This window comes from Hippocampus guttulatus, chromosome 9 (assembly GCF_054856545.1).
Source record: "Hippocampus guttulatus isolate MCC_2025c chromosome 9, RoL_Hgut_1.0, whole genome shotgun sequence".
Taxonomy (NCBI): domain Eukaryota; kingdom Metazoa; phylum Chordata; class Actinopteri; order Syngnathiformes; family Syngnathidae; genus Hippocampus; species Hippocampus guttulatus.
This window is the reverse complement of record NC_141269.1, coordinates 10862120-11137225: the sequence shown is the minus strand read 5'-3', so window position 1 is coordinate 11137225 and position 275106 is coordinate 10862120. Positions and strand designations below refer to the sequence as shown.

General features: G+C 41.8%; 7 protein-coding genes across 17 annotated transcripts; 2 read left to right on the top strand and 5 right to left on the bottom strand.

Moving 5' to 3' along the window:
* Positions 1-20291: 20291 nt before the first annotated feature.
* Positions 20292-41701, bottom strand: smc3 (structural maintenance of chromosomes 3). Of its 3 annotated transcripts, XM_086119791.1 has the most exons (29): positions 41533-41701; positions 41064-41139; positions 40535-40573; positions 40386-40453; positions 40226-40297; positions 38684-38763; positions 38512-38590; positions 38241-38358; positions 36964-37139; positions 36708-36788; positions 35993-36157; positions 34797-34918; positions 33942-34155; positions 33480-33583; positions 33158-33257; positions 32582-32742; positions 31729-31870; positions 30860-31010; positions 30602-30752; positions 28520-28673; positions 28204-28362; positions 26404-26511; positions 25874-25982; positions 25423-25670; positions 23194-23406; positions 22920-23108; positions 21486-21663; positions 21282-21388; positions 20292-20783 (listed from the first exon to the last, which is right to left on the bottom strand). In XM_086119791.1, exons 1-29 carry the CDS (start codon positions 41545-41547, stop codon positions 20712-20714), a joined length of 3651 nt encoding a protein of 1216 aa, XP_085975917.1. In that variant the 5' UTR covers positions 41548-41701; the 3' UTR covers positions 20292-20711. The 3 variants fall into 3 exon arrangements, with proteins under 3 accessions (XP_085975917.1, XP_085975918.1, XP_085975919.1); XM_086119792.1 differs by lacking the exons at positions 40226-40297; positions 40386-40453; positions 40535-40573; positions 41064-41139; positions 41533-41701 and adding an exon at positions 39847-39993; XM_086119793.1 differs by lacking the exons at positions 40226-40297; positions 40386-40453; positions 40535-40573; positions 41064-41139; positions 41533-41701 and adding an exon at positions 39884-39964.
* A 1141-nt stretch (positions 41702-42842) lies between these two features.
* dusp5 (dual specificity phosphatase 5) lies at positions 42843-49540 on the bottom strand. The gene is made up of 4 exons (XM_086120530.1): positions 48253-49540; positions 47314-47447; positions 45811-46030; positions 42843-43585 (listed from the first exon to the last, which is right to left on the bottom strand). Exons 1-4 carry the CDS (start codon positions 48614-48616, stop codon positions 43179-43181), a joined length of 1125 nt encoding a protein of 374 aa, XP_085976656.1. The 5' UTR covers positions 48617-49540; the 3' UTR covers positions 42843-43178.
* A 35865-nt stretch (positions 49541-85405) lies between these two features.
* Positions 85406-119196, bottom strand: mxi1 (max interactor 1, dimerization protein). 2 transcript variants are annotated; one of them, XM_086120517.1, is made up of 6 exons: positions 118828-119196; positions 116722-116824; positions 110177-110206; positions 90966-91080; positions 90073-90247; positions 85406-89145 (listed from the first exon to the last, which is right to left on the bottom strand). In XM_086120517.1, exons 1-6 carry the CDS (start codon positions 119054-119056, stop codon positions 88982-88984), a joined length of 816 nt encoding a protein of 271 aa, XP_085976643.1. In that variant the 5' UTR covers positions 119057-119196; the 3' UTR covers positions 85406-88981. The 2 variants fall into 2 exon arrangements, with proteins under 2 accessions (XP_085976643.1, XP_085976645.1); XM_086120519.1 differs by lacking the exon at positions 118828-119196 and adding an exon at positions 116990-117471.
* Positions 119197-145256: 26060 nt separating this feature from the next.
* add3a (adducin 3 (gamma) a) lies at positions 145257-207392 on the bottom strand. Of its 4 annotated transcripts, none has more exons than XM_086119492.1 (15): positions 207092-207392; positions 172653-172897; positions 164344-164482; positions 163791-163942; positions 162750-162830; positions 159245-159394; positions 158250-158393; positions 157639-157737; positions 157002-157178; positions 156667-156921; positions 156077-156181; positions 155076-155162; positions 153861-153981; positions 151667-151756; positions 145257-148464 (listed from the first exon to the last, which is right to left on the bottom strand). In XM_086119492.1, exons 2-15 carry the CDS (start codon positions 172845-172847, stop codon positions 148214-148216), a joined length of 2046 nt encoding a protein of 681 aa, XP_085975618.1. In that variant the 5' UTR covers positions 172848-172897; positions 207092-207392; the 3' UTR covers positions 145257-148213. The 4 variants fall into 4 exon arrangements, with proteins under 4 accessions (XP_085975618.1, XP_085975616.1, XP_085975617.1 ...); XM_086119490.1 differs by lacking the exon at positions 207092-207392 and adding an exon at positions 201707-201891; XM_086119491.1 differs by lacking the exon at positions 207092-207392 and adding an exon at positions 177740-178169.
* An 11903-nt stretch (positions 207393-219295) lies between these two features.
* On the top strand, positions 219296-230267 carry cusr (Copper-only SOD repeat protein). 3 transcript variants are annotated; one of them, XM_086119525.1, is made up of 11 exons: positions 219296-219456; positions 221542-222536; positions 222630-223624; positions 224228-224327; positions 225061-225129; positions 227370-227477; positions 227563-227695; positions 228046-228160; positions 228342-228466; positions 228708-228791; positions 229904-230267. In XM_086119525.1, the coding sequence occupies exons 1-11, from the start codon at positions 219420-219422 to the stop codon at positions 229987-229989; spliced, it is 2847 nt and encodes a 948-aa protein (XP_085975651.1). In that variant the 5' UTR covers positions 219296-219419; the 3' UTR covers positions 229990-230267. The 3 variants fall into 3 exon arrangements, with proteins under 3 accessions (XP_085975651.1, XP_085975649.1, XP_085975648.1); XM_086119523.1 differs by having other exon boundaries at positions 221542-223624; positions 227373-227477; XM_086119522.1 differs by having other exon boundaries at positions 221542-223624.
* A 5625-nt stretch (positions 230268-235892) lies between these two features.
* Positions 235893-249659, top strand: xpnpep1 (X-prolyl aminopeptidase (aminopeptidase P) 1, soluble). 2 transcript variants are annotated; one of them, XM_086120710.1, is made up of 20 exons: positions 235893-236014; positions 238475-238599; positions 238955-239018; positions 239263-239367; positions 240450-240542; positions 241262-241405; positions 241940-242035; positions 242945-243026; positions 243255-243465; positions 244520-244609; positions 244705-244755; positions 245464-245522; positions 246838-246915; positions 247008-247079; positions 247146-247206; positions 247323-247392; positions 248709-248882; positions 248967-249043; positions 249148-249246; positions 249403-249659. In XM_086120710.1, exons 2-20 carry the CDS (start codon positions 238483-238485, stop codon positions 249520-249522), a joined length of 1863 nt encoding a protein of 620 aa, XP_085976836.1. In that variant the 5' UTR covers positions 235893-236014; positions 238475-238482; the 3' UTR covers positions 249523-249659. The 2 variants fall into 2 exon arrangements, with proteins under 2 accessions (XP_085976836.1, XP_085976835.1); XM_086120709.1 differs by lacking the exon at positions 235893-236014 and adding an exon at positions 238287-238318.
* Positions 249660-250614: 955 nt separating this feature from the next.
* On the bottom strand, positions 250615-252329 carry LOC147200295 (uncharacterized). 2 transcript variants are annotated; one of them, XM_086120299.1, is made up of 3 exons: positions 252101-252329; positions 251822-251918; positions 250615-251431 (listed from the first exon to the last, which is right to left on the bottom strand). In XM_086120299.1, exons 1-3 carry the CDS (start codon positions 252234-252236, stop codon positions 251116-251118), a joined length of 549 nt encoding a protein of 182 aa, XP_085976425.1. In that variant the 5' UTR covers positions 252237-252329; the 3' UTR covers positions 250615-251115. The 2 variants fall into 2 exon arrangements, with proteins under 2 accessions (XP_085976425.1, XP_085976426.1); XM_086120300.1 differs by having other exon boundaries at positions 252137-252329.
* Positions 252330-275106: the final 22777 nt, after the last annotated feature.

Sequence of the window (275106 nt, the reverse complement as noted above, 5' to 3'; positions counted from 1 at the left end):
TTATGCCGTATAGAATTACTGTTTGGGAACACCATACCCAAACAACACATGGCACTGTGAAAGAAGCACTTAGAAAAAACTTAAGGAAGTCGTCTACGATTGCTGTGACCCACTTTAGCTGGTTTGCTATTTCGTTTTTGGACAAATGTGCTTCAAACTGTCTAAACTTAGTTGTCTCAATTTTTTATCACAACATCTGTTAAGTTGTGGATAACCCACTCTTGACTCCACGGTTATCCATCCCACCAAAAGGTTTTTAGACAAATAGCCTTTGAAAAAAACGTATTACCCTAACTCTTATCAATAGAGTTGTATTGTACTTGTATTGAAATGGCCACTCTCTGGAATTCTGGTTCCACTCGATGTATTGTTAACACCCAGTTTAGCGCTACCGAAAGATGCTTTTGAGATGTCAAATATCACATATATACATACAATTATGACAACTGATTTCACTTTGGACAATATGCAATTCCCGCCTGCAGAGTGGACGATAAACACTCGTAAGTGAACGTGCATGCTGATGGCGAGAGATACCCTTACACCACCCCAGCCAATGACACACAGAAGCTATAAATAAAAGAGTTGCCCTCTTCCAGTACAACAGAGTGTCCTGAATAGACCAGTATGGACCCTTTGGTGAGCTGGAACAATGAAAAAGTCACTTTACAACAATTTATTGTTGATAAAGTTAAGGAATCTCGTGCAAGGGGTTACGCATTTTGAAAGAATACTCACAATACTATCTGATTTCAAACTATTTCCAGATTGAAAGATAAAAGGCACCTCGAAAGTCAAAACCACTTAAAAAGTATAATTTGGAGTTTCACCAAATATTTCAAGAATAAGACCCCTTTAACATATCTGAAAAACATTGTCACTCAAGAAATCAGTGTATCATCCGAGAGCTCAACTTGGGAGATTCTAGGATACACCTTTAGATGTGTGTTTAGCTTTTTCTTTGGCTTTTCCATGATATCCCTACATAAGTTCAGGGACCAGTCCTGGCAAAAAAGGAAAAGTGTAATGACCACGGAACCTCAAATATAACTTTATGTCACAGCTGTCAAACTCAAGGCCCGGGGGCCAGATCCGGCCCGCCACATCATTTTGTGCGCCCCCCCCCCCCGTCAACTCGCATGCTCCTTGCTAAAAAATGGACCAAAATGTCAATTTGTTATGTGTAATAAATGACATTGAGATTTTGCACTAATTTGTTTTACCCATGAAAGTTATAATGTGATAATGCGATTAAACATTTTTGTCATAACGGCCCTCCGAGGGAAGGCGTAACTCAAAAGTGGCCCGCAACAAAAATGAGTTTGACACTCCTGCTTTATGTGATTTGGGAAAGCTTTGCACGAGTCTTTGTCATGGCTGTTCGGTATAATATGGCTGGAGGAACACTAAGTCAACATTTACAATGAAATAACGAACATAATAGCAAAAAGTCAGTGCTTTAAGCGTTCATTTGAAGAGGCTCACCCAGTCCTCCCTCTGTGAATTTGCCAAGTGCCATTAATTCTTCTCTTAATTTATTTCTCATTTGTATGAAAGTGAGGAACGTTAAAAATGTGAACTTGATTTTAGTAATTCCTTCTCCTCAGTTCCCGAATTGCTTCCGTCTACGTATGACATCATCAAAGGATGATGAATTGCACTGTATTTTAGTCATATTATACTGTGGTTAACTTCATTATACGGTTGAAGGACAGCAAAGAATTTCCAAATCCAAATCCATTTAGCTTATAAAGTTTAGAAATTACATAATTTGTCATTCAAAAACAAGCATCTTCTCTACAAACAAACCCCCCCCCCCCACCAACATCCTGAAACACACACAGTTACAGTTTTGATATTTACTAGTCTATTACCAATTGACAAATAACAACAACAAGTTAAAACAACGTACTGCAAGTCAGATGTTTGAAGGTTGATTTTCAGCTCAATGCGCCACAGTGATTTACTTCTATTTTACCTCATCCACGAAAATTATTGTGTTTAAAGTATCTGCAAAGGTTCTTACACCCATTGTGATGCCCAGCCATGTGTACAAATTATCAAACAAATGACAAAACAATATTGTTTGCCAGACCGAATTCTTCAACCAGCAAAATCATCATTTTTCAGGAGAACCGAAAAACAAGTTTGAACAAACATTGCATCGTCAAAGAGAGCAAACCATTTTCTTCAATTTGATCAATAATTGTAAATTAAATAAAAATTTTAAAATAACACCAAAAGTAGGGACTGACCAACACCATTCATTTATGAGAAATGAACAGCATCTTCAAAGGATTCACTACAATTAAAAAACAAGTCGATGAAAACATTTAGACATACTGCCTCTATTTAAAATATCCAAAAGGTCACGTTTTAATGTACATATAAATCCTACTTCAGAATACTTAAGTGTCAGGAAGGTGTGAGAACACTTCCTTCCTTGCAGAACGTTCAGGATGACAACGGACAGCTGCAAAATCACGACAAAATACCACCTGGACCTCATCCGTCCTCACAGCTTCACTGGAGGAAGTAACAAATTAGAGTTCAAATTCCCCTCCGAACCCAGAAAATCCCTCCGGTGAGCCCAAGGAAATATGCTCCACACACACCCCAACATCACACACGCTGTAGTGTCACAGATAGTTGCATGTCCCGCCTGGCTTCGGTTCTCCAGCATCGCTCGGCAGGCAGCACTTTACATCCACCGCGCTTGTACCTACAAGTCAATGGAACAAGCAGTCAAACCTTTAGGAGGTGCAGCAAGGCTCCAAATTAAAGCTGTGACATAAGTCGGCACACTGCCTTTCTGCCCAGAGTCGACCTCTGCTCACAAGCCGGGACTGACGCATGACTCGCTCGGCCCTGTGATAAGACATGTACACCAGCTTAACATCACCACAAGTACTCCGCAGCCTATGCGAGTGACGACGCCGGCCGCTGTTATTAACCACCAGACAGGCAAAGGGGGCCCATGTGATGAAAAGGCACAAGTGGTCAGCTTGTGTGAGGGGATGGAGGGGGGGGGGGCTTGACCGGCATACATTGTGACTAAAGTATTTTCAGAGATGCCTGAGGGTCATTCTGTGCCAGCTACAGTATGAGCTGCAGTGTGCCCGCTCTGCCAATGCGGGCACACTGCAGCCAACTTTGTGAAATGCTCAAATATTGTGTTATGATAAATAATGATGTATGAGCATCAATTAAAACTTCTGGGTAAAACAACAGCATTTCAATAAATACATTAATTGCAACCGATCGGTGTGAATGTTTTGGGAATTGCTTTTGAGATCGTCATAGATTTGTTTTTGGTGATGGGGCAGGGGGGTTGTTTTTACCCTACTCTAATTTACACCGAGACGTGGGGCTACTATTTTGCCAGCCTATTTACATGTACAGGATTACTAGCACCTCCCAGTATAACCCAAAAGATTTTTAATAGTAACTGAAGAAGTGTGTACGCACAAACAGACACATTCTCCAGTATTAAAAAAACAAAACAAAAACCCAGACAACATAAAATTCAAAGGCAACAATTAGAAAAGATGCAACGTGGCAAGGAAAAATAGTGCACTCAACTGATGTATACGTGGGGTGGGGGTGTGCTGTCATGTCATCAACAATATTCAGGAAGTATACCCAAACACTCAGATATTCCCTACTAACGACATCTTGTGTTTGGTTTCATTCTTACAGTCCTGAACACCTTGAAGGTGAAGTCAAGTCAAACATTTTCTTTACAATATGTTCTATGCGCCCCCACTTATCTTAACACAGCATTCTAATTAATATTGGGTTTGTGGAATATGAATTACAGGTAAGAAGAAAAATCCACCCGTTTTTATCCATTTCAGGGGGCGGCCATTTTGCCTTGTAATGCCACTTCCTGTTGACTGAAAATGACCATTCACACTCGCGATCACACCTAGGGACAATTTTGAGTGTTTCCTTAACCTTCGTTGCATGGTTTTGGAATGTGGGAGGAAACCGGAGTCCTCAGAGAAACATCCACATATATTCATACACTAGTCATTAATACTGTATATTATACAGTAGTTTAGACAGAGTGCAGCAGTGGGGTTGGGGGAGTATGTGCATGTAGATGCGCGTGCGTGTGTGTGTAAGAGGAAGGGGTTAGAGTAGGGGGCCTATTGCCGAGTAGAGCTTCATGCCTAACAACGCCCCTGGTGGTGAGTCCTTTTTCAGTAAGATGGCGCACTGCCACACTGGGATCTCACTGTCAGGAACTTTCTCAATGAGCACCTGCCATACGGATTGATGGAATGCGGTGGCAAGTGCTGCAACATCACCACACCTAAAATTTACAGCTTGTGATTTGATTCTTGATAGCATAAGGTCTTAGTCAGATGATGTCCTGCCACCCTGATTGATCAGCGGCAGTTGACAGGGCTAGACTATTGCACTGATGTTTACAGAGCAACCACAGTGGCGCAGGTGAAGTGTTAAGTCTAACGTCGTTCTAGATACCACTCAAAACTGTATGAAATCATACATCTGCAGCTACTAAGTATGATAGACAGATATAAGATGTAATATCTTATATCTGTTTGAAATTATGGAGCGTTTTGGTGGACACCGTGTACTATAATACTTTGACAATGTTCAATGGAATAAAAAGTAGGTGCTGGTTGTACATTAATCTTTTCAAAATGTAGATTTAAGCATGATGTATATTTGTTATTATCATTTAAAATGAGGGCACGTTGACTTCACAGTGCAGAGGCCTCCCTGTGTGGAGTTTGCTTGTTCTTCCCGGGCCTGCGTGGGTTTTCTCCGGGTACTCCGGTTTCCTCCCACATTCCAAAAACATGCATGGCAGGCTGATTGAACACACTAAATTGTCCCTGCGTGTGAGTGTGAGCGCGGATGGTTGTTTGTCTCTGTGTGCCCTGCGATTGGTTGGCAACCGGTTCAGGGTGTCCCCCGCCTACTGCTCGAAGACAACTGGGATGGGCTTCAGCACCCCCCGCGACCCTTGTGAGGATAAGGCAGATCGGAAAATGAATGAATGATTCATGAATGATTCAGTCATTGTACAGACAAATGACAAAAATAATAACAAAGTAACGTTTATATCACTAAAGGCCCAGCACAGCAGAAAAGCAGTGTTAATAATGATCATAGTGAATGAAAACTTTAGGTTTGATGTGCATGGAATTACCAGGAGCTGTTATTACAATAGGTGCATCCTGTATTTCCTTTTTATTAAACTCATTAAACTGTCAAAATTGACACAGAGAAGCAAAGTGTGTTTTTGTATGATATCAAATAATACACCGTAAGTCTTTATGCAATAGAATTTGAGTCAACATTACATTACAACGATGTGGTTGTCAAACTAAAACGTGTTGACAGGTCAGGAGGAGAAATCAGTGTCGTTCAGCTTTTTCTTCCTCACCAAGCCACTAGATGGCGCCACATTTTGCCATAAATGACAGATGACAGACACGTGTGTGTGCCACCGAATGAGAGCACTTTGCTCAGTGCCAGCAGGTTTGAACTGTTGAATTGCTTGATTACTGTCAAGTGAATTATTACCACGCACACTGAAGTAAATACTTTATCATAAAATTATATAAATTATTGAATTTGGTAGTTGGAAAGCTTGCTTAATTTAGATGAAAGGGTAGCGCGTAGACCAGCAGGCAGCATTGGTGATCGCGAAGGCGAAAAGTTGACAGTCAGAGGAGTTTGGTGAGGCCATGGATTTCTTTGAATTTCATGGACCATCCCACATCTCAGGAGGGGGGGAGCAATGCACCAGCAACACTGTGTGGGAAGGGAATGAGGCCCTGCTGACCTCAAATCAAGATATTTTGAGACTGGGGGGAGAATAATTTAATTTAAACACTTCTTTAATTCCACTGACACACCTTCTTTTGAGAAAGCAGAATCTTGGGTACTCCGAGTCAGGCAGCTACGTGGTGGCAGGGGCCCTCCTTAAGGCTCTGGATGTTGCGGTGCTGTCCTGGTTGGCTGACCTCTGCAACATCACGTGGTTCCCTTTAGGAAGGGGGACTGGAACGTTAGTTCCAACTACAGGCTCCCTGATAAGGCTATTGGGGAATACTGGAGAGGAGGGTCTTTTGAGAAGGTGAATCTCAGACTCGGGAGGAACAGCGTGGTTTTGGCTTTGGCCGTGAAACAGTCGACTCGCTCTAAAACCTCAGCTGGGTCCTCAAGGTTGCATGGGAGTTCAACCAGTCTACATGTGCAGATTTAGAGAAGGCACTTGGACCGTGTAACCTCTGGGTGTTTTGTGGGGACGTCTTATGGGAGTATGAGGTACTGGATAACCTGATACAGGCTGTTTGGTCAACGTACGACCGTTTGTACTATTGTGAGGATGAACACAGCCAGCTTTGAGAATAAAGGAAGCGGCTCTGATCATTCCCTTTAAATTCAGTGTCTGAGAGCTAAACAATTTTTGAGATGGGGGAAGCAGCAATTGCAAAGACTTTCTATGACTCTCGCAGATAGAGTACACGGGATTGCTGATTGTTTCGGCCGTTATCGTGGTGCCACATGGCATAGCGGGGTCACTCAGAAACATGCTGGTCGAAGGAACCTTTCTGCCTTGACAGCTTCCATGCAACTGTGAAATCCAAAGAGCATTTCACAAAGACATCCCCTCGCCGTACAAGTGCAATTAGTTTTAGACATCTGCTGATACTGTCCCCGCTCGATCACATCGGAGTGGCACCTGTCTGATGGATTTGCTGAAGAAATTAAATAGCAAGGGCCACATGTCAAAACCGTAACTGCAATTCTGTCAACGCACCCTTGCTCTGGGTTTTAAATGTAAAGCACACTGAGGATCTTGTGAGGGGATATCAACACTGACCCTCTTTTCGGAGCTATCAGGTTTTCTGTAGTTAGTTGTGTGTCGAAAGTGATGACAGGGGCGAAGAAAAACAGCCCAAATTACCACCAATCTACTCAGTGTCAAACGGGGTGCTGAGAGCAGGGTGAGGGAGTCGACAAACAGCTGACTGGACAGGGGACAAAATGACATCACTTGTAACAAAAGTGATTCATCAGATTGTTTCATATTTATTTTCGTTTTTAATGTGAGTCAGATCTGGTCAGGTATTTAATTATTTGTCAGTGAAATTGGAGTAGAGCAATAGCTAGGAGGTTTTGCATTCAAGCTAAGAGTGAGAGGTGCAGTAATCTGAGGAGTGGGCGAGGACACGCTTGGCCGTCATAAGTGAGGCTGACCAACAATCTTTTTTTCTGCTGCTCTGAAACTGTTATTTATAGCCTACTGCCTGACTGTACGCAGTCCATTTTTCTCTGGCTGTGCTGTCCAGTGAAATTTGTAATTTCCTTGGCCGAGACGTCATTTAAGTAGTTACAACACGTGCTGTAACAGGTGAACAGGTTATAATAACAGGTGTGGAACACACCCAGTCAGAATCTTTCCTGACTGCCAGTCAGCAACATCAGAGCTAAACTGGTCGACGAGGTGATGTAGTTATGAATCCCATAAACCCTCTCCTACCCCCTGCTTCCAGATCTGCACCATCTCATTTTCATTTTTATGTCACACCCATTTCATTCCAGGGCAGTGGCGGTTCTGGGGGGGGGGCCAACGGGGGCCAGTGCCCCTGTAGCACTGATTCTGGCCCCCCCTCCGAGCGTAGATTACGCAGTCGCGCCGAGTCGCCGACGCGAAAGGTGGAACCAAAGTGCGTGATTTAACATTCTAGTCGGAATGTCTGCGCCACTTAAAAATGAGCGGGAAAATGAGAAGCAGTCCGCAGAGAAGGAAATTACCACGACACGAGTGCTATTTGCGTGTGTGTGTGTGCGCGTGTTTATTTTTTTTAGTCTCCCTTTTTATTTTAATTTTTATTTAACAGGATCAATACATAAGAGATTGCCTTTAAAATTTGGATAATTATATGCATGTAAAACATCTAGCTTCAGTGTATTTGCAATTGTTGTCCCCGGCAGGCTGGTACCATATCATCCCCTGGCTTGAATATTCTCAACAGATGGACACGGTGTATTGTTACGCTTGCAGACATTTTAGCCCTCCTAATACTGTTTTTTTCTCATCACTGTAATGTTATGACTACAATTTCAAAGTTTGAAGAAATAAAAAGTCAAATAAGATTTTGAATCTGTCTTTTTAGCCCTGGGTTGAATGTGCCCCCCCATCAAAACCCCTGGCCCCAGCCCGGCCCCCTCAGTGAAATTGATCCAGAACCCCCACTGTTCCAGGGCCTTCAGAATCAAAAGCAACCATTTAAGGATGAGGCTCAAACAGTTTGGAAATAGCTAGGGGTTTTTTTTTTTGTTTGTTTCCACTGTTCGGTAATTTAGAATTATTGATAGTTTTCAAATAACTTTTCTATTCATCCATAACTGCTTCAAACAACAAAGAGTATGCAGAAAAGTGGTTAAGACTGAATGATTTTCTATGTCTTATGCGTTGTGTTGTATTATTTTGTTATTATGTTATAGTGACTTCAAGATGGCGCCACGAGAGTGGCTGCCTTTACAGCAGCTCCTATACTTTTTGTTCTTCTACTTTCTTCCTTTCATAACTTTACTGCTGTAAATTGTGAATTTCTCCATTGGGAGACGAATAAAGGTTTTCTTCTTCTTATTATTATTTTTTCCATCATTCAAAATCAAAGGGAATTGTATTTTTTATTTTTATGTTGACGATAGATAGAATTTAAGCTTAATTACTATTCGGTTGTGGAGACCTTTTCTAACATGAGTCAAGATCATTACTGACGACGTCAGTTAAATTAAGGACTAATGAGAGTGCGATACCTTCCAGAACGTCTTTAATAAGTTCAAACATATTTGAAGGGTGTGGGAAGGGTACATATATATATATTTTTAAACGTTTTTGATATCATCTGCCTATATCGAAGCTTTTCACCCATCGCATGTGGATCTCATATGCACGCAATAAGTGGTAGTTTACAGTCGTACTCTCATCAGGAGCGGAAAATAAAGCCATTGGAAGAGCAGGCCGAGATAGCTTGCGTTCCGCAGTCAGGAGCCATGAGAGCCGCACGACGCAGGCAGGCGGGAGGGATTGTTGCTGCCCCTCTATCTTCAAACTGATGCCTTACTGACAAGCGTGTGTCCGAGCAGATCCAGACACGCAAACAAACACGAGCCCACTTTAATTCATGCCACGCAATCCCTCGCTACGGGTGGGCGACGGAAATAGAAGTGATTCAGCAAGAAGTCACAAACAGTAACGTTGTCCCGACAATCTCAAACTAAAGAACTGAATCCTGCCCATGTGTGAAGCAGGACAACTTTTACTTGAGGTGCGTGTCTTTGCCAAATAGGATCACGCGACATTCACAGTACAAATTTGTAAAATGGACCACCCCCAAAACGAATAACACATGAATGAAAATGGCAGAAGAAAACCACAAGCGTATGTTTGAGGCTGAATGTACGTGTGCCGCTTTTATAAACCTTACACGCAAGGACACAAGGTGATCGCTGTCAGCTGTCGACAACTTTGCAAAATGCCAGGGGTCCCGTTCACCTGCTGTGTCTCTAGCGGCAGAGGCCAGTCACATGATCTACACAGTGGAGAACGGACATTTTTATTCATTAACGTTGGTCTCCGCCATGGTGACATTGGCATTTGTGAACCGCAAAGGTGACTGCAGTTCAATCCCTGCCGCTGTCAAGCAAGTACAGGGAACGTGGCATGCCCCCCGTCGTTTGTACACTCCACACCTCGTGACCCTATTCATAATATTCCGCACAGAATCTGGCAGCTTAGCACACAAACCTCCAAGCCCGCCTTCAGACAGGTGAGAAACAAAACAGCAACGTGATTCCGAGTAAGACATTTATCATGTCTAAATGCATCGTATCGCCCACGCAAATCACACAGCTTTCATGACCGCCCGGGGCCAGACAGAAGTGCGAACAATTTCGCCCGATGAAAAATAGCCTCCGGCAGCATCATGGGCCAACGCGTGTCACTTTAAACCCCATGAACAACAAGTGAGTCTGTTCTGCGATGCTTTCATGATGATGTCAAGAGCCACCAAAACCATTCACGAGAAATAAATATTCTGATTGTCTTTCACGAGTCTAGTGAGACAGGGAGGCGTGAGGGAAAGCCAAATCAGACCATTCTGGAATAGTGCAGCTGTTGCGAGGCAATCTGCCAAACTGTCTTTCTGTCAGGGTTCACGGTGTACACGTTTGAATGCATAAACTGCGGTCTGCTGTGAATTGCGCGCATAACACGATGGGGCACAGGTGTAGGCGAGAACAATGCCATTGTTAAGCAGTCGGGTACAGGAAGAGCACACCAACAGCAGTTATCCGGTGTGACCGTTTGACGAGGTAAATGTACTGAATGACGGTATATATTTTTTTTCATAGGATGTTGCTTTCAATATTACCTTCCAAGGAACATCAACAAAGCTTATCCAGCGCAGTGATTGACAACAACTATGCCGCCAAAACGTTCGTGTGCCATGAAAGGTCATCGGGTAATGCAGGAAATTACCCAGTTTGACCTGATTTGTCTGAATATTATTAGTTATTTCGGACAACAACAAAAAACAGAATGATTAAATGTTCTCCCGCTAGATGGCAGAGGGTACGATGAATCGATGTCTCCACCAGGATTTATACGTATTGTTTGGTGGCATGGTGTGGGGTTTATTTTTTTCCAATACAAAATATGTTCCTATCAAGGTTGACAACCAATGAAAAGTGCTTTCATTAGGGTGGCAAATGTTCTCACTCGAATTTGTCCTACATGCATCTTCAAACTTTGATTCAGACATTGTGTACAAATGTGAAAAATCTTTTTGGAAACATTTTAAATAATTGTACTTCACAATCAACTGATGAAAGTTGAGGAAAGGAAAGCAGCAGGTCTTGTGGTGAGTAAATCTTGACACATCATTTCTAATAATTTCACAATGAAGTTCAACATTTTTTAATTTGGATTTTTCTATCCATCCAAGTGTTTTATCACAATCAACTCGAACCACTTGACTGCATATTTCATTCACTTCAAAAAACTTCAAATATAATCACAAAAAAAGGCAAAAACAACAAATAGTGGCCAAGAAAATGCATTTGGCGGAGTTTCCTGCATACATGGCACATGTAGCATCAATACATTGATCCCGCTGAAGTCATTCCTGTGAGTTGATAGCAAATCCATCAGTACGTGTGCGAGGAAACGACGCCACGAAGCCAAGCTTGTAATAAGTATCAATCGCAGTGAATCATCACATGCATCCAGTACTGTATCTTAACACTTAGCAAAGTTATGAGTAGGCTTGACATCAAATTAAGCATTTAATCCCACAAAAAGCCCACAGCAGATGACTTTTTAAAAGCTTAATGGCAAGACAAACACACAGCTCAAAGGCTATTAGAGGAAAAGTATCAGCGACTCCTCCACCTAATTACATCATTTAGATGGAGTCACATTTCACTCGCAGGTCATTTATCTAGTGATTATGAAGAATTACATGATGGTGATTATCACTCAGCACCCCTTAAATTTTGATTAGCCAATCTCCATGTAGTCTGAGAGGCTGGTCCCGCTATCTCTGTTAGTCAGGACCTAAACATAGCCAGACCTCCACTCATCATCGCAATGGCAGCGACAAAATTCAAGCCTTAATTCAATAATTGCTGACAGACTTGCTCTTTTGTTTTATAGAACCAGTCAAATTAGAGTAAATCCTACGCCTAGGACAAACCATATGTCGCCGCCTCTGTTCTTCTGTCTGTGCTGCCTCTAATTTACTCATGAATTCTTGTGAGGGCCAAAATAAGAAGGGATTTCATAGATTATCACCCTGCAAATCCATCGAATGTAATAGTCGCAGCCAAGTTTTGATTTCTACATAACCACAAGCCTTTCTAAAGAGCCCAACGGAGCTAAACTCAAGCCACTCATTGCCTTCATGTTCAACGCTTTAAGCTAGGAGGGCCTGATGTTTACTCAGCTTAACTGAGGACCGGGCAAGGAGGCCTTTAGTTTTACAACATAATTATACATCTAATGTCAAATAATCTTAGTGTCCGTGCTGTAGTCAAATTGGAAGTAAACTAAAGCTCCTCGGATGGATGCCTTAATCACTGGGGAGAAGGCACAGAGGTGACCGGAATGCTAATTGTGGTAAAAGACGCTTCCAGAAAATGTTAGCTAGCAGTTGCAACATCCATATCGCCGACGGAAAGATGCCCGCCAGGCTGTGAGTTATTTGATAGACCGTTGACATGTTTTGGTAAAGGCTATGGTTTGCAAGCTCAACTGTGTCAGTGTTGAATGTCCATGTGGCCCAAAAAAAAAAGGACTATTTAGGGAAAGGTGTGTGTTTGTGGGATGAAGCGGCTAGTATTTTATTTGAGACACTTGGTCTGCTCGAGTGGAGGCTCTTATGTGAGGAAATATGTTGATCGAGTTTGATTTCGGAGGTTGTTGCATTGTTGGGCCACAGTTAAAGTCATAATTTCAAGTGATTATAAATATAGTTGGATAAATTATTATACACCCATTTTTATTTTACGTCCCTTAGGGTCAACACGGACCATAAAACTGTATCTGACAATCAGTGTTACGTGAGTTACCACTAGCAGCGACGTTGTGCTTGAACGCGTGCGCTTGTGCGTTTTGCACCTGTGTGATACAATATCATTTGTTTCCCCCTGTTTTCTTATCCCCCACATTGTGAAAGGCACGGTGCCATAAGGGTGAACACATGTTTTAATGTCCCCTGGCTTCAGCTGTCGGCCGTGGTTCCGAACAGCAGTATGGGATATAATACAGGAGGCTGGTCTATGTTCCACTTCAACACAACCGCAGTATCTCTGGGAAACCTCTGAGGTAGCATGCACATAGTTCATTGTCTAAATTCACACTAGAAGTGATTTTCTGAGCTACGAGTAGCTTTGGATACCGCAGGGCAATATTAAAAGAGCAACAAAAAGCTCATAACGGCAGACTTGATTTGTGTCCTTGCCGGGTTCCTTGAGGCATGCTGCCATGCAACTGTCACATCTAGGATTAGCCTTAGTGTCGGCAATGTGTCAACGCAGCAGAGAACACGCGTTTAAATTTGCGGCGGCGAAAGGGGAAGGCCATAAGAATGCAGTCGGTGACTTTTATAGGCCTGTCACAAAAATTACTATATCAACGTATTGATCGAATAATAATATGGACATGATAGGTTTACGCCCCCCCAGATTCGATAAATAATAATAATAATAATAGATTTTATTTATAAGCGCCTTTCAAGACACCCAAGGACACTTTACAATAACAAAAAACACAAAACAATACGGGTTGAGCAGCGGCTAAATGGTCATTTGCATTCGTATTTTTTCGCACATGTCCTCAGCAGTCTGATTCGTTTCCCCTTCTGCCAGTCACCTTGCTCATCACCATGCACACACACACGCCAGGAGTGGCTTTTGAAAACTGTTTAAACGGTTTCGGTCTGACTGTTTCAGTTCATTTATTAATGAGGTGCAACAGTTTACAGTACAGCAAAATAAGCACACCTCATTTCTGAGAGGGAGACATCAAACAAAAGTACAGCACAGAAAGCCATATGGACCCATTTTTCTTTTTTTTGTTTATTTTGTTCTTCTTTATACTATTTTTCATCGGAACATTACAATACCTATATTTTGCAACGATAACACGATCGCTACGGCGATAATTGGTGACAGGAAAACTGGTCCTTCAAAGACACCACAACACCAAACACTGCTTCTCATCAATGTTTTAGATCTCGGTTCAAGTGTACCGGTAAATGCTGGCCTAAATCAAGACCCAATCGTACACCATATTTTAGACAATCATATTTTTTCTTCAAATTCTATTTATACTTAAAATGTCATTGTACGAAGATCCTCGGAGACATAATGTTCTAAAATAAGCAACAGAACTTCAGATACCAGCTCCCTTTCACATGCACACTTAGAAGGCAACCGACTGAACCTTCATTGTCAAACGATTCGAAATTATCAGCCATACAGCAGGAAGCCCCAAAGCCATCTTACTCACAGTTATCCAGTAGGCCAAATGTACAGGTGTACGTTTGAAAGTGTGTTTGTAGGTACAAATTGCACTTGAAGTGAAACGCACCATGACGTGAGGGAAAGTGCGAGAAACAAAATATTTTTGTATCCTGAATGTTGTTTACGTTTGCTACACACTAAAGGTTAAAAATATAAAACCAAATGTTCTTTTTAAACATTTACAGCTGTTTTCAAAGAGCTGTATAAATCAAGATGTATTGTATTGTATTTAGTGTTAGTGTCAAACAAACCTTAAAAAAAACAGGTGTTACCAAAACATGTTAAATGCCTGAAGCTTCAATTAGGAAATGTGATTATTTGCATTTTTTTCCAATTAATTACGCCATATTATTTATGTATGCACACTGTAATAGCTAGCGAAAAGTTTTTACTGTCACATAAAATCAATACAGTATTTAAAATACATCTGTATTATGTTTGTGGGCTCTTCATTTTAAAATAAGGGCACATATAGTATACTAAATATTGTTATAATAATGATTTTAATGGAGTTATCAAGCTGGGTTTTCATGCCGATAATGATCAACAGTATGTAACATTTATATACTTTATACTTTGTTCATTTTTCCGATTAATTATGCTCAGGCAAATATGAAATACGTATGCCCCCAAAAAAGTATTTTCACATTTAAAGTTAGTGGAAAGACATACCAGAACAAATGTGCATCTTTCAAAACACACCAGTAACATAAATGTGCTTTAGACAAGAATGCCAAAAAACATAATCTGTAAAAGTGGATACAAATAATACTTCTGTTTAGATGACACGAATGACATGTTGGTTGGACGGGGCCTACTTGAACTTTGTCTTACCTTTGTAAAATGTCTCTGGTTGTCTCTGAGGAGCATACACCACCACTTTGTCCTTTCCCAAGCATTTTAGTTTGGCTTTCCTGAAAAAAAACCAAAAAAAAAAAAACCAACAAACCCCCCCAAAAACTTTAGACTGCTCCGATCCAAAGCCTGCTGCACAGCGTGATGCAAAATACACTCCCTAGCACCACCTGCAGCTTTAACACCTCCTAAAGACTCGACCACTAACAGCGGCAACTTTCTCTTGGCAGCTCAGTTGTTCTCCGACTGCCAGGTGGGAAGAGAAAAAAAAACCTCATCAGCTTCGGACAAAGCGGCCACTCTTCTGCGTCTATGTACCCAATTTGGTTCCCTATAACGAAAGATGGGGAAATCAGAGTCGGGTCTCTTCCAGTGGCCACGGAAAGTTGAGCGAATGGACCTCTGGAGGGGGTGGGCTCTAGGGACGGCACAAGGGGGTTGAGTTGTAACAGGCCAAATGGGGGTCCCCGGCTGGGACAGCTCAGTACAGCAACAGGGACAAGAAATTCTGTCAGCCCAGTACTGATTAGCACCTCTACGCTCACATGGATGGACAGACACACACAGTAGGAGTACTGTCAACAACAATGCCAAATGTCAATGATTTAAAAACAAATGATAATAAACAATACAAAGTGAAGCTTAAAAATCGCAAAACCCCAGCTGTTGTGTTTCTGTTGGATGTGTCAAATCATGGATGCAAATCGCATTTTTCTGATGAATACGCATCCCAACAGGCTTGAGCTGTGGAACTGTATCTGCTTAAAGCCTGCGATGGCTGGAATATCGCTGTGGTACGTTGTCGTGCTTTCCATGCAAGAATTGCTAGGCACCAGCTAGCTCTCAAGCTAACGGCCCTCTGCGGTGTCGCCTCCTCGCTTGGGAATTTAAAATGACCTCGAGCTGTTCTGAAATTGTGACATCCAGAGAAGATGGGCTGAGCTAGCTCGCAAGAAAACCCAGCCAGCTAGCAAGCTGCATGCTGTCGTGGTAGAAAAAGGCCTAGCAATAATCAACTAACTTGCCAAAACATTTGATAGCCACTAAAAGAAACTGGACAAAAAGGACACTCATATTCTTATACTATATTATGTGGAAGGAGCGAATGGAAATTGATTTTGCTAAACAAAACCATCACCCAAGTAAATTATCGGAGGAGGAATGTGCGCCATCTCCACAATGTTTGTTTCAATTCCAAATGACAGACTTCAGTCGACATCTCTTTCTGTTCTGACAACCATACAGAAAAGTTCACTCTCAAGTGTTCTGTTTTGCAAATATTTGTGACAACCCTACGCAACTATCCCTCCTTCTATTTTTGGCTCTGTGAGAAAGCAGATACCACAGTAGCATCAACTGGTGTTGACAATAAGGCAAGCCAGGATGACGGAGAGTCTAGAGACATGATAATAGTAACGAGATAAAACCTTTGAGAGAACACAATCACGCCATTTTGGAATTTGGGAGGAAACCAGAGTACCCGGAGAAAACCCACGCAGGCACAGAGAGAACGTGCAAACTCCACACAGGAAAGCCGGAGCTGGAGCCAGAACCCGAACCCTGCACCTCTGCAATGTAAGGTCGACGTTTGGCCACCATGCACCCCCCCCCCCCCCCCCCCTCTCTCTCTATATATATACACATATATATTTACACACACTGTATATGTGAAATTATATAGGAATCACCATTCCGCTCTCATCACTGCTCACATTGCATTAGCCTATAGTGGCTTCAGCCCAATATGAAACATGCCATAAAAAGAAAAAAAATTCCTTGTACGGTGTGATCAGGATGCCACCTGCATCTCTCGGCAGACTAAAGTTAGACGTTTGCTCAAGTTTAGATGATGATCACTACCAGTGTTTCTGACAGGACTCAGACTGGCTGTCGGTATATGTGAAGTAATCCTGACTTGCATCTCCTGTTGTTGAAAATGTGTTCTCACTGGCCGAATTAAGGCTTTTTGGATGACTCCCTCACAGTCATTTTGTTTGAGTCATCTATGCAAAACGCTTCAACACTACCCCGTGAATCGCCTCCGGCTTTCGCTTCTGACCGACTCTTGACTTCTGCTGTATCATGTTTTTTGCCTGTTCCTGTGGCTGTGTGCTCTGCCCTGCGCCAACGACCACAAGTTTTGCCTTCGCCTGTTTGTTTGCCTGTCCCCACGGCTGTTGGGGACGGGATTCAAGTATGCTGGTGCATGTGAGAATGTCACTTTGAAGCTGAACATACACATGAAGGTGAGAATGTTTATTCTGTAGTGGATTTCAGGCGACATGTGTGAAGTCATTAGGCGGGATTAGTCTGCTAATTAAATCATTCAAATTTTTTGCCTTTAACCTCATCAGAGGCAGACCTTTATGTTGGGAGCCCAGAGGGTGATACTCGCTGATCAACTAAAGCTTCACTAGAACACATGTGACACAAACACACGTACTGAAGGTCACATAGCCTTATATTGAAGGGAAGGTATTTATTTCAATGTGCTCCTTCTGTGCACGCACACCAATTTATAAGTGTTTACACGCATAACCTTATGAAAGAGAGATTACGTATATGGAGAGAATCAGCCATTCTTACGGATTCATATAACTTAATCACAGCATACAGATGCACCAACAGACTCTGCATTTCTTTCTCTTAAAGAAAGGGGTGAAAAATGACACCAGCACTGGTATTTGAAAAATGATCCATAGTCTTTATGAGGCCATCTTAAACTCATGCGATCACTGACAAACAGCACACTGCAAATTTCACTGTCACTGTTCATAAGATAACATTTGTTATGTGTAGAACCCCCCCCCCCCCCCCCCCCCCCCAATATCATGTAATCGGCTGGCCATGTTGCGGGTTTGGAACAGAGCAGGCCGTTAAAAAAAAAAAAAAAAAAAAAGCCCAAAATAGAAGTCAAGTTATAAACAGTTGACATAAAACTGAACGACAGTAACACTAGTACTGCATTCTTGTAAATGATGTCGCCCATTTAAAGAGCTTTGAAGAGCTAAGCCTTTAGCATGCTAGCATGTTACAATTTTCCTGACTCTATCCTACCAGCCATTACACTGTAAACAGGTGTTGTATTTGCATTCCTTAGTCAACATTTGGCACGTTCAACAAGCTTGTGACTTAAGCCCTCAACAGTATAAACTTCTCGTAGTGTCTTTAAAATTAAATCAGTGGGTATAAGACAAGTGTGAATTTTACTACTTGACACAAACCTAACAATGTGCTGAATGAATACTCTACTCTGATGAAGGCGAAAGGGGATAGTGTCGGATCATTAAAGAAGCGAATGGCCCCTAATGGAGGCCTATAAAATAAGGCAATTTTTTTTAAATGTCTACTTCTCATTCTATGACTTGCACATGTCTATTCATTTGCTTTTCATAAATCGTTTTGGTATAATAAAATATAAAGTACTATTGGGGGTTGGGGGGGGGGGGGGGTAAGCAGACGGAGTTACATCCGATTTGAACGCTTCCAAAGAACATTATACCTCGGCAAAGTCGCGTCGCCAAACCATGATTGATCGAGGCGAGTGTAAACAACAAAGATGGCTGATTCCAACAAATTGTTTCTTTTTCTTGTTCGTCAAAACATATTTTGACCTGCGGCAAAGCTTCTTCATAATTTTTTGGGGATAAAAATAAAAGAATATCTTCTCTTCAAAGCATTCCACCAAATAACCGCATGCAGGGAGGTAACACCATTATTTTCAAGCCATCAATGCAAATCACGCTGTTATGGGAAGTATTGTCAATGAAATTATTGTAATAAAAGATTCAGAAATTATAAAGCCACATAATTATGGAGCAATAGTTATCTGTTCTCCACTTGTCTGATAGCAGATGCCAGGGCCAGGACTTAAAATTACGGTCTTTAACGGTGTGAGAAAGGAAGGAGGCATGAAGGAAGGAGGAAGGGAAAAGGACAGTTTTTCATCACATTCGGAAGACGAGTTTGAAAGTGTGTCGGGGCCAGGCAGACGTCAACAACAAGCGTGGATCTTCCCGATGGTGGCCATCCATCTGTCATGTGAATTGGCGACAGATCCAGTCGTTCACAGGCTTGTAAATATTTGGCAAGCAAATGCTAACCGGCTCATGGACATGAGGTGTTCTGTCAATATCACGCCCAGTTCAATGACATGTGGCCATCTGCTTTCCAACCAACTGCGTCTGAGGTCCTGGTGGTTCACTCCAGTCCAAAGACGTGTACCAGTGCAAATGACACCATTTCAGCACAAACGCATAATCACACTCAAACTTATCTGGCCTCTTCCGCTTATGCGGAGCACAGACAGTCAGGTCCATAAATGTTTGGGAAATCGATGCAATTCTTTTTTTTGGCCTTCTTAAACAACAGTCTTGTAGATTTCATTTGAGGGGATTCACATCCAAATCAGGTGTAAAAATTACAACTTTCACTTGATTGCAAATTATTTGTCAATTACAGCCCGAAGTCTGGAATGGACATCATCAGGTGTTGGATGGATTTCATCCTTGGTGATGTTCAGCCAGGCCTCTGTTGTCAGTTCCTGCTAGTTCTTGGGACATTTTCCCTTCAGTCTTGTCTTCAGCCAGTCAAACGCACATTCAATTGGATTCGGGACAGGCGAGTGACTTGGCCATTGCATTAAATTCCACTTCTTTGTCTTAAAAAAAAAAATCAATTATTTTCGCAGTATACTTCGAGTTATTGTCCATCTGCGTTCTGAAATGTTATCACTTTTGGAGCGTTGGAAGTTCCACTCTATCCGAACTGCTTTTTTTGTCTGTGTGAATGATGATCGTATCAACAATGTTGTAAACTATAAAGCAAAAGTGAAATGTAATAGCTCAGGTGGGTGTTGGAATTCTAAAAGCAGAACTGCTGTGAAGAAGAGGCGTGATAAAAGAGACTGGCATGCGCCGCGTCATGACAGGCAGCCTAATCTGGAGGGCTGCCACATGAGAGCCACGCATGTGTGACGTACGATCTCCCATCTGAGGCCACAGGACTCGTGTGACAGGCGCAGTAACAATGAGTCATTGTGACTGTGAGCCACTGTACAAGAAATACTGAAACACTTCAAATTGAAGGGGAAAATTGGCATGCGGAAGTGTGGCAAATTGGTTGACACCCTCCAAAAAAGGGATTTTTGTGCTGAGTAAAAAGAGACCATTTGAACTATTCCAGTGATGTGATACATTAAAAAATATTTTGTTACTTAAGAAATTTCTTTTGGTTATATTTGGTATATCTGTAGACAGAGCTGCAACACATAAAATATCATGGAACTAACCGCGAAAAGAGCTACAGTAGAACTACGCCATCTAACGGTAGAAACGGGAGCCAACGTTTAAGGCTTCTTTTTCCTTTGTCCCCAATTTATTACATACAAAAGGAGCAAAAAAATTCAGAGGATTCCAACATCAAATTCAATGAAAAAAAAAACAACTTTCCATCATTGACATGGCGCTGCAGAATTCAAATCACATGTATATAAATATACTAAGTGAGAAAATGTCACAAGATAGTAACTATAGAAAAGAGTGACTAGTTTTGAACATTTGATGGCACACAGTATGGTGGGAAAAGTGGTTTGACAGGATGGAATGGGTATAGAGTGAAACAAACATTGGTAAAGCTTTTCTGCAGAACTTCAAATGTTCAAGTCATACAAATTCAGTCAACTCCAATTAAGAAACTCAGTGAACAACAGCCAAGAAGGTTACAGTGTACTTTAAACCTTAAGAACGCAGAAGAAGCAGAGTAGGAGTCAACCATTAACCATGGGTGGTGTCATCCTCCACAAAATCTTTGGCCTGCTCTGCTGTGATCACATCAATGTGACTCACCTAGAAAAAAAAAAAGAATACAAAACGCAATTTCAACACTCAATGCAAAATAATTTTACAGATTTAAAAACAAAACGTAAAAAGTTAAAAACAAAGCAGATGTAAGCTGATTAGAATCATTTCAATTACAATGCACACAATCCCTATTCCTGTTCTGTATTGCGGTTTATCTACGGACGGCTCTCAAAGCATTATCACTCCAGGCAGCAGAGGGCGCTGTAGCTCTAACTCAGAAAAAGCAACCGTACTGCGAGGGGCAAAAAAAGCCTCACCAGGAGATGTGCAAGTTTAATTAAGCACACCGCAGCAAAACCTTTTCAGGCCACTTCCATCAAAAGTATGACATGTGGGAGGAAGGCTAAGCCAACAGAAGCACCCGCAGAATATGCAAACTACAACCATTTGAACTCCAAAGCTCTGTGAGGCAGATGTGCGAGGCACTAGGTTGCCAAGTTGTCCTAGGCTCAATTTCGCAAGAACCACCGGCACCCAGCTCACCTTGTTTCTGAATTTAACTCCATAAAACTTGTCAGCAGACTCCAGCAGCTCAGGCCTGAAGGTCGTAGTGATGAACTGAGCGTGGCCAGCCAACTCAACAATCATGTCTTCAGTGGATATGCAACGCAAGTATGTTGATATGTTAGTATTTCATCAACGTTAACGGCACGTACTCGGTGTTTGTGTGAAATTTCCGCCCGTTACCCGAGACAGCCTTCCTGTGCTGGGCGTCGAGGGCCTGGTCGATCTCGTCGAAAAGGTAGAAAGGGGCGGGGTCACACTTTTGGATAGCAAAGATCAGAGCCAGGGCCACCAAAGACTTCTGACCTCCAGATAACTGCTGCATTTCTCTCATTTCACCCTGCTTGCCTGTAAAAGACACCTACACGCACACATACCGCAACACACCCACACACACGGCCCTCTGTTACTTTTACCATCAATGTAATATAGCTTCCTTTCGGAATTGGATTAAAAAAAAAAGATATGGAAATGTTTGCTTTCTTTTTCATTTTAATTGGCCCACCATTTCAGTTGCAGTTTGATTTGTTGGCGGCCTCAGTGTTGGCCTAAGACTCATGTGAATGTTATACGTACAAATTTTGACTTCAATGTAGTGCTAGGCTGAGGGTCAGAGTGGGAGGGAGCGCTGTGACGCATGTATCACCGTGTATCCAAAGTTGTTTCACCATGTTCGTCGTGCGAAGAGGGCCAACTGGTCATATTGTTTAACAAAGTTAAGCCACACTTTTGTTCGCCGCCGTGCAGCGTCTCTCACACACACACGTGCAGCTTTTTCAGTGGTGGCATTGAAACGATGGACCAAAATTTGAAAATGGGAAGCATTCTGAGAATATCAGAATGTTAGACCCGGTTCTGATTAATTCTCGATACCCAACCCTACTCAGTTGGCAACACAGAGTGGATGCTCGTTTGGTCGCATGACATCCACATTGCCATGGTAACAAAAGCTGTAGGCTGCATTTGCATGAGACAGATCCCCCACCCCTCAATACAGCATGCCTTTAACCGGCGTGTGACAAGTGGATATTAATTGGGCTGAAATGTTTTTTTATCCTTTCGTTTTTTAATATAACCGAAGAATGTGAGATACCTTTAACTCATTCAATCCCAGACATTTTCACCGGAGCAACCCCCTCAATCCCAGCGTTTTACTGGATTTTGACTGATCTTGCAAGGCCCACAGAATATTTGGTTCTAATGCTATTGAAACACGGAGCCTACCAAAATAAAGTTTGGACTCTCTTCTTTCAGCAGAAAAAAAATGGTTCTATATTTTTCCATTCCTCAGCAAACGGCATTACAAAATGGCTAAGTTTCATGGAAATGGAGATTCCTGGGCAAAAAATGGAGAAAAAGCTTTTTGTAAAACATGCATTTCAAGCACGTGAGGCACCACTGCCAACTACTGGTCGCTTTTTTACATGATTTACACTGCAAACAGCTTATTCTCATTCACAGATTGCATCAGACCCTCCTCCTCTCTGTGAATATTAAAAACATATTTTAAAAAAAAAGTACAGACTCCCCATCAACCATAACATAAAAATGGCTAAACATAGGCTAATTTGAGGACAATCTGGACAGAATGGTTTCCAAAAACAGTGAGGCTCTTACTCTGATCCCCACGCCGGTAAACTGATCCACAGAGGGCACGCTGCTTTGTGAGCCAGAGCCCCTTTCGCTCTCCGCGCCGCCCTCTTCATCTTGAGACTGACTGCCTTCGGCGTCTCCCTTCTTCATCACCAGCGTCGCTTTGCCTCCAGGTACCAGCTTCTGGAACACTTCGCTGAAATTCTTTGACACCTGCGGGTGTGAGACAGGGCAAGAGTCAGGTGACAGACAAAAATGTGGAGGACTGCACATCGAAAAAGTTTTAGGAGAGCAGTACCTGTTTGAATGTGAGCTGAATGGCTTCGTACTTGCGCAGCTCCAGAACATTCATGAGCTCCATGATGGATTTGTAACCTCGGTCCAGTTCGTCCTGACGCTTGATCAGTTTCTCCTTTTGCTCAGAGAAGTTGACAAACTGATCCAAGGCCTTCTTGTTCACGTGACTGTACTTCTTCAGCTCCGTGTTGCACTGCTCCAATTTACGGAACAACTGTCCGGGGGAAAGAATAGAACATGAGTTCTCCCCGAATTATCATGGTGCATTTTTACTCCATGTGCTACTGTGGTACTTCAATTTTTACAGAGTACAAAACGATATATAGTTCTTTCTTTTCATTGACAGACGTTTTAACAGGTAGCAAGCTGCCACAGTAGTCAAGTAGTTTAGAGCACCAAGATTACATTGATAGCCTTTTTCATGATCACTTTGATGAATCTTGAAAAGTAATACTATTTGTGCGCTATTAAAAACAAACAACATGTTTATGAACTGAGACGATGACAGCTACGAACAGATTTTCTTCCCCAATGGATAAAGTTAGGTGTCTATTTCAGGGAGGTTTGAACATGCCTTTGGATGATGAACCCTGCCACTAACTGGGGCAGAGTATCTTTTAGACGGACAGCCGCTATTTGAGGAAATACAGGTAGGCACACACTTATCATAGGCATGATTACATTCTATCATCTTCTGAAAACAAGGTTAGCTGATGAATTAGTAAGATGCTTGAGCTAAAAAAAACAACAACAAAACACTCTCTAAACCCCCCTATCCATTGATTGGCGTCGCAGAAGGAACAGCAAAGAGCATTCTCCATCACCTCTCCACTTCTGCAATCGATGGCATCACCCTATCCAAGAACACGCTTCCACAGAGAAAGAGTTATTATGTGGGTTGTTTGAGAAAGAGGAGGGCTATTCTCAGCATTGTCATGGAAAGAAAACAGCACACGTACGCAGAAGAGTACATGCTTAGACATTTATGAAGCTGCAGCCAAGTGCACTCAGTCAGAGTCTGAGCCCCCCCAGAGGCAACAAGCTGAGCACTGACTCGTATCTGAGTCATTGCTAAGGGGGTGGGTGGGCGAAGGCTTCAGGCCTCGTTCCCGGGGGGAGCTTCTGCTTTCTTTTCCGCATCAGAGTTCAACAGTTGTTTATTTTCGAACTGGCCAGTCATTGGAGTGGAGCACAAATCTACTTGGCCAAAGTCTATTTTCAAAGGCTTATTTGGTGACTTACGGTGCTGCTGGAAAGCAAGCAAGCAAAGAACAAGAATACAAAGTTCGGTGAGGACCGATTAACAAATAAAGCTTGGAATCCAAGACGGTACTTAACAGAGGTGTGGAAAATAACCACAGCGAGGCTCACAAGTCGAGTTCAATTAGCTTTGGAGCAGATGTTTTCAACTTTGGTACTGATTGTCGCTAGGCTGAGTTCACATGTTTATAACAGGTGCCCGTGGGTGTGTTCTATAAATAGCTCACCAGTAATGGGTCATTAAGAATTCAAAGCAATATTGTGGAGTGATCATTTGAAAACATAAACCTAATAATTGTGAGGAATCATTAACGTATCTTCACATAGATGACTACCCTTAATTATTAATAACAACATAACTAAAGATAATTGGAATAACTTTATTTGAGAAGCATGAATCAAACTGGTAGACGACAGCCTTCTCAATAATCAGCGCTACATGAATCCCTAAGGATGGAGTTGCAGTATTTATTTTATTTTATTTTGTTGAGTTGATGCAATGCTGTTTTCAGTCTTCTTCATTTGCGCCTTTAGAATGTTTCATAAAATTAATCTCTGATGCTCCTATCAAGAAGTTCATTTACTCCAAATGCTGGAAAAAATGACGACAGCCGTTTTTTTATAGACTGCCTTTTGAATGGAATCTTTCATGTGTAAGCACAGAAAAAGGTTGGCCCAATCGGTAAAAATGTAGTTCAAATATTTACTCCTCCAATATACCAGTAGTGTACACAGCCCAAAAAAATCAAATTAAACACTTGTAAAATTAAGATGCTAGGAGGTGAAGTCAATAAATTGTTGTGGCTCACCCTGTTAGATTTTGAGATCTTGACAAATTACATAAATGAGGAGTTGTGGGGTAATAAGTGACCCCAATGTTTTTTGTTGTTGTTGGTGTTTTTTTGTTTGTTTTTTTTTTAAATAAAGAGGCCCTTACTCTGAAAAGCAAGTTAAGTAAAGACGGTAATACCTGCTTGAGTGTGAGAGTCTGGTACTTCTCAAAAGCCTCCTGAGGTAGCGAGCCCAACTCCCTGATCTTTTTCATACACTCCTCCTTCTTCTTGAGCAGCATGCCCTGCCGGTTGGTCATCTTCTCCAGCTCCTTGGTGTCATGATTGATTGCGTCGTTTTGTTCCTTCTCTATGTTTTTCCAGCGGTCCATGCTCTTGATGTGATCCTTGATCTCCGACTCGGTCTTGTCAACCAAAGAATCCAGATCTAAGAGAGAACATGCGAGTACTTCTCCGTTTTTTGTGTCACTTGCATTTCATCTTATATGGTTCGAGATCAACAAATTGAATCAATACTGTTTGGTTGGTTGTATTATATTAGAGAGTAAGACAATGGTTATACTGCTATGCTTCTATCAAGCACACAAGTGGAGCTTTATGTACTTCTCCGGGCCATAGTGTTGACCATACCTTCTGATCGAGCCAGTGTCTCCTTGACCCGTTTGTTGATGCCATCCAGCTCAGATGTTGTGGCTGTGAGAACGGTGCCTCCCTCGGTCTCTCGCAGCTCGTTTAGCTCCTGTGTTTGCAAATCAAAACAAGGAGAGTCTTTGTTCATACAAATTCCTATTCTGCATTACATTCAACAGTCAAATTTATTCCAGGCATTGCCCTGAGTACATATTAACATGAATTTGGGTTGATCTAATCAAAAGTTAATTCACAAACACACAGGTGTTGGGTGCAACACCTGGCATTTAAATACATCTCGAGTGGCCACTTGAGACTGCGAACTGAATTTTCTGTTCTGTATGCAAATAAAATCTCTCCTGAACCTGACCAAAATCCCTGCTGAGAAAAGTTATGAAAAGTACTAACTTGTGTTTTGCTCGGGGATTGAAATACACTTTACTCAATGAAATGCGAGTAAGCTCATAATAATCAGCAGGGAATCAAGTAATTATTTCCCGCTCCCACCGGACATTGAAGCCACACTATACCTGCTCCACTTGATCAAGACGCTTCCTCAAATTCTCATTAAGGTACGTCTCCACTCGGGTCATGATGCCCTCCAACTTGATTCTCTCATTCAGCAATTGTCTGTTGTCCTGCGGGTGGCACAAGAAACCACAATGTTATTTATGCGACTGGTCTTGGTTTAACAACTGAGAAAGCAGCGACCGTATCTATTCACTCTGAGTACCACGGCAACGTTCACTTTAATAAAATGCGTTACATGTCACATCGAAGAAGTGCAAACTCTGGAGAAACATACGTTAAAGATTCTGGGTTGTGTGGGTGAAGTTGCGTAACACAAGTGGGGACAATTTGAGATTATTCGGGCGAGAGCTGAAAGAAGCTGGCGCAGAAAAAAAGGATCACAGGAACCGCCCACACACAGCTGCTGTCTGCGCCATTTACCGCACCCAGGTCATTTAAATGCACTAGAAGCAGCAGGAATAAAAGGACGATGGCAAAATTAAGACAACAATGGTGTTGCACTCAAGTGCATATGAATTGATCTATTTTAATTATATTGCAAACAGTATTAGAATTATTATTAGTATTTGTTTTGTTGAGAAAACAATGTTTTTATTACAGCGGCGGGAACCTTTTTTACATATCAGAGACCTTTTCAACTTTTATTAGGTTCAATGATGGCCATTTTAAACTTATGAACAAATATTGTGTCATGAGATTATTCAAAACGATGGTATGAAAAAACAATTATGGTTTCATTACACATGTTAATCATTTTAAATGAATGAAGAGCATTTGTATTTTCTAAAACGGTTTTCTCAACATAATGCCTCCAAAATAACACATCTCACAAAGGACTGTTTTTTTTTCATTAGTGTAAGCAAATGTCAATTTCACGCCAAACAGTCAAAGGCTGCATGACCATGACACTGATTTGCTTTTATGACGCAAAAAAACAAACCAAAAAACAAAAAACAAAAAACAAAACCATGATTTCTACCATATAACGTAGCTTTTCTCTCTTGGCACTTACCATTACCATCTCAATCGACCTGTGTTTAATTAATTTCACTTTTTACGCTGGCACATCAGTCAGTCAGTTTAATTACAGAATATGAATTGCCATGGACATCTTTTTACAGGAGTTGTTTATTTTTAGTTTAGTTTATTTGGTATAGATAATCTTAAGAGCAACTAGATATAAATATCATACTCTATATCGTTATATGAATACATCCAAGGAGTAACAGTTCTAGTTTTGTCAAACTTGTGTTTTTAACTTGCATGCAGTATGTGAGTAAATAATAATTATTTTTTTAAAAAGTCATTTATGGCTAAAATACTTCAAATGCATTCATTCATTTTCCGAACCGCTTTATCCTCACTCGGGTCGAGGGGGGGTGCTGGAGCCTATCCCAGCTGTCTTCGAGCAGTAGGCGGGGGACACCCTGAACTGGTTGCCAGCCAATCGCAGGGCACATAGAAACAAACAAACATTTGCACTCACACTCACACCTTGGGACAATTTAGAGTGTTCAGTCAGCCTGCCATGCATGTTCTTGGAATGTGGGAGGAAACCGGAGGACCCGGCGAAAATCAACGCAAGCACGGGGAGAACATGCAAACTCCACATAGGAAGGCCGGAGCTGGAATTGAACCCGGTACCTCTGCACTGTGAAGTCGACATGCTAACCACTCGACTACCAGGCCGCCCTACTTCAAATGCATGTATGAAAAAAATGGATTAAACAGGGACAGAGCAGAAAACCATCATCATAAAACCAAACTCCAACACTTTTCCTTCCTCATGTCCCCCTCACCTGCTGAAGCTGACGTATTTCATCATTGAGGTCATCCACACGCCTCTGGTCCTCCAGGCTGAGCTGGGAAAGCAAATCGGTGCCCAACTCATCCTTCAGTGACTCCCTGGTGGACTCCATGGCATGGAGGCTGGCCTCCAGACTCTGAAGACTTCGTTGCTGCACGAGAAACAAAAGAAGACACAAAAAACAAAGAGCGATGATCAGTTTCAACAAATGACCTGTGCTTAAAAAAAAGACAATGAAGACTATGGTATAAATGACCCCAATGCCTGGTGATATGCTTTCCTTACAAATTTCAAGTCATTTTGGTCACCTTTGGCATGAACGTCTTCTCTGACTGCTGCCTCTTCTCTTTCAGCATCTTCATCTCGGACAGAATACTGTCACGGGAGGCTTTAAACTTCCTCTGCTGCGTCTCAATCTGCTGCATTTGGTTCATCAACTGGTCAATCTCATTATTGATACGTGAAAGCACATGTTAAGGAAGTCTTCACCATGTATTGCAAATTTTCATTAAGAACAAAAATAATTTAATTCAATGGTTAATCGTAAAATTCTGTGACATTGCATGAGACAAGCCTCGTGAAAAAGTCAAACAAAACAATTGCCTTAATGAAAAAATTGTTAGTAAAAATGAACTGTTGGACGGGGTGGGGCGCATGCATCTAAGAAGCCTTGTGAAATGGATTTTCACAGTAAATCTCTGCCATCAAAGATCTACCTTTCGGAGGGCTGGACGTCCTCATCTAGGGTTCCTACAGCCTAAATTAAATTTAAGACGTTTTAATTCCATTCAGAATAAAATTTAAAACCCACTCAACACTGTTCCGGACGTCTCGTTGTCCAAAGTTGCTGGAGTACAGAACTGACGTGCATTGATCTGTTCTTAGCAGTCCCCACTAAACACACATCAATTTTGTTGCTTCCGCTTACATGACTGTGCATGTTACTAGATTCATTCTGAAAATTTGTCTTGAAAGAATGTTAATTTATTTGTTGATGCAAGACAATTTTACATTCATAAAATCAAAATTATTGTGTGTTAACAACCTTTCAGACTTCTCAAAGATTAATTTGATTAACATTTAGAGGCCAATTAAGGCCTTGTTTTTTGATTTGTGGATTCATTCCTTTTCAAGGCCTTTTAAGGATCTGCAAGAACCCTGCCATCTTAAAGCTAAATGAACAGACAGCACTATCGATTGTCCATGACTCCTACACTCCACTGGACCTTGGAGGTTTCAAAGAAGTCCATTAATGCAGGCAAATCAATAAGATGGTGGTTTAATTGATTGAATTACGGTCCAGGCAATGCACGGCTCAATAGCATTTCCGTCAGTGAAAACGACAGATATGAAAGGGACGTTAAAAATGTGAGTACTCGGCAAGTGATATTGAACAAATTCAAGACAAAAAATTGGAGAAGTGCTGAGCCATCTGAGCACAGCTTCCTTTATACTTGTCTGTCTCAGCAAAATGAAGATGGACTGGACACTTAACTAAAAGCGACGGGTGGGGTGAATCAGTGCAATCTCACGCCTAGACAGGGCAGAGGTGGAGAGACGCAAAACAACGGTGGGCTTTTAAATAATTGATGTCAACTGTGACTCACCACTGCGGTAGAGAACTGGTCATCGGTGCTTTTGCCTGCCTTCTCACGTAGAGTTAACCAGCAGGTACACACGCACACACACGCATCACCCGATTCACCACAGATGTGCCAACACATGTAGAAGTGACCATGTCATCAAAAAATACTGCACAAGCAACACATATCCTCTCTCTATCCATATCCTCACGTGCTTTTCAGCTCTGACAGCAGTGAGTCATTGTGGCTGGGTCCAATATTCTCTCATCCTTCTTTTACCTGCCTTAGGCATCCTGCGGCATCCCAGCTTTGTGATTCAGTATGTATGGTAATCCAAATGTGAAACCATTTTTAAAATATTAACTCAGCCATCCACTCATGGAACATTTATACACACGCACACGATACAGCCACGAAAAACAATTAAGAGATTGCCATGTTTTCTTCCATTTTTGTTCATTTTAATGTCAGATGCCACTAAAAGTGTACTGAGGAACTAGCTGACACAAAAGAAAACATGGAATGCCTAAAAGTGCCATTTCTGATCATACAATGCCACAGCTATTTATGATTGAAGAGAGAAAAGACAGAAAGAGATACATATCTCCTCATCATATTGGGGTGTATGGTAATACCGTCACTAATTTGAATTATTGGCACCCCTGGTTAAAATATCTATGATTTTATTGGAGAGGCATCCTGTCATACTGAAAATTGTAGAAATGGTTCACCAGCCATAGAATCAACATCCTCGCATGGCCCATGGAAAATGCATTGCCAAAGCAGTGCAAATCAAAAAGGATATGTTCAATGTTCCTGCGCAGATTCTCGTTAAGCTTGGCCTCCAGCTCACCCAGCTCCTCTTCAGCCTTTCTCATGTCCTTCTGCAGCTCCAGACGAGACTTTCTGGTATCATAATAACCTCCTGTCAAAGCTCCACGGTGGCTCACCTGGTCACCTACAAGGTCAAGCAGACATCAAGCCTCTTCACATGTTCTATTGATTTGCTTGCAATTAGCAACTATCCTCATGGGTTCTATGACTGTGGAGTGTGGTTGACCAAACCTTCCAGAGTGATGCAGTCCATTGTGAAAGCCCGGGCCAGCTGCGTCGAAACCTCCATGCTGCGACAAATCAAGGTCTTCCCAAATACATGTTTGAACGCCTTGTCAAAATTGTGGCTGTAGCGCAGCTTGCTGATCATTGGAATGGCATCCTGATGCAAGGTTGATACAAGATTGTATGATCACAGGGAAGATACTCTACACTAGGTAAAGTCCAATACTACTGTATATGACGCGATACTTAAGAAAACTAGAAAGAGCAAAGGCAATGCACAGACATAAAAAATAAGTCGTAATTGGCTCATTTCTCAACCAAATTTCATGAGGTTTACGGTTTTGTCACTGCCAAAGAATGCACTTTCTTGGCATAGGCGAGTACTAGAGCTGGGCGATATGATGATATATATCGCAAAGACGATAAGTCAACCTGGAGGAGTGGCCTACAAGATTAAACATACATTGAGAATAAGCGATTCAGATAATCGATGAATACATAGTGGGTGTATTAAATATATATATTTGTTTTCACATTACAGTAGTGTGTTTTGAATTAGACTTTTGAGAGCTGCAAAATAAATGTTTTCAAAATTACATCACAGTGAAGCCCCTCCTTTTATTTTGTTTTTTTAAAATACACTGCTGCTCACAAAAAAATTTTTGTGCCTCTTATTTAGATTGATAATTGCATTTGTACAAAAATATGGACTGTGCTGCTTCTGTTTACATTTAATAACTTGATATATCAGCACTACTGTGTGCAAGTAATTTTTGAACGTCTGTTATTCTCAAGAAATTACGTTAAGTAATTTTGACAAAATTATATTAAATGTGAATTATGGTCCAGCCATGCAACTCAAGTGTAGTCCTTACATTGGTCTCTGGGTAGGCAGTGTCCCTGACATCCAGCTTGCTGAGGGGTAGAAATGTGACCTCTCCAGGGAGATTCATCTTGTTGAATTCCATTAATATTTTGGTGCTGACCTCATCGGTCTCCACAATGTGGTAGAACAGTCTGAAAGTGAAACCATGTTAAATGACATCACTACTGATGGCCACATTCCAAAATATCGAGCATAGAATACAGTGAATCTACCATTTTAATTTACTAATGCATAGAGTTGCTATTCACAGGTGATTGAGACCGGGCCGGCCCGAGAATAGCGAAAATATGCATAGAATTGACGGCCATTCAAATGCAACCCCCCAAAATACAACAGGGATGGCAATGGCTAGTGATGAAAAAAGTGGAAAGGGGCGTGGCCTGGACAGGGCGACCAATCACAACAAGTAAGACATCATACACGTCCAATCGTAGGGCTGTTTACAATCGGAAGATGGAAAGACTGATCGGGAGAGCTCGTGAAAACTCGACGATAAGGTACCTTACCCCCCCTAAAATTTTCTCAACGGATTTAGACGATTCACAAAAATGATCAATTTAAGAAATAAAATGGCGGATTCCCGCATATCCGTGGAAAATTGCCATCCCTGATACAATGATAACAATATATTTGCTCACAAAAAGGAGCTTCGAGAATTATTAAAAACAAAAAAACAAGTGTGAGTATGCGGGGGTCCACTGTAACGCTATCTCTTTCCAGCCATTAGTTTTGACATCGTTTAATTTACATCTCAGTCAACTCTAGACGGTTCACATTCAAGCTCCAAATGGAGTACTAATTTTTTTTTCAATAGAAGGATTAAATAAAACATCATGACACACCTGGTACCAGCAGTCACCTCCACACAGGTATAAAAGGCAGGCTCACACTCAAAGTTATTCATAACGATGCCGTGGTAACCATTGATCACATGCTGGTTAATGCCCTTGCGGCGGAAATGCTCAAGGACTTTGTTGATACTGTCAATGCCATTCAGGATGGCCTGGAGGGAAGAAAAACAGTGTTGAATACATTTTTCATAGTTGTTTAAAAAAACAAACAAACCAGAAGTAACAGGAGGTGAATCTGTGAAGCTTGAAAAGACCATTTTACTGTCCAGTATTACTCCTCAACTGTGAATAATTTGCATAACCAGGACATTGATTTTATTATCTCATGATGCCAAATGCGAGCGCCAAATGCACAATGCGGTGAGCAGGCTGATGGACAGCACAAGTGAATTTTGATGATGTATGTCAACAAGCATGCATGCAAATGATCATTTATCAAGGCCCCCCCCCCCCCAAAAAAACTTGGGAGTGTATTTTTTCTCTCATCAAGCTCTTATTCGATATTGTAATTATTGTGGCAAGCCTACACACACTTCTGATGTTGTGTTACACCAGTCAGTGACAGACCTTGCCCGTGGCGGCTCTGAGGAGCTGCTGTTTTTTCTCCAGGTCCTCCCGTTTGGCCGCCAAGGCCTGCTGCTCTGCATTCTCTTCACGCCACAGGTAGCTACACACATGACGGATGTGGACACAGTTATACTTATGTCACCATAACAGTGAAAGACATAACCTCTTGGAATAGTCAAAATCCATGTGCATTACTTCATCAGGAAAGGTTAGTTTTGTTATTATAGTTGATTTTGTTGTTATGTTTTGCCTTGAGTGACAAATGTTGAACCCTCTATTTGGACTGTGACCTTAAGCCATATGAGTAAAAAATGAATCTTACTTTCTTTCACTCTGCAGCTCATCTTTCCTATTCTTCACTTCATAGTATTTTTTGTCCAACTCCTCAACACGGGTCTTCACTTCATTTAGATCTTGGTCCAGTTTCTAGAGACAAAAATGAAATAAATAATCAGCTCAACTCAACTTTATTTTTGAGCACTTTAAAAACAACTAGAGATGCATATAAAGTGCTGGACATCAAATAAAACTCAAACATAAAAAGAGTCACGTGGCAAGCTCTGAACAGCTTGTTTTTCAGCTGAGTTGTAAAAGTAATAGGTCAAATTAAAGGTGGAAAATGTTTTGAAATGATTTAGGTCTCATTTTTCATAAATAACTGCCATATGAACAAGGGTGTGTAGACTTTTTATTTATATCCACTGTATAAATAACAATATATATTAAAAAATATAAAAACATAACATTTAGACACACATTATAATGTATTAAAATGACTTCTTACATTATATTGCTCCAGGTTCTTCTCTTTGTTGGTCTCTGTGTCCTCCAGATCTTTATTAATGGCAGCAATTTGCCTCTTTTTATCATTGATGGCCTGGTCCAGAGATTTCAACTCTTTCTTGATCCATTTGTCCCTCTCCTCTTTGGAGGTGAACTGACTGCCACGGCCCTGCTTGGCGTACAGGTCTGTCCTCTCCTGTGTCGCCTGGGCAAGTCTAGATGGAGATGAAAATGTTTGCATCATTTTAAGTATGTATTTATATTTCTGGTTAGAGTTCACCTATAACAATGTATGCGCAAGAAGTGTTATGATTAAATTGACAACTAACTGATTATCAAATGAAGCATTCTTTTGATAATCAATTAACTTTTAGTGACCCTGTTTAACTTACAAATCTTTGGAATCAGGCTCAACAGTAAATATTAACAGATTTCTGTAGTCCTCTGTGGAAGCAGATTGATTATTTTTGAGTTGAATCAAAATAAAACATTTGCCAACTTCTGCTTTGATTTGGAAAACAATGAGGAACATTTTTGCCTACTTTCTGGAATTTTACTGACCAAACCAGTAACTGAATCATTAAGTTATATTTGTACATTTGCTGAACTGTCATTTTCACATAATGTCTTATTTTTAAATGAAGGGATATAATTTTTTAAAATCTGATTCATTGACTAATCAACAAAAGAATCAACAGATTAGGCGATGCTTAAAATGATTGCTGTATGCACCCGCCAAATTCCCTGCTGCCGCCACTGTCAAAAGACATTTAGATTAAGATGACTGACTCATGAAATTAGGCCTGTTCTCCAGTTGCTCTGGGAACTTGTGATGTGGTGAATGAGTCATCCCTACCTAGAGATACCTCGCTCCTCCTTTTCCTTCACCATATTGAATTTGGGCTCTGTCTCCTGCAGCTCCTTTTGCTTCTCCTCAATTTTCTCCAGCAATTTCTGACGCTCTTTCAGAAGACGTTTCTACAAGAGTGGAACAGATTTTTTTATTCCCCGCGCTTGTTTCTTTGTGTTCAAAGACGAATAAAAATCTCTACTGTACTATACTGAATTTCCTTGGCCAAAACAAACTTGGCTTAACAAACAACATAGTTTAAAAGACAAAAAAAAACATGCACACAAAACCAATATCTCTAACCATGGCAACAAAGAGCATTGTACCAGGTATCTTTTAAGTACAGGAAGCACTGTGCATCACTATGGTCACAGAGACCAATCTTGCCAAATTAGGGACATTGGACTTTTAAAACAAGTAACACACAGGACTGCAACAACGCCCTGTGATTGCAAATAAAGCTACACGTTGCCAACAGGCTTTGTGGATTTTGTCTGCTGTAGTGCGCGTTATATGAGCAGAGCAGTTATATGAGCATGGGTTGCTCTTCATGCACAAAGTTGCAGAGCATAAAATAGCCCTGTTAAAAAGGACATTCAGAAATAAAACACTAACATACTTGTCCAGTTGGCGAACAGTGTAGCCACAGTGCTAGCAGCCAGAATGCATTCCTTTTTATTTTGCTCCAGGAACATTTGGCTGATGCTAAGCCACCACCAACCAGCATTCTGCCTGGGACTCATCATGGCCATCACAAAGACTGAGCCAATAAAGCTGTTATTTATGATGATCTTCATACACACACACACACACACACACACACACACACACACACACACACACACACGTGCCCACAAATATGAGGCTCTGCTGAAAGTGAGTCATACCAGCTCTGCACACAAACCGATGCCAGTCAAGATGTGCAGTGGGATTTATGTGTGCTGCTGCTTACTATTGAATCACAATCTTACTTATAAATAAATAAAACTCAATATTTAATTATTACTGTACACGGTTAAAGGGAAGGCAAAATCACACCATGGCTACACTTTGTGCCATTTCCCACACGCAGTGACTTACAGTACATTAAAAGAACAATCGTGCACGTGATAGCAGTGACTATAGGGAGATACATGCAGTGATGCAGAGGAAGGGCAAGTGTTGCTGGTAAGCAGAGTGACGCAGATGGGAGGCTTCCATACCCTCTGTTCACTGTTGCCTGCCAGCTCATCCTGCAGGTCCTTGGCCTTCAGCTCAAGTTTGGTCCTCTGTTTAATCTGCTCCTGGCGCTCGGCCGACAACTGCTCCCTCTCCTCCTTCATGGCAGAGACCTTGGATTTCAATTCTCGCACAACTCGCTCTGTCTCCTACATGAGGATAGGAAAGAAAAAGGTGATTCCATTCATTGAGGAGTGCAACTTCCATGTATTTCTCCTGAAGAGATGCAATTATTTTAGATACATCTGGCGTACAAACTGTCAGGACTGCTTAGCTTCTTCGGGCTCCTCTGTGTGTTTATTATCAGGGCTACCAGTATCTTTTTTAGTGTGACGTCAACAACTACCGGTACTTGGCATATTGTACAGAGTGAGCAAAATTAGACCTTTGCTGTCAGTGCATCACCAGCCGGTTGTAGGAGTGTGAATATTAGCTACTTCAGCCATGTATCCAACACTCACATTTGGTGTAAAAAGTTGCGGGCATCAAAATAACCAATGTACTTATGCACTATAACCTTTTGTTACTTTTCTGTTTTAGCACCAACTGCAGTGGTACTACAGATGGTACCTAAACATCAAATTCAGCTTTTCTCAGAAAGCACTTGTCTTCATTCTACTTCCTGTAATTGATTTGAATTGTAATATTTTACTAATTTTCATATCGGTTGGATTTTTTTTATTCATTTATTTTTTTTACCTCGACTTTGTCTCTGGCGTCTTGCTGAGCGTCACGTAATTGTCGGGATTTGTCTCCACATGTTTCTCTCTTGGAAGACAGCTGGAAAAAATAAATTACAATGCTGAAAATCAACTCAAAAGAATGTGATGGAAACACCACTTCTTTATATATTACAATTCCGACCACACTAATTATTACTTCCACAATTTGTTGGGAAGTATTTTGGCAAACATCTTTACAAACAAGCACATTCAGGCAACTTTGGGGTGTTTACCTCATCCAATTTGGCGCGGGTTTCATTGAGCTCCTGGTTGTAGATGGTGTACTCAAGGGCTCTTCGCATCTTGTCCCATTTCTGGTACTGAGCCAGCTCTTCTTTTTCATCCTCCAAAGTGTGTAGACGCTCTTCAATGTACTTCAACAGCTCATTGATCTTCTCCCTTTTCCCCTCTGGATGGACACATGCATCATTATTATAATGACAAAACTTTGTTTCGAAATACATATTAAAGGAATTGTATTGATCAATATCCAATTAGAACATCAAACCAAACAAATAAGTATACTGAAATATTAGCAGACTAATTCACAGGCAATATTCTGCAGCTGGTGATGTCAGATTGTTTTGCAAAATCGCCATAGGTAGATTTGAGGATAAATAACAGTACTGTGCTGGTATTTCCTGATTACACTAAAGTAAATTAAGGTAAGAGTAGGGTTGGCTTTACATCACATTTTCATTCTCAGAGTTGTGGATAGTGTTTTGATCTCAATGTGACAGAAATATCCACCTTTTAGCTCTCCCCATAGTGCTCATCCTGATTAGGGTCGCATATAAGGTGGAGGCTATCCAAAATACATCCTGGACTGGTCGCCACTCAATCGCAGGCCACATACAGATAATCAACTGTTCACACTGACATTCACTCCGAAGGACAATTTGGACTCTTAAATAGCCTAAAATGCATGTTTTCAGAATGTGGTAGCATGCCAGAGTGTGCAGGGTGCCCATCGAGAACCCACACAAGGTTAATGAAAACATGAAAAATCCACACAGGATGAAACCAGAGCTGCGACACAAAACCAAAACTTCAGAAATGTGATGTAGACATGCTAACCACCAGTATCGTATGCTGCCTGTATGAAGAAAAAAATACTTATAAAATAATATTGTTTAGAGGGCGGCCCGGTAGTCCAGTGGTTAGCGCGTCAACTTCACAGTGCAGAGGTATTTGGTTCAATTCCAGCTCCGGCCTCCCTGTGTGGAGTTTGCATGTTCTCCCCGGACCTGCGTGGGTTTTCTCTGGGTGCGCACGTTCCAAAAACATGCATGGCAGGCGGATTGAACACACTACATTGTCCCTAGGTGTGAGTGTGAGCGCGCATGGTTGTTTGTCTCTGTGTGCCCTGCGATTGGCTGGAAACCGGTTCAGGGTGTCCCCCGCCTACTGCCCGAAGACGGCTGGGACAGGCTCCAGCACCCCCCGCGACCCTAGTGAGGATTAGGCGGTTCGGAAAATGGATGGATGGATAATATTGTTTAGAGCACACCTGTCTCCTTCATGAGCGAAATACTTTCTTCTTTGCGTTCATCATACACTCTTGTTCCTGCCACCTCTCTAAGCAGCTTCAGACGCTGAGAGTCAGGTGCTGTGGCCATTTGGTTGATCTGCATCAAACATTAAAATAATTACCCTTTTCTCAAAAATTACAACATCTATCGCACAATAGGGGCGTATCAACGTGACTTCATTTATGATAGTGGAAAACCATTTATGATGTGTTGAGCAAGTTGGAGATCAAACCAACACTTCCTTCTCACCTTGCCCTGCTTGACAATATAGTAAGGGTTACTGCGGGAGAAGCCAGCACTTTCCAGAAGGTTCATGACGTCATTCTTGCTGCACCAATCACAAACACCACCAAACGTGATCACATCAATTCAGCGTGTCCCAGTAATCAATCCCTGTGATTACTGGGACACAAACACTTACGTCACCATCTTCTTGTCCAAGAAATACTGGTCCTTCTTTGCACCGATGACACGACGAAGGGAGACTTCCTCTTTGTCAATCTGGAGGGAGACACAATCCCAATTAGCCGCTCATGTCACCTAACTTCCATTCATTGGCAACAGCAATTTCAGACCAAAATGATTTTATAATGTAGCACTTTCGTGGCCTAAATAATACACACCAGGCAGAAAGACAAAAAGCTATTAAAAAAAGGTGTTGGTATGTTCAGGGTTCACGCTGACTGAACCTTTGGGACCATTGGGCACAATGGATCATTAGGTGTAATATCAATCAACGGGTATTTCTATATATATATTAAGGCACACCAGATTATAAAGTGCATTATATTTGTGAAGTATTGTTTGTCAAATAACTTTATTCTACTTGTACCATATGTTTATTTGATAGATTTAGCACTATTATGCTAGGTTCAGACTGGGTCTCGCATGTTTTTGTTTCTCTGTGCACATGGGTTTCTTCGGGCGGACAAGAGGAGGTGCTCCTCCGACTGTCCCCAAAAAAGTTTGAACATCGCAAATCAACCTTGGTGGTCATGTGATTCCTTTGGCTGGGTGGTGCTATCTAGGTAGACAGTTCAGCAGCTGTATACAAGTCAATACATTTATAAGATACACCAACTTCCTCGCTCTCCACTATGCAAGGCTGATCTTTTTTTGCTCGATCCGGGGAGCTATTGGAAGCAGGCTGTGTCATTTACCTCTCGGTTTTACAGATCACAATGATATTGTGCCACATCGTAACAACACTGGAAACCCGTTGCCAGAAACACTGAGCTCACGTTCTGTCTGGTAGTAAGCATCAGACTGGTAGGACTACATTTTCCATGATTTGTAGATACAGAAGCAGGAATTAATTGTGGTTCCGGTATGATGAAAACATGTACAATGAGATGTGTGAAAGTAAATATGAAGGAATTTGAATTCAAGACCACAAACTAAAAACCCGACATCCATATCTTAGGCACACTGTCAATTTTTGAGGAAATTAATGGACTTCAAGTGTGCCTTGTGGTCTGAAAAACACGGAACGTTTCACTGTATAAAATGTGTTTTTATTCCATGGAATGAGCACTTGAAATGCTTCTAAAATCTTCCATAAATAAATTCATGAAAAAACCTAACTGCTGAAGTATAGGACTGCCCACACTGCTCTTCTCACCAATGATCTTGAATTTGCTGGTTAGATCGGTGGTTAGCTCGTCAAGTTTTAGTACGAGTGCCACGGAGAAGGAGGTTCCCAGGGTAGAATATGAAACAACAGGGTTCAGGAGAATGTTGAGAAATAAGGGGGCGGTGGGGAATTTAACGTTCGTGTTGGTGGATTACAGTAATACATTTCTAACTTGGGTAATGAGCTGAACTTGTTTGTGAAAACTTGGCCAGCAGCCTGATGGACATTTCAAGCTTATAATATGAGTAATGTATGCACTGGTAATAGTTAAAAACAAAACAAAACAAAAAAAAAAAACATCAACAGTGTTTACCAATATAATAGTCTTACCGGCAGCCGGTTGTCAGAGTTGTCAAATATAATCTCCACAAATGCAGAAATGACTCGAGGACCAGTTCCTTCCTACAGAAACACCAGAGGAACATTTATGTTTGCATGATTACTAAAGTTTGTCTTAATTGCTGCTTATGCTACCTGTGTAGATACTTACATGGAGCAAGGCCAAGCGCTGCTCAGGTCGGAGGTGGCTGAACTCATCACTGAGCACAAACTGAATGGCTGGGGAGGAAGACATAAACAATTAACCTGAGTTCTAATTAGATCATGGAATGAAGATATTATTCGAAGGGGCCCACATACCATAGAAAAAGTTACTTTTTCCTGATCCATTTCTCCCAACTGTGAAAGAGAGGGGAAAAATTAAAATAAATCGGTGTGTGCCACAGCAACATTAGTGTGTCATGAGGGGTCAAACTATCCACGTTCACTTAAGTGGTTTGAAAATTATTTTCTACAAATAATATATCTCTGTTCATCTGTAAAGTTCTTTGTTACAGCTGCAGCTGTCGTGAAAATGCTATATAAAGATGTACTGTATTGTATCTAGCTATGCCAATGCTTTTTTTTTGTTCCAGGCACAATAATTATGTGTCAGTATATAATTTTCAACCAGCAGGTCCAAATTTCACCCTAAATATTACATTTGTGACTATTTGAAACTACACAAGATTATTTCAAATGTAAAATATCTGTTTTCATTTGTTGGGAAATGCTGTTTGTTCTACTTAACTCATGTGGGTGTTGTCCCTAAAATAACAACTTAGGTGTCTGTCCAGACAGTAAATGCAGTGTAATGAAGGAGAATGGGGGTCAGTGGTCCAGAACCCACCGATGACATTGTGCTTGGGACTAAACGGGTCTACCACAGTCTGGTCCCGGTAACTTCGGAACCCCTGGATGATAACCTGCACAAGACCCAATGGGCATCAATGCATCTTTTTGAGAAGGCAACAAATTGATAAATGCATCGTGTTTATTACACTGTAAATGCGCCGGTAACAAATATCGTAGGTACGTAGAAAGTCGTAATCGAGAGAGTAGGCTTAAGGTTTGAAAATTCAGCTAGCTTTCGCCTAGCATCCTCAAGAGGAGGGCGGGCAATTCAAGTTCTGGTTTACCTCAGCATTGCAGATATTAAGTTTAAGTTGAATGTGATCTGTCTTAACTTTGTGAACGAAAAGAAACAAAATATTTACAGTAAAGCTGCGTATTCAGATCAGGGTTCATTTAGCTAAGTGTCAATTCTAGCCCAGTCGGCCCTGTAAAGTAAAACGGAGACACTCGGGTCGTTGGCGTACCTGTTTGATATACATCCTCGTCTATTTCGGCGTCTCCTTGACTGAATCAGGAGGTAGCCGATCAACTCCACGTAAATGGAGATGAAAAATAAAAGTCCACACTTGGACAAAGATTATGGTTTCAGCATTTAAAACTGGTGAACTACTCCGTAGTGGAGGAAAACATGGAAAATGGCGGCGGGGGCGGGATAAATGGAACATACCAAAGTCAAAACAGGGTAATAACAATAAACATCCTCATGGTAACTAAGAACAACAATCCGTTTTGTATCAAATCTGGAACAACATCTGAGTTTATCCTGTATACATAACATACGTATTGTGTTATAGTTGCGTCTGTGCAAATAACTAACAATCATGAAAGTTTGGTGGTTTACTCGCATCCCCATTTCGTAAATTTGGTACAGCGCAGCTGGTTGTCCTGTGGGCGCGAAAGGGGTGAGAGAGAAACAGATAGCTACTGTACCACGTCAAGTGGCGTAGGAAGCATGATGAAAATTACCCGACTGTCGTTTAAAAATGTAATCTCTCTTTCTCTCTCTCTCTATATATATATAAAAAATTCCTCGTCTCACCCCCCCTCGGGTGGTGTCCGTCCCTCATTCAGCTCGGGTCCTCTACCAGAGGCCAGGAAGCTTGAGGGTTCTGCGCAGTATCCTTGCTGTTCCCAGCACTGCACATTTCTGGACTGAGATGTCCGATGTTGTTCCCGGGATCTGTTGCAACCACTCATCTAGTTTGGGGGTCACTGCCCCAAGTGCTCCGACCACCACAGGCACGACTGTCACTTTTACCTTCCAGGCTCTCTCCAGCTCCTCTCTGAGCCCTTGGTATTTCTCGAGTATATATATATACTGTATATGTGTGTGTGTGTGTGTATATATACATATATATATATATACATACATATATATATATATATATATGTGTATATGTATATATATATATATATACACATACATATACACGCGCGCACACACACAATATTCAGTATCGCGAAAGAGTTGACCATGTTTGCGGTTTTCTGAAACATGTTTAGCCACGTAAATGTCTTGACCGCATATTGGACAACGGACATGCCTTTACGTGTTGATCAGTCGTAGGAAGTGGTGAAGTACAAATACTGTACCTTGTTACTATGCACGTTTTTGGTCCACTAGAGAATGTGATCAAAATTCTTATTGTGTACAAATAGCAGTAAAATTATTACTCTTGTTTTGTATTGAAGTACATTTCAGTCATCTGTTTTTCTCCAAAAGTATAAGTTTGAGTACTTTTACCACCTGTTTATTGATTGTAAAATGACAACATTATTTTTCACCTTTTATTAAACACATTGACATCAACATTATGGAAAAAAAATCACAAAGAATGCAATTTTCAATATATTAGATTCAAATGCCTGACTGTATTTGTGAATGAACATAAAAATCACAACATCAACCTAAGGCATGTATATTGCAGGTTTATCACTGTGCTGTTGCCACTCCAGCGGCACCAGTGTCATCCTATGAAATGTTTACTACTATCAATTTAAACTTGCTGGTCTCCAGTCTGGTCTGCTGGTTTCAACACCAGGCACACAGGGAGCTTTTACATTTGATACATTTTCAAGTAAGACTACAAGCGGTCACAGTTCTTTTTTTTTAAGGCAGTGCAGTTATTGGGCTCAGCTTGAACTGATGATGGACCGGAGACTTTAGGCAAGAGGTAGGAAGGGTGAATACAGATGGCTCAAAGTTTTTGGTGTTGAAGGAGGTGGTGATGTCACTGGCAAAAAAGGAAGCGGACTCTGGGATACAGGGAGTGGTGGGTTCAGGTGCGGCTGTATGAGTGGGCGCTGTCGAAAGGACCTCAGACTCAAATTGTAGCAGCTGACCCATGAAACTAAAGTTGGGTGAGATAACAGCCCGGCGCTGCTTGATGATATCGAATGCTGCATCCAGTCTCAGCTGCTGGGTTCTCATGATGTAGGCCATGCAGATGGTGGGGGAACGAGAGATGCCCGCTTCACAGTGGACGAGGACCTTTCCTCCAGATTGCTTTACGTGATCTGGACACAGGACAAAAGGCCGGCCGGGTCAATCATTGGACACGGATGTGCGATTTTCTTCAAACAGGTTACATAATATTAAAAATTAAACTTAACCTTGCAATCGCAATGGGTCATTCAAACGGACAGTTATGAATACTGTAAAAGCATAGAAAATTATAAATCACATTTGAAGGAAGATTGAAGCAATACCCTACTATTTACTCCTACTCACTAATTATACAGCACTGTATACCACAGCTACATATGTATTATCCGCAGAGAACTTTCGCAGGGGCCACGTCTTGTATATTTTCATTTTCTTTCATCTGTGTCATTTGAACACACTTGTGGATGTTCTGTAACATAACTGCATGGAATTTCAATCCTCCTAAACCATTGTGGGCGTGGCACAGCGAGCATGCACTTTGAGTGCATGCATGAGTTTATGCTCATTCGCAGAAGGGGTTCTCTTTTTAGGCACATACATGTCATACACGGTATCGTCATTTAAAGGTCCGATGTTTTCCGCTCTTTTTTGCATAACATAGGTCAAATTGAGATCCATGCGGTTTGCCGTTTGCATGCAATAGGCTTTGAAAGGCTGGGCCTGCAAAAAAGAGCAGCGTGCTGCCGCAGCCGCCTCAGAGTGCATCATGGCCAGCCACAATCCTGCCAACGGCTCGCCGATGAGCCACAAAACACCCTCATATCAGCAACTAATCACTCAGAGGAAAGATGTTTTTAATATCACATTCAGGAGAACACTGGCCATACCGCAGCAAAGGTTATTTATATATTGAATATTAGTTCAGATTAATAAGAAAATGGCCCATTCAAAATCAGAACAAGAAAGGGGGTCCTGCTCATTTCCAAACCATATTATCTCACAAACCTGATATGACATGAAAGATTATTTAAAAAAAAAGAGTAAAATAAATAAATACATTGCAGCAATGATCCTTTAATAGAATTCCTTTACTTAAAGGTCATTTCAATCAGCTCCAGTTGGCCACTTGCCTTGATGTTTTAATGACTATGCTGTTCGTGTTGTGATGGACTTCTCCAGCTATTTTGAGTCAGAAGGTCAATGTTTATTTTTAGCCACGAAACTACAGGTGGGAAGCTTACAGCTGCAAGAACATTTCAGCCAGCCTGCCATAACACATTTTACCGAGAGATACTCATGAAATATAATAATAAACATTTATTGTTCCACAAATTCAGTAAGCCCGGAACTAGCCCTAAATAGGAAAAATGTTATCCACCCTCGCCGTAAACTGTTAATCATCTTCACTTAATTTGAAATAATTCAGGATCTTAGTAGATGAATTTTAGAGCTCCCGCGGGCTAAATGTAGGTTAAACCTACTCCTGGTACAGTTAGCTGTCTTATGTAATGAGGACTAAATGTAGGCTGCATCATCAAACAATACACAATAGCAGTTGACCAATACTGGTCAGTCCAGTAGCTCCTGGCTGAGCTTTGTTCTTGCTTATGCCTGTCTTTAAATAACCACCAACACATTGTGTGCGCCGTTTGCTGCTGCTGTTATGATCCGCCATCGCTCTCCCACACACTCTCTTTTCCACAGGCTGCCGCCCTCAGGCCCACCTGTGAGCAACCAACCGCGGTCGAGGTGTCACCCCTCATTCAGCCTTCTCCTTCCTGCTCAGCCACTTGTCACACTGACTGCATGACCACACCCACTGGAGATTAGCCCTAGCAGGCGATGACAACATGCGAACGGCTTTTTCAAGCTCAGAACCAGGAGGGCGTCAACTCCTGAGCAAATCCTGAATGGAAGTGACTGGTTGGATGCGTTGGCGGAGGCTTGAGGGCAGGCGATCAAGCTAAACTGATTACCACTGAGGTTATAGTCCTCTATTTGTGAATGGTAGCACATAAGTACAGCGAGGGTTTACTTGAGGTTTGGCGAAGACGCCATTTAAAAATAAACACCTATGCATAGGAGTGTTGCCTAATTCAAACAGAATATTTCTAAAACCGTGCGTGTAATCTACAACTATAAATATACAGACGCTGAAGGTGGTGTTATTCTGGGTAAAGATCTATCCTTGGGATGGTTGCGTATATCTCCCTTGCCACATAGTCTAGCTGAGCACACTATTTTGAGCAGGGAGTCAAGACGAAAAATAAACGTGGAATTATGATTCAGAAATAAACCTTCAGGTGGAAGCCCCATAAAACTGGTTCGGACGCCCAGTTTGATAAGTTCAACTCACCGATAAATTCTATTGCCTCTTGGAAGTGGGAGCTAATGTCGGCCATGTGGTTGTCTTCCACCGGGATCCATTTGTAATTGTAGTGGCCCTTGGTGGGCTGCATGTCTCTGCGTGACACGTTGAGCAAGGCAGTGATGTGAAGATCAGTGAGATAGTCCTGCCTGGAGGCGTGGTAGGCACTACCGAGGTATAGGAAAGGCAGGATCTCCACAGGTTTGCCCTGAAAGTGAGATATAGGTGGGGAGGGAGAAACCAGATGTGAGTCAAGATAAGTGGGGTCAATATACAACAAGGTGTGATGTTGGCCCCTATGGGATAGCCACATACATCTAATAAAAAACTGGTCAACCTGGAGCATATCATTTTGCTTCTCTGTTATTTAAACGATTGCAATGCTCCTATGTGATATTGCACTCTCTAAAGATATCCACGTGACTGCTCTCGCTGAATTGAAACATCAAAGAAGGAAATGAGTGAAAAAGACGTGTACATGGAAAACACCGAGTACATTTGCCAGTGTAGGGAGGGTATCAGAGTACCCTGATTGAAAGATTAACGGTGGTCCGGTAAAGTTTGTTTCGCTACAATACAGGGAATCCTGATGAGACTTTCCAGCATGGGGTTTCGGGTGAGGATGGCAAAAGCTGTGACATCATAGCAGCAAGACAACATATGCATGAATATAAAGCACTGTGCCATTTAGAAAAAACGAGACTTCAGAAATTGCCACAAGGCAATGCCATGATGTCACAAGTCTGTTTTAGTAACTGCATTTTCTCATAGTGACGCGGCATACCACAATTCAGACAGATGCTTGATGATATCAGCGCCATACAATACTTTGGAAAAATATAACAAGATCAACCAGGCCTTTAATTTTTTTTCTGAAAAATTCCAGTAAATTGAAAAGCTACATGAAAAAAACATTTGTCACCGGAGGGAGCAGTACATTGTTGTTTTTTCCTCTAGTGAGTTGGAAATAGCGAAGCACTGGTACGTTTACTTAACAAATATTCAACAACTATTGCTATTAAAAAAAAATTACACACATCTATTAATTTTCTGTGGTACTTGCTCTCATTACGTTGCTGGTGAGCTGTGCCTGTAGCTGATTTAGGGAAAGTGGCGGGTTACAGCGGATTGGTTGCCAGCAAATGACAATACACTTTTAAAGTAGTGATTTTGTTTTTTAATAATAATCAGATGAAGTGCTTTGTGTTTCGGTATCACACAATACATTGATATTTGAGATGTTGGTACACTGAGGAAAAAGGTCATGGATAAAAGGGTGTTTTTCTCCCATCTGGCCTGCTCCCTTTCTGGACCCCATAAGGTCACACGGTATCACAGCATTGTGTGTTTGTGTACAGATATATACACTATGACAAATATAAACCACTCGATTGTTATACTATGCTGTTGGATGTCATGATAGAAAAAAAGATAGATGTGCGTGTGTGTGTGTGTGCGTGCGTGTTTTGGAAGATGACGTGCTGCCCTTACCTGCTCATAATCTGGTTTGTGGTGACCAAACTTCTCACTACTGGCTCTTTTCTCGCTTTCAGTTCCGCTCTGCTCGATGCTTTTCACTTCAGTGCAAAGTTCAGGGTATTGCGAGTGGAAGTTTTCATATCCTCCTATGAGAATGGGTCGTAGAGAAGGGCGCATGAAGACCTGTTTACATTTACAATAATCAACACACGAATACACACCTTGTGAAACCGCAGAGTTTATGAAACAGCCTTAGCGCAGGATTATAAACTGATTATAAGAGCCCCATTAATTACTGGAGTCCGCTAATCCTTTTCACTTCCACAGGATGTAAAGGCGACAGACGGAAATGGAGGTGTTTTAACACATAATCACAAACCGGGCCAATCATTTAGATTAAATTGTAATTTTTTTATGCCCTTTATTTGTTTCTTGCTACAGAGAGTCGGTTTCAATTTGTTCCAATTTGTCATCACTGACTCATCGGCTCCGCTGACGCACATTTATGTAGTCTTCTTACAACGCAAACATAGCATACAAAGAGTTTAAGGTGGCAGACAGGACAGATCTCCTAGTTGTTTTAAAAGGCCACAAATGAATAGAAACAGCATAATTGCTTTAGTAGGTTACAAATGAGATAAAAGAGACTGGGTAGCTACGTTTGAACACGTCATACAACGACAATTGTTTTTGGTTTTTTAAAATTTTGTTGCACGGTTTTGTTCAGAGAAAAATGAGTAATTTTCAAGCAAGGGTCATGTGCCGATGACTAATAATGTGTCGACATTGGCATCGATATGTCATCACCATGCTGCTTGAGTGCTTTCCCATAAAATAGTCGATTTCCAAATCGGTGCCAATGTCATTGTCACGAAAAAGCAAACTATCTTTACTGCCCCCCCCCCTCCCCTTTATTTTTTATTTATTCTTAATAAAAAAAATGTTCGTTACCTTTTAAGAAGCAGATGTTGGCCCCGCTGGCCACATGCGTTAAGGTATTTATTACTATTTGTGCTACGCTGTCTTTCTTCAGTTTCTGCCAGTGGGACGTCCGGTCATCCAGAACCACCACTGCCGATATGCTCCCCTCCCGGAGCCGGAGGACGGCTCTCTCGTCCGGGATGACAAAGTGCAGAGGTACCGGTCCTCCCCGCGACCTCCGGACCACCACGGAGTTGAGATTGACGTTGACGGAGCCTTTGATGCTGGAGTTTGTAAATGACAAATAAGGTCGACAGTCCACGATAAGGCAGCTCCTGCACTCCTTCCTGATGATCCTCCGCAGGTGGCGGCAGTCGACGCTGGACACTTTCATATTTATTATTTTTTAAATTATTGCCGAAAGAATGCGTGTGGATTCCTGAATGACAGTGGCTGCGGGCGACCGATGAGCCCAGCGCGCCTCAGTGCCTACATTGCCTCCAAGGGGATTCCGTTCAAGTCTTTTTCTACTGAATGGGACTTCGTCGTGTGTGACGTCACGAGCCATATTTGGACAGCAATGAGGCGTGGTCGCATCCAAAGACCCACCCGCGTGGATGACGGCTGCTGCGAGAGTCCCGCCCTCTACGTGACGTGACCAGCCATTGATTAAGTCTTACTCATCTCACATCCTTTTCTCACCAGCTTCCAGTATCACTTTCGAGAAGCATTGCTGTGATATTAACTCATCAAAACAATGTTGGAAGAACTACTAATAAGGAAAGGACAAAACCGTTCACCATTTGAATGTCAATCATATGCAAAGACTTTAGGAACACGTGGAATTTGCTTCCTGATGTTGGTGTCAACCCAGCACAAGATGTAATTTACAAAAAAAACCCACATGTGGGCATGATATTTAGGCTGCACTATATAAAACACTGTGCAAAATAAAGTCTGTTTAAAATATCATTGCAGTTGTTTTTGTACCTTTTTCCACATACAGTGCCCTTCACAATTCTTGGCACCCTTGATGAAGATGTTTCGAAGACTTAAACTGAATTCAATTTTTAATGCGGAAGCATGATCATCGCTGTGGCCGTAGAACTGTACTGCATCACAGCGAGGGCCGTGTGTGACATTTTGGTTACCTCAAAGAGGAACAGCTCTCAGAATGATGCAGTTTAGTTCTACCCCACTGCAAACAGCAGTCACAATAATGAACATGCTGTCAAAATAATACCACTAAAATTGATCAGAATATGCTTGTAAATGCAGAAAATTTGCTACAGCTTTGGTCCTGAATATCATAATTTGTGGCTTGTGTTTATACTCATGTCCAGGTCTCAACTCATAAGCCCCCTTTTCTGCTGTCTGTGTCGTTATTCTGAGTAAAAACAGCACTGACACAGAATAGGGGAGACAAAGTCGTCTTGTTCGTATTCAGAGAGGTAGGATCAGAACTGCCACTGACATAATAACGCATCTAATTATCTGATTGCGGGATATCGTATTATTGTGTGCGGCAATATAGTAATTAATTAAATGAGAAAAATGGCCTCTAGAAGATGAGTATTATTGGATACAAATTACATCCACTGGCCAATTTTATTGACTATTCACACAGTTCAGTTATTTAACAGAACAAACACAATAACAACTGAGGCTTCATTAGTTTGAGAAATGTTTAGCTTTCAGCCAAGGCTATTGTTTTTTTTTTTCCTAATCGGCCATGATGTGCTATTAGGAGACTTCACAGAGCACTCAGCGGCTGGACAAGTCGCTGACAGAGGCAAACACTACCTTCCGCTCAGGCCCCTGTATAGCCGAATGAACCTGCCTTATATCCTTTGGCATGTAAGCCCAAGCTCTCAAGTGAATTAACAGGTTTAAATGTCACACTGCGTGCACTCACATGACATGCAATCAATCCCTGGGCTCAGGGCTTGCCTGTGTTTCGGGGTCATGTATGGATGCCGTGTGTTTGGCTTGAAACACTGTAAGGCACGAGTGTCAAACTTAATGCCTGGGGCCCAGATCTTGCCCGCCACATTGTCTTATTTGGCCTGTGAAAGCAAATTATGTGTTTCAGCTTGCATGATCCATGCTGAAATCTGTGCCAAAATTTCACATCATCCTGTGTAATAAATAATAGCATCGAGAATTTGCATGACATTTTTTGCTACCCTTTTTACAGTAACTTGAACAAACTTGTAAATTAATTATGAAGAGTAAATGTTGTATAACGAATGTGCTGGGAAATACATCCATCCATTTTCTGATCCGCTTTATCTTCACAAGAGTCGCGGGGCGTGCTGGAGCCTATCCCAGCTGTCTTTGGGCAGGAGGCGGGGGACATCCTGGATTGGTTGCTAGCCAATCGCAGGGCACACATAAACAAACAACCATTCGCGCTCACAATCACACCCAGGGACTATTTAGAGTGTTCCATTAACCTGCCATGCATGTTTTTGGAACATGGGAGGGAACTGGAGTATCCGGAAAAAAAACCACGCAGGCCCGGGGAGAACATGCAAACTCCACGCAGGGAGGCCGGAGCCGGGATCGTACCCACGACCTCTGCGCTGCCAGGTCGACGCGCTTACCACTCGTCCACCAGGCCGCCCTGCTGGGAAATTCAAATTAAATAAAGTACTTTGGATTGGCATGTAGTGCGGGTGTAAGTACTGTACATAAAATGAAGCAACAGGACCATTGGACAAGTTTCCATAGAAGTGTAGGATGTTGTGTTGTATCTGCCAGGTCATGTAACACATGTCTAGCCGCAGTGACATTGTGACAGACACCAGGCGCAAATCCTGTTTATCACGGCATCACGAAGCAGTAAGTGGGCTCTGTTTGAGGGAACCGAATGAATGAGTGAGTGAGTGAATGTGGGCTGGTGCTGTGCTTGTTTGGTGTGGGAATGGATGGAGGGGAAGATGTCTGGAAGGCTGAGGCTAAGCGGGCCAGCAGGCAGCATGCCATATGGTCCAGTCTAATCTGGGTTTGTGACATCACGGATGATGAGTACGCCGAGGCCCACCATCCGTTTCCGAGCCCTCATTTCATTATGGGGTTTGTCGATGTCAACTGTAAATAACAACAGTGGACCTGGGGGAGTCAGATAAATACACCATGTCTTCTGCTTGCCTTTGTGAAAGCATTCTCCTTCTCCGTTGGTTTCCACAAGAGCGGTGTGAGCTCCTATACATGAACAGCGCTTCATTCAGCCATGTTATTTTGCTTCTCAAATGGTTTCATCCATATTTCATGACTTTCATCACATGGTAGTTGTACAGTGATGTGATGAATAATTAGACTGGAATGGAATGCATATTTGCTATACCCATAAAAACAGAGAGCTACTGGGATTTCCAGGATGTTCTCAAATTTGTCATTGGGCCTTAAGTGGCCACCATATTGACAATACACAATGATGCCTTGAGATAAGAGTATAGTAATTTGTTTCTTTACCATGCAAACACCTGTATCCCATATCATTTTTCCCTATTAAAATGAATGGAAATGGCATTACTTCGTTCCAGCCACCTCCCAACAATATAATGAAATGTTTGTAATGTGTTTTGATAACAACAACAACAACAACAAAAAAACAATCCACAATGTTGTTCTTTATAAAACACAGTAATCACATAAATAGAATGTAAGAAATTAAATGTTTTTCCATCGTGCCTTAATACTTTGGTTCGGTTCACACCGGGGGTCAGTGTAATACACTCTCAATAATATTAACTGTTTTGTTCTCACAGAAGCTAAAGAATATAAGAACCTAAGTATTGTGATATTGTCTGGCATTTGTTGCTCCACTGTTTGTGTTCAAATACATGGTGCGGGGGCGTGCAGACATCAAAGGGATCTTGGGCCCCTGCCCTTTTTCTTCCTGAAGAAAAAGGGCCCTTTTTCTGACACAAATTAATGAATTCTTTTTTAACAAATAGATTTCTCGCGTTCTTAGGTACATATACATCCTTGCTTTGGCACAGCTTACCTGTTAAACAAATACAAACAAACAAACAATAAATACATAAATAAGAAATCCCCAAATAGCTCATCGGGAGTTGATGCTCAATGCTCTTTCTAAAAGACGTCCCTGCCTCTGCTGCCACACGGCTGCGAATACAAAGGAGTGGTGATGATGGGAGTTCAATCAATCCTAGTTAATGTGTGTCTTGCTAGCCTGTACATATGAGCTACTGTCGTGAATGTGTTTGGTTTAGCTAAGGGTATACATCATGGGCATACTGGGTGTACTGTGACACGACAGGTGAATACAGTTAGTTGTAGCTCATGTCATGTCCAATACACCACACTGATACATTAATTGTGCGCTAATTAATTAAAAGGCTCAATATATGCATATATTTGCAATTGCCACGGGATTCCACGACTATTCTAATAATTCAGACTGTTAAAATTGTTCCAGTTGGTTTGATCTGCAGTCTTGATCATTAGAATATTCAACAAGTTGCGGTTTCCTGTCTTTTTTGGGGAAGCTTAGTTTAAAGTTTCGTTTATTTCAATAATGAAAGAATATATTGCACTGGGCAAAAATAAACACATTTTGACTCTGTATTTAAAAATCCTTAAATCCAGTGAATACTGTAGCATGAAGAAATATGGAAAAAAAAATGTGTGGCCAGATTACTTCTGAGGATTTAACAATTATGCGAGTGTAAGGGTACTGAAATAAATAGGTAAGAGATGTCCTATTATTTATTTATGAATAAATTAGAAGAAGTGACCTTTTTCCTCACGTGAGCTCGCATGTGCCCCAAAAGTGTCCGACCTATCTATCCATCCGTCATTCCGTCTATCTATCTATCTATCTATCTATCTATTTAATGTTGGTCCTGCAAGGACCTCTGACGAAAAGAGTCAAACAACAAGTTTGGACAGGGATCATTTCGACAGCGTTGGGAATGCGAATGCATGTGGCAACACTGACAAAGACCTTTGACTGCCTAAAATAATGGGAGCTAGAGACACAACCCAGCCAAAGTTAAAAGTGTGCTACATTAAGTCTTGCTATCTCTTTTCTTCTCAAATGCATTGTACAATTCCATATACTCGTTGAAGTAGGGGTGTTTTTGCTGGAGAGGTACAAAGTGTTCTAGCCAAATGCTCTTCATGCAAATGCTGTCAAAACATTTCATTTTTATAACTGACAAGAAAGCTGGTTTGAAAAGCTAGCGGTATGGTATGTGAGTATGTCATGTCACTTCCTGTCCAGATAGTCCCTTTTTCCGTGTGACTTATAAAAAGCACCCAAGCACAATAGGCCCACCCCCCTCCTCAGCGGCACAGGTGTTTCCTGGTTTGCAGCCATGTCCCAATAAGGCCGTATGACTCATTTCAGTCACGTGACTTCACCACAGTCGGCACTTAAAACACAAGTTTCAAAATACAATAGTTTCAACACTTTCACGAGACGCAGCCAAGATCTGGCTACTCTTACTGGTTACTTCCACTGGAGAGAGTACTATAAAATATCATCAAAATAACCATATGCAATAATCAGCTCATGAAATACGACTTACTGTTGTGATAAGTGTCCACTAACGTACCAGCACAAAGTGATGAAATGATTATGATGCTAATGCTCTCATCTAAAGACCACATACTTAATACGTACTGTATACTGTATATCGATCCATTCATCCATCCATCCATTTTCTAATCCGCTTATCCTCACAAGGGTCGCGGGTGTGCTGGAGCCTATCCCAGCTGTCTTCGGGCAGCAGGCAGGGTACAACCTGAACTGGTTGCCAGCCATTGGACGAACAACCATTTGCGGTCACAATCACACCTAGGAACAATTTAGAGTGTTCCTTTGACCTGCAATGCATGTTTTTGAATTGTGGGAGGAAACCGGAGTACCTGGAGAAAACCCATGCAGGCACGGGGAGAACATGCAAACTACACACAGTAAGGCTGGAGCCGGAATCAAACCCTGCACTTATATAGTACATAACATCCAAGCATATTTTCATGGTCAATTGAGAAAATGTGTTGCTAAGTGAAGGCAAAAGTAGCTGTGGGCCATTTACTGTCTTTTCTGTTGAGTAGAAAGATGTTCAAAAGAATGTCCTCTTGCCAGATTCAGGATACAACAGGAATGTTTGGCATTCATTCATGAGTTCAAGTCATGATCTGATGGTGCATATGACACATGCTGCACACCAACACTCAGCCACACACACACATGCTTCAGAGAATTGAGTCACTCCTCAGTCGCACCCACTCTGCTCCGTTGTATGACTCCTTGAGACGAGCAATCTTTTGACAAGACAGATGAGGGCAGAGAAAGAAAGATTAATACAAATAAATGCGGTAGAAGTAAGATCACGCTCTGGCCCAACTTCATTGTGGTCTCACAAAAAGTCACTCAAAGTGAAATTTCAGTAAGAAAAATAGTTTAGGCCTCGGGATGTGACACATTTCGGTTGTTTGTGCGCAAGAGGAACGACTCTTGTGGGATTTTACTGAGAAATTCCAAACATTGTCATTTTACTCTCCCGCTTGTTGATGGTTGGACACACATTTTTAATGTCCAGTTAATTGTAAAGCTAATTCCGTAGTTCTATTACAAAGCTTGTGTTTTTTTAATACTTTTTACATATCAGACTTACCCACATGTAAATTTGTGAAAGTGAACGCATACAGTAATCTTGCATGCTCACGCTTAAAAAGCTTTGTCACATCCGCCCATAAACCAAGTGAGGCTTTAATCATGTTCTTTTTTTCAAAAGTTGCTCCCAGCATAATTCACAGTAAAATCAACATTTTGGGTTTAATGGTCAATGTCAACTGTTTAAAAAAAACAACCAAAAAAAAAAACATGTCAAAATGGCCTTCTTCCAGAAGATGTATTTATAAGGCATTTACAGAGAACCCTCATATAATTTTTTCCATACTTTGTTTTGTTAGATCATTTTCTTGGTAAAACAAACAAATAAATAAATAAATAATCCAATGCATTTCACTTGTGGTCAATTCCATTTGGATTTGCCAATTCACGGAGGAGCCTGCTCCCTCTCCCCCACAAAAGGGGCGTCCACTGTACATAAATCAACATTTATTCACACACACTGAAGTGATATCACAACTAACCAGTAGTCCTGCTGTAGTGACATCTATTTTGTCCACATTATTCAGAAAGTCACAAAGAGATGATCAATACTGTACATCCCCATGGATCATGGTGATCATCCCAGCAAGAATTGCATTATAGGCTGCAAAAGGGGGCATGGCTGGAGGAAAAAAGAAAGGTCTAGTCTGGCCACTCACCACAAGATTATAATACATTCAGTAATCCTATTAGTGAAATGATAACGCAGTGATTACGTTTTTTTCTCCAAATATTTTATTAGCATGGCCTTACTTCTAAAAGTGATTAATTGCATTTCTCTCAACGAAACCTTTTGTGTTCCCCTTCCCATGGAGTAGGAATCACAATAGACAGCACACCATCTGTACTTTGTTTAATTTGTTGGCAGTTACGTGCTGTTGTGCTAGTAAAATCGTACGCTGTTTACTGCCAACACACCCCCTGGTGGGAACAAGCCTGATCAAGATTTATTGTATGGAACTGTACGGCTTGGTAAAAATGTAGATTAAGGACTTGGCCTGTGGATCCGAAAGTGGCAGGTTTGAAGACCGGGGGGAGGGGCATTAATGAGATGAGAAAATTGGTTGCTAGAGAGATGCCAGTTTGTTTCCCGTGGACTTCCAAGATGCTGTTGCATAAGGTATCCAAATTACTATTTGGCACTCGGCTCTGCATATGGAGCCTTCTCACTGCAGTACACTACATGGCATAAGAGTGATGTATTGCTCCCAAGTAACGCAGTTCATATATGTGTCATAGTACTGTCAGCAAAAAAGACTCCCCTATGTGTCATTCTGTCCTTGGAAGGGTTTTTTTCCCCACTGATTTTGCAGATTGATTTTGTTTCTTGTGGTATCATGAACATGTTTCTTTTTTTTTTTTTTTTCCCCCTTCAGATGGGTTCAGGGTTTGGGACTAGCAGAGTGAGTTGGTCCATCGATTATGTTGAGACCAGACCTGTCCTATCTCAGCTGTGTGGCTCCAGCATGCCCACGGACCTAATGAGGATAAATGGTGCGGAAAAATGGATTGACGAACTGATGGATAAAACCCTTGCTTCAGGTCACAGAGATTAACCTGCAAAAAAAAAAATATATATATATATATCTTCCCATATATGTATCCTATTGACCCCATATATTAACACTGTATTGGCAAGGCTCAAGATTGCCTTGGCGGACACCAGCCGGCTGCGTCTCGCATCAAAAGTACCTCTGATCCAAATTTCTGAGCACCACCAACATTATGGATCCGCTTGTACTAAATCCGTTAACACAACCTCTTCCTGTTCCAACAGGATGTTGGATTAAAACATTAGACGGTGAGAGGATCACTGACAAATATCACATGAACACCGTGTACCTTGGCATTTCCAAGGCAAATTACATTGCAACTATTTTGCAAAGTTCAACCTTTTACAATGGATAAATGCACATGTACAATATGTCACTGCAGTGGTTCACAGTAGAGACTGAAGAATGAAGTTAGAGGCTACCATAGAGTACATAGAGGATACACAAAAGAACCCGGGCAGGAACAATGCTTTAAGAATACAATTAACACCAATGAATGTATGTATGAACTATGAAGCACACACACATGCCTCCATAAAGACAGCACCAATTGTATTCTCCCTTGTAGGGACATAATTTCATCGCCAATCTGTAAAATTATACTCGTCAATTAGTCTGCGGATCCATGTATGTGGTGCATGCAGCAGACACGACGCAAAACACAAGTCCAACTCTCCAACATGTCAAAAACTTCACCGGGCAATATGGTATATGCCACTTACCAGAAGCCAACATTAATTGGTGTACCCAACAAAATCAAATGCAGCTCTGCTTACCCTTTGACTTTTGAGAGGGTTTTCCATCATCGTTCACCACTTTTCAAAATGCAATGTTTGATCGATTGAGGGCACTACAGAGGGGATAACCTTGACTTATGACACATTTGAGAAGCACAACAACATAGTTAAGCACTATACAAAGCACTATACCGTAGAGTGGATAGCTCTTTTTGATTCTTAACACTGTCACTGTGTAATAAACATTGGAGTATGTTCCGGGAATGAAAGGAAATGTCACACATTTTCCTTTACACAAATGTTGATGATGACATCAGATTTCTTGTGTTCATCACAACTTTCATAACACAATATTGTAGAGTCCCTCCCACACAGTCTCCCCTGTTATCATTTGTTTCCCTTCACGGTTCTTGCTCACCCCCTTGATGTGCATCCGGCTGACCCCTCTCCTCAGCTCTTTGGGAGGCCCAAAACCCAATTCACTCAGATGAGATTAAACTCATGGCCACCTTACAAATTGTGCTGATCTGCCTTAATCACTCACATAGACATAGACATAGACATAGACATAGACACAGACAGACAGACAGACAGACAGACAGACAGACAGACAGACAGACAGACAGACAGACAGACAGACAGACAGACAGACAGACAGACAGACAGACAGACAGACAGACAGACAGACAGACAGACAGACAGACAGACACACACACACACACACACACACACACACACACACACACACACACACACACACACACACACACACATTACCACCAATGTTCTCACAATGAGACAGAACAGAAGTGTTCCCACTCAGTCGATGGAAACACATGCAGAGGCAGGGATGGAAAGATGTAATAGATAGGAGCGTTGGGAGAGGGTGGCGATGCGATGGGGGAAGTAGCACACGTCACAGGAAGTGGGCACGGCCGTCACACGTACACACACCGCAGACAGTGTAGGCACACACTGCTATCATTGGAGGCAGGTGGCAGTGTGTCAGAGAAACAAGCACACATGGGCCTGCGGGTGAGAGTCGGGGATCTGAAAGGAACGCTGAAAGAACATGATAAAAATATTATCTGGAATAACCTTGAGGTGGAGGAAAGGAAAAAGCCCGACACAGTGTCAGACAGTGAACATAGCACATTTTGTTTTTTCTATACCACCATGACATTTAAAATTAAGCAAGCAAGTTGTGAAGTTTGGTTGGTTCATCCAACCCTCCATTTTTTTTTATACAGTGGTACCTCTACTTAACGTCTCTTCATACGAAATTTTCAAGTTACGAAACACCTCAACAGGAAAATATTGATTCTTGTTACGGAAGAAATTTCAAGATACAAAAGATAAAAATACAGTATGTCGTAGATCCTGAACGCAACATACTTATAGCTGCTCTGCCATTGGCTATCGCCTAGCATCTTCCTGGCATCCCATTGGCTAAGAGGGACCTCTACCGTACGTTGTATATTTGTGTAGATAGATGCATAGATAGATATGTGTCTATGAAGCGTCCTCGTCATTCGCCCCTCGGGCCATAAGGTGTTCCGATAGTTTTACCTAAATGTGAATCACCCAGAAAAAGTGTTCACCAGTCGAGCGAACACTCCCAATGCTGATGTTTGCCTTGGACATTTTCGAAGGATTGTTAAAAGCCAAGAAAAGCAAATGTCCTTGGATCAGTTCTTTACAAAACACCAGGCAAAAACCACTTCTGAGAGAGAACACGAACTAAAGAGGGCAAAAAAACAAACAAAAAAAATCAATGAGGACGCAGTTAAAAGTTAATCATCATTTTTATTCTTTGTTTTTTTTCATTATGCGCAACTCTCATTTATTGTGCATTTATCTAATTGTCACATGTATTTGTTACATATTTTGATGCATTTTTCTGCTTTAGCAAACATTTTTAATCAACACTTTTCTCATGCGTTTTCTTTAAATAGCCTTCAGCAAGGGAAGATAAATGTTGTGATGTGGATGAGAATTTGTGGCCCAAAGAAAGTAGTTGGACTAAAATGACGGACTAAGCACTGACAGAGGCCAGTTTACGTCCATCACTGTAACTGTTTCGAACCGGGTCAAGTACCGAAGGACCTCTCAGTCTGTCACTGAGGGGCGCCCATTTTGCTGCTGACTGACAGAAACACGCCCTCCCTTCTCGTGTGTTTGCTTGCGGGGCCGAATACACGCAGGGTTGCTTCCATTGAATTATTCTTTAGAAAATGTATTCAACTAAGGTAACCGAACTACCTTTGACAAGTACGAATTTCTGCTTGTGGTCATTGGTTCCATTAACAATCGACATTATAAGGGGTTTAATGGGCCACTTGCGAATGTTGTCTTGCGGCCTCAATATTGTAACACGTTGCTGGACTCAGTAACTATAAGAATACAGTAGTACAAAAATCTAATAAGTAACTCATTAGATTACTTTGTTCCCGCCAAAACGTAATACAAAGGGTATTACTGTAACGTGTTCCTTTGATAACGCATTCCCTTCAACACTTCTGACCACCACGCAGCCACAGTGGGTTCAGATCTAGGCAAGCATCTCAAGATTTGTCGAAGGATCACTCGAGTGCCTGTCCCAAGACAGTGATGGGCGTAGGTTCTTCGCGTGGTCCCTTGGCTGAGTTTTGACACTTTGTCCCTCCACACCATCGGCTAAGAAGGTTTCAGAGATTCAGAGGTAGGGGGACAGGCTGGTGACTCATACGCCATCTCCAGCTAACCTCCCCTCAATTAGCGGAGGGGGAGGGAGTAAAGGGCGTAGGTGGTTTTGACTCTAAATTTCCTGTTGGTTGTGCCTCCCCAGGCAACCACTTCAACCCGCTGAGTCGAAGGGGGGAAGGCTTGTTTGATTGAAAGGACAGAAAGGTTATACTTTTCTTATTTTGGTAACAAGCCCACCTCCTTTGCCAAGCCTTCCTTCTTCCCACAGATCTATCAGATGGAACAAGAGACTCATTTCATCTGAAGCCACAACCTTGATTATGAGGAACGGCTGCATTTTGATAAAGTTGATCAGTGGGTGGGGTTTTTCTAGTGCCGTCTAAAGTAGGGGTAGAGGCGGTCAGGAAAGTGTACAAGTGGCAGCATCTTATTCACAAAGGAAAATCAGATGAATGAGAGAGAAAATGTAACCACCTGGCTGACAGGTTTAAGAAGAAAAGAGTTCTGACGATTATGCTCTCTTGGGTTAAGAAGGATTTCGAACCAAAATAAATGCAGTGTAATACAGTACCTTAAAAATGAATACATTTGTGCGTTGTTTTTTTTCATTGTCCATTTTTTTGCAATATTTTTGGAACAGAAATTGCCATTATTTTGTAGTGTGTAGGTGTATTGGTGTTTGCAAATACCCATGGAATTTGCTCAAGGTCACAATGCTTCCATTGCTGGAAAATAGTCCAGTGATGAACAAAGCAACTTCTGATTTTGCTGTGACAAAATGTTATTTCTGCTCTTCGAAGGCTTTGGTGCATTTGGCATGGTTACTACATATGCTGGATTTCCATGTGTTGTAATTCCAAAAACTGTCCGTTTTATTTGTGTTCCAGGAATAATATGCAATAATTCCCTAGTCAGCTATCACTTTACCAGAATAATTAAACACATTTTCTTTTCAAATTCTCACATCTAAAATTACTTTCTAACCAATAATATGCAGAAATGATTTCTATGTTGTGATTGCTTTGAGTTATTATGGATAAGGATGTTGTCATCAAATTGGCATGAAAGAGATTAAAACATCTTACAAATATGTGCGGTCAAAGAAATATAACAGTCTAGTTTAGAATGCAATTGGGGTTGAATGACTTGCAAATCAGGCACACTCCGAATGGAGTAAATGTATTCCAGTGCATTCGATCAAGGAATATGTTCTGGGGGAGCATTGTCTGACTCAACTACACCGATCTGAAATCTGAGTGCAATGAATATAGTTTTGAATTTGTCTATGATGTGCTTTGATCTTTTTTTTTTTTAAATGATGATCAAAGCATAACATTTCATGGTGGCTCATCCATCCATTTTCAACGCCGCTTAAGCTAAATAGGGTCGCGGAAAATTGCCGCAGGCTATCTCAGCTGACTTCAAGCGGAAGGCAGACTACACCCTGGACTGTTTGCCAGTCAGTCGCAGGGCACATATAGAGACAAACGACCATTCACGCCCATATCCTCCTCATCACTGAGAGGGAACCGATCCCATGCTGCCCTCATAAGAGTCAGGCGAGTGTACCACTCTACCATCAGCGACAAAGGTGGATCATTTTATGTGGAAATCTTCTCATAATATTCAGGATATTTGCGTAAAGGAAAATATCCAACTACATGTCAGCAGCATGAATTATGAGCGATACAGCCGGCATATAATGCCATGAACTAACTTCAGGCTGTTCTTTGGAAATCGGGATACAGAGCATCATGTACACCCGGGATAGATTGTGCAAGAGTGGGCTCAATTTCAATGAAACATTTGCATCTGTATAACTCAATGACACATTCTTCATGTAAGGGAGTGCCTTGTAATGGCAATCACTGTCTTGAAACCAGAAAAGAATGAGTCATTGTTCGCATTGACTACTTGTTATATTTGTGTAAACATGACTGACAGGAAATAAGGGCAAAAGACAACAATACGATGCAAAACTGTTCATTTTTCTTTTTCCAGAAGATGCCTTCATAAAATGTTTGAAGACAAACCAATGACATGAAAACTTTGTGACATGTTCGAATAATCAGTAGTGCTGCTTATAATGATAGACGTGAAGCCCTGGCTGTGAAAACTGGGGGACAAAACCGACGAATCACTTGTGTTGCCTGTTACTGATTGACATGTTGCCCAGCCAATGACTGTATGTAGCGTGACTACATTTACTTGCAAGGCCGCTTGTCTTTCAGCCCACCCTGACATCATCCCAACGCCAGTTTGGCGAGCCTTAACAATTTGTCCATCGTCTCCCACCATTGTCATGAGTGAAACTCATCAGTTGGAATGGCAGACAGAACCAATGTCAACAAGTTGAAGAAGACGTTATTGCCCTCACACAAAGAAGTACGTAAAATACAGAATTACTGTTTGTTTTTGTTTTTTGATCGGTTTATATGGGCTTTGAAATGATATTCAAAAGACACTCAATGACTCAGCCTGGGAGAAAGCAAATCTCACTCTTGAGTCAACTATGAGTGATATGACGTGCAACAAACTAGCTCCAATTGAGTGGTCAAGCTGAAATATACACAACAGAGGACATCAGGCCCTCAGGGGAACGCCCCACATAGTCATCATGGGGGCAGAAGGGCAGCGGCCTGTTCACTTCCCCTCGCAACAAGCAACAACAGTGCAGATGAGCTACATTAAAAAGGAAAGTTCATGTGAACAAACACCGATGATGCCACAAGAATCTCCTCTTAGTTATGTTGTGGTCCACTGAGAATTCACAGGGAATTTTGCACCAACAACCAACCATAATGAAAGAGAGATGAGTAAAGGAAAGGCGGAGATTGTGTCAGTCTTTTCCATTTCTTTTTATTCATTCATTCCTTCATTCATTTAAAAAATCTTAAATACAGACATAACTACGTATCCAAGCTGTGATGTTACCGCTTGCTCGTTTTTCAAAGACAACAAAATATTTAGACATGTTCTCTCAGGTCTTTATAAAGTGAACATAAATGTGTCTTTTAAATTTGGGCTTCATTCGTGTAGTCTGACATCGGCATTAGCATGTTAGCTAACAGCACATTGCCATAGTACAAATGAAATACTGTTTCTTACTGTATAGAACTTTATACAACTGTTTATTACTCAAACTAAAAGAGGACATTTTGCCTTTGTGTTCCACTGTCAATCATTTATTGACAGTACATTTATTTATTCACAGTTTAGTTTGTGTTTCTCCGGACTATGCCTTTTTTCCATCTCTTACGTTAGAGCGGTTTGAGTGTAAAGTACATGCCATATCATTCAAGTCTCATTTTGTATTCTCTGAATTGCTTGAAAATGGTTTGTTTTTTTCATGTGCTGCACCAATGTTCCCTCGAGCTACAGGCCAATCATAATTTGATGAGTGTTTTCAAAAAAGCAATTTGACTTCTAAAAAAAGGTCAAATACATTTAAAAAAGTAATTTACTGTCTCCTGCAAGACAAGGAAGTGATGCAGACTGATGGAACATTTTGCAACAATCCTTCCCCTGAGATGAGAGTAAACCTGTTTTTCTTTCACTTTTGTTGATCTGACTTTTACTGCTATATAGTATGTCAAGACCGGAGCCTTGAACGTGTGTCCCCGAGATAACTTCTGGTCTGATTTACTACTATCTAAATAAAATGGACATGACTTAATGCAAAAGGCTCCGTGGCGTCTGCTCATTGAGGAAGCGATCAATGGCTGCAAATGAGACCCTCTACCTGAATCCAATCAGTGATGCAGCTGAAGCCTGTTATCATGAGCTCTTTCTAGTTCTGATGAAAGGGGACAAGGCAGGCAGACGTCCTCCAGGGAACAGGAGTCGGTGGGGTTTTAGACGCAGAGGACGGAATTTGCTTGACAAACGGCCGAGAGAAAAACAGAGCGCTGGATCCGGGTTGTGAATATATGACAATATCCATTCACTAGAACATCTGGTAATTGACCATTTTCGCGGCCATAATGAATTGTCACAGTTGATTGGTAGCCTGTATTGATATATTGATTAATGGGTTGCCGATCGTTATAAGTGGGTCGACGGTGGAGAATGATGATTAGGTTTCTAATAATATCCTTGCGTCTACAGGTGTATCCTTGTGGAAGTACAAACATCCACAAAGGAGAGGGTTCTTTTTTTTTCCCTAGCAATAATCACTTGATAGGATTCCTGTGTGATAGGATATTTATTGCTTTATATTTATTAAGATGGCGGCCCGGTAGTCCAGTGGTTAGCACGTCGGCTTCACAGTGCAGAGGTACCGGGTTCGATTCCAGCTCCGGCCTCCCTGTGTGGAGTTTGCATGTTCTCCCCGGGCCTGCGTGGGTTTTCTCCGGGTGCTCCGGTTTCCTCCCACATTCCAAAAACATGCATGGCAGGCTGATTGGATGCTCTAAATTGTCCCTAGGTGTGAGTGTGGGCGTGGATGGTTGTTCGTCTCTGTGTGCCCTGCGATTGGCTGGCAACTGATTCAGGGTGTCCCCCGCCTACTGCCCGGAGACGGCTGGGATAGGCTCCAGCACCCCCCGCGACCCTAGTGAGGATCAAGCGGTTCGGAAAATGGATGGATGGATGGATTTATTAAGATGACTGCTGTCAGGCTGCTGAATAAAAAATAAATAAAAATAATTAATCAAATGATGTGAAAAACAATTGTAAATAGCACTGCGACCTTATCCATATTTGTATTTATATTGCACTTAATTGAATGGTGGTTTTTTTTCTTCTTTCTACCCACAATCTTGCTGCTGTAGACTCTAAATTTCCCCAGTGTGGGACAAATAAAGGATATCTTAATCTTAATCTTAAATTTTGGTAGACTTTAACCTCCCGTCATGCATTGGCCCCTGACGCATAGGATAGCGAGCTGGTAAAATGGCAGAACACCCCCCCCCCCCCCCCACACACCTGTAGGGTAATTTGTAAAGATAATTTCCCTCTGCGTTGTTGCGATCTAGCCACAAACATAAGAAACAGATGCTGGCAAAGGGACAGCGCTTGAGGCAGAGAAATGACCACCTCCTCCCCACCTGCGCCCAGCGAATGTGTCTTATCTTCTCACGTTTAATGACATTTACCTTACCTCTTGACTCATCCTGCCATCTCATACTTTCTTTACAGCCACCCCGAAAACTTGCTAAATGTCACCTCAAATAGCTTTCCGTCTTCACGAACAACCCCCCCCCCCCCACCCCTCATCTCCCAAAGTCATCACCACCTGATGTGCGCTCTTCTACATGTAATTAATTGGATCATATCAATCAATAGGAAGCAGTGACGCACTGAAGTAACTGCGCTCACGAAAGCAATTCTCTACCTCATTACAAACGGGTACTGTATCTATTTTCACTCAAACCGGCATTTCATTCGGCCTGGCTGCAGGAGTTGAGCTTCACCCGGTGACTCACCGCCATGTGAGTTTGCAGTCGTATTAGCAGTTGCCTTTGGCAGCATGCTAATGATGCTGCTGACGATGGGTGACGACCGACTGAGGTCATGCTGATTGCAGATTTCTGGGGTGATTTCTGTATTTCTAGCGTGATCCTTTTGAATATTAGCCAGTAGGTAATGGGTGACGATGTAGACGCTGAGACGGCACGTGGAAGAATGTCTTTCTGCTTTAATGAGGCATCCATTTCTAACACATATTCGATACATGGGCTGTGTATCAATGGTAAACTGTAAACGCAAATACAATACATCAATCCATCCATCCATTTTCTGAACCGCTTTATCCTCACAAGGGTCACCGGGGGTATTGGAGCCTATCCCAGCTGTCTTCGGGCAGTAGGCGGGGGACACCCTGAACCGGTTGCCAACCAATCGCAGGGTACACATAGACGAACAACCATTTGAGCTCACAATCACACCTAGGGACAATTTTGCATGTTCCATTAACCTGCCATGCATGTATTTAGAATGTGGGAGGAAACCGGAGTACCCGGAGAAAACCCACGCAAGCCCGGGGAGAACATGCAAACTCCACACAGGAAGGCCGGGATCGAACCCACGACCTCTGCACTGTGAGGTCGACGCGCTAGCCACGAGACCTCCGGGCCGCCCAATACATCTTTATTTATATAGCGCTTTCACAACAGCTGCAGCTGTAACAAAGCACTTTAAAAAATAGTTAACATAAAATAACACATAATATAAAACGCGCTCAGAAATGTGTAAACAGGTTTTATAGTTCAACCCATTTGTCTAATTTTATTAGAACTTGAAGTTGTTTAGTTCCACACATTCCTAAATTTGAGGATTGAGCAGTAACTGGAGGCTCAGTGTCTTGCTCAAGGACACATTGGCATAGTCACAAAGATTTGGGTTTGAACCTACAACCTTTCGGTTCGGAGACGACAAGTCTACCACCTGAGCACTGCCATCCCAACAACATCTTGTCATGACATGACATCATTGATGACATCGTTTTGACTCTATCAGGGGCACTGGCATCTGGGGGGGGGGGGGGGGGGGCTTTCAAACTAGCACACGTCAGACTGTCCTCCCAAACAAAGCAACCGAACTTGATTTCGGGCCAAATCAAACATTTGGAATTCTCTTGGTTTGATTCCCAACAATCTTCGCTGTGCTGAGAACACGCTCTGATCTTGACGTGATCCAACCAGCCGATTGTTCTGCTCCTGGCCGAATAACGTAACTACAAGTAGTAAAGAGGAAACAAATGACTTACTGAACACGTGTTTTGTTCAACATTTTTAATATGTACATTCTGAACTTGTCACCAGCCAATCACAGTCCTCAAAAAGGCACATTTGGTTAATTGCGGCTGTTAATGAAAATCTTCCCGTTTCCTGGAAGGTAAGCTGACGATAATAATGGCGATGATGTCATGCGTGACGCAGGTCGATCTCCAAGGTTTCAGCTCGGCCTCAGAGATGGGGTTTTTTTCCCTACAATATTGGATTGATTTATGTATGTACACATGAGTGAACTCAGATTGTCTTGTAAAAAAAAAACATCCTCACTTTTACCCCATGAAAACTTACAGTATGTTGAATTTAGATGATCACTCATCACAAAGAAAAGAGGAAGCATTTTGACGCTGTTGTAGACGCACAAAAAAGGAGGAAGGTAAAGAAGACAAATAAGGTAGATTTCCTGTTTACTACACAACTGCTGTTTGGCCCTTTACCGGATATTAACCACATTGTAATTACGGACAGAGTGCAACTTGCGTACATGCTATGACGCCACCATAAATTTCAACGTGGCGCTTTGATATTTCCGATGATGATTTTTAACTTCAGCATTGTTTTCATAAACGAATAATCGGTAACACAATCTACTTTCCATTACTGGTTATTGGGATGAAAATGACATGTCTAACTGCTGGCTAATTTTCATTTCATCATAGACAGCAACTCATTTCTAATTTGCATTTAAATGATACTCATACGCGCGCAGTGATAATGCTGCCATGGAATTACAGTTTCAAGCGAATCATTTAGTCATTCCGTCGTTTATAGTCTTTAAACATTAGTCCCTGCTAATATATTGTGTCTTATGATTGTCTCCAATTACTTTGAAACAGGCGTAACAAGTTTGTAGACCGTGTGGGTAAACACAACTGCATTCTGCATGAGTACAACTGATTAATAAGGTCATGCAAACAACGTGGCTGCGCAATGTTTGGCATGCTTAAAGAAATGGGTTCCTGCTGGCCAGCGTACACTTCCTGGCCCGCATTGCGGAACAACACAGGACCAGCCGTGTGTTTCCTCAACAGGAAGTGGACTTGCTTTTTCGTCAGGGGGCCCGTGGAATGGCAAAACTTGCAATACCTCAGCAACTGCACGGATGATTGCTATGTGATGCTCAGTTCAACAGTGTGAACGTTATTTTGCTTTTGTCGTTGGGAAGAGATTGTAGACTAGTTTTGCCATTTTTGTTAGCATCGACCAGTCAAGCACGTTGAGGTCAGAAAATTCAGACGTTTACCATCGTCAGACGTTTACCATCGTTCTCTGAAAAAACAAAAAACAAAACAAAAAAACCCTTTGAAACACTTCAGTGTGCAAAGCTGCATGGCGTCATGTATGATCACACTGTATCTGATCAAATCACGGATTTACAAGAAATTATGTGATGTCACTACTGATTACACGGTTGTGTGGTCACAGTTTGGCACGCTGGTAAGTGGGCTGTCAGTTATAGAGCGCTACCTCGGTTACTCAAAGCGCTTCACACTGTTACCTCGTTCACCTACTGATGATGCAGCATCAGGAGCAACTGGGGATCAGTATCTTGCTCAAGGATACTTTGACATAGTCGTAATGCCCAGGGATCGAACCACCAACCTACCACTCTACCACTGAGCCAAACTAAAATAAAAAGGCACTGTTCTGACATTTGTGAAATGTCAAAAGTTAACTGACAGTCAAGTGAGGATCAGTGCTCAGAATTTTCAACACCAGCTGGGTGTGAGTCTTCATGATCAGGCTCAGGGACAGCGCACTTCAAAAGGAAGGGAAGGAAGGACTAGTTCACTACTCAACCGAATCCGTGTTTATGCCTCTCGCTGGGCACACTGAGAATGAATGTACATTGACATTATTGTCTCAACTGTGTTGCTTCCCCATTTGTGTAGTTCCACCTCAAGCCACGTTAGTTCCCTTCTTGTCAAAGAAAAAAACACGTTTATCAGTTAAGTTTGTGGCGAGACATGGTTTGGATTGCAGAAGTGTCACTTCTCATCTTACAATGCCAACATGCAAAGAAGACCGTTAAATATTAAAGATGGAAATAATTTAATAACAAACAGACAAAGAAATGGAAAGCTATGTTGTGGAATCACTTTTCGGGAGGTTTTCAATTTAGTGACATCGTAGTAGCAATACCCCACCAAAAGCTGCATGTGAGGGAGTTCATCAAAGAAATGAATTGGACGTTTTTACTTTGTCATTGTCACGTGAATATACCCTAACACATATTTTCCAGACTCCATTTCCGTTTTGACTGGTCGTTTTTCCACTTTAGTTCAGTGAGAAACCCTGAAAGCCACTCCAGTAAAGAGATCAATCGGGAGAAAAGAGACCACCACACAAACTGGAGGACAGTATAATACTGCAGCGTCCAAAGCCGAGGCACAGCAACAATCTGACCTGGATTAGCTATACTGCTAAGCACACTTGGAAGCTCGTCTGAATAATTGCTTTTTGTTCGAACAGTTATGTAACACGTTCATACTCACATTTTCTTGGTAATATTATACTCATAGTCGCAGTAATGCAAGTTATAATGCATATCACCTTTCCAATGGGAAACGTGCAATGCGTGTCATCATTGACGTATCTGACATTTTGGAGGAGACAAAGAGACCGGCATTAGATGTGCTCTGTGGCGGTCTTCCTTCTGAGCTATTGTCATATTCGGCCGGCTGAATCGAAATATGGTGAACCGTGGCTCTGTTAGGTCGTGCGGCAACACCTCCCACATGCTGAAATGGAAAAAGGTGACAGCGGACAAGTAACAGGTCTCCTTGTTGGTGGGAGACAGAAGGAAGCTTCGTTTCGGAAGATCACAAAGTGACAAAATGACGTCGGATGGCTTGGTTGTCAGCTGTGAGATGAAGAAAAAAAAATCACCTTTGACAACCGTACATCAACGGCTAGTGTGCTCCATCCATTTGCATGAATAATGTTTTAATGAGTTGTATGCATGCTTTTTTTTAACATGTTGCAAAGTTAATTGACAAAAGTCAAAATCACATGAATAAACAAGAATATGGCAATATTGCAGCAACTGTGTACACAAATTATGGCTTGCAGGTAAGTGTAAACCTCAAAATGTGTAAACGATATTGCAGGTATAGTGCAAATGTTCATGTCAGGTCTATATCGGTCGTTTGTTCGCCAGCTTCACCATCTGGAGATCTTGTTAAACTGCAGATGAGAGCATCATCAATTGTCATTTTTAAACTACTCTGAAATGCAGGAGCAAAGCAAAAATATCCCTTGCACACACAGGCAGGAAATCACGGTCGCTGCTCCACCCGGTATTCAGTCGGGATCCAAAACATTTATAAGGTGGATTTTTGCAAGGTTTGTGGTCGAGGTTGTCCTTGCAAAATCCCACCAATTTCTTGCATTTTAACATGTTATAGACTCTTAAAGAAACGTGACAAGTGCACAGCTGGTAAGCCATAGCCTCCAGAATGGCGGAGTCCGGCATGATGATGTCATGATGATGCGGTGCCCCGTCCCAATAATAATATAATAATAATAATAGATTTTATTTATAAGCGCCTTTCAAGACACCCAAGGACACTTTACAATAACAAAAAACACAAAACAATACGGGTTGAGCAGCGGCAGCCAATAGGGACAGGCCACCTATTTGAGACCTGTAAAAGTCTTGGCAGAGGCATGTAACCCGCAGGACTTTTTTGATGTTATTTATTTGTTTTCAAAATACATTTTTTTAATTGACTCAATGTAACGTGCTGAGTGTAAACATGCCATTAAAGCAAATGGCTGCCTTGTGGCTATATTTCATGCACTTTATTCGTTAATTCAATGCCCCCGCCCCCCAAAAAAACCAAAAAAAACTCAGTCTTGTTACTAAAGTGAGGAACTTCAGCACAGTAAAACATCCATCCATTATCCGAGCTGCTTCTCCTCAAGAGGATCGCGGGTGCACTGCAGCCTATCGCAGCCGTCATCGGGCAGGAGGCGGGGTGCACCCGGAAGTGGTTGCCAGCCAATCGCAGGGCACACGTGGACAAACACACCTCACACCAAGGGAAAATTTAGAGTGCTGCAGTAACCTGCCAGGCATGTTTTTGGAATGAAGGGGGAAGTACTCGGAGAAAACTACCTAATTTTATTGTCAGCTACTTTAACTGGCGGTTATTAAAAAAAAAAAAAAATTGTTGGAAAGTACACAAACTTAGAAAACTGCCCTATTAATACAATTATTCTTCGAGAAAGTGAGTGAGTGAAAGACTGTGGTTAGACTGCAAACTCCTTCGGAAATTACTTTCATCTTATTTTAGAAATACATGGATAGTGAAATGTGTTGTGATCCTCTTTTCTAACCAGACAATGAGCGAGGGTATTTCCTACAGTTCCTGTAATAAATCCCATGGCGCTTCTCATTTTGCAGATGACCTAAAGCACGTAGGTGGTGGTAGTATGCAACTTGAGTTTTACATGGGTGGAAGTGATGACACCACCATGACCAACAAAGGCGTGACAGGAATTGACTCAGCCTCAAACAAGATTTTCGGATTAGTAGTAAACCAACCAGTCAAAGTTCCAGCATTACCATGAACGTAATGAGGCATATGTAGAAAAAAAAACAGTGTTTACATAAACGATTAAAGGTGTGCTTTATCTTCATTAGCGTGTCTTATGTTTGTGCACAGATAGACAAACACACCCCAAGTGCGGTGTACGCTCGTGCCTTCCATGTGAATCACCTGTTTGTGTCGCTTTGGATATATTTGCCACGTTTGTGTCACGTGCCATTCCCTTGAGAGTGCGATTCAAGTGTTTTGACACAGGTCACGTGAGCAAGCGTCAACCTTTCCGCCCGAGATAAAAAATAAATAAATAAAATAAGAGGCGCCACAATTACCTCCTCCTGAAATAGCTTCAGGAAGTTGGCGCAAATTTACTCAGCTAATAGGGGTATCATTGTAGTCGAACAAGTATTTATTCATAAAATTATAAAATTGTGATTGCCGACCAGTTCAGGGTGTATCGCACATCTCTGCCAAAGTCAGCCGGGACAGGCTCCAAGCCCACCTGCAACCCTATTGAGGACAACGCTACAGAAAAGGACTGGACGGGTGCAAGTACAAGATGAAAAAAAAAAAAAGGCATTTTCGATATTACTTGAATAACCACCTCTTTTGCTCAGAGGAGCAAGTATGAGAATCAATATGAGTTAAGTAGCCTTCGTCATATTGACTATGCTCAAAGAAAAACACCGAAACACCAACCATGATGTGTCACACAGTCACACGCACATCGATGCTATTCCTGTTGCTGAAGGGAGCAATTTTCGGCCGCGCTGAAAACCTCCCTTGACGTCTGCAGGCACTAGCCTTCTCCCTTAGGCCTTGAGATGACTCAAATCCCTTGGGGATTGGTTCCAACTCAGCCTCGTCCCCCTTAAGCGTTGGAAGGTTACATCTATCATCTATTATCTTATGCCCTCACGGGTTGGCCGAGAGTGATGTTTGTGACGCCGCGTGTGCAGTCGGAAAGAGAAGGATGTTGTTCTGTCTTCTTACATACTGTATCTTATGGGGGCGTATGTTTATTTTCGCTTTAAATTGGAGGTGTGAGTTGGGATTAAGGTTGAATCATATTGTATTGTCTCTGCTGAACTGCACAGTGACGCCAATTCTGTGGGTGCTTGCACATGCGCCCAGACATAAAACTATATAAAGTGTGCATGCTGATATGAGCGGAATGTACCCGAGTTGGCATTGCACGTTGACTTGCCCATGATTCCACGCATCCAATTTATCACTGTCACGGTGACATGTTTTGGCATTCACAATACATATACACCGCGGTAAAAGCAACGGGTGCCGAGTCCACGCGGCAAACCGGCAGCGGTACCTCCAGCATGTGAAAATATTTGTCTGCATGGCCGCTTGCAAACTATGCCGATCCCTCATCAAATAAAACTTAAGTACTCTGCGTGCCGATCGTAAAAGGTTTCTACTCATGTTAGCTAGCTAACAGCAGTTTGTCCTCGAGAGGTGTCAACAGGCTTGGGAACATGTCATCAAGCTGTAATACATCATGGATGTATCTGCCATATTTAGAGCCCAGTCGGAGTAACAATGGAGTCTATTTCATCCATCTATCCATCCATCTAATTCTGCTTATCCGCTGTCCAGAACACCTCCCCAGCAGGCGTCCAGGGGGAATTCAAATAAGATCCACGAGCCACTTCATCTGACTCAATGTGAAGGTGCAGCGGGTCAACCACCCCCGTCTCGGATGATCCGAACATACTTGAACTGCGACACTTGTGTCAGGATCTCTTCCCCAATCTGGTGTGGGTACTCCACCCTTTTCATATGCAACCCTACTGAGGACTAGTGCGGAAAATGAAGAAAAGGGACTAAGCCATCACTTCTTTTTCCAGATTTCTGATCAAATATATATTATTTGACTGCCCATCAATAAAACAATACCGTGTAGATCAGGGGTGCCCAAAACCTTTTGGACCGAAGATTGACTTTTCGATCAACCAACCTCCCACGATCGACTCGTAACCGCGCACGCACATACACACGGACACCATGATGAACAACAGCCTGACACGGAGGCATGCGAGGCACTTTGGCAGCCTGTTAACTATCGTAGCTCACGCGTACCGTTTGAAAATGCTTCCCTCGGCCCTCCAGATTCCTATTCTTTGCCCGTGCCCTCGGTGAATGGTACACGAAACAAACTCTGAATGAGAATAATCACGATAAAAGATATAGCGCAACAGCTCTGATCACAAGCTGCAATTGCAGACTGCTGAGCGCTAACAACCTCCGGTGACGCAGGTAACGCGCCACCATAGATTAAGGATTTAGCTGCTTTATTTTATTTGATTTTATTTTGATAATACTTTTTGTGAAAATGAGACGGATAGGATGATTAGGGTGCAGTGTACATTAACAAAAATATATATCATTAACGTGCACAAAGACACACAAATGGTTGTTTGTTTTTTTTCTCCTGTAAACCCCTCGCGATCAACTTGGGACCAGTCCGCGATCTAGCGGTCGATTACGATCAAGGTAATGGGCACCCCTGGTGTAGATAAACAACCAATGTCACAAGACCTCAGACAGAGGTAGGAACCTCTTTTCTTTGTCTGCTTTGCCTTCTGTCTGACGCACATGACTAAGTGGGAGGGTGCAAAGTGATCCACCTACATGCTGATGTCACATGTATACACACTCATGTGGATGAAAAACCCAGCCTCTCAATTCCAATTTGGAAGGTTTTTTTTTAATCATTTAATTGGTACAAGAAAAACCCCCCAGAAAGGTCTGACGTCAGGTCGTGACGTTTTTGTTTTGCGCAAGTGTGTGTGTGTGTGTGTGTGTGTATCTATGTGCACTGCACACTGAGGAAGTGATTCTTCAATAGGTTATAAATATTGCATGGATGAAGACGGGTAAGGAAAAAAAATGAAACTATAGTGTTTCTGGTTTGGGGCAAATTAAGTCCATGATAATTTCTGTTAAGGTGGTGATTTATTTTTGAAACGGTTAATGTACTGTAGTGACTAGAAATATTGGATATGATTGGTTTTGCCGAACCATGCAAGGCCTGGGGGCACACTCATATATTACCAAAGAGATAATGCAAGATGGGTGGCGGGGGGGGGGGGGGAGAAAGTCAAGAGCAAGCATGGGAGGAAAGAAGCGCACACGTTCCGCAAGCCTTGATATGTATAATGAAGCGATGACTCATGTTTTGTCAAAACATTAACATGGATGTCACACGCACATGCACAGACGCTAATCCGAAATATCCTCTATTCGATCAGATGATAGAGAAAAAGAAAGATCATCCGGACTGTCATCCATTGAGTTTCGCCTCACAGATTGCCGAGTGCGGTTTAACTGCACGGAACCGAAACCGGTTCTTGTTGTCAGGATTCACCCGCAGCCTAACATGCAAGCACTCATCCGATTGGCTGTCAGATGACAGACAAGACTGACTCTTCTGCTGTACATTTGATATGAGAGTGTTTACTTTGCCCAACACAGGAAACAGCCTTAATGCCCAAATTGCACTGAAATAGTTACACAATGAAGTGACAACACAAGGAAAACAATGATGGCACTAATATATACCGTATGTGACATCCTGTTAATTTGGCCTGGTCTGACCTTTTGTCCCATTGATTTTAAATATCCACGATAGTAAATTCCACATTACTCCAGTGGGAGCTGTTGTCAACATATATATATTTTTTACTTATTGATCAACCTGCAATGTAACATACTTGGAGTACTTTTCCATGTCTATGCTTTCGAATGTGTTCACTCGAGTTGTTTGGCCAGGCACAGGACTGTACGTCACCAATCAATGTATTTTTATAATGTCAAGCTTGCATTGACCCAGATATCTGTAAATGATTTTTGCCTAGTCAAAAAGACCATTTGCGATATCAGTTATGCATACATTCTTACTACAAAAATGCACGGAGGTTAATAATGGAACAGTCAAAATTGTCTCGAGGTGTGATTGTGAGAGCAGATGTTTGTTTGGCAACCAGTTGAGGGAGTCCCCCGCCTACTGCCCGAAGACAGCTGCGATAGGCTTCAGCATATCCGTGACCCTTGTGATGATAAAGTGGTTCAGATAATGGATTGATGGATGGATTTTTAAAATGACACGGCAGATATCTGTAACGACAGACATCCCCAATTCAATATCTGCAACTGAATAGTCGATATCTGGAATGAGAAACTCCATAAATCTCGTGAATGGCAAAAGTATTGGAAATGAATCTTGTAGGTGGAATAATGTTTCGGATTTCTGCATTTCACTTTTGACTCGAGCTAAAACCAAATAACAGACATTAATATCTGTCATTTCAACTCGTCACAATTGTGCCACAGATTACGCAAATGAAATTTCCCAACTAGTCAAAATGTTATTATTGCCACTTAAATCCACTTGCAGACATCTGAGACTTGTCAGGCCAGATCTCTGAATATCAGATTCTGAGAATCCCCCCCCCCCCCACGCCAACCCCAAACCTCCCCATTATATGCTGTCGTGACGCATATTAGAATTGTGTCACTTGAGTGCCAGAAAATAGGAATTGTGTCACTCCACCTATGCTGTGAAAATCCAGCTTTCCCCCACCCCCAGTACTTTCCCCCCTGTTGTCGCTAAAGCAGTGGGTGCTAATGATTGTGATTCCCCTTTTATTTCAGTTGATGGCGTTGGTGAAATTGTAGTCTCAATATACAGTATGTATACACACACAGACAGCCAGACAGACTGGCAGAGTATAATGCTATTGAAAATAAAATCTCTGTCTAATCAAACAAAGATGCTTGCTTTGAGTGACACTTCAAGAGTGGTATCATTTGAACAATGTGATCATGATTGTCTTTCTAGAACTTTATTCCATCACAATGAGAGCTGTGCGTGTACTCCCCCCAGTCATTGCTGAAGATATAACAATGGCCACCCAGAGTAGGCATAATTAAGATGCATGCGGGGATCGTGTCATTTCCTTTGGACCACATAAACATGAGCGAGGCACAACCTAACTCTCTAATCAACATGCCACTGTGTCACACCAGCGAGGTCTCATTAGCGGCTATATGCCGGCGTGATTCGGTGCGAATGACGTCGCGTGTCAGGCGAACACGATCTTACATTGCCAATTTGCCACAGTCTCGCATCTAATCGGGCCGATGCTAACTTGAGGTAAGTTATTTATTGTTGTGAAGGGTGTTGCGGCTGCTTGAAGGCTGCTCGGAGACAAAGAAGCATGAAATAACAATGGCATGTCTGAGAGACTCCCTCGCACAAAGGACTCTGCCCAAAACAGCTACGCACATGCACTCACCGAGGTATTAAGAGCACACTTGGGCGCGCGCACACACACACACACACACACACACACACAAACACACACGTTCACTGTGAGCATTTGAATTTCACTCACATCCTCCACGATAGAGAGGATGAGGTGAGCTCCTGCTGGTGCTTGACGTAGTTATAATCATTCTTATAATCAAGTGCTACAACAATATCCCAGAGGATAGGTAGAAGAAAACGTCAGCCGTTATCCGTATACATGTGTGGCCGTACCTTTACTGTGACACACGCTCTTTGCTCTGAAGAAGTCATTGGAGAACTAACGATGCACATTTGCGTGAAGGGAAGTGTCTCATTAAGGCACAGCAGTGGTGGCAGAACAATCCAGTGGGCTGTGTGGACAGGTCTTGGGTTTTGGTGGGACACAATCTCGCAGACCAAAGGAAATATTTTGATTAAAGGCAGCCAACATGTTTTTTTCTTTTCTTTTACAGTTTACAGTTTTTCTCATCTGCAACATCTCGCGGTGATAAGAAGAGCCGACGGCAAAACCGGTCTTCGTCGTTCGCTTTTTTTTTTCTTTCTGGGTGGGCACATCAAATCCCTGGTTTGTAATGATTTGAAGTTTAAAGAAACATTTTCCAAAATGAAATGCACTATATAAATAAAGTTGCCTTGCCTTGTCTTGCCCTGATGTCCAAAGTCAGAACAGGAGTAACGATGGAGAAAATGGATGAATACATTTTGGTTCATGTTGTTCCTGTTGCATCATGTCTTAGTGCTTGCTCATGTGTCCGGTTATTAATTACACCCGTGAACATTCAGTCACTCATAACTACTACTGCAAAACATCAACTCGGTCTGTTACAATATTCTGAGTATGTTTTGTGGTTCAGACTGGCATGTGCTTTGTTCTGCCTGCAGTCAAACCTGTTCATTTTAAACAAACAACTCCCCTTCCCCACCTTTAAAAAAAAAAAAAAAGATACAGTATTACAAAATATAGAGTACTTTTCTCATTTCTCGACACACCCTCATGTGGTGATGCAGTGACAGTAAAACCTCTCCATATGTTCCCCCCCCCCCCTTTTTTTTTTGGAAAGCATTGTTCTGGCTATGTGTGATTCAGACCCTCGATCATATTCAAGGCATTTACTTAGAACAATGGAATGCAAACACAGGCACACGAAGCTGGGAGAACTTGAGAAATCCTGAGGCTGATGCTGCATCTTGTGGCAGACACACCAGCAACATGAGTGACTCATCAGCCACCCCCCACTCCTTCTTCATCACAACTAATAGTTTTCTACAATTATACTCCTTTAACTCCTTCACTGCCAGCCATTTTATAGCATGTTGTCATTTTCAAGACCCACGGGATGTTCTGGTCAATGATTATCTATACACTAAACTACCAAATGAAGGAATAGACTCTCTGCGTTCACCATCCCCTAAAAGTTAGATTTTGTGTTCTTCTGTTCTTTGATAAACGCCAGTAGAAGAGGTAGGTAGAAACAAAATGCAGCTGTGGCAGTGTTAAAAATCCATCCGATTTATCCGAGCTATTGAATCCCCGTGATGATATCTTTGACAGAAAAGTCTTCACAAGGAAGGCCTAAAGTCACATGCTTGAGGCTGATTTGCTCCAGTGATGCGCCCACATCGCATCACTGCCACATTTGTCGCGATGGTCATGCCCTCATTTCTATCACAGACAAACAGCTACATTCATAAAAAACAGACCAGCTGCTTTTCAGCAGGGTGAATCAGACTCAACCTTTTAAAATTTCAACAACTCTTTCATTCAAAGACAGTGGGGGGGGGGGGGGGCTCATTAAAACCACAGAGAGAGAGAATATACGCCTGTATTTGTTGTATGCTCTATTTGTATGTGTTGCTGCTCTGTGTTAAAGTCTACTACAAATCTGCTGGTTTTAATTCAACACTTAGGGCCTTTAATTTTAACACCAGCAAAGTGTCTGTACGCATCCAAACTACCCAGTGTTAAATGGACATTTACGAAAGTATGACATGTTGAACACCCAATAGTGTGCTACAGCAACACAGTGGGTTGACAGTGCAGTAATAATGACCCTTGCTAAAGTGACTATTCTCCTAGCTATGGACTCTGACACCTCATCAATACAATTATCACTTGATTAGCATTGCCTTTGACACTGTCGATCATAACATACTATTAGTGTGTTGGTATTTCCGGCTCAGCGCCTTCTTGGTTTAGTTTTTACCTCTCAAAGAGGACGCACCATGCTATCCATGGCACTGGGACTTCTGAGTTTTGTAATGTTACACGTGAAGTCCCTCAGGGATCGGAACTTGGCCCTCTATTTTTGAGCATCTACATGCTTCTGCTTGGTGATATTATATGTAAATATACCATTAGCTTTCAATGTTATACCAGTGACACTCAATTATATATCCCTTTAGAAATAACAAACTCGCGAAATTGCTGTATTTTAGAGGCTTTTCTTGCTGAGATTAAACAATGGATGTCTTTCAATTTTTTACTTCTTAACCTTGAGAAAACTGAGATGTTGATTATTGGCCGCACTCTGTCATCAGCACCTATTTAATAACACCACCCAAAGTGATTCTGCAAAAGAAATGTCAGTGCTATATTTGATTCAACATTCTCTTTTCAAATGCACATTAAGAATATGATGTGAACTGCATTTTCTTTTCACCTTGGCAGTATCGCTAAGATCCATCCCATCCGATCTGCTAGTATTGCAGATATCATAATTCATGCGTTTGTTATGTCTCGTCTTGACTATTGTAACGTATTGCCTTTTGGTCCTCTAATGTCTATTATAAAAAGTTTGCAGTTAGTACAAAAGGCTACAGCTAGACTCCTGACAAGGACAAGAAAGTATGATCATATTACTTGGGGGATTGGGCCTTTTTTGACTTTGACTTTGACAAAAAAAGGCTCAAATCTAAACAGATTGATGGCATGTGTGTACCCCACTTAACATATGTGACGCAGCTATCACCATCCTGCCTACACAGTCAGACATGGTGTAAAGTCAAACCCAACCAGATCACTGTTCCAAAATTTAAAACAACTTGTTTGTCTCTAAATCATATCAATGTCATCTCTATTTTCTTAGTCATCAGTTGATTCTGATAAATTATTCATGATTAGCATCATTAACATCTTTCTGCGCACAGGGTTCAACAAAGAGGACTCTACTGCAATCTCGTTTTTGACAGATCGTGCTCATCTTGCAGCGGCACACATCACCTGCCAAGGCTTGCAAGCATGAGTCAACAACACGAGTTTGGATGAATATCATCTGACACATCACTAGGGCAGCTGCTGCAACTGCCGTGCCCATCCGTCACTTCTTCTCCGCGCTAACACCATTCGCAGAAACAAAAAGTGCAAACTCTGATTGGAGAAAAATGGGAAGTGCAGACACATCATTCGAGAACATCAACACGTTCCAAGATATGCGCACTGAAGCAAACGAGCAAGAGGCAATCCAATCGCATCGAACCTCATAATTCAAACCAGGAAAAAGTGACACAAAAACTCAGTCAAACTGGCATCATGTTAGAGTACCTGTCACACCCGAACCAGTCCTACTAGCACTATCCAGTCAATCCCACACTGTGGTGTGTGTGTGTGTGTGTGTGTGTGTGTGTGTGTGTATCTTGGGAGTGTTGAATGACGGTTTTATGAATTACTCGTAGAACCGCCATTATTTTGAAATACAAACAAATTCGAGGTTTTGTTGTTCAAGCTACCAAAAATAAATAAATAAATCATGTGTGGTATACTCCGTTAATCCAATTATTAGATGCCCCTCTATTTTTCAAGTCACACACATTGCTTCAACAAATAAGGTGGAGCCCCATTGGATTGGTTATGCGCACAAATGACGCATGCTTCGTTGTCAGAGAGCCGTGAAGTGTGAACAGGAGCAAAGAGTGCAAAGAAGACACGTTTGTGAATAAATACAGTCGCGAGAACGAAGGCAGCCGGAGGCCCTCCTCTAGCAGCTGAGTAGTCGTCACCTCTTTAGAGGCTGCGAACAAGCCTCTGGTTGGCACACTGCGCATAGATGGCGAGGAGCGGGCGAGGAAGAACCAATAACGGTCGCATGACAAAGTGTGGAGGAAGAGCAAAGCTTAACAACATTCACCTTGAGTGTTAAACAAGGTTAGCATGTAAAATGGGCACCAAGTCAGCTCAGTGGAAGTATGCATGGGTGTGTGTGTGTGTGTGTGTGTGTGTTCCGCACACGCGTTTGCGAGAAATGACATGTCACTCATCAGCAAAGTGCTACTTCCCATTCAGCAACAATCCGGCTGAAGGACAGCAAAACGGGGGGGTTGAGTGTGTGAAGCAGACCGAGACCTTGTTACTGAACTATGGATGACTAGCCAGCTGTCACAATGCATGGCACACAGGAAGGTAGTGTAGGCGGCGGATTGCTACAGACAGGAAGCCTTGACTGAAACCACCTCCAGTTGCCGCTTATTTCTCGGTCTAATTTTGTATTCAGTCGTTTATAAGCACGCTCTGTGGGGTTGAGATCGGCAGTGACTTGAATAAAAATGGCCAGGACTTCAAAAAGTCTTCTACTTTGTAGATGACGATCACTCTGGACTGTTTAGCTCGAAATGCCGCAAAATTGTGATCTTGTTATTTCTGTCAGCTGTCCCATCATCAATAATGGGCCGTCACGGGCAAATACGTTCCAACATACTTGCCAGTACTGTACATTTAAATGTATTTAAATATGTTGGAACGTAGTAGCAAGTACTGTACGTTTGAACGTTACGTGTGTATGATTCAGCCTACGGCGTTCATACGTATTTGCGAGTACGTTTGAACGTATTTGCAATTCAAAATATTTTTACTCCACATTTGCAGCTCCATGCTTGGGTACTGTTCAAAGATCCAATGGATCCAATATGCTCCGCTTTAATGCGGTTCCAGCCCCCCCAAAAGTGTGCTCAATCGCCCAAGCGCTTACTGTAATTCTGGTGTTAAATGGTTACGTTCCAATCTTGGGTTATCTTAGCAATTAGCACGGCTTCTCCGTCTTTGCTCAGCATCCCTTCGTGAGAACGATACTTGTCAGAATTGTGTCTGATACGTCGTCATGGATGCAATGATTTCTGATTTTGAAGCGACTCTACAACTTGATAAGCCACCAGTAGCCAGTTAAAATTCGATAGCTGCTGGTGCTTTGTAAGTAGCACCGAGGAGAGTTTTCGGGGGGTGGGGGGGAGAAAGGGACCAGTCGCCTTGGGGACAATGACTCACGCTTGTCAGTGGAGTAGCACCAGCCACCTCACCCTTTCTATCACACTGCCCCGCTGGCCTCCTTTATTTTACCTCCTGGCAATCCCCCATGGTCTCCCACTGAGGACTTTCAGCACCGTAATTGGTGGCATGGTCTCCAGCGAGGCAAGAGGAGGGGGTTGGAAAACAACTACAAGATGAGCTCCAGAGGATGAGTCATGATGGGAGTGAAGGCGGGTGGCAGGGGGGGAGAGAGCCCAACATCCTCCCCCTCCCCATTTGTGATGTTCCAACGTGCCAACCCTCACTCTCTTATTTTATTCCAGCAAATACAAAGTATGGATGAAATGTTTTCATTTGGCAGCAAACTCTATTTTTTTAAGCCTTTTTTACAGGGGAAATCAGGTGCCCGCTCATGAATGTTTTGCATGAAAAGGTAATCTGAACAACATACTGTCTGATGTGTTTGTTTTTTTTTTGCTACATTCGAATTTAATTGGAAAAAATACCTCAAATTCTTGCCATCCCAATAAAGGTCTGTACAGTGCTATGCAAAGGTTCATTAAATTATTTTTAAATCACATTTTTCATGATTTTACAGGATATAACTAGAAAGTAGAGCGCAAGCCAAGGCTTTTTTTCCCGATTGATTACAATGTTGCCATAACACACCCTGTCTGTACAAAATTTTCATTTCAACACTCAGAATGTACGCACAACTGGAAGTTTTAGTTTATCTGTGTGTGGTGTCACATTGTGGAATAGGTTGAAGGAGGAGCACAAGAATGTTGAAACATAAAGCGATTCAAAAACACTTCTCAAAAAACGTTTTTCGCAAGATATAGGAAAGAGTTTTATTGATTGCCAGCATTTGTTTCTTTGTTTTGCATGTTTCTGTGGCCTATCCGTTCGTGTAGTAATATTTATATGCACAATTATGAATAATTGATTTTTTGCCCTGAATATTTATACATTTACACGAAGTTATATGTTACAGTGTATGTGTATATATTGACAATATGGATGTGAATACATATGCATGTGGTTAAGTTATGCGCGATATAAATAAGAAAATAATCAGATTAAATGGTGAGGTAGATAAATAGCAATTAATATTGATGGAGAAGGGGTGGGATAAAAAAGATTGCCCTTTTTCGCACCCCTTTTCAGATATTTCGGTGAAATTGCTGTTGTGTTTTTTCTTTGTGTTGTACATTTTGTATGAATATTGTTGTATTGCTTTTTTTGTTGCTTGTTCATGAATATGGGGTACATCATTTGCATGTTCAAAATAAACACGACATGACATGACATAACATTACTTGTAACAGCAACAACCCTTGATGGGAAAATCTCCTTCGATTACAGTTGCTATTTTAAAGTTAGTGCCAATTGGCTAAGTAGTGCACCAAGAAGTGGTGTGAATAGCTTTCAAAACAAGCACATTTACAGAAAGAGCATTGCTGGCTGACTTAATCTTACTTGCTTAAGAGTGTTGGGTAAATGAGTCCCACTCCAGCCTTGGATATGTCTTTGCCAGTATTGATCAAATTATATGAATACGACCCATATTTATGGATAATTATTTCTATCCACCTATGCACAATGCTCTAATTTTAAAACTCTACACTAGTAAATAACGCACAGTTTATAACAGTAGTTTAGTATGGTTTTTTTCACCCATGGGAAGCATCTTTTTGTATTTCCAGCAAGTACAAGCCTAGAATAAAGAAAGTGTGGGGTTTTTTTCACACATGGCAACATGTTTTTGTATTTCCAGCTCGTACAAGTCCAGAATAAAGAAAGCTTAAGCACAGAATAGTAAACAACAGTATAAAAATGTCCAATTACTTACACTTTGAAGAGTGACGGACTTTTCACGGAGACAGACGAGCCAGCTGTTTGCAGTGCGATACTGCCACCTAGTGGCATTGCGGGTATTACTGCAATTAAAACAACAACAACAACATTGTCGGTCGTGGAATGTGAAAAATAACACGGAGTAAATATATACTGTTTGTAGGTAAATGTCAGTATGCTTTTTGGCAGCACGGTCTAACAGGCTTAATGTGGATGTAAAAAAAAAAAAAAAAGAATATATAGAAAACCACAACCAATCGCCACCAAAATTCACACGCACATCTCCACCTTATGTCCACCTCAACCTCTGAAAATATCAAAGCAATGGCCACAGGATTCTGAATTGTATCGGCATTAACGTTTTCCTAACCTGTGCACGTTCACTTTCGAGAAAAATCTTAACGCGGCTTTATGTTAGAAAACTACAACCAACCCCCACGGAAATCCACGTTCACATCTCTAAAAAAAAAAGAGACTTGATCATCAGGCAAAGTAGGTCATTTGATCCTCTAGGTGGCTGCATGTCACCCGTTTGAGATGCTGGCATGGGCATGCAAATGTACTTTTGTGTTGTCCCACGCACAACAAGGTGTCCACCATATACGACGAACCTTGTTTGGAAGTCGGAACTAGCGTCGTCCATCACCGACCTCCGCTAACGCAGCAATAATCCCAATGCAAATCTTTACGTGAACGACACTTCCAGGCCGTGAATATAAAGATACACATAACACTGCCGTAACTGAGCGTGCATTGTGGCGCCGCTTTGTGTCGGTTCTTAATTACATTCACTACGTGCACATTGTTCGTTCATCGTGTATTAGCGCTGTCAAACATGATACTTTTCCAAAAATAAAAATGCTAAAACGTATCGTTTGCATTTTGTGCATCCTTTTGAGAAACAAGGGAGGGTAAAACATTCGAAACATGTTTTCCTGTTCGCACCATTGCACACTGCACCCGCCATTAGAAACATTACGCTAATGTCGATCGAAACGAAGGATCTGTCTTTTAAAGGCAACTTTTTTGTGTGTGTAAATTTTGCCTTAAGTGTCATTAGTTTGAAGGCGTATATTGACCTTTTGCAGTTGCACTCTAAAGTGGATTTTCTTTTGTTTGAGATCCAGGAGGAACTTGTTGACATTGACATCATCTTTGAAAGGACTCTTTCCAGTCTCCATGCAGTGTGTCACGGCGCCTTTGTTCAACACGGGAGGTCGAGCCGCCGTCAAAGTACATTTCACAAGCCGTGAATACTTGTGGGGAACGGGGGGCACGCTGTGCTTAATGTTCCCGTGGTGTGTTAAAGTCAGAAATAAAAAGGTCGCCATCTTTGCCATGCAGATAGCTTTGAAGGCTCAACGGTGACGTGTGCTATTGTGCGTCAGGCGTCGAAAGAAACTATAGGTCTCGAGACACGTGTGCTGGGGGGGGGAAACTGACTTTTGGTCTCAAGACAGGTGTGCTGGGGGAAAAAACTGGAGAGAGCCTCCACCCATCCGTTTTCTATAACGCTTCAGCATTTAGTGTACCTCATGACAAATGGCCTGGCTTATCTGTCAGTTAAAAACAAAAAGAAAAAAAAGTGGACCTCTCCAAAAGATCGGAAAAGAGGTGCCTACATACGGGAAATGCCAAAGCATCTCCAATGAGGAAACCTACAATTTAGTGATGCCCGTGTGATACACTTTTGACTGTAAAGTATTAAAAACAATTTGGTTAGATTTGGAGTTAGAATAAAGTTACTGTGCATGAAAAAGCGATAATTCACAATACTTCAATTAAAGTGCATCGATCATTCATCGATCACCGATGAATGTCCACGTCAGGTTAAGTCAAGGTTGAGTCTGGGGTTTAGGTTTGAAAATCTCGTTTTTATTGTAAGTATTGCATTTCCAACTTTGCAATAAAACACGTTCATCAGAGTGCATGTTCTACAAAGGACAGGTTGAGAACAACAGGACGACTCCCCACAAGGGACGCGTCTCGTTGCCTTAACTTCACCTCATGGACCCGTTTTCCTCACCAACACTGGAATGGAGTGTGGTTTACCAAAGCAAAACAAAAACACTGCAACACCCAATTTTTTTATGGGCTGCCTGGACAATTGAAAGCAGAGCAGAGCCCACCTGCAAAGTTAACCACACACTCAAGGTTGTTTGTTTGGAACTAAAACTTCTGCAGAGGTAAAAACTATGCGTTTGTCAGAAAAGTTCCAGGACTTGTGTCACAACATATCACAATTTCAATCCAAACTATACATTTTTCCTGCGCAACTAATAGCCTGGAGTTGAACACACTTCGCCTGCCTTCAGTGCCACATTGTCATGTACGCCTGGAGCGATTCTTCCAGGCTCCTCCACTGCTCTGATGTCTCTGCCATCTTGGGTGTCGTGACGTCTGAAATAACAGGTTTCCTTGATGACCTCCTTGAGCTTAAGACAGTCGGGAGAAAAAAATCACAGAGCAAGGTCAGGTGAGTAGGGAGCTTCCTTCAGCACGGCAAGGTTCTTCTCCGCCACGACATTTCAGATGCTCAGGACTGTCGCCTCTTCTCACACACTGAACGAAGCAAAGGCTGGAGCATTACTTGATAGATGTGCTGGTTGTCTTGTCTGACCCACATTGAAATGGTAAAATCTTTTGTGACACAAAGTCCTGAAACCTTTCTGACACACCTTGTAGCGTTCAGGACAGTCAGCTTCCAAGGAGATGTGACACAGAATAGTTGTGTCAAAGCAACGTGGAGGAAATGGAAACAATGATGGCTAAAAAGTCACAGAGGGCCAGAATCAATGTAAACTGTCCCTCAGGCAGAGAGAAAGAGAGAGAGGACACTGAAGTGTTCAGACGTGGTTTTGGCATTTCTGTTTGGAGGATCAAGCACCAGTGGTCACTTTCTAATTCAGTGCCAACAAGACTAACAAGATTAAAATCTACTCTTGTTTTTTCTGTTGAATCCCCTTATGGAGGTGTTGTAAGTGTAAGACACGCGTTGTCAACTACAAGGACAAATCTAGTCAAGAGTATACAATCCAAAGAGGAAAGTGGTGTTTTGAAAGACCCCAGTTTGGGTAGTAGCTGGCTCAGCATATGCCCGTGGTGATGACCCACACCCCTCAGCACCTCAGCCCTCACACACACGCGCGCACACACACACACAATTGTGTCCACTCGATTGGCAGGCCAGGATTGGAGGGAAGCCAATTCTGTTGTAAAACATGTGGACTCAGTATGGAGTGTGGAGCTGGCAAGGGGTGGAGAGGGGTGGGGGTCAACCTCCAAACTAGACAGGTGACTCGAAATAGGCTCAGCAACTAAGAGCAGCTTTGGGGTCACTTACATTTCAAGTGTCCATCGACTAAACATCAAAAGCAAAAGAGAATGGCTACATTATGTTACCCTCCCAAATCCCCCAAAAGACCAATAAAACATAAAATACATTGTTCTTAAAATAAGGAATGAGCACGACGCATCGAAAATGAAGTCAAATTAAGACAGGACAAAAATAAGTTATGTTTTCCCCCCTGCGTTATATCGGTTCATTAGAGGGATGGAGAAATAAATATTCACAAGATGTTTAGTTAAAAATCAAAAGGGCAGAAAAAAGGGGAGGGGGGGGGCGAAGTGCAATTCTTAATGCCAGTGGAGTTGGGATGGCTAAATTTGACAACCCGTTTCTTTTCCCCAACACGTGGGATCACCTGACCACCAGTGGAATGCCATACGCACACATGCACACACACGCACACATTCCAAGAGAATATCACGTGAAATAAATTAAACTCTGCAGCTTCCATCCCGCAACCTTGTGCAGCACCAGAAAGCAACACAATAATTAAATTGTAGGATGTCAACCAGCAAAAACTAAGTGTCCAAGCCACGCCCACCGCGCTTCCAAATATGGACTTTCAAATGCACAATAAACACAAGTCAGCAACAGAGGCAAAAGTTCTATCCATGAGCTCTACCTTTTTTTCCATCTTTAACATTAATTTATTAAGCTATCTGTATGTACAAAGAAAAAAAATAAAACGACTGCTTCTTTTTGGACGGTCACAGAGGGAGAAAAGATGTAGAGTTATTGCTTGTTACTGCTGGAGAGAAGGTGGACGTCTATTCCCAACATATCTTGTCGCTGTTGTTTGGGCCGCGTCAGCTGGAAAGTATTTAAGTGCAGGATCGCCCGTCGCTTGTCGAGAGGGAAAGAGAGCGTGAGAGAGAACGAGCCGCCTTCAACAGGAATGACTTTTGTGTGGCCGTCTTGCTCCGCGCTAACGTGTGTAAGCAGACGCTTTTGCTTGCCCAGCTGATGGAGGACTTCCGCAATAGCACCGAGTCAAGTGTCCAAGATGAGACAGATGTGCCGTCTTTGGCGGCGTCGGGTGATGTTGCCGCGACGTCTGCTTTCCGTTGGCTGGGCCCAAGGCCGAAGCACCAATCAGTTTACAGCAACTTCAATAGCAAAGAGGCTTGAAGTGCGTCTTGGGTCATAGTTGTCTGTATGCATGGGTTTTTCAAGTGAGTATTTTGCCATTTGTCTTCCTGAAATGACCAAAACCAAACTGTGGGGGTCCTAGATCAGGGGTCTTAAACTGGGGTCTGTGAGCTAGGAAATGATTTGCAATAAATAATTACGTGGTTTTATTTTTTTACGGGGGGGAAAGTGCATGAATACGTACAGGGACCAGCAGAGTAAACCATTTACTTGTGAGGCATCATATAAATCTGTATAACTCTCAAGTGGTTCTTACCCTGAACCACTGAACTAAGAAAATATATTTGAGTAGTGTTTCCCTGCATATATGCCATTCACTGAAATTTTGTTGGAACGCATCTTTCGTTATTTGCTGAAAAACTCACCTACTTCCCCCCTTTTTTTTGTGCTCAGGCCAAAGCTAGAAAAACTAGTATTGTTTTGGTACCATCTTGTGGCATCTCAGTGCTAAGGAACTATATTGAAGTGAATTGGGGAGCTTCATTCTGACAAAAGCAGTGCTTTGCCACCTTCTTGTGGCATCTCTAAGCAATGATAACCCCTTTTTTTAGAGGACGAGTCAATTACTTATGGATATTCTCGATTGAAGTGGGGAGAGCCTGTATCTAGGTTGAAGTATTTTGACACTAATGACTAGTGCACAATATGTTGAGTTGGCATAAGGATTAAGAGGTGGGTCCTTGCGAAAATGTCTCCCCTGTAGATGGTCCCCAGACCCAAAAAGTTTGAAAGTCTATGTCCAAGATATTAGGTTCCGCTCTAACACTGTCTTTTGTTGTATGGTGAGGGAACACCAAGCAGGTGAACAGATGCCTGTGGGCACGGCTGGACGGGTGCACGGATACACCAGATGGGAGGACAGGGAACAGCAGGAGGAGGAGGATGGGGAGGAGGTGCTTGCGGTGGTGTTGGCGGCGGCATTGTGTAGCTTCTAGGAGGAGAAGGCAAGTTTGACACTGCAGGAGGAGTATCCCTCGTCACTGGCCATGCTCTGCAGGCTGCTGTGGTCGTCCAGGTCGCTGGTGCTGGCCGTGCTCAGACTGTCCAGCTCTCCGTGGGAGAACTCCGTGCTCTCCACGTCCACCTCGATCTCCTCTGTGATGACAGACCAGCGCACAAGAGAGGAAACGTCAACTGCTTGATCGGCAATTGACGATGTGGCCTAAAATGTACATCTTCCACATGTCTGACATGGAGCTCCCATGCTACCGAATGTCAATTGATGATATGCCACACACTTCGGCTGTACAGAGTCAGCCGCATCGATTTTTTCCCTCTCTGACTATCACAGAGTTAAATGACTGCCTTCTTCCCGAGATCACTTCAAAACCTCGCCGACTGAAAATTTCGCTGAACAACATGGGTTGCATCATTAAAACAAATTCACACTTGCTAAACGGTCTTTGCCAAATTATATTCACAACTATGAAGGTTATAGGTTGTCACTTATATAACGCATTTTCTACCTTTGGTTCTCAAAGCACTTTACACTGTTTCCTCAACAGGAGCAGCTGGAGGTCCAATATCTTGCTCAAGGACACTCCATCAAGGTCACAATGGCTGGGGATTGAACCCCCAACTTTTGGGTTGGGAGACAACCACTATCTCACTGTGCCATGCCGCCCTTTAAGGGTGCCAAAATATCAAAATTCCAACAAGCAATATTTACTTACTTGTATGCCTTTATCGCTAATCATTTTCAAGGTTTAAAGGTTGTAGACTTTTTGAAATATCAAAACGGAATATTTGATAGAAAAAACTGGGGTGAGTTTCAAATGTTACCTACTGCGTACCTAGTGAGCACACCATTTGCATTTGGTTACAATACCTTGTTGGCTAGCACAAATGTTGTCTTACTTCGACTCATATTTGCCCAGTCTTCCTGTGATACAGTGTCCACACTTCTTATCTTATGTGACTATCTTGAAACTGATAGCTCACAGATTCACTCAAGGCTCAACCAATTTCACAGAATCTGTCAAGATGATTTCTGCTTTGTTACTAGTAGACACAACATCGGACCTTGGTCGGAGTCGGAGCCGAGGGTGGAGCCCACGCTGTCCATGCGAATCCTCTCGCCCTCCACGGCTGCACCTCCGCCTCCTCTCAGCAGCTCCAGTTGGCGCTGGAGGTGTCTCTGCTCACGCTCCAGAGACTCCAGCTGGTACTGGCTCTTCCTGTCCGCTTCTTCAAGTTTCTGGAAGCGGGAGAGAAAGGGGGCGGAGTTACATTTAGGCGCATCCACAGGTAAGGAAGACGGCTGAAGGAATATGGGTGGGAGTGGAGGAATGTGTTTGTGTGACGTTGCTTTGAGAAAATCTGGTCAAAACTGACCTTCAAATTAGAGTAAAACACTATAATTTCATTATTTTCAAAGTTTTCCTCGACCTTTTCATGTCATTTTCTATTCGGGAAACCTCTTGTGCTGACTGGCTGACAGGTTTCAGTTAAAAACATTCACCATATCCTCGGGCAGGCCAAAATTCTGAGATGTCAACAGGTCAAAATTAACATTTTATGACAGTTTCAAATTCCGATTCTTGAGTAGCGCAAAGAAAACATATCAGGGAGAAGAGCAGTGTGGGGAGTAGCAACGTAGCATAGGTCATCTACTTCAGCAGTAGTACTTTAGAGGGATTTGAAGTGATCATCGGATTTTTTCAAACATTTTTTAATTTTAGAAAATTTCACAAATACAATGTTACTTTCATTGATGACTGCTTGACAAGCAACTAGTCCAGGTCGTAACCCGACTCTCGCTCACTCAGGGCTGAGCAGGGCCGTTTCAGTGTGGGATCGGTACAATCGAGAAGTGACTAAAGCCAGTCTTGGATAGGCTGAATGAAGCTCACGGGGAACTCAAGTAAACAAGCAGTAGATAAACTGGATGGATGTACTTCGAAAAGCTGGCTCACCTTTATATGTGCTTTGGCTTTGTTGAGCAGGCCCAAGGTGGTATGACGGCTACAGTCTGGCCCCAGTGGAATGAGGGCCTTCAAGCGCTCCAGACACAGCCGCAGATGAGCCCGTCTGCAGACAAAATGTGGGAGAGGTAATTGAATTTTTGAACAGTAGGGGAAAAAGTGTGAAATACAATGCATGCGATGTGGCCCAGGCTACGGTGACCATTGTGCCATTTTTGACAGAAGCTTAGCTGCCAGTTGTACACATCAATGCTGGTAAAATTATTGGGGAAAAACATAACAGCCAACTGTGGTAATGCAACAAGGCAGGAGTATTTACGGCATCTCACTAGATCTCATTTCAACCTGTGTCAAAGGATTAACTGGTTGGTCTGTTTTGCTTTGTGTGACACTTCTTTTTCCAATTTAAAAAAAAAATCACCGACCAGAAGTTACAATGAAGCAAGCAGACTAATTTTAAAGAGTAGCAGTGTGCAGCAAATGCTTTTCGTCCATATTTGGACATGAACCCCAATGGCCGTGTGGCCAATATATTAATTAAAATAGCACTTTTTATTTCAAAGAAAACATCAAAGTGTTACAGAAGTGAAAGCAGAAGTCTACAAAACAGACAAGACATTTGAGGGCATTTGTATGTTTCCAAGAAGGAACACTAAGTAAAGATGAAGACTGCTACATTGGCTTGCCCCCCTACACCCCTCACGCATTAGCGAGGTATGTTTGGATAACCTTTACAACTTTTCAAACAGTTTGAAGCTTTATTATGTTTATTTACAATAATTTTGTAATGTACTGGGCATTTTTAGACCATGAAAAAAAGTACTTCAATTTAATGGACAATCAGCTGTAATCGACCACTCTTGCGTCCATTCAATCCGATAAATCGAGGTTCCACTGTATACACGTTGTTTCCCCTCCTCATGTGTCGGTGCTAATCAGTGAGCGTTTCAAACGGCTAAACACAGATGTCAACCGTTACCGATTTCGCTGCGGCAGCAACCCATTCGCAATTGAGTGCTAATGAGGAGACAGGAAACATTTGCACTTCAGCACCCTAACGCCAAATGTGCTCTGTAGTCTCGGCGCATATTGTACGGCACACGCTACGACATACTTGTAGAAAGGAAAAGCTCCTGAACAGTTTCCTGCATTGCCAATAAGCAGAAAGCTTTAGCGAGTGCCTCAGCGGGTTACATTTGTTTTTGTTTTTTGAAGCTTCTGCGCGATACGTGATCCTCTGTGGGCATTTCTCTTAGCCAGGTTCAGTTACCCCGTTCATCTCCATAACAAATATGTTTTGGTTGATAGGTGCCGTAAAGGGAGGAAAGGTGTAATGGCATTTCCTGGACCTCTCTTAGCCCATACGTTCCATCATCTCGACAGCACCTTATTGGATGACTGGGAGAAGGCCCGGGGTGACATCCATCCTGCTAATGGCCCGGAGTTGAGAGATAAAGAGAGATAATTATGGCTATAATCCAATCAGTGCTCCATTAACAGAAGCTGCCATTTCAACCCGCCTGAAGGGCTGGGTGGAGGGTGATTAGGAGTCTGGGGGCTCAGTGTAGTGACCCACACTCAGGAGATGAAAACAAGTGGGGTTCAAAGCGACATCTACTTTCTGTTGCTCTAAGACTGGTGGAGACGACTGCAGCCCAGAATACCCATCTGTCAGTGTGCGTGAATGGGAGAGTGGGAGGGGGTTAAGGTATACATGGACGCCGCCGATAAGAACAAGAGTGCAAACCATTAGAGCAGCGCAAGTATGTATGAGGGTGCGCTTAAACGCCACCCAAGCAAGTAGAGTGCTCTTCGAATGAAAGAGGAGGTGCCATGATGCAATCTGTTGGTGCTCAAAGTGTGGAGGTCACAAGACACGCACGCACGCACGCACGCACGCAAAGTATGCTTCTCGTCTGGCTGTTCGCGTGATGTCTATCAGTCTGGCTCGGGCCTTTTGTCAACACCTTATCTTCTACCGATGGGGCCTCGCAAAGTCTGCGTCTGCCTCACACGGACACCCGCAGTCATGCTTCCAACCATCACGTTATCAGCTGACAGTTCATCTCTCTTTGCGAGACACCTGGCACCACCTGGGAGGTGCACCATGTCGGACAGCTCTCTAAATGCACAGCCAGTCTCAGTATAACAAATAAATAAATAACGCTTGTTGAAAGGACTGATCGCAAGCTTGATGCTTTTTACTGTCCAAAACTCAAGTTAAATAAGGAGGGAGTGCTACATTTCCATGGCAACAGGCTGCTTGGGACAGTTAAAAAAATGGTCATGAAGGGGTGGGGATATACTAAAGAAACTGACCGGGTGACAAGCAGCACGCACAACAGAGATATTATTGATTGACTTGATTTGCCTAGTGACATTTCAATGCCCCAATAAAAAAATGAATCCTACGTCTGTGCATCAACGGCTACAACGCCATGCCAGAAGCGTGGCAGAGACCGAAGGCACCAAGATGTTGTTTTCCGCTCTGACCAGGACTGAAACCACAATGGGATCGCAAGAGACAACCAAAGCAGCAGCCCACTGACCATTCCTGCCCTCCTTTGACCTCACTTGTCCCCGAGTAGCACCGTGCTACCATTGTAATTTCACTTTGGGCTCCTTGCACTACGATTTCTACTTGTGACTGTGAGGCGTCACTCCTCGCGCGGCTTTCGCCAAGGATGTGTGAAATCACAAGCATCATTTAACGCCCACATGGCAATGATGTAGTGCAGTCACATAGACCAAAGCCCAACAAAAGTTCCATTAGATCTGGAGAAGGTCGAAAAAGCTTATGGTCAATTCGGCCAACAGTAATTCCATCATGCCTAAATGTCGGTGGAGTAGTTTTGTTGGAGGGCATTCTGACTGTTCGACTGTTGAACTTTTGTCGCTGTTGCAGATGATTGCCATTAAAAATAACTAACTAAATAAATAAAATAAAATAATACATACTGTATCTAAGACAACAAATACAAATCACAATCACATGAATATGCATTACTCTATCTGGGCTAACAGGTTGCTATGGTAGCACATCAAAAGGAAGTCCTGAAGCACATCTTGTTTCATCCTGCTACAAGAAGAAGCTATCCATTCCTTCTGCGCTGGCTTTATTTTGTAGACCTGCACATCATGTCCAATTGTTGATAGTGTGTATTGTCAAAGCACTCCGAGTTCTGGTTCTGTTCTCTTTGACGCTATCTTGTGTACCATGTGATCTCCTGTTTTAGAAACACAAGTGGCTCATTGGCAGCATGTTGCCGTCAAACACCCTCAATGTGTCTCTCGGCGATAGGCAAGATTGCAGAATGTCTACATGGCTTTTGTCCTGATGTCTGGACAGGCGCCAGCCTCTTGTTGATAATTGAAGAACTCCTCAGCTGATCATGTATGAGCAGGAGGAGGTTTATTGCGATACCAACTGCGCCTGGCAAGCATGTATTTGGGAGAGGAGGGGGGGGGGGGGATCCTCATTTCCTTTGTGGTTAGGGGAAAAAGCAAGTGACTAAAGATAGCTGAAAGCGGATGCAGGTTTATTATGCAAAGTTGTCCGGACAGCATTATCTGAAAATGTGTCACTGAGAGAATAAAGGCCATGAGCTTGTGGCTAATTGAGAGGCCCTCTCAAAGGGTTCCCCAGCCCTGCAATTGATAGTTTATCACGTAGACCCAAAGAGTTTAAGAATGTTTGAGTCATTTCCTACTTACAATATGAGTGGTGTAATGCTACCATAAATACTGTAGTTGCATAGCACGGCGTCCCCTCGTTACTCTGTATTGCAGCTTCCTGACTGGAGTTTACATATTCTCCACATGCTTGCGTGGGCTTTCTCCATGTACTCTGGCTTCCTCTCACGTTTCAAAAATATGCATGTGACCAAGGATTCTATGTTGTTCATAGGTGTGAAAGGGAGTGTGAAAAGTAGCTTGTCTAAATGCTCTGCGATTGGCTGATAACCATTCCAGGGTCAACCCAGCCTCTCACCCAAGGTGAGCTAGGATGGGCTCGAGCTCAGCCGCGAACTTAATGAGGAAAAGTGCAATTGAAAATGGATGGCTATAACATCACAGGATGAGTAAACCTCATCGTGTGGTGAGATGAGTAATAGACTCAAATGCATAAGTGGACCTTCATCAGCATGCGCAAGCAGATTCACACCATTAGGAAACAATCTACTCCAACTCAAAAAACCTAATTACTTTCAGTAAATATGTACTTTAGATTTTAATTTGCGGTGCTCACCAAAAATCGATGACCCCCTCAGAAAACAGTAGTGGATGACAGAAATAGATACAGTGCCCGCCATAATTATTGGCACCCCTCCTCAAGATGTATTCAAATCCTTAAACTATTTTTTTTTTTTTTGCTGAATCGTAGAAGCATACTCCCATACTGAAAATTGTACGAATGTTTTACCAGACACAAAATCAAGCTCCTCCCATGGCCTTGTCAGCTCCCAGACCTCAACCCCATTGAAAACCTGTGGAGTGAGCGAAAGAGGAGAGGGCCCGGGTCATTGGATGATTTAAAGAGAGTGCGCAAAGATGAATGGGAGAGCCAATAAATGCACCACACACAGTTTGATGAAAAAGAACTACTGCTTCATGCGGGATTTTTGTCCCACCGAATAAATTAAAGGTTGGATTTTACCTTTTTTTTTTCTTTTTAAGTTTAATCCGATTTTATTGGTGGTGGTGGGGGGATGGGGGGGAATGAATTTATTACAAGCTAAAGAAAACATCCTAACCAGGGGTTCCAATAATTACGGAGGGCATTGTAGATACAACCAGTCGTCTCAACAATGAAAACAACACAAGACAAAGCAGGCGTCCGTCAGGGTTCCTGTGGAATCCAGAAGGATATCCACATTTCCACAACAGTGAGCCAGAATCATGTTAATGTATTTTTTCTTTTCAACCATGGTTGCACGACTAAAAAACTGATTTCTGACACTGGCTCACTGAAATGCGGATTGTGCACGATGCAACTAGTTATTTATAGGAAACCAATTGGAAGAGAATAGCTGGCCTTGGATTCTGTACTTATGTAACAATGTGTGCATTGAATGTCAGAAAGGTATTTATTTCACAATATTGTGTTTATTTTCATATTGATCACTCATCTATATCATGTGCTATAATAGGTAACCAAAATGTTCCCGCCACTGTGAACCACAGCTATAATAATATTACGAATACTTTTCTGACAGTGTCAATCAAAATAGAACATCCATCCATCCATCCATTTTCCGAACCGCTTGATCCTCACTAGGGTCGCGGGGGGTGCTGGAGCCTATCCCAGCCGTCTTCGGGCAGTAGGCGGGGGACACCCTGAATCAGTTGCCAGCCAATCGCAGGGCACACAGAGACAAACAACCATCCACGCCCACACTCACACCTAGGGACAATTTAGAGCGTCCAATCAACCTGCCATGCATGTTTTCGGAATGTGGGAGGAAACCGGAGCACCCGGAGAAAACCCACGCACGCCCGGGGAGAACATGCAAACTCCACACAGGGAGGCCGGAGCTGGAATCGAACCCGGTACCTCTGCACTGTGAAGCCGACGTGCTAACCACTGGACTGCCGGGCCGCCTCAAAATAGAACATTTCAAACATTTTTTTTTTTGGGATGCAGTTCTTGCAATGTAACGTGTACCTAAAATGTATTTTCACGGCAATGTGGCACTTCTACTCTATGAGTGCGCTTGTTTACACAATTGTCTTCATGTTTGTGTGTGCGAGCGTGTTCCTATGGTCTCCTGATGGTCTCCAGATGGGTACACGGGAGGGCAGCTCTGCCTTTTTGGCTTTGACATGCGAGCGAGGAGCCAGCCGACCACGGGTCACTGCACCCCTGCACCTCGCCTGCCTCATCTCCCCTCCCTGCCCATCACATGAGCACAGTGCCTTTTGTATCGCACGACTTTAACTCATTTCCATTTGCAGCACTGTGTGAATGTAATCTTTTTTTTCTTTTTCTTCTTAATTCAGCACTAATGTGCTTGGTAGCAGCTTCACTTGAGCTTTGAAATGTGAGAAAACAGACTCCAGTATGGGGTTTTATTTTTACAGAAGCACTTTGATTCTCTCCCCATCTGGTATATGAGAGCTGCCCACCTACTCTTACAGGACAATGCACATTACATGCACTCTCTCTCTCTCTTTTCGTCAGCTCAAAAGAGTGCGGTTCACTACTCGCCTACTCCCGTGATCTGCCATCATCCCTGAACATACATACATATGACGAGCAACTGAGCAGCACGTTAACAGATGCACGCATCACTGTGGCAGCACAAAGATAATCCAACCCACAACATTAAGATACAGTAAGCAAGAGCTGTTTTTGCTGTCTTGGTTAAACAGAAAATCACCATCACTGATTTGGTTTCCAAACCAAAATATTGGTGCTCCTTACTTTCCTTTCCAAAACGTTAGCCATAATGTCACTCAAATGTTGTATTTTTGATAGCTTGAAGGGAATGTGAAAGCAAATTCGACTATATTACACACGAGGCTATTTCTGCAAATGTTTACATGCTTTGAATAAATTAGTTGCAATAAAAACAAGCCTGAGGATAGAACATGAAGAAAATTGTAATTCTCTTTTTTAAAAACTGCACTGATAAACCAAACCGTGTTACGGCTTATTCAAAGCAGTCTTAAAGCAATACTTAAAGCGAAAGCACTGGTGACAGAGGAAAAAAAAAAGACTGCCCTAGATTCCAAACTTGTGAATACATAAATAATAGATAACTTCTCAGACCCAAGATGTCTGACATTATTACTGGCCGTGCTCTTAAAGGCAGGGTCACATTTCCAGCCCAGATAAGAGTCAATACACATATTCTCCATGGCAAATCCCCAACGCACACACACATACACTTTGACCCAATTCTATTTCATCTATCTAGAGGGAGTGAAAATGTGACCCTTCACCCAATTATTACACTAATTACACATCAGCGCCGTCCCTCTCAGAGGTAAATCTCCTAATTTGATTTACAAAGGGAATCATAATCATGACAAAGCTTGATGTTCCTGGAAAAGAAAACAAAAGAAACATTCATCAATCCATCCAGCCATCCATTTTCTGAACCGCTTTATCCTCATTAGGGTCGCGGGGGGTGCTGGAGCCTATCCCAGCTGCCTTCGGCAGTAGGCGGGGGACACCCTGAACCCGTTGCCAGCCAATCGCAGCAATTAAATCAAACCCAGTCAATATGCACACATTCTGTATTTAGTTTCTCTGCTAAGCAGTGGAAACAATCCCGACTGGCCAACAAAGGCAAACCTCATGTAACACCATTCCTTCCGAGAACACACGCATCAAGAAAATTCATGTAAACGTGTGGCACATGACGCCACAGTGCAGATGGTAACATTCAATATACAAAGCAAGGGGAAGGGCTCGGCTCACGTGGTAGTTTATACTGTACGTCCATCCCCCATCATGCTTTGCTGTCATTCTGACTGACTGGTGCTGGTCCCAGGGAGCTTCCACACTCCGCCGAGGGCACATCACTGTATGCGCTGAATAATCAAGGCAACACTTCACCGGTGCTTTACCAAGTTAACTTTATGCCGTTCCTCAACATCATGTCTTGCAGCACCTCCTGGACCTGTGCAATGCAATGATGACCTGGAGTAATGGTCTTGATCTGAAATGGAATTGGGATCATAAATGGAAATAACAGAGATGTTCCCTGAGCTGACTCAGCAACATGATGGGTAGCTGATTAGTAGCAAGACACCAGGGTTTTTTTTGTACTAAGCATTCTGCTGCTAGGACATTCAGATTCAGATTCAGAAAACTTTATTTATCCCCGTGGGGCAATTAGAGTTACATGGCTGTTTCACATCCCCCACATCATCTTTCTGTGCCTGTGTTTCATGGAGCGAGGCATCCTTCTCTCCCTTTCTCACTCACATGAGCGCACATAGTCACATGTTCTCCTATACAACCTGTACCACCTGACTGAGTAGGCTGTTCATGTTAATGGGGAATCTACCACTCACTACTACTGGAAAAGTCATGAGAGAGTGACGAGCGTGGCCGCGAAACTGGGCGGCACCCTAACTGCTTCAACTCACAGCTTTATTATGTGAACCATACATTTAAAGGTCACGAAATGGCTCTTACAGATGGGTGACAAAACTATATGGAGGAAACTTCTGGATTTGACAGCAAGCCTTTTTAGCCACACTACCATGTCTGAGTAGTTATTTTCCATGAACAAGACCAGGGTCCTAGGAACCAAAATTGAAATGCCAGTGCTCTCTGGGACAGAAGAGCCTCTATGACATTAATGGCCAGGTGTGCCCAAAAAAAAAAAAAAGCTTCAAAAGTTCATGTGTGTAAGGAGATTTGATGGTTGCAACATTAGCTGATGGACAACATGATAGTGACACTCAAATGTAGTAAACCAAAGATGCAAGATTGATTTGAAATGACCATGTGTGGAATATCTGAAAATTTGATCTCTTTACATTCTTTCAGAAAAGAAAAAAAAAAAAGTCCTCTCGCCTTCCTGCAAATTTGACATTGATTGGAAAAGGAAAAAATAGAATGACTGAGGAATCACTGCTGTAATTTCCTCACAGAAAAAAAATCATTATGTGCACATCGTTTGCACACAATCAAAATGAGTAAATCGTATTACATCAGTTTTTGAATCATATACAACTAAAAATTGAGCACTTTTGTGTGTGTGTGTGCGCATTTGTGAGGGGAACCTTTTTGGACAATGTTTTTGTTCAATATTGCATACAGTTCTCTTTTGTTTTCTGCAAACAAAAGTCAGTCCATCACGTCTCCGTGATGAATGAATGATTTCCCTACAGCAATTGCAGGATCTTCTCATTAGTCTGACCGATGCGTTCTTGTTCTCCTTTATGAAATCGGGACAGATTGGCGAGTTACAAAAAGAGTTGGAGCGAGATAGAGCGGGTGAGAGATGTAGAGCATGGGGGAGGAGATGGCTGCTGTGTGTGTGTGTGTGTGTGTGTGTGTGTGTGTATATAATCTGCCCAGAAACTGGCCATGGGCACAAAACCGGAACCAGTCAGAACTAATTCTCGGTTTAGTAAGGCTGCGTGCCATTTATAAAAAATAAAAAAAAGAGGAAATTTGGAGTTTACCATATTCAGCCATTTGCATGGTTAGAATGGTAAGGACTGTGAGTTTGTAAGAGGAAAGTTTGATAATAGTTTACTCATTACTGTGTATTTTTTCTGGCTGTGATCATAAATACAGATTTTTAGTTTGAAATGGAAAACTGCAAAAACTGGAAGTCTACGGTATGTCCTAACTGAAGGTGCAAACTGAGTGCCTATGAGTGTGAACAAGTGTCTGTTCTTCTTTCTCTCACACACAGCAAAGCCAAACTCACTGGAGGAAACTAATCTTGAGAAGTGAGAGGATTTCATGAGAAATGTGATGGTTACTGGCCTCTTGTATATTATGCGCTTACCAGTGGTGGGCATTCTGTAAATACCAACTGATGGACTCCTGTTTTGCTGGCAGACTGACAGAAACCTTGGAACATTGGCGTACTAGGCGCCGACGGAACCGTATTTTTTCGGCCGTCACCCGAACTGTCACTCACCTCAGTGGTGGGCAGTCCATCAGAACTGACGGAAGGTCTATCAGTCCTTCACTGATGACTGACTGGTAGCTTAGAGCATATCAGAAAAAAATTAATAAATAATCGCTGGTCGATCCGGTGACCTGTGGTTATGTCGGCTGCTAAATCTCGCTTCCCATTCTTCAAGCGTGCTCCGATTTTAGGTTGTCCCCGCTGGTCAAGGAAGCTGGCTGAGTTTTATATTTTGTACCTTTCTCTCCCACAGACCTCAATGACGTTCTGTCATGTTGTTTTTATTTCACCAATTACCATGCCGTGAGTGTGTGTCTGTTATATAGATATTTTCTATTCGTAATTTGGCTGTATATCTGCATGTGCTGCGCCTGCGTGTGACGTAGTATGTTCTTAAAGCTGATTGGCCGCCGCACCACCACAAAGTTCACTTCCATCCCACCAACGTCAAAATGGGCAAAGGAGCTAAATTAGTAGTGACATACTGTAATTTAGCGATGACGGAAGCGCGGTTAAAATTACGATGACTGAGTGACGGACTGTCAATGACAGTTGGTAAAGCAATGACGAATGATGGACCGGTGAAATTTACTGAAGCGCTCACCTCTGATGCTCACATGACAGCAAACATGAAGGAAATGTAGAGGAGATTCATTAATGGTTGTATTTGGGTGTGTGGGTGCAAATACGACTTGGATAGCTGTGAGCATGCAGCTGTGACCTCAATCCCTAAATAGAGATTTATTGCGTGGACCAATATTTTGGGTGAGCATGAAAAACCTTCGCAAAATACATACACAAGTATTCAGCACAACACTACAAACTGGGAAATATAAAATATTCAACTTCCCGCCCTGCAATGACCACGACTAGTGAATACAGTAAAACCTCAGTTCATCACTAAGTAGATGAATGCTGTTGTCACGCTAACTGCTGAGGTCACCCCGAGCCACAAAGAGTATGCAACATGACCCATAGCAACAGGGCAGGCGAGTGACCAAGGACCAATGGGCAAATGTATGGGAGAAAAAAAAAATGTCATGTCAGAATAAAACAACAGAGCAGCAATTGACCCTCCTCAACCATCGCTCACAGGCAAAAACACGTGCTTATACACACATACACACACACACGCTTGTGCAAAGTTCACTGGTAAGGGAGGAGAGCGGGGGGGGGGGGGGGCAGCGGGGGAATGTGCTAGCTGCATGACAGGGCCAAGAGACTCCGGGGCTCAAACCCATCACTAACTCATGGATTAGTTCACACGTGCACACTGCCTTTTAATCTGCTCCAATGAGAAACAAACGAGGGAGAGGGGGGAAAACAACAAGGAAAGGCCAGAGACAAAGAGGTGGAGAGCGGTTTAAGCTTAAAAACTACAACAAACAAGCTGTTTGTGAAAACAATTTCATCGAACGTCCAAATCTCCTTTCATAATCACACATACAGATCAGTTGATTTGAAATGCACTCATCCCCTAATCCCTGAACCTCTTATTTATGTGTCTAAACGTGTAACATCTGACTTGAATAAGCAATATATTAAGTATAGCATGTCCTTTGGTCTTCTACTATGATTTGATTCAAGCCTCCCAATACCACAGATGAACGCAAACTTTCCCCTTCAGCCCACTGCGACCTGACCTGAGGGGAAAAGGGCGGGAGCTTTGGATTAGAGCACTAATATGGATGGGCTTCTAAAATGAGTCTGATGGAGAGAAAAAAAATGGGAGATTTGGCCAGATGTTGGCTCTGGGGGATGGTAGCGTAATACACGTGGATGTATTTTATCGTGTTCACCAGTGGCTGCGGGGAATGTATGTAATCCAAATGTAAGTGCTAAAGTGCAAATACAAACATGTGTTCAGGCAGTTATGTTTTTTCCACTGTCCCAGTCGTCTGGAATGGTCGCACTGAGTCATGTGGACGTATAAGTGTATTTTGATTAATGCTCTAAAACTTGCCACATGATATTTGGGGTTGAAAAATTAAGAGATGTGTTCCTCACACGCTGGACAATTCCTTCCCTAAACTCCAACTGGTCTTCAGAGTCAACCAGAGGTCACCTGTCCGCACATTCCCTCCAGATGATCTCAGAGCTAACGATCTCATTTGCCAGCACATTTATGATCAATTTGCTTCACCGTACCCTGTCACGCTACCCTTCACTTCCAAGCCCATCTTCCACAAAGGTACCCTCATTTCAGTCATCCTAGTATCTACTTTGCCCATTTAGATTATGAGGAGACTGCTTGCTTTGACCTGTAAGCATAGAAGTCATTTTATTGGTATGAATCTATTTTTTCCAATATTGTGGTAATTGCAAGTGTCTGTGGGAGCATGTGGAAACAGTTTCATAGGAATAAGGAGTGACGACCTTTTTCACTGCTCATTCATTGCAAGGCTCTCATTGGTGCACAGCTAACCTATGTGATTGGTCAGAAGGCAGTGGTGTTTTCTCCCTGCTGCCCCAGCTGTAACGCTAAAAATAGAAGCTGTAGTCAGAATTAGTCTTACTGAGTCTTGTTTCTTCTGCCAGCATCCTATTTTCCTTCCTTTTTGCCTTTGTTTAATTTTCTGTCCCCCAAACTCCCAAACATCACCTCAAGGTAAGGTTTAGTTCGGCAGAAAACATGACAAGGAAGGGGGATTGAAAAACCTTTGTACTCCCCAGGATGTAACAGCAACATTGTTCATTTTTCAATCACCCAGAAAGAATGTTTTTCATGGCATATGTTGGACAACCTACAATTTGACGGACACTAAATATTATATTGCCGTACAGCTGGCCATTAAGTCACTCTAGTGGGTTGTGTTATTGGAACACACGCCTTTTCCTTGGAAATCCTGGATTTCAGCTTGCTGACTGCGTGTCATTTCTAGCTGTGTTCTGTTTGATTATAGTGTGCTCTTCTCCTAAATGCTGCCAGAATGCTCATAGTGTAAGGGTACAACAATAAGAGGTCAAGCTAAAAAAGTCAGGGAAGACAGACAGGTTTTATACCGAATATTACATTCAACTTGTTCTCAGCTGTTATTCTGTCTTGGCAGTTAAAAAAAAAACAAAAAAAAACATTTAAATTAACTGAAATAAAATTGTACTAACATTTCCAAATATCAGCCCAAATGTATTTCCCTAACATTACTTCTACTTTTGATATAAAATTGGAAGACCAGCGGTTACGGGCGGAACGCCACGTAAATTTTTTCGATGCGTCAATGGGACTGCCCTACAATCCAGCTACTTCAATCAGAACTGGGCTACTTTACATTGGTGCTCGCCACACAGACAGAATCTCATTTTTATTTTTATTGATCGATGTAATCAATATAATTTAAAAAATAATTTTATACGAAAAATTCCTAATACCCTTTTGTTTCTTTAATTCTAATCCGAATGTTATTTTAATAAACTATTACAGTAAATATTCCCATCCCCGGAATTCTATGGAAAGGAATATCCTTCACCCGGAATAAAAACCTATGCATTAACATTTTGACTACAATATTACGTGTTACCGGAACTTGCGTAAGCGGAAATTCCACTATCCGTAACCCGGATGGAGGTGTAATGCCGCGGGAGCTTAAATACACGCAACGCCCACCCAATGCGACGGAAAAGACAACGCTGAAACAAGTTTTCACTTCGCGTTTTTCGATCATCAGATTCTAAACGACGACGAGTTTGTATTGCCGTGCGTTTAACTGTAATTGTGAATGATTTTAACTTTATTCACTTACGTCCTGGAGAACGCGGCACTAGCTTAAAAGCAGCACCCACTCGACACGACCGAAGAAACGTGTTCGCTTCGCCGTTTTCATTCATCAGATTCGAAACGAAGACGTGTAAGCGACTTTTTATTGGCGTGCGTTTTACTGTAATTGCGAAGGATTTTAACTTTATTCACTTACGTCGTGTAGATCATCGCATCGAAACGTAGAAGAACTGTAACGACTGGAGCGGAGCGAGTGAAATACATCCGTTTGAGCGAGGCTGGACACAAAGTTAAAAAGATCCAGCAGACACTTGGAGTCGGAAAGACGCAAATCTACGAAACTTTAAAAAATAAGGCATCGATTCAACTCCTGATGACAAGCCACCATCCAGCAAGGAAGCAATGCAAATGGCAACACAAATCCTTCAGTATGCACAAGAATTACCAGACATCGGTGATCAACGGGACAGTTACTTGCAACTTGCAAGAAAACTGTATGACACGCAGGCAAACATTGTCATAAACCAAAGAATGTGATTTTTTTGGGATACACCTGTATTGCAGTTTTTGTTCTATAAACAGTTTTTAGACAGTATATTTTTGTATTTTATTGATTGTGTTGTTACACGTGCATTTTGTCAGCATACTTGCAGGTTCATAAAGGACATGTACCATGCTCATTTCCCAAATGAGGAATTTCTGTTATCAGGACAAATTGGACAGCGCAAACATGAGTCCGTACTAGAGAATATTTACTGAATTTGTTTTTCACTCATATGAGCCATCTCAGCTTGGTGCCCAAGCACCATTAGAAAATGAGGCCCATTGAGAGCACGCAGAGAGAACTTATTGTTCCAGACCACGTCGATGAGCTGATATTTTTGAAAATAGGTAAGCCTTTGGCAAAATTGTTTCCTGTAAAATACAGTTGTTTTTCATACAGAAATATCACAGCAGCGTGTTCATTTGATCTGAAATTATATGAGTTTCATACCTGTGTTTTTTTTGTTTCACAAAAGAGAATGTTTAAATATTGTTCAGATATATGAGGCACTATCAAAAGGGTTTGTTTACATTGATGAAACAATCTATTCTGACAATAAGGTAGGTTAGAATATACCGGTAAACAGAGAACCACTTTGTTCTGTTTATGAAAGAATATTAAGAAACAAAGTACCGGTATATTGTTCTGATATCAATGTTTTGTTATGTTTTACATATTGGAATCTATAAAGCTGAGTTGGTTTTAAAATAAAATCCAATTTGAAAAATCCTATTGTTCACTTGCAGTTACCTTTAATAAGTATCGGTGTATTTGTAGAAAAGCCATTGCTACTGTATCCAAATATCGTATCAAAATATCGCTTTGAAATGCATTGCAAAAAAAAAAAATCACTGTGTATAATTATTAGGCCTGACATCAATAAATATCATATTGAACATAAATGTATCGTTACACCCTGAGTAGTGAAATAGCCAAGACTTGACCGACTTCTGACTCCTCTGTGTCTTTTCTGGCCTATTGATTTGATTGACGCTTGTGGTGAAAAGGCCAGAAATCTTGTTTGTGAGTAAATAGTCAATCAACAAAAAGCTTGTTTTGAAAAACCTTTTTCCGATAAATCTACTGGTCTTACACATCGAGTCATTGAAAACAACCACATGCTACATGCTTTTCCTGGAAGTTTCCCTTTGCTGAAAGGAAATGAAAGACGAAATTATACACAAATCATCAACAATTTCACCATCCCTCAAACGTTATTTCATCAAGCCTCAAGTCAAAGTCATATCTTCAAACCTAATAGTGGCTCATATTTCATTGCGTTAATTATGCGGTGTAAATGCTCACTGTGTACACACTGGCACACAAGGGAGCATAGGTTAGTCCTACATTCTGCTTTCAGTAACCCTTAATCGGGTGTGTTTGACTCTTTCTCTGCTCATCCCATCAGCTCGTCAGTTAGTTCCTTGTCCTCTGACTCCATCGTTTCTTAATCCAGCATCAAGCGCAGCTATTAAAGAATAGAACCGGGTGGCCTCTGTGTGTGCGTGTGCGTTTGTTCGTGGGGGGATGATGAACGTGCTCCAACACGTGTACATGCTCTAGCTGGGCTCACCAGACCAAAGATCAAGCCGCTTAAGCAGCTTTTCGGAGCCAAGAAAAGCTTACAAGTCGTCACGTTGGTCGGGACAAACGGCCCCAGTCCCAGGGCTCGCAGCAAGGCCTGAGAATAGGCTGCACTCACTGCGCAGAAAACAGCAAGCTCTAGCACAGCCACAGAAAATGTAGCCCGGGCTTTTTCATGCTTAACGGCTCATCCAACCCCGAGGCCTCTCACAACAAAGCTCAGTTCAGTTCCCACTCTTATAAGGGCTTGAGCAAGGTATGTGCAAGAAAACGTTACACCTACTGTAGTGTTGAGTCATCGCTACCTAACAGGTATATTTTTCATTGTGTGCAGTTGAGTCACAAATGATGCATCTTGTATGACACAGAGTTTTCGAAAGAGATTCAAAATGACAAAGAATGATTGACGTTGTCCGTGAAGGTCGGTGCTTTGGTCACAGAACCAATGAGAATGTCAGAGACTGGTTGTGGGGTGGACTTGAGATGCGAGCCGCCTCGTGTCAATCTGCAACACGTGCAACCCTGTTAAAATGTTCAAATGGCCTGTCAAGTTTGACAACTTAAGTGAAATGTAGTGAGCAGTATTTCTAGCAATTTGGAGTTTACTAAGGCGGCAGGGGTTAACTTTTATCCACCGGTAATTTCGAAGCTTGCGAGTTGCCTGGCTATACTGAACGATATTTTGCAAACAATATATTCCAACATCTTACAAAGATCACAGAGTACGTTAGTCGGTAAACCAATGTTTATTGACAACAAAACCCACAGGTACTCTTCAGCCATAGGTGATGCTGAAACGAGTACGTCACAAACAGCACACATGCTGCTTGTTCTTGCTAGCTCTCGCGCTCGCTCTCGTTTCCACACTGGCGGGCAGAATGATGTGTTCAAGAACTTCGAAATGACAGCAACAGAAAATTACATGTTAACCACAACCACGAAACAGCAACACCTAATTCAGTTCATTACCATATCATATGGCAAGCGTCAAACTCAGGAATAGCATGAAAGATGGAAAGTTGTTTAGCGAGACATTCCATTTTCCCCAGCACTACGGACATTCAAATCTCTGAATAATCTCGCGCCACCTTACCTCTCTGAGCTCATCCGCCCCTACACACCTGCCCGGCGCCTCAGGTCTGTGGACCAGACCTTATTAGAAGTACCAAGAACTAAACTGAGGCTCAGAGGGGATCGAGCCTTTTCTGTTGCTGGTCCCTCTCTCTGGAATGACCTCCCACTGAACATTCGGCAAGCCTCCTCGCTGCCCATCTTCAAAACCCTCCTCAAAACTCACTTGTATTCTTTGGCATTCGACTCAGCATGATTTAGATTTGTTCTTGGTTTTACTGTTTGGTGCTTTCTACCGCCTTTATTACCGATTTGTCTTACTGTTTATTGTGCATGTTAAATTGCTCCATGTACAGCACTTTGTATGCAGCGATGGCTGTTTGAAAGTGCTCTATAAATACTGTTGACTTGACTTGACTTGATTTGACATTGCCAGAGTGAAGTTACAAAGTGTGTTGAAATTCTCGGCCGCCCTGTGTGTCACTCCTTGAGAAATTTAACGATCACCTCAGGTGATATAATTACAACATGATTCACGATAATAAGTTTCATGAACAAGAAAATGTGTGTGTGTGTGTGTGTGTGTGTGTGTGTGTGTGTGTGTGTGTGTGTGTGTGTGTTTTATAACCTTCGCTCCTCTAACTGAACCTTCTGCCTCCCCAGATCAAACTTCTTACAACCGCCACTGAATCTGTTCCAACACTGAAGAACAGAATATGATTCGCTGCATTTGAAGCCTGACCTCAGAAAATATGAAAATGAAAGTGCGGTGGCAGCGGATGGCATATTGAAAAGTAGCGTTTCATTATTGATTGCAGCAAGTAGTCCAGTATTGATTAGCTGTAAATTGGCGTATTCAAATTGAGAAAAATACTGACGTTGGAATGGCACTAATTAGAGTGAAGACTTTCAACAATGCTGAGTAAACTGGATATAGTCCAAATAGTATTAGATAACACCCTCTGCCATTTATCTGAATGTTGCCATGAAAAGATCATGCATCGACACTGACAAATTAAGACATTTAACATTGAAGTAGTTTTGTGCAATTCGATTAACAAACAAACAGCATTGAAAACATTACCTCCAGAACATTTGTATTAAAAAAAAAAGTTGTCTTCAATGTAATTGTTCTTTTCAGGAAAATTAACTGAAATAGGAGGATCAGAGTTTGACACCCCCGGGGAAAAAGGAGTGAAAAATGCAACATGCAGGCCCAGTGTTGAAGTGCAAAAGGGCTTTTAGGAGGTATATGATCAAAGCGGCATAACCATCATGCTATCTCATCTGGAATGTCCCCCCCACCCCACCTTTTTTTGTTTCTCCTAGTGTTGTGGACCTGTGGTGTCGACGCAAGACAAAGCATCTCACCGCCACCAGACTCACTACTACAGTACTATAAATTTGAGTTTCATTTTGGTTCAGCTTGACTGGAATTTTTTTTCACAACTTGTCTGCCTTAGGAGAATCATGTTATAAGCCTGATACACTCGGGTGAACAACTTTGGCGGATACATATAGTTTACAGTGGGGCATGTCCTGAAAGGGAATTGGATTAACTGCTGGCAAAAACGGGGGATTATAAATTATTCTGACATGTGCGCTTTCAAAAAAGACGGATTACTCCATCAATTCTACTCAGTTTCTTTGGGAACAGAAATATATATATTTTTTCTTAGACTGAGAGGAAGAAAAAAAAGATGCCAATTGAACTCCTTCAAAAATAAGATGCATTTCAAGATTCATGGTCAATTTCAGTGTGGTTGGTTACAGGACTGCCTGGATCAGCAAAGGACAAGCAGGACGGGGAGGAGGTGAAGGAAAAGGCTTCAAAGAACAAAAGCAAAAATGTGGAGAGACTCATACTGTCTTGTGTGAACAAACAATGAAACACGCTTTGCGAGTGAAATAGTAGAAAGAAAAAAAAAATCAAACCGGTATGGGAGCTACAGTCTGCCAGAGTAACTAGCCAGCCAACTGCGTTGCCATGTGCGGCATCACATGAGAGCACCACGGTGACACATCAACCCGTCTATATTTAACATACTGAATCCAATGTTCCCATCGTTTTACTGAAGTCCGCCAGGGAAGATGGTGAGAACAACAGACCGAGCTGATATGTGATTACAGTGAATGGATACCACCCTCCCGCATCCTTTCAATGTACCCACATCCTCAGAGATAATGAAATGAAAGGCACGCTATTCTCTCCCATATACCATAAATCGTGCAAGTCTAGCCGCTGTTATTTAAGGGGTCGCAAAAAGCTCTTTATAGATTGACTCTAGCTGTCTGCGATCATATGGTAAACACCGCCGAGTAGCCAAGTGGGTGGTGAACTCCAATCAGATAATGGCCTTCAACACACCAGTTTGCCATGTTCGCGGGAAACCACCACATTGTCCATCATCTTACATGAGAACATATGACTGGGCACATGAAGGCCTGCTCAGGCTTGTACATGACATGCATGTGTTCAAACAAACACCTTGTTTAAAAAAAGATCTTGTGCTTTGTAAATGTGCTGAAGTATAAATAAGGAAGCCAGGGTTCGTTTTGATTATGGAGACGTGTGGAACAGCAAAGGCTTACATTGAAAAAAAGGCCAAAAGAAAGTGTCTTGGCAAGTGAGAGGGGTGTTCTGACTTGAAGACGAAATGTTGGGAGAAGGGGGTTCACTCACCTATTCTTCTCCAGCTCGTTGTGTGTGGACCTGCAAAAGTACAAAACACAAATGGAACTTTAGACACACATTATTCAGAAGGAAAGCAATATATGTCGTACACATAGACAGTATGTTTGGCAGATAAAGGATTTTCGAGGGCCTTTGTTCCAGTAGGGTTAATGGCCAAGGCACCGTGACCTAAAAATTACATGTGATTAACTGAATCATTAATCATGTTGGTTGATGACGATTATGCTCTGCACTCGTGCTAATGTGATATAGACAACATTTTATACCGCGAAAGAGGTATTTTAAACTTCCAATAAAAACATGTCTTGACATACTATACACTAGTTCCTTGAAATTACACAAGATTAGTCTCAACTTTATCTAGGGTAGGGCATAGAGAATCGAGAATTAGGTGGAACCGGTGCTATCATTCCGCTTCTCCCAGAATCATTCAGATTTTAAAATGTTGGTGATGAATTTAGATCCTTAGTTCGCCACGCATAAAAAGCACGACTGAAGACAAAGCAAATGGAACTCTGTGCGCGCGGCCTACACAGCATGAACAGTACAGGCATACATGCCCTGTATACATACACATACAACATATGGTTACATAGACTGCTTAGATCAGATACATTTTCCTGATTTCGAACCCAGCTTGGACAACATTGCAATAGGTAACAGTTGAAAGAGGACTTGAATGAGAATAAAGAAAATAATTGGTATCAAATTAGTCTTTTGAATGTACCCGATGATGTATGTCATACTCGCTACCTTTTGTCCACACCCTTTTGCAAATTTTTGTCGTCGACACAACTGACTTGATTTATTCTCTTTTCCCAGCCTCAACTGTCACTTCATCGTAGAACGCTCAAGTACACTTGCGTTTATGTGGTCCCCTCAAACCGCCTCCTATATTACGTCAAGTTAAAGAGAAACGCTGACTTGTCTTGTAGGTTTGTTTGCAGTTGTGAAAAGTTGTCTCTGCATGACGTCTTGAATTGCCCGTCAGAAGGCTATAAACTATAATCCCCAGTGAGTATGCATAGCCTTTGCTGTAGAGGATAGTCATCATTAAGGAGAGACTCGCCAACAAAGTTCAAGCAGAGCTCTCTGAATCCTTTGCACCATCAAACATCAATGTGACAGGCAGGAGAGCACCATCATCTCCTCCTCAATAATACACAACACTACTCGTTGAGGGAGGCGGGGGTGGGGGGGGTGCACATGTAACAGTGAATTGCGTTCACTTAAGTTGACACTGCACATGAGTGTGTTTTGGGGATGGGTGTGTGTATACATGCATGGACGGTTGGGGAGAGTGTGAGGAACATGTGCATGCCCTGTGCAGGAAACAAGCGGGGTTCAGTGCATCGTTAGTAATGTAATGTGAATGAGATGGTCCTTAACACTGCCTTTGTGGGGCAACATACTGAGAGGAGACAAAACACCCTCCCCATGCCTAAATGGCTCGGCTTCCGTTCAATCAAACTGCACTCCATCTCAGCTCAAAGTGTTAGCTTTGAGGGAGGGTGACATGTATAACTTGCCCCTGAGGCATATAAACAGGCTGCAATATGTCTTTGATACACAACCTCCATCATCATTGTAACCTGGATTGAGACAGAGGAAAGTGCAATTGTTGAGTGAGACTGCCTTGGAAGAAATGATCTCTCTCAGATTAATAATTGACAAATTAAAACACCATATGTCTGCATTAGACTACATTACTTAGGTATGCAAGAGTGGCTGTGTGGTCAGCTGTGGCAGAGAATATGATTTTTGAAGACAAGGCTACCAATGGCAACCTGAACATGAGGCCAGACTCATACAAGAGGCAATCTACAGCCCAGTGGATGTCAGAGACTAGCGTATTTCATCTCACTCAGCTAAATATTTTGAACAAAATCCACCTTTTTGGGACTATATGATCAGCTATTAACAACCGGTGAGTTCTTGAATTTCAGTGGTCCCCAGATTAAGGGAGAAGGGTGGACTCAAAGTGGTTTGTAGGTGATGTATTGACAAGCAAAATTCTGTCAACTATTTTATTGATCATTGAACAAATATGCAATTTTTGAGCAAAGCAGTAGTGATTCATGTTTGGTGTAGTTTATGTGTAGTAGATGTTGGCATTGTGGGACTGCATAAAGCTAGGGATGGGTACCAAAGACTGTTCTTGGTATAAACTAATTGGTCGATAGTACCAAGCGCCGGTTCCCGCAAAATCAAAACAATACCATGTTTCGGTTCCAAAGTGCTTCTTTAGGAGTTGTAAATGTGTGGGAGTGGCGGAGTTGGCGCTTCTCCATGGCGCACTTGAATGCAACAGTTCACGCACACCAGCGTCATGACCTCATCCACACACGCCAAATATAGATTTCCAGGTTTGAAAGTTGACCAGACTCGCCCGCCATCAAGCCAAACAAATACAGTTGATTAAGTAAATTGTAGCGATGACAAAGCTGTGCACTTCCAAGTATGCTTGGGGTTAAGTGTGGGGGATGGATTGGAGTGCCGTTTTCAGGATGTTGGTTTGCACAATGCACATCCAAGCACCTAATGGAGGCGTGCATTTAGCATCCTCTTTCACGCTCACCCATCTCACTTCAAACATCCGCATGCTGTCCACGATTGCATTCGCCTTTCCTCTATATAAGCAACGGTGTCGGCACAACATCAGTCTGTCAAGTGGACCCGACGAGTCACCAAAGTCACACAACAGCATTCACAGATTTGGAACTCGGTGCATACACAAGGTGACCCGCATTATTGGGCGCCCCATCCATTTTGGAAAACAAATTAAGACTTTTATACGCGTTTTATGATCGGGAAAATGCAGTATGTTTTTTTTTTTTTTATGTTTGAGCACAAGGGAGGGATTACAAATAATTCCTAATTTGGGTCGAGTCCAAAAAAAATTAAGAAACCCTGTCCTGTGGACATGGTGTTACTCCCAAATGGCACCAGTTCAATCGATGCAGCTGTAACACAAAAGCACATCTTTTCGCAAGAAGATTCACAGCCAACTGCAATTGGGCTTGTAATGTGTCACGGTTGCTTTGAACACCAACATCCATCCCATTGTTTCAATGTCGTGTGCGATAAAGTCCATTTTGTTAAGCACTCGACAAATCAAGCAAAAGATGGAAAGTCCGACTTGGGATCAGCACAAATCACTAAGTGTGAAATCCAAACGACATGTGGGGGGAAAAAAAACAACTGGAGCAACACTGATGTCACCTACACTAGTCCATTACTCTGACAGATACACCGTTATTCCGAGTTGAGCCATGAGGCTGGCACTCTCTATATCCTTTATATAGCCACACATTCACGGGGATCAATCTAAGTCAGCTTGCTGTCCTATCGCCCTTTATCATCAGCAAGACTTTCCCTTCATCCTGAATCAGATAGCGACATGTCTGCAGCTCAACAATCCCGCAAACCAGATAATGAACTGGCTCCGGGCCATACACAACTGCAGTACGTTGCTTACTTCACTTAGGGGGGAAGACATTATTCGTGCACGCACAGAAGTGTGTGTGCGTGTGTACGATCACGTGCATGTAAACACAGACACCAAGTGGGTCAAAGAGATAAAGCACCCCTGCTATAAACGGAAGGCAAGTGAGGACAGTCAGATAAACCCATCACTTTAAGCCTTGACATTTTACAGAGTCAAGTCAGGACCAAAAAAGTGCTGTTTCTATAAATCCATTTCTATTTTATGAGGCTTTACCTTGAATTTAAATGTAGAAAATTCTCAGTTTACATAAATGGGCTTGTATTAGCTCAACATAATCATTTCAGTCATTTACAACCAGTAGATGACATGCAGCCGCATCATATTTTAAACGTGGTAGCAGCAGTTATAATTTGACTAAATTGACATCACAATTAATCAAAATACCGACACTAGAGAGGTTTAAATGTGTATGTATGTTAGTGTACATGCATGTATGTATCTATTATCAAATTAATCAACACCTATTTTAATAACTAAGTAATCATTTAGTGCCATTGTTGAATTTAAGATTATCCGAATCCTCTGATATCAGTCTCTCAAAAGTAATTAATCTCTGATTTCTGTAGGCCTTTCTGAACGACGTTACTTTACTGACCTAGAATGTGTTTGTGGTGAGCGAAACTGAGACCAAACACATTGATTGATCATTTTCCCTCGACTGGAATTAATGGTGACAATAGACGCAAACTTAAAAGTAAAAAAAAAAGGCATGAGACATTGCTCGAATGCACAATATATATATATTCGCATTCTGCTATAAATATAAATAACGTATTCTGCTGGATAAATTGCATAAAAATTGAGAATGTGGCTGGCACTCTCTCATCACACCATCTTGCACAATCACTCTAATGAAATAAAAAATTCTCGTGGGGAGCTGCACACATGAAACATGAAAATATATTTGCAGTGCTATCCTCCATATCGGTGACCTTAATTTTCGTAATTATTCAACTACATTGTACGACATCATTAGCATTCGAAAGCAAATCCCCAGCTCATGAAAAGCGTTATGAGGGCAACCTCAAATTAATTATGATCCTGACTGTTGCTATGCAGTAGGCAGCATTCTGTGCTGATGATGAGTAATGCGCAGTTTCCTGTTTGCTGCTCGCTCTCACATTAATATTAAAGCATTCTGAGCAAGAGAGTGGGGCTTTCGTTTGATGTACGCCGATCAAAAGACAAGACCCACGTAAGCAGCCCTGCACCAAAGAGAGCACGATGACAATGGGTCTTCATTTTAGGAGATTTCCTTGCCCTCCTAATTGCAAGTTTCATTAATCAAAAGATAATTCTCTGACATACATGTCATGCAGGAAAATCAATCCTGAACAAACATATGGTCACCATCCCATAACTGCATCTATGGCATGAAGAAAGACACAAAAATTTTGGTGAGCGGATGTATCTTTTCTGCATTTTTTTTTGGTAAGTGTACGCATGCACCAGAAACTTCATTAGGAACACTTCCACAATCTAATGAGATGCAATACAGTGATCCCTCACTACTTCGCGGTTCATTTATCGCGGGTTCAGTGCATCGCGGATTTTTTCAAACATGTTTAAAAAAAAAATTGTTTTAAATTTTTTTTTTTAACATATACATGGAGTACAGTACTGTATATGTTACTCTATGTGACTCGCTGTTGTTTTGCAGCTCCTCGCGGACCGTTTGCAAACTTTAAAAAAATAATTTTTTTACCTGTTTATGTTAATTGGACGCTACTTCGCGGATTTTCGTTTATCGCGGGTGGTTTTGGTCCCCATTAACCGCGATAAACGAGGGATTACTGTACAACTATTTGGATGGCCTAATTTAGTAAGTTGACTCAGCTGAGTTGAGGGAGAGCTGAGGTACACCCAAGAGTAGTTAGTGATCTCAGGGCATTTATTGACAAACAACCATTCACATGTATACCTATGGGCAATTTAGAGTCTTCAATTAACTCGACCTCACATGTTGATGCAATGTGGGAGGAAGCCTGAGTATGCAGGTAAAACATTTGCAAGCACGGAGAGAACATGCAAACTCCAGGAAGGCCAGACCTCAGATTTGAACATGTCATCTCCTGTGAGGCAGCCATGCTAATCACTTGTTCACTGTGCTACTTGTTGTTGGCACGTGATTTATGATTGTCATCATCGTTGGGCAGAATAATTGTTGTTGACTGAATGTCTTGTGGCGGCCAGGAAGTCCAGTGGTTAGCACGTCGATGTCACAGTGCAGACGTACAGGGTTCAATTCCAGCTTTGGCCTCCCTGAGTGGAGTTTGCACGTTCTCCCCGGGCCTGCGTGGGTTTTCTCCGGGTACTCCGGTTTCCTCCCACATTCCAAAAACATGCATGGCAGGCTGATTGAACACTCTAAATTGTCCCTTGGTGTGAGTGTGGGCGTGGATGGTTGTTTGTCTCTGTGTGCCCTGCGATTGGCTGGCAACCGATTCAGGGTGTCCCCCACCTACTGCCCGAAGACAGCTGGGATCGGCTTCAGCACCCCCCACGACCCTAGTGAGGATAAGGCGGTTCGGAAATGAATGTCTTGTATTTGTTCTCATTAGTTCAGGCAGGTGTAACTAACTAATGTTGTTGTTAAGTAGATGTTAAAAGGGCTCAAGATATTTATGTTTAGGTCAGTACAAACACTAGTCAGGTTGTTTAGTTTCCACCTGAGGTAAACATCCTCCACCCCCACCGCCTCCAATTGCATGGCATGCTTCAGGCCAAAGCCACCATGTTAACTATCAAAACAATTCCAGGTGACTCACGTTTGCAAAACAGCAAGGATGTTTTTCTTTTTACAGTCTTCACTTCTAACACGATTTCTAGCCTCCGGCACCTAAGTCTCTTTGACAATCACCTGATGAAAAGCCATCACAGAGCCCTCTGGCCTCAAAGCGGACACAGTGATATGGGTGGACGTCGAGTCCGTTTCCATCCACCACTCGATTCATGCTACCGGTAATTAAGCACAAAACAATTGCTTTATTCCGGCACTGTTACTATAAAAAAGGAGTTCTCTTACCTGTTGTGGTTACTGCTGAATTTCTTATTTCGGAATTTCCTTTGCCTCTGGTAACTTGTGTCCTGATTTGAAGGAAACGTCGAAGCATATCCGTGTTCACACTCTGTTGGAAGAAGAAAATATTTGGTCAGCATTTAACCATGAGTATTTCAACATATAATCCCTAAAATGATGTAAACGGGCTGCAGGTAAATACTCGACTGCGCAGGGACCTTCCCTGGCAACATTTCAATACGTTCCTGTTGACACTGTCACATGGTGCAATTACCTCTTTCTCTCCTTTCGAGATATTCCGCCGCTTCCAATAGTCGCTGGATATTCATTATCTGAACAGCCGTCATTCTTTCCTGAGCCTTCCTGTTATTCACCTTATGACTAGCTCTATCTTACAGTGTTTAACATTGACAGCAGTAATAAAACGATAAAACACACACACGGACACGGAAGACAGTGCTTAAGTCATCAATGTAACAAATTCAACATATGTATATTAAAAAAAACTTTGTTTAGCAATCTTATTCGGTGTCTTTTGAGAGGACGGGAATCGTGTTCCCAGTGTTGACAAGGTACTGCCAATCCTATGCCACGTTAGTAGAAAATGTCAAAAGCAGCGAATGAAAATAATAAAACATTCTAATAAATACACAGTTAATTTGCTACAAAATTAAATAGAAACAATATAAAAATTCTCAGAAGGTAACATGAGCCAGCAAGTGCTTGCTGCTGCTCGCTTCCTCTCTCCTGTTTGCTTTCCATAACTGCACAGCTCGGAGGCGGGGACATAAAGAGGGATGGTCCGGAATCACCGAGGGGCATTTTGGGAAATTGGGTTTTTCTTGTATGGCAACCAACTGTCACCACAGTGTTTCAAATGATGAGGTGACAAAAAGAAAACATTGAATGCCGAAGAGCATTTTTGGGCAGTACATGCTATAGCTATCTTGGGAAGAAATTGTGAATCATGTTTGTTTGTTTTGGAAAATGTATTAGTTAGCTCTTAAATAGAACTAATATGAGCTGAAATAGACCTATTCTGAGCTAGAGAGAGAGAGAGAGAGAGAGAGAGAGAGAGAGAGAGAGAGAGAGAGAGAGAGAGAGAGAGAGAGATACAGACAGAGAGAGAGAGTACAGGAAAAGCAAAACATGTATTCCTTATTGGTAATTGGCAAACTGCTGTCTGCATCCTCTGTCCACAATAAAGTCTACAATTCCCATGAGACACCAGGAGCAAAGGGAGTGGTTAACACTCAAAGCCAGGCCCAGCAACACGTGACATAGATGCTGCACGGGTCTTTGATTGGCACATGTTTTTGACAGACGTCGAGGGCTGAGCTCGCCTCCATCCAATGATAGAGCGACTTTGCGCCATGTGGAACCCAGCGCGACACGCCCACAAATAGCAGGAAGCAAACAATCGAGTGGAGATGCAGCAACTGTACGAGCAAATCTTCCAGTCATTTACCCAAAGCAGTCTAATTTAGAGGGCTGCATCGCTGTTTCGTTCCAACAAAGTCAGAACAAGTGGTCGCGTAAAAAATCAGATCTAAAAGACATTCAGCAGAACATCAAATATAGTACGCAATGTAAAAATAATTATTTTAAAATGCTATTTTTGTAAATGCACATTTTTCAGAATCACACATTGTCCTACACGTTTGCTCGTGCGAGTTGGAGGCTTTTTATGACATTCTGCGGGGGCACGATGACATCATCCAAGAAGTGACTTGCAACACGCTGCAATGTGGTCAGATATATTGCATCTGAGTAGGAGCGAGCATGCACACCCACTCATCCAATCAATGTCACATTTTGCTATTTTCAACTGTACGTAGATCAGTGATAGATCCTGTCCTGCGTGGATACGTGCACATACCAGTGTGGATCGCGTGCATGTAATGTACTAAGATCCACGTTATTACGATGGGGTAACATCTTTTCATTGCAAGGAAAATTAGTCTTGTGAGGGTGGCGGTGACCAAGCGTAAACAGTCCTCGTAGTCGACACTGTACCGAGTTGAATTAACCCAGTTCTTTGTTGTCTGCGTGCTCACGAATAAGTGTGTTAGTCAAATACAGAACAACATCGCACAGCACACATCAACTCACTTCCGTCTTTCCTCTCGGAGCCCTCGAGAAAGCGAGCAGCCTCCAGCAACACTTGCACATTTTTCAGAAAAGTGTTGATGTGGTCCATGTGGGAGTCTTTGGGGTTGAATACGTCATTGAAAGGACAATTGGACATCTCCAAGTCTTGCTGATCCAAGACAGACGCCTCGGATTCATAGAAGAACTCCTCGCTCTTCAAACTTCTTCGTTGACTCTCACTTTGGGCCATTTTCCCCTGTGAGTTTGCGTGGCTTCTTCGTAGAAACTGGTGAGACTTGTGCAAGTGGAAGCTGTTCGTGGCAGATCGACCTGATCTCTTTTTTTTTTCTTTTTTTTAATGAATGTGGGCTGTTTAATGTGGAGCAGCAGCCAATGTCAGTGGATGCTGGTCGACAAGAAAATTTAAACCCGCCCCCTCCAGTCGAGGAGCTCGGCATGGTCCCTGTGCTCGTTGGATTTATTGTATTTATTATATTTATTATTTTTTAAATTGAAGTAGTCATGTTGTTCGGCCAGTCCTCAAAGAGGTGCGTGACCTACCTCCGGATATTTCTGTTTTGTACTAAAATAAAGTATTAATTGCTCATCCACTATAGTATTTGGCAGTGACGCTCTCGTTGTCAGAGAGTGCACTCGGTTCATTATCATCTCTGTAGAAGTGTACTTAGAACAATTTCATAGGCAAATTAATACTATTTATACAGTTGTGGCGGAGAGTTTTCTTCTTCCTTTGGGGTGACAAAAAAAATTAACAGAAAAAAATTATTGACAAGCACTGCGGTAGACTCACCTGTACACACTCACAACCATATACCGTACTATATAACATACATAAGGCAAAATTGAGTAATTCTCTACTCCTAGTTTTTCGGACAGAGCTGAAATCATGTTAACGTACTCTCCGTCAAAAAAAGAGAGAAAAAAAAAGAAACGTGAACATGCATTGTCTTACCAAAGTGAAACTTTTGCTGTAACCCCTAGTCAAATTGAGAATGTTTAAGAACTGAGCGTTTTGTGATGCCCATATTTTGCATTGTACTATATATTGACAATATCCTAGCTGCGAGTTGACGCCTTTGACTATGTCTGTATGTTATGTAAATGTATCAAAAAAAATCAAATAAATAATTGCGTCAATAAAATTAACCTGTTGAGTACCAGGAAAAAAAGAAGGAAAAAAGGAAAACAACTAACATAGGTATAAACATTGCGCAAGTCTCATACAAAGTGCAGTCTAACTGTGAGCATTGGTGGAGTTTTCTGTCCTTTTTATTTTTTACTAGACTTTGCACAGGTAGAATTGAGCATATTCAGGTGTTTGTGCCGTTGAGGGATGGAAATTGTTTTTTCCAGACCAATCCTAGCTGTATCCCTCATTTGCATCAAAATCAGGGCGGTCTGACACGCACTACGTCTATGTCCACCGTGCCTGACATTGCGGAAACAGAAATGAACTTTTTGGGGTCTGTGCAAGACATTGGCAGGTAAACTGCAATTTCTTCCCCGTACAAGGTTGTGCAAGTTTCTTCAATTGCGTCTCCATTTAGAGACCTTTGTGATTGCAACCTAATGTTATTTCATACATCACTTGTTGGATTTACTGCCCGGGGAGAGCAAGTCACCAGTTCATGGTGTAAACACACGACAGATCAAGCTGTATGTGACAGACATGATAAGCACAGTTAAGACCTGAGCCTTGATCCGGTACCACTGTCACTAGACCTTTAACCAAGCCATTTTTATTCTGCGGCTGAGTCCATTTTCAACCAGAACATGTCAAGGCAGGCCTGTGTACAGCTCTGAACCCCAACCCCCCCATCCTCACCTTTGCTACTTCAAAGTGCCAGTAGCAGCCCGTGTTCGTTTGATGTAAAGTTCACACAGATAGAAACTTTTAAGTGCAACACACAGGGGAATCTTTGATGGTCCTTGCTCCACCTTTTGTCAAGACAGAAGACCCGTTTGAGCATTTTGGCCAACAAGAGATTTTTTTTTTCCCTTGAAAAGAGGTCTCAAAGATTTGTAAATGACACATTTCCATCGTCAATATTGAAAAGCATTGCACTTGAGAGAGAAGCATTCAGGTCGCCACGCAAAAGTTCTTCCGAACAGCAACAACGACAACGCTGTCTCAGCATAGTATATGTTCGGTAACACATCTACGAATAAGTAAAAACTTCGACTGGCAGTCCTATATTGATAAGCAGAGCATTCCTAAAATAAGGTTTACCAAACTCTAGGACTCTTTCCGTGACCATTGCAAGTCTGGTGTGACGTGCAGTGTAAACCTGCACAAAGCCATGTTAAAACAGGTGTTCATAATTTTACAGACACATGCAAGATGAGACATTTAAAAGAAAAAAAGGTGGTTCACACTGTTATGGGCATGAACACAACTGACTATTTGCCGCCAATGAAAGCAACACCTCACATCTTGCCTAGAGACACCTGTGTGTGACAAAGGACACTGTGATTTGTAAGTGACTGGACCATTGTCACTGCGCTTGGGCGGTGGGCAACAGATAACGTAAGTGAGTACTGTACTAGGTCCAAAGTGGCCCATCGGAAGCACCGTGAAAATTCCTGCTGGGCTGCCAGTGGCCACTATTGGATCACGAGGATAAAGTATCCTTACACCCCACCCCTTGATACTTTGCCACAATGAACTACATTTTAAAAGAAAAAAAATCACAATTGATTTGAAAGCCAATTTGAATTGAAGCTGTCTTTAGAAAAGGCATTTTGATCCTTATAGTCAATGTCAATCAAAATCATTATTTGCACACCATAGCAAACAACCACCACGGTTGAGAAGTCTTTGTTTGTCATGCCATCCACAGTCATGGCTTCATAAACCTAAATCCACATATACCCAGAACCTTGCTAAACATACTCATGACACAGGCAGAGAGCAAAGCCAAGTTTAGCATTTAGAATTGTGTTGAATTAGAAGATTTTGTGTCATTGTGATTTTTAGATATGAATCGAAAAGGTCTCAAGAAAGTGTTGGGTGGAATATTGCATAGACGGCAGACGTCACTTGACTCACAAACCAACTGTGATCACTGTGTGAAGGTAACGACTTCCGAGATATTATAGCTTGCGCTATTGATGTTTTATAGACACCTTGTCTGTAGCCAGACCCACCTACAAGAATTGAACAAATTATCCTCATGCAATTGCTACAATTAAAGGAATCACTTTAATCATGCGGCAACTCCCTTCTCAGACAGTGGGACAAGCCTTTGCCAAAAAGCCAGAGAGCTCGGACATCAAGAGGAGTGATGGAAACATAATGTAAAGCATTTTATGTCTCACAAAGAGGAGTTAGAAATAATTACGTCATTATAAAATGTTTTAATTGTAATGTAAGAAGTCTTTAAAATGCTTATTTGTTTAGAAAACGGTCTGAAAGGGTATTGTTAAGAATCCAACTTTTTAGAACATACTATTCTTTAAATTAGTAAGTTACTATCGCATGCGTCAACATTCATTTTCAATGTTTAAAACACAACTTGATGGTCTACTTTTGATGCTAATTTTGAAACATTTTACAAAGCAAAGACAGCAGTAGTGTAAGGCAATCTATATCTTTTTTTAACCTTTTGGATGGTATGAAAAAAAAATCTGATGTTTTGCTGGAGCCATTTTGCGTCATCCATGCAATCTCTACGGGTTCAAGATAGAGTGATCCTCCTAAATGAGACCCTCAACTCTTGTGCATCATCGGAATGGAAGACAAATTGACTTCATAAAACGATGCACTATAAAGGATCTTTTTTCTCTCCCACCCTTTTATTGCTCTCTATGAATTTTCACATTTTCATAAATGTCAATGGCTTGCATCATTCTCAAAGACCATTTCAGCCAGTGTTTTTCTGGGTTATGAGTCAACATTCATCCCGGGCACCTCCACCATCACTGAGCTTGAATGAGAGGAAATGCAAAGTAAAAAGCGTTTACAAAAACCGAGTATTATTATAGCAAACAGTCTCAAGGCTCTTCACAATACAGCACTCCAAAGCGACCCACTTGTCCTAGTAGAGATTTCTAAAGTGGTCAGTCATAAAACTGCCCTTTTGACAGCCATGTTTTTCAGTGTGTTGGGCTATTCAAAATCAAGCAAGCACCCTTGTTTTTACCCTTCTCTTATAAATATTTCCCCCCCAGAGTGGACCCATGCATTTTGTGGACTCAACAATGAAATTATTTCCGAACCTTTATCCAATCAGCAGTGTGAAGTGCAGCGCCAATAAAACAGAGCCCCCAAATACAATACTGATGTAAATGTTACTTTCTTAATAGTATTTTCCAAAGGGTATAGGTGGCGCCTTAAAGCTCTAAATCACCCTCTTTTTTGACCTCTCTCCTACGTGGCTGCGCGGTGTAGCTAACAAGCAACCCTCATCCTTAACCTCTTGCTCCTGTCCTCATCTTTCTCATGCCGTGCTGCTTCTTGGTGGGAGGTCAAGCCTAAACACACAAACACTGAATACGTGTCAGGCCTGCTGTTGTTCCCTCTACAGGGCAATTATGTAATTCTTTGGCTCACCACCAACCTCGTCAGAGTGGCGCTCTGCCGTTCACACTCACAGATCCGGAGGCGCAATTGCCCCCAGCTGCAGCACAATAGATGCTGCTGTCTTTTACTTACATTATATTGACATTGAGCAAACAGACCGTGAGCAAGCACAGGTGCTAGTGTAGTGTGCTCCAAATGCCGTGGATCAGGCTGAGTGGAGGCTTATTCAAGGAAAATGACGAGGTGAGAGTGACAAAAAAAAATAAAAGTGTCAGCCTCTTTAACTGACCTCACGCTGACACTGCAACTGACACTCCGGCCCGTTTCTTTTTTCCCAGAAGCCGTAATCTGTGTGGGTCCCTGCTTTGTCAGGGTTTTCTAATGAAGATACCTATCTGTCTTCCATCAAGATCCCAGGCAGGTTTTGCTTTTGTTTAGTTCAAACCAAGTGGCCGCTGGGGAAAGGCTTCCTGGGTATTATCTACGTTTCAGGATATTCTCAGCCCTTCCTTGAGATACTGTATCAAAACAACACATTAGACAGCTGAACCCCGCCCTATTCCTCAACCAAATGCTGCTGATGTAACTACTGTTGCACATCCCAATTCACAAATGCATTTCAAGAGAGTTCAGTCCGAATGTAATTACAGACATTTGAAACAGCACCAATTTACTCACGAACACTGTTGTACCTGCCGAACTGGTCAAGTATGAACCTGGGAGATGGCAGACTGATGTCATCCCTCCCCAAGCAATTGCCCTTTGGCTCTCTGTGACCATTGTTTTCTTCTGTTCCCAGGCACTGACATCTGGTGACAATGGACACGGCGGGAAAGAGGAAAAACAGCCTGCAACTGCACACATGCAGAAATGTGCTCAAGCGGACAAAGCAAAAGGTGGCTGACACTACCAATGATTGCACGAACAAACTTTCTAAGGCACACACACAAGTAAACCATGGGATTGGAGTACCTTGGTGACATGACACCCATATCCTTTTACAGTGCACTGTACTGTCCAGGAAAGAGTTAGAGTTGTGAACCTTTTATTGTAAAGTACCACAATGGCTGCAAACCTGCAACATGGTGGGAAGCTCTGAGCCCTACTGAATGTAGATGAAACATAATTAAGAGCAAGAAGTAGAAGCAGGGAAGCCCCCGTTGTTCTCACAGAGCGGAGATGATATACAATATATGACACTGCTTGTATGTGTTGCTGCTCAATGTGTGTTAAAGTAGCAGGTGGTCTCTATTGACGTTATCTCATTTCATAGACACGATTGAAAGCATTTCATGTTGAACCCATTTAAAATCTAATGTTAACTCCGTTGCTAACCAAAACAGCAGCATGTATTGACGCAAAGAAACAGTCCCTACAATTATTCATTTTTCAAAGATAAAAGAAGATAATAACGCCCCCCCCCCCAAAAAAAGGTGTTTTCTACAAATAAAAGCCTCTCCCTAATAAACTCCTTAGCCCGACCAGAGGCCTGAACGTCTCTGGAGATGAGTAAATAAACCCCCCACCCCCCATTACATGTGGAAATAATGTACGTAATTTTTTAACAATCTTTGGAACTGTGGAATGGCCATTAAAACCACACACAACAGTACATATAATAATATCGAGACAGGAAAGACCGAGTTACTAAGCAGGAGAGTTCAAAGTCTTCTTCTGCTGTCAGACACATGGTAATGTGACTATTATTTGCTTCTTGTCCCACTAGCCTGTCATTTATTCTCACGAGCTTCAGACAAACTGTCTCAGGGCATCTCACTTCCCTAAAATTGTAAAAACAACTTCCCCACCCACCCCAAGTCTGATGTAGGATGCTGCCACATTAGCTAAGGGGCCTTGGGGCCGTATGCCTACTCTGCAAATTACAGAGGAGATGGAGCAGATGAAGAGCAGGGACGGAGGGCGTGTGTGGGACGAATAGCGAGAGAAAGAGAGTGCAGGTTCAAAGGACCTCTGTGGGAGGGGAAAAGTAATGGGGGTCATGTCGGGAGTGGGGGGGCTTTAATGGCGAGATGAAGAAACGGGATAAGAAAAGAGACGTGAGATCATGGCTGTTGTCTGTTCGGCTTGGTTGAACCAGAGAGCGCCACGACACACTTCATTTAGACATCCTGCCAACATACATGCAATTAGAAAACTTTTGGCTTGCAGAGTGTAGGAAGTGGCAAAAATTGATGGCTAAAGTTTTTATAGAGAGGATGAAGAGGAAGTAGATGAGGAAAAACAACAATGACATATAAAGGACAGATGAGAATCTCTGCGTCCAGACTACCACCCGGTTGTCACGGCTCATTCTGTATTCCTTGCGTAGAATTACCCTATGTGGACAAATGTTGTGCGGCACATTTCCTAATCATTTCATTCATCAACCAAAGTCTGGTCCAGACTCCTTAATTGGCTGTGAGTTTTAATCCTTCAATTTATCAAGGCTGTTTGGACAAATATGTAATCAGTGTCTGACCTGACTAAAGTTTCTTTGGAAGAATCTTGTAGAAAGTAAATAAATTTAAAAAAAGGAACAATTAAATCCATGTTTTTAGTTCCTGTGTGGCATTCCATCTGTCATGGCCAGGTGTACCCTTGTCCATATACAGTATGGTCCTGTCCAAAACTGTCCTGAAGTTCTTAAAGCTATTAAAAAGAAAACCTATTCATGTCACTGCAATATACTGCTTTGCCAATGCCCAAATACTTCTGGGGAAAACGTGAATTAAAGCATTAGGAGTAGTTGCACCAGTTTATGTTGTTGTTTTTAACAGTAGCGTATCTATTGTGATCTTCTGCTTGCAATGGCCATTAACCATCACTCTTGTCGACCAAAATGAAATGTCTAAATGTTGCATTTGAATCCGAATTATTCAGTTAGAGGGTCTGTGATCATGAAGAATGTCCAATAGATCTGATCGAGCGTCTCATCTCTCAAGCTCTTTGTTTTGTCGCTTACTTCTTCCTTTCCAACTCCCGCACCTTCCTCCCCCTGGGGTCGGTTCGCAAGTCTCCTAACCACCACCTCCTGGCGTCACCCACCCAGTGCTTTTCTGTCTGGGCTCTGAGGTGGGATGCAGAAGTGGGGGCCAGAGGGTTCCGTCTGGCCAGGGCTGCTCCCTGCAAGAGAACCACAAACCTTTCTTTGCATTCTTGCTGATTTAATTATTTGCATTATTGGGATACTTCCACCGTGGAAATCCCATTAGTATAAGACGGTGCACAGCGGGAGGAGTCGTGTTGCCTATGCCTAAAATGTGTGTGTGTCTTGGCGCTACTTACCCAGATGGTCAGGGGTTCAAATTCCAAATGTCTTAGTTTGGCTTCTTCAACTTTGTTCCGTCCCGTCACACTAAAATTTAACTTTGCATTTCTTGCTGCATGTGTTTTGCTATTGATATTTAAAATGTGTAATTAAATGTTTTCTTGCATGTGTTGCTGGTGCCAGGAGACATTAATCCGTCCATTTTCAACACCGCTTATCATGAACAGGGTCGTGCGGGGTGCTGGAGCCTATCCCAGTTGACTTTGGGTAGAAGGCAGACTAATGTTAAATACTCTGTGCTGGGAAATGATTCACATGAAATGCTTTATCTAAAGTGGAAAGATGCATTGGCAGTGCGGCGGAATAGTGCATCTGCCTCAGGGTTGAGTCTCCTGCGTGGAGTTTGCAAGTTCTTCCTGTGCTTGTGTGAGTTTTCTCCACGTACTCCAGCTTTCTTCCACATTTCAAAATCATTGATGTTAATGAGTATAATCATAAAAATGTCTGGCTCAGTGAAGACTCTAAATTGCCCATATAAGTGATTATGAGTGTGAATGGTTGTTCGTCTTCATGGGGTCTGCAATTGACTGGCGACCAGTCCAGTGTGTACGCCACCTCTTGCCCAAAGTAAGTTGGAGTAGGCTCTTCCTCACCTAGGCCATGACCACTGACCTATATATGAATGGACTATCAGTTGGCCCCTCCCAGCTGAAGCCAGAGGGCAGCCATCTTACATCGTCGCTGTTACTGACAACTTCTATTCTTTGTCACTGAAAAGCGTGTTGTACTGAAAGTGTTGTAGGCGAGGATCCCCGTATGGAGTAATGAGAGCTTCTCAAAAAAACAGTTTCACTATTTGCATCGACCATTCAGAGTACATTACCTCAATATTGTGAATTGCGATCTTATTGCGTTAAATGTATGTCAACGAAACAGAAAATAATGTAAAAACATTATGGAGAAATCAATGTAGTCAAGTTAGGGGGGTGCTTAGGGGTTGGCAACATAGATGACCGCTCGTGTCTCCACACCTTCCGACGGCGAGTAAGCAGCATTGTTAGTCCATTCAGATGTACGTCTGTGTAATCTCAACAAATTGCTTTCTTTTTTAAAACATTGTTAATTGGCTCTATCATTGGCCATATAAGCGTAAGGGCTGTCATTTTAAATTCATAACTTGAGACCTTGACCTGTAAAAATAAACAATTGGAAAAATGAAATCAGATGGTGATGACTACTATCCATCTAAAAATGTTCCATTCAGTTTTGATGAAAAACGATTAATACAAATTGACTAGCAGCGTGTGTGTGGAGTAGAGGATGAAGCGTGTGCTATTCAGATAGTGGATCTTTTTTTTGTGTATTCTGAGTAATGCAATGACTCATGCTTGAAAGGAGCTCCCACACGCCTGCGCCTCCCACATGGGTGTTTAAATACTGTAAACTGCCTGAGATGGTGTTATCATTACAATTAATTCCGTGACATCATGTAATTACCAGCATAGCTCCGCCCATTATCCTCCTACGGGTCGAATCAGTAGAGTTCCTGCAGCAGTGCAGGTTCTTTAGACACACTAGTGCTGTGGAGACCTTGTTTTCCATTTAACTGTGAGGCACCGGCAGTCAGTGCAGTGGTTGAAACATCACTTGATGCTTTAAGAGGCTATGGCGACGGCAGTCAGACTGGAGCCATCTCAAAACAAACCAATCGGCTCATCTCAGTCAAAGACTCTTTGTGGGGTAAACACAGAGATTTAACGAGAATGCCATTTAGTCCAGCGCAGACCTCCAACACAATGTTGAACCTGTTGACAAAAGTAAGAAGCAGACCAGTCCAGGTTTACAGAGTTTGACATAGGACAACTGTACTCGGCCATTTTTGAAGAGCAGTATTGTATGGATGACGGAGATGGGATTTTACACCTGTCCGTCACTGTTGATGGAAGGTCTGATGAAGTACCTTTTTTGCTGGCGGACTGACAACAAATGGTAACTCTGAAACACTGATGGAATGAGGGCAGACGAAAGCGATTTTCGGCTGTCCCCCAAATCACCATGAACCCGAAAAGCAAATCTTTGGGGCACTCTGGGGACGAGAAGCAGGAGGAAGAGCAGTAAAATTGTGTACTCTCACACATTTTAAACATTTTCTTTACGGACTGTCCTAAAATAGCAGTGATAAAATGTAATTTATTGATGAAGGAAGTGTGATAAAAATAATGATGACGGAGTGACGGACTGATGGACTGGGCAGACCTGAAATAATGACGGACCGATGATGGTGGACTTCAAAGTCTGCCGCTGGCGAAAGACGGAGGTTTATTGACACGGCCATCACCGTTGGATCAGTTTTATCAAAACTCTGTACAGGTTTTGAAATCACAATTTTTGATTCTTCTTTACAACAGTGTGATTGGTCAGGAGAGTTTTTCTTGGTCGATTCATCCAGAACAAAATTTTCTGAGTCCAGAGTCACCGGACCATGTCAAAGAGCTACTCGTTCATACTCTCTGCTCCACTGGAGGTGTTCTATGGGATTGGCCTCTTCAACACCAAGCACATCTAACAAGCCTTTGAGTCTTGCTTTGCATAATGCAAGATCTAAAATGTCTATCCCTGGAGAACCCAAGAAACCTTTTCTTCTTTGGAAAATGATGAATTTGACATTAAATGACTGCTATATGTTCACTGAACACCAAAATATGTTTTTTCAAATATTCAATGCTTTAATCCTAATTTAGTATTAGGGCCAAATTTGACCCTTTGGGATTTAAGGGTAGCATTTGAGTAGCAGAATTTATAGGGGCCAAATTTGACCCCGTGGGTTCTCCAGGGCTATTCATAGTGGGAAGCATTAAATTGTTCAGGTGAAGAATAAAGATCCATGGGGAACTTTGTGGTATACCAAGACTCTTGTTCTCATTGTATATTCATTCATCAAGTGCTACATCTAATTAGTCCCTCAACGTGTTTGGTAGAATATTGGTGACGTAACCAGCAGCATACAGAATTTCAATTTTAGTAGCTTCCACATCTTGGACCTCTGTTCGGAGAGTCTTTTTTGCACATTCTGTCACATAGGCATGTGCAAACAAACATACCAGTCTATGTCACATTCTAGAAAGCCACACACACTTTGATGAAGTCTGCTCCCTGCCCCTCACGACTGCAGTTGCTAAATCTATAAGTCTAATGATTCCGTGTTTCTGTCAGCAAAATAACGCACCTTCCTGTCATGCACACTGTTGTGCAGGGTGTGTGGGTCAAGTAAGTTATGATGGCAGGAAATGGATTGTATCGACAGTGTTTGCCTTCAAAAATGATTAGTCGGAAAGACTATATAAATAGGATGCATGTGCCAGAAAGTGCTGAGTAAAGATATTAGACTGCATCATGCTGTTTGTTATCCTCTTGGTAACGACCTGATTAGGATCAAGGGCCCTATTTTCATGCTCAGCGCAAGTCGAGTGCAAAGTTCAGTCTTGACTGTGCACGTAGGTGAAGGTTTTTTTTTTCATTCTTTAAGCATTTTCGTAGATGGACACATTTAGAAATGGATGTTTGTACCATTTGGGAAGTGAACGCAGTTGACTTGATTCGCGGCCAATCGAAGAGGTTCCTCTCATTCCCTTTGAATTCAGTGCGGTTGAGGTACACAGTCTACATGGTGAAAGCATCAGAGGCTTGCTGGAGTCCATGCGGGAAATTGGCATGCGGAAAGTATGTTTGCAAGGAACTGCTAGAAGAGCTCCACTTGCGGAATGTGTTCAGTCGGTCGCTGCAAAATGGGCACTTGGAGACTACCCTCAACCCCAGATCAAACGTCTGTGTGTGACACCCATCACTCAACCATCTGCCTGCCGTTATATTTATGAATTAAATGCATCATACATCAGGGCAGAATCTGTCTGTTTGTGCCATAACTAAATTCAATGAATCGCATTCCACCTCCTGCGCCACAACTTAGACCCGTTTTGCCCTGGTCTAAAATCTAGTTTACTTTCTGTCACTAAATTGTGTGTGTCTTGAGCGTGTAATAGAAGATGTCCTTGGTCCGTGGGGCGTTCTGCCAAATTCCCAAACTCAGGAACTATTATGAAGCTGTGCCAGTTTTTCCGCCAAGAGCATGTGCGCCTGTCTACGAAATTACGACCCCAAGTGTCATCGCACTCTGCACGCACACAGAAACTTTTGTGAGTCAGCCTCTGTACCTCTGTGTGCTGTAGCCCAAAATAAACCAGCAGCATACCGTATATACAATCCATTCTTGAATCCTCATCGAGTCAAGAGGAAACAAATAAACAAAAGATCAACAGAATCAATCTCTGAGACTTTGCCTAATCATGATAAATGCTCTTATTAATTTTTCCCATTGCAAATTGTTCCGCTTTTAGTCAACAAATTTGATTCATTACAATCAGTGTCATTTCCAGTACCGAATGCACTAGTTGCAGCAACATCTTCCAAATGATAATGTTAGTAATTAACCAGTAATTAAGGTAGTTTAGCATTGAGAGTGAAAGGTACTTCCATTAGGATTTATCTGGGACTGAAAGGCTTGCTTTCATTGCGTCGGTGGAGGCATTAGTACATCACATAATGCAAAACATCCCTTCCAGCTCATTAGATTTTGACGCTTTAGCAATTATTTGATGATTGACACTCACAGATACTAACCACAACACCATTGCGCTAGCCTGAAAATTATTGTCTGGGGGAATAAAAAAAATCGGCTTGTATTTTTAAATGCTTTCAGGTTCCAAAACCTGAACTAAATAGTGAGTCAGTGACACACTGACCTTGTGACACTGTGTCAGTGAATGGCCAAGTATGAGCAAGGCTGGTTGACGTTGAAAACTCACATGCTTGGCAAAAACCACATTATTCTCCATCCTGCCATTGACCTTCAGTGGCTGTCGGATAAGCTCAGCAGTTTGCTGTTGGTGGGTAAGTAGGTCTGGGATGGGCCTCAAGCGAGGCAGAGGCCCAGCCAAACAATAGGGGCCAATGGGAGAGAGTGGCAGAGAGGGTCCTCCAGACCTCCGCAGCCCTAAACTAGGTCTTCCATTCACTAAGCCACCCTTCACAGACAATGGGGCTGCAATGATAACATGCTCAATATTCTCAATTCACTACTGCACAAAAACAATCCAGAAGAAGACGGGGATCGTTCAGGAGTGGCACCCCAATTGTACTGTCTGTGCTCTATCCAATGCAACAATCTCTTTTCTATTCACACACATTTATAGCCCCTCAATGGTTTTTTGATGTGCTTTGCTCAAGCCTCCTGGACATGAACCCTGTGACAATTTCCAAATCTGATTCCATGTAAAATGTCACTTATTTGATTTCTTACACAAAACACAAATGAACATGATTTTAAATTTAAGTGACACTTAAATGAGTCATTGATAGTCTGCCCTGCATCATGTTTAGTCTTAATAGATTCCACAATTCTAGTGAGTGTGACTTTGGTAAGAAGTTATCAGTCTGCTGAGTTATTCAAGCGTGATCCTTCAGGGGGGTGTCTGCCCCCCCCCCCCCCTCTGTCTTGAAAACATAAAGGTCTGGACAGACACAATGAGCTATGTGAACAATTTCGGCAAGTCACTCGGCAACGCCCAAGCAAACACAGCCGCTCATTGTGTGCCACAATGTGTGACGGGAAAGAAAAAAGACAACGCAACGTTGATATTCCATACTAAGGGTGGGAGAGAATGAGCGAGAGGAGGGGCCCTGGCTAAACAGACTTCTTTTTTTCTTGAGAAATATGCTTACCGCTATCGCTGCTCGTGTGTGTGTGTGTGTGTGTGTGTGTATGTGTGTGTGTGTGTGTGTGTGTGTGTGTGTGTGTGTGCGTGTTGGGGTGTAAGGGTAGCAAATAGGGTGCGCTCTGCCCCTCCTTAGACAAAGGGCGCAGATGGCTGGCCCGCCTTGGCTTTGGGTGGGGTGGTGCAAAGCAGACGCCTGCGATGTTACGTTGTGCCCTCCCATGGAGTTCATTTCAGCTGCCCAAAGAAAGATATGGTGAACAGAGTGGGCTCTGCACACATCAAGAAAGGCTTAGAGCTTATGGATACCCCCCGCACCCCCATTCCAAAACCTTAACACCCCCTCAAGACTGGCCCATGACCCTAGCTCCTCACCAGGTCACATGCACAGTTACGAAGGTAAAAAGAATGCAGTGAGGGGGGGGGGGGGTAGAGTTACTAAAACCGTCATTTAAAAGTATGTAAAGTTTAATTTGGCTGATAGGCACGAAGGCTAATTAGTAATATAATCATAATTCACATTACATGATACACAGCATCATTCCACACGGTTTCGGTTTTGACAAGGCCATGACAAAGTTAAAACCAAAACAAAAGAAACAGACCATACTGTTGAGAAATTCAGCGATAAGATTACGCTGACCTAAAATGAACAATCTCTTCCTCTTATCTCCAATATGGTTTTATCTGTTAAGCCTTTATAGCCTTTATCAAAAATATCCAAAGACAATTGGTGTGCATTATAAGAAACTTTTTTAAATACTAGCTAAACCAGAAAAATAAAAGAAATACAAACATTTAAAAGGAGGAAATACTAGTATTATCCACAGTTCTTTCATCCAAACATAAAACTGAAAACTTGTGGGATATTATTCAGGCTTGAGTGACTTGTGACGTCTCCTGGTTATGACTGGAATGCCATCCCACAACATTGTATGACCATGTGGGTGACTTGCATGAAGAGGACATGCCTCATCGAAATGGCTTTGCATTTTCTTTTTCACTTGTTTGTTAAAATAAGTAAATAATGGAATGTATTGGGGGTTTTTTTTGTTACTGATAAACTTGTGATAACTGTGGTCCAATCCACCAAAGAACTATCACCAGAGGTCAACAGCAACAGCAGAATAATCTCTTTGGCATTGGTAGCGAAGATTTGGCACATTTTACATGGAATACAATGCATATTCGTCCTTGCGGCTTACAAATGGGGTGTAATGCATGCGTTCCTTTTCTACTATACCGCTTAACCCTCATTAGCGTCGGGGGTGATCTGGAGCCGGTCCCGGATGACTGAGGGAGAGGCAGACTGGTCGCCAGCAAATCACAGGGGTATAATTTAAAAGGGAAATAAACGGGTTTTTCAAACACAGAAATTGCAAGAAACGCTATGACTGAAATAAACTACACACACACACGCACACACACACACACACACACACACACACTCACACACACACACACACACATTACCGACCTTTTTGTTTATTTGATGACGTTTTCATTTTACTATTATCGTTATTGTTGTTATTATTAATTATAACTGCTGATTGGTTAGGAAAAGCCTGATGGATTTCAGATGGTTCTGTCACCTGCTTGTACATACAAGCTTGTTTGCATCATTTCAGTGAAATAATCATCCTTATGCAACACCACAAGAGGATGCCTGTGAATATTCTCATTCACTCAGGTCATTTCATTCTTAGGGAATAGAATCGATCGCAGCTGGACTGTTCTGCTTGTCTCAGACGACAACCCAGAGTAGCTGCTCGACTTGTTTTCAGATAGCTCGCCCTTGTTTGAGAGGCGTGCTCAGACAACACGGTCGCAATGTTTCCATGTGTGTGATTAGCGTTCAGCCCATCCCAGCCGTGTTTAGGCTACACCATAACATGTCAACATGCCTTGTCTACTCTCCCTAAGCTTACTTTGATTAAGGCCGGCATTCAACGTTGGATAATCTGCAGGTGATTACGGCAAATATGCAAGATGAGAGGAGACCGAGTCATAATTCCTATGTAATGCACAGCAGCGCTCTGTCCCTTTGACCCATTAACCCATATCCTGCCATGTAGAGAGGGGGGGGGGGGCTATATTGTGATATGGAAAGGCTTACAATGGCTTATGAGGCGGGACCCCAGGCACAGAGAGGCGCTTGTCAGCCCACTTCACGTCCACAGGGATTTCACCACAATGTGTGCATTATAATGGGCGGTAGGGACGTACGTAGGCACTCTGGCAGATGTCCCTTACACTGTACAGAAAGTATAAAGCGTGTGTGTGTGTGTGTGTGTGTGTGTGTGTGTGTGTGTGTGTGTGTGTGTGTGAGTGTTGGTCGGGGAGAAAGAAAAGAGAGGGAGGGCTGTTAGCAATTCTTAGTATGCTCATGATAAAGTCAGTCAAGGGGGTGGAATATATTTTTCGACAGCCAATAGGAGTGGGTAATGTTGAAAATATTTGCCCCTATGGGCATTTGTGCTTGTGTGAATACAGTATGTGCGCACATGCATGTTCAATGCAGGCTAAAGTGATTCATGGGGCGACATCTAATAGCTGGGTGTGTCTGTATAGTGCATGGGTGGACACACTATGCATGCCCTATATGAAAGCTTATATATAAAACAGTAAAGTGCTGAGGTGAGAGAAAGCATGCACATTCCCATTAAACATTCATTTCTGTGTGCCTGGATCAAACTTCACCCTGGAAAAATTTAGTTGTGAATTAAATAAAAAGGAGCATATTTCATATATGGTCGCTGTCCAGTAATAATGTAACTCCAAGCAAATACAAATTTTGTGAGTTTAAAAATTGCACCACATTTGTTTTTCTTAGCTTTAAAGCAAGAAATATAAAAGCGTAGAAACGTTGGTGTCGTTATATAGCTCCAACGCGCTCATGACCCTACGGGATAGGCGACAGAAAACTAATGGACGAATAGTTGAATATAGAATTAAAAGCATGAATAATACTAAAATCCAAAACGCGTTAAAAACACTTCCAGTTGATATCAACATTGTTTTCAACTGAACGTGGTTCTGCATCACCGTCTGCTTGTGCCCTCCATGTGTATGTTGTGGTAATAAATGAATAGAGGAGATATTGTTTACATGGCTGCCCACATGAAAACATGTCTTGTGAGTGGAATGAGAGAAAAGTAAACCAGAGTGTGTGAGTGTGTGTGTGTGTGTGTGTGTGTGTGTGTGTGTGTGTGTGTGTGTGTGTGTTGAAGTGGTACAGTTGGCTGTGTGTGGGTATCGTGTGGTGACAGAGCCCTCGTTAGTATGCAGTGAATGGAGGTCAGTGTGATTCCTGAGTGGGAGGGCAGAGGGAAGGTCAACGTGACAATGAGAGGATGAAGCAGCCGCTACTTTTTGTGTCCCGCCTTCTTTCAGCCTCCTCCCTCATTTTAACTTGTCAACCTTTTCCATACTGCCAACAAATAATCGCATTTGGTTTTGTCAATTAAAATATTTTACAATCTACGAATAAGTTTTGTAAGACGATATGGAGAAGCTCATTTGATTAATTGCGTTTGAGGAATTTAGTCCCCTCCAACAGTATTGGCATGGCAAGGTCAATTAATTTGTTTTTGTTGTATGAAAAATATCGCACAAACGTTCAGAATTTCAGCTTTTATTTAGTGTACTTCTCGTTGTGTTGAATAACTCAGGAGCACATTTTGTTTGAATCCAGATATTTTTCAAGTGAGTAAAAGTCTTGGAAAGAGCATACCGGTAATTAACGTAACTTTTCTACAACCGTGTGTAAATGTGAAAGGAATTAATTTGAAATTTTATGTTAACAGTTATCCACATACAGCATGGCCATCATTTCAGTACGGAGCGGGAGGAGGGGCGGGGGGCAAATTGATCAGGATTAAGCCAACTTTTAATCGGAAATGATCATCCTCTAGCATTCAACTATACCTCTTTCTGGAGTAGCCAAATAACTAAAATAAACAAACTGTGGTTGAGATAAAGCACAACGACAGAGTAAAGCAGTAGAATCCAGCCAAGTGGTACAGAGATGAAAAAAAAATTATTATTGCCCATGCACCATAATCAGGGTATGCCAGCATTTTCGCCGGCGCCATGTATGAGAACTTTATGCATGTAATTGGAGGCACGTGATGGCCAGTTCATTCTTTCCTCCAATCAAACTACACTCTCAACGCCAATTTTCATTTTTATATCAATCTGAAACATAAGCGCTACAAAAAAAAATATTTTCAGTGTACATCTCCTGTCAGACTTAAAGGCATAATTAAATTCTTGCACTGATAAGGGATAGAGAGAGATCTGCCTTAATTCTCATTATTAACCAGTGTCACATAGGGAAATCCAAGTCCCCCCTATTAGTGGCTCATTGTAGACATCGTGGCTGACAAAAAGAAGACGATCCGACCCAACTCACAGTAGCCTGGTTGGACCCGATTGAGCCCCTTTATAACAGGAGCACCCCTTTATCAAGTTATCAAGGCGTCTGTTTTAGTCATCTTCCTTCGAGTCCCATTCCCCTCTTGCTTCCACGGAGATAGAGGAAGGAAAAAAGACAGGAGAAACAGGACGCTAGGAAAATGATAGCGTGTCCTCGCTGAGGCATTGTCAGCAAACGTGTCCTTCAGGAAGCCGTCTCGCTGTGATTTTAATACAAAGCAGATGCATACCCACGTACAACATAAAGTACACACTTCTATAGATCCATCAAGCAGGAGAGGCTGCTTATTCTCTCGGGTTTGAGGTGACAGGTGAAATGTATAGGATGCAAATCCAATTCAAAAATGTACTTCCATCTATGTGTAAAAATGATAATGAAAATGTATTATATTCAAGGTAAATACAGGCCCTCACTTTTTGGTGGTGAAACACTGGCAAAAGTATTGGGACATGTCACGCCTTCATGTAAACATAAAATAAGCTACGATATATCAGCATCTACTCTGGGGATTCTTCACTAATATTAGACCTGAGAGAAAGCCTGCTTACTCTCAGGCTCTGTTCTAGTTCATCCCAAAGGTATTTCTGGGTCTTGAGATCAGATCTCTTACACATCAAACTCATCCAAGCATGCCCGGGGGGACCGGTCTGTGCACTGGCAATGGAATGGGGCCTTATCCAAACTTGGTAGCATCCAATTTCATAAATGCAAAGGAAATTATAAAATATAGTTTAGTGTGTCTCAATACATTTGGCCCTGCAGGTAAAAGTTCGCTGTCCATTCGAGGACTAGTTAAATCAATTGGTTTTAGTTCATTTGTGGATGTGTCATTCAGATGACTTGAAATACCATATATAACTTCAAAGTCGGGATTTTAAGAATAAAAAGTACAGATAGAGAGGATTAGAATATAAATGCGTAGTTTGAAGTCAACAATCTGAGTGGTGATTGTAGTTTCTGTCCAGGAGGAAAGCCATCAGTCCTTAGATGGATGTTTGTGAAAGGGAACAAGACCTCGCTACGTATGTATGCAGCTCTCCCTCGGGTAATCGGACTCTAAGGCCTTCTATTTATTGAATTATAATCTTCAAGCCTGTTTGCCGCTCTCCTTAAACATGTTTCTTGGAAAGTCTGGACAAGTTCAGAGAGGAGGTCAGTTTCTCACAGTCTAATCAGTTTATCCAGTGAAGTCAGGGCCCAAGGCAATGCAGTGATGTGCTGTATGTCCTATTTAAATCCACCGTAGTCTAGTCCAGCCCAGCAGTCTGGCCCAGTTCACCCTCAAAATCTTTCATCCACCCAACATGTGCAATTGAAATGGAAAACCAGCCAGAACACAACTTGGTCAGCATACGTTTTTTTTCCCCGTGTGTTGCTTCTTTCCTGTAACATGGTTTCTCGTGACAAGGGGGTTGAAGGTCAGTGCGTGTTTGTTTGCACGTGTGTGTGTGTGTGTGTGTGTGTGTGTGTGTGTGTGTGTCACAATGACAAACTGTGGGTGGGGTTCACTTTTCCGCTGAGGACGCATGCACTCACACCACAGAGCCATCGTATTGGTGTCATTGATTCCGGTAACTGTTTATTACAACCGATAGTCAATGTCACCCAGTGGGGGAGAAAAAAACCTTGCAAATGCTTTTTTAGCCACTGTAATTGCAAGGATGTGAGAAAGAACAAAACGGAAGCTGTATACTTCTATCGCTCCAGGTGCATGGCACTGGTGATTCATCCGAGCACCACATGCGCACTGCACTGAAATAAATGTCAACTCTTTTATTTGACTGAACTAAAACATAGTATGGCACACATGAATCAATTCAGTACAAGCCACAAATTGACTGACGCAAAGTGTGGCAGTGCGTTCCACATTCAAATGCTCCCCATGCGTCTTGACCAAACGAAACAACTCGCACAACTTGAGCAAAGTTTGCGCAGTTTGTGTCAAACGAATTCAGCAGACGAGCAGTTGAGTACATGGCAGTATAGTATTGAGTCCTCGACAAGCGATGAGGAAATAGGAGGCTATTGATCTGGGTTGGAGGATGAGATTTAATTCAATAGAAAAAGGATACAATCTAGTCGTACAATGGGAGGAGGGTGTGACAGAGTGGCCTATATATACGCCATAGCAGAGGGTCGATAGTCAGGACAAATGATTGTGTGGCCCATCGGCAATCTATGCCACTAATTCCTGTATGCAGTAGCCGCATTTGTCACAGGGATCTCTTGATTGTAAGAGAGCATAAAGCCGCTCTCCATCTGCTTCCACAGCTTAAGTCAGCAGGAGCATTGAGGCCACTCCTGTACAAATCCTGCGATATCTACTTCTCACAAAGCGTCTACCGAGTCAGAGAGTATCTCCTGTGCATATCAAAGATGTATAGAGTTCAATTATTTCCTCATGTTGCTCCCTCTGAGGGCACTCTGACGTTCCCAGCCAACTCGGGAGCTCTAACCACAGACCAATCCATCACCAGCTTTTTCCTTCTACCATTGCACTTTTGTTACGGACTTCATTGTGTCTCAGTCCCTGAATACTAAAAGATGACTGGCAAGCAAGAGGGAAGAACCAGACCAGTCACCAGAGCCGAGCCTTATAGTGTGTGTGTGTGTGTGTGTGTGTGTGTGTGTGTGTGTGTGTGTGTGTGTGTGTGTGTGTGTGTGGGAGGAGGGGGGGTCATGGATTGCATGGGCGGGGCTAATTAATATGAATACAGTATCCAGTGTTGGCCATGTTACTTAAAAAAAGTAATTAGTTCTAGTTACAAATTACTTAACTTGACTAAAGAGTAATAGGTAATTAAACAATTATGATTTTTTTTTCTAGGTCATAGAGTGCATGATTTACATGCTGCATTCTTTCCCCATCATGCCACTCTCTGGACTTCCTCATGCACATACCTTGTGGCATTCTGGGGGAAAAAACAAACTTAAATATTTTCTTACTAAACCAATACCAATATGTTCGAGAATAAAAGTAAACTTTATTTATTCGTAATTTTATGGTTTTATTACGGCTATAGTGGATGATTTACATTCTGCATTTTCCCCCCATTATGCATGAGCACCTCAATATCATTATGGGAAAATGCTACGTTTGTAGTACATTTGAACGTCCTTACAAGTAGGTTTGAATGTCTTCGAATATATTTCTGAGTGCGTTTGAAGACAACAGTAAAATAATTACTGTGATAAAATAAAATAACAATAAAACAAGTATATTTTTAGAAATACGTGTCAGAAATGGGGGCGGGGGGCACAAGCATCTTTGTGGGCGGGCACGGCCCCCTATGGCCTATCCACGTTGACGGGTCTGGAATGATAAAATAACAACGTCATGCGATTTGTATTTTATTTCCTTCAAATAGGGGTGGGAACAAGTCCATTGTCTATAGAACTTGCCCTCATTGAGGCCGTGGTTGAGCTGGACCCTATCCCAGGAGGCTTTTGGTGAGAGAGGTGAGAGGCGGGAAATACTGGAATGGTTGCCAACCAATCGCAGGGCACAAACTGACAAACAACCATTCAGACTCACGTTCACACCAAAGGACAATTTAGAGTCATCAATTAACCAACCATTGATGTTTTTGGAATGTGGGAGAAAGCTGCAATAGCTGGTGAAAACCCAGACAAGCATGGGGAGAAAATGCAAATAGCACACAGGAAGGCCGGAGTCAAGATTCAAACCCATAACCTCAGAGCTAGGAGTAAAATAGCCAACCACTAACTCACCATGCTGGGGTGGGAACCGTCAACACTTTTTTTCTTTCTATTTAAGTGTTTTAAGGATCTCTGAAAAAATAACATTTCAATGTCATGGAGCTTTTAAAAATGGCTGCGGTGAGTCTTTTTATTTTTAGCATTGCACGATGGATCACATGCGGTCTATGGTTAGGTTAAGGACCCCTGCCAAAAAGAATATTTTATTTCAGATTAAGGTGCAATAAGTAACATGCTCACTTACTCATATAATAAGGGCACTAGTAAAATTCCCTGTTAAGTATGAATTTTGCCATGTTTTGAGACGGGGCCAACAACACAGCTCAACAGCACATTTTAATCTGAGATGGCTTGATGCTGATTTCAAAATCGTCTTTATTGATTTATTTATTTTTTACCTATAAAAGCTTACCCGATATGGATTTTACCGTGCATTTAAATTGATAGCTATGACGTTTCAGAAAATAGTTCCGCCCGTTGCTGAACCTAACTTTTAATTCATAAATATTACTAAACACATGAATATATTACATATATGATGATGATAATGCTGCTGCTGATGAAATCAGTGCAAAAATTCCTGTTGAAAAATTGACTTGATTAAAATATATATATATATATATATATATATATATATATATATTTGTTGACCGGTGTAATTTTCACCATGTTGTACAGGAGTACACTCATACAGTACTGCACACTTTGACCACAATACATAAAATACAATTTCTGTAGGCCTATTTGTGAGGCAGTCAAAAGGAAGAAAGCCTCTGTGTGGGTGGTCCGACGGCATGGACACAAACTGACCACCGTGTGGTGTTAGTTTTTTTTTTGGAGACTTTAGTTCTTCCTGCTAGCATCTGGGCATGACTACAATGTCTGCTAGTTTGTGAGGCTAGTAGTTATGTCACGGCGTCTGTGTGGGGATGTTTGGATTGGGGCAAGGGTGCTCATGGGTGGGAATTTGCCCTAAAAAGCTCGACCATGTTTTCCACAACCGCAACGACAGCAGCACATGCATCAGGACGGAAGCAGGCTCATCGTTGTGACACTCACAGCATGGTGCTGTCTAGCGCAGGGAAACAAATTACCTTCCTCCCCTAACTACGACAATCTCCTTCATCTTAATAATAACATTCAATATGATGCTGATAGATAAAAACCAAGATTATTCATAGCATGGGCAAAATAATGAGTTAAAGACAAGTTCATTTGTTATTTTTTTTAATATTTTCGCTAAATATGAGAATGTGTTGGAGATAAAAGATAAATATGTGGTATTGTATTATTTCTATTATTTATTACGATGAAGTGGATTGGATGCAAAGACTGGTCGGTACAAGTACGGGTAAGTGGGCAAGAAAAGCCATGAGTGCATGTCACCTAAACATTTTCAATGCCAATCAAAAAGACATTCGAGAGCTAACATAAATCCCCCCCCCCCCCAAAAATACAAACAAGACACTACTGAGACCTATTTCAAACGCATTGCCCCATTTTGAGGTAACCGCAATAAATACTGCATGTTTTTACATAAATATCTTGCGAACAGTGACAAAGTGAGTATTATTAACTTTGTAAAGGTTAAATATTGTGCATTAGACTGTGAACATGTACTTAAGTGCACTTTGTGTAAATGTGATTTAATGTGAAAACACTGTTACAATTGAGAAGACTGAGGAGTCCTTTTGTCACAATAAATTGCATCCACTTTGATGGACGGGATTGAAATTGGAGGTGTGCTGGGCCAATTGTTTTTATTTTTTTTCTGGAGCAAAAACAATAAATGGCCATTTTCCATCCTTTCAATTATGTTTTCCTGCCACAACAGCACACGAATGGAATCAAGCATTATTGATCTGGAACCAATTTTCTCCAAAGGGGATCCATAGTTTAATCTCTTTTATTGCTGTGTTTCCATATGCTGCCACAAGATAATAATCACAAATCAGGTGAGAGCCCTTTGAATGCACTGGAATCACCTTGATAGAGGGAAGAGTAGTGGGATGTGTGTGTGTGACACTATGAGCAGCCGCCATCGAGCTGACGCAACGAGCCGCAGTCATGACACTCACAAAATGCTGCCGAGTCATTGGATCTCTTTTTATTGTTTATATCAGGAGCTTTGCCAAATCAAGTGCTGTACATTCACTTGGCAGGCTCGCACTAAGCTGTAAATAATACACACGGGCTACAGCCGTGATTCTTCACAAAGTCGTGACGAGGAGAAATTGGGTCTGGTCCATTTCATCTTCTCATTCCAAAGTTGATGCCTTTCTAATAGGGCCGCAAGTGGAGTTAAGTTCCTAAGTTAACTTTCAACATGCTGCCATCCTTGAATAGCTTTTTGGCTCACGCTTGTGGAGAATGATACATTGGTTCTTTATCATATACGGAGGTTATGAATTAGGAAAAGGCAACATTCTCAAGTGCAACCTGCAAAGTCAAGTAAAATATACCTAATCAGTCACAAAAGTTAAAGTTCAAGACATTATTTGGTATGACATTGCGCAGTAGAGACCAGCTCAGTTAGCGTAGGTGTCAAATTTAAGGTAATTTTAAGTGGTCTGCAAAAGCTTGCCACATTTCTTTGATTTCTGTCGAAAACGAATTAACCATCATAAAAATGAGTGACTATTATGAAATACTGTATGATGGGATGATTACTGGGGTTCTGACACAGATCATTGAGTTAGGGACAAGAAGCGGAACTGCGTTTAGACACAAATACAGCGCAGCTCATCTTTGGGCTTGCAGATGTCATAGTTGCTGGCTGGCTACATGCTTTTGGCAGAACGTCAAACTTATTAACTCGTTTAAAACACAGCATCACAGGAACTTAAATACCAACGCAGCGTTTAACAGTACAAACGCAATTTCTACTGGCATTTATAGCCTCTCATTGGTTTGTCCAAAGCCATAAGGGATTAATTACATTTTATTAGAGTTATTGTTGCCATTACCATTGCCAGGGCATACATTGACATATTAGTTATTAAGAGTATTCCAGTATTGTTACAACACATCATTTGGATCCACATTTTGAGTTTTAACAAGGTGTATGACTTTAAGGTAACATAACATAAAAGGTAACTTGCAGCAAACGGAATGGATGTTACATGCTTCAATTTTAGATAGTAGAACCATGAGACTTCTCATAGCCAATCAATGAAGTGTGCTAAGGCTCATTAGGAAAACAGTTAAGTCAATACAGTATCACCACTCGGTACCTTTGACCTTTGAGACTCCATTTACCTGCCACAAATGTGAGCTTTTCCACTGAACTTCATATTAACCCCCCCCCCCCCCCCCCCCCGCCCCACCCCAAAAAAATCCACCCAAAACAAAAAAACAAAAACAAATATTTCATACGATATTGTCAACCGGTTGACATGCCCGCCTAACATGCTCGGACATGTTCTCCCCATGGCAGCGCAGGTTTTATCTGGATATTTCCGTTTCCTCCCAAATTCCAAAAACATACATGGAAGGGTAATGGAACACTAAATTGTCCCAAGTTGTGATTGTGAGTGCGAATGCGAATGCTGTTTTGCTGTTCAAAGTTGGATGTTCTCTGCTTTCACGCGGCTCCAGCTAGACGTCTGAGAAAAGTGTAATTGATCACCCAAGCACTTAATTGTGGTGTTAAATGCGCTAGCCGTATCATTCTTGGGTTCGCTGAGCATTTAACATGACTTCTTTGTCTTTGCTTGTTATCCCTCCGTGAGTATGATACTTGTGTAGAATGTAGCTTGTTTGCTGCCAAGTAGATGACGATTACTGACGATTACCACCGAGCGACTCGGCAATGTGTTTAGGTGCACTAGTGACCAGCCACAGCTGTTGCTCGCTAGCTGCTTCTGCATGAGGAGCAAAGAGCTTCCCCTCGACTTTCTCATGCCCGTGGGTGGTGACATGTGAGCCCAGCAAAGCTTTTTGGGATCATCTCTGTCATTCTACCTCTTCTGTTTCCTTCTTTTGATGGCTATTTAATATGTTTAAAGAGGCACAAAATATAAATGTTGACATTCAAACAGCGATGCAAAACGGCTTATTTCGAGCCTTGATATAATAAATTAACTGCCAAATAAACTGTAGGAAACACATTTTAAGAGACCTATTATTGTGCTGGTATGTGTGCATATGTTTGCACACTTAAAATATCATAGCTTGACTATTCTGTTAAATTTTCATGATGACCGGGTGAGTACGATAAGGATATTTATGGCATGTCATAGTGATACTGAACCTTGAAAGGTACGAAACAGCAGTGTATATATTTGGTTTAATTGGGTTGATTATGAAATGTATTCCATTATTTTGAGAGCATAGACGGTTGTGTGTTTCTCTCAAAATATTCTCAAGGCCTCTTCTCATGGCTTTGGTATTCCTGTCACGAAGGTCCACATTTTCTGTGCCTGCCATTTTCCCATTGTTGGTTATTCAGCATTGTTTGTAAATGTGATTGAACGGTCCACAGACACACAGGTTGCATATCTATTCCGATCCAAGACAAATCAAAAGAACCAGTTATTTCCCGTACGTAGCGCTTCAATGCAACTAACAATCATTACGAATGCAACAAAGGATGAGACCTCACTGAACTGCTCGCTTTACAACAGTGGCGCAAAAGAACATGATTGAGTATGGATTAAGTGCAAAACAATAAACTGAGTGACATGGATGCAATAAGAGATGAAAATTAGCTTTCATTTTGGTAAAATACAGTTTATTTGTGAATGTACACTGATTAGCGATACATCTAAAAGCAACTCCATAGATTAGCATTTATAGAGGAGGGTGTTCAGAGGTCAAAAAGTCGCTTGGCTCATTGTTGGCATGCCAAAGAAAACTTTATTGACTAATTTTAATTTGATATTTTTTAAAACAGAAAACATGGATTGGGAAGCATTAGTAGCGCAAGGTGCAAAGAAACCAAAAAGTCAAAATGAAGCAATGCATGTCCAGTTAACCTGGGAGCAATTTGTGCCCATAAAATACTGAATGAAAAAACATAGAATAAATATCGCCATACGAATGGAGGATGATCAAGACAAGCAATGCAATGAAAGAAGCTGAAAGCATGCTGCTATTAGGTTGTGTAGCTACCCTTCCTCCCTTCTCCATCTTAAAAATCCACGCACTCCAGCCAGCTGCTGGCCAAAATCAAGTGTTTGGATACAACCAAACATTCAGCCCGACGTCCAAATCAACCAGTTTGCGCTGCTGGCTTTGATCTTGGTACATGGTGCGTCCCACCAGGCAGGGGGTGCGGGGAATGCAGGTCAACTACAGCTCATCTGACAGATATCACATTTGCCAAAAACGTTGCACGAGAGGGGTGGTGAAACGGGCTGAGGAGAGGGATCGAATGTGCACATGAAAAGCTATGTTCTGAAGGAGTGAAGCAGAGTAGGGGCCATGTAGTCATGAAGGGGATTAAACAAAAGGTCCCGTCAGGGTCAGTGAAGCCACACTTTGGATCACAACCCCTTGTCTAAAAACAATACAATATGGCTTTAAAATCACACACTCGTTCAGCACATACTGTATAGCAACACTGTACAAAAGTCATCCCTGCTTCATACTTCATTCACTACACTGGAGTATGAGGGCCAGACTGAAAAGTGGAGGGGGGACTGCTACGTACATAGATAAAATCTTAGAAGGAAAAAAAACTCTTATTTACAAGAATAAAATCAATATACGAGGATAGACTTAATTTGATAAGAAAAAAAAACATCACATGAATGAAAGTTGAAATGTTACGACGAGTAATTTTATGACAAATGCAAAATTACGAGAATAATGTTGCAATATGACAAGAATGGTTTTTAATGTTACAATAATACAGTTGTACGGTTAGATTATTTTCCTTTCATTTTGAAAGAAGAATGTATCCATCCATCCATTTTCCGAACCGCTTGATCCTCACTAGGGTCGCGGGGGGTGCTGGAGCCTATCCCAGCCGTCTTCGGGCAGTAGGCGGGGGACACCCTGAATCAGTTGCCAGCCAATCGCAGGGCACACAGAGACGAACAACCATCCACGCCCACACTCACACCTAGGGACAATTTAGAGCGCCCAATCAGCCTGCCATGCATGTTTTTTTTTGGAATGTGGGAGGAAACCGGAGTACCCGGAGAAAACCCACGCAGGCCCGGGGAGAACATGCAAACTCCACACAGGGAGGCCGGAGCTGGAATCGAACCCGGTACCTCTGCACTGTGAAGCCGACGTGCTAACCACTGGACTACCGGGCGAAAGAAGAATGTAAGAGGATAAAATACTATGAAAATGGAGGTGTTAAAAAAAGAAAATTTTCCTAGATTGAGGTTGAAATCACTTAATACTGCTTGCAGAGAATCACGACATTTATATTTGCATGGAAATGAAATAGGACGTGGGATTCTTCTTCCATTCCACATTTTTATCTGGTAATATTGCTCTTCTCCCCAAGTTTGGCCCTAATACTCCTGTTATTCTGATATCAGCTGGTGACTGCAGATGTTAGCCGTATCAGCACAACACACTTCCTGTTTTGTTTTGTTTTTTAACTATTTTTGCTGAGCACAGACATCATTTTGCATATGAACAGTCTTTTTTTGTTTTTCCTTCTTCATACTGATTTCACCTTCTGGGTCTTCACTTGTCTCAATTCAGGCCTTTGCTTTGCTACTTGCTCAATTTTGACCAAATACAACTTCACAGTTTCCTTCAATGGGGAAACCATCCCGCACGACAGTGGAAAGTGCAGCACAATAAAATAAAAAAATATAGTTACAAATCTATAGCCGACATATCCAGTTGTCAAATATATCTGTGTTATATCTATGTCCTCTACTTTAAAAGATAGTGTGAGCAACCGCTTCTCCTCCTGGCGAAAGACAAAATAGGCGCCTTGAAAATAGCTTTGAAATGAGTACAAAAGGATGCTGGCTACAACAAATGTTCAATAAAAAAAGGTCAGATTTCATGCGATGACTTCAAGCTACACTAAAAAGAAAAATTCTGGTTTGTCCCAAAAGTAAGTAGGAGAATGCTACATAAATATACAGTGTCCTGCTGGCTCTTTTGAGATGTTTACGCAAAAAGGCGCTCGACTCCAGTTTGGTGAGTAAACGTGTGTTGATGCTGCAGAAGTGCAAAAACGAGAAGAGTGTTGCACAATAAAAAGAGCCCACTAAACAAATGGACACAAACCCTGTGGCCACTGAGGGAGGGCAGCTGTCCAGTGTGATGTCATCTGTCATGCAGGCTCTCAGTGACTCAATGTACAGCCAGATGAGGATTTTTAAAAAATGTGCATGATGCACTTGTGACTTGAGAACTAGATTAAAAAAAAAAACATCAAATAACTCATGGTACTTTTAAAAATTCAAATTTCAGCACGATTGTGCAGGATGTCACTGAGCCAACTTCGAGTACTGCATGCGTGATTCACTTGAAAAGTGCCCAACCACATTCCATCTGTCCATCTGCCTGAGGAACTTTGTTTTTTTTAAAATTTTTGTTACAAACCAATTCTTTTTTTTTTCTCTGAATCATTTCTTTGTATATAAAAACTCTGAAAAGGATTCAAAACAAAAATCAGGAAAACAAAGACAAGACAAAAGACAACACAGAAAAAGATGCCTTCCCCTTTCTATCATCTTGGTGGCCCCTCAGGCCTCAGTCTTCTCTTTCTTTTTGTTCTTCTTGAGGAAGGATGGCGTGCGGAACTTTTTCTTCTTCTTGGCATTGGGCGACTTGGAGGGCGAGCTCTCCTGAGACAACACCTCCTCGATCTTGTCGCCCGAGCGCAGCGTTATCTCCACGCTCTCTGCGCTGGTGTTGAGCTGGCTGACCCGTTTGCACAACTCTTCGTCCGCGTTGCAATGGTTGTCCTTGCCGTTCATCAGGCCCTCGTGGTTGACTGCAGGGGCGGGGAGTGGACGGGGGCAACATGTTAAACCAATGAACAAACGTGACACAGATTACGTTTCATTCAGAAAAATAATTACCGTATTTTCTGCACTATCAGGCACTTCGGATTATAAGGCGCATCTTCAATGAATGACCGATTTTAAATCTGCTTTCATATATAGGTTGCACTCCATTATAAGGGGCATATAATAGAAACTACAATAGTGGCTGCGGATGCGCTATGCATACACTAGGCGATGCTACGCTAAATGAAATACAATACAATACAAAGCAATACAGCTTTATTTATATAGAGCTTTCACAACCGCTGCAGCTGTAACCAAGCCACGAGAACTGGTCACAAACACGGACATGAAACATATAAATACAAATGGCATTACAAAACAGTAAATGAAAGACTAGGCTATGAAGACAATTGATTCAACAAAAAGGCACACAAACCTCGTGGGCTCACATCCACAAGGGGCTAAATATCCTCTGAGGTGTTGCTTGTCTCCTTCCTTCGTTTAGTCAGTAGTTAACTATGCTTTTGGTATTATCTTCGTTTCATAATGGCTGCGCATAGCTCAAAAAAGTAGTTGTCTGTTGGAGTGTGTGTTGGCAAACGCACATGCCAATTAGTGTCAGGTAGAACCCTTTTAGGTTACAATTGGTTCCTGCTAATAATCACCACGAGATGGCAGAGGAACCCTAACAGAGAAAAAAAACTCAATGGGGACTACAAAGAGACTGTAACTCCATATATAAGGCGCATCGGATTATAGGCCGCACTGTCGGCTTTTGAGAAAATGGAATGCTTTTAGGTGCGCCTTATAGTGTGGAAAATACGGTAATCATCTGTTGATTTCAAAGAGTGAATCTCATACTGTTTGACCAACTAGCACGCAGTCTGGCGGGGGGCTCATCGCATGATTTGTTGTGACACTGTATTGTATCGCTATGCGGGTCCACATAACAGACACTTCAAGGAAAGATTATTATTATGAAACACAGCGGCACACGCTATTCAGCCTCAGGCTCCAACTACAGACATTTGGGCACAAACCGTACAAACGTATTTGAGTGACAGCTGATGTTTAGAATGTTTGAAGTGCATACAGAGTCGGACAGCTGGGATGAGGTCTCTGTTTTTCACAACTCTGGAGGCTCACATTTGCGTGGCAATTTTTAAATTCATTCAAATTTGGCAGGTTTATTGACAACACGCTTCTTTGTGGCATGTCAAATTTACAAGACATCTTATTTTTACTGAACGTGGACACATGAATACGACTACTAGTATTATTTATAATAGTAGAGGAGACCAATTGCTTTCTTTTTTGTAATTCCATTCAAACTTGAAATTTCAGTTTAAGAAAGGTAAAGGAGGCATTTCAGGCTCACAGGCACAGCGTGTGTGTCAGCAGTTCCCTGAGGATTTTAATCAAGGGCTTGCTGTGTAAAGCTCAACGATGAACATTTTCTTTGGTTGACACCAATGTTCACTTTCAAGTAAAAAAAAGAACAGCGATAATTTTTTTTCTCCCCCAAATCCAGTGCTACGTTACCCCAATTTAGTGAGACAACTTACCCAACTTGGGGCAACATGTCACATGTTCACACTCTCTATATGATTGTTTATGACTACAGTGACACAAAATATGAAAATGAAATAAATGCATAAAATATACTCTTACACATTTATCGATAATGTATTGATTTCAAAAAATAAAAGTGTAAAAAGTGTGACATCATGCTCCTGGTCTCCCCTCCATAATGTATCAATTGTGTAATCCATGATTAATATTATAGTAAAAAAAATTAAATAAAAAGTTAACTGTGATAAATGAAAAATCTGTAGTGAAATTATCCTCCTTCGTTCAAACTATGACACAGGTAGCTAAAAATGCAACTTTATTTGGATTTAACGTGCATGCTTTTAATGCCCCACACTACACTCGTTTGGTAAATGTATCACTTGCTGTCTTGGGTACACAAACACCATTTTAGGTCAGGGCTGCACTTCCGCTGTCCTCATGCTCGACATATTTCATAACATGGCAAGGTAGAACCTATTGACCTGATAGCCTAAAGAGCCTCACCATAAAAAAATAAATTTAAAAAAAGCAGGGCTCGGTTTTGAACAGCAGACTCTATCCTCTGTTCACGTAACAGCCTGCGAGTGTCATACTTCTCAGGATATTTTCATGGCACAAAAGAAATGCAAACAACACACTGAGGTCATCCTGAAAATGAAGCATGTAACAAATGACCTTCTTTCAAGCACAACTGTCTAACCTCACAGTTGCGCCGTCATAAAAGATGGCTCCCGTGAGTCTGTGCAGCGCTGCGGGTTAATTGCTCCTGCTGGCGTGTTGTTGTGTGTGTTTAGGCTTCGAAGGGAAGCTGACAGGAAGTCAATCCTGTGGTGTTGTTAGCAACTATTTAAGGAAGAGCGGCTAAATGAGGTAATCCTGCTGGTTTCGCATGTGAAGGACATATGAAATAAATAGAAGGGGAAGGGTACAGTGAACACCCGTTCACATACCAGATCCATCTGTAATAGGTGATAACGTCATTTAAGCATCTTGTAAATGTATCTGAACACAATAACCCTAGCTGCAAGCTAGCTTAAGTATAGATTTTTTTTTAAAGTGCGCACTGGTGAATGTGACTCTCCTTTCCTACTTGTGAGGCCATTATAGTAAACATATTGTTTAAAAAAAAAAATCATAAAACAGGTGAGTTTCAAAAACGGAACAGTGCTTAGGCAAGAGCTCGAAGTTGCCATGAGAAGTGGCTACCGAGGACCACTACTCCCCCGATTCAAAATAAATTGTCCACAGCGTACAGTACAAGTAGACTGTTAGCTTAAAAAAATGCATATTTTTATCGTATATATCGTCTTTATTTTATGGCGATGTTTCCATTAAGAGTCAGACTTTTTGGTGTGACTGAGGTGCTAAGCTAACTGGTGTTCCCAAATTCAAGTTGTGACATGAAGGTTTCAGTTTTCCCCATTCAGTTTTGTGTTTAGCGCAGCCGTTTCTGGTGAAATGGATATTTATCACCAAATTGTAGATTTCTATGCATGTTGCCCACTATTTTCTTTATCCAGCAACACGACGGTTATGAGTGAGTTTATGAGTTTCATCTCAACAGACCCACAGGGCAGGAGCATAAAGAGGCAGCTCTGACGCACTGACGGGTACCTTTAGCTGGAGTGCTTTGTGGCGACTGGGTGAGAGACAGAGACTGAGAGAGTGTGGAGCCATCGTCCGAGGTTAGCTCGTGCTCGCCATCTGCAGGGGTGGTGGGGGTTGGTAGCGGGTGCAGAAAGAGCGGATTGCAAGATGGTGGTGTGGGGGTGTTGGGTGGATTGAAGTGGTGGCAAGACAGCGGGGGCGAGCGGGTCGGGAGAGAAGCCGGGGGGGGGAGGCCGAGTCAAGAGATTAGTGATAACACACACAAGTTAGGATTCAGACACGGACAGATGCTTTTCTGAAAGGTTCACAGAATGCTCGCCGGATTCCTATTTGGCTTTTTGGAGAACACGGTCTCTCTTACTTGGACATTATTGTTTTGACAGGAGCTTACAGTATACTGTAGGTTCTTCAGGATGTTCTATTTAGTTATTGGTGTCGCATGTTGCATTAAATCAAGGCTGGAATTTGCATCTCGACCTTGAGCTTTTAAACCAGTGGTGGGCAAAGTATGGCACACGGACCACACCGACCATGAGTTTTTTTGGGAGGAATTTTATATCTTATGTGATCAAACAAAATGTTTCCAGCCGCAACATTCGTTAGTCCAGTTAATGTGCCAGTGCAGCGCAGCAGAAGTGGCTGTGCACCACCGATGCACAAAAGATGCTCCCAAATCACCATGACACGATAATTAGCACGCTCAGGGTTACGGATTGAGTACGCTGAGGCCTCGCTCACAACACTTGCATGCATTCAGGTTGCATCACAGGCTGTGAAAGTGCTGATTTGCTTTTATGTCGGTGCTTACATGTCTGTGGAAAACTCACAAACATCGCAAATACCGTGTTTAATATCCCCTTTTGACATTTATGAAATGACTTGTTTGGATGACTGCTTGGGCCCTGTGTATGTGCATGTAGCCATGTCATGTTTTAGGCCAGCCCAGACGGTCTCCAGCTGGCATCCAGATTGGCCACTGGGGGATTCGCAGGATTGCGGGGGCAACCGTGTCATAGCAACGACAGGCAGTCATGAGGCGGGTGTGATGACCTGCTGTCTGTTCGTTCTGCCATCTTAGTCAAACTGGCCTCTTGTGCCCGCACGCCACACACACACACACACACGCACGCACGCACACAATGACACCGTATTTGTGCTCTGCATGCACATATAGTAGATGAATGAACACATGTATTGAATGCACATCTTGCAAGGTTGCACGTCTTGAGTAGAATGCAGTGTTGAGACTTCCTCCTCTTCTCTGTTCACTATTGATTTTTCCCATGCCTGTCTAAGAGCTAATATGATTAGCATTTGCTGCTCAGTGTGTGTATGTATGTTTGTACACAGAAACAAAGGGTCTGTTGTTTGGAAAAAAAGTGGTTGTGTGTTTTTGTGCGTTTCCTGGGACAGACTATAAACACACACAGCAAACAAAACGTTAGATACAATCTAGACGCTCTAATGAGATTCGATACATGAGATTCATTTAAAAAGTTAACAATTCATGGATAGTTATTTAATCATATATTTGTTATTGAAGTTTTAAGTTTCCAGGGATGCCGCGCATTATACCGACATATTTTACTCTTCATTTAGCTACAGTACATGGAAATGGGCAAAAAAGAGTATGATGCAGAACAGCTGAACATCATGGCAAACTACGAATCACAATAATAAACACATTGGTCAATTTATACCTCAATGATACCGTTTAAAAAAAAAATAGAAAAAAAGAAAAAGCATTAGTATGTTTGATGAAGCAAACTTGTTAAAGCATATCTTTCCTCGATGGCATTAAACTAGGCCTAATGTATTTTGGCCCTGTGAGTTACTGTGTAAGAAATCCACATTTAGTCCTGTTTGAAATCTTCACAACAAATGAAGCGAAATGAGGCCAGTTGTATTAAAATGTTCAACTTTCTTCAAATGCCTTTTATTTTGCTAATGAGCCAACAGCGAAACCACGAAAAGATGATGTCTGTGGTTCATCTAGTATGGAAAAAAGAAATATTGCTAAAATAATCTCCATGTACACTGGCGGCACTTTTTTCCTAAACCGACAATCTTACGTGTCTCTGAGTGCACATAACCAGGTGTATCATTGAATCTGTCAAGGGTCTTTCATCGTTGAGCATGAACAACTTCAGCACCAACTGTGATGGGGAAAAAAATGTGTGTGTGGCTGTGCACCACCTACCGAGACCCAGTTGCCTTCTTTCCACGTTTTTGCGATACTCTTGCAAGTCCTTCTCTGACAGCTCACTGAAAGGGTTGGGAGGCAGTGGGGCCATCTGTTCTTCCTCTGTGGGCACGTACGGCTGCCGTGGACACACGCAAACAGTTAGGAGGGAGGCACTTGTAGGCTCCCCAAAAAAGGCACATAAAACAGTGAATAGGCTACAAATAGCATTGTTAAGGCATAGAAGAATAAAATCACACATCCACTCCAGTATTTAAAATATTTGATCATTTCCATTAAAAAAAAGCTTCTAAACTATGGAGAACTTTATAGTAAAACTTCAAACTTTCAAGACAGAAATATTCTGATATCTTGAACCCAGATGGAGAAATGTCAAAATTGCACAGTCAAGACAATGAAACACACATACGTAGCCATTGTGGTAAGTCACAGGCATGCACACAATACTACGACCTGACCATACATCCGAGTATTTCAACACGCCATTGCATGTTAACATCTAAATAACAACACTTAAGAATGATTTGATGATGTGTAGTATGTGAATTATTTTTTTTGGTGACCATTCTAGGACAACAAACCATGCAGTTTGTGCTGTGAAAAAAAAAAAACGAACAAAAGTCACAAAAGTGAGGAAAATGTTCAGATACTGCACACAATCATAAATACATATTTGTGGGTATTTACCAGAATGTGGATCTGCACTTGAGCCTTCAACACAAGATACCAACCACACTCAAGTCACCATTTAAAAAGTTACGTTTGAATGTTTTTACATCAATATGCATGTATTACTTTAGCTTTTAATTAACTCTACGCTCATAGCACCATCATCAATTGAAAGATAGAAAGACATTGTATTCTGCACTGTAATTGTTTAGGTTTTGCAGCAGGATGTCGTCACTTGGCTCCCCCTTGTGGCCATGAGGGGTTACTACGTGACCACTTGAAGTAAATAAACAACTTGGATCTCAAAATAAACGCGAACGACTTAGGCCAAAGACAGACTACACCCTAAAACTGTCAACAGTCAATCACAAAGTGATTGTGAACGTGACATTTATTGGGATCGATCCCACACCAGCTGTATTCAGTGAGTGCTATGAGAACCACTACATGGATTCTGGCGATAAAAACTTCAATGTAAGATTGCCTCAAAGCTAAAGCAGTTAATGTTAATTTGTTGGTCTTTATTTATGGACTGTGTCTTACTCGTCGTGGCTGATCAATTGGGATGCCAGCGAGGTGTTGCGAGCGTGGCCCTGACGTCGTCACATCACACCGATTCTGCTCTCGAATCTGTAAAACAAGGGGCTAATTTAAAAAAATGCAAAAATAATATAATATAATAATAATTCTGTTTTACTAATCCAGATGTGAACTGCCAGTACATTTCTGAGCTGGTGTCCTCAATTAAAAGAAGTCCGGTTCAAGAAAATCATATTGTATAGCATGCATTATTACAATTCAGTATTATTGTCTTCTGCAAATTAAAGTCAAATAAAACATAATTGTATAATATTCTAAAATGTATTGTATGACATTTACACACTTCTTAAATTTGTTACATTAAATAAAAATCAGGTGTGCTTACAGTACCTGAAAATCGAAAGCCAATGTATGGAGTAATGAAAAAAATTGTTTGCTTGGCTTGGGTTCCTTACATTAATACTAATCTACATTTGGAAAGATGTTGCAGATGTGAAAAATCTGCACTCGGATGAACAATTACAAGATCATTACAGATCGTCCTTTCTTCTTAGGTTTCAAAACACAACAATGTACAGTACTGTATGTCTACACTGAATTTCTTTCTTCCCCACCACGAACCTTGCACATATTTCCTGTGTGCATAATCGTATTGCTGAAATGACTACAAAAGTTGCCAGAAAGCTGTGGTTGAGTTAACAATACAATACCCCACCGATCAACCACAATAGCCCTACATATCAATAAAACAAAATAATTGTGCTGGTTAAATTCCGAATGTTGTCAAAATACTACTGTATCAGCCTACAGGCAAAATAAGGAACCTTGCAGTCATCAAAAAAATCCCTAAACATTCAGAAACCCATCTTTAATTACTTAACAGTTCGTTAATTACTTAACAGTTTGTTAAGTAATTAACTAACTCTTAAAAATTCTTCTTGCAGTCTTTGAATCTTGCCTGGTAAAAGATCTCATCATCCATAATTGTGTGACGTCAGACTCACTTTGTTCCTCTTCTGCAGTACCTCCTTCGGGTCTGTGTTGAGGGGGACAAATTGATTGGGGTCCTCAATTTTGATCGGCGTTCCAGGCTCCTCTGCTTTCATCCACTGTAAATGCAAATGCAAATCAGACTAAGAATAATTGGGCTGCCATGAAATATTTTTAGAATCGATGATTCCACCCATCATCTCATATATACAGGTGTATAATGTATATATACAGTATATATATACAGTATGTGTATATATATATATATATATGTATAGAGAGAGAGATAGATAGATAGATAGATAGAATTTTATTTTTTTCTGAATGTTTTTTGTCTATATGTATGGCAAGAAAATATATAAAAACAGTCATACTTGGCATCAAAAGCCAGGGAGGTTTAAAAAAACGCTATATGCGAGTAAAACAGTATCTTCTTCAACCAGCAGATGGCAGGGTAGTATTACGCTAGAATGCTACACTCAAGACTGACATCTGGTCGAGAGGAAATTGAGTAAGAAACAGGAACCCCACACCCATATTCATGCGAGCCACTGAAATTGTGAATCCGTCAATTTGACGTTATGACAGTGTAAATTGTGCTGACCGTGGTTGTCCTGCTGTGGTTGTACCGCTCGTGCCCACCCTCCACGTCGACCTTGGTGTAACTGTTAGGCGAGTTAAGCCAGCGCGTCTTCTCCCGCTGCTGCCGCTGCTGCAGAAACTTGAAGGGAAAGCGCGTGGCGTCCACGTCCTCTTCGAACATAAACGCAGTGACGGTGGCGGGGATCTCTACATCGCTCTTGTGCCTCGGCTTCTCACGCATGATGGGATGGCGGTAAGCATAACCTGTTCTGTAGCCCTGTGAAGGAAACAATAAATTACATAATCAATTTTTGGAGTCTCGATGAGAGTCAGAATCAAGGCTGCCGTTTGACCCACCAGGTTGTCCAGCATCCTCATCAGAGACTCAAACTCCAGCTCGCCGACCTTCCACTTGTAAGGACTGTTCATGTTTCCGGAAACTGTGGCGGCCACAGTGTGCACTCGTGATTTATATTTCTCTTGGTCGAGCACAATCAGGTTGTCTATGCTGCCAGCACAGGAGATGGCGTTCACCTAAATGCAGCCACAAAGAGAAAGGGGAGAAGGCTTTTATGATCAACAAACATCTGCCAAATAAATATTGCCATCGTGCAAGGAACGCCTTTCCTAATCTGCCTCGGGACAAAAATGTCATTTAGCAAAAGACGCAGGGCTTCAACAACACTAAGGAATAAATCATGCAGAGCACAACAAACATGCTCGGGCGGGATTTATTGATAGAAATTAAGCTGGGCTTTTCTGTCGGATTAATTTATTTTTTTTTGGCTTGACTGGGCAGATATGCAGGAGATTTGGACACAACAAGATCACAAAAAAATGAAAATAAAAACTCAAGAAATGTGAAAAATCCCAAATGCAAATCACTAATGAATACAGTCAGTCGTGCATGAGGTAGCTTTATCTGTGTGTTCATCCATACTGACAGAAAAATGTTGGCATATTTTCCACAAGAGACTTTTCCATTTGATTATACCTGGATTTCACAGGCATATTGCGCATTGTGAATGTAGTGCAAGGCCTCTTCCATAGATTCACCCAGAGCAATCAAGCCATGATTCCGCAACACCAGAACCTTTAAAAACAAAAGCATACTTAATCAAGGTTATGTATTTAATTGTTGCACAGTCAAGTTCTGTTTGTTCTTTTCAGTCATGACAGCCAAAACCACAACACTGAATTGGGCAGAGTGGAATGTCACTCTCTTGAACCACACCCAGTCATTGGGTTTGAAAGTAGGGATGCACAACAACTGTTTTTTTTTTCCCACCACGAAAGAGAACCGCTCTACTGTTTTGTAGACTATTAATTGCTAGAGATGAGAAAATCACCGGTGCATCCTACTTAAAGAAAAAAGATATACTGTATATACAGTATATATATGTCTTTTTTTCTGAGGCATCTCGTTTTCAGTCCAGTTGTGTTGATATCAGACCGATGAATATGACGTCATCCCCCCCCCCCCCCAATATTGGTTCGAGCGTTACCTGTTCAATAGTTACTGTGCATCCCTAGTTGAAAGTGTCAAAACGCACATCCTGCATGTTTTAAAATGTTCCATGTTGTGTCCCCAAAAGGCTTTCCAACCTTTGCTGTGGGCCCCAGAGCTTTTTGCAGCTCTCTGCGCTCGGCTGGCTCATCCAGGCTACCCTGGTAGTTGAAATAGGCGATGTCACCCAGGATGAGCGCCTCCTGAGAAATGGGCAGGATGCCACACTTCATAGAGGACACCTACAAGCAGGAGGGAGAAATAAGCTCAAACTAAGGCAGTGACTTCCAACCACTATGCTGTGGAATTATATGGCGTAAGAGATCGTCAGGTGTGTCATACAAAATTATCCAACTTTAATTTATTGCTATAAAAAGTACAATGCAAATATTATGCAATACATTGTTGCATTGTTGACCAATCGAACCCAGCAATGTATTGTGCTTGTGTGGAACAATGACACGGTCTTCCACTAGATGGTAGAAAGTAACCTGTGTACAGTAGCCACCTGTTGCCCCACACACAACAGATTAAATCATGACACGTTTGGAACGTAATTCTGTGACAGTCGACCATTCCATCTATATTGTTTTTATATATCTATTGTATGATATAATATTATATAATCCATCCATCCGTCCATTTTCCTAATCTGTTTATCCTCACGAGGGTCCCGGGAGTGCTGCAGGCTATCCCAGCTGTCTTTGGGCATTAGGCGGGAACTGGTTGACAGCCAATTGCAGGGCACACGAACAACCATCCATGCTCCCAATCACACCTCGGGACAAATTAGAGTTTTGTGAGGAAAAGCGGATTAGAAAATGGATGGATGGATGGATAATATAATTGTGATGTAAGAGTCCTATCATTAGTTCATTGGGTGCTTTATGTTCCTCCTTTACATGTGATCTTCCACTCCCAAATACCAAGTTTACTAAATTGCATTGTGGTTTTTCAAAAAATACAAAAGGTCCAATGTTAAATAAAGTCACAACATTTAACCAAATGGTGTCATTTTCTCAGCAGTATATTGTATCATTTTCTTGGAGTTTTGAGTTATTTTCAAATTGAGTAGATGTTTAATCAAACTCACGGCAGCTGTGGCAGGAGTGTGCACATGGATGACACAGCGGGTGTCTGGACGCATAGAGTAGATGGCGGCGTGGGGGCTGAAACCAGCTGAGTCGATGCTCAGGTTGGTGGAACCCTGCTCGATCACTTCACCAATGATGTTGACCTTCATCTGGGGAAATCAGGAAAGCAGCTGGAGTCAGCACATTTTTTTTCATCATCTTGTTTGTCAATACGATAATGATCATAGATTCACCAACAATTCTAAATCTAATCTCTTCATGTTTACCAAAACATATTGCACCACATTGGCCATTTTCTGATGCCAGTACACAAAGCGAGGTCCATGAAGACCTGCTTGGATGAGCCAGGTGTATAAGAAATAACACGGTACCCGGACCTCAACCCCATCAAACACCTTTGAATTGAACTAGAACAGAGATGATGAGCCCTAATGACATCAGTGGCTCTGAACTCACAAATCTGTTCGATGAAAGGACAAAAATACCTGCAAACAAGCTGGTGAGTCTTCCCAACAGCTGTGACAGCTGCAAATTGGGATCAAGATTTGTACGCCAATGTTTTTTCCCCCAAGATAAGAACAAGTGGCATCACACAGACAGCCACCTTTGTACCATCAAATGGTTTGACATTGTAAACTTACATAACCTCTGCTGTTAAAACACATGCATACAACAATCGAGCTGATAAATCTTGACAAAATCAATACAGCCAACACCATACATCCCATTCACAACCCTTTTTCCCGTCTATAAGAACCACCTCAGGAAATTAACAGTTGCAACTTGTGGTATTGCAACTGTATTAATATTTAGTTCTTGGATTATTGGGAGTGATATGGATTTGAGCAGAGAGGTTCAAGACCTGCAAGGGAGAATAGTATAGACACTGACAAGCGGGAGAGAATGAAGACACCTGACCGAAGAGGCAGATGTGTCAAGCAGAAGAGAAAAATAAATGACCAAAGTGTGTGCAGATGTCAGGGTCTGGCTGAAAGTTAATGGCAAACAGAAACCCTTTGTGGCCTGCAGGCACCGTGCACTGCCACCACATGTTGTTCGGATATAAAGCAGAAAACCCCAAGATCATATTTCTCTTTCACAACACAAACTGTGAGTGTGACTTGTAGCGAGAGGAAAGGGCATCCATCATGCAGTTGGACGCACAGGAATCACATTCACCTCAATTGAACACACACACGATAGATGTTTTTTTTCTGAACCATGCCTTAACAACAATAATAATAATTTGAAAAATAATAATAAATCAAATGTGAATGCTGTCGTGCGTTTCAAAACACGCAACAACACCGCCCAAAAAAAAAAAAACACTAAACAAAAGCAGAAAGACGGAACGTGAGCTTTAAGCGCAAGAGTCGTTTGTCTCAGCAAGACCAATGTCACCAAAAAGAGACTGAGGAAAGGAACAAAATGGCTTTTAAATTGTGTCAGTGTGTGTTGAATTAAGCAAATTATAACAATTTAAAGACTTGGAAAAACAATGGAATGGCCTCTGATCGAGTGTGCGAAGTGGCGTGCGACTGCGTGGGAACCAGTCGGAGCAAAGAAAAGCATGGAACGACCAATGACGGCTCAGTTTGCGAACGTCTCCGGTGTAAAGCAACGTTCAAAAGTTTGGATCGTTTGGATCTTATACCGTCAAATAAATGTGTAGCCTGCCTTGTCCTAAGTCAGCTTCCTCACGATGCTTACCGGGATAAGCAGTCGAAAACTGATGGAAGTTGCAAACATGTTTCTTTGGCACTTTGGTTTGGTATTTTGTTTGTCGTTCTCTGATGATATTGTCCACCAGACCAGTCATTGTGAAATGTTGGTCTGGCCTCGCCTCGCCCTCGACATCATTGGCATGCAATTTATTGATCTTTCAAAACCAGGGCAACCACCACCACTGATGTCGACACACTCAGACAGGGGCAGCTGTCAGACAATGCAAAAGTGATGTGCTTCGATCACGTGCCCAGCAACATTTCACTTCGCCCCGCCGTGCCCTTCAGGAGCTGCTGCGCAGTCAGACAACGCTGCAGCTGAGAGGTCTCCTGCGACATGAGCAACATTAGTCTGAGAAAGATGTCAAAGGACGTGTCAGAAAGATGTTCAATGTGACATGGCTTTCTGGCGAAGATAAGAAATGTCTAAAAATGGCAATGACACTCAAGAGCAGGGAGAAGTGAGGGTGAGGTGACAGGAAGCAAACCGACCACTTCAATATAAAGTACAGAGACTCTCATGTGACACGGATGGCTAAAATTTGGATCAAATAGCAACTACGCAGCTGCATCAACAAAATTCGAATCATCATTTTTGCCTGGAAACAAAAGTCCAGAGAGATGGAACCAAACTCTCAGCGGTGAAGTAACCCCAACTTAACATTGGATCTCAAACAGACATGGGGACGTGAGGCAGATAGGAATTGACCAAGGCGTCACTGATAGCTTAATGACAGTTTGAAAATGTCCATTGTAACAAGCAGTGTCTGCTGCTGAGTTTATTTTGGTAGCCAAAACATGTTTCATAAAGTATACCTGTAAATTTCAAACAACTTGCATGTCAGGATTATTTGTTGTCAATGATGGTGTCGTGCCCTCTTCCTACGTGAGCGGTCACGTAAGGTGGAGGGTTTTGCGTGGACCGTGACCCTTGCAGCTAAGTTGTTTGGGGATTTATGCCCATTCCAAGGTTAGATTAGGGTTTTTTTTATAACTAGGCACATATTTGAGAAACACCTTTAACTACTTTGTTGGTCCAATGCAAACAGAGCACAGGGTGATGACGGTTACACTTGCGTCAATAATATACGGTGAACACATCCACATCGGACCAGAAAGTATGAGGAGAGGCACTTGGTCTGCTCTTGTTCAAGTTATTAAAGCAGTAACATATTAATCCAGCAAAACAGGAATGCATGACCCGCTCTCGGTGAAGGCTAAAGGCTTTTTAACACTGTTAATTATTAACGAAAACAGACAATTTTCATGCGTTTCAGTCCTGCTGAAAGTTTGCTAAAAGCAAAGTTTAGCTGAAGGACACTGCCCAAAACATTTCTGGTTTCTTCATTTTGTGTCATTTTGGTATAATTGCTTTGCTTCAAACCATGTGTTCATTTTTTTGTAAGTCACAGCTTTGTTCGATTAGCATTCTGATAATGCACTTTCACAAGTTCTTCTTAAAATCAATCACATTACTTCCCTAAATGTCTAAATACAAAGTTTTGGTGATTAAAAAAAACGTTTCCAGCTTTGAATACAGAGCACTACCACGATTACATGACCAATAGCTATACTTCTGACCCCTTGCTTTATTGACTGTGTGTGCAGATAAACAACTAAAACACGAAAGAAAACGATGGTATAGCCCTACATTCACCGAGACATTTGTATTCAAACACACAGTCGATTTTTCAGATAATGTTTCATTTAAGCGAAATGAATTAAAATGAAAAAGCTGCATTGTTACATAAGGTTGGCACCAAGGCAACTCATGTCTCACCAGGTTTGACGCAGACGCCTCAGCAAAGGAGAGCCCTCTGGGGATGATAAGGATGTGATCTTGCTCTTTGCTGATTCTGGCCTTTGGAATAAAAACATAGAGATGTTATTCCTCTACAGTACGGATTGAAAAAAAATACCCGCACAACATAGTAATTAAAAACAATGAATCAATACTTTCCTTCTCAATGAATCAATACTTTCCTTCTTTACCGTCAGAGAATGTGGTTTATTCGCACAGTGCTTTCCGACTGCACAAATCGAAATCATGGGTGGGAAAACCTTTTTGCTCAAGGGCCGCATTTGATTTTGAAAATGGACACATGGACCATTTGGAAATGAGGTATGAAAAATATCATACATGTATCATGTTATTTTATCATTCATAATATATAACCAGCATTTGATGCAAGCCAGGCACTATGGCTGTGTTTTAAACAGACCATCCAAGCTGAGCCCACGTGTTCAATGGGGTTGAGGTCAGGACTGCTGGCAGGCCATTCTATTCTCTCTACTCCCAAATTCTGCAGGTAGTCTCAGATAAAGCCTGCTCCCTGGGGGTCAACATTGTCACCTTGGATAATAATATCCCAGACTGTGGATATATGGTATTGCCACACATTGCAGAATCTCATTTGGAAATCTCTTTGCATTAAGATCGCCACCAGTGTTGACAAGCTTTGTTTTTCCAGTGAAGGAGACGCCACCCCACACCATCACACTGCCTCCACCACACGATGCAACTGCATTGGGGGAGCCACGAGAATAGGGTTCTCTGCATCTGCATCTTCTCCACACTTTTGACTCTTGGTTTTGCAGGGAACCAGTTTGAAGTCACATATTGTGCAAGTATATCAAAAAAAAAAAAAAAGAGTCGCCCACTCATCTGTAGTTATCAGCTTCTTGCAGAGCTTACTGACATGCTGGTCATTTCAATCAGGTATGTAGGAGGACGGAAACGTCTAAAACATGCGAGAAAGTGGCCCTCGGGGGACCGAAGTTTGAGACTCCTGCTCTAAAGAATGATTTTGGAAATTCTTACAGTGATATAGGAGCTGGCAAAATGGGCCCAGTTAAACAGGTCAACCACTCTGTAGAGGCTGGCCAGTTTACAGCGTGTCAGCTTCTCTCCTTTCACCATGGCGCCCGCTTCCACATTGTACAAGTCATTAATGGGTGTGACCATGCCCAAACCTGAAAAGGGAAATACAAAATAAAACACACACGCACACAAAAAAATTAAGTTGACTTTAGTGCTTTGCTTCCTTTTTTTCACTGATGTATTAAACACACCAGGTACTACATCATCGACTAACTTAAAAAAGATGGATTGAGCTGCTGTAATCCCTTTAACATATGATTCAGCATTTACTTGCACATTGCACATCTGCAAATGGAAGTCATAACTCAAAGAGAAAGTGCGAGAAAAATGCATGGCTCTGGGCCCAGATCAGCACATCAGCCTTCAAGAGAGGAAATCTTACATCTTTAAATATGCTTATTATTATTAAATTTTTTTTTTTTAACTGTGGGCGTACGGTTTACACTGTTGACTGGTCACCATGGTGACAGGTCACACAGCAATGAGTACTCACTAAGTGGGGAAGTGTTGTAACCAGCCACTGAACTCGCCATGAAGAAGTCAGCAATCTGTCTGAGGGCCAACAGACCGGTGGGGTTGTTCCCTTTGCGCTGCTGCTCTTGGATCAGACTCTCCAACTCCTCCTTGAAGGCCTGAGGGATGGAAGTTCGGGAAAGAAGATATTCGATGATGTGATGTGACAATATGCACATTTTTTTTCAGAACTTCAGGAGAAATGATGGCACGTGCGCACGCACACTTGTGTGGAAAGTTCTCGAGGCATGGCGGATTAGAGCACATTGGGAGAAGACAGTGGAAGAATGACTGTGGGAACATGAAGTGAGACACAAGCAGTACTTAATCACAGATTAGCCATGCTCCTTCGGTGACTGCAGGAAGGCAGCTTCAGTGAAGCTGATTGGCTGCTTGGCTAACAAGCATACACACGATAGGCTGAATAGCTAACAGCATGCGAGATCTTTTGTGTTTGTGAGGCTAATCTTTCCGTCCAGACCACAGTCACCTCCTCAACCTGTGGAAGTGTGTATTAACATGTATTTGTGAAATCATGTGAATACAAACGTCGAAGGTCGAGCTACTCTTAAATCTTAGCATTGGAGAAAAGACTAAAGTTGATGACTAAATTACAATTAGATGGACAGATAGAAAGATACTTTATTCATCCTCTGTAGGAAATATCTGATTGAGTGCAATATACTGTATTGCAGTTCGTATCAATTTTTGTGAAAGACACATTGATGAAGTCATTAAATAATTATCAATTCAAAGAAATGTGAAATCTTTTGAGCGTGGGAAACCCAAGTTCCCATTCAATTGTCATCCTATCAGGCCGTAATTTGCTGCGCTTATGAAAGAGAGCAATTCTGGATCTGGATCAAGTTTTACATACCTCAGTGATTGAGGCTTGGCAAAGGTCTGTACTGAGGGTGCTTGTCTTGATTATTGGCTAGGTTTACGTCAAAACACTTTTGAAGTAATTGAGAAAATGTCTGAGGCCTTCATGAGACATTAACTTTTTTTTTTTTCTGGATCAGCTGTCCACACTCTTTTGACTGCAAAATGTGTGTCGTACATACATGTTTTGTATAATTAGAAAAATGGGTGATGGCACCATTTCCGAGTGAGGACTCTATTAACGAGCATACGCTAATACAGTGTTGAAGTTTTGATTGCAACTGTCTGCTTGTAGACACCCTTCGCACCTTGTTGTTGTCCCCAACACGCCAACCACAGGATCATCTGCCAACAGAACTGACCCATGTGAGGGTGTTTTGTGAAAACTGGAGCAACCCCCTCTATTGGAACACCTCGAGTCCCAGTGCACCGCTGAGTCTGAACCATGGCCAAAAATTCCTCTTTCCCTGGCGGTGATGTTGCCGTGGTGACCGACTCAGAGCGGATGTCTGACTGTGAAGGCCCAGCCGTTGTGTTTCGGACAGTTCGGACAAGAGACTTGTTTGCCATCACATTTACATTACAGTGTTCTAAAGACAGAATCAAAGCTCAGCTGCAGAAAATGCTGTTGTGGGTCCGTTTGGAGGACTCCTGCTACTTATGACGAAAAATAAATGAGATTAGAGCAATTCAATATGCATATATTGGTGTGATACTGGTGTACGCCACCTTTTGCCCAAAATCAATGTGTAGCTGTACGAACCGAATGAGGACAAGTGTTATGGAAAACTGATGGTGCTGAACTGCTCTATATCATACAAATATGTTGTTTTGATTAAATGTGAAGTTTACAGCTCTTGTACTGTATTCACAGGGCATTGAATCGATCGTAACCGGACTGTTCTGGTTGTCTTAAAAGACGTTTCACTTCTCATCCGAGCAGGCTTCATCAATTCAACAAGGCTTGGTTAGGACTGCACCAGCCTGATGAGGCTCTTGTAATGATTGTGGCAGCGTTAGGTTCGAAACCGAACCGAACAATGTTTTAGGACCCCAGAAATGCAGGCGCAGACACACTGCGATAACAAAAAGATGTATTGATAGAAAAAAACACCGATAAAATAAAACCAAAAATCGCTGGTCACAAGGAGCTAGGAAAAACGAGCCATAAACACAAAGCGCTTGCAAAAGGCAGGGTAAAGTAACACTGAGAATACAAACGAAATGACAAGGGTCCAATTCACACACACACACCCCCCCACAACAACAAGATCAAAAACTTACAAAATCAGGAACAAAGAGAGCAAAATGACTATGAACAAGATCGTGAGCTCTAGTAAACAACACTTGAGCATAAACACCAAGCAAGGTCAATATCCGACGGAGAGTAGGCAACTTCAGCAGTCCCTAAATATCGGGCAAGGCTTCAATTGGGAACAAGTAACAGGTACGCCTGCTGGAGGGAAACGCCCTTCACTCCAGCTAGAGCTGGAACAAAAACAAAGACGGATATGACAGAATCCTGTGACTGGTAAGAGAATATCATCACTTGTTGGCACTCCCAAACTGAAAGCTGCTTGAAGCTTTTCAAAAGACACGCACCCGTCAGATAGACACACACATACGCCAGCAGGCATCTGCTCAACAGTTTGTGTGTTGCAGTACTGAATTCTCAAAAAGATTATGACAGCAGGGATTTGACCGCATCATGCAAACAGATTAATTCTCGGGCTGAAAGTGGATCTAAGCGTTAATACGTGGACCACCCTCCTGACCGCCGCAGCAACAAAAACAACATCAAGGAAGTTGTTGATGCTGCGGGGGTTTGCAATAACCATCAAATAAAACATCAGGTGAATCGACATAACATTGTGACATCTGTTTACTGATTCCACCACACGACCTGTACAAATGCATTGCATGAAATAAAACAATGCCACCCACTGTCACTAGGAGCTGAGAAACATCTTTGCACAGAAGAAGTGTTTGGCATCAGTTTTGCCTCTGCTCATAAGTACTAATCGTTCAATTTTTTTACAGCCCCGTTTTGACAAACATGACTTTAGCTGGGCTAGCATCAGCTACATTTCAAGAAAACATCAATAATGACATTCAAAAAGTCACAAAAAAAAAGAAGGAATAAAACCCTTTTCCCCTCAAACTTGCTGAGACCCGGCCTGTTATGTCAGCACAATGTTGCTCTCGCAATCCAACAACGTGACGGTGTTACAGAGCAGGATAGTCTGCCTGCAGGCTGGGCAGCGCTATTGATTACGCCAATTTAACCTCAATGAATGCATCCGTGAAACAAGACCTGCTCCATAAATATCATCAGGCTTGTTTTAAAAGCACATTTGTGGAAATGCATTCATGCTTCACATTCAATGTCTAGCTAGCAAGGAAAGCTGCTGCTGCCACATTATCAAATAAGTACGGTCATTCAGTTAATGCCACTAACAATAATCTTTCAAAAAATAATGTGTTACTGAGTCACGGTGGCATTTTTAGTGCAACGTTGATGCATTCTTTTTGCAACGAACACAATTTTCAGTTTTATTTGGGATCAAGTTGAAAAATTTCTGTGTAATTTGCTTTATTTGATTTTGTATTCCAGCGATAAATAATTAGGACATGAGTAATATGCATTATAAAAACCAAATCAATTTGGTTGAGTCTTTGCCTTGGCTTCAGCAGTTGCACAGGAACTTTCACTAAGTTCTTTCCCTAACAGATGCTGAGAAACGACTGAGTGAAACACAGCTGGCTCTGCGGGATGGAGAGTGGTTTTCAAAAGAAATCTCTGGAGGAAGTTCAACCACTAATGTTCTATCAAAGAGACCATCGGGACTTTAGAAGAAACTTAATAGAGAGCGGCCGAAGCTTCACACAAACAGGGCTCTCGGCAGAAGCTGTCAAAGCTCATCAATTATCCACTTGTGCTTGCTGACATGTGGCATAGGAAGCGCGCAAGATGCACACTTCCTTTATTTGAAAACACGACAAATAGGACGAGTCGTGTCAACCTGAGGTGTGAGCAAATTAAAATAAGCTTCCACATTCTGGAAAAGTGCAGGAGAAAGAGAGAAACTGCGGTTGAAATTCAATTTCAGGCGCTCTAATCTTTTGACCTTTTAGACCACAGAGCGAGTCACGGCTAACTAGTTCTCGGAAGCCAAAAAACCCCCCAAAAAACAAACAGTCATCTTAGCATTGCAAATCTTCTGGCGGGGTCTGCATCCAAACCAATTTTTGTTTAGCAAACGCTAAAAACAAAAACAAGAAAACCAAAACAGCCTCTAAAGCACCCTCAAAGAAATGTCACACAAATCATCTTACTCCATTTAGCAAATAAATCCCATACATTGGAAAAAAAAAAGAGTACACTGAAATCAGACATGTTCGTGACATAAAGGATGATATTACTTTTCCCTTCTATGACGCCTATGCAGTTTTACAGTAGGAACGAGATTCATATCTCCAAACATAATCTAACATATACAACTTCTCCTCATAGGGCCTCAAAGGAAACGTCATTATTTATTTGAAAAATATTAACGTCAATAAACTGAAAGGGGTTATTTCACATGTGAACAGTGGAAAACAAACTTCCATTGCACTGTACATTAAACTATAAAAACAGTCTTGAAAAAAAAATTCATAGAGCATTTTGAACTTGGAATTTATTGGCATTAACAAGTGTCAAAAGAAGTTAACGACGAATGTATTGAATAATGTGAAACAGTCCACCTTAGATAAAAACATATTGGGCGTATGCCTTTCACTATGACTGTCTGTGCCTTAATTTTAATTCAGTACCTCTAATTAGTTACATGACAGAGCAAAAAGGAGTGAGAAAAAGTGTTTGGTATAGCGCAGGAACATTCTATACCACTGCAAACTACAACCACAAAAGATGAATATAGTTGCTAAATTAATACCAATTTGCTGGTAAATAAAAAGAAGCTAATTTGTAAAGGCACAAGATTTGATGCAATGCTTGTATTGATTAGCATTTTATTGTGTTACGTGGACATAAAGTTGTGGCAGTTGGTTGTCTCCGTTGTCTATTAATCCAAACAGTGCGGCCTCGAAAGGATTCGGCCTTACAGATTTAAACTTCCAAAAAAGTAAACACAGTTGCACGATGGATGTAGCTGAGTCGTTCCAAGTCTGGTCTATATTGGTCTGCCTTTATACGCAACCTGCAATCTGAGCATAAGAAGCATGTAATCTACGAGTCCGCTAGTCTTGGAAGAGTGGAATACAAGCAAACAGAAAGTGAAGGAGAGACTAAGAAAGGAAGACAAGTCGTGAGAAGGAGGCCGCTGAGCTACTGACGCGCGCAGTTATGTTGTATTTTTGTATTGCTGCTAAAGATGATTTGGAGTAAGAAAGTGAGAAAGAAACATTTCGGGACACGGGAAAAGACGCCCCCAAAGTTGCGCCCCTCAAAAAAGGATACGTGCACAAGACATGCACTGCATGCAACATGCACCGTAAGCAAGCTAATGGTAGCCACAGCTTGTGTTACTGTGCGGTCCTATTTTCGTAAACAGGCGCCCCTGTGCTTGGCATGAAAAACGGGCGCATCTTCAATTAGATGCCGGGCAAAGTTGACTTGAGCGTGTTTACTAGGCATTCCGGCAGACCGAGAGCGTTTTCTACTACACTTCCCCGGCGAACCTGCCAAATTGGTGAGAGGAAATAGATTACATTTTAGACAACCAAAAAGCAGGTCTAAATAGCAGCAAACTTTGTCTAAATAAAGCAACTTTGGTGTGTTTGATGAAGGTGCAGGAAGATATATTTGGCGCTCCATGGATATGTGTGATGGGTGTCATTGGATTTCATTCATAAATATGACAACAGCATGAGACAATCCCTCAGAATCATTGTCAAAATCAATTCATCTAACTAATTATAATCATTATCATCTTAAAAATATTTTAAAAGCACCTGCCCGCCTGCACAGCACAACTATTGCCCATGTCAGATGTGTAGCCAACAAAATCATCCGCAATGGGAGATCCTGCAGGTTTCCTGGACAAACACACTTAAACGTGTGCCAATGTCATGCACGGACCCCAGCAAGTCAATTTCTGCTACCGCCAAGTCAAGTCAAAAGTCAGAGTCCAAAATGAAAAAAGTAGATTTTTCTTTCCGAAAATTGCAGTCTCGCTTTTAAATCCATTATGCCAATAGATCCACTTTATGGATGATATTTAAACAATCAAATATACTCTTGTTTGACTCTGTGTAAGAATCAATAATAACAGGTCCTATTTCAAACATCTGCGAGCGTTTCAGTTGAACGCAGCGCTGAACAAATATTTCAGGCACTAATAGGGCTGAAATGACATGTTTGTTGTACCACCTTGACAAAATGTGATGTCAAGTGTTCAAAGGGCAAATTACAAAGTGCAATGCACAGACATGATACTAAGCAGTGTTTAAATGAGTTCACAAGTGTTGCTATTGAGTTCCTGCCTGGGGAAACAATCAAACCTAGGGACAACAAGCAGACAAAACAATCGGAATCATTTGCATAAATGGTCTACCGTTTATAAAAGGCAAATTGTTCACCTAGACAGCACCCTTGAACTGTGTGTCTAAATATTTGGCAAATGTACTGTATATCCTTGAAGGAGCTCCAAGATCACAAACTGTACCTCCAATACTTATCTTGAGTTTGTCTCTGAGAACTCCTGTAATTCTCAAGAATTTGGACCTCCAGAGATAGAAAAGCAAACAACAGCATTACGAGTGCTGGCAAGAATATGCCCTGCCCTCTCAAAGCTGCCGACTACAGCAAAACCTGACCCAACATGAGGGCTGTTGGCCTGAAGCTGAGAAAAGGTGTGGTAAAAGGTGCTCCTATCAGGATTTTAGCTTGCCACTGATATTCTGTTTCCAATTATTTAAAAAAATGTAGCTGAATATGCACTCACCTGTTCAACCTTTGAATAAGCAAATCTCTTCTGCAATCTATTAGTGTGTGGGTTCTGAAAGAGTTCATGAGGTTTTCAATTAACTCATCTGGAACTCATTTTTTCTTTAGTTATTTAAAAGTCCTGAACGAAGACCCAACCAAGACAGATTTTGGGGGTTTATCATATACTGATAATAGCAAGTACTGTATATTATTCCCATGAAGACGTTGCTTGTCACCTAAGCCACCAAACAGTACAGTTCACTTCAGTTCAGTCATGCTTTGGCTTGTATTGTCAAAGGATTTTTTTCAACGTAACCTTTCTATATAGAATTGAACAAAGACAAAAATGGCGTTGCTTAGGCCATACGCTGTCCTTAAAATGGCATTTTGGAGTCCCAAAAAGCACATAGTTGAAAGCAGTAAACATAGTGGAAATGGAGAACATGTGTCTTGGGCATGGATGACACATTCTGAGTGAGTCACAGCCAGAAGAGCTATGGGGGAACATAGCACTGCTGTTGCACTTGTGCTTACGTTTTGCCAACACGTTGTACATTTACTACACCACTAATGCATCCAACTGAGTAAGAATAACTACGTATGTTATGCCAAATGCTAACCAATGTCTGCAGTGCTTCTTTTGAAACTGGCTTTGCCACTCCGGTGTGGCCCATACTGATGACGTTATTGTTTGATATTTACTAGGGCTGTATGATTTGGGAAACAAATCTAATCCAATTTAACTGTGACTGATGGATCAAAGGAAATGGGGAAGTGGCTTGTAATGTAGGGTGTGGAATATTTGTACACGAGAATTCAGTTGGTGTTGCCAGTCACATAAATGAACAGAATAAGTTATGGCTTGCTAGGATGATGGAAACTTGGTGTTCCACTAAGCATTCGCAGATTTCACACCGAGTAAGTCAGTTGGTCAGTAAATTAAGACAAGATCGTCACTATTTCAGTAGTCATATCTGTTTGTGACATTTTTTGTTTGGTGGTCTGGTCCAAGATTTTTTTTTTTCATGTCTAAAATGGGTGCCAAAGCCCAATAAAGTTCGGGAAACACTGAGTACTGTACATGAAATTGTCTAGATTTTTACTGAATTGTTTTCATGCAAAAATTTGCAAATTTGGTGATCAGTCCATCAAATTAATTTTCAGTGAGCCTGAGTCACCAATATATACCTAAATATGTTGTGGCATTCGCTTTTGTGTGTACTCACACTCGCCATTCAAACAGACCTAATCTGACCTGAGATCAAATGTGCCAGTGTGTATTTCTATCACAGTATTTATTTATATGGTAATGTATATTTTCATGCACCTGTGCATGACCAAACCCTTGCCAAACACTTCCAAGCATATCAGAGGAGAGGACGTGAAAGTGCACCGTACTTGGGCATGCATCAGTGTACTCACACTAGTGAAGCATACCAGACTTTAGGTGTGGAGATAAGGTTATTTGAACTTACAGGGCTTTGTAATATCTGCGTAACCCGTTTTTTCTGTTCCAGAACGTTGAAGTCCTGCCGGAGGTCCGCCGACATGTTCCTGGTTCTGAGGTACTCCGGATCGTTGACATTGACTCGATCAAAGTAGCGCTCTCTATTCCCGCCACTGGGTGCAGGAGGGGTGGTCACAACCCCCTGGTGGCTGTCCACACTCATCCCTGTTTCGTTTCACTTCTTCGCTGAATGTCTGCCGCTCTGAATCACACCTGAGGAAATCAAGAGAAGGGGAGAGGTTAGACTAAAAATGCACTCAATAAAAATTCAATTCCGTTCATAAAAATGCTGTTTTGTCAAACAGTATGGCACATGGCCTTGCCAAGACCAACATCCATCCATCCATCCATCCATTTAGAATACGCTTATCCTCACAAAGGTCGCGGGCGTCCTGGAGCCTATCCCAGCTGAACACTCATTAATGGAGAAAGTAAAGACAGAAAATACAAAATTGCATCAGTGGCTGCTGTAGCTGAGGATAAGCCGCTGGTGTATGAGGGAGGGGTGGGGCCAATGTGAGCTCTACCAGATGGTGTCTTGGTTCAAAGGGCGAAGGAATGACAGGAAGAAATTTAGGAAAGGAAGGGCAGACGGATACCACTGTTATGTAACCTGGTATTATATTCACCCCTCTGCTTGCCTGTAGGGGAGGCTTTCAGGACAACCATAAACATTGTGGTGCATTTTTTGTGCATTTGCATCACCAGCAGAAAATACTAAAATGCGAAAGTGTGACACATCAACGTTACAGGATTTGTAGACCCCCCCCCCCCCCACAAAGATCTAGAGACATTAGTCTTGCACGAACAAAGTGTGATTAAAAAAGTTATTGGTTTCGTATAGTTGCGCTCTTTATTCATCCAGCATTAATTATCCCAGAGTGACTACTGTAATTCATCCATCAATTTTCCCAACCACTTATCTTCACGAGGGTTGCTGGAGGTCTGGAACCTATCCCAGCTGTCTTTTGGTGGCAGGCAAGGCACACCTTGAACTGGTTGCCAGCCAGTCACAGTAATTCTGTTATTCATTCAATAGTTACTTTATAGTATTTTTTACATTTCTATACATTTCATTTTACATTACAGGTTAGCCTGATTAGATTAGCTCTGGACAGTAAAAGATAAATAGACACACACCAGCAATAAAGTGATTGAGATGCATCAAAATTATATCTGACAAGGTGTTATTTGTCCGAACGTGAGGAATTTGCTAAATGCCGGGAATTATGCGTTTCAAAAACACAACAGTTGTCGCCTCAACAAAATATATTAAGCCCCTTTAAGTCTATTAGTCGGAACAAAAACAGCACACACACACACACACACACACACACACACACACACACACACACACACACACACACACACACACACACACACACACACACACTGGCACAGAGTTGTGTAACAAGTCCAGCAGCATGAGGTGTCCCACCCCTTTCTTTTACATTCTCTTTTCAGTGTCTCTTGTTGTCCCCGTCATGAACCCGATCTCTCCTCACACTCAGCTAGAGAGTGAATATGGGGTGGTGGTGAGCCTTATTGGAAGAGGGTGGGGTCAAAGTAATATTTTGCAAAAGAAATATCAATATTTAAAACCCAGAATCAGTCATATTCACGGCAGACAAGTATTAAATCAGGTCCCATAACCAATGCTATGCAGCAAGTTGAAGTTGACATGAAATCCACACATGCAAATTCAAATTGGACCATGGTGGTGCGTTGCAATTGACTCAAGATTACGTTTGTGTCCCATCGATGACTCAGACTATATTTATTGAAGCAGTGTTAGCCCACGATCTGTAGCCCAGTGTGAAGTGACCACGACCTTGAGCCCCTGTGACATTAGTATACTGCATGCGCTCCTCAACTCAACTCTATTTATAGAGCACTTTAAAACAACCACCGCTGTATACAAAAGCTGTACATGGAGCAAATATATCTACAACAATAAACAATAAAACAATAAATTAATAATAAAGACAATAGAAAGCACAAAACCAGTAAACCTAAGATCAAGTATGAGTCATGCTGAGTCAAAAGCCAAAGAATACAAATGAGTTTTGAGACAAGTTTTAAAGATGAGCAGCGAAGAGGCTTGCCGAATGTTCAGTGGGAGGTCATTCCAAAGAAAGGGACCAGCAATGGAAAAGGCTCGATCCCCGCTGAGCCTCTGCTTAGTTCTTTGTACCTCTAATAGTGTCTGGTCCGCAGACCTGAGGCACCGGGCAGAAGTGTAGCGGCGGAGGAGCTCAGAGAGGTAAGGTGGAGCGAGGCCATTTAAAGATTTGAAAACAAATAATATAATCTTAAAAAGAACTCTAAAATGTATAGAGAGCCAGTGAAGGGATGCCAGAGGAGGAGTGATGTGCTCCCTTTCATGAGTATCAGTCAAGAGGCGAGCAGCAGCATTCTGGACCAACTGGAGATGCTTAATGCAGGATTGTCTGACTCCAAAGTAAAGTGCATTACAGTAATCCAGCCGGGATGTGACGAAGGCATGAATTACTGTTTCAAAGTGCTCATGAGAAAGTAGAGGTTTTATTTTAGCGAGTTGATCCGAGGGCACCTCTTGTATTTTTCTGACCCTTTGCCACAATTGGGATCTGCACTGAAATCATTTTTCTTTTCTGCATGTATGAGTTTAAATCTGTCCAATTAACAGAACACTGGTGATTGAATCAGTACATGAATGGATTGGTCCACATGAATGAATTGGGGTTGACAAGAGCAGACCAGCTCAGCAGAAGCAGCAGCACTAATTGCTGCCTCCAAAATAACAATTTAAATGAAACAAGACTTCTCAGAAACATGGTGGATATGGCATGGACCTCGGTGACACTGATGCAAGACTGCATTCCATCTTGAATTTCTTGAAGTTTACAGAATAAGCTCCCTCTTCGATCTCAATGATAGCAGCTTACTGTTTATTAGCAGGAATGTTCACCCTTCATGCATCGCTGCGCCAATGACATTTGGAGCTGGTCAGGAGCCAGCAGTTCGGACTACACACTCCATCTTCCACATACAGCAAGCAGCCATGTACTCGCGTGTCCATATATTGTAATTACTTTTGCAGTACAGTACATAAACCTATTGAAACTAAATGTGACTAGTGTCACTTTTCCACCGCACTTAAAAAGTGAGTCATACATACAAACTCTAACACTGTACTGCCCACCTGATTTGGATGAGGAAAAAAACTCAAATTAAAATTGAAAGTCTACAGTTCAAACATATGTGGTTTCATTTTAGCCAAAAAGATGAATATGTGCCAATATTTATGGACCTGGCCGAAATACTGCACTGTGCAAAGCAATGGCACAGCAACACAAATCACATCCTCTTCTGTTTTTTGTTGTTGTTGTTGTTATTGGGGTTTTTGGGGGGGGGGGGGTTGTCTAGTCTAGCTGTGTATCTTCACAAGTCACAGTGACACAGCAATAATGAATATGCTTGGAAAAATCAGAGAGCAGCAGTCTTTTTTTTCCCTTTCTCCATCACCCATTTGTTATCAGGTCGGTACATTTGGAACATCAGTTGGAAAGAGAACACCCTTGTACATGCATTTGCCAACCGCCAATAGTGATTAGCACGGTACAGTGGAAAAGGAGCATATATTTTGTGAGATCTTAGAAACCCTCCCTTCCTGAATGCGAAAGTTGTTATTTAGGAGAATTATGTCAAATGAATAACCACTTCAATGCACACCTTGTTCAATGTGACTTGTTCAAAAATTTGTGGAATGGCGAGTCACTCACTGGGCACAGAGGACACCATTAGTTTTTAGTGCAGATCTGCAAAACGGGGATTATTTCAAATTTTCTCATTTATTTTCATCCATACATCTTCTCGATGGCATTTGTCCTCATTTGGGTCGCAGGTCAGCAGGAGTCAGTGACCCTGGGCTGCTTACCAACCAATTGCAAAGCATCAAAAGAAAAACAAGCACATGCACATTCATCGATTCACACACCTGGAGCTATGGATAAGTTGGAGTCTTCAATGAACCTACCATGAATATTTTTGAAATGTCCACACAGGAAGGCAGGAGCAGAGATTGTAATGACTTAATATTTAAAAAAAATACACTCAAAAGGAAACATGAGTAGGAGGTGGTGTCTATTTCTTCAGGTTTAATTTTTTTTTTTCGGACTGTTATTCTCTTGGTGGAGGCCATTACTCTTCTGAGTGCCATTCTCGTCGTCACTACGGTCACTGGGCAGTCGCACTGACAAACATCTAACGGTATTTATTTACATACATATTTCATACTTGGGGGACACACCAAAGTGTGACTCCGTACGTATCTACTAGCTGTCACCTCTAAATATAGACTGCTTTGCGGGTTACTTTACAACCCCAGCAGTAACAATACCAGGAAAGAATCTCTATGGCAGCTAATTATATCCACACATGCAAAATCCTCACATAGACTTACAGTTCCGTGCATGCACATACACACACGCACACATGCACACACACAGGAGGGGGCGTGTTTCCACGATTAAGCACGCCAGTATGACAGAGCTAGGCAGTGAAACCGGAGGACAGCGTGCAAGGTAAAATCTGAGCAACTGAAAGCCACACGCAGCATGCGGATCTGTTTTCTGACTTGGATAAGGGGTTTCCGTGCACAACAATCACACCTTTTGAAGTCATTCATTTGTAGTTCAGAAATCCATGCTCTGCTGCAGTGGACCTAAGGTGGCTCGTCTGCGTCTCCTTTCACATAAAGACTCCACACATGAGATAAGAAGTAGCGCTAATCTTCCCTGGCACTCATACTCACTGCACTGTTTGCACCATGTGTGTTTATCGTGCAGCACCGAGGGTCCTAGCAAACCGTGCTAGCGTGGAATTCCCCTAAAATTAAAAATCAGTCACAGGGTCGGAATGACTGGGAGTCGCAGCTATGCTCCAACGCAACACAAGACACGTTTAAGCTTCACTGAACGACAATGTGGCTGGGTGAAATAAACTCTCGCAGACAGTTTTAGGACAGCGTGCTGGGAAAGCCAAAGCAGGTGTAAATATACAAGCCCAACCAACCTTTTACTTCCTTCCTCTTTGGTCAGTGAATGGGAGAGAAGCGGCAGTGGTGGTAGGTGGCAAAACAAAAAGAAAAGCACATGTCTCTTTTTCTCCTCTCTAACTTGCTGTCTGAAATCCGGCATAAACTCCCACTGACTCAGAGCGAAAAAAAGACCGAGAGGGTATGTGAGATAGAAAGAGGAGGATATGAATCAAGGGATCACCAGGAAGCGATCGTAAAAACAAATCGGTGCACTTGTCAATCTAGAACAGATCCTCCATGTAGCTGCTCTCTGGTGGAGTCGTAATCGAGCAAACCGCAGAGCTGCTTTCTCCCTCAACTTCCTGCAGGGCTTCTTTGCTTCTCGCCGTTCACCAGAGAGAGAAATATCAACAGCTGGGAGTCTATATGTGAGAGGAACGGGTTATGTGTGTGTGCACTCTGCAAATGTGGGGATGTGTGTAAAAGAAGCTAAAGCAACCACGTGATGCAGGCTTAATCCCCCACCCAGTGGCTCTCACACACACACACACACACACACACACGCACGCACGCACACAAACATGTTGACCAATCAGAAGCAGGCTCACACAATAATCACCCTTCCTGCTCCTCCCTTGCTACCTCCTCCTTTCTCGTCCATGCTCTTCCTTCTCTGCCCCCCTTCTCTCATTTTCTTTGATCAATTCAAAACCTCAACACTCTTCCACATTCCGCAGTCCTTGCTCTCTTTACATCTTTCATTCAGACAACCTCACATAGCCCACAACCGTCTCAGGGCAGCTCGACTAAGAGGCCGCGGATTATGATGCCGTCTGGCCGCAGACTACGCAACCTGCTGCAGTGGACTGATTTATTCTTCATTGTTTACAAAAGACACACATAGTACATTTAGACTCAAACGGCCCCTCGGGCGACGGATAACAAATGTGCTTTGAAATTTGTCAGGGAAACATTGAAATGCAATGATGCTCATATCCCGGGACAGCCATACAGCAACTGCTTGTGAATCTGGTTCAAGCCACTAATTGTGCATCCTTAATTGATACACAAAATTTCAATCCAACTTTAAGTAGGCCGCTTCTTTATTTTGTGATAGACAAACCACTTTACAACAGTTACATGAATGTTGAACGTGTTAATTATTTGATTTTAGTTTGCTGTAGAGTAGAACTGAACCGTATTACACAAGAACAAAAATAATAATAAATAATAAAATGCGAACTACTAGCACTAGTGCAGAGGTCGGCAACCCAAAATGTTGAAAGAGCCATATAGGACAAAAACCCCCCAAAAAACAAACATGTCTGGAGCCACAAAAAAAAAAAAGCCTTCTATAAAACTTACAATGAAGGAAACACAAGTTGTATGTATGCAGGAGAATGGATAGTTTGTTATTCATTCCTTTGTTGTGTATTCACAAACGCCCCCATAGAATTTGTTTTGTGATTTCCTCGCTTGATTTTTTGTTTTGATGCATTTCCGTTTTTCGGAGGCTGTCTTTGAACGCCTCTCGAGTTGAACGAGAAGAGAGAAGGCACGGAGTCGGAAACAGACGTGCCTGTGTTTGTCGAGACTGTTAAAAGCATAAATAAAGTGTACGTTTTTAAAAGAAAACAACACCACAGCTCTCCTTTTTCGGAGCTGCAACATGTATCTATATCTATTTGAGCTATATTAGCCTACTATCAAAATCTTTTTCCATTTTCAAACATTTTTTATAAAGCTCCAGGGAGCCACTAGATGTCGCTAAAGAGCCGCATGCGGCTCTGGAGCCGCGTGTTGCCGACCGCCGCACTAGTGCTACTACTAAAATGCTAAAACTTGCAATAGTCTGGGCAGGTATCATTATTCATCATTTGATGAACAATAATGACTATACATCCAGCACAAAGTCACTTTAACCAGTCGGAAGAAACAAATCATGAGAAACTTTGATTGCAGCTTAACCCATCAAATCACTGAACCCGTCCACCACCTCTTTAATGGGTGTCTGACAGATTCTTTTTTCAATGCGCTACAGCTTCATAAGATAAAAGTTATGAATTTAAACAGACAAAAAACTCATTCATTCATTCAAAATGGCAATGGCTAATTAATGTACAGTTTATTACATTATTTACATCAAATGCATTTCACTGTCTCAATATTGGATTATGGCACAAGAAAATCATCCTTTGCCGCGTGCATATTTTCACTTTGGCGTGGCTTATTTCGACACAATACATGTGTATATGTGAACGTACATTATATATACAGTATATATATCCAGTATATTATATATATATTCCTTTCATAACTTCGCTGCTGTGAATTGGGAATTTCTCCATGCGAGACTAATAAATGTTTTCTTATCTTATCTTATATCAATTATCTTTACACAGAGCAGCAGGTTCTTTAGCCAACGGTTTAACAAAGAGATTTTTTTTTTTTTTTTGGGGTGGTAATTTTACAACTAACGGCTCTCATCTAACAGGTAAACTGCCAATGAGACTCTGTTTCGCTATCTTGAAAAGTATGCAATGGCGCCTCCTTCATATCTGTCCACCTGCTCTGATGCCATAAACCTGTCCGGGTGAAACATTGCCAATAATCCAACGTGTGTTTTGAAGAAAATATGCACACTACGGTCTAAAATCTGCTTTTCTGACTCATGTTAAGCAAGATGTTGAACTAAGAACAAGTTCCAAAACAGGAAGCTATAGCGGTATCAGCAGGCCCATTAATGTGGTACAACAAGGTTGTAAAGGATTTGGTATCGGGATCAGATTACACGTTAAAATAGGGGGACATGATTGACAGTTTGGAATAGACTCTGGAGTGTAGATTTTAAAGTGAAACTAGAACTCACATCAATCTTCTCAAGTAGTAGGCTGAAAAAAAGACTGGGTGCAATAACATACACACTGTCATTTTTACAGCAGAGTGTCCATTAATGTATAACTTCAAATACGGGGGTAGGAATGAGATAAGTTCATACTTCCTGCTATTCAAAATATTAATGATCTGGTATGTGTAAGCAGGTCATTAGCTTTGTTGTATTGATTATTTTTTATGTTTCGCTCAACTGTTTTTCTTCCTTGCTTTTGATGATAATTGGATTCTTTTTTTCACAATTTACCCTGCTGTATTCTTATTTTTATGCATGTTTGGAATAAATTGTTAAAATAATGTTGTTATGCTGCAGAATAATTCATGGACCGGGTGTTTCGCTCTTGAAATATTAGCACATGCAAAAGGAGCAACTGTTTGCTTCGCCTCCAAGAATGAGAGGACTCAAATTATGTTTTCATTGAATTAACTTTGAGAGGAATGGTGATAAAAAAAAAAAAAAAAAAAAAAGGACAATAGTAGAGGACATTCCAGCAGCGTACAGCAAACATTTGACAGTAACATGTTTTTGAGTTATTGCTTTGGAGTTATTTCCCTTTTTTCTTTTTTAATTTGACCTATAAAAAGCTTGCGCAATACAGATTTTAATCTGCATTGTCATTTATAGCGATGATGTTTCTGAAAAAAATATATATATTCCACCTGCTGCTGAACATAATCCCTATTTTCAGAAATATTACAAAATATACTATTTTAATTGATGGAAATGACAGAGAAAAAAAACATTCATAAAGAAAACTAGAGACTGTCAGTAGAATGTCGAGCTAGTATCCAACAATTGAAATTTGGATCAGCCGCATATTGAACACGTTCACAAACCAGGTTCCTTAAATTCTCACTCACTCACTCACTCACTCACTCACTCACTCACTCACTCACTCACTCACTCACTCACTCACTCACGTCTTATGGCTGCTGCTGCTCATGGACTATGGCCAGCCACTTTATCTCCCTCATTTCCACTAGTAGTCACACCCAAAAATAACTTTACATTGTTTGTACAAAAACACAAAAAAACGATTTCGCTCTGTGGAATGGCGCAATAAACAGACGGAAAAAAGATATGTGGGAGTTGACCCACTCAAATAGAACCGTATTTCAACAACTAAATGGTGTTAGTCTTTAAATGGCTCAACAGATGGGAAACGTGTTCAAGCTAATCATTACTGATGACATCACCGTGCCCCACAATCTTTTTTTAATTGTGGTATAATTTTCGAACTGAAGCTCGGTTACGTGGCTGTGAATCTGCACACAAACAGTCGTCTGCGACTAAGGATCCTTTTTTTTTGGGCTTCTTCTAAGTCAACTTGTTTTGATGAAAGAAGGGTGGAGGGTTTTCTTTTAAACAGCTGGAACGTTTTCTGCTTTGAGTTCTACCCTACTGTATGGTAGATGGTGAATGCAAGATATTTCTCCTTTGCGTTAATGGAGCAAGTGATAGAAGTGGTTTTCATGAGTGGCTGGCAGTCCCCAAATGTTGGGACCGTGCCAGTCGAGTTTGGTTCCTCAATATAAAAGGCCTGGTCTTGCTACCATCCGAATGATGTAAGCAGAGAACACCAGGACAACTACAGCGGGAGGGAGGTGGCGACATTCATGACTCACTGATAACTGTCGGTCTGTCTTCTCCAGATAGCTCATCACAGACCGAAGGCAACCAACATCACTGCTTCACGTCCACTTACAATAAATCGCGGATGACGTCAAACTAAATACAGGCGGGAAAAAGGCTTCATCCTCTGTGCAAACTTTTAGACAAGTTTAGTTAATGAATCATATGTCCACCCTTGCACTTTTAAGTAATCCCATACAGTGGTGAAGTCACTCGTCCTTTCCGTGACCCTCCTGATAAGATGTGGACAAAAACAAAAAACCCAACAGAGGAGGACTGCTGAATGCACACTGGCACCCATTCACAGGAATGCAAAAACACAAAATTCATGACTTGCACCTCTGCATTTTTCTTCCTCCAAAAACCAAAAGCCAAACTGGTGTGGGGACAGGACATTCATAGGAAATTAGCAGAAATAATCTTCCAGCAATTTCGCAGCCATGTGGGTTGTAGTCCTGATAACTTGAAACCTGGAGGGTCGAAAAGGCCTATTTCTTATATCATGTGGAGTGTGTATCCACACACACACACACACACACACACACACACACACACACACACACACACACACACACACACACACACACACACACACACACACACACACACACACACACACACACACACACACACACACACACACACACACACACACACACACCTACATGCACGCCCACATACTGAGAGAGTTGTCACTCCATCCATTTATCCTGTTCTTAACAGCCTGTCTGTCTACTTTGACGCTACCATGGGAGTGATCCTAAATCGCCACTAATCCATTTTTGAGGGCGGAAGACGCATTTAGTCGGATGCTCCTGTGTAATGCAACGAGACGTAGTCACATTCACTTCCGGGGACAATTGCAGTGAACAATCTTGTTACTGGCTGCACTGCTGTGTTTCGAGCAAAGCAGAGAGAACAAAAACAACAAGGATGCACTCAAGCATTGTGTGGGTGAGCTTGTGACTCAATTGCCAAGAGAAGACCGCATAGGACAAGCGATGCAGCAGCGTGTGTGTTTGGATCTGCCAAGGGGTCACTGTTATTGCTTCATTTCCTTCATTGATTTAATGAGTTGTGGAAGTGACGACGGGAAGTCTCCGCCTGGTCATCATCTCATCTGATGTGTTACCCTCGGTCAAGTTGAACTCAACCGACAGATTGCTGAGCAGCGAGAACAGAACCGCATACGCTGCATCTGCTCATTTAGGCAGCGTGCAGGGCCGTGACGCAACACATTTCAATGTTCATCATTTGCTGTCATTTTTATTCCTTTTAAGTACCAGATCCAAGTTGAAATATGTCATTTGATAATTCTTTCACTGTGAGATGGCTCACACATTACATTACAGTACATATATATCTATATGATTGTGTCACCACGGATGCTCGAAGCAGATGTGACAGTTGATCAAATCCATGTTGGCCGTGCATTCCTTGAAGTTTTATGTGTGCTGACACTGAAAAAAAAAACCCTGGTCAGAATTGTTCATTCCGTTCGAAGAAATTTATCATCATGACAACTCTTGGCTTTGTAAAGAGACAAAGACAAATCTTGTAAAAACTTCATGTGCGTGGTGGGAGGGGGCAAAACATGTTCCAGATTTGTGACTAAAAATATGATATTATCTGCAATAATGATGTTACATAAGCAAAGTACAAACTCGAATCCTGATTAGAAAATTTGATGCAGGCCAACAAGAAGTCATTAAAATCGACCTGTAAGGACTGTAAAACGGCAACTGTACAAAACAATTGATTCCTTTGATTGTGTAGCCTCGCGTATATGCACACAAAGTCACTTTACGATCTGGCACAGAGTGAATAGCCGAACGATGATTGCAGCTCCATGGATACGCGACACAATGAGGAGCTCAGTGCTGAATTAACTCTTGTGCGAGTTATTTGACTTCCTTCAAAGCTCCTGGTGACATCAATGTCTAGTTTGAAGAGGCTTTCAAAGGAAATGGATCCTTTTACATCGACTCCGCTGCTCTGCTCTTAAAGTATTTGCTGATGTTTTCAAACAAACACATTCCTGTTTGTTACTCGCCACACTTGGACTGGTTCTACAAAACAACAGATGAGTTTTGCACATGGGACCATTTTTAAGTTTCTGATCTTCTCCAGGCATTGGAGTTTCTGTTCAATTCATTATGGTATGCACCAAAATAACTGACCCGTCCCACCTACTGACATGCACGCAGCAGTGTTACAATTAAAGGGTGTGTACATGTATGGCAATGGCAAAAAACTGCTTTGAATGTGAGGGCCCCTGCTTTATTTGTCTCCTGGAATAGAGTTTGTATTTTTGATGCAGCTCCTTCTTCTGGGAATAAAAAGTCCCATGACAAGGCCAAAGTTAAAAAAAAAAAAAAGTGCTGAGTTAACCCTTTTAGGGACAGCGGCTACTACAGTGGACAGCTTATCATGTTATCAGGTTACTTTCTTTTTGTAATTTCACCCAAGGAGGGCATTGCTTTCCCCTCACTTTTGGCAAAAATTGTTTCAGTGCATGAAAGCCTGCCGTTTGCATGGGTATCACATCTTTGTCGCTCGTGGTCGCGGTTGTCCGAATTTTCTTTGAACACCCCTTACCCTCAACAAATATATTCGGAGTTTGAGAATCAGCTTTTTGGGGGGGCACGCAGATGTAATTGTGCGTTGGACCCCTATCGGGCTCGCGGCGGCCCTTGGTGTTTGCACCATTGTGACAGGGAGCAAAGGCGACTTGTTTGCCATCCAATGGAATCGGCTCCCCTCAACCCCTTTTCATTCAGTGCAGGAGAGGCGCGCGGAGTACAAGGTGTAAGAACTCATCGGAGACCATGAGCGAGATCAACAGGTGCAACGTGCTCATACATTTAAAAGGAACTGCAAGAAGCTCTGCACTTGTGGATGATGTAAAATTGGCCGCTGTGGAATGGGCCCTTGGAGACCGCCTTCCACCCTTGATCATGCATCTGTGTGTGCCGAGCCGCACTATAATTGTGCTGCAGATAGGGGCGGGGTACTTTTGAAAATATTTCGAAGATTCTAATTACGATAATTTGCTCAATGAATTGATTTCTAAATGACTCAGAGGGATTGAGGCACGCTGTTGCCATTTTTATGAATGAAATACCATGACATCCAGCACACATGTCCGAGGAGCTCAGACTCAAAACGACCAAAATCGCGTGACACTACCTGCGCCCCAACTTAGACCAATTAAATTCTAGTCTACGTTCTGTCGCTAAATTGTCAGGTGCATGCCCTAGGTCCACCGGAATGGCCAGCGAGGCGCAACACTGTCAGCCAAATTCCCAAACATGGTAAACTAGCCTTGACCCAGCACGAAAATGAAGACATGGCAATTTTTACGCCTGTCAATGAAAATAGAGCACTACAAGAAGCATCTTCATTTTTCACATGAAAATGATTTCTTACTCGAAAGTACTTAAACATGTGGGCAGCACTCCACATTTTCCCAGTGAAATAGATTTGCACCTTGAGGGTAGGTGATAATCCAATAACTACAGTAAACCACCTAAATTCATTCTCTATTTGCCCTTTTCTTCTCCTATGACCTGAATTTGTTTCCACTGAACCTAGTATTTTCCTCATCAGAAATTAAATTCTAAATCAGTTATGCTTTGTTCCTGCTGTCAAAAAGCAATGTACCGGCCTCTGGTCAAGCTCTCCCACTCTCATGCGCAAGTGCACACACAAGCGCACACACACACAGTTGAGGGGGCCAGAGTGCTGGCTTGTGTTCCGGGACTATCCATTACACAATATGAGGGAGAAGACAGATTTGGTATTTTGGGGTCTGTCTCTAAGTGAGGTCATTATTCGTGAACTACAACTGTGGTTTAATCATGCTCGTACAAAGTACACACACATTCGCACAAGGGGCCACTCGCTCACACTCACTGGTTTCCATGGCGATGGCAAACAAACAGCCCAAACAAGTGATGACCGAACCCGACAAGTAAAAAGACGAGGAAGACTTTGAGACAAAAAAAAGCGGGGAGCAACACAATATGGCAAATGGTTTGTTCAACTTTAAACAACATCAAAGTAGCATAACGAAAAACTGATTTGCCAGAAAGATTCAAATGTGACGTTACAATCAGCCACATCAGTGTCGGATGAACCTCCACACAGTTGGGAGCAAAACCATAACCAGACTCAACCACGTTAGACAAAAACACCACAAATAGTTGACTGTAGTGCTTGCCTTGGTGGTTATGTATACCCATCAGATTGATTAGCTCATCTTTATGATGACAGATTTAAAAAAAAAAAAAGATAACTGATAAGAACAAATGCAACATTATTTAAATGCTGCTCAGTGGGATAGAAGTACTGTTCCATATTGGACGCATGTGTGCTGCACGGTGGATCAAAAGGGTGGTCTTGACACACTGGACTTTGGCCAGGGGGCTTTTTGTTTGGTATGAAAGAGAATCTCAGCACGTCTGCACCAGGACAGGAAGAGAAACAAGAACAAGCGTTCTTCTCAGTGAGTCACTGTCCCTGCTCTGTGCTTTGACCCATTCTATCACATCTGACCGCTCAATAACATGCTGTCAGAGAGAGTGGCGTGTCCGGAGTTCACGTGTGTTCAAGCGAGTCCCCCGTGTTTCCAACCCTGTCAGCCAAAAGCCTATTGGTGGGTTTGGGGGGGATTGGTGGGTTGGGGGGGGGGGGGGTTGTTACACAAGTCAAAACAAAGCATCCGTCAATGAGAGGGAAAGTCAATGACGCGGACAAGGTCAAGCACCTTGATGCAGACTCCTAAGCCTCTTCCTCACCTCAAAAACAATTTATTGAGCATTCTTGTCACAGCACTCGTCAATTCTGGCAAACTAAGTGTCAGAGATTTTCTCGGACAAAGTTAAAGAAATGACTCGGCACACAGGAAAATTGTCTTCAATATCGGCGGAAGTGGATCTCTGAGAGCGAACGACGGTTAGTTGCTCCGCGATCACACTCGAAGTCCCGCCACCGCGAGTTCGACCTTTTATTGTAACATATGCAAAATACAAGAAAAACACTGCCCCCGATATTTGCATGCCGCACCCCCGGTCCGGCTCCTCGGTAGTGATTTGTTACCTGTTTTTCAAACTTGAACCACCAGTACATTGGCGCCTTTTCTGGCTGGTCTACATCGAATTAGCATGTTGTAGACTTTGCGGCTGGTCAATGTCGTCTGGGCGCGACGGGTGTTCTCAACTCGTCTTTTGTTGCTCAACCACTGTTCCCGAATTATTCATTCCCCTTTTGTGACCGGGTTTCGCCCTCTCCCCCGTGATCGCCCACCTGCATTGACGTGCTAATTGTGGACTTCAACAGCCCTCCGGCCAGGTAGCCGGCGCCTTTATGCACAGGCATTTGGGGGGTGCTGGATATGCACCCAAACGTCTCGATGTGCCCAAATTAAGATGAAACTTTAAACATGATCAATTTTGCTCATAGATTTCTCTATCACTAAGACAGCTCTAGCTATTTAGCTATCTGTCCATCCATACGTTCGCCCGCAACAAAAAAACAAGATTAGTTAGTAATTTTTTTTTTTAAATCAGGAAATGTATGGGTCGCACAGGCGCGAACAGATGAAATATTTACTTGCACTGACGTACTTTCAAGAAGAAGAACGGTAAGCTTGGCAACTAGCTTTCGCTTTCAACATCATGTATTTACGGCGCCAAAAGGTGCAGTCACTCACCAAGATTGTATGTACCTTTGGCTACAATTCAACATAGTATTCTAGCTAAGGGAAGCCATTTTAAACTAAAAAGAAAAACTTTGATGTAGTTGGCAAGCGGACGTTTCCGTGTCCTCGTGTGCTGTGGGAGGCAGAGCGCGCTCCGCTTACTTTCATTTCTGAATGCAGCCTGATGGAGCCAATTACAGCAGAGAGCGCCCTGGGAGCGGCTCTGCCAAATTTGATTTAAAGGAAGAACCTTAATATGCTAAGGGGTGGCGCAAAAAACATATGGCTTTGGGAGTGGTTACGATTATTCATTGGTTTCCCTAAGTGATTTCATAATTGTTTCCACCTTCCACAACAAAAAATGGATTGGCATATCTTACTGCAAAGGAAGCATTTCGGGTTTTAATTTTTGTAATATTCACTCATAGCAAGCATAGGTACCACTACACAGCCTATAATCAGCAGCCTGTGTGTGAACTGTGTACTTTCCTTGTACAATCTAACACATGAGACTCTGGTACTCCATTTTTCTTTGGGGGGCGGGGGGGGGGGCACTCTGAACAACCAAACCACACATTTGAACATGTTCGGAGTATCTGAATCGTCTGAGCAGTGCAATCGGAGTGTATTATGAACGGACCTACGTCGCAGTTTTTGTAAAACAAATTTCCCCTTAAAAAAAACAACAACAAATAAACGGACTTGTCTGACTTCAACGGCAGAAAAATAGCAAGAAAATCAGTGAAATAGTAGTGAGTTATACACACACACACACACACACACACACACACACACACACACACACACACACACACACACACACACACACTTTGGTCATGAATGACAAAAGTAAGGTTTTTGACTGTTCAGGGGTCAAAGCTTGGGTATCATTTCCTGAACTTATCTGTGTGTGCTTTTTCATCCGGGTTTCCTCATCATGTTATTTGGTGGTTGCCTGAGTGAGGATTCAGCTCATATTCTGTTCCCACAAACAAACAAAAAAAACACCCACACGTGTAAAGTGTGTATGGGCATGCATGTGAGCATGAAGGAAGGACAACCTTCCTGTGAGGATATGGGGTCCAGAAGAGGGACAGTGTCAGTCACAACTTAGTGGTCTGCAGGACTGTGTGTGTGTTATCCTTTTGAAAGCACATTCATTCATGTGAAATTGTCAACCTTAACTAGAAACGCTGAGTGTGCATGTCATTGAAGAAGGAAAATACTTGTCCAATGTGGAATGGGACTTCAGCCCTATGCGGCAGAAAGTTTTCATTCGTGATAGTGTGGAACACAGCATTCCAGTTGAACCTGAAAAAGGCCAATTATCAGCATCTCTCTCAGGGCCTCTAAAGCAACCACACACAGAGACCACCGTGGAGGTGAATTGGGTCTTATAGATGTCCTTTCTTACACTCAATTCAAGGCCCGTCAACTTTCCGCATTCATCTCCATGGATTGCCCCTACCCCGTCTTGAAGTTTGCCGCATTTTCGCTTTATTCCATACTCCTTTGAGCTTATTCTTCCAGGAGGAAAGTAGAGAACTAGTCATTACATATTAGAGGCTGCAGTCGTGTGTTCATAAATTTTATGACCTTGCTGTTTTCAGAGACAAGTTAAAAATCAACTTTTATGTGACTTCTTACACAGTGGAAAATTTGAGGTCGAACAAATTCTATCGCAGGTCAATTTGTTGGACATTCAAACACTTTTGGAATTAAAAATAATAAAGAGCTGATGACTAGCCCGGATAATTTTGGACAAGAGGCGCGGTACACACTGGACTGGTCGCCAGTCAATTGTAAGGTCATACTCACATTCTTGGACGATGTAAAGGCTTCAAGCATCTTTTCAACTCTTTGCCATCACTAATAGCCCCTTTTCTGTCTGTTTATGCATGAAAAAAAGTTTGCATTCCAAACTGTAAATTTAGCGGCATCAAAATTCTGAGGTTGGTGCATGCTAAATGGATTGCACTGACCGTATATATTGCGCTTGTATTTAGGTGCTCAAACAGGTGACTGCAACATTTTGTATGTATTGGCCATGAAAGCTTGATGAGGGGACCAAATAACAATGGCTATTGCTCTCTGTGAGCGTGCTTTACATCTGTTTCCTGAACATCCTCAATATTCTTGCTTTCAGGCCAACCAACATACAGTAAATAAAATGGAATCAAGTGTTCCTGACAATGTATGAGTTCTCTGACTCAACGTTGCCATCATGACCTTTCGATGCAATCGATAAGATACATTTTAATGCAAACACAACTCCATTTCGACCCTTCAGTGATCTACCATATACACATAAGTTGTGTAATTCACGTTCGCTTATACAGTCTAACAAACAATGAACTTTTCTTCTATCTCTTGCTGTTTTATCTGCTTGTCATCTTGACAGGAGGTTTTGTGAAGCAGCCATTCAACACTCCTGTACGCCCATCTCACGTCTACATCAGAGAGATCGGCAACATACCAAAGAAGCTGTCTCGACCGCCAGGCCACCAATGTTTATTTTCTGTAAAAATTGGCAAAAGAAGAGCAAAGAAAGCTTTGCTTCGCCTCCAAGAAAGTAGATTATTGACGTACGACCATAAAGCAGAAGGGATTAGCTCTTTAAACGACAGGCGTGTGATCATAGTCCCGTTCAGCTGAGTCAAATATTAACTGAGGAAAATCTCCTGGAGGTTAATGGTTAGGTTGGTGCCACCGCAAGGCGCTAAACGTCTGCGTCAATTTAGATGGGCTCCATTTGGTTGTTCCAGCATTGCACATATCATTTATACCTGATAAATGGAGAGCCTGAGCTGAATGCGATCTGAGGAATAAATTAATCTTTCCCTCAATTTGGCCATTAAATGCAATCAGTACATATCCACAGTCAGAGATACTAATTTAACACTATGTTTATGATGGTGATGAAAGTTTCTCGTGGTGTAGTATTTTTAAACTAAAATACATGTCAAAAGAAAAAGTGAGGATCACCTCTGGGTTCCACATTGCATAGAGAAATACAGGCGGGAAGTGGAAAGAAAAGATCGACAGATAGAGTGACATTAATAATATCAAGCTGCTACAATATTTGTCTCTTGGTCCACATTGACGGGAGTATCCCGAGAAACAGCATTCAAGCCGATGCCTTTTTCAGCTGTTGCGGGTTGATGCCATATGCTCCAACAAATCGGGAGCTGCTTTCTCTTTCTTTACCCTCCCCTTTGTGCCATTACAATCTGACCCCTCATCCATTAGCTCTGCTTTTTAGATATACAAGAAGAGATGGGAGTATCTGGCATTTTTTTTCAGGAAAGATGCAGCATGTAATGGTGGAGGGTATGTTCGGTGTCCTAAAATTGTCAAAGTTGATTTACAAAGCATGGCGTAAATATCTCCTTCCAGAGCTCCTGTCTGTTTTACCAATCAGATAGAATGCCCACTGTGACATTGGAATGCTCCTAGACAGACCCGTCACCAGACCTCAGTCTTAAGGGGAGGCATATGAAATGTATGGATGGCAAATATTATCGTTACTGGTGTTTTCTTTTCATGATGACACCGGTTCGAATGGGACTTTGATTAGCCGACCCCTGTCCTATTCTCATGCCAATGACTGACATTGTAATGTGTGTAATGTGCTTTCCGTTCTGTGTGAGTGTGCCAATCTACCCAGCATCCTCATTCAGCTCTCATCATTCAAAAATATGGTCATATTTTACAGATATGTCATGCCACACACGCAAAAAAATCAGCCATACTGTACATAACATTGCAGTTGTCAATATAACTGTTATTTTAGTCAATATTGAGTTCTAAAAATGGAATGGAAAACTGTACATGGACAGTAATATACAGAACTGAACCAAACTGTACCATTTTGAGAACGGCATTTATATCTCAACTTGAGTCTGAGTAGGAATTACTTTCGCATCCGGCTCAGTAAAATCCGTTTATTTTCAACGTCATTCAGTAGACAGTGTCTTTTGCATTCATCCCTCCATACTCAACTTCATTTCATCTTCCATCCGTCTGTCTTCTGCAACTGTCATTTTTACTCCCACCTGTCTTTTTCTTGCTCCACTCGCAATCTCCTCTGAGGACAAGAAAAGACAGTGCATTATTCTGGCAGCCTGCCACTCTCAAGGCTTGGGTGGAAAAATAAACAAGTGTCCACATGTTCCCAAGGAATTTTAATGACTTCCATAAGACCGATCCATTTACCTGCCAGACGTCAGGCAGCATGAGGCAAGCACCAGACTCAGAATGAGCTACTTTCCATGCACTGATGACGAGTGTTGTGGACAAAAGCCAAAATGTATGCTTTGAAGTGGTGAATTGCATTAGAAGAGTTATCTCAGACAAAGACATACCCGTGAGCTAGTAATACACTAGTTCTACGTCAATCTACTAGGTGCCTTTGAGACATCCCCTCTTTCATCTTCAAAAAATTGAGATTTTCCATTGAATTTTAAATTTACTGTGTTAACTACGCTATGTTGTTCAAAGAGTATATTTTTTAGTTAAGAAGACAATGTCAAGAGACAATGTACCGTATTTTCTGCACGATAAGGCACTTCGGATTGTAAGGTGCATCTTCAATGAATGGCCTATTTTAAACTTGTTTTCATATATAGGGCGCATTGCATTATAAGGCGCATGGAATAGAAGCCACAATAGTGGCTTCGGTTGCGCTATGCATCCATTAGATGGTGATATGCTAAAGGGAATACAATACAATACAGAGTTATTTATTTTGAGCCTTCACAACCAACAGAGCCATGAGAACTGGTCACAAACACGGACATGAAAAATAAATACAAATTGTATTGCAAAGCAATAAATGAAAGACAAACGTTATGAAGAGTATTAATTCAACAAAAAGGCACACAATCCTCGTGGGCTTACATCCACAAGGGGCTAAATATCCTTAAAAGTCTTGCTTGTCTCCTTCCTTCATTTAGTCAGTAGTTAGCGATGCTTTTGGTCTTATCTTCGGTTCATCATGTCCGCTCAGACCTGGCAAAAGTATTTGTTGGAGTGTGCATTGGCGAATGCATGTGTCAATTAGTGTCGGGCAGAACCCTTTTAGGTTACAAATGCTTCCTGCTAATAATCCCCACAAGATGGCAGAGGAACACAAACAGTGAAACAGCTTAATGGGGACTATAAAGAGACTGTAACTCCATATATACGGTGCATCGGATTAGAGGGCGCATTGTCAGCTTTTGAGAAAATTGACTGGTTTTAGGTGCACCTTATAGTGCGGAAAATACGGTACATGGAAACAGCTAAATATGTGAACTTGCTGACAGGGTGGGCATTTTTTGGCTAATGTTATCGTTTAATTTGCATACTGTGAACCTTCATTTAACATGATTCAGTGCGCAAGCTGACTGTGTGCTATTTAATAAATATCGGTCAGATATCTGAAAGGTTTCCGTATCAATTGATATGTCACAATGACCGAGTTCAAAAGTGCGACTTTAAGAAGTGTTTTTGAACAAGTTTGAATGTGTGTTTAAAGCTAAAGGTTTATACATTCGAAAGGTAAACACCAAATTCTTTTTTAATGGTCTGTTTAGCAGATGTTTATTTACTATGGGCGTATCCGGAATGTATCACAGTGAAAAACGGGTGTTCACTACATATATGAAAAAATGGGGTGCTGGGTTAAGTTTTATTTATTACCACTACACTTGGTGATCTTGAAGCACTACAAGGTTTAGGACTCCTCATGCTGCACCCTTGTCTGCACGGTCTTACATATTCATGAAAAAAAAAAAGGTTGTGTAATTTCATTTCCATGCCAAAGTTCCATAATATTGGTCAATGTTTGTTTTTAACTTTTATTAATAACAATTGTTAACCTGTTTCTACACTTGTATGGGAGAAATAACTGTTGGGGCTTGATCATATGAGTCATATTAATCAATATTTGCAGATACAGTAAAGCAAAAGCAACACGCTTAAATGACTGCAGGGTTTCATAATATGAATATGGCGTTAAGAATTTAAAACAATATTCAATATTTGCAGATGTTCAGGTTTGTTGTAGCTAATTTTCGTTGATGTAACTCATGATTGTTTTAGGGGGGGGGGGGGGGGGGGGGGGGGGAGACATTGCATGATTGGCATGGTTTGTTGGCCGCAAAAAATTATGCTTACTCTTTAGCCAAAACAGCATGTGCCAAAGACACACTGGTACGTAAAAGGTATCCATAGAGCGTAAACACCGTGTACGGATTTGTGACACTATACCATATTGTGAAGTTGACTTGCAAGAACAAAATATTGCATGTGTACAGATATTTTACTGTCAGGTGTGAAAACCTTCCAACTCCCATGAAGCATGTAATTTATTGGAGCAAAGGCATACTGGATGTCAAGTGGGACCCGAGTGAACTCTGTGGACCTCGACTTGATGCAATTCTCTGTTGAGGGTCATAGTTACACAATAAATCTCTGAAGCTGCTTGTCAGGACAAATAGAGAGACCTATGTAAGAGAGCTGGACAAATAACCACCTCTGATCCCACCATGTTTAATAGGTACTTTGTTGCCCTGTGTCCTGTGCCACAACGTAATCTTGGCATTCTACAATTCTGTCCATCTCAACGAAGCTTTGTGTGCATTATTAGCAAATTAAGCTTTGTAGAAGCCTACATCATAAAACCTTTTGCTAACACAAATGCTGCTTCACATCTGTGCCTTTGTGATCATTGCCTTCTCAGTGCCATCATTCACATTATGAAATAATCCATTTTCACTGTACATGTCTCAGCGCTGGGGACTGCTCAGCCCACTGGCAGGACTGCTGTTTAGACTTCTCATCTAGGTTCTGTTTTTCTGTGATGGAACCAGCTGCACAGGAAATGACAACAGAGTGAGAAAATGAGGAATGAGCCACTCATTCTCATTGGACTATTGCTTGCTTTAGTCACATCAAACGGGGCCTATTCAGCCCAGATGGCTTCAATTCCTCTGTGTTTCCAATTGTTTCATCAACAAGTCTGAAAGTGATATTTGGCTGTGCCTTGTCCGACTATTGGGAAGCGGTTTCCGATCTAAAGGTTGGTCTCCCTCATAGAAATAATTTGAGTAGAATTCATACAACAACAAGTGATCTGGAGCCTATCCCAACTGAATTTGGGTGAGATGCGACTTTACACCTGCACGAGTCACCAGTCCAGGGCACAATCACAAGGCACATCCAGTATAGACAGACCGCTATCTATCACATTCACACCTATGTAGAATTAGAGTCCTCAATTAAACTAAGTTAAACTAAAACTAAACTAATTAAACCAGAGTACCAGGAGAACGCCAGTGAAAGCACTGGGAGAACATACAAACCCCACAAAGACAGGTAACCAGCCGAGATTGGAAACCAGAACCAAATATTTCGCAGTGCTGTCAAGTAGCACTTGCATGGATAACCAAAGATGTACAGACAGTACATACAGTAAAGTTTTTAATGCAAAAATATATATACAACCAGCAAGCCTAAATACTTTTAAAAGATAAGATATTGTAAACAGCACAAACCAAAATGTGTTTTTTTTTATGCCTACAGGAACCCACAAAATCGTTGGATCATCGGGTCAAAAGTATGGGAAAGACCCGGGTAGAGTGTTGTCGTGTGGGACGGCGTCTCCTTTACTGGTAAAAGAAGGCCGGTCCTCACTTAAGGTACCGTATTTTCACGACCATTCGGCGCACCGTATGGTTGGGTGCAGTCTCATTAATGGGTGCTATTTCTGTATTTTACACATAGACAAAACGCACTGTATTATTGGGCGCAATTTTAAAGTGGTAAAACATACGCCAGCTTAAACATACGGCATGCATGCGCGCACGCTAAAAACACGTTAGCTTGAAGCATACGGTAGCATGCCAAGACATACAGATACAAGCTAAAAACACGTTTTTAAAAAGGCAACGGAAGCAAAACTGAGTTCCGTTGTATTTTATTTAGCCATCGTACAATGTACTCACGTTTTTCGATCAATCATCACCCAGAAATCCATCAAAGTCCTCATCCTCTGTATCAGAATTGAACAATTGTGCAAGTACCGGTAATCCATCAAAAACGCCGTGTTCCCTCTCGTTGTCAGTCACTCTCGTTGCCATGTGGCTCCACAGAAATGATGCCGGCTTTGCCAAAAACTCGAACAACAGTGCAAGCAGACACGTTCGTCCAAGCAGTCACAATCCATTCGCAAATTGTGGCGTAACTCGCCCGGCGCTGCCTCTCACTCTTTGTAAAGTTGTGTTTGCCATCGATTATTCATTGTTCCCATGCTGTTCGCAACTTTACTTTGAACGCCCGGTTGATGCCGATGTCCAGCGGTTGGAGTTCTTTAGTCAAGCCTCCGGGAATAACGGCAAGCTCAGAGTTCATTTGCTTGACTTGGTTTTTCACCGCTGCTGTGAGATGGGCACGCATGCCAAAAGCATAACCGATGGCTTGAAGTTTGAACTGAGCTTCGTAGGCGTGTCTCTTTGTAGAATTTATTTTCGGGGGTTCTTAGAAACCAAAACCGAAGTTGTTTTGCAACAATGCACATAGCCACACTCTATACAAGTGTTGGTACCTGCTTGTGGCGTCCCTTTAGCGTCCACTTACACGCCCACCCTTCACTCATTGGCGGACTTCTTCCCCGCATGCCTGTCGTCACTCACGTCTGCCTTTTCTCTCTCTCTCTCTCTCTCTCTCTCCATATATGTATATATACATGCCCACCCTTCACTGATTGGCCAACTTCTTTGCCGCATGCATGTCCACAGTCACTTCCGCCTTTTCTCTATATAAACAGCGTGTCGGCTGTCAGTCAGGTTTTGGAACTCAGCGCATACACAAGACGCTCCACATCATAAGGCGTCCTGTCCATTTTGGAGAAAATTTAAGACATAACTCATTGAATACCACCCCTTTTCACTGGAGCAACCCCCTCAATCCCTCACATTTTACTGAATTTTGACTGATTTGCAAGGCCCACAGAATTTTCTGTTCTATGGCTATATATACATGCAACCTGTCAAAAGAAAGGCGGGACTCTCTTCTTTCAGCAGAAAAAAAAAGTTTGTTTCTAGCTTTTTCCGTTCGTTGGCAATCAGCATTAGAAAACTGCTAAGTTTGATGGAAAATGCCGATTTTCTGCAGAAATCCAGAGAAAATGCTTTTGTAAAAGCATGCATTTCAAGCATCATTTCAAGTTTTACACTATTTTTTGCTTTTGTGGCAGCTCAAATACCTCAATAATGTGTTCCTCCTACAAAAGAACATTACAAATAATGTTTTTGTCGCAAAATAATTTATTTGCACACAACAAAACTATTGAACTATGAACAAAAGTCCAGCTGTGGAGAAGATGGTTTTTGGCTTCCATCCAGTTTGTCACCACATCGATTCATCCCACCACGTCCAGATGCACGACCTATAAATTATAGAAACATAAAAAGTTGCAAATATATCTTGCTGCAAAGTGAGGTACAATAATTTTATTTACCTTTCTTTCCACCACCAAAGCGAGGAGTTGTCATCTTTTGGCTTCTGGTTGGACAATCTGTAATGTATAGAAGTATGTACAATTACCACACTTTTATTTTTCTATTTTTTTTTATTGTTGCTTTCCACTTACATTTCAACATCTCTCACACACACACATATACATGCTGGCACACTGCTATTTACACCATTCATTCCACGTTGCTCAGCATCCAATTTGAAATGAAATGGAATATGAATTTAACACTAGTGGTTTTAGCAGAGCTGAGCGGACCAAATGTGTCCTGTTTTTTTTGTTTGTTTGTTTTTTGAAAACCTATGGCGACATGCAAGTCAGCGCATTTACGGCGCATATTTTCATCCAGATCTACGAGACGCATCAACCGTACATAAATGATGAGTGTTACTGGCAACTTCATAGTACAGCGGGGAATGTAGCGGTACATAAAAGTGACTGAGGAGGCATAAGAAGTGATGAAGTTTTGAATGGGAACTTGCAAGCTAGTCAGCAGTTACCTCCTCGTTCCAGCGGCTCTGGCGAGGACTCTCAGCTGCTTTCCGTTCTGTCCGAAGGCACATATTCGTCCGACATCGGGATCCAAATCACTCTCCAATTCATCGTTTTCGTCGTCGTCTTTACGAGACGATTCCAATGAATCGCTGACGTGTGCCCGGCGTCGGCCATGCGAAGCAATGCAGCCTCTTTGCCCTCATCGCTGGAAGTCGCCGGGGAGACGATTTGTGGGCGACGTGGGGCATCGGGAGGCACAAAATGCTCTGCCAAGCGATGATCGCTGACGTGGAGCAAGTTCATCTTCATCAGATGAACTCGAAACTTGGCGTGAGCTATGCGGGCTGCGTGTAGCACGCCATGTTTGTGCAGGCCGACGTTCGTTTGACAGGTGCCGCTTTCGATTAGTGACCGAAGCGTCATTTTCTCTTCCACACAAACATCATCTCCTTTGTTGTTTTGTTTCCAGGACGCTTTATACCAAAAAAAAAATCATTTTTAGTTAGTTATTTCCTTTTCTCCATCGTTGCTAGTTGCTAATGTTCCAATCCACTATCCACATACGCCCCTCCTTCACTGTACGCCCTTTCTACTACTTCTGCGGCGTGATCCTGGTTGATTTTTGCACCACTGCCACCCGATGGCCATTTTTTTGCTATTTAACATTGCCGTCAAGCCTAATCCTGTGGTGAGAAGTTGCATCGGACTCTCTTGCACCCTCCCCCATGAAAACACGTGATTGACGTATTAATACGTCATGGGGAGGGAACGGCTATGCGCAAATTGACGTATTTATACGTCAAAGGGTGTAAATGAGTTAATGGCGCCTTATAGTCGTGAAAATACGGTAATCTCAATGCAAAGAGATATCCGGAAGACATGCCACAACCAGTGGCAATCCCATAACTCAACGGTCTGAGATTGAACGCTATCTCGACATGAGCGTGTTTTATCAGTGACTACCTCCTGCATTTGGGAGAAGAGAGGATGGAATGGCCTGCCAGCAGTCCTGACCTCAACCTCATTGAAGACTTGTGGGATCACCTTTGGCATGCTTTTCATTACACTGCCACATTGGCTTACTTGCGTGGCATAATTCAGGCATTTCAATCTATATTTAGACCTGACTGATATAGTATGACACAACATTACAAAGTAATGTTGGACTGAATCTGATAAAACGCTGCACTTAAAAATTCAGTAAAAGGGAAACCAAAACAAATTTGTCCACAGAAATTGAACTCTGAGCAACCTTAACAAAATTAATTGATCTCGACTGTTAGCAAAGAAACCTGATCACAGTGACTTTGGAACCCTGAGTGCAAACCTGCATGAAACCGAAAATGTTTAGTTCTTCTGTCAAAGGCCATATTCGGTAATGGTATTGTTTCAGTGCTCATTCTGGAGCCAGTTCCCCAAAGTTTTGCTTTTATTTTTTTTTCTGAAGGTGACAAAGAGAAATCAAGGTGAATATGCTGGTGCTGATGCGGCTTTACAGCTGTGCCGTACTTTAGAGTCAATGAGTGAGTGTGAATTGACTGAAGAATTGAGTGCCATCACTTCCACAATAAAAAAATACAAATAATTTATATATTTATTATTCCTGAGTTTTGGTGGAAATTGTTGGTTCAAATTAAGATTCATAATACGGTATAAAGCGTCATGCTTGGAGTTATAGAAAAAAGATGGGGGAATAAAAATATTTAGAGCTGATTGATGACAGTGCAATGCAGGGGACATGATAGCTAGCGTCTGTCATGTATGTCTGGCCTTAATACATTACTAAAAAAGTGCTTGGTATCTCATTGAATCATCACTTGGACTTAATATGGACTTAATGTTTTACGGCATGTAGGTGCATGCATGAATGACATTGCAAAGTGTAGAAGCACCCATTAGTACCAACACTAAACACCAGTTTGAAATAGTTCTTATCTTAAAATCGACTGCTGCACAAGACACAACTTGGAGCCCAATCTCTTTGCTCCCTCCGCAATCCTCTTGGTAACAGTTGGCTGCCAGACAAAACACACTGCCGAGAGATTTGTGGCAAAATTCGCTGAAACTGAGGTGGTGGGCAGATATCAGAACCATGTTCTGTGTTTTCTGAAGTGTTTCTGAGCCCATGTGGCAATACCCTTTCCACAATGATGCCGGTTTTTAACTCAACATCACCTGAAGAATCGCAGGTCACACGCATTCCATGTTGGTTTTCAGCCTTGCCGCTCGGATGCAAGGGATCTCTTCGGATTCTTTAAATCTTTTGATGGCATTATGGATTGTTGATGATGAAATCCACAAATTATTTGCAATTGTGCATTGAGATCCACGGTTCTTAAAGTGTGGAACTATCTGCTTACGCGGTTCATCACTAAGTGATAAACCTCACCGCGTCCTTGCTTGTGAATAACTAAGCCTTTCCGAGATGCTCCTTTTATACTCAATCATGAAACTCACCTGTTTCCAATCAACCTGTTTACCAGTAGAATGTTCCAAACAGCTTTTTGGGAATATGTTGCAGGCATCAAATTTTAAAGGAGGGAATATTTGCAAAAAAACAAACTAACAAAAAATAATATCCATCAGTTTTGAACATTAATTGCTGTTTGAACATTCCCAACTTTATTGAATTGGGGTTCTTCACGGAGCCACTGCTGACCCACCCCCGCTCATCTACATACGGCTTTGTGTTACCAAGACAACCAGGAAAGCAGCTGTTCTGAGCACTGAACTTTATTTGGACTTTTACATTTAATTAGTTTGCCTTTTTATGGGCATGGATGCAATGCCCATAAAAAGGCAAACTAATTTTATTTTAACTTGTGGAGGCGGTATATTTGATTACATGTCAAGTCATGGGATGATCAGTGCATGTGGCGGCGGTGGTGGACACATCGCTAAACAGAAGTAACAACACCAGCAAACTGTCGGGGCATATGATTCAAATCTGTAAAGAAAAATACATCTGAAATGCTTGTGTGTTTGAGGCTTTTGGACTAGGACATACCGCAACAACCAGAAATAGGAAGGAGCCTCCTCACTACTAGAACATTGAATTACCAACTTCGAAAGGCATTAATGAAAGCTTGGATTTATCACCCCATGTCACACTAGGAGGGCCGAGTGGGAGGAAGCAAGTGAAAAATCCCACACTTTTCACAAAAGTGCGATATGACGAGGAGAACACGGGCAATAGGCGATCTCTTATCAATGGGGCCCAGTGGCAAAAGCCCAGCCCCCACCTACAAACTACAAACACATGTAACACCCTCCAACACACACACACTCACACATGCACACAAACACACACAACATTCACTGGCTAAGCATGCTGACACTTGAGAGGGCGGCACCTCTCTTGTGCACACAGAAAGCCATCTCGGGCCCATTCACATCTTCCCATTCTATTCTTCTCTGTCGTAAAAAGGGGTCCCGTGAAAGGAGGGAAGACGGCCCTCTGCTATTTCATTTAACGTGCGAGACTCTCCAAGCAGCCACAATGGAATGTTCACCCTCTCTTTATTTATTTCATGACTGAATCTCAAGCTTTGGCGCATGCAGCAACAAGACAAAATGGCAATCTTAAAAATCATGCAAGCAGGTCATAGTTCCCTGGCACTGGCAGCTCTGGGAAACATCACAACTGCACAGTCCGTAAGATTGCAGGGCAGTGAGATAACAGCGATGTCGATGGAGAACACTGTGTTCATTATGTCTGTCACACAAACCAGGCTACAGTTGTGAGGAAAAATGGTGCAACCAACCTGCTGCTTAAAAGCCAACTTGCTTCTCGGTGCCTCAGAATCTTCCTCTAGTAGCAGAGTAGAAGGATGTGATCCACCTGCACTGCAGTAAGTCCGGTGCCAGCACTGCTGCTCACTCTCTGTCTCTCTTTCAAGCACGCCTCTCTCATTCTAGCCCAACACTGTCAAAGTCGCCTTCCGGTCCAGCTGCCCGCCTTTCACGCTCCTCCCCTTTCTTACTCACTCACTCAGTCCCTCTCTAGACCCGGTGCTCTTCTATCCTCCCCCTACAGCAGAAACAATCTGCTTCTCCGAGTTCTATGCTGAGCAAAGACAGATCTTATCTGCTGCAAAGAGCGAGCCAGCATGGTGTGAATTTATTGCGTGATTATTATCGTGCAACGTGTGTGTGTGTGTGTGTGTGTGTGTGTGTGTGTGTGTGTGTGTATATCGCAATGATGGGTCCTTGTTTTTCAATTAATCCTTTGTCAGGACTGCAAGTTGTAATTTTCCAGGAAATCTGTTGTGGCATGTCTCTAATTGTGAAATATTTCATCAAAATAACATGAGCTGAGGCTGCAAAAATTCTCCGTCTTTGGTTCTTCAAATATAAACAAATGGGGGATGGCTCAAGTATCATTATGGCAGTTCTTTTTGCCAAGCAAACAGTCGATGCGCAACTCAGCGAAGCGTTTGACTGCATCTATCCAAGTGCAGCCCGCGCACTCTGATATCTTTCATGTGCATCATTTCATTTTCAAGAAGCTAACGTGTGCAATACGCAGCAGGCCACTTCTTTGTAAACGGTGACTAGAGTCTCCCTGAAGAAGCACATACCTGTCCCAAAATAAACCTGCCCCTCTGAGAAACCATAGCAGTAGCTGGATGCCTGGTCTAACATTAGAACGTTTGCGAGAAAATGTGCAGAAGGTCAAAGCCATCTCTGTGGGTTCAAAAATGGATGTGCATCTAGATTATTTACGACCACCTAGCTCTTTTCTGCATGCCTCCTTTAAGGAGAGGAAGACTGAACATAGTGAGTGAATTCTTAATTTTTTTTGTATTTTGTAATGATGTTCTTTGATCGGAACAGCAACTGCCGACTTGATTTTGACAAAATAAACCTGAAGCAAAGTCACTGCAACTGCAATCGTGAATAGTGAAGTCTTGCATGATCACTGCACTACCAATATTACTGAGCAACAACAAATGCACGCACTGTGTTAAAACATAGTGTATACGGCAAATAACGTGTTTTGCTATGTAATATTTTACATTTAAAATTTGATAGTTTGTTGTGAATTCTACATAAAAGGTTATTATTATTCGGTATACATTATAATTATGATAGAATGGAATGAAAACCCAAGATAATGTTTTGACCTCAATAAGGGAGAGTGGTATTGAAGGAGTTTCAGAAAGATCAACCTGACAGACACTTTTCAGATTGCTTTTCAGCGTAGACGCGAAAAAATAATCAATTCGTCGATCATTAAGAATGTGGTGGACTGCGTGAAATTAACACCTGATTGTGTTTTGATTGAGGCAAACTTTCTGTGCAAACAATATGCGGTGCTACTAATTCACTCTCAACTGGTCTGCGGTCCAAATAACAAGAGCACAAATTGCAAGTTGAGCTGCAGCCATGGAGACCATTCCTTTATTCTTCTTCTAAAAAAAAAAAAAAAAAAGATGGATTGCAATTAGATAGTTCAGAACATTCAGAGAGCTGTTCTTCCGTCATTTAAAAATAAAATCCCTTCACCGCAGGCCAGCTGTGATATTGCACAGTTCGCCCATTGGCCGGGATTTTGTAATCGTTAATAATAATAATAATTAGAAGAAGAAGACAAATTTTTTAATCAACAGATGGCCATTTTATTTATTATTTTGATGAAATGAAAAAATCAGTTTACTCTCCTAATTATTCTGATTTATTCTTCTGGAATATACTGTACACGTGTTTGCTTGATGATCCCGAGGCCATTTTAGTGGCCAAATGGGCATACTCTTCCCCTGTGTGTCTTAGAGTGAGAGGTTGGGGGTGGGGGCGGGGGCGCGGTGGTGAGGGGTTGGGTTTCGTCTCTTTAATTCCCATGTTGACTGTAACCTCAAGTGACGGAGGCAAACCTGGTGCTTTGTGTAATGAGCCCATGTCTGGCACAAGGTCAGGGGGAGCTCATTAGGGCCTAAATGCACACACCGTGACACGGACTTTAATCAAATTACCACCATGTGATAGCACTTTTTAGCTAAAAATAACTTCAGTCTTCATGTTAGAAGACCACAACATAATCCCCAGTGTGTTACTGCAAAGAATACACTCTCACCTTTGCATGCAGTACTATAATATCCAGTATCGAGAAAAAAAAGTGGCATATTTTGTCATGTCGTGTCTACGTGTGTGAAACCTATGCTAGCAGCTGCTTCCATAAAAATGTTATTTTATATGTTCTTTTTATGTTCAATTGAGTTTGCTTCTCCCCAGAGTCTTGTATTTGGTCTCTGAATCCGGTGCGTGCTTGGGTTGCGGCAGGCCGCCTGCAATTTGAGCGATCACGTCTGCCTGACAGCAGAGGAGACTGCGGGACAGACACACAGACCACTGCCAAGTACAGTATTGTTGCTTATCCACTCCACTTCAGAGCATGTTTCCATTGCAGACTACCAGAGGACTGAATGCATCTGTCATGATTATTGTATTGCACAATTTGTCCAGCACAGGTCATTTTTGCAGGTATAACATTCCTTCTTCTGAATATTTCTTGGGATCTTTTCTTTTTTGTGTCTTTTTCTTATGTATATGATATTGTCAATTGGACGACATGTTACAGTTGGCGAAGTTGTAATCGAGCAATTTGTACACTAGGTCGTAGCAAGTAGTCAGGTTGGGCGCAATTGCGGTAACTGTGTGCAAGGGACCTTGCAGAATGCACCTGGATGAGTACATGGGCATCTGGGAAATTCTTAAGTAACAACAACTGTAAAAGGAGACTGTGTAGGAATGATGCAAAATTCATTTCAAGCGCAGGAGGAAAAAGTTTCTGATATGCCGAATGAAAATAATCAAACACTAAAGGAAAACACATCGCAAATCAACCAATTTGAAAAAAAAAAGTACTACATGTAGTTTTTACACATTAAAAAAATGCAGTGTGAATGCTTTCTTGACCAATGTCAGGTCACATAACTTCAAAAAGCCGAGTTGCTGCTCTCCTGCTGCCTCGTCCTCCTTTGTCATGTTTCTATTTACGACACGAGGAGGCACTAATGGATCATCCAACTGAGAAGCGCGGGACTGTGCACCCGCTTGCCCAATTGCGTGCGTGAATGTGAAAGTTTATTTTACAGTTTGTGTATTGCGACACAAATCTCCTGGCCTTTCACCACAGAAAGTTTTGTTTGCGTTTTCTTTGTGCTACATAACCCTATAATCATTCATGTCAAAAGTGACAGCATGAGAGTTATTATAAGAAACACAGTGGCACACCTGTGTCCGAAAAAGACTTATGGGTGTGTGTGTGTTTTGTACATTTTAGGTGAATCAGGAGTTGCCACAATATGCTTTCATGCGTTTGTTTGGATTTGTGGTACAGTGTGGCTGCATTCAACCAAATGCCACTCACTGGGGTGCGGCTGAGAACCCTAACACACTCTCAACCACAATAGCATCACACACACACACACACACACACACGTGGACAAGTGTGGACCTGCCAATATGAAGTAAAGCTTTTTGAGTGAGGTACACTGTATGTCTTTCGACCATATGACAAGACATTCAAATATAATGACAAAGTCGTTCAAATGCACTGGTAAAGTTGTTTGAACATATTTGGTAAAGTTGTTTGAATACATTGTTAAAACACTGGCTAAAAATGTTTTATTTCTCATAATGCCATGGAGTACTGACTTTAAGCACATGTCCATGTTAATACTCGGTGGCATTACAGGGAAAAATGCGATGCTTTTACCATTTAGCCGAGCGAGGTAATCAAAATCAATTTGACTATCATCACTTTAGTGTGGACAAAAGATTATTAATCCAAAATCATTCAACCCCGACATCATCGACAGTCAAATAGAGTGCATGCACACAAATGAAATAGTCCTCCTCAGGCCAAGGCTGTGGCTGGTGCCTCATCAAGTGACCAGATGTTATTTATCAGGGAAACACCCACTCTGATAATAAACACAATCATTTTCACAACCAATCAGTGGCTGTTAAACCACAGGACGATCTAAGCCATGTGAAACTATTAACAACACATGCTTGGGGGATCATCACAAGAAAATAGTTCTGAGGTCAACAATAATGCCATACCTGATGTTCACGTGAATTGTAGTCAATAATAAAATTGAGTTCGGCAATCACAAATACCTACAGTAAATTGGTCGACCGAGTGACAAAAGTATACATATAGTACTGGATGTCATGGACGCTTTATGGATAAATCAGACAGTATTATGAACTATCCATCCATCCATTTTCTAATCTGCTTATCCTCATGAGGGGGCATGCTGGAGCCTATCCCGGCTGTCTTCGGGCATGAGGAGGGATACACCTTCAACTGGTTGCCAGCCAATCACAGGGCACACACAGATGAACAACCATTCACCCTCACAAACACACCGAAGGACAATTTAGAGTGTTGCATTAACCTGCAATACATGTAATAATAAAACAAAAATGTGCGCCGAATCGTTCAGGGTAAAAGGCTTGCATGCGGATAGACATTTGGGATCATCAAAATATGAAAAGACTTCAAATGCCTTTGATGGTGAGGCTGGTGAGCGGAGGAAAAGCTCATCTGACAAAACGAGAAGCGGAGGAGGGCGAGAAGGAAAGAAAAGATGACTAACACTCACAGATGGGGAAACAGAGATGAGCAGGGGATGAAAATGTGGAAAAAACAACAGGAGGGGCTGGGTGACTTGATTCAGCAGTTATGTGGCTATTGTGTCATATTAAAAGTTCTACAATATTTTAACAAATTTATTACTAGTAACCGCACTTGTTTTTCCTGACACCCTGCCCACCTTCACCTTTTTTTAACGAACCTTGCGGCTGATGTCAAATGTCATTTTTAGTTGAAAAATGGATGGTGGGCCACAAATGGCCCCGGGCCATAGTTTAGACACCAGTGGATTATACTGCCGATTTTTCACATTGAAAATTGCTTTGACATTTTAGTTTAATATATATATATATATATATATATATATATATAAGTGCCAGTGCTATTGAAAATGTATAATTTTGCATGTCTGTATGTAGACCAGGAATTAAAGACAATCGTCCTCTGATGGAGAAAAATGCCAATCCAGTAATCGTTGAAAGATATGAAAAAGAAAACGAAAGTATTATGTAACACATGATGAGGAATGTTCGCGTCCTTAACTGACCTTGCAAGCCTTGGACTTTGGAGCGCAGCCAAACCAGGACTGGAAGAGCAAGTTGCATGGAAGAGCACGTTTGAAAGGAGAAACGGGTATTTCATTCCTTCACTTCATCATGGCCTTTATCTCAGCATGTCTCTCTCTACCTTCAGCAGTGAAATAAAGTCAGACAGTTGCAGAGAAAAACAACCGACCAGGGGAACTGACAGCGCTAGAGTATAGTTGACACTGTTCCCGTGTGGCCGTTATGGTGCAACATAATGCTCAAAACAGAGCTGCTCTGATGATGCAATCAAAAAGGGTTCTAACAGGTTGCGCAGAGGTTGAAATGAGGGTGTGGTGATACAGAAATCTCTTAGAAGCCTTATTGAACTTGCCCATGGAACATAACTAGATCTTTCAGTAAAAGAAATCGGTTGCAAAGGGGGCGGCCTGGTTATCCAGTGGTTCAGAGGTACCGGATTCAATTCCAGCTCCGGCCTCCCTGTGTGGAGTTTGCAATGTTCTCCTGTGTGGGTTTTCTCCGGTTTCCTCCCACATTCCAAAAACATACATGGCATTCTGATTGAACACTCCAAATTGTCCCTAGGTGTGAGTGTGAGCGCGGATGGTTGTTCGTCTTTGTGTGCCCTGCGATTGGCTGGCGCCGACTGCCCAAAGACAGCTGGGATAGGCTGTCTTTGGGCAGTAGTGAAATGTGGTCCCTGTCCAAAGTGCAAAAATAATGTGTCAGAGATTTTCTCGGACAAAGTTAAAGAAATGACTCGGCACACAGGAAAATTGTCTTCAATATCGGCGGAAGCGGATCTCTGAGAGCGAACGACGGTTAGTTGCTCCGCGATCACACTCGAGCTCCCTTCCCGCCAATTCAGACTTTTATTGTAAAACACTGGGAAAACACTGCCCCCGATATTTGCATACCGCACCCCCGGTCCGGCCCCTCGGTAGTGATTGGTTACCTGTTTTAAACATTGAACCACCAGTACGTTGGCGCCTTTTCTGTCTGGTCTACATTGAATTAACATGTTGCAGACTTTGCGGATGGTCAATGTCGCCTGGGCGCGACGGATGTTCTCAACTCGTCTTTTGTTGTTCAACCGCTGTTCCCGAATTATTCATTCCCCTTTTGTGACCGAGTTTCGCCCTCTCCCCCGTGATCGCCCACCTGCATTGACGTGCTAATTGTGGACTTCAACAGCCCTCCGGCCAGGTAGCCGGCGCCTTTATGCACAGGCATTTGGGGGTGCTGGATACGCACCCAAACGTTTCGATGTACCCAAATTAAAATGAAACTTTAAACATGATACAATTTTGCTCATAGATTCCTCTAACATAATGCCACCCCCATTCCACTTCTGTTACATTTATTTCTTCACTTAGATCACTCTAAATCATCGGAAGGTGTGACTGTGATTGTGATTGGACATAGTTTGTCTACATTTTCCCTGCGATTGGTCGGCAGCCAGTTCAGATTGTACCCCGCCTATTGCCCACTATGTGATGTCGACACACTGATAGATAGCGCACTCCATTTGCCATTTTAATCGCATTGGATTTTTCATCTGTTGGGGCTTTTTGCGGTGGGGCTGGTGAAATTTACCAATGGAAGCATGGTTAAAATAACATGACGAAGTAATAGACTGATGATTACAGTGATTCGGCACAGATGGGTTACCAAGCCGCTGACGGATGACATACTATACATACTGCCAACAACATACTGTTGTTGGCAGTATGTTTAGAGTGATTATCCCTTCACAATGTGTAACACTTATGTAGGAAATGCCTGCAAAGACAAAAGGTCGACACACCTCATGATTCTTAGCAGCTTACTAATCAACCCTTTTATTAAGGTTGCACATTCCATTTGCATTTGTACACGCCCATGCCATAAAATTGTCGATGTCATTTTTGGGCACATGTGAGATATTCTTTGGATCTTGAGCATTTCCTTTTGTTCTTCATACTTTTCAGTTCTCATAATTGCTACAAGTTAACCTTTGCTACATCTGTCAAAACAATCTATACAGAACATGGGTAGCTTTTACTGTCTTGGTTCCAGTGGTTTGCAATTAGTTTAGTCTAGACTGACATTTGCACTTAGGTTGCGTTGCCACCTGTTTCTTTCCTTGAGCATGACAAAGATTCTGCCCTCTACTTTAAAATATGGCAAGAGCAACGTACAACTTTTGGAAGGAAAATACATTGGTTAGTCCTCAATGGCCAAGACAAGCCAGTTGGGTGAAACTCCTAAAAGCTTCGAGAAATTCTGGTTGCACTTTCTAAATTTCAACAGCATGAGGGTATTACTATACATAGAGGCAAAAAAAAGCAAAACTGTTAAAATACTTCTGGGCCTAAAGGTTGAGTGTGTATGGGGAGAAACCATGTGAACCTTAGCATATCTGCTGTTGGTCACAGTGGTGAGTGGTTTTCACTCCAAAGAGCCCATTTTACTGTCGTGGTTTAAATGAGGAGGGGCGGATGACCCATGGGACTCTATCTGCCCTTGATACCCATCTATGCCATGTGCACAAACACCAACTGTGTCAACACCAGGAAGAGCTGGTTAACTGTCTGAGAACATAAGAGCTATTGATAGAATGTGTGACGTGTTATTTTGGAGGGTGTTGTGCCTGCATTCCTCTCTAATGATAATAGGCACCTAGCAATTAAGGATTGTGCTCAAACAATGGCCTAATTCTTAAATTAGTTTCAAAGCAATGTTTGGCAACAAATTGTGCAACCACAATCAATGTTGTGTCAAAGTCAACAACTGAATTTCGGGTTTGTTGCGGTGAAAGATATGAAACAGCCGCAATAATTGAAGGTGTAGCTAAAATGTGAAAATCCCCAAATACCACCGACGCTGTGCAGACTCAATTGCCAATTCTGTCTTAACAATTATTTGGTGCGGGAGCTCCAGCGATGCTAAATTTAACCGAGATATCTTATGGCAGGCGGCCTGGTGTACCAGTGGTTAGCACGTCGACCTCACAGTGCAGAGGTACCAGGTTCAATTCCAGTTCCGGCCTCCTTGTGTGGAGTTTACATGTTCTCCCCAGGCCTGCGTGGGTTTTCTCCGGGTACTCCGGTTTCCTCCCACATTCCAAAAACATGCATGGCAGGCTGATTGAACACTCGAAATTGTCCCTAGGTGTGAGTGTGAGCGCGGACAGTTGTTCGTCTCTGTGTGCCCTGCGATTGGCTGACAACCGGTTCAGGGTGTCCCCCGCCTACTGCTCAAAGACAGCTGGGATAGGCTCCAGCACGCCCCGCGACCCTTGTGAGGATAAGCGGATCAGAAAATGAATGAATGAATATCTTATGTTTTGTTTCGCCCCCAACTTTCAACAATTTCTCAAGTTTGAGAAAGTGTGTGAAGATGTGAATCCTGCCATAAGATGGCCACTGCATTTGTTCACATATATCGCGGCAGCTAGTACAGTTATATAATGCACACTGCTGGCCAATGTGGTAGCCTCTGTGATGTGTTGGATGTGACTGTCCAGCCCCGTAAGCATTGGCATCAATGTTGCCGGCTATCCTGTGATTTCATTCACAGTGTTACACAACGAACTAACGAAATGAATTCGACACAGTGAGAATGGATTGAGGAGACGTGAGAGACCTGCTGTGCCAGGTCTGTTTTTCTTGGTTTTGTTTTTGTATCATGAAGTTTACGATTAGGAATTGAAAAGTTACCGTTGAGGGTGTTTCCTGTTCAGTGTGTTTGATTTGTGTTGGATAACAAAAACAAGGGGGTGGAATGAGGTGCAACGGAATGAATATCACGTTCTCATCACCAAGCAGGCATGTTCCAATCTGTCCATGTTCACATCAGGCACAAACAGGCAGCTTTAAGAGTGTTTTCACATTCGTTCCAGCAAATCAAAAATATCGGGGCACCATTACTCATAACAAGCTGTACGCAGAAGGAATTGATGTGTCACAAATGACTCTAGTGGCTGGCAAGACAAGCAGTATGTAAGCCTGTGCATCCAAAAGTTATGAAAATTAAATTAAGACCAACTATGAACTGTATGTCTTTTTAAAAGCTCAAATGACAGGCCATTAGATTGCTTTGGATACTGTTATCAACATTTCTATCGTAAAGTAATTGCTCAATTGATAGTTAAAACTTTCAGGACTTGGTTGAATGCAAGAAAAATATGCAATAGCATGTACCGAACATTGACACTCCCATTGTCACATAAAGTCAAGACAAATTGTCTGAATATAGGTGTAAAGTTGTTTACTCAAGGCCACTAACGAATTACAAGCCCAGCGTCTGACAGTAGGTGCTCTTTAGGTTTTCTGTTGACCGTACCTTTATGATCACTCCTCCTATTATCATATCCTGGAGGCCATGAAACCAAACAGAGCACCAGGTCGAGAGTGATGCCATAATCCATAGGATTCAACAATTTACTTCTATTGTACACAAGATGACATCGCACATCTGAAAAGTCTCCAACAATTACTCTTCAAATACCAAATTGTGTCTTTTAGGCCCAGAAAGGATACCGAAAAATGGTTTTCGAGGATATCACATGGCCATGATCTCTGTGCGATGTTTGTGTAACCTCCAACCCAACGCATATCAGTTGAAGAATAGAACAAAAGATGGGTCCGATGCAGTTATTTCCTATGCCGAGATAAAGGAAATACAGCCCCTCCATCCTGTGACACACGTCCAACTGTGTATCTCTGCATGCCTCCATCCAGACACATCCTCTGTGGAAACTCGGTGTAGATGTTTGTGTGTGTTGTACAGCTGTGGTTAAACGTTTACATACATATTCGGATTTCAGGTAAAGTTAAGAAAAACACAAAAGGCACCGATTTGCAGTTGAACTTAATTTGACTTTAATTTCAACTTTATGTTTCAGTACGTTTTGAACAACTTGCTGTTGTCAAAGAAGAAGCTGAAAGGCATACCGTAATTCATAACAGGTGTTTGATCAAGTCCGTTCATTTATGTCTTTCTGTGACTCCTCCAGTCTCTTTGTATCCCCGTCTAATTTTCATTTTTCACAAATGAAGGGTTCAGTTAACGTACATATGAACTGGTTGGGTTGGGTACCTCTAACAAGGTTAAGAACCACTGATCTGAATCCTTAATAAAACTCATGCACGTAAAAAAACAACAACCAAAAAACGATTCCACCCATGACAAAAACATGGCTCAAATAAATTAATAAAATCATCAAATGAAGATGACATTGTTGTCTATGATGATTAAATGTAAACTCCTGACTGCTACTGTATTTTCAGTATGCGCGCGCTTACAAGTCTGTTTTCTGGGTGCTGTTGAGATGAAATAAATTGAAATGAACTTGAATTGACTTTGTGACTTTGTGCCTGTCCACATCTGTCAAACTGGTGGGATCTTTCCTCTCAAGTCATTTTGCCATCACTTGAACCGGACATAACGCAACATTGCTTCTTGAGTAACCATCACTACACAACACTGGGCGTTGACAATCAGTTTTAACAAAAGTGTCATCTTTTCTGACCAGTTTTTTGTGTGGTCACCAACACAATTGTGATTTTATTTTGGAATGTGGGAGGAAGCTGGAGTACCTGGAGAAAACCTATGAAAGCTTAGCACGGGAAGACTGAAACTCAGCATTGCGAAGCAGGCGTGCTAACTCCTGCACAACGCTACTTTGCTGCCAGAATCCAGACAAAATCGAGAAAAAAATTATACAAATTGTATAAACACTCTGCAAATGTTTTTGAATCTGAACCCATAATGCAAATACAATATAATCGCAGTTCTTCTTCAGTGCAATTAAATTATAAATGAGAGTCATAGTAGATGTTTTGTTTTTTTGCCATTTGTAACGCACTCGAATAGCGCCACACTTGAGAAGAAAAATACATTTTAAATTATGTTCCAAGCCATTTTACTCAAACAAAATAAATCTGCTGAACAAGTTTTCAGGAACATCATTGAGGCAACATGTAGCAGTGTTGACAGGGTTTCATCTCAGAGAGGTTGAGGTCATCATTTGGTACACAGGCTGACTGAACAGACAACTGAGGAGCAAATTGTACTTCACATACTCATTGTAACAATCACCGGGCTTAATTCTACCAAAATCGATTAATCACTGTGTGTGCATGTGTGTGTGTGTGTGTGTATGAGTGTTCGCGTGTGTAGGCGTTCAAAACAGAAACCAAATTGTTGTGCCTTTTAACCCTTTAGTGCACCCTGTAACCTGATAACACGATAAACTGTCCACTGTCATAACCGCTGTCCCTGAAAGGGTTAAACAAAACGTTATCTGGTATATGAAGTCAAATGCAATAAGAAATGGACAGATACTCCAGTTTCCTCCCACATTCCAAAACCTTGCATGGCAGGCTAATGAAACACTCCAAATTGTCCCTCGGTGTGAGCGTGGATGGTTGTTCGTCTACTGTGATTGGCTGGCGACCAGTTCAGGGTTTAACCTGCCTACCGATTAATTACAGCTGGGATAGGTTCCAGCACACCTGCGACCCTTGTAAGGATAATGTGGTTCGGAAAATGGATGGATGGCTATCGCTCCATCTTGTGATCGGATAGGTGATTTTAAAAAAACTCTTTTTACAACCCTGCTCATCGTATAACAAAGAAAAAAAAAGCCTGTGGTCTAAGATTCAATCACTTTGTAGCAGGCACAGCAACCAGAGCCACATGGTTTTAATAAGGCCGCGAAGCAGCACACAGTGAGGTAATGATGAAGTCATCGCTGTCCTCTGGACAAGTTCACATGTACAACTTTAAACCTACTGAGACCACTCTCCAACCCATAGGTATGCATGTCTAGTCTAGGTATGAAGAACAATAATTGGATAAAATTAGATTTATGTAACTTTCAGTCAATAAGAAGACCAGAAAACAGCAGCAGCTTGGGAGCAATGCATTAATTTCTGTCACGCAAGCTTTGTCACATTGGATGACCTTCACCTCTGATTTTACAGGTTTATATCAAATGAGGTGAGGTGAGGTGACACACAAACTTTTCCAGCTAAAGGAAGTTGTTTTGTTTTTATGTATTGGAAATGTGAGAGGTCAAAGTGGTCGACTGCTTAGCTCGTCAACCTCACATTGCACAGGTGACGGGTTCGATTCTGGCAATTTTGCTAGTACAGATGGCTAACGCCAAGATTATATCAAGATTGAATGCAGATCGTTGAGATTGAAGATACTTGATTTAGGTCACTGATTGTTTCTTGGTACACTCGCTTGACGTGTGGGGGAAGTGTGGGGACAGTTCCCACTCAGTACGGTGTTGATGAGGGTGTCGATGGTTGTTCGCCTCTAGGTATATTGTCCTTGCAACTGGTTGGCGACCAGTTCAAGATGTAGTCTGCCTTCCACCCACAGTTAATTGAAAGTCATACTCAACTGAAGGGTAGCCTCTTCGCTGGAAGTCCGGTGCTCCGAATCTTTTCAACTTGGCCATTTATTTATTATCGGAGTGAAAAACGTTACTAGTTTCTATTTCAGGCAAATGTTACCCATTTTTTAGTGTAGAAATACACCATGCAGAGCAAATCTAGGTGCATTTTTTTCATTTATTTTCGGTTGCATTCACATAAACACAGTGGCGGGCCGTGCATTTCAACCTTAGGCCTTCAGTGACGTCACATACATTAACACAATACAGTATGGGCTCGTCAAGCAGCACTTAATTTCAGGAGCATTTAAAACCATCAAGTATGCATTCACAATTAAGAGCAGGAAACTAAATGTATATATATTGTCAAACATAAAAAGATGATTTAAAAATACTAAATAAAATGCCACCCAAATTACGCTGTGATCTTAAAAAAGTATGTCCAATAAATTGCACAATGTCGCAGTTTCATATAAGACACCAACCAAACAATAGCAAAACAAACTATTCCTTGAAAATAAAGTAAACAGATCATTTGCATTTTAAGAATCGTCTGCACAACAGCAAATAACTACTGCGGTCAAGCCAGCCTCCACTCGCGAACGCCGCTCGCTGGCGGCACACTACCGTAATGCAGAGCACTGGCAATCGCAGTGGCGGCTCACTTGACTTCAATTTTGCGAGTGGAGGCTGGTTTGACCGCAGTAAATAACTGACGATGTTGAGCAGCTGAGATTGAACGAACTCTAGGTGACTACAATACGCCATTATAAATTGCAGTTGAGCAGATTTATTTGATACATCTTTGTATCTTTGTCATCGTATTTCGTTACCATTAATTTAATACTAACGAAATAAAATGACAAGAAGAAATGTAAAACAGAATTCATTTACTCACCAATGTAGTGCCTGTTCACTGAGCTACACATCTACGCGAGTGTCCCCAAACGTTTTTAAACGCACTGTAGTTTGTAAGTGCCCAGCCGTGCTCTGATGTTTCCTTGCTGCCTTGGTAAAACAACTTAAATGGGTAAATCCAGTGTGGCTCCAAACACCAAATCGGTCCGTTGCAAGCAATAGGCATTCCCAGCAGTACAATTTGCAGCGTTTCTCAGAGGATGTGAGCCACGGGTACCGTTCATAATTGCTCGTCTGAAAATGACGGACAAACCCTTTTCCTTGATGGGACAGGCTAGCTAGCGCAGGAGTTGAGCGACCTCTTTGCACAATATCCAGCTTTTCGTGGAAGGTCCGTCTTGAAAATTGTGTGGAAAGTAGTTCAGCAACCAGATCAACGTCTTCTTCTTCGGCCGTTTTGGGTTAAAATGCAGTGATAGCTCCCTCGAGCAGGCGCTAATCCAATCACCGAATGCGCACGTTCAGTCTCGACGTCAGGCATTCTCGCTGGCCCCGGTGCGCAGACTCGTGATCTGATTGGCTATTGCAACCTGACTGCGCCCGTTCATTTACAGCGCACAGGGGCCTGCTCTGTTTAATCGGAAGGCCCCGAGCAAATTTTAATTTATAGGGCAACACACGCTCGCTGAAATATGATTGGTTAAAAACTCAACCATAATAAATAAGTGATTTATCGAGTGGCTTTCAATGTTATTTAAAATGACATTGAAAGCCACTCAACTAAGTGGAAATAATATGACGTAAATAATACAGAGAATAATTTTGTTTACATATTTATGAAAATAAAATGAATTAAATTTGTGTTATTGTATGAACGTTTAGGCCAGCAGAGAAGGCCTTGCTGGCCCTGAGGGTCGCCACTGCATAAACAGCTTCATTCACGCGTCATCCACACATCTGACGTACATCAGAAAGAATTCCGTCCAACCCAGAGTACCGCCGAATTACCGGGCTGTTTGTTAGTAGGCATGCCTACCGTAAAAGCCAGTCAGTACGTGGAGATTTAAACAGCAGAAACTTCACAGCGAAGTTTGTTGTTTCATGTCTTGCCTCTGGCTGAAGTGAAAGTTCGATCGCGATGCAGGAATTGGTATGAATTGCATTCCGTTTCTCATTAAGCTTGTTTGGCATTAAACGCAGAATTGAGAGTGTTCGTTGAGACGTTTTGTTCTGGTCCAGGTTTCCCCGTGTCTTGTGGGTCATCTACAGTTGACCTGCCTCCCTGTATGATAGAATATAAGCAACAAAATATGCGGTGCATGAAAGAAAAATGACCAAAAATATTACAGTCACCTCTTTTAAACATTGTGCGAGGTGCACAACCAATAAAAGACCTGCTGTACTGTATGTACTTTTGCTGCTTGACTACGTTGACTCATTAAAATATGCTGCGCTGGCGCCATCTAGAGGACATGAAGTATTTGAATACTGTTGGTCAAACTGCACATCTTCATTTACGGCAGTTGTCAGTAGACCTTTAGGTAAAACAAGCATCGAATTAGTCAACCACGAACCTAAAACAGCTGATGTTTGTAGTAAAACGCGATACAACCCACATACAAAGTGCTCTTTATTCATTTGATATTCAAACATAAAACATTTATCTTCTTCAAGGTTATTTGATATTGGCACGTGTTAAAAGAGCAAATACATGAAGAAACAACCCCTGAAATTACACTTAACAACATGAGGTGCCAGACAGTGTTGGCTGTAATAAAACATCAACGAAAGTAAAAGCACTTTTCCATGGCAAGATGACTCACGGATGAGTGTGTTATCTTTTATTTCAACTGAAGACGGTCCAACCCATTCTCTTAAACCTTTCTTTGACACAACACAATTTTAAAAACGCATCAGGGCTTTAATTACATGTTTGCTTAATTACACTAGCTACATAAGTTCTTAAAAACTGTTCCTCCCGATACACTAAATTCTAAGGACTCCACCCAGTGAATCAATGCCCGCTCCTTTTTCTGGTTTATGAATTAAATCATTTGTGATACATCACGTGTGATACATAACTCATTCATTCCTAACTGCTTATCCTTTTCTCAGTTAAAGGACACATTAAAGTGCTGCTGCTTTTACAAGCGACAGACACGCACACATACAGCATAAGGTGCATTCATGACAACGAGGACACTGAATAAACAATGCAACAACAAAGCAAATGACACGTAGGCATTACAATAGACACCGGGAAGAAAGGGCAAGCTAGCGCTGATTTGGAACTCATAATATCGTGACGGATGGGGGTCACCCGACTTCCTCCTCTTATAGAGATGACCTACGACCCAACGCCTAATGTTATTATAAAACCATAGGTGTTGTATTAGATACTCCAAGACAATTCAGTGCATTGGAATTGCATTTGGATAAAACATCTCCCAGCAAAATTACCAGAATTTTTTCAATTTTCAACCAAATAGACAGTGATGTGTGATGTGACCAGCAGATAAGACATTTTGGTAGAAATGACAAGTATGGCTGAGCTGTCAGTGACCCACATAACAGATGGTGTGAATAACAAGTGATTAGTCACCCATGTCAAGAATGATGGCTGTTTACATGACCAAGTCAAAGGTGCATTTCTTTGCTTCGACTGGAAATCAGATTAAATAACTGCTGATTTAAAATGGGTACGTAATTGATCTTATTTTAAAACTGAAAAAGATCGAGGAGATGGTATGCATGTGTGGTGTTACAAGGACGTCCACAAATACTGGCTTGGCAAAAGTTTTGCAGACCAAAGTTGTTGTATTGAATACTCAAAGGCAATTCAGTGTATTGGAATTTTATTTGCACACAATATTTCCCACAAATATTACGAGAATCGTGGAGAGAAATATTCCATTTTGGATACTTTTTCCGTATGAGGCCAAAACAGTAGAGCCTTGTCTCGGAATTCTTTCGAGATATTTGGATCGGAGCCTATCTCAGCCAAACATTCACTTTCGCGTCCAGTTCTTCAACTAAGGTGACATACCTTTACAATTGTGGGAGGAGGACTCTGTGGAGACTTGACGGGTCACAAATTCGAGCCTGAGATTGAAACTCGAAAAGGGACATCCGGTTGACACCATCGCTATTTCTTTGCATACTTCACCCTCAGAATTTGTTGTTGCAGTGCATATTTTTAAGTGTAAACCAGTGCAGAGAGCAACCCTGCACTGTCTTTTCTGCAGGGACACAGAAATAGTCACATAACAATTGGAGCCTCTGCAGCAATCAGTTACCCACAGCAAGGCAAATGAAGGACCTAATCCACTTCACATGCCCTCTGGGGTGTGGAAGTAAATAACTGTATGGCCTACCATAAACAGGCCAAAATGATGGGCCATTGGGCTCTATTCTTAGAACATGTTACTATTTTCCACCCTTTTCTTTCCTCAGCCCAGTCACAAGGACAGATGACGTGTGCGCTGAGAAGTGGAACTGAAGAGGAAAAAGAAAATTCCAAGAAAACATCAGCTCCACGCCTGCGACATTCTACAGTATTCCCTGGAAACGATTTTCCCGTTTGCTTTGCCACAGTTTTCTTGTAGCTGTTTTCATTAGGCCAGGGCTGTGAATTTGAAATGTATACCAGACCTGCTTACTAAATTATAGCATTTATGACTTTTTTTTTAACTCAATTTTCTTGACGCATAGCAACAACACAACCAAAGACTGAGCACTAACAAAGGTAATCGATTGTTATTTTTATTTCCACTTTTTTTTATGTTTTACATGAAGTCTTGAGCATATTCAAATGTTGAATGTCTTTCTATGGTTTCATTTGTCTAGTTGAAGAGGCTTAAACCCTCCCCTATCCTAATGAGCACAGCAGAAACAGTCCTGATAACCAATCGCAGGCTGACACAGACAGATGGCACAATTATTGAAGTATAAGAGAGCTTGCACACTTCTGCAAACCAGTCCCCCAGGACACATTCTTAGCGAATGCACTTGTGCGCGCACGCTTCATAGTACTTCATAGAAACTCTACTTATTTTGCATTTGTCTGCAATCTATCTGCCGCCATGTGCCTTTTGATTGTCCTGTTAACATACGTCACGGGTGAGTATGTCTTTCATTGATGTTAATGTTTAACAGTTTAAATTTGAAAGTAACTTTTCCAGAATTAAAAATGGTACTATTTTTGTCTTTGGTCTTTTATCCAGTAACCTTCAATTGGTTGCCTAATTATAATAATAGACTGATGACTTTATTGTGCAAGGAGAATGGCACATGTCAGCCAAATCTCTCTTTGAACTAAAACCTTAAGACTCTCATTCGGATTTTGTAGCTAGTTTAATATTCTTTCCACAATGTGTAATTTGTGGTGTAATTTTCATGTTAAATTATGCAGTTTGACATATTGCTGCTTGACATTAGGCTGCTTTGGGTCCAGTGCACCGTTTAAAGCTCATTCTTTTACTTCAAATTCATTTCATGTACATCCTTATAATGAGACCATACCTATTTTTCCCACTTGCTCTTCATATGTTTAGTTCAGTTAATTAAGATTATGAGAGGCAGAATTTAAAAAAGATACAAAAGTCAAAATGGCCAGAAGTCTTTTTTTTTTAATGATTGTTTTCAGGGCAATTATTTTGACAAATATATAGTGAGGCAGATGCAGTACAAAAATGGTAACAACAAAACACAGGCAAAACTAGTCTCAGGGGCCAGTTGTTCAAAATATGTAATCTGCAACAAAATGATCCAGATTTGGAAATCTTTTCTTTTTAAATTAATTGAATTTGTGAACCACAAAAATAACATGCATCCACTACTATGATTTTTTTTAACACTCATCTGAGCCACAACGAATAACAAATATAAAAGAAAACACACTGTGGATAGTTTGAAGAAGTCTGAAATAAAAAAAATATAAAAGGTCATGTAATATACAGTGATGAATGACAAAAAAAAGTTGAATAAATCATTTTAATTTAAATCTGTTTGGGGGTTTAATTTATGAGGAAAATATTTTTTTCCCCATTTTCATTTAATTGTTACTTTAAAGCAGGGGTGTCAAACTCAGGTCCTGGAATGCCGCTGTCCTGCGTGTTTTCGAAGTCTCCTTGTTGCAACACACCCGATTCAAATGAACAGGTTCAATGTCCGGCTTCCGCAGAGCTTGCTGGTGAGCTGATCATTTGAATCAGGTGTGTTGCAACAGGGAGACTTAGAAAACATGCAGGACACCGGCCCTCCAGGACCTGAGTTTGACACGCTCTGCTTTAAAGGCTTATGGCAATGGTTGCCTTTGTCTAATTTATCTACTTCATCGCCGTAACATCTGAACAAAACAAGTGCAATATTTATTTTTTAAAAACGTATAGACAGAAAATGATAAAAGTAGATTATTTGTCCAATTGAAAAGTTTTGCAAACATGTTCTTGAATTCCTGCCCACTGGCGGGATCTGGATAATCCTGTTTTTCGTGGATCAAATTTATCCACATCCTACTGAAATGTTTCTAACATAAAAAACAGAAGGTTTGACCCAGATTAAAACTAGGATTGGATTACATGATCTCATGTGGTTACAGAATTCTTGGTATCCTTTCGCAAAACCCCTTTTTAAGATTTGAGCCAATCTGATATTTTATACGCCTCCGACTTGGAGAATGACGTTTCATGCGCCCCCACTAGTCTCAACATGGTATTCTGATTAGTATTGTGTTTCTGGAATATGAATTTAGCATCAATATCCATCCGTTTTTGTCCATGTCAAGGAGTGGTCATTTTGCCCCTGGCTGCCGATTTGAAAATGACCTCACTGTTGCTTCGGGCTCAGGTAAAGACCAATCATGGTTCAGCCTCTGAAAACAGGTGAGCCATGAATGGCCGTTGCCCGAGCAACTGTGAGGTCATTTTCAGTTGACAGAAGATGTCAAAATGGCCACCTTTGTGATTGACACAAACGGGTGGATTTTGCTGCTGAACTCGTATTCCACAAACGCGATATTATTCAGAATGCCTTTTTTTAGGCTGGCGGGCCAGCATGGAGCTTGGAAAATTTTGAGGCTGACTTCCCCTTTGGAGTTAAGAACACTGTGTATGCTGCACTGATTTAAAAAAAGAAAAAAATCAGAAAATTGTAATTCTACTGTATTCCACTATCAAGTCCTTTTTCTGTGGTGTGTCTTCTTAGGTTTCGCTTCATGTGTTCAGTTCTTGGCACCGATCAACATGGGGGGAGTCTTGGGTCAGGTTCAATTCAACTCTACATCCCAGACGGCCACTGTCAACGTTACTGGTGCCGGATCGTGCAGTACCTTGAACATTTCCCTCTCAGAGTTCCCGGTCATGTATGGCTACTTTGCTGAGCCGTGCTCGGTGGCAAACATTGGCTCCAGTGTTTTCACATTCACTGCTGATCCCACGTCAAGCGCCAGCATCAATGTGTCGAGTCTCTTTGAACAGCGCTCAAACCTGGATGATCTCTCGCTGACTCTACAGACCTGTAACAGCAGTCATGTATGCACGGTTGTAAGTAGCCGTCAAACAGTTTTGACAAGTCAGGCGAGGTTCACCGGTGAGATCGCAGGTAATGTTTATATTCGCCGTAACGTTGGACTGAACAACTCAAGGCTGCTACTAGATCTTGTTACAATCGGTCAAGTCAACGCATCCTCGGCCAACGTGACACTCTTTGGCTCAGTAAGCTCAGCGACAAGCTGCAATGTTCTTCTCAGTAGTTTAGATGCCTCAGCTTTGACAAATCTGAGTGTCGTCAACATTGGAACGCCTTTGCAACCTGGGAAATCTCGCCTGGACTTAAAGAACTACGATGACAACACGGCCTTTCTCATTCTCCGCCCAGGTTCAACTTTCATTTGTGCTCAAATCTATAGTGTGCCAGAGAAACAAGTGAGTGCGCGATTTGATATGAAAGGGATTCATGGAGCTATCAGCTTCCATCAGTCTTCCCCTTTCGATCAGACGGAGTTGAAGGTCAACCTGAGTAACTTGCAGAGCAGGGTCGGGCCTTTCCATGTCCACCGTTTTCCTGTTCCTTCAGGCAGGTCGTCTTCTTCCAACCTGTGCTCCAACGACAATGTGGGTGGCCATTGGAATCCATTTGGCGTCAACACAAGCGCCCCGACATACCCCACCGGGCCTGGATCAACACATGACCTGTACGAGGTTGGAGACCTCAGTTCAAAGCATATGTCCCTCGCGACTAAAAATGAAGTGGAAATGACGTTTGAAGACTACAACCTTCCTCTGTTTGGACAGAACAGCATTGTTGGTCGGTCCGTTGTGATTCACCTAACAGATGGTGCCAGGTACGTCTGCGCCAGCATCGGCTATCCTGGTGAGGTCATCGTGGCCAGGGCTAGGTTTAGGAGCCCATTGGTTGGTGATATGTGGTTCACCCAACTGAAGGACAACCCCCTATCTGATGTATCCATCTTTGTGGATTTGTCATATGGAAACCCCACAGCGGCATCAACCAGGAACCACAACTGGCATATCCACATGTACCCCATCAGCTCCGAGAGGGACGATGATGAGACACGCTGCAGCACAACAGGAGGTCATTGGAACCCTTTTGGCATTGACACACAAGATAACAGTTATGATCTCCATTGTGGCTCATCCAGTCCAGTAGCCTGTGAAGTCGGAGACCTTGCCAGTAAACACAATCTCCTCAACCTCAGGACTACAGTTGGTGGAGTCGAAGCCAAAAATTTCTTCACTGATGTCACTTCCTGGTTGCAAGGGTCAGGCTTGATTAATCGTGCCGTGGTCATACATCAGGCAGAAAGAGCGGGGCCAAGGATTGCATGTGCAAATATCACTATGGTGCGTGTAGCCAAAGCCACCCTCGGATCTTGGTTTGGCCCCGGCGTGTCAACCGGACAAATTCAGTTCTACCAGTCGGTCCCAAATGGCCCCACCAATATATCTGTGTCCTTGTCCAACCTGAATGCCATTGCTGGTGGCTACCATGTTCACATTTTACCCATCAAACCGACCAGCTCGGAACCATGCTCGGCTGCAAACATTAGGGGACACTACAACCCACTGTCTGTCAATGTAACACTGTCCCCTGCGCCTGGAAATGGCACTGTTGACCAGTACGAGATAGGTGATATCAGTGGAAAATTTGGGCTGCTGACTGGTCTGAATCAAGCGCAGGAGTTGTATCGCGACAGCAACCTGCCGTTAACTGGGCCCCACAGCATCGTGGGAAGATCTGTTGTGATTCACTACAGCAATGGCTCAAGGTGAGAACACATGTTGATGGGTATGTTTCCATCATCAGAATAAATAAAGAGTGGAAAGGGAAAAAAACTGTGCTCCCAAAACGAATAGAATAAGAAACACTGGAATTAATCTGAGATGATTTAGGAGAAAGTTTTGGATTTTTATGCATGCATATACACCGAAAAAATGGTGTGTTGAATATTCTCAATTTCATGCACGATATAAGATTCTTTGGATCCAGATACATTTTATGTGGACTACCACTCAAAATAAATAATTGTATTTGGATCCCGACGCTTATATTTTGGGCTAACATTTGATGAAAAACATTTGTACTTTCACTACTTTTTTTTTTTTTTTTTTTTTTGTGTAACCCCAGCTCTTGTTCAACTTGTAATGAGTCGGCGTGTGATTTCACCACACAGTCAAACCTGCTCTTAGAGAAATAGATCCGACTTGCCTTTTGATATGTGTATAAAGGCATGTATTGTACTTTGTAATAGACCCCCTCCTTGTTTTAATACAATGCATATTTTCTATTCATTTAGTCGCTCAAAATCTGTGTGACAACACCCTGGCCTTTCTCATTCATTGATATGCACAACCATGTGCCTTTTTCACAGGATGCAATGTGCTGACATATCTGCTGAAAAAAATGCAGATGGACAGTGGACCATTGCCAAGGCTGTGTTTAATGGCTCTTTAAATGGGACCGTCAGAATGGTAAGCATTGCAATTTTTCAACATCTACTCTAACATGTTGCACCTCACCAGTTATGTAAAAAAAATCTTCACAGTGCAAAAATGTGTAAAATTCAGTCCTCTGACAGCTGCAACTTAACTTGAGCCAAGCTGCCACAAAACATGAGACAGTGAATTCCTTATGCCTGTGGTAAAATAGCTTGCATGATGGAGGTTTTAAAAAAATCAAGATCAATAGTTGAACTTAGCATCCATCTACAAGCGGAAAGGGCCTAAATGCCCTGTGACTGTGAACTATGAAGCTCAAAAGGAGAACAGCTGTGTCTGTCAGCCGTCCTGCAGAGGCACCTTGCTGAGGCCGACGGCATCTATGGAAAAGAGCGAACAACAAAGTAGTATTGCATGCACTAAAAAAATGGTGTGTTGAACCCATTCAGTATTTTGTCAAGTGGCTGTACAAAATGAAATGTGGATCCAGATACTTAAGTAGACTATAAATCTCCTAAAAATGTATCTGGATCCAAATTTTATTTTGTGTTACCAGTTGATGGAAAAAAATGGAGTAAATTCAACATAGCTGCTTTTTTTTCCTCTCTTCTCGGTGTGTGAGAAGATGGCTTGGTGAATGATTTACCATAAACCAGCTTTTAAGATCAGGATCATTCTGCTTTGGCTTTCTAAAGCGTGCAGAGCAGAGAAATGTGTTGTATGCACACTAGGCAATTAATACAAAGCAATTGTTGATCTCTTCTAGGTCCAGCAAATGTTTCCTGATGGAAGTAGCGGTGACACCACGCTGGTGGTGAATCTACAATCTGTAAATGTAAGCATTGCATACCTGTGCAGATGTGTTGCTTGTTTTATTTTCACTATAACAGTTAACAGTATGGTACCAGTTCAGGGTGTCCTCAGCCTACTGCCCGATGACGGCTGGGATAGGCTCCAGCACACTCGCGGCCCTTGCGAGGATAAAATGGATGGCAGAATAGTTTAAGGTCAAATTCTTGTCTGTCTTTTAATTTGATAGAATGAGCAGGTAATTGGCGTGAATGGCGTTTCTCGACCTCCTTTCAAAAAAACTGTAAAACCTTAGTTGTTCTGAGCTTTACTTCTCATCTAAGTCTTTTTCCAACTAGTGATTCCTCTCAAACTGAAATTTACAAAGGATAAAATCAACAATTGAAAAAGTTCTGTTGAAACTGGATCATCATAAATCTTCAAGGAGAGAAATTTAATTACATGTCAAATATATATCCCCCCCGACTCCATTCCCAAAGGCAAAGTAATCATCAGAATTCAATTGTTTAGATATACAATGTTCATCTTTTGTGTTGCCTAACCACAATGGCAGAGGGAAAGCTCAAATAGAAAATGATGTGTGATACGATCACCAGACAAGACATTTGGAAGAAATGAAAAGTAGGATTGAGCTATCAGTGACCCACAAAACAGGTGTGAATAACAAGTGCTAAGTCACCCACATCAAGAATGGTGGCTGTTGACATGACCAAGTTAAAAGGTGCATTTCTTTCCTTGATTGGAAATCAGATAAAGTAACTGCGGTTTTAAAATTAGTGACCTGAAATGATTGTTGATGAAAGGAGATCTACACTGAAAAAAATTGGTGTTGAATTTATTTCATCATGTGGCTACACAAAATAAATCTAGTTCTAGATATTTTTTTAAGTATGTAGAATATATTAAAAAAACAAACTAATATACTGTATATCTACACACACACACCTGGATCCAGATGATTTTAATTTGCACAACTGCTTGATGAAGTAAAATTGAGGAAATTCAAGAAACTTTCTTTCAATCAACAAAGTGGGCCATATATTAACCGACAAACATTTTTCACGTTCTTTTTGTTTCAGATAATAGATTCAACTTCAGATATTTCCTGTGTCTGTATGTATGATTATTGGCATTGTATTCTTGTTATTTTAGGTTGCATGTCTTGGTGTACAGATGGCATTTGAGCAGTTTGAGAGAAAGTGGGCTGTAGCGCTCACCAAACATCTGCAATTTGTATTTTTGGATGGAGAGTAGGCAAGCGTCAGATGACTCCAGCATGTGAGAAGGGATGTATTTGTCAGTGATCATTAGAAGGGGCCAAGGCATGATGTAGTTTGTAGCAGGAGAGTGGTAGCCCAGTATTCTGCAGGATTGGTATCTTTTTCTACAATTTGTCATTCACAAAGAGAAATGCAACGATAATCCATTTGAAATGTGATTGTTCAAAGACGTGAAAAAGAGCAAGATAACGTACAATGAAATCGGGAAATTGTCATTGATCAATATTCCACAGGAACAGACACTTTCAAGCGCTCAAGGACTTTCTGTATAATTGCACACCTAAAGTTGTACTGCAATTACTGCGACTGGTCACTTTAAAAATGGTGTAACGATTATCTGCAGGCAACCGTCATAGTTTTGCTCCATTGATCGCTTTATCTCTGCTCGATGACTCCGCACATTGTCGCACAGCTGTCATTGGGTGGTACTACTGCACAATGGTACCCTTACATTATGGATAGTCTTTTGATACTTAAATGTCATGCCCTTGTTTATCGTAGTTGCTTGTTATTGCAATACTAGCTTAGCCCGTACTACCGGAGACAAATTCTTGTGTGTTCGACATACTGGGCCAATAATGATAAAGATAGGACATGGTGGAAATGAGTTACGGAGAAAGCAGTGGCCTACATACCTGCATGCACTTACTGTAAATGAAGGGAACTAGTCTTTCAGATTAAGGACCAAAGTTGTTTGCATTACTTAATCCGCAGTGAAAGAAATACGCAGTCATACTCATGTGGGGTGTGATATGTGAGAATCGGAAAAAAATGTTCAATGTCAAATGCTTGATTTAAGAAGACGGCATGGCAGAAATAAAACAATCGTTGAGAACACAGTGGCCTACTTTTGTTGTTTGCATTACTAAATCCTTAGTGAAATAAATATGCGCTCATCACTGTGTACAGGTGTGATGCCAGGAAAAAAAAAAGATAATGCACTAATGCTTGCCTTTTTTCTTTTTTTTTTTTTTATGTCTCCTAGCAGCTCACAGAGGCATCACTGTTCATATCTAATAACTTTATCGGCGGCAATGGTAACGGCCAGTGTAATTACCAGGGACCCTATAATCCTTTTAACATGACCTCAAAGGTAGGGCTCAAAAGTTTCAATTGTGACGACTAATCATTACTCAATAACCACGAAACACACGGATTTATATTTATCCTCTTTTTAGAGTTCGAGCTGCTCTCTTGACTACCCCCTGAGTTGTGTGGTTGGGGAGTTCTCGGCAAGACACGGCGCAGTCAGCCTGAGGGAGGAACGGCTCTACACTGACAGTATCATTCAGCTTTTTGGGGATCACACAGGTGATAACGCACACCTTTATGACGCTCGCCATGACCACGCGACGGTATTGTCGGAACAGAGCCAATATAATGAGGCTAGTCATCGGGCCTGTAGTCCCGCACCCTGGTGCGATGACGTCATGGCTTTTCACCACCTGCCAATAATTAACTCGCATGTAAACCCAGAGGGTACTTGGAATGAGATAAGAAACTATCATGGGTGTCAGACAAGTTAAACAAGAGGGATTCCATTCCATGTTTCTGTTTCGTTTTGACAAGTCTGTTTATACAAGATGTGAGTTGGAAATGTATCTTTATTCAATTAAGTCAGCAAAGTGCTCCGCCCTAAAAAAAAAAACTTTTATTTTCAGTGGTCAACAGATCCTTGGTGCTGAAGGATGGTGAGGACATCATTTCATGCGCTGACATTTTCCCAGAGTCTCCCTCTGCAGAACAAACCTTCCCCAGAGTTAGAAACTTCAGTAGGTAAGTATAAAAATGTCCTTCGAGGGTGCATTATCCTCATGTATTAGATCTCAACATCCTGTATTTGCTACCATTCAAATTTTACTTTTTCAAATCGTATAGCATGTATCAGTTGGAATTGTCGAATTCTACCCACTTAAAAATGTATTACCCCAAAACAAAACTTCATTTAATCCCCCAGACACGAGTTCCGCAGTGGTGTTGCTAATGTCCTGCGGATGGAAACAGCAAGAGTGACCATCTTGGGCTCCTCTCCCACATCTGCAGTTGAAGGAAGATGCCAGCAAGTCAGCTTCATGGTTTCAGGTATGCTATGGGACGTTACAAAAGAAGTTGGCTCTTTGTTAGATGTTTTCAAATATATAGTATCTTGTGAGCGTCCTCCCAATTACAACAAACAATTTGCATTCTAATCCTCACAAAAATCTAGATACTAATCCTGGACATTTGGACGATTGATCATAATCTCCTTGTACCTGATGTGTTGTAATTCATCAGTAAGGACAGTGTACAGGATGGATCAGTGAATATTGTCTTTTCTTCAAAGGGGAAGTCAGTGCGGATCTTCTGAGCTCTGTCAAAACGAGTGAACTGATGGGCCGCTACCGAGAGTCAGACGAATGCAACCCCAGTAAGTGTGCTTTACATAATAAAGTGAAACTCTGATGTTCAAAAGTGAATGTACGCAATCCTGAATAGTCTGGGTGTTTACACCTCTCTCGACCATGGGTCTTTAAAAAAAAAAAAAAAACTTTTTCATTGTGGCTGAGATGACTTGAATCACTGTGATGTCTCTTAGAAGTATTTTATTTTAAGCAAGCCATGTTTGTAATCAGAATAATAACACTGGTAAACAGCACATTGGAAACAGAGATGGCTTTGTGTCCCTAAATGCATTTTTTTATGCTGATTTAAACAATGTCCAATTTTTTTTTCTAGCACATCATGTTTTTGAGAAATATACAGTATATTTATCTTTAATTTTGATGAAAAAGCTAGCTCGCATAATGCTGATTTTACCATGTGGTCTAATTTATAGCAGTTACATTTCAGAAAATTCCACCTCTTGCTAACCCTAATGTCATAGATTATTATAATTATTTATGGTAGTTGACTGGTTAGCTCGCGGGCCTCGCAGTGCAGGGTTCAATTCTCCTCGTGCCTGCGTGGGTTTTCTCCAGGTGCTCCGGATTCCTCCCACATTCCAAAAACATGCATGGCAGGTTAAGGGAACACTCTAAATCACAGGTGTCAAACTCAAGGCCCGGGGGCCATAATCACACCCGCCATGTTGTTTTATGTGCTCCACAAAAGCAAATTATGTGTCACCTTCAATGATCCTTGCTAAAATCTGTACCGAAATGTCAAATTGTCACATGCAATACCAATGAGATTTTGCAAGAAATATGTTACCCTGTTCACACTCACTTGAACAATAATTGAACAAACTAGTAATCCATCAATTTGTTGTGTAAAAGTAATTGTACAATTTTCTGAATCAGTGCAAAAAACAATCCAGAAAAAGTTGATGTGCATCTCTGATTAAGGCATTAAGTTAAATATTGTTGACCACTGTACATAACGGTATGTCTTGCGACCGGTCTGTTTGGAAAGCACTCCAGCTCACACGATGATGAGGACAAACGGTAGAAAGAATAAATTAATTGATTAAAAAAATAATTTATTTGCTGATCTGAAAAAAATTGAACAATTTTTGTGAAAAACCTGATCTGATGTTTACAGGAAGTTCGGGTAGACTGCTGGCACCCGGAAGCATTCTCATTGGCTTGATGTTTGTTGCGGAGCATCAACTACTCGCTACAGATTAAGTGTCATGTCTGCCCCTGCCACACCAAGCATCGACCTCTGCTTCATCCACATTTTGTTGAACTGAACGTGTTCATTGGAATGAAAGTCGGCACAACATATCCTCATCTGACTTCTAAAAAATGATAAGGATACTCATTCGACACACCATTTTCACTGTTACAGTATTTGCTGATGTTCATTTTAACATTCCTAGACTTCTGTCTTAATGTATGCACTTAACTTTTTTTTTATAAATCTATGTACAGTGTACTGAATAAAATCCAATATTTGTATACAATGTGTCACTGATTTTTACAAGAACATACATGGTGCTTCTCAGTGCCTTAACACGATGCTGCGACAGACACTAAGGCAAATCGGTCAACATAGTGCATATAAAATGCTGATCTGTGGCCAAAAATATGCACATTTGTTGCAATAAAATAGGCATCCTTGGCTAAGTTGCTTCTACAAGCCATTCAACATTTAATGTAGCTTGATTACTAGCAGTGTGACAAAAATGGTTTGAGCCAGAATATCATTGATTTAAAAGATGCGATTGCATCGAACCAAATCGAATCATTCCACTTTGAAATCTATCGAATCGTCTTTGATGTGCATGCAGAAGTCAATTCTCCGTGGCATTATAGGAAATGATGCCAAATGCAAATCATGCACTTAGGAATAAACTAGGTTGACTTAATTTTTAAACATGTCGGTCAAATACTAAAATGGAAAAAGAGAGCTTTTTGATTGTATTTATTTTTGGCAAAAAAACCCAATTTGTAATCCATTCAAATGGATTTGGTGGTTAAATGATTAATGAACAGCAATCATGGATTTGCGGTACCAGTTAAGCACCTAAGCACTATATGTGACAATGCTCTGATGTATCACTCAATAGCAACTGATGGGTGCAAGAGAAGGCCTAGTCAACAACGTGATGACAAATCAGTTTCTACCATGGTGCCTTGAATTAGATTGACACACTGTTTGGCAAATACATGACAAGACACGATAGGAACACCAGATATGCATCCAACTTTACAATGTTGCCCCATTTTTGCCACCAATTCATGGCAATGGGCCCTCAGAAGTACACTTTAAGCAATTGCTGCATAATTACATTTTCTTGAGCTTCTCAAAAATAAAGCTCTTGTGAAAAAGATACAATACTGACTAAAAATATCATCAAATGTAAATTCTATATGTTCAAATGAATTGTCAACTCAACTCAACTGTATTTATAGAGCACTTTCGAACAGCCATCGCTGCAGACAAAGTGCTGTTCATGGAGCAATTTAACATATACAATAAACAGTAAAACAAATCGGTAATAAAGACGGTAGAAAGCACCGAACAGTAAAACCAAGAACAAATCCAAGTCATGCTGAGTCAAATGCCAAGGAATACAAGTGAGTTTTGAGGAGGGTTTCGAAGATGGGCAGCGAGGAGGCTTGCCGAATGTTCAGTGGGAGGTCATTCCAGAGAGAGGGACCAGCAACATAAAAGGCTCAATCCCCTCGGAGCCTCAGTTTAGTTCTAAGTACTTCTAATAATGTCTGGTCCGCAGACCTGAGGCGCCGGGCAGGTATGTAGGGGCGGATAAACTCAGAGAGGTAAGGTGGCGCGAGGTCATTTAGAGATTTGAAAACAAATAAGAGGATCTTGAAAATAACTCTAAAATGTATGGGGAGCCAGTGAAGGGATGTTAGAGTAGGAGTTATGTGCTCCCTCTTACGAGTACCAGTCAAGAGGCGGGCAGCGGCATTCTGGACCAGCTGAAGGCGCTTAATGGAGGACTGGCTGACTCCAAAGTAAAGGGCATTGCCGTAATCGAGTCGGGATGTGACAAAGGCATGAATTACTGTCTCAAAGTGTTCATGAGAGAGGAGAGGTTTTACTTTGGCCAGCTGTCTAAGGTGAAAGAAGCTGGATTTAACAATGGCACCAATTTGACGGGCAAGTTTGAAATCACTGTCCAGTTTAAGCCCCAAGTTTGAGACTGTTGACTTAAGATAAGGAGACAGGGGGCCCAAGTCTACAGGATGGGATGTACAAGGGCCACTGGGACCAAACAGTATCACCTCTGTCTTCTTTTCATTGAAATTCAATAAATTTTGTGCCATCCAGGTTTTGATTTCTTCCAGGCAGGATAGAAGTGGCCTTAATGAGAAGGCGTCTGTTTTGCTCAGTGGGACATAGATCTTGCAGTCATCTGCATAGCAGTGGAAGGGAATATCATGTTTCCTTAAGATGGAACCCAATGGGAGCAGATACAGTGAGAACAGCAGAGGCCCCAGAATTGAGCCCTGTGGAACACCACATGACAGGGGAGCAGTGCGTGACTCAGAGCAGCCAAGGCTGACACAAAAGGTTCTGTCAGCTAAATAGGACCTAAACCACTCAAGAGCACTACTGCCAATGCCCACCAAGTGCTGCAAACGAGTCAGCAGAATACACTGATCCACTGTATCAAATGCTGCAGTTAAGTCCAATAAAACTAGACACACGTGGTCTCCAGTGTCATTTGCCAAGAGGATGTCATTAGAAACGCGTAACAATTTATTCCAAACAGTTTTTTTGTATTTTTCATCCTATCAAAAACTGAGTGAATGGAATGCTTTGAAAGGTACAGTAGCCATAACGTTCGAAGCATGGTCCCACGTGTCACTTCTTGATGCAAACGAGACTCCTCCAGAGCCCAATTCTTCAAATACCGGCAAGAGGAGGAGTGGTTGCATAATAGAGAAACATATTTTCTCAATAGCAGCGTACGTCAAAATGATTGCCAAGTTCAAAAGAGTTTTGAAGAAAGTGCAGGTCACTGCTAATGATAAAAAAAAAACTGCACACAAGAACTATCTTGGCATGACTGCAGATTGAATAGCTCCACCTATCATAGAATGAAGGAAAGCAGCCCTGTCATAAAGATGTTTCCAGCGGCGTCATGCAAATTTATACTAATAGTGATTGAGCTTGACAAGAGCATGCCCCGAAACCACTTCAAAGACAGCAGACCATCATTCCAATGTCATCATAGCCTTCAAAGATTTCCAGCCTGTGGGAAGATAAGGATGAGGTGCCTTTCATGCACATGAATAGTATTTTGAAAAACCGTGGCGGTGAGGATGATGTTGATTACTTTGTCACCACATCAGAGACGTGTGTCACACACATTTAACCTGGTTTCTTGTACTGATGTGTGGTTACTATCAAGACCAAGAGTAAAAGCTATATATACAGGGGCTGCTGCAGAATACAAAGTCTTTTGGAACAACGCTACTTGCTCAACACTGGCTGCAGAGAGTCAAGTCAACCGTATTTATAGAGCACTTTCAAACAGCCATCGCTGCATACAAAATGCTGTACATGGAGCAATTTAACATATACAATAAACAGTAAAATAAATCGGTAATAAAGACGGTAGAAAGCACCAAACAGTAAAACCAAGAACAAATCTAAGTAATGCTGAGTCAAATGCCACAGAATACAAGTGAGTTTTGAGGAGGGTTTTGAAGATGGGCAGCGAGGAGGCTTGCCGAATGTTCAGTGGGAGGTCATTCCAGAGAGAGGGGCCAGCAACAGAAAAGGCTCGATCCCCTCTGAGCCTCAGTTTAGTTCTTAGTACTACTAATAATGTCTGGTCCGCAGACCCGAGGCGCCGGGCAGGTGTGTAGGGGTGGATGAGCTCAGAGAGGTAAGGTGGCGCGAGGTTATTTAGAGATTTGAAAACAAATAAGCGGATCTTGAAAATAACTCTAAAATGTATGGGGAGCCAGTGAAGGGATGCCAGAGTAGGAGTTATGTGCTCCCTCTTACGAGTACCAGTCAAGAGGCGAGCAGCGGCATTCTGGACCAGCTGAGAGGGTGGCCTGGTGGTCCCTAGGTGTGTATGTGAGTGCGGATAGTTTTTCATCTCTGTGTGCCCAGCGATTGGCTGGCAACCGGTTCAGGGTGTCCCCCATCTACTGCCCGAAGATGGCTGGGATAAGCTCCAGCATACCCCGTGACCCTTGTGAGGATAAAGCTGTTCAGAAAATGGATGGATGGCTGCAGAGACTATAGATGAAGTCATTGCATGGAAGTAGTCTCGTCCCTTCAATGAAAGGACCACATGTATAGCCCAAACCTACCAACACTGGAAAGACTGATACCCAAAACCTGTACTGACCATGGCTGACAGGGCTTCAAGGCTGCCTGCTTTCCATCTGTGGAACACCCTCGCTGACCACCTCAGGGGTCCACAAACAGTGGATGCGTTTAGAAAACTCACAATCTTCATTTTTTAAAAAAGCTTTCTGTGGCTGATTTTATCTGTCAACCGTCTTTATTGATTTGTTCCTTGTATCTTTTATTTGCTGTTACCTGTACTTGAGATTTTTCTCAAAATTTTATAAAATCATTTTTTCTTAATCAGTTATTATTATTATTGGCTCCATGGTTTAGTGGTAGAACGATCGCTGCTAACCCAGAAGATGTGGGTTTCATCTCCTGGCCCTTCTGAGCATGTGGAAGAGTCCTTGAACAAAATACTGAACTCCATTATTGCCACCAATACATGGCAATGGGCCCTCAGAAGTACACTTTAAGCAACTGCCGCATTGCATTTTCTTGAGCTTCTCAAAAATAAAGCTCTTGAGAAAAAGATACAATACTGATTAAAAATATCGTCAAATGTAAATTATATACTGTATGTTCAAATGAATTGTAACAATTTATTCCAAATAGTATATTGTATTTTCATCCTATCAAAAACTTGTGAAACAGAGTGAATGGAATCAGTGGCGGTTCTGGGGGGGGGGGGGGGGGGGGCAACGGGGGCCAGTGCCCCTGTAGCACCGATTCTGGCCCCCCCCCTCCGAGCGCAGATTACGCAGTCGTGCCGAGTCGCCGACGCGAAAGGTGGAACCAAAGTGCGTGATTTAACATTCTAGTCGGACCCTTTAGTGCGCTGCGCCATTTAAAAATGAGCGGGAAAATGAGAAGCAGTCCGCAGAGAAGGAAATTACCACGACACGAGTGCTATTTACGTGTGCGCGCGCGTGTGTGTGTGTGTGCGTGTGTGTGCGCGCGTGTTTGTGTGTGTGCGCGCGTGTTTGCGTGTGCGTGTGTAACTTTTTTAGTCTCCCTTTTTATTTTAATTTTTATTTAACAGGATCAATATATAAGACATTGTCTTTTAAAATTTGGATAATTATATGCATGCAAAACATCTAGCTTCAGTGTATTTGCAATTTTTGTCCCCGGCAGGCTGGTACCATATCATCCCCTGGCTTGAATATTCTCAACTGACGTATTGTTACGCTTGCAGACATTTTAGCCCTCCTAATACTGTTTTTTTCTCATCACTGTAATGTTATGACTACAATTTCAAAGTCTGAAGAAATAAAAAGTCAAATAAGATTTCGAATCTGTCTTTTTAGCCCTGGGTTGAATGTGCCCCCCCCCCCCCCATCAAAACCCCTGGCCCCAGCCCGGCCCCCTCAGTGAAATTGATCCAGAACCGCCCCTGAATGGAATGCTTTGAAAGGTAGGTAGCCATAACGTTCGAAGCATGGTCCCACGTGTCACTTCTTGACGCAAACATGACTCCTCCAGAGCCCAATTCCTTAAATACCGGCAAGAGGAGGAGTGGTTTCATCTCCTGGCCCTTGTGAGCATGTGGAAGAGTCCTTGAACAAAATACTGAACCCCCACTTGCTCCTGATTCTGCGTCATCAGTACGTGAATTTGAAACTAACGTGAGGCGCTTTAGTGCTATTAGTATTATTAGTAGCAGTAATGCAGAGCACATAGCATCGTAATATACAAAGTTTGTAAGAATAAATCTTAAAAGCAGGTTTATGAATGAAGACAAAAACAAAAAGGAGACGAGGCAGATCTCTACGCCGCTACTGGAACAAACTTCAGTCACATGGTAGATGACGTCACGAGTGATATGGCTGCCTTCTGTTAGTAAACCAAACCCTTAAAGATTTGTTGTTGACATTTGGGTTTTTTTCCTTAAACGCGAGAACCACGTTCACAAGGCAAAAATACCGGGTGGGTATTCATTATTTTACGTACTGCATGTGGGGTTATTTAACCGGAAAGCGGATCAGGAGTTCGGATGGTGGCCCACATCGAGTCATATGGCAGATGCGGTCTGCTTTCGAATGAACGACACGTTTGCTCATCTCCCGTATTTTATTTGAACTCACGCGTTTGTTCGCTATGAAAACCAAGAGCGAACCTTAGGTGCTCCGTGCTGGGAGTTGAAAACATCCAGATGATGTTCTTCTGTGGACCACATTCAATTGAATGATGTTGTTGTTGTTGTTGTTGTACTCGTGGCCTGGGAACTCACTCACCCCTCCAAATTTCATTTCATTTTCAGAACACGTAAAGCAACTGAGCGTGTTAGTAGTAGCGCGCAAGGACGCAAAAAGGGTGAGCTCTTCCAAAAGATACGTATTGTCAACTTAACGAACGTCGATCGCATGCGGAGCTGTCAACCAATGGTAACGCTCATCGATGAAGGATCCTAAAGCGTGATTGGGCGACATTTGTCAGCTTTTCCGCATTGAACGAGCTTTCGTTTTTGGGACCGAGCAATTGATCTACTTTGTTACACAACATTCAACACTTTCTTTCTGTCCACGGTCGCAACGTTAGGACCACTTTTATTTTCATTGCGATCATTGTATCCATAAAATGCTGTTTATATTGATTGCATAATTCGTGATGTACATGTGCATGTACGTGTGTTCATTAGGTGTAATGGTGTAATCATCCCAGCCTACGCTGTACAAGGTTATTACAGTACCGGAAACACGCAAAAATACTAATAATGTCATAGTTTTCCATTCGATCAATGATGCCATTGACTGGATCTATAAAATATGCCAAATCAGCAAACACAAGGTTGAGTGTACAGGAAATAAATCAAGTTGTTTAAATAGATTAGATGGATTTGTCATCGGATAGGTGACCGGTTATTTTATTTTTAAACCTCGCAGATTACTGATTATCTCCAAAATCTTGATTATTTAAATCTTAGCTGGCATCAGCTCCAGCTCACCTGTGGCCCTAATGAAAATAAGTCGTATAAAAGACGGATGCATGGAAGGAATCTAGCAGCACTACTTTTTTTCCTCTTTTGCAAGAATATGATTCCCAGTGGAAAAAAAGGAATGTTATGAAAAAGACCATTAAAAGAACGAAGCTAGGGGTGACCAAAGTTTTTGAAAGATATTGATACATATCGGATTGTCTTTTATTGGCTGTATCTTAGAAAGAAATGGCACATTTTACGGACAAGATAATTCAAATGTATTTTAATTGGCGATAAAATAATCATTGCATCACACCTGTCGACCTGTGCCGTACTATAACGAAGTGAATTATAGTCCCACTGAGTCAAACCAAATCGAAAAATGCATCAATTTTTCTTTTGTGGAGAGATGCAACCCCCCTAATATTTACGGTATGTGAGACTATCAACTCAACTCAACTGTATTTATAGAGCACTTTCAAACAGCCATTGCTGCATACAAAGTGCTGTACATGGAGCAATTTAACATATACAACAAACAGTAAAACAAATCGGTAATAAAGACGGTAGAAAGCACCGAACAGTAAAACCAAGAACAAATCTAAGTCATGCTGAGTCGAATGCCAAAATTACAAGCGAGTTTTGAGGAGGGTATATTTATTATTGTATTGTATAGTATTGTTGGATGGAGTTTGCCCGACATCACTGTAAGAGGTGCTGGCACTAACTTGAACACCTACATTAGAAAAGCAGGATATTGGACATACCTACAGGTCCAGTAAGTACAGGGCAGTACATAACTCCAAAGGCCGAACACAATACAATCCGTCTTTATTCATATACTGTAACGCTCATTGTGGTCACTGGTAAGTGGAGCTTATCTTAGTTGACTTTTGGTGAGAGGCCGGCTCCACTCTAGACTGGTCAGCAATCAGTCACATGACATGGGGACTCCAACAAGCATTCACACTCACATTTCTAACTGAAGTACCTGGAGAAACCCCACAAATGGACAAGCATGCAAACTCCCGCCAGATATGTTTAAATTGCAGGTGGGGTGGAGGTGGGGGGGGGGATAAAATTGCCCATTGTATGAAAACGGAATTATTATACCGGATCAAATAAGATTGTGGTGGAGGTACCCAATGAAATATCCAGTCTGTGTACTACTTTTACCACTTCCAAGACACCTGTTGCTGAATCAGCATGTTACGGGGGTAAAGATCAAGATGTGATCTGTGAGCTCCACGTTAATAGACAGCCAGTTCGAGTGAGTCAGTCCTCGGGTCGTCTGAAGTCTTCCCAAATGTCTGGTAATGTCACTGCATGAGGTTTTAAATGAAGACTAAATCATTGAGATTGATTATTTTTGCTCGTGTGCTTTGCGAACATCCACAGTTGTTTGTTGTGAATGATTTGTTGCGCTCTTTCAGCTGAATGAAGTATTTTTTTTTTTTGCCATTATTCAGACAGAAACATGTCTCCAAAGATCACAGGAGAGCTGCTCAGACAACTCCGCCAGGTGATGAAGAATTGTAAATATGTTTCAGAGCCTCTTCAAGCTTACATTATCCCTTCTGGTGATGCCCATCAGGTAAATTATTTTTACCCCTTAACAGGTTATGTCAGCTTAACTAGATACTGGACGTATTAACTCACAGTACTGATGCTTGGGTGATTGTGCACCCATTTTCTGCTTGTCTGATCTTTTAAAATGAATTCTTTCTTCTAACCTTCCCTTCTCCTTGTACGAGTCACGATGCGAGTAGGACAAATGGGCAAAGGTGGCACACAGGCTGAGGACCACTTTGCTCCGATTATTAACTCATTCACTCCCAAAGACGTTTTTAAACGTCTTTTCAGACTTGGTCCAGAATTGGCTGGTACTGAATGAGTTAATGATGTGATCTACTCATGTATTATGTTTGTATTGTCTCTGTGTCTTTAAGAGTGAATACATTGCACCATGTGACTGCAGGCGGGAGTTTATCTGTGGTTTCAACGGCTCAGCAGGTATGTGTTCTTGATGGTGTTTTTAAATGTGCCTTGCATGAACATGCACTTTGTCTGTGGAAACCTACTTTTTTGATTTAAAACAACTGCCTCAATTTCTACAGTTTTTTAATGTTGGTTGTTGGTTGTTGGTACTTGGTACTTTTTTGAGGTGGTACTTGGTGTTTGAGAACCACTGCTGTAGTGGCAACATTGAGTCTGAGGTTGTAGATTTTCAGTCATGAGTGGGCGTTGTGATGTACAGGTACAGCCATCGTCACGGAGCAGTATGCCGCCATGTGGACCGATGGGCGTTATTTCCTTCAGGCCACCCAGCAGATGGACAACAACTGGACCCTCATGAAGATGGGTAATTTACAACCTCGTTTGCTTGCCAAAGAAAAGTTGCACATCATTTGGACTGACTGCATTTATTCACTCCCTATATTAGGAGTGAAATGATTTGTACCAAGATTTGCGGTGACCGATATGATTCAAGGACTATATTGTTTCATGAAATGATACGAATCTAAATGAAATAGTGTCTTTCGACAATTTATCAACTGAAATGATTACCTTGGTACTGGACAGTGTAGGTGAAGATTCCTGCTGTTTCTTGCCAGGATTTCAGTTGTAAATCATGCCTATAATAGACAAATAAACAACAACTAATTGCAAACATTTTAAGTGCAACAAACACTTCAGATTGAATTTAAAGGAGTTTAACCTTTTCCTTTTCATCTTTTAACATTCAGTGGTATAATTTTCCCTGCAAAAAGTGTAAGCAACATTTCAACAGTACTGTGGCGTTTACATTTACCCCCCTCCCTCCAACATAAAAATAAACCATAGAAATAATAAAATATTACCGTAATTTATTTTTTTTTAAATTCAACAGCTAATAGCTGTCAGATGCCGGACAGAAGTGGACTGTAAAAACGCAGTCACATAATATGTACACAACAAATATTGATTTCCAGAAAAAGTGTCGCAAAGCCGACAAAGTACAAAGAAAAAAACGCTGGTAACCACACCTTGATAAAACGAGAGAAGCAAAAGGCGCTTGCAAAAGGCATGGAAAAATACAAGAGGAAATAGCTTGTGTCAAAAGGACGAGCGAACCAGTTCATAAAAAGTACAAACTGAGAATAACCCACCAAAACCAAAGGGACTACTCCTAGAAAACCGAGAGCAAAAATGGAGCAAGATCAGGAACACAGCACACAAGTAATGGCTGGAGCAAGGCGAATTATCCAACAGTCAGTTGTTGGTCCTCATCTCGTGGCTTGATTGCGATGCATGACAGGTGTGCAGCTGAAGGAAAAACGCCCACCGCTCAGCTGGACCTCAAAACAAAAACAGACAGATCATGACAATAGCATAAAAAGCATGATATCAGAATAAATCCAAATAATGTTTTTGTTTTTTGGTTTGTTTTTAATTGCCATACAGGACTGAAGGAGACACCCTCTCAGGAGGACTGGTTGATAAGTGTCCTGCCAGAGAACTCAAAAGTGGGGGTCGACCCATGGATCATTGCTGCAGGTGTTTTGGAGTTGAATTTCTCATTTCAAGAAACACAATGCATAGCAACGTGAACGCTTATCATCATACCAGCAACATCCATCAAACCAACTATTTTCTGATCCGCTTATCCTCACAAGGGTCTCGGGCCATGCTGGAGACTATCCCCAGCTGTCTTCGGGCAGTAGGCGGGGCACATCCTGAACTGGTTGCCAGCCAATCGCAGGGCACACATAGACGAACAACCATCCGCGCTCACCCTCACACCTAGGGATAATTTATAGCGTTCCAGTAACCTGTCACGCATGGTTTTGGAATGTGGGAGTACCCGAAGAAAACCCACACAGGTACAGGGAGAACATGCAAACTTTACACAGGAAGGACGCAGCCGGAATCAAACTCTGCACTGTGAGGCTGACGTGCTAACCAGTTGACCAATAGTTGCAAATTCACATGGTGCTTTTGGTACAGACTAATGGCCACACACCTAGAATAGCACATAAAGAAGTCACCCGATGGTGCTTTGCTGAAGTACCCCGGAAGTAACGCTCTTAAACAAATAGTCCTAATTTAAATATCCAATCGTAGCAATCAAAAACATTACCGGTAATACACTTTGTCATGCTATTCAATGAGGACTTGACTTCCCTTCCCTTTTGACTGTTATAGAATTTTTACCTTTTAAACTATCTGTATTTGATAAATGTGTTCTTTTTCTTCCTGTCTGCATTCCATGTCAGACCAGTGGAAAGCCATGTCCAAGGCACTGAACAGTGCGGGCCACTCTCTCATAGCAGTGCAGGAAAACCTCATCGATGTGGTGTGGGCTGACCGTCCACAAAGACCCAGCACGCAGCTTCGCACTTTGGGATCGGACTACACGGGTCTGTACAATTAATACACTCTTCTCCCTCCATTTGCGGGGAATAAGGACCGAGCCCTTGCGTGAATAGCGAAAGTCCATGGCTGGAGAATGACTACATGTTCACAATGAAGTCATTGATTCGTAAAATTGCTCCTCAAAGAAAAAAACCCCAATATTTTGTATAGAGAGTGAACGGTACGAAAAGACGCAACACTCAAAACGAAATTAAAACTATCTATCATTTAAATTCCCAAACTATAATAAACCCATCTTGAGCGCACAGAAGAAAAACAGCAAATAGTTCAGTTTTTTTAGCAAATAACAGATAGCTTCAAAAAGGAAATCTGGAATTTGCAAGTAATATATCGCGACTCTGCGGGCAACACTACTGTATACCTTTGTCTGACCTTTTAATTTCACATTGTCAGCCATGATTTTGTTGTGTTGTTGTGCTCTTTCTTGGATTCAGACGAATAAGATTTGCAGTAAGTGATTACCGATAGATGAGATGAAGACCGTGTGATTACACGATTGACATTATCTACTCTTTTAGGTATGTCGTGGCAAGACAAGATCACAGCGCTCCGTGCAAAGATGACAGAACGAAAAATGTCCTGGTTCATTGCCACGGCTCTGGACGAAATAGCATGTAAGTATTGATGTCATGTGAATGACTTTAACAACAGCAAAAAAAAGTCGTATGCACCTTCAGGTAAATGGAAAAAAAATACAAATACGGGACCGTGACTAAAAACAACTCTGCTTGCGTTTTATTGCGAAGAAAAATAATATCCACTTGCCATAACCATATTTTGAAACCACAAAAGACGTGTGTACAGCAGTGTCACGTCTCTTGCCTAAGTCAGCTTTGATACATGATCACGATCCAAGGACCCCGGGATGCACGGGCGTACCACTCCATGTCTATTTGAGCGCCGTGTTGACCGCGCCTGAAGAGCTCTTGGTTCTGATTGCCTTCTTGCTGAATTTATGTTAATTACAGTGATTGTGATTGTCATCAGCTTGTATTTGGACTAAATAGACATTTGGGTCGAAGGGGGAATTGCTCAGGCATCTGCAGAGGATTACTGATAAAATAATAATAATAATAATAATAATAATAATACAATTTATAGGTGCATATCGTAGATTTCAGTATTGGAGAAAAAAATTATTTCAGCAGTTCGATTCAAATTATGAACTTGTATATCACGTACAGTATAATATACACTAATGATGATAGCTTCCAGCAAATTCACCATCTCAAGCATTACAAGTCACATAAGAAACAATTAAACTAGGTAGGAAGTTTTGCCCGTGCTTCATTAATTTATTGAATGAGTTTTATTTTTTGAATTGAATTAGTGAAATAAATGAAAAATGTCAATCATATTTTAATCCACTGCGATGCACATATATTTCATAGAAGAGTTTCGCTGAAACAGACCACTGAATGACCATACAGAAAATAGCATACAAACATTTTACTTTTTGGATAATTCATCATTATAAATGCCAATAATTGTGACGTTTATGGTGGTTTTCCTCTTCTGTCTAGGGCTTTTCAACCTCCGTGGCGCAGACATTGAGTATAACCCTGTCTTCTTTGCGTATACCATTGTGGGGATCGACACAATACGGTTGGAATACATTGCATTCATTCATTGAATTTACCGCAAAGCTTTCTTTTCTTGTGGAAAAAGAAGACAGGCCATCATTCTTTCTTTGGAGTTCATTCACTTGGTGTGTTTGTTACTGCCGTGATTCATAAAACAATGTGCTGTGGCACATTCATGTGAGACAGAAGGTTATAGGGTGTGCAGGTGTGTGAAAAAACGATTTACATTATTACCTGAATCTTTCCGCAGACTTTTTGTGGACATCAAGCGTCTAGCCGACCCGGCTTTGAGAGAGCATCTGCAGCTGGACACGCCCAGCAAGCCCGAGCTTCACATTCAGACGTTCCCATACGAATCGGTCTTCGCCGAGCTGCAGGCCATCTGCACTGCGCTTGTCCACAAGGACAAAGTGTGGATCTGTGACAAGGCCAGTTGCGCTCTCACGCAGGTCATCCCACAGGTGAGAGGATGCTTAAATTGTAGGTGCAGAAAGGGAGACGGGATGACTGTCTACTTTTTAAAGATAGACTATACTGTATGTATTTTTTTTCTTTCCGTAGCCGAGGACACAAAAAAAAGATGCATATTAGTTTGCATCAAGTTTTTGTGTGGCATCAAACAAAAAAGACTTTCACATTACAGCTGTTAAAAGGCTCGTTTTGTTTTGTGGTGTTGGCTCAGATTACAATCATTCTCTCTTAATGAGCTTTATTAAGTGTGAGAACAAACACATTCTCAGAGATCTCCGTTTCAGGGAACATACACTCACTGTCTCCTAATTTTCTTGGCATAATCTTGTAAAAGGTGTTTTGGGGGACAGGGGGCATGGGGGGGGGGTGAATTCAAACAATGCATCTTTTCATTAATGTCTTTGGTGACGAGAGAGTCAAAGTTGTTGTAAAACGTCTGCCTTTGCAAAATCAATTTGACATGGTCATTGTCCAGAAAGTATTCCATTTAACAACACCCGGACATAAAACAGTGCCTGCTCTAAATTATTTATTTGAAAATATAGCTTGATGATTGTGTGCAAACAATATCAAGTGTTATTTGCAGTCAGTACATTTATAGAAGAATTTTGTCGTGTCAGATACCATTCAGGATAGATTCTGAAGGGTTTTCTAAAACATCGGCTTGAGATGTTGTGCAGGAGCACGATAGAGTTTTGATGTTAATTATTGTGCTTGTACTTTATAGTGATGTCGAACTGCACTGCATCGTAATGTGAATATTTTGCCATGCCACGTGTAAGGTCATTAACTCATAAATAAAGTCATGCATTGAGCAAAGGGTGAAGTTCAAAAAAAGAAGAAATAACAACAGGCAACCAAAACGAATAAGAGCTTTTATTTTGAAGCTCTGCGCCGCTGCAAACTGCAACCACAATCCTAATCATGCTTATGGCTCTTTGGCAGTGTCTTATCTGCCTCCACCCTTCTTTGGATCCGTATTTGCCCCTATTTTTGGTCATTCTTTTCAAACAGTGACCGTTTCTTTTTGCTGTGTGTACACAGGCACACAGGTCTACCATCCCCTATACCCCCCTCTGCCTGGCCAAAGCGGTGAAGAACACGACAGAGATTAAAGGCATGAAAACAGCCCATGTAAGATTGCTTAACGTTTTCATAAACCCCATCTCAGACTTTATTCGTGTATCATAATGGATGGACGGATAAACGTTCTGTCGTCTTCCTGGCAGATCAAGGATGCAGTCGCTCTTTGTGACCTCTTTGCTTGGTTGGAAAAAGAGGTAGGTAGAGTGTTATGTTTGTCTGCATTACGTAAAATATCTGGGGCTGCATTCAGACAGAATTCTCAACTCAAGGCTGACCCTCAGCCCGTTGCCCATTTTACCCGCCTGCATTAGCTCCCTTCATTTTGGTCATCCTGGCAATTTTGTTCTGCGTGGTTTCGTTATTCACATCAAAAATGTAAACCGGCACATTCTTGGCACTAATCAGTACCATTTAATCACCTTATTTGGCTTTTTTCATTTTCTAATATATAAAAACTGAAATGACAATGAACAACTTCATTCGGATTTTTCATTTATTGTGTTATGGTTCACTCACGTGACTGCTTCTGACTACTTCTAAGACTTTTGAAAAGGCCTCGACTCCACTTGGAGCTATTAGTTCAGCACCACTTTTAGGACGTAATTGCTTTCATCTTTGCTATGAGTAATTCTGACAATTCTTTGTGTTTCCTCGGACTAACGACAGCAATCAAGTAGTGTAATTGTGCGCGCGTCCTTTTAGAATTGGGTCATAAATCTTGCACAAGAGTTCTTTGTGGATTTGGCCCTAGATTTCTAACCTTGCCAAGTTAGTTATATTCTGGTTGAAGTGAAATATAATCCATGCTCATGTTAAGTACTCCCTTCACTGTTTTATGCCCCGGGGAAGCACATACTTTTGATTGAACTTGCTGTTATTTTGTCCTCTTAATCGTTTTGTAGATTCCAAAAGGCACTGTAACAGAAATCTCAGCTGCTGACAAGGCTGAGGAACTACGCAGGTGATGGATGGCTTTTCTTGAGTGTTTCCAAACTTCATTCAAGGTCATGTCTTACTTCCCAAAACAGTCTCACGAAAGGCTCTCCCGGGGTTACAGCTCCCTCTACAGGATAAAAATAAAATCCATCTATCCATCCATCCGCCCATTCTTTGTACCGCTTAAACCTGAACGGATCTATGCACAATTTAATACAGTACTTTTATTGCTGGGACATGGTGCTTAATTTAAATTTAAAAAAAACCCAAACAAAACAAAGGTTCAAAAGTATTCAGCCCGAGGCCACAGTTGTAATCAGACCCTGCATAAGCAACACAAATTAAAACCAGATTGGATGAAAGTTAGTGTGGCATTAAATGTTGAACTTAAATACGTATTGAACATTTTGATTGAAGCTACCTTTTTGGAAAGGTAACTTTCTTGATGGATGTCATGGACTTGTTAACCTTTTCATCAATCCATCCATCAATTTTCTGGTCCGCTTATCCTCATGAGGGTCACGGGTGTGCTGCAACCTATCCGAGCTCTCTTTGAGCACTCGGCGGCGTACACCCTGAACTGGTTGCCAGCCAATTACAGGGCACCCAGAGACAAACAACTATCTGTGCTCATATTCACACTTAAGGGACAATTTTGAGTGTTCCATTAATCTGCCGGGCATGTTTTTGGAATGTGGGAGGAAACCAGAGCACCCGAACAATACCCACACAGGCATGGGGAGAACATGCAAACCCCAAAGCTGAACTCAAACCCTACAACTCTGCACTGTGAGGCGGTCATGCTACCTAGTAGAGCACTGTGCCGTCCATAATGTAAACATCTTGAATTAAAATGCTTTTGTGTGTATGGAACGGTGACAACAGTATGACTTCAACTTGACATAGCCTACCTTGTGCACAGAGAAAGCAAAAGCGTTTTGCAAAAATAACGAATCGTGGCAAAAAGATGTGCTTCAGCCATCAGGGAAAAAAAACTGTAAGAAGGGGGGACTGGAGTGTGTGTTCCAACTACAGGTGGATCACACTCCTCAGCCTCCCTGCTAAGGTCTATTTGAGGCTTCTGGATAAGAGGGTCCATCAAGATGGCTTAAATATTCAACTTTTTTTCTTTTTGGTATACATATAGCCTACATGTAAAATATTGTGGTCTTGGGAGTTGCTTATTGCTTAGCACGTCTGCCTCACAGTCCAGAAGTTCTCGGTTTGAATCTCAGCTCCAGCTTTGCGGCGACCCTAATTAGAAATGGATGGATTCAATGAATTAATCGAAGCACCACAAAAAAAAAAACCTAATTACAATTCTGATTTATCTTTCGCAGTCAACAGAAACATTTCGTCGGTCTTAGTTTTCCTACAATTTCCAGTGTTGGGCCCAACGCAGCAATCATTCATTACAGGTCAGAAAAGCCACAGATGCATTTGGGTTTGTTTTTCTATTGTTTTGGTCAAGGTGTGTTTGTAATAGAACTGACCTCTCTTTTCTCTGTAGGCCTCTGCCTGAGACCAACAGAACGCTCACCGTCAACGAAGTTTACCTCATCGATTCTGGAGCCCAGTACATGTAAACTAATTGTTCACACACAACAACTTAATTGGCATGTGGTTTGACTTGTCTGCTTTTTGGCAGTGATGGAACCACAGACGTCACCCGCACCATGCACTTTGGAACCCCATCTGCATATGAAAAGGTGCATTCAACAGTACTTGACATGCCAGAACCTAATTTTAGCTTGAACAATACTATAATTTTAGCAGTTTCTTGGCGTTCCGCCTGAAATGACGCCGTTTCTTTGTATTCTTCAAGGAATGCTTTACTTATGTGCTAAAGGGACACATCGCCGTCAGCGCTGCGGTTTTCCCCAATGGAACCAAAGGTACCACTTTAACATTAGTTTGCAAGCACAAAGCAGTTCATTCCCATTCTGTGATTGTCTTTTTTTTTTTTGGAGTTGTGGGTTTGCATGGAAAAGCTCCGTTTTGTGTTTGTTTTGATGTTTACATTAAATACTGTAAACATCTTGAACAAAAATACTTGACATTTGGATCTCTCTGTGTTTAAAGAACAATGACAAAAGTATGAGCTCAAACTGACATAGCCTACTTTGCGCACAGAGAAAGCCAAAAAAATGGATGTCTTTTTCATTCCTCCCATCAGTATGCATTTGGTGCATTGTGTACTGACTAATACGATGGCTTGTGCTAATTGTTTGACACAAAAATAAAATTTTTACAAAGGACTGAAGAGTGAAGAAAGGCTTATTTGCTTTTTTCAAGAGAAGTACAAATAGCCAGTACAGTAGATACAGAAAATGTGCTTGAGCCTTTGGAAGAAAACTGTAATGCCACTCACAGTTGAAATTTACCGTCAAACTAAATGTACAGTAGATTTAAAATGTTGCCTTCAGGCCCCCACTAGCTAAATGAGAACAAAAAAATGGAAATTCCCATTGCAAACAGTTCACATCCACAGTCACGTTTTTACCGCCTTTCAACAATGGATATTTGAACACATATGGTGGATCAACACATCCATCCATCCATCCATTTTCCGAACCGCTTGATCCTCACTAGGGTCGCGGGGGGTGCTGGAGCCTATCCCAGCCGTCTCCGGGCAGTAGGCGGGGGACACCCTGAATCAGTTGCCAGCCAATCGCAGGGCACACAGAGACGAACAACCATCCACGCCCACACTCACACCTAGGGACAATTTAGAGCGTCCAATCAGCCTGACATGCATGTTTTTGGAATGTGGGAGGAAACCGGAGCACCCGGAGAAACCCACGCAGGCCCGGGGAGAACATGCAAACTCCACACAGGGAGGCCGGAGCTGGAATCGAACCCGGTACCTCTGCACTGTGAAGCCGACGTGCTAACCACTGGACTACCGGGCCGCCGGATCAACACATGTAGACAGAAAATATAATACTATTAATGAATGGCATTTCCATTCATTTGAATAAGTAAAGATGACATAGGAGTAAATGTGAGTGTGCCGCCTGTGGATTGAGTATTGACTGGTCCACGGTATTTATCCAGCATCGCGTGCAAAAGTCAGCTGCGATAGATTCCAGCTTAACCATGAGCCTCGTGAGCATCCGCGGTATACAAAATGGATGAATATGTGAGGACAATAACCGAGGCTCAAAGAACATGTGACTGCTGGACTATAAACTTCTTTCTCCCTGTCCAGGCCACCTGTTGGACTCATTTGCGCGAGCCGCCCTGTGGGAGTCAGGCCTAGACTACCTGCACGGTACAGGTCACGGCGTTGGCTGCTTTCTTAATGTTCATGAGGGGCCCTGCGGCATAAGCTACAAGACATTCGCTGATGAACCTCTTGAGGCCGGCATGATTGTCAGCGATGGTATGCATTGATACACTACGACTGATACTACAAATCAGTGACACCTACTTCTTTCTGATATCGTTTTTAATTTCTAACTTGTAGAACCAGGGTATTATGAAGATGGAGCCTTTGGCATCCGACTTGAAAATGTGGTTCTTGTTGTACCAGCTAAGCCCAAAGTAAGACTTTAAACTGAAGGAAAGCAGGTTCTTCAACCATTTGTACGGGTACAGTATTATTCAGTTGTTATTTCAACTATGACACTCTCTTTGGTTTCCTCCAGTACAATTACAGAAATAGAGGTAGCTTGACGTTTGAGCCCTTGACTCTGGTTCCTATCCAAGTCAAGATGATGAACACGGAGCTGCTCACCCAGAAGGAGGTAAACATCACCCACCATGTCCAACACCATTTCAATACTTCTTAGAGCCGAGCAATTTATGTTTCACAAGTCGAATATTTCTTATTTGACAAAGGAGTCATTGTGACGTGTACCACAGGAGCTAAAAGTGTGTTTGCGTGTCTGTGTGTTTGACAGCGGGACTGGGTGAACGAGTACCACAGGATGTGCCGCGAGGTGGTGGGGGCGGAGCTGGAGCGTCAAGGCAGAAAGGAGGCGCGGGAGTGGCTCGCACGTGAGACCCAACCCATCGTGTGAGGGACCACCCTGGCCGAGTGTACTGTGCCATCCAGTGCTGTGCAGTGATCCTTGTTTGTACGTGTCTCATCTTCATGTTGCTTCTTTTTTAACATGACATCCTATCAAGAGTTTTATTAAAGATCAGTGAAAATCAATTGATGTTTTAATTGTCTTGCATAGTGGAACACTTTGAGGGACAGCGGTTACTACAGTGGACAGCTTATCATGTTATCAGGTTATATCTTGTCATTATTGGTGCATGAAAGGCTTAACTGTCAAATGACCAGCTTATCACAAGCTATAGGTTAGCTTGACCATCACTTCTGTCTTGGTAAATTTGGAATACAGGTATGGTGTTAGTTTAAAAAAAAAACATACAGTACATGGATTGTGCATCACAACATGCTGTGCAGAAGTGCTCCTTTTAGGTATGCTGTGAAAAAAAACATTTTTAATTTGTTTAGCTTACTCTGAGGTGCACTGAAGGAGTGTTCAGGAAATCCGCCTCACAGTACTGAGAGTGAGGGGTTTGCATGTTCCGCCTTTGTGTGAGTTTTCTCCAGATACTTCCTCCCTCATTCTAAAAACATGCATGTTATCTTTCTAAGACTAAATTGTCCCTCTGTGTGAATGTTAGTGTGACTGGTGGTTTGTCTGCATGCGATCCGCAACTGGCCCCGCCTCTCACCCAAAGTTCGCCGGGATTGGTTTTGTCTTACCCATGACTGCAATGACAGTAAGCGGTGTCGAAAAGGAATAGATGACTACCGTGACGTAATAATCTGCACACACCACAGCAAGATAAAAGGAAAAGTTCTCAGCATCATCTTGTGCACTTCTACGAAACTGCAAAACACTAATACACTAACAATAGTGAACATAACGTTAAATTAAAACCTCTTCTTTTTTTCCCGCAGCTCTTCGAATCTCAATAGGTTGTGCAGACATGTTTTATGTGGCTGGCTGCTGCTGGTGTCGATATAATTTACTGAGATGTACAGTATCCAGGTAGTATATCTGATGACCTCTATACTTCCACCACAGGATATGCATTGTCTCATCCAACATGCTATAAAACCATTTTTGATTATACAGTACTGAGACAAATGGTAATGCATAACACATGCTATAATTTTATTCACATTCACCATATGTACAACCAAATCAGTGTCTCACGTAAATGTAGACTACAGACAATATACTTCACATATTTCCTAATACCGGTAATTATCTTACTGCACGTGTACTTTCAAAGATCCAGTTTTATGTTGGGAATGAAAAACTGAAACTCAAACAGCACGTCCTGACCTTTGACTCGTGTTGGACCAGCTCCAAAACTGCATCAATGTATAGTTTCCAAGCTGCGTCATTCGTAAGAGCCACACGTTTCAAACTTCCTTCATTAAGGTTTATAGACTTGAGTTCTAAATCCATCATCGTCTCGGCTGTTGATGAAGTCATTACGGGATTGCAAAAACGTTCCAGCGACTCAAAAATACCAGCGTGTTTTCGCGGCTGTCATGTTTATCACTGAGACAAGTACAATTGTAAATTTGACTCTAGATTTAGATTTCACACGTGTAAGAATGTAATGCGGCGTCATCCCATCCCCTAAAGCTGCATGTAAAAAATCGGTGGCTCCAGGATGACTCCACTGTGAGGGTCCCGTGCGTACTCCTCAATGGACAGAAGTGGTGGTAGTGTGACTTCCTCGGCTGTACCCTCTTCATCCTCCTTGGCTCCAACAGGCAGTGGGTTACTATAGATGTAATAGATTCTGGAGTTGTCTTTAGCTGTCCCTGATCTCTGAAAGAAGGCCAGCGGGTTGATGAAACTAGTTGACCTCTTCACCGCCCTGACTGCAACAGGGTCCTCCGGCTCAACCTGGGTCACTGCACTCTCATACACTTGGGCTCTCTTTGATTGTCTGGAAAAAGAGGTCACTGGTAATCATGGAATCTTGTGTGCTAAAATCAACAAAAAAATGAAACTGCAGTCGCTCATTCGGTCCTCAATATTTTATGGAGTGGTGTTTGAGCTAAGAAGGAACACATTCAATTTTTGTGGGGATCTGGATAAATATGCACATAAATGACTTGTTCACAGTTTGAGACATCGGGGCATCATAGGATGTGTCACGATCTAACAAACAGACTCAACTATGTTCTATCATTTTTCATTCACTGTTGTCAACAGTTCAGCCTTGGCGGAGGTCTGCGCTTTTCTGAGTGACATTCTGGTTGCATATATGATTGTTATGGCATTGCGGAAAGCTAACGGTGGCCCACATGCACTGTGATGTATGTATGTGCATCACCTGCTGCGGTTGTAGCACACACTGATGCAGTAGACAGCCGTGATGAAGAGGATGCACAAGGCCACGGCAATGATGACTAAGTCAAAAACTTTGACTTCTGGGACGGAGAAATGTTATCGATTAGCGTGAGGAATCATTAGCATGATCAGTGGCTTCAGAAAATAAAATAAAAATAAAAGTACTTTGAGCAAATTTGTTCTTTCAGATGTGGTATCAAATTCGTAGCTTTTCACATTGATCAGTAGGGAAGAAGTAGTGGGAAAAAAAAGGTTGACGAACCCTGGTCTACGTGATCAAAAAAAGAGGAGAACAGACCAAAAAGCGCCGTTTTCATCTCTTCATCGTGCAGGTCCAAAGTTGCGTTCAGATGAAGGCTGTGAGCCGTCATCGCTGGCTCCTCTTGCGCGCCGCTCATGTTGTTGCTCGCAAAGGAGCAAAGCTGAGCTTCAAGCTTTTGCCATTGGATTCAATCACAGCTCGGGCCAAGCGATTCAAATGGCTTGGCTCGGTCGCCAAGGAGACGCCCACTCTTTTTTGTCACCCTCATTTCAACCCTCGTTCTCCCTCTCTCTGGTCCCCCCTTCGTGTTGACTGCTCATTATTCGGCTCGAGGGCTTTGTTTCGGGGGGGACGATGAAGGGAGAAAGTTGCACTCTTTCGAACGGTTTGCGTTAACGAGGAAGACCGAAAAGGATGGCAGCGTTCTCACTTTTGTCATGTTTCCACTTTGACATGCTTGCGGTCACATAAGTCAATAAATCAGGGGAAACAAGTATTTTCTTGCATCAATATGTCCCCGTCGACTTGATCCAATATAATACGCCTTTCATAGCAGCTGGAGCTGTAATAACGCACTTTCCAGGACATATTATGTAGGCTCTGAGCCAATATGAAAGAGTTCCTTTAAGAGAGGAACCCGAACAGGCCTCTGCAGATATTTGCTTCCCAAAAAGTTGCAAGAGACAAATCAGTCCAATGAAAAACAAAGGCAGCATTCTCCCTTCCTTATGCTTCATTACATCCTGCACCACAATGCCGTTTATTCTATAATTAGTTGAGCATCTTTTAAAAGAGTAGTCTGTTTGAAAAGATAAACTGTAGTGGAGGCAGTACGTTTACCCTCCTGTGTGTTTGTGTGTTGTGTATTCAGCTACTTCTCAAATTCATGGAAAACTGCATCATATTTCACTGCATCATTTCAAACTTCAATTCATCACAGAAAGTGAAATATTTGATGGCTCTACTTTTTATAGTTTGGATAGTTATGGGTTGTAGCTAAAGAAAATCCCAACTACAGCATCTCAAAATATTTGAACATTGCACACGAAGCAAAAAAATTTTGAAATTCAGTTGGAATTCACCTTCTGAAAATTACTGTATTTTGCTGTGTTTTTAATGAATCTTAATAGTCAATATCAGTTTCACTTTTTGAATTGAACATTATTCAAAATAATTTTTGCTAATTTTCAAATTTCTAATAGTTGTTTTGTCTTAGAATTGACTGGCGAACTAAGTGCCTCTTGCCCTAAAGTCAGCTGGGATGCGCTCCAGCTCATGCATGGGAGAAACATGACATAAAGTAATTGAATAGATTCAAATTAATAGAGATGCACCTGGAAATATATTACATTTAAAATAACACCATTATTGTTGTTTGAAAAAAGTAAAAAATTGACTAACTGGTATTTTCTCATCAACCCACGCGCCCAATATTTTGTTGAAATATTAAATATTTCAATTAAGTCCCAATGAAAAGCATTGTGTTTTATGTTTCTCTTTTAAATTACATTTCTGAAGATGGATTATACCCAAACTGTATATTATGTAAATATACAATACATGCTGATTTATATAGCGCTTTCACAACAGCGGCAATATATTGTGAATAATACACATTTCTGTTACCTAATCCAGTTCCTTTTTTATATGACAGTACTGAATTCTTCATGACCAATTATGATATCTTTGTAAATCTTATGAAGTCGACTTTAAAGCTGATTTTGGGTTTTCTGGTCCAAAATAGTCGTTGCAATTTACGAGCGAGACTACACTTCACTCTGTACTCACTAGATGGCAGCCTTTGCTTTTATCTCTGCTCCTCAGTCTCGTTGACGTGTCTGGTCGTGCCGCCTCACTCGCTTCAGCGTTCCTGTTTTGCAGGGCAGCATCGAGTCTGGAAAAACAAAGACAGGTTGAGTGAATAATGAGGCAATGTCACACGGGGGCGTGAATGACACTCTCATGAACGTTTTCCTACCTGGTTTGATTTTCACATCGACCCTGGGTCAAAGCAAGGCATTGCTGTTTCAGTTTTGAGGTGCACATGGCTGGTATTATAATGGTGCGGTTTGTTTCAGTGCACCGGTTGGCATAAAACAACTCACTGCTATGTGATCGAGATTATTCCATTGATTACAGTAGCACCTCGTTTGAAGAGGTCAATAAAAAGGTGGGATGGCTTTTAAGGAATAGTCAACATGTAACATGTGACCCACCTCGATTGTAAATGTGAGCAGAGGGAGAAAAAATGTATGTCTTAGTTTTGCTTTGACATAAAGCATAGGTGTCAAACTCAGGTCCTGAAGGGCCGCTGTCCTGCAGGTTTTCCAAGTCTCCCTGTTGGAACACACCTGATTCAAATGAACAGATTCAATGTCAGGCTTCCACAGAGCTTGCTGATGATCTGATTTGAATCAGGTGTGTTGCAACAGGGAGACTTGGAAAACCTGCAGGACAGCGGCCCTTCAGGACCCGAGTTTGACACCTATGTCATAAAGGAAAACCAAAATACTGTATTTGTAGTGGAAAACATTCAGAAGTGAAATGAGGCATCTACTTGGCTTTGTCAAATTTATTGTTTGTTTCCAGTAGAATGAGGGAAGATTGACATCTAGCATTGTAATGGTTTTCATCCTTTCAGAAATGAATGGGGGATATTCCAGCCGTAGTAAGAAACTGGAGAACCAAATGACATGCCATTCGGTCATTACAGAGCATGAAGAGAAAAATTCAATTCAAACAGGAGTAAATAGGGATTTAATAAAGGAACCACTGTGATTCTGTTGGAAATTGAAAACAGAGGAGGGGATTTATATACACTACATTTTTCCTAACAAGTGTTATGTTAAGCCCATCCATCCTTTCATTTTCTAGATGGCTTATCCTTTGGACGAGAGGTGAGGCACACACCGGACTGGATGTCAAACAATTGCTGGGCACATATAGACAAACGTAGACAAACAAGCATTTATAGTCACAATGGACAGTCATCAATTCGACTAACGTGTATGCATTTTTTTATTTTAAATATATAATAGAGCAGAGAGCGCCACAAAGGCCCAAAAATTTCAAAATGACACAAAATAAGAACACATTTTGTCTGTTGTCTGTTTAAGAGGGAGGAAATTTCATCTGTCACATTTGACAATAAAGTTGTACTTGATACTTGACTTGATTTTTTTTTGTCATCCAGTCAACTCCATCCATCATCTGTGGTCGTCCAGTGAATTCGCCGCTCCTTGCCCCTGTCATGTTTACACATGGCTGTCTGGGAATTAATGTTCTGGTGCGATGCATTTGTTCTGATGTGGTTCAGTGGGAGGGTCCCGCATTGATTTATTACACGGTCACCCAAAGGGTTACCACTGAGCAACGACCGGTTAACCTATGACGCCTGTTGTGCTGCTCTTATCTGTATCAGCGATTAAAATAATGTTCATGGAGTAGATTTTTAGAATATAATATACATGAAAAAAACATGCATACAATGAACATTGCGTGATTCCAGATCTCCAGGTTTTTTTTGTTTTTTTGGTGACACTTATTCCAAACAAAGGTGCAGCCTCAACAAGGGGTGTTAAGGAGACGAACGTCAGAAAAAGAAGACTGCGCTCTGGTTACATGTGGGAGGCGGACTCACATTCACAGCTGTTAAAGTCCACCATCAAAAAACAAGTCCCAATTTTGTGTGTACCGTATTTTCTGGACCATAAGTCACTCCTGAGTATAAGTCCCACCAGCCATGAAATGCATAATAAAATAAAAAAAATACATAAGTCGCACTGGAGTACATGTGTATGTGATAAAATCCAACACCAAGAACAGACATGTCATCTTGAAAGGCAAATAAAAAATAGAAGACAACGGGCTGAATAAGTGTACGATATGCTAACGTTACAAGACACATAACTGAGAATGAACTGAGAATGTGCTTGGTATATTCACGTAACATACTGAGAGTTATTCAGATAACTATAGCATAAAGAACATGCTAACAAGTTTACCAAACCAACAGTGTCACTCCAAATTACTAAATCAGAGACAATAGGATGGACCCCAAAAATAACGAGGATTCTTAACTGACCCAGAAAATAATAATCTGGTGCACCTTCGTTAGCTAAGATAATAAACCCAACGTTACACGGCTGTCAAAGGGAGTGTCAAAATATTATTTTGGTCTCATCACAGTTCGTTACAACACAGGTTAATTCTTATTTGACATCAGATATGCAAAAAAAAAAAACCCTACTTGTTTTAAAGGCCATGAACTCAGATTAGTGAGGATTTGTGGTATAACAGATCTGACACACACACCTCATTATTACACTTCTTACATAAAGGAGGGACAAGCTGCAGTGTGATGTGAGGGTGACTCACACGAATGAGCTTTATCTGAATGACGGAGAAGCAACGGGGCATGTTTACGGGGAGAGCAGTGAAGTGATGCACCTGTGGGCATTGCGCTTTGCTTTTTGCTCACGTAAATCTTGCGACGCGTAGCCAGCGTTGTTTGATATTAGCTCATCCATTTAGTGTGAGTAAAATATTTTGGCTGGAGCTCAGGTCTTAAAACGATCATGTCTTTCTGATGCTGTATGTGTTTTTTATTCTCATTGAGGCAAATGACTTGAAATAAAAATGTGCAGTCATCCGTAGATGAGGCACGCATGGTAGTATTGTAACTGCTGAACAGCAAAGCAATGGGAAGTGCATTTGGTGCTTTTTTTTCACAACAGTGTTATCACAATTTAAAACTAGTCTGGTACTGGAGAAAGAAAATGTATACTATTCACAAATAGAAAGTTAGTGCAAGCCACATGTGGCCCACTGGCTGCCAGTTGCTCATGTCTCAAAATTATTATCCTGTCTTCAAATGTATCTCTTAAATTACAGCAAACACCTTAAACGTGGTTACGATATGGATTATACAAATTATGGAGTAGGTATGTCAACTATGAAGTTGACCAGTCGAAGAGGAGTCAGAAAGTTTCATACAATTAAATACAAAGTTGATACTTTGCAGCGACATATGAGAGTATTCAAAGACCCTCATCTCACATGTCTTCAAAGGATCAGTACCGGTAGTTTTATTTTTGTCTTGTTTGTTATTCACTGTTTGTAGTTTGCATATGATGTAAATGTTTTAAGCAGCAGCATGCATGCCATGTTTTTTATCGTTTTGTTTTTTATGGTGACAGTTGACTCTGGAAGAAATAATTTCAGTTTACATTTCACGCAGGATGAGTCATAGAAGGTGGAACACCTTGTTTTGTTATTCGAATTATTTGGAAGTCAAAACCGTGCCAGGCGGCGTATTGTTTTTGACTTTGGAGGTTGCACTCTATCAAACTCTCATTCACAGTCTGAAAAAATGTTGGCAGTCCAACAACATCAAGGAATATCTAAGTATATCCAGAGCAGATCTCCTGCATGCCAGAATAGTGAATAGCGTTTTATTGCATGCAAGTGGAGGCTGTTTGTGTGAGAAACACATGCCAAACCAAGTGTGACACTCGCTTTGTGTTTTTGACATATCTGGGCACTTTCCTGCACTTGGATGTTTACCTTATGTTATCAGCCAAACATGAAATTACTGTACTGGGCTGATCATGTGAAATATGCTTTTATATATATATATGTGTGTGTGTGTGTGTATAAAAACAAGTATGAGTCAGAGCTCTGTTAGTTCTTTGCAGCTAAAATTTCCACCATATAGTTTAACATATCGTCCAACAAGATACATCTGTACATCATCAATATTACTCTTTCCACTTCAATACTTCCCCTCACGGATGGATTGTCTACATTTGGGACTCTTATCGAGGACCTCCTCTGAGTTTAACAGTAAGTCCACCTTATAAACTACCGTTACTGATGTCTTCAGATGATTTTGAACTAATTTATTTTAATATCTGCAACATTATCACAATATGTTTCACATTTCCAATGAACTAGGGCAGATAAAGCTCCCATGGGCGTGGACCACCAACTGCTTCATTTTCTGTCTGCTTCCCTCCTGCACAATGGAGGTCGGATTACGGCAGCGTGATTACATCACTTGACGTGGTTAATGTAAAAGCAACCCAACACTGAGAAATATCTCAGTAGCTGAACCCGGTGTCATCAAAGATTGCTAGGGATTGATCAGGATTGTTGTGTTGGCAACTTCATTTGCCCTTGCAAATATCGCCCATTATAGGATACGGTTTTGGTTTATAATTGGAAAGCTTGCTTATTCCTTTCGCATGCTAAACTTTTTTTTGTCAATATCCTTTGAAATGGATGCTTTTCATAATATTTTATTTCCGACAGCATCCAAACAATACAACGTTTTAAGAAACATTATACATGCTCACCACAGTTTTTTTGGTCGGCCTACCTACGGTAAGTCAAATACTCCCCTGACAATATTAATCCAAAGTGTCCATGAGTAATTTTATGAAAGCAGAATTTTTTTCATATTATTATGCTGCGTGTCCCAGTTGAACACAAATACAAACAGAGAACAAAGAACCCGAGACACATTGTGGGTGTCACAGTGACTTAATTGCGTTATCTACAAGGGCCCATCAAACATCACTTTATCTTTGTACGTATGACATAGCAGACTGTGGGGAGTGTTAGTTAAACAGTCGGGGGTTTGGGGGAGGGGGTTCTGCTGAAGCTTCTGTTGGCCATGAGAAGCCAACATTGGATTGCCTGAATAAAAGAAGGAAGGCCAAAGAGGTGGACATGAGGTGAATATTAACCACATGTCTGGAAAAGATAATTAGATTTGGGTTTGTGATGCAAATGCCAAATTTTGGATACAATGGCTTGCCCGTCCCGCCTCCCACCCTCACCCAATTCATTACTTTTCCTTGAGTGATTTGTATCTCTTTGTTGATGTGACTCACCTCACAATACATACATGTCTGCCGTCCATCAAATCACAGCGGACTAACCATGTTACGAGACCTCCTCCCAGATGAACCAGAGGGCGTCTTCGGAAGGCTGTAGAGGACAACGTCAACTGATGCTAAAGTTGGATGCAGTATTTTTCATAGTCAAATTAGTGCCCATTGTATGAAGTAGGTGAACTGGGTGGTGTCAACCTGTTAGGGTGGTTCTGTTTGTGACCAACAGGTGGCACTCTAACGCTCCTTCTGCAGTGGCACACCTGTTGGTCATTATGTCATTAGTGTTTTGTTAAAAGGACTCCTTACCCGACCAGTCGATGTCGGGTCATTGTTTGTGGCTGCTTGTGTCTGCTTTGTGTTTGTATTGTTGTTAAATACATTTTGTTGAGCCCATCCTGCCCCTCTACTCCTTTTATGCATTCACTTTAACTTGTTATGTGTGCGCATGCGAGTGAGTGAGTGAGTGTGTGTCTCGTTTTTCTTAATTTACCTTATGGGGTTTAAAAAGCATGTTCATCCATCTATCTTGCTGTCAACGCCGATTAAAAATACTATTTTTACAAGGCGGCGTAGAAATCCAAATAAAGTAGCCGATTGAGGAAAAAAAAAAGCCCTGTTTTGTTTCAGAGACTTTTGCTGCTTATTCTGCACAACTGTGTTGGTCTCATAGGGATTCCACTCGATAAATTTGGGGAAATTCCAGAATTTCCATACATCAGAGATGGATTCTGGCTTTAAAATAAAGCTCAAATTTCCCCAACAACCTGAATCCATTGCAAAAATTACATAATTTGTTGAAATTGTGTTACTTCATTTACAGGCAATCAAGGAATAAATGACGAACGTCACTTCAAGCTGACTGGGTATTGTTCCAAAACGCCTGGTCTGGACATTTGATATGTCATGCGTGTGAAACTATGTCCAATTGTTTGTGCTTCATTATGTTGTCACCTTGAATTTTGACAAAATCATTGTAAAGCTAGACAGTGCTGGTCATGGGCTTTAACATAAGGTTTGATTTGATTTGATTTGTTGAGAATGCCAAAAACCAATGGTGAATATGAAGTGTCTTTTTGCAGATTTGTCAGTTCAATAGGAGGTAAACATATTTTGTGCTCTGAGCAAGCTGCGTGTTTCATTACTAATGTTGAATTAGGAGCGCATTTTTGCAGATGTCGTTGCCACTGTGCTTTTGTTCATTGTTGTTTGCTTTCTTTTCCTGTTGAGTGCCCTCTCTAAAAATCACATTAAGCGGTCTTGTTGCCCTTCGTTGTCTCACTGTTCATTCCCTTTTTGATCGTCCCCACTCAATGCATGCAAAGTCCGGTTACAGTGCAAAAAAGACAAACTGCAACTGGAAGAGTATGCCTAACTCATCTCTACGAAAAGCTTCCACATCCCTCGTACTACACGAATAACCGGCCAAACAGAAAAAAATACATAACGCCAAAATTGTGTTTTTGTGTTGATTTGTGTGTGCGAGCCAAAAAAATAAAAAAAAACCCAAACAAAAACAGATGCCAACAAACCAGCCCACAAAAAGACGCAGTCTTGCTTGCACTTGGTCCAAGATAAGAGACATGAAAACTTTAGGAAGCGCTTAGGGCCAGGGTTCACTGCAGGAATCAACGTTAATAGCGTCCCATCATTCAGCCATGACACTGCAAACCGCATTCCATACACGCTGGGATGCAATGATTACAGAGAAAAAAGAAAACACTCTAAAACGATGTACTCAATGGCGCTGGCTTTCATTCACATCAAATTGTTTCCATGTTGCATTAAGCTGTCAGTCACTTGCAGCCCACTTGTCTTAACCATCCTTCAAGGATTCAAGAGCCTAAACAGGCTCAAAATAATCACGTGAAAACAATCGAATAAAGTCACCGGAAGTGATGCTTCACTCCTACGAGAATCAGCGTATGCTCCGTGCCATTCAGAGCACCAATCTGCACTGCACTGTGCAATGTGTGTTTTAAATTCCAATTAATCACACACACAACAAACATACATGGACTTGTGTTTTGTTTTGTTTTTGGTATTTGTGAGTCATTCTAAACTTTTCAAGGGTTAAAATGAGCGGATTCACATTGCAATTTGTCAGTCAAAATGGCCATTTTTGCCACTCATACAAACACAAAATCAAAACTGAAAAACAGGTATTTTTGTGGCGCGACGCACGTACGTCACCTGGGAAGTAGGAGTCGGATGGAAAGCTACTTGGATGATGCAGTGGTATAAAAAAAATGTCAAGGTGAAAGAAAAAATCCGGAAAATGGTGAAAGTGTGTTGGCGTCCTTTCAGACTGAAATTCAAGGCGTTGTAACAGGGACCTTGCTCTCCACCAAAAACACCCAGTCTGAAACGCGTAAGACTCAAGACAAGGTCAAAATAAAGCAGCGCAAATCAGCGAGATTAACTTTAATGCACCTTAATAGCACAACGTCAGCGCTCTGAACAGGATAAGCGCTGTTTAAATGATTGTATAGGTAGGATCCCAAATGGATAGCGAATGCATATTTTGACATTGGGCATTAGCGCCTGCTTGGATTCAGATCAATTCTGCTGGTGTACGTTGCAAATGAATTCCCAATTCCCCAAACCAACCTCATCTGTGGGACCCACGCACTTGGGCAGGCATAGATGTAACAAAAATGGGCCAAGATGAATATATACATAGATCTCTGGGAAAGCCCCGTCAACAGACATTCTGTTAATGTGTGTGTGTGTGTGTGTGTGTGTGTGTGCGAGAGAGAGGAACTGTAACTAAAATAAGACGAACATATATGGAGATGGTTCGAGGAATGCAAATCCCTCCCCACATGCATGCGCTTTCACAGGGTGGTGGACACTGGAAAGAGGCAAAGATCCCGATGAAGCTAACCGCCAGATTTAATACGATCATTGAGATTGCACAGGGGGATTTATTCCTGGACAACCGGCATTAGGCACGGTAATCCCATGATCTAGAATGCATCAATCAAGGAAAGGCCATGACTTCACAAATGAAATCCCAAGTTTTTTTTATGTACTGTACAACATGCGGCGGCCCGGTGGTCGACTGGTTAGCACGTTGGCCTCAGTGCAGAGGTGCAAGATTCGATTCAAGTTCTGACCTTCCTGTGTGGAGTTTGCATGTTCTCCCCGTGCCTGTGTGGGTTTTCACCGGGTACTCCGGTTTCCTCCCACATTCCAAAAACATGCATGGCAGGTTATCAAAACACTCTAAATTGTCCTGAGGTGTGATTGTGAGCGCAAATGGTTGTTCGTCTACGTGTGCCCTGTAATTGTCTGGCAACCACTTCAGGGTGTACAGTGGGTATCGGCTCCAGCCCGCTCCACGCCCCTTGTGAAGATAAGCGGATCAGAAAATGGATGAATGGATGGATAATAAAAATGGTATTTGGATCAGTTTTTCATGTTTCCTGAAAAAAAGGTAAAAAATGACTTAAAGAGGGTAACGATATTGCAGTTATGTTATCAAGAATTTCATTAAGAACCAAAACAGTAACAGGTACTTAGTTATAGTGTCTGATTATTAATAGATAGCTAGATAGATAGATACACACGCACACACACACACTGGTGTCAAAATATTGAATGATAGATGTTTAACTGACACTTTGCTGGCTTAGAATCCAATCCAGTTATCAATGCAATATGGTGACTTGATGAGCGTCATTCTACTAAAATCTCGTGAGAAAACACGCTGACAGTTGACCTTGTCTGAAAGACTCGTGATGATTTCAGAGATTTTGAATAATGTTACTTCCACAATAGTTTTCTCAGGAGAACAGAATCCTTGATTGTTTTTTGTGACAATCCATCGCTCACTTTTTTTTATTTTTCATTAAGAAAGGGCCTTAACAAGGCGACTAAGGTTTTAGTGACAGTTTTATAGGCAACACATGTTCCGTCGCTTTTGCATCCATCCCATTGTGAACGCGGTGTTCCGTATGCACATCATCTGAACAATGTGATGGATGGAGTTACTTGCATTTGAAAACAATAACGTTCTTAAGAATATTGCCATCTGTGTAGAGTCATAAGTTAGTGGCCACGCCTGTATTACAGTCATATGAAGAATGTCAAAATGGCTGAGGAGTTATTTAGGGGTTTATTATGCAACAGAATATATTAATATTTCTAGTATTTCCTCTGGGAACTTTATTTTTGAAGCTCGAAACTGTTTACCAGTGTCTTTAAACATATTATGCTCCACTGTGAATATGTTTAGTTTTTGTTGTTGGTGTTTTTCATCAGGAACAGGTACATCCGGATTATTTTTTCAGGTGAAGACTTGGAAATACCATTCATTTGTAACCGCTCATTTTCTGTTAAACCTCATTATCATGTAATTTAGGATGTACAGAATGTATGTGTGTGCCTGTGTGTGGTGGTGGTGGTGGTGGTGGGGGGGGGGGGTCGGTGAGCGACATATAAACATTGTTTAATGATATTCGCTGAAGATTTTACTCAAGATTTTTGATGAAATGTTTATAACTTTTTTAGTTAACCTACTTGACTTCTGATAAACCAACTTGTTAACGCAAACAGTGCACTTGACAGCATTTAACATTGGAACAGCTGCAACATATTCCAAAAACGTAGTGGGTATTATTTCATAATACTCATTGACAGAAGAAAAAAAAAATCATTTTTTCAGTATACAGTGTTTGTTCTTTTTAAAAAAAAAATTCGAATTTGCATGGAATCATACGACATTTAAAGGTTACAAACAAATGTAATGCAATGATTTCGTTTGCGCAGCAATGTATGAACGTGTCAATCAGCAGCACATGGCATGACCGCACGCTCAGTCATCTCCATCAAACTCAGTCGGTACATTTGGCAAAATGACAAGATCTGAGTTTAAAAAACAAACAAACAACATGATTTCTGTCAAAACGAGTATCCTCCAAAAGCAATCAATCATACCCATTTAGATCAGAATATAAATCCACCAGTTTTTATGGCAGTCATAAAATTTAAACACTCTCCTGCAAAATGGCAAAAATGGAAAGAGGCCACTAGAGTTCTCAGGGGCTCATTTTATGAGGTGGAGAAATGTGATTTATTTATTTACTCGTCATACTCATCATAAAATTTGTGACAAAATCAAAACCAACGCGCTGAATTTAATCTGGATGCTCAACATCAAATGTGGGCACCCACGTGTCTTGTGTCATTCTATTGATTTTAACTTTATTCATCATTTTTTTAAAATAAGACCATAAATTACCAGTGTGGATTACTGTGATGAGTTCGCTCGCAGCATCTCTTCTTGCGCACTTCACATAAAATCAACAAATGTAGAGCGGCTGCTGACAAAGATGACCTACCGCACTTTTGAGGATTTCGTTTTTCAAGGCAAAGGTCAAACATGTACTTGTGAATTCCACGAGCCCCAGAGTGAACTCGTCCAAATTTCAAATAACGACCAGCGCATGTGTAAATGTGTGTCAGGCATAAACAAATGGTTGGGAAAAGATAGAGGGAGAGGGTGACCGCTGCGTGATTCATTGTGGTTCTGTGAGCGATCACGCGGAGCCTCACCTCTCCTGAATACAAAGAGGCCTACACAAGCAGGTTTGGCCAAACATAAAACAGAAATGACCCTCTGCCTCTGAAGGCCCCCCACTCCCACTCCATCTTTCAGACGGAGGTGTGGGATCACCCCACTCACAGCGCACTCACACTGGCAAAACAAGGACTCTCTTTGCGCCTCGTCACGGTGCGCAACCAAAGGGCAAACTCTTGGCCCAAATATTTTCTCAGCGTGGTACTGACTGTTGGGGATCAGCTAGTCAACATGAACCCCCTGGCTTCTGTTAGTTTTACTGCACTTCCCCATCTGCCAGAGCGCTAAACCTGCCTCGAGTTTATTTTCATCCGCACAATGAGATCTTTTCTGAATGGCCCAGCGATAAAAATATTTGATGTCGCGGAAAGCAAACTGACTGATCAATTACTTCCACATTCCTCAAAAAAAGAAGACAAACTAGAAGAAAATTGAAATAGGCGGTGGTGGAATCCTTTCATCGGAGAAGAAAACAGAACTTTGACATCAACCGAATACTCAAGAATACTCATCGCAATCGCGGGACATCTTCATGAATGTAAATTTACAGCCAGGTTCAAACAAGCGCAACCATTCAAGTCAAGTAGACGTCTGAAAATCCTTCAAATGTTTCACAATAATATTTGTGAGACAGAGGAAAGCAAAGCCAACTTGTAATTAAGGAGCTTGTGATTCACTTCACGCACCGCGTCACTCGTGATGGAGGCAGTGGTGTTTAGCCATCGCTTGTTCTTCAATTTGTTGGGAGACTTCAAAAATAAGGCACAGCATATGTCACCAAGTTTAATCTTGAATGAGCAAATTTCAGCTGGCTTGTGTCCACGAGGTATTGATTTCTTCTTGCTCTGTTGCCTTTTAAATACGTAATAACGACAGAAAAATGGAAGCCAGCTGAGTTCACTGCAAAGTTGACACTTAAAAGCGAACGTAAACCTTTTGCTGCTAATAAATTGAGCAGCAGTGATTATTGTCGAGGTGAAACTGTGATGTATAACCGCGCAGGGGGAGAAAAAACATTCCTGAAGCTGAGTGCTGATATTACACGGATGAAAGTTACTTTATAGGCTCCAAATTGTAAAAACGGCCTAATTTATATGCGATTCTTTTTAACTGCCGCCACCCACCCACCCCTCCACACACACACACACACACACACACATTTTTCTTAAGAGCTATATTGGGTTTTAAGTGCCCCGGTGTTCATCTAAACAACAAACGGGACTGGACAGACAACATAAAAATTCATGCATGAAGGGTCAGAGTCTCTTCCGCTTGCTATCATATAGAGTGCATTTTCATTTATCATTTTAATCACATTGGATTTTTCATCTGTTGAACGATTACATTTTTTGGGCTGGGGTGGGAGACTGATGATCCTAGTCCCAAAAAATGTCAGCTAACTCCTACCTAATATCATACAACGGTGACTTATGGTTAAATGCAGCAGAAATGATCTCTGGTAATGATAATAATGTGTTGCTATCGAGTGTTGAAGTTGAGAATTTTTGCCACTTGCTCTTGTTTGAGTAAGCTAGGCCTATTCATTCAAACTACTCCATGTGACTGGAAGATTGCGCACATGACTGTTCGTGTCACCTAAGGAGAAGAGAGAGGTGAGAGAAATCGGGTGGATCAAACAATTTTGGAGATAAAAATGGGGGTGTGGGGGGGGGGGGTTACTGTACATTTGCTGATAAAATATTACCTTCCTACCATGTACTGTGTTGTTTTAACACATCTACAGTTTAAAACATACAGAAAATAAGATATAAAGAGCTGTCAAACTTTTGGGCGTTCTTGGATTGATTTTAGGGTGTGCTTCGGCGCCTCCAAAAATGCGTTAGACGCGCCTACTCGTGAGTTATGTCTTCCTGGTGAAATCAGTCGGCGCGATTCACTGGACCCACAGGAAGCGAGACTCGAGCGAGCGTCTGTTGATTTGCCCATCCCAAAAGGCGTTTCATGGGCTTGAGGTCAGAGTTTTTAATCTTCCATCTGAATTCACCCAAGCATGCTTTTATGGACCTTACTTTGTGCACTAGGGAACGGAATAGCAATCTGGATAAAGAATTACAAATTTGATAGATTAAGTAGCATGCTTCGATATTTGCTTGGGTATTAGCATCAATTCCCACTTTGTTTTTTCAGTGACACGTTATGAAAATAATGCGGCGATGAAAAAGAGTAAATTAGTCGGGACAGCGAAAAGAGCCTCGGGGCTTCTCTTATTGCTTTAGATACAGTACTGCATACGTCCTGCTGTGGTACCGACACTAGATAAACTCGGCCCAGTGTTTTCATACTTACTGCACTCTGCAGGAAACACACACACGAACGCCGAACAAACTACACGGCTATACAAATACAAGCAATGTCTTCGAAGAGTGTGTGACCGCAGTCGCGAAATAAAACATTCAGTTAATCACAGAGGTTTAATTTGGCAGAGTCAATAAATAGCAGAAAAGACTCAGTGGAGGACATTAGGGCCACTTGAATTCAATCCAAGGATATAATACACTCTTGCCATCTATATTTATATGCATCTCACCGCAACAATATTAGTTTCACATGCACAAGAAAATGACATCTAATGTAGGAGCTACATCTTTATTGTACATCTATACCTTTTTATAACCCTTTGAGGGACAGCGGTTACTACAGTGGACAGCTTATCCAGGGGCGGTTCTGGATCAATTTCACTGAAGGGGCCGGGCTGGGGCCAGGGGTTTTGATGGGGGGGCACATTCAACCCAGGGCTAAAAAGACAGATTCGAAATCTTATTTGACTTTTTATTTCTTCAGACTTTGAAATTGTAGTCATAACATTACAGTGATGAGAAAAAAACAGTATTAGGAGGGCTAAAATGTCTGCAAGTGTAACAATACGTCTGTTGAGAATATTCAAGCCAGGGGATGGTACCAGCCTGCCAGGGACAAAAATTGCAAATACACTGAAGCTAGATGTTTTACATGCATATAATTATCCAAAATTTAAAAGGCAATGTCTTATATATTGATCCTGTTAAATAAAAATAAAAATAAAAAGGGAGACTAAAAAAGTTACACACACACACACACGCATGCACACTCACACGCGCACACACACGCACGCACACTCACGCGCACTCACGCGCACACACACACGCACACACACACGCACACACATAGGCGCGCGCACACACGCGCACACACACACACACCCACACGCAAATAGCACTCGTGTCGTGGTAATTTCCTTCTCTGCGGACTGCTTCTCATTTTCCCGCTCATTTTTAAATGGCGCAGCGCACTAAAGGGTCCGTCTAGAATGTTAAATCACGCACTTTGGTTCCACCTTTCGCGTCGGCGACTCGGCACGACTGCGTAATCTGCGCTCGGAGGGGGGGCCAGAATCGGTGCTACAGGGGCACTGGCCCCCGTTGCCCCCCCCCCCCCCCCCAGAACCGCCACTGAGCTTATCACGTTATCAGGTTACAGGGTGCATGAAAAGGTCAAACATAAATGAAAATAGGACAAATGTTTAATGGAAAGGAGAAGAGAACCCAGAGAAAGCATTACCGGTACTGTATTTTTTTGTGTTTTCCTGCAGTCTTTTTATGTATCAAGTAACAACCCTACTCCAGGTACTGTTTGAATAGCTATTCAGAAGCAAACGACAACAAACAAACAAACCGAAAAAATGACGGTTTAATATTAGTACCTCTTGAATAATCACTTTTGTTAGGACGTAGCACCGTGCGGTTAGCATGTCTGCCTGACAATCGAGAGTTACTGAGTTTGAATCTTGGTGCTGTGTAGATTTTACAAGTTCTCCCTGTGCTTCTCCCACATTCCAAAAACATGTCTGTCTGTCTGTCTGTCTATGCGTGATTCCTTACTGCGGATGTGAAATGTGCCGAGACATGCAATTAAATCATAGCTGTATTTATGCGGATACCTTATTTGATGAACTCTAATCCCTCTACTCACTTTTAGAAGTTGGTGAATGTATTTAAAGGACACGATCGGATACATATACATCCCCTTGGATCAAAACTCGCATGCTTGGGGTGTGCATTTTAGTCTGGCAATATTGAAACGTAATACTTTAAGCTTGTACTCAGTGGATGTTGGTTAATCTTTTTGGAAGACCCCCTTAAAGGTTCTATTAGGACTGGTTTCAATAAGATATGTTTTGTTTTTTCCACTGTGTGCAACACGGGGGAGGAACATTTCTTGTCAAGATGATAACATTAAAAAAAAAAAAGAACCTGTTGGCTAAGTACTGCGTGAACCGGTGTGAAAGATGCAAATCTTTATGAGGCACTTTGTCCGATGTGCGCTGTACCAAAATAGGTCAGTCTCACATTTTTCACATTCCCATGAGCAACCTCTTCCCTCGGTGGTGATAGCACTTTACATTATTACGTCATTGGTCAAAGTGTCTTCCCGACACGCGTACATCTCAAAAGCACTTGCACATGAGCTCTGTTTTAGTTCCGGTGGGAGATGATGAACATTCTGATTGGCTCGAGCAGACGTTGTTGAGGCAGCTCGCACGAGAGCATTCCATTAAATCTGACCTCCAGCATCGTAGGTTCGACGGTACCTCCATTATCCCTGCTGGCCCCTGGTGTACGTGAGGCTACGAATAAGTGAATCGGAGTCAGCGAACACTTAAAATGACCAAAGGTCAGAGGAAAGAAATTAGAAGAACTTAGGTCGTGATCACATTTTCAGCTCATGTTTTCCTTTCTAAATGGAACAACTGAGCAGTGTTTCTGCAGTTTAGATGAATGGATAAATACTGTCGGTCTGAAGGTATTGCAGGCATGATGTGCTCAATCAATAAAATATTCCAGTTGAATCTTTTCTGATTACTTTGTTGAGAGGAATCAAATCACGAACGCCATTGAGGAGTGACTCAGAATCATATACATAAGTGGAAACAACGTCACGCCACGACTCAAGACAACTCGGAACACACTCGCGGGGAGAGTGAACAAACTCCACATGAGAGGTCCGGTGTGCAGGCTGGAAAACTCGAACCTCTCCGCTGTTGAAAGATGATGAAGATGATTGACTAAAAAGTAACGTATTGACAAATTTGGAAAGAAATGGTTTGCTTTATGTTACTGCTTTCAACAAAAGCGATGCAGCTATCTGATTTTTGCATTTCCATGACAATTAGCTATTGTGTTACTCATAACAGACAAGGCAAGTTTTAGGGTGAGAACACCACGGAGAGATATATTGGATCGATTATTTCCTTTAGAAAAGACACAAATAGAAAAGAATGTCAATCCAAATGTGCATCCTGGAATGGATTTTGTTTGACTGTATTTTCAATTTTCCATTTCTGATCCACTTTATCCTCACAAGGGTCAAAGGGCATGCTGGAGCCTATCTCTTCGGGCATTAGGCGGAGGACACCCTGAAACGGTTGCCAGCCAATCACAGGGCACACAGAGACGAGCAACCATCCGCGCTCACACTCACAATTTTTGAGTGTTCAATCCAGCCTGCCATGCATGTTTTGGAATGTGGGAGGAAATCGGAGTACCAGGAGAAACCCCACACAGGCCCGGGGAGAATATGCAAACTCCACACAGGAAGGCAGGAGCTGGGATCGAACCCACAACCACTACACTGTGTGGTCGACACGCTAACCACTGGACAACCGGGCCACCATATTTTCACTAAACTATAAGATGGACTGTAGAATTGAAGAGAAGCATTGTACAGACGATAAAAATGGTCGAATAATGACAGGACTGAAGTGATGCCTTTCACCTATAAGAAACTTCACAAACAGAAACAAAATCTGGAGCTCATATAAGCAAAAGTGATGACTGAAAAAACAATTATGAAGTCCAAGGAGCAAGTGAAGGAGGCTACCATAAGGTCATCACAAAAACTTCAGTTAGTGAGATAGAGGCGGGCCGTGCATTTCAACCTCAGGCCTTCAGTGACGTCACATACATTAACACAATACAGTAGAGGCTCGTCAAGCAGCACTTAATTTCAGGAGCATTTAAAACCATCAAGTATGCATTCACAATTAAGAGCAGGAAATTAAATTTATAGATATTGTAAAAATAAAAAGATGATTTAAAAATACTAAATAAAATGCCACCCAAATTACGCTGTGTGATCTTAAACAAGTCTGTCCAATAAATTGCACAATGTCGCAGTTTCATAGAAGACACCAACCAAACAATAACAAAACAAACTATTCTTTGAAAATAAAGTAAACAGATCATTAGCATTTTGCATTGAACGAACTTTAGTGCACGAAGGTGACTACAATGCGCCATTATAAATTGCAGGTGAGCACATTTATTTGATACATTTTTGTATCTTTGTCATTTTATTTCGTTACCATTAATTTAATACTAACGAAATAAAATGACAAGAAGAAATGTAAAATAAAATTCATTTACTCACCAATGTAGTGCCTGTTCACTGAGCTGCACATCTACGCGAGTGTCCCCAAACGTTTCTAAACGCACCGTAGTTTGTAAGTACCCTCTGATGTTTCCTTGTTGCCTTGGTAAAACAACTTAAATGGGTAAATCCAGTGTGACTCCTAACACCAAATCAGTCCGTTGCAAGCAATAGGCATTCCCAGCAGTACAATTTGCAGCGTTTCTCAGAGGATGTGAGCCACGGGTATCGTTCATAATTGCTCGTCTGAAAATGACGGACAAACCCTTTTCCTTGCTGGGACAGGCTAGCTAGCGCAGGAGTTGGGCGACCTCTTCGGGCAATATCCAGCTTTTCGTGGAAGGTCCGTCTTGAAAATTGTGTGGAAAGTAGTTCCGCAACCAGAGCAACGTCTTCTTCTTCGGCCATTTTGGGTTAAAATGCAGTGATAGCTTTCTCTAGCAGGCACTAATCCAATCATCAAACGCGCACGTCCAGTGACGTAAGCCCTTCTAGCTGGCCCCGGTGCGCAGACTCGTGATCTGATTGGCTATTGCAACCTGACTGTGCCCGTTCATTTACAGCGCACAGGGGACTGCTCTGTTAATCTGAAGGCCCCGAGCAAGTTTAATTTACCTGGCAACACAAGGTAGCTGAAATATGATTGGTTAAAAAACTCTACCAAAATAAATAAGTTATTTATCGAGTGGCTTTCAATGTTATTTAAAATAACATTAATAACAGCCAATGAAATGATAATGAAAGCCACTCGACTAAGTGGAAATAATATGACGTAAAGAATACAGAGAATAATTTTGTTGACATATTTATGAAAATAAAATAACATGAATTAAATTTATGTTATTGTAGGAATGTTTAGGCCAGCAGAGAAGGCCTTGCTGGCCCTGAGGGTCCGCCACTGGTGAGATATCAAAACACTAATGCATGGTTATTTAACAGTTACGAATAAAGCAATGATGAACTGAAAATAATCCTTCACCACATCAACAGAAGTAAAAAAAAACAAAAAAAAAACAACCTATACAGTGTAACATACAGTATATAGTACACACTCACAAAATAGCCTCATAAATGCAAACCACAACTTTCAAGCAGAGGAAGCATCCAAAAACGGACTCACATGTTCTGCAATGAGGCGAGGAGATAAATATGGAGAAGGAAGGAAAAGAAAGATCTAAAGCAAATCACATCATGTGTAAAACGTGGTGGGAGCAATGTTATGGCACGGGCATGTATGACCCTGTCAAAAGAGGATCACTCATGCTGATCAGTGAGACACGCTCACGGGTGTTATTGGATTGCTTTTTCATCTGGAACACCGGACGTCTAATCATAAAACGCCCAGAGACACACATGCAGTGATGTCTTCTTTCCCCCCTTCGATGCGGTAGTTATTTCGCCGCTGTCTACCTGCTTTCTGTTGACAGGTTCATGTGGATTTAACAGGACAATAAAGAGGCAATGGCTCAGTTTCCAGGAGGGAAGCCCACATCAACACCACAGGACAGGTGATAAAACATCCCACATTGTCACTGACTGCAACATATTACGGCCCCTCTACCTTGTCCAGCTGCTTTGGAGTGTGCCAGACGAGAGCATGGTCACAAATGTGAATCTTTTCCAAATGTATACTTTGCTCATGGTCTTGAGAGGAAGTTCAATATGTTGGATCTCCAACTGTGTTCTGAAGTGCTACAGTGGTTTTTATTCCCTGGAAGAAAAACCAAGTACATATTTCAATACATAAATGGCAAACGTCCCATCTGGGTTATGGTGCGTTCAATCCCGGCTGTTGTTTTGGGTTTTGACTGAAGTGCGGTATGGATTTTCGATCTAAAATCTGGAAAGAAATACTGCAACTTTGTTCAATATACATGTTTAAACCATACAGTATATTGCTGTGGTTTACCAATGTTCCCAGTGTCTTAAACCAATATATTTTGGAAATTTGAGTCTAGTTTGTCCTCCTGTATGGTTCATGGTGAAGCACAGTGATTAGTGGAATGCACGTTAGCCTCGCAGTTATCAGGTTCGGGTTTTGGGCTTGTTGTAGACTATTTTGAAGCCTTTGCACTTATGAGCTGCGGTAGCTAATCTTTCAGGAGTTGGACCGGGCTTTTTTTTTCAATCGCCCTCTTCTTTCTTCCTCCCGGGAGATTGGGAGATTTTGGGTGGGGGGATTTGTTTTTTTCTAATTAGCGATCCGTTGCTGAGATGGACTGCAAGCTAACTACCTCTAACCTTGGAAATTCACTCTGACGCCTGTGATGTGCGTGTGTGTATGTGACAATTTTAAGTGTTCAATTAGCCTGCCATGCATGTTTTGGGAATGTGGGAGGAAGCTGGAGTACCCAGAGAATGGAATCGGCTCCCGATTACCTGAGTGTTGACAAAAGTGGATGGATATTTCAGTGCATATATGGAAAAGCTAGACATTTTTTTTGTGGTGTTACTTTTTACTGTACATGTTCTGAATTATAGTTTGATAATAGGGATGTTGTTTTTACCCTTATGTGTTTTACCATTTCGTAGATTCTTTTAACAATATTTCTTCTCTGTAATCTTATCTCCTGTGAACCGCGTGGGCACATATGGATGTGGGTGTGAAAAAAAACCCACGCTTGCCAACACAAGCACACATACCATCCAAACCCACGACAGTCATCTTGCTCCCGAGTCAAGCTTCATTGGACATGAGCGTTTTTTTTTTCACCCTTGGGCCAGTTGTTCATCTGTATTTGGATATATTTTTTCAGTACTGTAGATGTATAGACCGCTTAAAAAATGTGATTCATATGATTTTATTTAATGCAACTACTTGAGAAAATGCAGTACAATGTTTTTTTTTCATTGTGGTCAAATAATCAATGTGTATCATTTTTGTGTATACGGTATAATTTTATTTGTGTCTTACACTTGATTTGTTCAACTGTTAAAACGTTGAAGTAGATAAAGTACACGTAAGATGCCAATTGAAGCTTTCAGTAGAGTAAAAATAAAATCAAAATCAAAATGATCTCATCCCCATAAAATAAACCCCTCACACACATTTCAATAACAAACAAAATTAATATTTTCAATGTTTGTGGCTATCATTGGAGATTGATTTCAATGCAGCATCCTTTATTAAAAATATTTCTTCTGACATACAATTGCTTGTCTTTGCCTTCCCACAATTATGAAACAAATTACGGTATGCTTTTCAGGAGAAAATCACTAACAGACGTCCCAATTTCACTTGTGACGATCTGCCTCAAGAATGTTGGATCAGGTATTATTTAAAACAACGCTTTTGTTTTTAATCCCTCCTTCAAGAATAGCCGGAACAGTTCACCTTCAAGCTCTGCTACCTTGGCCAGTTTGTGTGAGACATCATTCAAAATCTGTGAGGTTTTTAAACTAGAAAAAAGGAACACATATCATTTAAATTATTTTCATTCTGTTTGATTATATAGAGGAGATATATTGTGCATTTTCTACAAAATCTAAAACTGAACATTACAATAAAATACAGATACCCCATTTTCAATATGTATTTGTGCTATTGAATGTTTCAATGAAGTTCTGAAAAGACGCTTATTGTGCCTCAAATATTAGCGAGTGGAACCGCAACAAGTGTTCAATTTATTACTCTCTATCTATCCGTCTGTCTAGATAACAAAATAAATCATGTGAACGTGGATTTGCTCTGTACCTCCAACAGGGTTAAGAACCACTGTGATAGATGAAGTAGCCTCAATTTTTCAACGTGGCTTGGTTTCACGCATTTTGGCAGCGACACCGACAGCATTTGAGAGTGGAGAGCATGACTTGAATTTTCACAATTTTGAAGCCTTATTTAAAAGAATCTTTTAATGTGATTTTTATCAAAGCCCTTTTGTGGTGTGTCAAATTTGAGAAGAAACGAATTCTCTCTTTACAGCGATAAATGTATGCTCTTTCTACCAACCCACACACCACATGGTAAAATTGTGAGTTTCTGTGATTGGCAGGACGTCCTGTCTGCTCTCAGCTATCTGACAATCTGACGATAAGGTATGCATTCATGTCTGGCGGTAAGCACATCACGCCTCCTCCCCTCTGTCTTCCTGATTCCATCC

Bases quoted from the DNA above. Each gene is read 5' to 3' on its own strand.
- smc3 (XM_086119791.1), bottom strand. The intron at 28,363-28,519 runs GTGACCAAAATG...TTTCTCGTGCAG, and splicing joins AGAAGACGTTCATGCCAAAG to CAACGAAGTCTTCAGAGTCT. The intron at 25,983-26,403 runs GTATAGTGTGGC...TTGCAAACACAG, and splicing joins GTCTTGATCAAGTGGAGCAG to GAGCTAAACGAGCTGCGAGA.
- dusp5 (XM_086120530.1), bottom strand. From the start codon at position 48,616: ATGAAAGTGTCCAGCGTCGACTGCCGCCACCTGCGGAGGATCATCAGG. The intron at 47,448-48,252 runs GTAACGAACATT...CCATTCTCATAG, and splicing joins CAACATCTGCTTCTTAAAAG to GAGGATATGAAAACTTCCAC. The intron at 43,586-45,810 runs GTGAGTTGAACT...TCCTGTGTCCAG, and splicing joins AGAGGCAATAGAATTTATCG to ATCACGTAAAGCAATCTGGA.
- mxi1 (XM_086120517.1), bottom strand. From the start codon at position 119,056: ATGGCCCAAAGTGAGAGTCAACGAAGAAGTTTGAAGAGCGAGGAGTTC. The intron at 110,207-116,721 runs GTAAGAGAACTC...GTACTTTTGCAG, and splicing joins TTCAGCAGTAACCACAACAG to GTCCACACACAACGAGCTGG. The intron at 91,081-110,176 runs GTGAGTGAACCC...TTTTGTCTGCAG, and splicing joins AACGAGCTGGAGAAGAATAG to ACGGGCTCATCTGCGGCTGT.
- add3a (XM_086119492.1), bottom strand. From the start codon at position 172,847: ATGAGTGTGGACAGCCACCAGGGGGTTGTGACCACCCCTCCTGCACCC. The intron at 156,922-157,001 runs GTGGGTCAAACG...TTTCCTTCACAG, and splicing joins TGAGGATGCTGGACAACCTG to GGCTACAGAACAGGTTATGC. The intron at 153,982-155,075 runs GTAAGACACAGT...TGTCCACGGCAG, and splicing joins CAATTGATCAGCCACGACGA to CCGTACGTGCCCACAGAGGA.
- cusr (XM_086119522.1), top strand. From the start codon at position 219,420: ATGTGCCTTTTGATTGTCCTGTTAACATACGTCACGG. The intron at 228,161-228,341 runs GTAAGTATAAAA...TTAATCCCCCAG, and splicing joins AGAGTTAGAAACTTCAGTAG to ACACGAGTTCCGCAGTGGTG. The intron at 228,792-229,903 runs GTAAGTGTGCTT...TGATGTTTACAG, and splicing joins GTCAGACGAATGCAACCCCA to GAAGTTCGGGTAGACTGCTG.
- xpnpep1 (XM_086120709.1), top strand. The intron at 242,036-242,944 runs GTAAGTATTGAT...TCTTCTGTCTAG, and splicing joins GGCTCTGGACGAAATAGCAT to GGCTTTTCAACCTCCGTGGC. The intron at 247,207-247,322 runs GTGCATTCAACA...GTATTCTTCAAG, and splicing joins CCCCATCTGCATATGAAAAG to GAATGCTTTACTTATGTGCT.
- LOC147200295 (XM_086120299.1), bottom strand. From the start codon at position 252,236: ATGAGCGGCGCGCAAGAGGAGCCAGCGATGACGGCTCACAGCCTTCAT. The intron at 251,919-252,100 runs GTTCGTCAACCT...TCTCCGTCCCAG, and splicing joins TTTTGATCACGTAGACCAGG to AAGTCAAAGTTTTTGACTTA. The intron at 251,432-251,821 runs GTGATGCACATA...CTCTTTTTCCAG, and splicing joins GTGTGCTACAACCGCAGCAG to ACAATCAAAGAGAGCCCAAG.